Source organism: Ochotona curzoniae, unplaced genomic scaffold, assembly GCF_017591425.1.
Source record: "Ochotona curzoniae isolate NIBS_2020 unplaced genomic scaffold, NIBS_Ocur_1.0 contig_3520, whole genome shotgun sequence".
NCBI classification, from domain to species: domain Eukaryota; kingdom Metazoa; phylum Chordata; class Mammalia; order Lagomorpha; family Ochotonidae; genus Ochotona; species Ochotona curzoniae.
Genome location: NW_024465894.1, coordinates 13,993,189 through 14,280,952, shown reverse-complemented (window position 1 = coordinate 14,280,952; position 287,764 = coordinate 13,993,189). Strand labels below are relative to the sequence as shown.

At 44.9% G+C, this 287,764-nt stretch overlaps 6 protein-coding genes and 1 pseudogene across 9 annotated transcripts in view; 5 read left to right on the top strand and 2 right to left on the bottom strand.

Moving 5' to 3' along the window:
• Positions 1 to 73,004, top strand: part of ITCH (itchy E3 ubiquitin protein ligase) — an 87,637-nt gene extending 14,633 nt beyond the window's left edge. For both annotated transcript variants that reach the window (XM_040981615.1, XM_040981613.1), the window contains exons 3-25: positions 9,599 to 9,690; positions 12,845 to 12,986; positions 17,006 to 17,130; positions 17,974 to 18,111; positions 21,222 to 21,267; positions 27,087 to 27,244; positions 32,314 to 32,518; positions 35,887 to 35,982; positions 36,809 to 36,983; positions 40,243 to 40,312; positions 47,169 to 47,253; positions 50,683 to 50,811; positions 51,979 to 52,051; positions 53,199 to 53,270; positions 55,335 to 55,423; positions 58,925 to 59,084; positions 59,258 to 59,391; positions 59,731 to 59,871; positions 62,715 to 62,835; positions 63,776 to 63,880; positions 67,889 to 67,985; positions 69,452 to 69,524; positions 72,679 to 73,004. In XM_040981615.1, coding sequence (XP_040837549.1) covers positions 9,621 to 9,690; positions 12,845 to 12,986; positions 17,006 to 17,130; positions 17,974 to 18,111; positions 21,222 to 21,267; positions 27,087 to 27,244; positions 32,314 to 32,518; positions 35,887 to 35,982; positions 36,809 to 36,983; positions 40,243 to 40,312; positions 47,169 to 47,253; positions 50,683 to 50,811; positions 51,979 to 52,051; positions 53,199 to 53,270; positions 55,335 to 55,423; positions 58,925 to 59,084; positions 59,258 to 59,391; positions 59,731 to 59,871; positions 62,715 to 62,835; positions 63,776 to 63,880; positions 67,889 to 67,985; positions 69,452 to 69,524; positions 72,679 to 72,778 — 2,604 coding nt within the window. In that variant the 5' untranslated portion in view covers positions 9,599 to 9,620 and the 3' untranslated portion in view covers positions 72,779 to 73,004. The remainder of the gene's footprint in view (positions 1 to 9,598; positions 9,691 to 12,844; positions 12,987 to 17,005; positions 17,131 to 17,973; positions 18,112 to 21,221; positions 21,268 to 27,086; positions 27,245 to 32,313; positions 32,519 to 35,886; positions 35,983 to 36,808; positions 36,984 to 40,242; positions 40,313 to 47,168; positions 47,254 to 50,682; positions 50,812 to 51,978; positions 52,052 to 53,198; positions 53,271 to 55,334; positions 55,424 to 58,924; positions 59,085 to 59,257; positions 59,392 to 59,730; positions 59,872 to 62,714; positions 62,836 to 63,775; positions 63,881 to 67,888; positions 67,986 to 69,451; positions 69,525 to 72,678) is intronic.
• A 7,426-nt stretch (positions 73,005 to 80,430) lies between these two features.
• DYNLRB1 (dynein light chain roadblock-type 1) lies at positions 80,431 to 91,778 on the top strand. The gene is made up of 4 exons (XM_040981612.1): positions 80,431 to 80,520; positions 87,233 to 87,308; positions 89,069 to 89,236; positions 91,418 to 91,778. Exons 1-4 carry the CDS (start codon positions 80,518 to 80,520, stop codon positions 91,459 to 91,461), a joined length of 291 nt encoding a protein of 96 aa, XP_040837546.1. The 5' UTR covers positions 80,431 to 80,517; the 3' UTR covers positions 91,462 to 91,778.
• Positions 91,779 to 104,856: 13,078 nt separating this feature from the next.
• On the top strand, positions 104,857 to 106,381 carry MAP1LC3A (microtubule associated protein 1 light chain 3 alpha). The gene is made up of 4 exons (XM_040981611.1): positions 104,857 to 105,036; positions 105,349 to 105,404; positions 105,479 to 105,585; positions 105,789 to 106,381. Exons 1-4 carry the CDS (start codon positions 104,997 to 104,999, stop codon positions 105,949 to 105,951), a joined length of 366 nt encoding a protein of 121 aa, XP_040837545.1. The 5' UTR covers positions 104,857 to 104,996; the 3' UTR covers positions 105,952 to 106,381.
• On the bottom strand, positions 105,553 to 190,490 carry PIGU (phosphatidylinositol glycan anchor biosynthesis class U). 3 transcript variants are annotated; one of them, XR_005884018.1, is made up of 13 exons: positions 190,167 to 190,309; positions 181,782 to 181,846; positions 169,899 to 169,958; positions 168,946 to 169,008; positions 166,398 to 166,507; positions 163,021 to 163,121; positions 148,066 to 148,163; positions 126,791 to 126,945; positions 124,442 to 124,585; positions 122,667 to 122,791; positions 117,619 to 117,761; positions 106,530 to 106,879; positions 105,553 to 105,630 (listed from the first exon to the last, which is right to left on the bottom strand). XR_005884018.1 is itself a non-coding variant. In XM_040981608.1 (12 exons), exons 1-12 carry the CDS (start codon positions 190,294 to 190,296, stop codon positions 106,766 to 106,768), a joined length of 1,308 nt encoding a protein of 435 aa, XP_040837542.1. In that variant the 5' UTR covers positions 190,297 to 190,490; the 3' UTR covers positions 106,477 to 106,765. The 3 variants fall into 3 exon arrangements, 2 of the variants coding, with proteins under 2 accessions (XP_040837542.1, XP_040837544.1); XM_040981608.1 differs by lacking the exon at positions 105,553 to 105,630 and having other exon boundaries at positions 106,477 to 106,879; positions 190,167 to 190,490; XM_040981610.1 differs by lacking the exons at positions 105,553 to 105,630; positions 169,899 to 169,958 and having other exon boundaries at positions 106,477 to 106,879.
• A 271-nt stretch (positions 190,491 to 190,761) lies between these two features.
• Positions 190,762 to 190,913, top strand: LOC121157515 (annotated as a pseudogene).
• A 17,320-nt stretch (positions 190,914 to 208,233) lies between these two features.
• Positions 208,234 to 215,470, top strand: TP53INP2 (tumor protein p53 inducible nuclear protein 2). Its single transcript, XM_040981607.1, has 4 exons — positions 208,234 to 208,329; positions 211,129 to 211,303; positions 211,586 to 211,865; positions 212,225 to 215,470. The coding sequence occupies exons 2-4, from the start codon at positions 211,180 to 211,182 to the stop codon at positions 212,487 to 212,489; spliced, it is 669 nt and encodes a 222-aa protein (XP_040837541.1). The 5' UTR covers positions 208,234 to 208,329; positions 211,129 to 211,179; the 3' UTR covers positions 212,490 to 215,470.
• Positions 215,471 to 217,839: 2,369 nt separating this feature from the next.
• On the bottom strand, positions 217,840 to 286,528 carry NCOA6 (nuclear receptor coactivator 6). The gene is made up of 16 exons (XM_040981606.1): positions 286,518 to 286,528; positions 280,720 to 280,763; positions 278,947 to 279,051; positions 277,314 to 277,589; positions 274,941 to 275,096; positions 271,848 to 271,970; positions 259,963 to 260,091; positions 257,551 to 258,402; positions 255,371 to 255,517; positions 250,758 to 251,874; positions 248,432 to 248,553; positions 242,464 to 245,469; positions 238,629 to 238,697; positions 234,538 to 234,574; positions 224,427 to 224,575; positions 217,840 to 218,411 (listed from the first exon to the last, which is right to left on the bottom strand). The coding sequence occupies exons 4-16, from the start codon at positions 277,543 to 277,545 to the stop codon at positions 218,368 to 218,370; spliced, it is 6,183 nt and encodes a 2,060-aa protein (XP_040837540.1). The 5' UTR covers positions 277,546 to 277,589; positions 278,947 to 279,051; positions 280,720 to 280,763; positions 286,518 to 286,528; the 3' UTR covers positions 217,840 to 218,367.
• Between the last annotated feature and the right edge of the window lie 1,236 nt (positions 286,529 to 287,764).

Below are 287,764 nucleotides of genomic sequence, written 5' to 3'. Positions count from 1 at the left end.
TGGGGTAGGCTGAGGTCAGAAAACAGTAGAAAATCAGATTGGCAGTTCTGAACTTGTATGTGGGAAGGAGAGAACTTGTTAAGCAAGAATCTTACTGGGCTGGCATGGTGGGCTGCTAGGAAAGCTTTGGAGATCTGCTGTCCTGTGTTCACCTGGCCCGTTAGGATCTGGCTGCAGTGCAACTGGAAAAGATGATATATTTTTTTTAAGTTTGCAGTTTTTAAAGTTTTTTTAAGTTTTATTAATTCTATTTTTTCAAAAAGATTTATTTATTTTTATTTGAGGGGATAGGCACAAAGAGAAAAGGAAAAAAAAAAAAAAAGAAAGAAAAGGAGAAAGAGAGAAAGATTTTCCGTACACTGATTCACTCCCCCAAATGGTCACAGTGGCCAGAGCTGGGCCAGTCCTGAGCTAGGAGCAGTTTCTGGGTTTCCCATGAGGTTGCAGGGGTCCAGGCTATCTTCTGCTGCTTTCCCAAGCCATTGAAGATGGAGCAGCTGGCATTGGACCGGCACCTGTACGGCCTGCCAGTGCCACAGGTGGAGGCCTAGCCTGCTAAGCCATGGTGACAGCTTTAGTTCTCCTATTTTTGATGTTGTTCTCTAGCCTTCAGTAGTGCCTGATATCCTGCAATTTCATAGGTGCTCTGTTTTACCCTCTGTAGAGGAAAACAACCTTAGCTTTCCATTGTGAAACAGGACTGAGGGATCAAACTGCTTTCTATATAGCTTTTTTTTTTTCCAAAGATTTATTTATTTTTGTTGCAAAGTCAGATATACAGAGGAGGAGAGACAGAGAGGAAGATCTTCTGTCCATTGATTCACTCCCCAAGCAGCGGCTGGGGCTGAGCTTATCTGAAGTCAGGAACCAAGAGCTTCCTCTGGGTCTCCCATGCAGTTGCAGGGTCCCAAGACTTTGGGCCATTTTCAACTGCTTTCCCAGGCCACAAGCAGGGAGCTGGATGGGAAGCAGAATTGTTATGATATGAACCAGCTCCCATGGAATCCTGACACTCAGAGGTGGAGAACTAGCCAATCGAGGCAGCATGTTGGGCCTGTTTCCAATTCCCGTTTAAGATTTATTTGAAAAGCAGAGTCATAGAAACATGACACAGGAGAGAGATGTTCCATCAGATTCAAATCCAAACAGTTAAAATAGCTGGGAATACATTGGACTGAAGTCAAGAACCAGAGATCCATCCAGATCCTACCTGGGAGGTAGGGGTCCCAGAAATTGGGCATGCTCTGTTGCTTTCTCAGATACGTTAATGTAAAGCTGGATTAGAAGTGGAACAACCAGAACTCAAACTGGAGCTCATCTGTGTTGCTGGCATCCCAGGTGGCGGTCTGACCAACCGTGCCAAAGCACCAGCTCTTCATCCCATTTGTAATAAACCCTACTTTTTGGGGCAGCACCATGGCTCAAGAAGTTAATCCTCCACTTGTAAGCACTGGCATTCCATATGTGCACTGGTTCATGTCCCAGTTGTTCCACTTTCCTTCCTGCTCCCTGCTCTGGTGGTCTGGAAAAGCAGTTGGAAGATGTTCTGAAGCCTTGGGACCCTGCACTCATGTGGGAGACCCATAGGAAGAAGCTCTTGGATCTTTGGACAGAATAAATAAAACATTGATTTTTTTTTTTTTAATTGGAAAGGCAGATATAGAGAGAATGAGAGACAGAAAAATCTTCTATTCACTAGTTCACTCCCCACCTGGCTGCAACAGCCAGAGCTAAGCTGATCTAAAGCCGGGTGACAGGAGCTTCTTCCTGGTCTCCCACAGCGTTCAGGGTCCCAAGGCTTTGGGCCATCCTCCACTGCTTTGCTGGAATACAAACCAGCACCTGTATGGGATCTTGGTGGATGCAAGGCGAGGATTTTGCCACTAGGTTATCACGCTGGGCACAAATAAAAAAAAAGTTTTTTTAAACAAGAAAAACTCAGGCCCAGTGTGGTAGCCTACCATCTGAAATAGTCCTCTTGCACACACCAGGATCCCATATAGGCATTGGTTCATGTCCCAGCCTCCCCATTTCCCAACTAGCTTCCTGCTTGTGACCTTGAGAAGCAGGAGAGGATGGCCCAAAGCCTTGGGACCCTGCACCCACATGGGAGTCCTAGAAGAGACTCTGGGCTCCTGGCTTTGGATTAGTTCAGTTGCGGCCATTGGGGAGTGAGTCAGCAAATGGAAGATTTTCTTCTCTATCTCTCTTCCTCTCTGCATATCTAACTTTTCAATAAAAATAAAGTGAATCTTTAAAAATAATAAAACAAGAAATGTCTAACTTGTACTCAGCTTTCAGAGCACTCATTCTGTTTTATGATGTGTTGATTTCCTAGTCACAAAGCCAGTTAAAATTTTTATTACTAAGGTTAAGGATCCAGTGTTGTGGTACTACAGGTTAAGCTGCTGCTTAAAATACCCACATCCCCATATTGTAGTGCCTAGCATGCCTGCAGCAGCCACAACTGAGCCAGGCAGAAGCCAGGAGCTCAGAATTTTGTCTGGGTCCCCCGTGTAGGTGACAGGGACCCGAGACTCGAGATATCACCTGCTCCCAACAGAGCATTAGCAGAAGCTGAATGGGAAGAGCAGGCAGGGATGAAACCCAGGTACTGCAATATGGATTGTCGGTGTCCAAGTACTGCCTTCAACTACTGTGCCACGTAACCACTCTGTGATAACCTGATTTATAAAAATACTCTCCTGTTCTGTGTGTTGCCTTTTTTTTTTTTAAGATTTATTTATCTTTATTGGCAAGGCAGATATACTGAGAGGAGGAGAGACAGAGAAGAAGATCTTCTGTCCGATGGTTCACTCCCCAAGTGACCTCAATGGCCAGTGCTATGCCGATCCAAAGCCAGGAGCCGGGAGCTCTTCCAGGTCTCCCACGTGGGTGCAGGGTCCCAAGGTTTTGGCTGTCCTCGACTGCTTTCTCAGGCCACAAGCAGGGAAGTGGATGGGACTCAAGGCCGCCAGGATTAGAACCTACGACCATATGGGATCCCGGCACGTGCAAGGAGAGGATTTTATCCATTAGGCTATTGTGCTGGGTCCTGTATGTTGCCTTTTCAACTTATTTTTTAAGATGTTTTTATTTGACAGGCAGACTGACAGAAAAGGAGAAACAGAAAAATCCAATATCCACTGTTTACTCCCCAAATTGCCACATCAGCCAGAGCTGTGCTGTTCTGAAGCCCGGAACAGGAGCTTGTTTGGGTCTCCCACTTAGGTGTAGTGTGTAAGGATTTGGTTGGTCTTCGGCTGCTTTGTTAGACTGGAAGCAGGCAGCAGAATAGAAAGTAGAGCTACCAGAACTAGAACAGAGGCTATATGTGATGTTGGTGCTGCACACGGAAACCTAGCCTGCTACACAGTGCTGCCCTCCTCTTCCCCCGTTTCACTTTATTAATGGCATTTTTTGAAGCACTGACACCGTTTTTAAAATTATTTATGTGTTTGAAGGACAGAAAGCAAGAAAAACACAAATAAATAAGAAATTTTCCATTTGCTGGTTCATTTTCCAAATGCCCGTAGCAGTGCAGGGCCTGGAGGGGACTGAGGCCGAGGGCTGAGAATTCATTGGAGATCTATGTGAATGACAGGTACTCAGCTATTAGCTGTTGTCTCCCAGAGTCCATCTTGATTGTAACCTGGAATTAGTGAAGCTGGAACTCAGGGAATGCCGACCTTCCAGGCAGTCTCTACCTACCACTGCTAAATGCCCACACCAGCATTTTTAAACTGTACATTTTCCTTTTAAAAAAATTTATCAGGCCCGGCAGCATGGTCTAGTGGCTAAGGTCCTCGCCTTGAATGCACCAGGATCCCGTATGGGCGCTGTTTCTAATCCTAGCAGCTCCACTTCCCATCCAGCTCCCTGCTTGTGGCCTGGGAAAGCAGTCGAGGATAGCCCAACGCCTTGGGACCCTGCACCCATGTGGGAGACCTGGAAGAGCTCCCGGCTCCTGGCTTTGGATCGGCATAGCACCGGCCGTTGCACTCACTTGGGGAGTGAATCATCAGATGGAAGATCTTCCTCTCTGTCTCTCCTCCTCTCTGTATATCTGACTTCGTAATAAAAATAAATCTTTAAAAAAAATGTATCTGTTTGTTTATTTTTGGATGCATGAACTTTATTCCTTTTTTTTAAAGACCATTGTTTCCATGTTATTATTATTGTTTGTTTTTTTTTTCTGTTATCTGGGGTAAGGAGACAGATAAAGGAGAAGCCCCACCCAGCCTCCTACCCAAAGAAATTTTATTTTTAAGTCCGTCAATTAGATAGAGAAGGGACACAGAGATCTTTCATCTGCTGGTTCATGTCCCAGATGGCCATAAAAGCCAAGACTGCCAAAAGCAGGAGCCTTTCCTAGGGCTCTCACATGGGTACAAGGGCCCAAGCGCTTGGGCCATCTTCTGCTTCTTTTCCCAGGGCATTAGAAGGGAAGTGGACCGAAGTGGAGCAGCTTGGATATAAACTGGCACCCATATGGAATGTCAGCATTGTAGGTGATGGCTTTCCCAGCTATGCTACTAAAACAGCAGCTCATGTAAATTTTGATTATATTCAGTTTTTCTTTCATTTGTAATTTTGATTTTTTAAAGAATTTAAAAAAAAATTTGTTTATTTTTATTGGAATGTCAGCTTTACAGAGCAAAGGACAGAGAGAAAGATCTTCACTCCCCAAGTGGCTGCAATGGCCAGAGCTGAGCCAACCTGAAGCCGGGAGCCAAAACTTCCTTCGGGTCTTCCACGTGTTGCAGTGTCCCAGGGCTTTGGGCCGTCCTTGACTGCTTTTCCGGGCCTCAAGCTGGGAGATGGAAGGAAGTGAAGCAAATGGGATATAAACCAGTGCCCATATGGGATCCTGGCACGTGCAAGGCAAGGATTTTAGCCACCAAGCTATTGTGCCGGGCCCAAGATTTTTTTTCTTAAAGGCAGATTTATAGAGAGGCAGAAAGATAGAAATCTTTCTCTGCTGGTTTATTCCTCAACTGGCTGCAGTGGAGTCAGGAGCCAGCAACTTCTTCTAGGTCTTGCATGTAAATGGAAATGCCCCAAACATTTGTGAAAACCTCTTCTGCTTTTCCAGTCACTGTTCTGCAACTGGATGGGAGGTGGAGCAGCTGGGACTGGAACCGCCGACCGTGAGAAATGCTGGCACCACAGGTGGCAGCTTTATCCAGCCACCAAATCTAATACTTTTGTTTAATTAAAGGCCACATAAAATTATTTCTGTTTTCTAGTAAATATTTCGGTGTTAGCTCTTTTGTGACTGTGAGGTAGGGGTGTATATATATATATAAATTTTTTTTTTGCAGTGAATATACGGTTGATATTGCATCATTTGCTGAAAAATTTAAGTTGGCCATGTACGTGTTGGCTTCTTTCAGAACTTGTGTTATTTATGTTTTTGTGGTTGTGCTGGAACAACGTCTTGGTTAGCACAGCTGTTAGTGTTTCTGAAACTAATATGTTTGTATTCTCCAACTTTATCTTTTTCTAAATTGTTTTTGGACTACTACTCTATTTTTGTGTTTCCCTATCAGTTTTAGCTAATATATTGGATTCTATAGAGTCCATCTCAGTAGGAATTATTTTTCTATTTTGCTTTGGCATATTTGAGAAGCCATCAGAATTGTTTATTATTTAAAATTTTTAATAGGCAACTAATTTTGTATGAGAACTTAAAGCCAATATTTATACTTTCAGCCTCTTTTGTTTCTACCTGGAAAATAGTGGGAAGTAAATTTAATTTGACTTTATTTTTGCTTTTTTCTGCAAGAAATATTCCTGGTATTTTTACCCAGTCTTCAACAACTTAACAACAGAGGTTTAGGGCCTGATGCGGTAGCCTGGTGACTGAAGTCCTGGCTGGGATCCTATATGGATACTGGTGCTAATCCCGGTGGGCCCACTTCCCATCGAGCTCCCTGCTTATGGCCTGGGAAAGCAGTCAAGGATGGCCCAAGGCCTTAGGATGCTGCACCTGCATCAAACCCAGAGGGGAATTCTGGTTCCTGATTTCAGATCGTCTCAGCTCCTGACTTTGAGGCTGCTTGGGGAGTGAATCAGCAGATGGAAGATCTTTCTCTCTGTCTCCTGTTTGTGTCTGTATATCTGTCTTTCCAATAAAAATAAATCTTAAAAAAAGTTTATTTTAGAATTGTATTTAACTTAAATACTACAAATGATAAATAACAAACGTATATACCCAGCATTTTTTAGGTATGTGATCAGATTGTCTTTGCAATAACTCTGTATTAGAGGAAACGGTGTCTCTATTTTTCTGATAAGAAAACTCAGACCTTTAGTGGTTAAGTAACTCAAATAGTGCCTCGTGGTAAGTGATTTACATGAGAATCAATCCTAAGTTTTCTGGCTTCATTAGAAAATCTGTGAATCATGCTGTTTCCACATGAGGATGAGCTCTAATGTGATTAGAGATTAAAGAAAATACATGTTATAGTAATTCATTTCTTTTGTTAAGAATAAGTTTAAGAGGCATAGAGACAAAATGAATAAGCTCACATTCATTGGTTCACTCTTGCAAGTGAGGCCATAAGCCATAAGCTCATAGGCTTCCATGTGGGTGACAGGAACCCAAACTTGAGCCCTCATCTCTGCCTTCCAGGGTGTGGATTAGTAGACAGCTATAGCAGAAGCTGGAGCCAGGAATTGAACCCAGGCATTTGGGTATGGAACTTGAGTGTCCTAACCAGCATCTTACCAACAAGGCTAAATATCAGATATAGTTGTTTGGTTAGTTGATGCCATTAGACCAGTATTTAAGTATTTACTATGTATCATACACTGTTTTGCTTTTGGGAGTTTTACCAGTGCACAAAGATCTCTGTTTATATGCTGTTTGTATTTTGGAACAGAGTGACAGAAATCAATAAACATGATTACTAAATCATTTTATCAAAGAGTGTTGTGTTCTGTAAAGGAAGAAGTGAGCAGAGTTTGTAGAGCAGATTGTAATACTGTTAAAACAGAAAGTGGAACAAAAGTTCTAAGGTCACAACATGCTGCTTATTTCAGAAATAGAAGATAGGGTACCTGAGAAGAGAGGAGAAGGGAGGAAATATGATCAGGAAGTTAGGAGCAAGGGAAGTATAGTTTGTATTGAGTATTGTAATTCATTGTGAGGATTTGGGCCTTTACTCTGATTAAAATAAAAAGCTGTTACAGGGTTCCGTTCTTATTTTGTATATTTGGGAGCCCGGGAGGGTGAAAAATAGAATCGATTTTCCATCTACTGATTGATTTTCCAAATTGCTGCAACACCAAGGCCAAAGCCTGGAACTCTATCCAGGTCTCCTACACGGGTGGCAGCTATTTGAGCCATCACCCACTGCTTCCTAGGCAGGAAGCTGGAATTTAAAGTGGAGCTGGGATTCCAGTCTAAGTTCTTGAATATGGATGTATCATCACAAGCAGCAGCCTAACTGCTGTGATTAATGTGTGCCCTGGCAGGGTTTTAAAAACTGCAGTAGTTATTCTGGCTACATTGACTAGACACTGAAGCTAAGCAGGATTAGAAACAGGGGGATCTGTTAGGCTTTTGCATTAATCTAGGAAAGAGGCATAATGTAGGAAAGAGATGACTCTCAAAGGTAGCACTCAACAAATTGCTGACGGGATGGTAAAAAATGATCAGTCCTGGATATATTTCTGAAGAAACTAGCATTTGCTGACAGGTTGGAAGGGGAGATGAAAAAAGAATGACTGCAAGTTTTTAGCATTTGAAAAGATGAAGTTTTCATCTGCTGGTATAAAATGCCTACAATAAGAGTAGATGCTGGAGGCCGATTCCAGCTGAGTTCAGAACTCGAGAAGAGTGTGGAGTCAGCATGGCAAAGAGACACAGACACGGTCACTTGTGCCTTTGCATCAACAGCTCAAGAAGCTGTTATTTTTATTTACTCAGACACATCACACGCCTTTGTACAAACATTTGATTGTTCTGTTTTTAGTTTCATGACTAAGTGGGCATGCACAGATATTTGATTATTTTTTATTTTATGGTTAACCAGGTGCTCCTAAAGATAATTCTGTAAGATGCTATAATCATTTTTCTTAAAAGCAAGCCATTATCCATTCTTTAGTAATAACAACACTGACGTTTGATTATTCTTTTACTTCGTGATTATGCAACTATTTTTTATTTCTGTAAGATACTGTAATCATTTTTCTTCAAAGCAAACCATTACTCATACTTTAGTATTAGCCATTGGGTGACAGGCAGGACTCCAAGGCCAGGGCACAATTACATCTTAATCAGTAATACATTCCTACTACATTTCTATTTCTACAACTTACCTATTACTTAATGTGAGAAAATATGTTAAAAGGAAAAACACTTTTTTTTTTTTTTTTTTTTTACAACTTATCCATCACTAAACAAGGAAAATATATCCTAAGGGGGAGAAAAATCAACATCCAAAACAAAAGTTTCAAACATTAGATCCTACTGCAGCTACAGGCTTAATTGTACTTCTTTGTGCATTGATTCTCATGAATTGTTAAAGGCCCACTCATCAAGACATTATCAGTAACATTAACTCCTAAGCTCACATCAGTTGCAAAAACTCTCTCACAAGGACATACAACAATGCCTCAGTAGATTACCGAATTCTTAGTGGCATGGTTGAGTGTCCATGCAAAGGGGGTGACACTGCAATGAGGTGGTTGGAGAGACATCCTCCAGGCCTTGCCATACAGCAGGAAGCTCCTTGTGGCCTTGCCAACAGAGGAACTGTTCTCTTTATACCTCCGCGTTGACCACACCCCCTGCTGCATGTAGGTTGGTAGGGAAAGTCAGTTCAGCTTTGGATATGTTAAGTATGGGAAGTGAAATTGTAAATTCAGGTGAAATTGTTTAGATATTAGAAGTAACATTTGGATTAAAGATACAAAGTTGGTTAGGACATGTTTTTAGATACTATTTAGAGCAGTGAAACTACGGTGGCCTGCATCTCTATTAAGAGTGCCTGGTTTGAGTGACAACTCCATGTCCAAGCAGACCTCTTGGCAGTGGGCATCCAGGGAAGGCAGTAAGTGATGGCTCAGGTTCTTGAGTCCCCTCCAGACCTGAATGAATTCTTTGGCCTGGCCCAGCTGTGCTTGTTGCAGGCATTTGGGAACTGAACCTGTGGATGGTAGATCTTTGTTTCTCTACCCTTCAAATGAAATGAAAGTAAACAAATAATAAGTCTGTATGTCTGTCAAATGTTTTTAAGGGAATAAATAGAGATAAAAGAAGGGGCAGTCAAGAACTGAGCTCTGGGATATGCAAACAAAAAAAGTGAAGAGAAGCAGAAAGGAGACCAAGAGGGTACTACCATTGAGGTTGGGACATAAATTGGACAATATGTCTGGAACCTCCAAGGAAAAAGGAAACCGAGGAGAAAGGAATGCTCAGCTGTGTCCCATTTTGCTGATAGGTCAGGTAGGATTAGTACTTGAAATGTTGGGAAACGGGAAGGAGAGTGGTCATTATAGGACACTGCAGCAGGAGACGATCAGGTTAGAACTATTGCATATTTTGGGAATTTTTTGACAATTATAGTGTCTTCTTTGCTATGTTCAGGTTTGCTGTTAATATTGGTGGTATGTCTGACAGTGGATCACAGCTTGGTTCAATGGGTAGCCTGACCATGAAATCACAACTGCAGATCACTGGTAAGTCTTACAAAGGTCCAGCAGAGTCTGTTATGTATCCTGTGCTGTAAACTAATTGCTGGATGAATGAATGAACTAAATGGCTGGATATGTAAACATTTTAATTTCAGTGTGTTCTTGGATATTTTGCAGGGTTTTTTCTCCCCCTCTGATTAAACACGGGTATCTGGGCAATGGCTGTTTGTTATTTTGTTTGTTTCATATTAATAGCTTTATAGAAATTGAATTTGTATCTATATCCTTCTGAGTATCAGTGTTAATGCATGCAGAGAGTTGTGCAACCATCACTACAAGCAATTTTAGAATGTTTTTTGACTTAAGAATTTTCTTGTTACTTCATTAGCAGCTACTTCTCCCAATTCTTCACATACCTAGGTAACTGCTAACATGCTTTCTGTGTATGGATTTGTTTATTTATATCTCATAGGAATGTCTTTGTAGAAGACAGGATTAAAGCATGCTTGTTTTGCTGCAAAAAATTTGGAATTCATGCAGAATTTTTTCACAGTATACATTTTATTCCTTTTTTTTTTTAAAAGATTTTTTTTCTTGTAAAGCATATTTAACAGAGAGAGAAGAAAAGGCAAAGAGGGGTCTTCCATCTGCTTGTTCACTCCCTAAGTGGTCACAGTGACTGGAGCTGAGCCAATCCAAAGCCAGGAGCCAGTAGCTTCTTCTGGGTCTCCTAAGAGAGTACATGGTCTCAAGGACTTGGGTCATCTTCCACTGCTTTTTAAAACTATAGCAGGGAGGAAAAGGGAACATCTGGGACATGAACCAGCATCTGTATGGGTTGCTGGTGCTGAAGTTGGAAGATTAACCTGTTGAGCCATAGTGGTGGCCCTGTTCAACTTTTTGTACCAAATATTGTCAAAATATTGGTGATGTTCTGATGTACAGAGTATGCATATTTTTTCTGAATACTCACCAGATTGACTTGGGTGCTGTCAAAAAGGTATATGTGTATACATATACCTTCTTATGTGTGTACATAAGAAGAGAGATTGGAATGCTGTGAGATGTGTGATATACAACCATTTCCTGGTACTGTGATTGTGTGCTGCCCAGATTTCAGGCTATATTGGTCTTGGGTAGTTGGTGTATTAACTTCTCAAGCTGACACACAAGTCAGGTCTGAGGTCAGCCCAGGTGATGGTTCTTGGGGACTCCCCGACTGGACCCTTGGACTCAGACCCTGGCCACAGGGACACAGGTTGTGTGATCTGACCTTGGAGTGCATGTATCAGGACTGGGCTCCTCTCTTGCTGATGTCTGTGCAGTGGACAGCATGTCCAGATACATACGGAGGACATGACAGCCAGCTCATCTAGGCCAGAAGGGAACGTCAGCTGCCTCATTAGAAGATGGAAAACAGTACAGGTTGGACAGTTCTGACCAGTTTGCAGCATGTTCCTGGGTCTGTGGGTTTACTAAGGTGAACTTTGTTAGTAGACCTTGGAAAGATTTTTCTCAACCCTGGAACAACAGTAAAACTGACTGACTGAGGGTGTTAAAACTACTCAAGTAACACCATCAGAACACTCTTCCCCACATCAGGGTTGCTGGAGCGTTGTCAAAGGACCATCCTTCACCCCACGTGCTGATGTCATTTGACAGTAAGAAGTGGCCCTCTCTCCCTCCTAGCCTGTGGGCGCAGGAGGGAAAAAACAAAAATATTGAAACATTTGTCCCGTCCACCTTCCTCCACACCTCCCTCTCCCCACCCTAATCAGAGACCCATATGGGCATGCATCCCTCTCAACTATGTAAACAATTTTAAAAATAAAATAAATAAACTCTAGTAACCAAGGTCCTAACTTTTATGGGCACTGACTTGCTCTGAACTTTGCTGTTGGAGAAGATATTTCAGATGGTAGATTAGTCCCGTGACTGTGGTCATTTCACCTGTGGGAAGGAGGAGGGAGTGCATGGTGTCTCTTATGGGAACTCTGGGATACTCTGCTAGATTCTGGTTGCTTGCTGTATTCTCTGAGAGGCTGTTTTGTAGCAAAGATGACTAGCTGAAGCATGCAAATCCATATTTTCCTATGTAACAAGTTTAAAAATAAATTTAAATACCTATAAAGAAGAAGCCCGTGTTTTTAAGGTGCACAGTGTAGAAGACTTTTGCTTGTGTAGTATGAGATATGAAGATACTTTTAAAAACAAAGTATTAGAGCTTTTTCCAGTGACATTCCTTTGCACTTAGAATGAAATCCAAAGACCTATTATAGCTTAAAGCTCTTTTGCTTCTGACTAGCTCTTTGTTTCATCCCTAATCTTTGCATTGCTGGGTTCCTGCATTTATATGATTGATTAAAAGTACTTCCTTGAAGATATTGCTTACTGTCAAGTCATATTCTAACATTTCAGATAGTTTTTTCTTTGTAAGGACTATTTCTCTAACTAGAATATTAACTCGTTAGAATAAGACTATTCCTAAAACATTCCCTGCCGTATCCACAAAGTTTGGAGCAACATCTGACACATGGTAGCCATTTATATATTTGATGGCCACGTTTGTTTATATACTTTTTATGTATTAGTGCCTGTGCTCTGGGATTGTTGATACTGAAAGGGAATAAACTAAGGAACATTTGAGCAGGTGGTTTAGGAGGGGAGTCCTGTGTTTGTTTATTTTTACCGGGACAGGAGGATGCTAAGATAATGAGTAGGATTAATAAATAGTTGAGAGCAAAACTGTTTCTCTAATAAAGCTGGCATAATGGCTTAATTGGCTGATCTTCTCCCTGCAAGTACTGGCATATCTCATGTAGGTGCCAGTTCATATTCTAGCTGCTCCACTTCCGATCCAGCTCCCTGCTTGTGGCCTGGGAAAGCTGTTGAGGACGGCCCAAACCCTTGAAATCCTGCACTCATGTGGGAGACCCTGCACCTGGGTGAGAGACCCAGAGGAGCCTCCTGGCTTTGGTTTACTTAGCTGTGGTCATTGAGGACATTTGGGGAGTGATCCAGTGGATATGAAGATCTTTCTGTCTCTCCCTCTCTGTAAATCTGCCTTTCCAATAAAAAAATAAATAATTTCTCTGAATAAGATAATTATCTGCTTAATCTTTATGAAATTAAATTGATTTCAAGACTGAATTAGCATCCCAAATAAATATTGAAATGTTTTCCTTTTTCTTTTACGTAGTCATCTCAGCAAAACTCAAAGAAAATAAAAAGAACTGGTTTGGACCAAGTCCTTATGTAGAAGTCACGGTTGATGGACAGTCAAAGAAGACGGAAAAATGCAATAATACCAACAGTCCCAAATGGAAGCAATCTCTCACAGTGTAAGTTTGAAAGTATTTCTTACAATATAGTATTTTGTTTAGTAGATGAACAGAAACTCAGCTTTGCAAAAATTTTCTTGTGTGTTTTCTTTCTCTTCGTGTTTTTTTCTCATGTTTTCCCTTTTGGTAGGACTCCTTAGTTCTTATGTTTCCCTTCAGTTAGTTTTTTGTTTTTTTAGTTTTTGTTTTTTTTAACCTTCTTTAATTTAGTTGGTTATGGTATCACTGCTGCCCCTGGATAGTAGCTGGAAGAGCCCATTTTCATAGCTTAGAAAGAGTTGTAGCCTTTTTTATAATGTATTACCTACTCTTTTTTTTTCTAGATTTATTAAGTTGAAAGGTAGAATTACAGAGACAGAGGAAGAGACAGCAAGATCTCTCTCCGAGTCTCCTGTGGCACACATGTGACAGAGGCTCAGATTCTTGGGCTTTCTCAGGTGCACTAGCAAAGCAGAATTGGAAGCAGAGCAGCCTGGACTCAAAATGGCACTCTGACATAGGGTACCAGCCATTGCAAGCTGCAGTTTAATTTGCATTGATTTTTAAGTTAAAATAGTGTTTCAGTTACCTATGTCTTCAATTGGAGGGTCTGTGTTCAGTCCTGGGCTCTGCTTCTGATTTCATCTTCAGACTAATACAGAATACAGGAGGCCATGGTGAGAGCTTGAGTGATTAGGTTCCCGCCTGACCGTGTAGGAGACCTAGACTGAGTTCCTTGCTTTGGCCCCGGCCAGGGTAGTGACATGTGTTTGGAGGGTTGACCAGTGGATGGGAATTTGTGCTCTCTTTGTTTCTCTGCCTCTCAAATTAAAAATACTTAAGAATTTAGACTTTTAAAAATAATACAGGGCCCGGCGGCAGCATGGCCTAGCGGCTAAAGTCCTCGCCTTGAACGCCCCAGGATCCCATATGGGTGCCAGTTCTAATCCCGGCAGCTCCACTTCCCGTCCAGCTCCCTGCTTGTGGCCTGGGAAAGTAGTTGAGGACGGCCCAAAGCCTTGGGACCCTGCACCCACGTGGGAGACCTGGAAGAAGTTCCTGGCTCCTGGCTTCGGATCAGGATAGCATCAGCCATTGTGCTGACTGGGGGAGTGAATCATCGGAGGGACGATCTTCCCCTCTGTCTCTCTTCCTCTCTGTATATCTGACTTTCCAATAAATAAATAAATCTTTTAAAAAAATAATATAGCACTATTTGATTTGGGGACCAAATGTAAAATTAAAAGTAGATTAACATGTAAATTAGTTGTTACTTTATCACATATGGCTAAATTACTTTCATTCATTTATTTTTGGAATTCTTGGCTTTTTTCCTGAGAGAAGTAAACTAGTGACTTTAATGAAAGTTTTATTTGTAAGTGGTGAGATCATATATTTGAAACAGTAAGTTTTTAACATAATACGTGCTTATACAAATTGTTTTTGATCTTAGTAAATACTAAAACAGATCAATATACTATATCTTTAAACAGATTCTTGATGTTCTAGGGTATCTTATGCTTTATTATGATTTTGAGCAAATGAATGAACTAAAAAATTTTATACGATCATCTTTAGGCCCATTAATTGAATTATTTTAATGTTTCTTATCTATATTATTCTACTGTGTTTCTTTCTACTTTTAATTGGTAGATCAAGTACACATTAATCTCTAATCTGTGATTAAAGATATAAGAAGCAAATGAAACATATAAAAGATGTATGTTTTATACGTACACAGCTTTGTAATGGCCAGAGATGTTCAGCTGAATAATATCCTTAATGTCCATCTGGTTTTCACCAACTTTGAATGTTTATTGCTGTTACTAGATAGTCACTTTAAAATTTGAGCTGTGGTTTTTTGTTTGTTTATTTTTATTGGAAAGGCAGATCCGATTTACAGAGAGGAGAGACAGAAACATCTTCCATCTGCTGGTTCATTCCCCAAGTGGCTGTAACGGTTAGAGCTGAGTCAGCTCGAATCTAGGAGCCTGGAGCTTCCTCCTTGTCTCCGACATGTGTGCAGGGACCCAAGGCTTTGGGCCATCCACTATTGTTTTCCCAGGCCATAAGCAGGGAGTTGGATAGGAAGTGAAGCAGCTGGGACACAAACCAGTGCCCGTATGGGATCCCAGCACATGCGAGGTGAGGATTGAGCCACTGAGGCATTGCTGTGGGTCCTAGATTGCAACTGCTAATTTTGTGAACTTCTTAGTGATTTAAGTTAAGAAAAAAGAAATTATCCGTGTAGCCCAGTGTGGGAGACCAGATAAAAAAAAGCTCCTGGCTCTTGGGCTCGGCGCGGTGGCGCAAGTGGTTAACGTCCTCGCCTTGCACGCCCGGGATCCCATATGGGCGCCGGTTCTAATCCCGGCAGCCCCGCTTCCCTTCCAGCTCCCTGCCTGTGGCCCGGGAAAGCAGTCGAGGACGGCCCAAAGCTTTGGGACCCTGCACCCATGTGGGAGACCCGGAAGAGGCTCCTGGCTTCGGATTGGCATAGCATCGGCCCGTTGCGCTCACTTGGGGAGTGAATCATCGGACGGAAGATCTTCTCTGTCTCTCCTCTCTGTATATCCGCCTTTCCAATAAAAAAATAATAAAAATAAATCTTAAAAAAAAAAAAAAAAAAGCTCCTGGCTCTTGATTTTAGTCTGGTCCCACCTCAGTGGATAGAAAACCTCGTTCCCTGTAACTCTTTCTCTCAAAAAAGTTAACTAAATCTAAGAAAAGAAGAGAAAAGAAAAGAAAAGAAAAAGCTAAGTCTGAGACTTTTGGAAAGGAGAAATTTAACACTGTGCCCTGAAAGGGCAAGGGGAACGATGTTTAAACTACTCATCACTGTTAAAATGTGATAGAATTATAATGATGGAGGTGATAGGCATAGATAGTCTTCTAAGTAGTAATGCATTTTTTTTCTTGTCCAAAATTTGATCACATAAGGAGAATGAAGTATGCAGAAATGCAAACATTTCTGCAACTGATATTTATATTATTTGAACCATAGGATTATGGTAGATTATATACTCATGGTGTCCTTATTTCTCTAACCTTTATCTTTTATGGAAGTTCAAATTTCTCAAGGTTGGGAAAATGCCATTAAAAAGTGTTTTTAAATATGAACATTTATTTACATTTGTATTTGTGAGACAGAGAAGGAGACTAACAGAATTCCTGCTCATTGTGCACTTCCCAAATGCTTGAAGCTTGGAATTCGATCCAGGTCTCTCACGTGGCTGGCAGGGACCCAACGCCTTGAGCCACTTCATCTGTTAGTCCCACAGTGCGCAGGATGCTGGAGTCAGTAGTGGATCCTGGAATTGAACTCAGGCTCTCAACAATCAGATGGGGTATCTGGGCATCCCAGCTGGCATCCCACGTGCCAGGTTAAATGCTAACCTTGTAGAGTATTTATTAGCATTTAGTGAGGTATGAATAAGTCTGTGTTTATTTGATAGTTGTTTTGGACACCTTATGTTTATATATATCAGTTTGAAGCTTGGTGTATTTGATCGTCAAATCATTGTAAGTGACTGAGAAAATTTAGTATAAATTTTAATTATAACAAACTTCTGTTGAAATTACGGTTCTGTCATTTTTATTGACTGAGACCATGGGCAGTTTACTTAACCTCTCTTAGTTTTTTAGAGTGCTAATTGCAGTCATAGGGTTACTATGAAGATGAATGAAATAACCTGAAGTTAAGTAATTACCAGCCACAGAATATTTAATTTGTGAATTTACCTTAAAGAAAAGTGAGTTTTTTGAAATTTGAGCTTGTTGCATGAAAAGCAGTTGTTCTTGTCCTGACAGACGTGCATGTATTTGTTCCTGTAGTTCAACCAAAAATGAAAATGTCCATGCAAGTGTATAACCATCAGATTTTCCTAAGATTGTGGGACATATCCCATATTGGTATACGCTAAACTATAAAGTGGTACATTAGGAATGCTTTAGACATTAAAGCCAAGGTATAATTTATTTAGGAACCCATTGTAATATATAATTAAAGTAATATTACCCTTCCTTTTCTTCATTTGTAGTATTGTTACCCCTGTGAGTAAATTACATTTTCGTGTATGGAGTCACCAGACATTGAAATCTGATGTCTTGTTGGGAAGTGCTGCATTAGATATTTATGAAACCTTAAAGTCGAACAACATGAAACGTATGTATGTAAGAGTAACAGAAATTGTGTTTGATGGAAATGTGTTTTAATGGAAAAAGTATATATGCCAGACATGTAAAATGACTCATGTACTCTAACAGGAATTTTGAGCTGTGTAATCTGTTCAGTTTGATCATTCATTTTGAATTCAATGGTTTTAGTAAGTAGTCATTTTGTAAATTAAGAGTATTAATGTAAAACATAATCAGCTATAGAAAAACTAAAAATATGTAGAGCAAAGATAGAGGAAAAAATGCAATCCCACTTCAGAGAGATAGAAAGGAATATGATTAATATTTTGGGATATGTCCTTTCAAATGCTTATTTTAAAATATTTCATTTTCGATGGTTGTAGTTGTATTTACATATATGTCTATATACATCATAGAAACTTGTAAACATTTGTAGCTTATTTTCATTGGTATTTTTTTTTATTAAAGTATAGTTATTTTTCTAATCTGTCTAAAACACTTCTAAGAATTTTCTTTCTTGTTTAGGGCTTATATAATCCATTGTTAGGATACATTTTAATTCAGTATAATTGCTGAGTTATGTTTGTTGTGATGGCTCATTTTATGTTGTAGCCTATATCGCAAGGATGAATTTAATAAATGAAGTGATAGATATTTAATGGTTTGTATTATGGACTTAATAAGAGATTCTGTTGTCTATAAAATTATTGTGTTTTGGTGTCAGAAAGCCTCAAATATTTTATGAAGTGTGTAGTATAACAATAGATATGCTTATGCATTCAGACACTTTATTCTGATACTATATTTTAACATCTAAGGTTGCAGAAAAGAAAAAAGAGGCCCATTTTTCCCTGTAACTTTTTTCTTACAGTTGAAGAAGTGGTTGTGACTTTGCAGCTTGTAGGTGACAGAGAACCAACAGAGACGGTCGGAGACTTGTCAGTGTGTCTTGATGGGCTGCAGTTAGATTCCGAGGTCGTCACTAATGGTGAAACTACATGTTCAGAAAGTAAGAGATCACTTTTTGTTTTTAAAAAAAAGCTTTTATTTTTAATATTTAATGTTTAATAATACTTATGTAAAGTATTTAGTATTTATTTTATTAGAAATATGCTCTGTGTAATTATTGCTGTTCCTTTTCTGATTAAACAATAATTTCTTTTTCAAAAAAGAGACTGATTACTTTCAACATTTTTTAATGCATTGTTTCTGTGGTTCAAAAAACATATTTTTCAAAAAGTTGAAAAATTAGCCAAGCAAAACTTGAATTATAGATGGTACAGTAGTAAAGAATTGTTTTATAAGGTGTTTATTCTGGGCCCAGCAGCGTGGCCTAGCGCCGGCTGTTACACTCACTTGGGGAGTGAATCATCGGATGGAGGATCTTCCTCTCTGACTCTCCTCCTCTCTGTGTATTTTGACTTTGTAATAAAAATAAATAAATCTTTTTCAAAAGAAGTGTTTGTTCTGTGTGCCAGTTAGTGTGATATCTCATGTCACACCACCTCTGATGTTAATGACATAATTTATTTTTTATAGCAGTGTCTGGTTGAGGTTCAGTATGACTTATAATTCTTCTTAGTACTACCAGACAACAAATACAAACTAAAATCCATTTGCCATTCCTCATCCATTTCTGTAAGCTACGTAAAGAAACAATTTATGCTGTTAGACTAACAAAAAATTAAATATGAGCTGGCATATCTTAAATTTTTGATTTAGAGCTGTGATCAGTAGAAGTTTCTGGTGGCACCTGAAATTAATGACTGTATCACTAACATTTTTCTATTTATTACCAATGGGTATTTTCACATGACGTATAGATTTCAGAATCTCTAGAACAAAGCATATTGATGGTTTCCTTACTTATCTTTCAAAGACTTATTTATTTACAGATTGCATTAGGAAGCATTTGTGTTTGTCATGTGCTTTGACTACTCTGTCTGCTTTGGTGAAAAACTTTGTACTTCCTGTTTGCTTGTTTAATATTTATTTGAATAAGAATGACAGAAGGAAGAGGAGACAGAAAGGTATACTGCATTGTATCTTCACATCTGGATGTGATAGTCTACATTACACAGTTACTATACATCCCCTTAAATGAAAAGCCACAATACAAAATCAACAACAGGAAGAAAAATAAAAATTTACAATGTCATAAAGTTAAATAACATGCTACTGGTTATGATAGTCTCTAGAGGGCAGTGTGCTGTGAAATTCACCCTGTTCCCACACTGCCCATCTGGGACCTGCCGCTCTGTCTCTGCTCCTGGTCAACAGTTCACCTGCAGAGGATCCCAGTAAACACGCGTTCCCACCCTTATTTGCTGGTGGCGTTCAGATTGCTGCTCGCTGAATGCTGTTGGTGTGTCAGTCACTGCAACACCACACCATTGTGTGCGCTGCTTTCCTGTGTCTGTCAGTCTTCAGGTGCCCCTCTGCTGTCATTCTGTCCTCTCCTGTTTTCCAGAATGTGCCCTCTCTGCTTCCCACTCGCTACTATTTCTCCGTCTGTTTAAACGTGTTCTTACTCTATTCTGCCATCTTAATTCTCTTCTGAACATTTTGGTACCACATGTGGTCTTTTGTGTCTGGCTTTTTACTTAGTATTATGTTTTTGAAGTTCAATATTGACATATTTTAATATATCTTTTTTAATTACTAAATAATTTGTCATGGAATACGAATGCTTCCTTTTGTCCTTATGTGTCTACCATTGTTTAAAAATGTGTGGTATGGCATGTCAGCAAATCAGCATATTTTTACTAAATTAGTCTGTTAATTTTGCTCTGGGTAAAATAGGAATGATTTTAGTGTTCAAAACCATGGCTGTTTAGGAACTATTTTTCTTTTAGTAAGTGGATCTGGATGTTAAACTAGATCCTTGTGTTTTGCCTTTATATCTTTATTCTTCTTTGCCCACAGTCTGGTTTTGCTGCTGTCAGTGTGCAGCCTCTCTCTGCCGCAGTGTACTGTGCAGACTCTAAGACTTAGAGGTGTGTCCTGTGAAGAAAATGACTGCTGTGGCGTTCATTTCAGCTACTGTGTGACTCATTTGTACTGTTTCTATTTTTTTAAAGCTGTTTCCTGCATAAAGAAAAACATTACTGGTTTTCCCATTGTCAAAAATTGTTTTGTTGATCATCTTCCTGGAGATCAGTTTTTTTTTTTTAACATTTATTTTTACTAGAAAGGCAGATTTATAGATTGAAGGAGAAATACAGAAGTAATCCATTTGCTGGTTTACTTTCCAGATGGCTACAACAGCCAAATCTGAGCTGATCTCTGAGCTGATTTGAAGCCAAGAGCTTTCTGTGGGTCTCCCACGTAGGTGCAGGAATGCAAGGCTCTGGGCTGTCCTCTACTGCCCTCCCAGGCCACAGGTAGGCAGCTGTGTTGAAAGTGGAGCAGTTAAGACATGAACTAGAACCAATATGGAATGCCAGTGCCAGAAGATAGAGGATTAGTCTGTGTTGCTGTTGTACCAGTATTATTGTATTAATGCTTTTGAGAAATAACTGGGACACAGAAAATGGCTAAAATATCAGGATTTAACTAGAATCAACAATATATTTCAAAAAAGGGTAAGTAGTACATGAGTAATATCTTTCACTTGTTGGCATGTGTTATACATAATGATTAGTATTTATGCAAATTTGTACATCTTTTTTTGGTAAAGATTTATTTATTTTTATTGGAAAGGCAGATATACAGAGAGGAGATGAGACAGAGAAGATCTTCTGTCCAGTGGTTCACTCCCCAAGTGGGTGCAATGGCTTAAGCTAAGCCAATCCGAAACCAGGAGTCAGGACCTCTTCCAGGTCTCCCACGCAGGTGCAGGGTCCCAAGACTTTGGGCCATCCTCGACTGTTTTCCAAGGTCACAAGCAGGGAGCTGCATGGGAAGCAGGGCTGCCGGGATTAGAATCAGTGAAATTTGGTACATCTTAAGTTTTACTTTTTTTTTCTTTTGAAACTATATTGGATTTATCTAATACATTATGTTTTTTTCTAGAAACATTTTTAGTGAATGGTTTTGCTTACCTGGCATATTTACAAAAATAGTTGAAAATTACTCTCTTGAAACTAACTTTCTTTTTGAATTTTATTGATGTTAAAGGTGCTTCACAGAATGATGATGGCTCCAGATCTAAGGAGGAAACAAGGTAAGAGTTTACTGACTGCTTACCACAGAATGCAAATAGATACAAGGGAGAATAGCCAGTCATTAAAGCTTAAAGTAAGGGCCTGGCACTGTAGCGTAGTGGCTGAAGTCCTCACCTTGCATGTGCCAGCATCTCTGCCAGGGTATGTACACTGCAAAAAATTGGATAGAAAGCAGAGTATCCAGCATGCCAACAAGGAACTCCAGTATACATGCACCCCAAGCTACACCAGACACCTGTCCCATAGATAAGAAGTTGGTGCGTAAAATTGGAAATGTATATTTACTCCTTTTATGTGCCAGGCATTATGTTGAACATGTTTCTTCTTTTTGCAATTAATCTATAAACTTTTCTGCATGGTAGGCACTGTTGTCTCATTTTGATATATAAAAAGTTAAGGAACTTGCCTGATTCAGTAATATTTTGGGGCCCTGGCATGGTGGCCCAGTCACTAAATCCTCACCTTGCATTTGTTCGTTTATTTCCCTGGCTGCTCTACTCCCTATCCAGCTCCCTGCTTGTGGAGGGCTGTGGGCACCTGGAAGAAGCTCCTGGCTTCTGGCTTTGGATTGGCTCAGCTCTGGTTGTTCTAGCCGTTTGGGGAGTGAATCAATAAATTGAAGAAATTTCTCTCTGTATATCCCCCTCTCTGCACATGTGCCTTTTCAATAATAATAATAAATCTTTGGAAAAAAAAATAGTGTATTTGGTAGAGTAGAAATTTGTATTGCCTTTCCTTGCCACCTAATATTCATATGTCAATTATGTATGTACTTAATCATTAATGAATAGTGGGTTTTTTTTCATATTTGATGAATTAGGGGAAAATGGAGGTTTGGCATGTGAGTTGAGTTTTTGGGAATAAATTTTTATATGTGAACAAGTTATTGTCAACAATGTGTGAATAGGGGATTGGTATGATCATACTGTAAATACAGTTAATTTTATCTGACAATGATGCATACTTTAGATTTTTAGATTGGATTATATAAAACCAAAGGAAAGTTGGAAGAACTCTTTGGGAATTGTTGCACATGGTAGCAAGAGATAATGACAACTAGGACTAGGCTGTGAAAATATAGAGGGAGAATGTGCAAGTAACACTTGTTTAACTTATTACCAAAAAGCACAGGGAGGATAAAAATTACCTGGAGGGATAGCAGCATCACCTATAAAGCCAAAATATAGGCGGAAGAAGAGCCTTAGAATGGAAATTTTATTCTGGATCTCTTACATTTGGTCCATAGCTTAATACTTGGGAGATAGGAGGTTTGAGACACAAGTTAGAGATTGATTTGGGAATCATTCTCAGGGAAGATCTTGAAAACCATGGGTTGAGATCCTTAGGATCAATCCATGAAGAAGGGAAAGGAGGGCCTGGTTCCATGGCCCAGTGGCTAACTCCTCACCTTGCGCAGATCAGGATTCCATATGGTCACTGGCTGCTGCATTTCCCACCTAGCTCCCTGCTTCTGGTCTGGGAAAGCAGTGGAGGATGGCCTAAAGTCTTGGGACCCTGTGGGATAGCCAGAGGAAGCTCCTTGCTCGTGGGTTCGGATTGACCCAGCTCCAGTCATTGTGGCCAGTTGGGGAGTAAGCCAGTGGACAGAAGATCTTTCTTTGGCTCATTTCTGTAAATTTGCCTTTCTAGTAAAAATAAATTTTTTTAAAGAAAAGGAATTAATTAACTACCTATATAAAGAAGAGGACAAAGAGGGAAATGAAGATTGCAAAAGCAGGTTCTTGTGCCTTAGCATATTAAACTGAGCCTCTTCCTGCAGCACTGGCATCCCATAGGGGTGCTGGTTCAAGTCCCAGCTGTGGTGGTTCTGATGTAGTTAATCTGCAGGCTTAAATCTGTCGATACCGCACTGCCAGTACTAAGCAAGTCTGAAGCTGGGAGCTAAGAATCTGGCTTTGTCTCCATTGTGGGGTGGCAGGGACTCAGCTACTTGAGTCATCACCTATCATCTTCTACAGTGTGCATTGGCCAGAAACTTGGGTGCTGCTACTATAGGGATAGCAGATATGCCAACTGACCTCTTACCCAGTATGTCAAATGTCACTTCAATAATTACATATTTTAACTTAACTATTCAGTGCTGGTGGTTTATCTGAAGGAAATAAAGACAAAGATGACCCCCTCAAAATGACTGAATTATGGAGTTTGTGTTGTAATGTGGCAGGTTGAACTGCTTGCAGCACTAGCATCCCATATTGGAGTGCAAGTTTGAGTATTAGCTGCTCTGTCCAACCAGCTCCCTGCTGGTATACCTGGAAAGCAACAGAAGGTGGGTCACAGCTTTAAGCCCCTGTCAGCCATGCGGAAACACGGAATTCTGGATTTCTGGCTTCTGCTTAACCCAGCCCCAGCGTATATTGTTGCTGAGGATTGACTCATTAGATAGGTCTGTTTCTTTGTCTTTTATTCAAGTGAGTAAGATGTCTTCTTAAAATAGAGATTAAATTGTGATATGTCTATAGGGTATCTTAGGTTCATCGGAATGTTTTAAAATAAATTGTAGACATGCCTAGTACGTAACAAACAAAAACCTGCTGAGGATATGAAACCACTGTACATCATGTCATTGCAGTCATATCCAATGAGAAAGAACTGGCAAGAGATATTCTCATAACTTAGTAGTTATTTTGGAGTCTGGAAATATACAGTTTTTATTTCATCATTAGAAAAGTAAAATGCAGCACATTAAAAATACAGAAATGTTTTAGATAGATAAAAAGAATGAGAAGACATCTTAAGCAGAATTCTGGCAATATTTTTGATTGGGCATATCTTTTTTATATGTTAATAAGATTCTGATTACTTACTTGAAAGGCAGAGTTGCATAGCATGAGACAAAGAGTAGAGCTTCTATCTACTGGTTTACTGCCTCACTACCTACGTGATCACAGCTGCTGGAGCTGGACCAGTTTGAAGTCAGGAGTTTCTTCCTTGTCTCCCTTGTGAGTTCTGGGGCCCAGGGAGTTATTCCATCCTCTGCTGCTTTCCCAGGCACGTCAACAGGATGTTACGGTCTGGCCCAGCCTGGCCTCTTCCCAGATCCTGCTCCCATGAGTGTCACATGAGTTCTGTGGTCTAGCCTGGCTCAACCCATCATGACCCCCCTACCCAGCTCTCTATGCAAGCCTGTAGATATTGCAGTCCTTCAGGGGTAAACCCAAAAATCCCTTACAGAATCTCTCGTGATCCAGTTCTCATGGGTTCTGAAAGATGCTGTGGTCCAGCCTGACATGGCCCATTCCCAGCTCTGACACTGATGATGGGGTACTGTGACCCAGCCCAGTGAGATATTCCCCAGTGGACAATGAACAATGCTGTGTAGCCCAGCCTAGGTCTGCCATGTGGGCAGGTGCCCTGACCTTCCTAGACATGCCCTTCGGCCTCATGTGTCTAAAACCACTCCATCTCTGCTTTCTTGCCTACCTCCAAGTGCAGTGGCCTAGTGTGTGAGAAGACTCCAGAAGTCATTCCTTCCCTGTCAAACATGCTGTCGGCTGTTCCTACTCCAATACGTCCCCAGACCCCTTTGCTGGGCAATCTGCAGTTCCCTCCTCTCCTCCACCCACTGGAAACCAGGGTAGCATGTCCCAGCCTGGCATTTCCTGCATTCCTGGCATTCTGTGTGTTCCCCAATATGTATACATTTAAACAGGCAATTATATTGGCCCACTGGTATAGTTAACATAAACTTTTCATTAACCAGGCCCAGAGTGCCAATCAGCTGCTGGCTGCTTTTCTTCAAACAGTAGGATACTTGCCTAGGTGCTAAGCAGTCTAGGTGGCTGCTACAGTTGTGGGAATGCTTACATCTTAACCACTAGATCACATTGCCTGAAATTGTTGTCTGTCTCGAAAACCAAGAATTCTTCTTTCTAATTGACTAGTAATCTGTTAAGATAGTTTAGGAAGACAGTACTCAGTTTCAGAAAGCATTACGACTTCAGATGGGTTTGAAACATAACTTATGGGAAAATTTAGCGGAAGGGGAACAGTATCAAAACTAACTCTTACTGCATTTAGAATGCCTGCATTCAGCTTACATTCCAAGAGGGTTGACTGATTGCTGAACTGTCCCTTAAAAAGAAAAAATAATGGGATTGATTTATTGATATGAAAGAGTACACACAAAGAAATGAAAAGCAAGCTACTGCCTGATGGTTCATCCCCAAAATGGCCACAGTGGCTGAAGCTGGACCAGGTCAAAGCCAGGACCCAAGAACTTCCTGGTCTCCCTTGTTGGCACAGAAACACGAGTCCTTGAGCCATCTTATGCTGCTTTTCCAGGCACATTAACAGGGAGCTGGATCAGAAATGAAGCAGCCAGGAATCGAACTGGCACCCATATTGGAATGCCAACATTAGAGGTGGTGGCTTTACCCACTATGCCACAATGCCAGTCCCTGAACTGTTTTAGAGTAAGCATTTGAGGACTCCCAAAACAATTCTTGTCATACTTTACTTTTTGTATATATTTGAGAGAGAAAGAGAGAACCCTCTGATATCTCTTGGTTCGCTCCCCAGATGGCCAGGGCCAGGCTAAGTTAAAGCCAGGAGCTCAGAACTCACATGACTGGCAGGGGCCAAAGTGCTTGGGACATCTGCTGTTTTTCCAGACAGCATTAGCAGATAGGTTAGTTAGAAGAGAATCAACCAGGACTCAAGCCGGTGCTCATAAAGGATATTGGCATTGTAATTGGTGGTTTAACTTAAGTCCACTGAATTTTATTTTCTTCATGGTGATTTTGGAGATCCCAGAGTATAAAGTAATACCATGTGGTGGTTTCCAGTAGTAGATATCAAAGCTGTAACGGAATCATCTCTTAACTGGCAATTCTTTCAGTCATTTCTGATCCATTACCAGATCTTCCTTGAAGGAAAGCAGCCAAAATTAACTATGGTAGTGGTAGCTCTCAACCTCACAATTCCTTTTTCTGTCCTTTCTTCCCATTCTGTCTCTCCGTTTGGTATTATCCTTTTGAAAGGATTATATCTCTTTGTGGGAACTTGTGCTTCTCATTTCAGAATGCCTGCGTTTGAGTCCATTGGTTCAAGTCTTAGCTCTGTTCCAGATTCCAACTTTCTGTTAATGTGCACACTGGGAGGCAGCAGGTGATGGCTCAAATACTAGGGTCTCCTCCACCCACATGTGATACCTGGATTGCGTATTGGCTTCCATCTGGGCCAGCCCTTATTTTTGTGGGCACTTGGGAAATAAACAGCAGAATAGAAGATCTCTCTCTTGATTTTGGTCTCTGTCTCTGCCTTTCAGAAAACCTAAATAAATAAAAATTTAAGATCTGTGGCAAATTTGCTTTAGGCCATCAGTTTTGAACATTTTGTGTACGGTTGTACTAGGGTGCAAGAGGAGCACAGTTCGTGAGAGATAAGTGTTATGGCCTTCTCCTGTCAGCTGTACTTGAATTGTGAAATATTTTTAACGACCAGTGGTAACCAGCTAAACAATGGTGACGATATCATGCTTATGATAAAGCATTGGGATTTTGTGAATTTGACTTTGTTTCTCTTTATATAGGGCCTTCTTTTAAGATTTGTTTTTGAAATCTGAAGTAGAACGTTTTAGTAGTTCTGAATGGTCCCAACTGTCCCTGTGCCCATGAATAACTTCTATGTCTAGATTGGCTTTGTGAGTTGTTTGTGTAAGACATAAGTGTTTGATGAGGCTGTTCTGAAATTAGGGATGATTTCTCATACTTATAGAAGTTTCAGTTTTGCTCTTCCTGCTGATCTTTTTTTCTTAAACTCACAGAGCATTCATTATTTTCCTCTTCTTACCCAGAGTGAATGCAAATGGATCAGATGACCCTGAGGATGCAGGCTCTGGCGAATATAGGAGGATCAATGGGAATAATTCTCCATCTCTCTCAAACGGTGGTTTTAAACCTTCTAGACCACCAAGACCGTCTCGACCACCTCCACCTACCCCACGTAGACCAGGTCTGTATTCCAGCTTTCAGTTCTGCACTATGAATGTGTGGGAGTAGATTTCCAGGTCTGTCAGAAGACAATTTTAAGTCATTTTCTGGCTGTATTTGTACATTTTAAGATTTTTTCCCAAGAGTAATTTTTTTTATCGTTACCAATAAGTAACTTTTCCCTTAATTTTTCTTCACAGAATGAACTTGGTCAGAGGGGAAAAAACACATGTACATTCTGTGGCCAGTGCAGATAACTTATTTGTCTGGTTGTAAAGCATGATGTATAGTAGAGAATCTCATTGCCTATTCTCATTATATCCTTTTTTTTTCTGATTATATCCTTTTAAAGACAATCTTTAAATGGTAGATAACCCATCAATGCTAAATGATAACCAAATTTTAAAGCAAATCTTATACAGTAAATGAATGTGCTTAATGTAGTAACATCAGAAAAAATTACATGTAGAATATAATTTTCTGATGAACTCAAAGACATATTTTTAATCTTTTTAATTGATTACATTGCATTATGTGACACAGTTTTATAGGCACTGGGATTCCCCACCCCCCCTCCCGGTGGATTCCTCCACCTTGTTGCATTACCACAGTTCAAATTCAGTTGAGATTCTTTCATTGCAAGCACCTACCAAGTATAAAGTCCAGCGTCTTATTGTCCAGATAAGTTCAACGGTTTCTTGGGGAGACCATCTCTGGTCTGAAGGTAGAGCCGGCAGAATATCATCCCGATCAATTAAAAGCCCCGACATTACATCAGTAACAATTTAAAATGTTATGGAATTAGTTGACATGGTATTGAGTAATCAATATGTTAAAAGAAAAAAAAAAGAATGCAAGTTCTGAACCACATCCTGTGACTTTTACATTGACATTTCAATTATTAGTTTATGTGCAACTGGTTTCTATACACCTTAAAATGGCTATAGATTACTATTCAGCTGTCTCATGTCTATTTTAATTTTAGTATTTAGCAGTTTATAGTGTTGAAGCTTGATTTTGCTGAACCTGGCTGTTTTTCATATTTTTAATCTTTTCAATCTTTTGTTACTTCCCTTTGCTAGTATGTGACCAGAAAAAGTAAAGCAAATATTTTTAGAAATTGATTGCCCTTAAAACTTTAAAAAAATATTTATTTATGTTTGTTGGAAAGTTAGGTTTACAGAGAGGAAGATCTTTTGTTTGCTGGTTCAATACCCAAGTGGCTGCAATGGCTGGAATTTAGCCAGTTCAAAGCCAGGAGCCTCTGGGTTACCCATATGGATACAGGGTCGCAAAGACCTGAGCTATCCTCTACTGCTTTCCCAAGCTACAAGTAGGGAGCTGGATGGGGAAGCAGAGCAGCTGGGGACACGGATCAGTGCCCCTGTGGAATCCCAAACATTGCAAGGCAAGGATTTGGCCAGTAGGCTATTGTGCTGGTCTCAAAATTTTTATTTTATTTTTTAAAGATTTGTTTTGCTTTTATTTGAAAGGCAGAGTTACACAGAAAGAAGGAGAGACAGATCTTCCATCTGCTGATTCACTGCACAAATGGCCACAGTGGCCAGTGCTGGGCCTGTCTGAGCTGTGAGTTTCTTTCTAGGTCTCCCATGTGGTTTCCTATCATGCTTTCACAGGCCATAAACAGGGAGGTGGATTAAAAGTAGGGCAGCCGGAACGGAAACTGGCACCATATAAGATACTGGTGAAGGCTTAGCTTGCTATGCCACAGTGTTGGCTCTTCAAATTATTTTATCAGATGATTTTATATTTAATCATATGCTCATGTGGGGAGGGGTTGGGGAATCCCAGATCCTATGAAACTGTCATAAAATGAAATTAAATAAAAAAGGCATCAGGTTCCATTAAAGCATTTGATTAGCCCCGTTAATATGCACAGAGGTAGATGAGAGTGAGAAGGCTCTGAATGATCCCAGAGGATTCATTCTAGTGGGTCTTGATGGCCTCATAGTAGTTTAAAATTTTATGCAGATCAAGTTCCTTTACTGTTCTTGCTGCTTCCTACAATGATATAAAGTGAATTGAGATCACCTGGCTTTGAAGTTGTACCTAATTCTTTATTACTATTTATGAATAAAGTGGATGAAAATACAAAAAAAAAATCATATGGTCTTCTTTAGATAGATTATTAACAGTGTAGTCCTGCTCTTTAAGATTTGGAAATACACTGATGACTTCCATTAGGAATTTTTTTAAAAAAAGATTACTCAATTTCTTTTTTTTGGAAAGTCGGATTTACAGAGGAGAGACAGAAATAACTTTCACCCACTGGTTTACTCCTCAAGTGGCATTACAGCCAGAGCTGAGCTGATCCAAAACAAGGAGTCAGGAGTTTCGTCCAGGTCTTCCATGGGCATGTAGGGTCCTAAGGCATTGGGTTATCCTTTGCTGCTTTCCCAAACCACAAGGAGGGAGCTAGATTGAAAGTGGAGCAGCTTTGTTATGAGCCGGCACCCAAATGGGATGCTGACACTTGGCAGGCAGAGGATTAGCCAGTTGAGCCATCATGTCACCCCCAGGAATTGTTTTGTTAGAAAGCATGTTCAAAGAAATTAGAAATCCAGTGCTTTATTATTATTTTTTTAAAGATTTATTTATTGATGGACTATGCTGGGCCCTGTACTTGCTAGTACATACAGGAATCTGGTCTGAGAACACCTCAGACAAAGTTTCTTTGTGGTTCTCTCCAATCGAAATGCTGGGCTCAGAACCCTAACCAAGAAAAGAGAGAAGACAGAACAGGTTAATAAACCATCTCAGCTATATGTTGGCAGCGAAATATGGGGCAAATGGAGACTCTGATGGACTATGTCAATCAGTGGATTCTTCAAAGACCTCATTGTGCTTGGAGTGGCAAGATTGGCAGTGATTCATAGCTGTTGAACTATCAAAACCACTTGAGCAAGAACCTCGGAACATACCCTACATCCGGGACCTGAAGGGTGGGAAATTAGGTGGGCCTTCTCCCTTAATACCCCGCTTTAAACATGAAGGAAACAATATGGAAATAATAGTCTTACCCACTTTTCTATAGCCCTTGAACCTTTTTACCCTAATTAACTATGTAAAGATTGTCAAAAATATAATTTAAAAATTCTTTAAAAAAAAGATTTATTTATTTATTTTGATGAGTTTTGCGTATTTAATTAGGGTGATAAGGATCAAGGGCTACAGCAAGGTGGGTAAGATCACCATTTGCACATTCTCTTTTATTTTCCTTACTTTATCTGGGGGAAGGAGATAAGGGGAGAAGCCACACTCTGCCTCCCAAATGCCTCTGTACCCTGGAATGGAGGACAGCCACCTGACAGCACCCCATGTCCCTAAGATGGGGCATGCTCTGAGGGTCTTGGGCAAGAGATTTTGATAGTTCAACAGTTCTGTATTGCTGCTGATCTTGTCACTTCAACCATGATGAAATCTCTCCAGAATCTATTGGTTGATATAGTCCACCTTAGTCTCCTTTTGCCCAGATCTTCACTGCCAACACTTGGCTGGGGTAATTGATCGATTGATTCTGTCCTCTGATCTCTGTTGTGGTACCAGGTGTTCTCTGCAGACTCCAGTGTGCTGCCGTATCCCCCATATGCACCTGGATATGCTGTCCACTGCTCTGTTGAAGCCACTCAGGAGGCCTAGCTCTGATACATGTACTGCCTGGTCAGACCATGGAACCTTCAATTCTCTCCATTGTTGGGGTTCTGAGTGTAGTGGTACACTTGGGGGAGGGGATCCCCATAGAAACCTCGTTTGTGGTGAACTTAGACCTGATTCTTGTGTGTGCTTGCGAATACAGGGTCCAGCACAGTCTGTTGCCCCAATCAGCTTATGTACAGGCTGGTGATTGCAATTACTGGGTCAGTTCTGTTTCTAGCCCTGTCTCCCACATGAACCAATGTGTGTTGCAGTCCAGCCACACACTTGGCCCTCATGCAAACCAGTGGGAGCTGCAGCAAAGTCAGAGCGACTTGCAATAACCCGCACTAAGCCCACCCCCTGTCCTGGTTCCCATGCTTGCCCTTCTGGTTCATTCTGTCCCATATCCCATTCAGCTCTCATACATGTCAATGGACATTGAAGTCTAGTTCAACCCAAACAGCTCCACTTTCCAGCCCACACATGTGACGGTGGGTACCATTCTGTCTAGCCATGGCTGCCCTAGTCCTGTTTCTCATGCTCACCAGTCGGAGTGGCCACCCAAGAGGGAGGTGCCCACTGTTTCCCCACTGGGCCCACTCTCACTCTTGGATCTTGCACTCTCCAGGTGGTTCTGCTGTTTAACTTGATAAGATTTGCCTCCCATGCCAGCATCTGCCAGCTAATAGAAATGCAGTGCTTTAATAACTATTTGTAATAATATCATCAAATCAGTCAGACCGTTCAAATAATAACATTAAAAATTAGCCTGTAATCTGCAAAATTTTCATAGGAAAGGCTTTTTTTTTTTAAAGTAGAATTATGGAGAGAAAGAGAGAGACAGTAAGATCTTCAGTCTGCTGATTCACTTTCCAAATGGCCACTATGACCAGAGCTGGGGTATTTGAGAGCCTGGAGCTTCTTCCAGGTCTCCTACATGGGTACCAGGGCAAAGTCCTAGAACCCTGTACCATTGTTCACCCAAATGCTTTAGCGTGGAATTGGATCTGAAGTGAAGCATCTGGGACTTGAACCTGTGCCCACGCTGGGATAATGTAGGTGTCGGTATTACGTGCTAAGCCACAGTATCAGCTCCAACAAAGGGATTTTTAAAGATAAGGGAAATTACAAATGAAATTACAAATTTCAATACCACAGAATATTAACTTTATTACCTTAAAAATTTTTGTTTCTTGGGGCATCAGGAAATAAAAGCAGTTGCATTTTATAATTAATAATGAGGCATAAAGTAAATATGAGAGGCATAAAGTAAATAGAGTTATATGAAATGAGAGTAATTCTGTTAATTGGAAAATTTTTCAGCTCTGTATGCATGTATTAAATTTGTTCTCCTACTTCTTTGCTGTTAAAATTTGATATTTAATTTAGATTTCTGAAAATAAGAGTGTTCCTGCTTTCCCCAAATTTTTATAGCATCTGTCAATGGTTCACCACCTGCTACTTCTGAAAGTGATGGATCCAGTACAGGTTCTCTGCAAACAAGTACAAGTACAAGTACGAACACAAGTACAAGTGCATCTGAAGGAGCAGCATCTGGATTAATAATTCCTCTTACTATAGCTGGAGGTGCAGGCCCTAGGCCATTAAATCCTGTCACTCAAGCTCCCCTCCCACCTGGGTAAGTAATATTTTTTGATAAATATTTGTTCTTTAGATTCCTACTAGTCGTCAATAAAAACAAAAGTATTATTAGAATAATTTTATTCTTTCAGTAATTCTCTTTATCTGTTGTAACTGATCCTGTGGTATAGTCAAAATGAACAAAAAAAGCTTAACACATTTGAAATCTTTTCCATTTTGTTTCCAGGCAAAGCATAATGTGAATGATAAAGTTATTTGCTATTTTTTTAAAAGGTCTATTGATTTTTTTTGGAAAGGCAGATTTACACAGAGAAGGAGAGAGAGAGAGGAAGATCTCCCGTCTGATGATTCATTCCCCAAGTGGTTGCAGTGGCCGGAGCTGAACCAGTCCGAAGCCAGGAGCCAGGAGCTTCTTCTGGGACTTCCACACAAGGAAAGGGTCCCAAGGCTTTGGACCATCCTTGACTGCTTTCCCAGGCCACAGGCAGGGAGCTGGATGGGAAGCATGGCTGCTGGGATTAGAACTGGTGCCCAAACGGGATCCCAGCGCATTCAAGGCGAGGACTTTAACCGCTACGCTATCGTACTGGCCCATTATTTGCTTTTATTATTGCTTATTTGCAAGAGCTTTCCCAACTTCTGTCTGAACTGTCCAAGTACTCGTACTGGCTAGGACTGAAGCAGGCTGAAGACAGGAGCCGGGAACTCAGTGCAGGACTCCCACACGGGGGCAGAGACCCAAATACTCAAGTCATCACATGCACACAATGTGCATGAACTCGCCCAGTTAGAATTGGAATTAGAAGGTTACCCAGGGGGGCCCGGCGCGGTGGCGCAATGGTTAAGGTCCTTGCCTTGCACGCCCGGGATCCCATATGGGCGCTGGTTCTGGTCCCAGCAGCCCTGCTTCCCATCCAGCTCCCTGTCTGTGGCCCGGGAAAGCAGTCAAGGAAGGCCCAAGGCTTTGGGACCTTTCACCTGTGTGGGAGACCAGGATGTGGCTCCTGGCTTCGGATTGGCTCAGCTCTGGCCGTTGCGGCCGCCTGGGGAGTGAATCATCGGACGGAAGATCTTTCTCTCTGTCTCTCCTCTCTGTATATCTGCCTTTCCAATAAAAATAAAATAAATCTTTAAAAAAAAAAAAAAAGAAGCTTACCCAGGGGCCTCGCGTGGTTGCCTAGCGGCTAAAGTCCTCACCTTGAACATGAAGTTCCTGGCTCCTGGCTCCTGGCTTCAGATCGGTTCAGCACTGGCCTTTGCGGTTACTTGGGGAGTGAATCATCAGACGAAAGATCTTCTTCTTTGTCCCTCCTCTCTGTATTATGCCTTTGTAATAAAAATAAAACGAATTTTTAAAAAAAAAACAAGCTTACCCAATATTTAATCCCAGACTTTCTAATACGGATTGCTGGTATTTCAGGTGATAGATTAACTACTGTATGAGATACCCCAGGAATCATGTATTTTAATTAAAAATTTTTTTGTAAATTAATATGTCTGAATTATATGTCTCCATGGGGATTACCATTATTTTGATACATTATCAGTTGTATAATTTTCTGATCATACCTATATTTCCAAATATTAATAATTTTATGTCTTGAAATAATTCAGACCTTTCTTTGTAGTTTTTTGAACTGTGCAGTGTATTAGTAATAGTTATTCTGCTGTGCAGTGGAACACACTGGACTTACTTCTCAGTAGCTGGCTGTTAGTGCTCGTTGATGGACTTTCTCCATACTTCCAGTTCTTGTAGCTCTTTTGTGCTCTGCCCATCCGCTGCTAATTACTGTCTGTTTCCACGAGATCAACTTTTAGATTTCACATCGGAGTGATCACTTGGTGTTTATCTTTGTCTGCCTGGCTTATCTCACTTAGCAGTGAGTTCTGTTTCTACCAATATTTTTGCAAATGACAAAATTTCATCCTGATTTCTGGATAACCTACATATGTGTTTATATAACATATTTTAACTGTACACTTAGATTCCTTTCATTTCTTAGTTTTTTTTTTTTAAGATTTACTTATTTTTATTGGAAAAGCAGATATACAGAGAGAGGAGGGACAGAGAGAAAGATCTTCTGTCCAATGTTTCACTCCACAAGTGGCCCCAGTGGCCGGAGTTGAGCAGATCAGAAACCAGGAGCCAGGAACTTGCTCGTGGTCTTCCAGGCGGGTACAGGACCCCAGCGCTTTGGGCTGGCCTCAGCTGCTTTACTAGGCCACATGCAGGGAGCCAGATGGAAAGTAGGGCCACTGGGATTAGAGCCAGCGCCCATGTGGGATCCTGGTGCTTGCAAGATGAGGACTTTAGCCACTAGACTACCGTACTGGACCCTAATTTCTTAGCTTTTGTGAATAGTACTGCAGTAAATCTTAAAATTTATGGATTTTTTTTAAAGGATTTTTTTTTGAAAGGCAGATTTACAAAGAGGAGGAGAGAGAGAGAAAGTTCTTGTATCCAATGGTTCACTCCCCAGATGGCCACAGTAGCCAAAGCTAAACCAATCTGAAGCCAGGATTCAGGTGCTTCCTGGTCTCCCACGTGGGTACAGAGTACCAGGGCTTTGGGTTCCTTTACTACTTTTCCTGGCCATAAGCAGGGAGCTGGATAGGAAGTGGAGCAGCTGAGATGTGAATTGGTGCCTCTGTAGGGTGCTGGTCCCTCAGGTGTGGGATTAGCTTGCTGTGCTATAGTTCTAGCCCTGAGGGATTTTTTTAAGCCATGGAAAGTTAACTAAAGTCAGATAATAAAATAATCACCTTGTCATAAGGTAATAGTTTAGGAAAAAGAAAATTAATATTTTGATCCTATTTTAATCTCTACTTATTATATATAAATTTTATATATTGCAAAAATAATAATATTCCTGAGTCTAGAATGTAATCAAAGTTAATGAATCAATTGGCAGGCTCTCATGAGAATTTTAATCCTATATAGGTTTTATTACTGAATTCATAATTTAGGCACTTCCGTGGGAAGCCAAACTTGCAGAGTATTTTTACAAGAGATTTGCAAAAAAGAGTGTTTCTAGAAGTTACTTCCCAGTTGTAACAGTTTATTTCTATCTGCTTCAGTTTGGTGGTAAACCTTCCAAGGAAATCCGAATATTCAGATTGGCCAATATATAAACTTAATTCTTAGAGTGTGCAGAAGCACAAGTGGTAAAGACTGTTATTTTTGTTTTTTTTCTAGAATTAACAAGGCTTACTCTCAGTTCAGTTTTTGTTTAGTTTCATAGAATTGACTATAATTCTCTTTTCCATTCAAATACTGATGTGAGAATGAGTTTGATCTAAGTAGACTGACCTCAGATCTCTTTAGAACAGGCTCTTGTATAGCAAAAGTATCATTCCCTCTTTTCACTGCTGCTCATGCAAGTCCTTTCTAATTTTTTGTTTAAGTTGGGAGCAGAGAGTGGACCAGCATGGGCGAGTTTACTATGTAGATCATGTTGAAAAAAGAACCACATGGGATAGACCTGAGCCTCTACCTCCTGGGTAAGTGTTTCAATTAGAAAGATAATGTGTTTATTCAGAACTGTGGGCTCTATCTAGATCCAATCTTCATTCTTCCGATATTTCTCTCAGTTCCTTCTCTATCTACTTTGTTTTGTGTAGGGGAAAGCTAGAAAGGAGAAAGAGAATTGATTATGATAAGTGATTTTTATTTTAACTTCATTTTAAAGTTTTATGTATTTTCACTTTATTTAAGGAGCAGAGAGGCACTGTCCACTATCTTATCCCCATATGTCCACAATAAACAAGGATAGTCTAGACCAAAGCCAATAGCCAGGAGATTCATCCAGGTCGCCCATGTGGTTGCCTCTAGTTATGTCCATTGGCAGAAAAATGAATTGTGAGTGGCTGGAACTGAAGTCAGACATTCTAATATAGGACATAGACATCCCAAAGTTCTGTGCTAGACACCCACTTCTTTCATTTCCTGCATGTTTTCTTGGCTCAGAGCTGCAGGGCGTAAGCTTTATTTCTTCAAGACATAAAATATTTAACTGAATAGGAATTATAACTCAACTATACATAAGAAATAAAGTCCTTATTACATAGAAGATTTAACAAAATTAATGCAAAATGGTTAGAGAATGATAATACTAAGAATTTAACATTTGTGTTATATAAAATAATTAGAAAAAGTATTTTAATCTACATTTTTAGGTATATTCTTAAGTTCATTCATAGACATCTTAAATTCACTCATTTAAAAATTATAAAGCCTTTGGACAGATTTAAAGTTTTTTCCTCAGGTAAAATCTTATATCTGTTTCACAAATATTTGTTGTATTAGTCTATTTTTGTTCTGATTTAGCTGGGAACGGCGAGTGGACAACATGGGACGTATTTATTATGTTGACCATTTTACAAGAACAACAACGTGGCAGAGGCCAACCTTGGAATCCGTCCGGAACTATGAACAGTGGCAGCTACAGCGTAGTCAACTTCAAGGAGCAATGCAGCAGTTCAACCAGAGATTCATCTATGGGGTGAGCAGCCTGCTCATCATTAACAGTAACATTCAGGGTTTTTTGTTCATATTTTTTGTTTGGTGTCTTTAAAAAAATTTGTTAAAAGATTTATTCATTATCATTTGAAAGGCATATTTTGCATATTTGAAGATCTTTCAACTGCTAGTCTACTACCCAAAAGGCCACAGTGGCTAGAGCTGAGCCAGTAAGAAGCCGGGAAACCTCTTCCAGGGAGCTGGCTAGAAAGTGGAATATCCAGGACAGACATAGAGATTTTTAAAAAAAGGATTTATTTCTTTTTATTGGAAATGCAAATTTACAGAGAAAAGGAAAGAGAGAGAGAGATAAAGAACTAGTTTATCTGCTGGTTTACTTCCCAGATGGCTGGAGTTGGGTCAAGAGATTCTTCCAGGTCTCCCACACAAGTACAGGATCCCAAGGCTTTGGGCTATCTTCTGGTGCTTTCCCAGGTTGTAAGCAGGGAGCTGGATGGGAAGTAGAGTAGCTTGGACATGAACTGGCACCCATATGGGATGCTGGCCTGTGTGAGGCAAGGCTTTAGCCACTGAGCCATTGCACCGGGCCCCAGATGTAGAGATCTTATATCTGCTGATTCACTCCTTGCATGGCTGCAATTGCCAGGGCTGGCCCAGGCTGACACCAGGAGCCCAAAGATGCTTCCCATTCTAAAGTGAGTACAGGATCTCAAGTACGAATCTGCTGCTGCTTTCCAAGGTGCATTGGCAGGGATCGGGATTTGTATCGAAAGTAGAGCAGCCAAGACTTGAACTGTCACAGATATTGGATGCTTTCATCGTAGGCTTAACCTGTTACATCACAATACCGGCCCCAGTCTTGAGTCTTAAAGAATTACGAAAACAGGAGCACGTCTCTGCTAAATGCTTTCCCACTCAGGGCATCTGTTGTGTCCAGCCCACCTGCCTCCAACCAGAGGAGAGCCGAGACTTTAGTTTTGTTCTTCTAATAATGAGCCAGCCAGAAAACTGATTGTAACTGGGGATGTTGTTTAAGAAAATTATTCGCTCAGTTAAATTGAAAAGTACTGACTGAAGAGTGAGTGTGAGGTACAGAGGGTTAAGCTGCTGCTGCCTGCAATACCTGCATTGCTTACTAAAATGCTGGCTACTTTGTCCCAATCCGGCTTCCTGATTATGTGCGTTGGATAGACTCAGCTCCAGCTGTTGTGGCCACTTGGGGAGTGAAACAGTGGATGAAAGATTTGAGACTTTGGATCCTGATTTTAACAAATGAGGTATCATCCATTTGTTCACACATTAGGTACTAAATAGTAACAATTAACTTTGTTTCTTTCCTTGGGGTAATAACATTATTGAGTGTATGTAGAAAATGCGTAGGTTTTGGAGAGGCATACTAAACTGTAGAGTTGAAATAATGTTTGATTTTGTTTCATTAAAATAGGAAAAAAAGAAAAAACATAAGTATTGATGCTTGTTGAATACTACTGGAGATGTGTATGTGGTTTGTTGTCCTATTTTACTTTTTTTGCTCTCCATAATATTTCTGTTTTTCATTTTTATTTATTTCATAGAGAGGCAGGCAGTGAGAATTCCCCTTCAGTGGTTTATTCTCTGATTATTTTTTTAAAATGAGTTTATTGTTTTGTTGTCTCATTCTAAAGGAAGAAGCAAGGGCTTAGCCAAGTGTTTAAGTGACCGCGTAATTATCTTCCTTCGTGTACATGTAAACCAGAATACACCCAGGAGCCTGTGTAGTTAGAGGGTGACTCCATTTTCTTATCATCTAGCTAAGGTGTTTTTTTTTTTAATTTGTAAAGCATCTTCATTTTATTCTCAAAATAACCTCAATTCCCTTCCCATAGTTCTGTTTATCCTTTGTTGGTATTGATACCCACTTTCAAGTTATTCATACATAGCAAGGTGGTTTTTTCAGCCATCTGAAAAACTAATAATATTAAAAATAACTTGTGTTGGGCCCGGCGTGGTGGCGCAAGTGGTTAAAGGTCCTCGCCTTGCACCCCCGGGATCCCATATGGGCGCCGGTTCTAATCCCGGCAGCCCCGCTTCCCTTCCAGCTCCCTGCCTGTGGCCTGGGAAAGCAGTCGAGGACGGCCCAAAGCTTTGGGAACCTACACCCGCGTGGGAGACCCGGAAGAGGCTCCTGGCTTCGGATCGGAATAGCATCGACCCGTTGCGCTCACTTGGGGAGTGAATCATCGGACGGAAGATCTTCCTCTCTGTCTCTCCTCTCTGTATATCCGCCTTTCCAATGAAAAAATAATAAAAATAAATCTTTAAAAAAAAAAAAAATAACTTGTGTTAAATAACATGCTACTAGATATGAGAGTCTCTATTACATGGTTACTGTACATCCCCTTAAATGAAAAGCCACAAAACTAATCAACAACAGTAAGAAAAAAAAATTAACAACACCATGAAGTTAAATAACAAATAACATGTTACTGAATGACTAGTGTGAAGACAATCAAAAACCTTCTTGAAGAAAATGATGCTACTGTATGATCTATGAGTCATTGAAGAATTTAATAAGAAAGTGTTTTGAAGAGATGAAACTTAACAAAAAGCATTTTTCTGGCATTATAAATTTCTATTTTTCTTCCTGTTGTTAATTTTGTATTGTGGCCTTTCATTAACGGATGTATAGGAACTGTGTAATGAAGACTGTCATATCCAGATATGAGGATACAATGCAGTATGCAGCTCTACTTCCAGACTAAAGATCTTGACAATAGGAGGCTGGACTCTCGGCCATTACCCATGCCTGCAGTGATGCACATAGGAAGAACTATACTATAGTGTTACTGTACTATAGTATTAATATAGGGAACTCAGTGATGAGGGGATGGATTAAGGAGGTGATAAGGGAAATTGCAGGACCGGTGGAACTATATCATAAAATGATGATGATAATAATAATAAAAGAATTAAATTTAAAAAAACTTGGGTTATTTTTCTGATTTTTACATTACTGATGATAAGCTTATAGTAAAGAAAAAAATGGTAATTTGGAATGTATGGATTATGTTTTATATATTTTAATTTCACGTGATTCTAGGTGTTAGATAATCCTGACAAATATTCCGCCAAAGTAAACTGGTGATTATTCACAACCATGTGACACTTTGCTATAGTTCTTATTCTGTAAGAATGTTGTATTGACCTGTCCAGGAGAGGCATATAAGCACTCAAGCGTGCTCTGAAATAATCTGTTTAAAGCTTTTCATTATTTCACCATTTTTTATTACTATTTATTTTAGAATCAAGATTTGTTTGCTACATCACAAAATAAAGAATTTGATCCCCTCGGTCCTTTGCCACCAGGGTGGGGTAAGTCATGTAATTTTTTTTAAAACCTTGCATGTTGTCATGCCAATAATAGATGTTTAACAATAATTTTATTTTCTTTAATATCTGAAAAGATTAAATTCTCTGCTCTTGCTTGAATTGTAGGAAGGTTTGGGACATATCAGTTTATTTCTAATAAATTTTCCCAAATGTTCCAAATTGACTCTTTTTAAAATAAACTTTTATTTTTAAAACTTTGAAATATTGACAGTCAATAAGAGAATAAACTGTGATATTAATTTTAAAGAAAGGTTGAATAGAACGAAATAAGGAAAATAAACTGTGATATTAATTTGAAAGAATGAGGTTTACTAAAAGAAAATAAAGATCTTAAATCTGGTCTTCACTGTCCAGAAGCTTGAAACATCTAGAGCTGTGCCAGCCCGAAGCCAGGAACTCAGTCCATATCTCCCATGTGGTCCAACTAACAGCCACCACCTGTTGTCTCTTAGGTTGTCTGTTAGCAGGAAACTAATTGAGGAGTAAGGAAAACCTTGGCTCAGGCCCTCCTCTGGGATGCAGGCATCCCAAATGACGTCTTAACTGCACATCAAAAGCCTGCTGTGGTTTCCTAGTTTTGTTATACTGTAACTATGTGAGATAGCCACAGTTCAGAAAAAGTGGTTTAAGAGTATGTTGAGACTGTGTAGTTTTTCTTCATCCTATAACAATTACTTCAAAATATATGACTTTATTTTGTTAAAATTTATGTATGTATTTGAATGTTGGAATTGCACAGAGAGAAGACAAGACAGAGCATATCTCTCCTCAAATGGCTGCATCACCCACAGCTCAGCCAAGCTGAAGTCAGGAATTTCACCTGAGTATCCCACATGGGTTCAGGGGTCCAAGTATGTGGGCCATCTTCTGGAACTTTCCTAGAAACATTAACAAGGAACAGGATTGGAATTGAAGCATCCAGAACTCCTAACTGTGCCCATATGTGATGCCAGTGCTTCAGGTGGCTGGGAGCTTAACCCAGTGCCACAGTACCTGCCCCCAAATGGAAAACTTTTTAGAAACTGTGATTGTATTGGTCCTTGTAAAATAGTTCAAAGTTCAGATGAGTTAACATTACCTAAAAGAACATTAGAGAAAGTTAGTGTGATGGTGGCAACTTTGTGCCCTCTATCTTGTAGAACATGAATGTTCTTCTGTATTTGACTCCATTGGTATCTTGGTTATTTGTACTTTGTTAACAGGCTTCAACGTTCGTCTGCCCTACTAGAATGTTTTGAAAATTTATTTTATTTATTTGGAAATTAGAGTTTTATATATTTAGAGAGAGAGAGGAGGGGAATCTTCCTTTTGCTGGTACACTTCTCAGATGGCCACAGTGACTGACCAGGCTAAGCCAGAACTGGTTCTCTGACTCTGTCATGTGGATGCAAGGGACCGAGCATTTTGGCTGTTCTCCGCTGCCTCCCCAGGCACATTAATGGGGAGCTGGATTGGAAGTGGAGCAGCTGGGAATTGAATTGATGACAAAATATGTTGCTAACACTACAAGTAGCAACTTAATGTACTACACCATGACACCCCATTAGGTTTTAGAGTATTTTGTAATGTTCTTAGTGCTGGGGCAGAGATTCAAAGATGGAAATATAGAAGAAATGTTACATGGAAGCCAAAGAGAATGTAGACCACAGAAAATAACACAGGTATAATCATAGGGGCAGGCTTGTGGTATAAGTTACTCCATAGGACACCTGCTGGTTTGTGTGCCAGGTGCTCTACTCTTGGTCCAGCTTCCTGCTAATGTATCCTCTGGGAGACAGCAGTTAGTGGCTCAGGTACTTGGATCTTAAGCTTGCTCTCCAAGACCCAGGTTGAGCTCCAGTGCCTGTCTTTGGCCTGGCATGCCCTGACTATTGTTGGCATGAGGAGAATGAACCAGTAAATAAAAGATATCTATTCTGTCTACCATTCAGAGAAAATGAAAATGAAGAATTTTTCTAAGCGACTAGACAGCTATAATACTTTTAAAAATACACCAGTTGTAGAATCAGGTGGAATTTTTTCTTAGAGATGCTGATATTTCAATATTGTGACAAATTGAAAGTAATACATCTGGACTTTCTTGTTGGAAAGGTTTAATCCTCAAGATAGAGCATTGTAACACTGCTGAGTAATGGGGGAAAAGTTAATGTGTCCAGAACATATAAATTTGGGACCCAGCACGATGGCCTAGTAGCTGTGTCCTTGCCTTGCATATGCTGGAATCCCGTATATGTGCACCAGTTTATTCCCACTTGCTCCACTTCTCAGCCAGGTTCTGGGAAAGCAGTGGAGGATGGCCCAAAGCTGTAGGAACCTGTGTCTGCATGGGAGTCTGAGAGGAGACACCTGACTCCAGGCTTTGGCTAGCTGAGCTCCAGCTGTGTGGCCCCTTAGGGAGAGAATCAGTGGACAGAGGATCTTTCTCTCTGTATATCTGCCTTTCTAAAAATAATAAATCTTTATTTTTAAAATGTTATATGAATTTGAAAAATAAATGTATAATACTACCCTTCCCTTTTTTTCTGTTTGAGAAATTCTACTCTTTCATTAAAATTACTCAACCTTGGTCTTGGCGTAGTAGCCTAGTGGCTAAAGTCCTTGCCTTGCAACCACCAGGATAACATGGGCACTGGTTTCTATCTGGGTTGCTCCATTTCCCTTCTAGCTCCCTGCTTATGGCCTTGGAAAGCAGTGGAGGACAACCCAAAGCTTTGGGACCTGCAGCTGCATGGAGGACCCAGGAGCTCCTGGCTCCTGGCTTTGGATCAGCTTAGTTTCTGCTGTTGCAGCCACTTGAGAAGTGAACCAGCAGATGGAAGATCTTTCTCTCTCTGTCTCTCCTTCTCAATATAAATTTGATTTTTCAATAAAAAGAAATCTTTAAAATTATTCAACCTCAAAATGGTGTTTTCAGTTAAAAGTGAAAAATGTATTAAACCTTACTTAAAAGTAAGATATACAAAGGTTATGAGTTTCTGTCTACAAAGCATAGTGGTCTGGATTTAAGAAGTCTTCTCACTCTTGAAACTCCAGATTGGTCAGTGTGTGGTTGATTAGACTTCACAAAAGGAAATGTTACCTTTATGAAGCATACTGCATTGTTTAGTCAGATTGCATTTCCAAACAGGCCTGGTTTGCCCAGCTTTATGTTTTGAAATGTGTTTCTGAAGTAGAGATGAAGTAATAGGGCATATGTATTCCCCTAATTTTAAGGATTTCTTTGAAAGACACAGTGATAGAGTAGAGGTTAAAGGGTTTGTGGAAGGAGACTGAGCATCTGTCTGCTGGGTCACTCCCCGATTGACTGCACTAGTCAGTGCTGGACCAGGTTGATGCCAAGAGCCAGAAACTCCATCCTGGTCTCCCATGCAGGTGGCAGGAAACCAAATAATTGAGCCATCATCTGCTACCTTCCAAGATAACGTTCGGAAAAAGCTGGATTGGAATCAGAATAGTTGGTCCTGAGCTGGCACTTCTCGGGCACATGCCACATGACTTACTTTCAACACCCCATCCTTTGTCTTTTATTGCAGAAAAATTGGGATCCGTTCATGTTCATAGTCGTAAACAGACTATTTTACTCCTCTGAAGCACTTGTAGAAAAAATTGCCTCTTGTTCAAAAAAGCCTGAGCTGTGAGCTCTGTTACTTTTAGAAGAGATTCCCTTGCAAGCTGATCATTGTCTTTAGTATATATTATCTGTATCCGGATTTTTTTTTTCATTTTTATGTTAGTCAACAATACTTTTTATGGTCTGCTTATTTTTAGGTCTCACACTAATGAGGTTGGATTGGTGTGGCCTTCCTGAGTGACCTTTTTATTTTTCTACTAGTTAGTCTGAGCAGTGCTTTATAATTCTGCCTTTGTAGAGTCCATCACATACCTGATGCACCACATGAACATATGCACCTTGCATATTTTCAGAATTGGAATAGCAAACAGAACCCAAGCTACAGCCAGTGTTTTCATTCTGAGACTGACAGCATTATTTTGGGGACACCTTATGTATTTAAATGCAGTGTCACCACTCTTGCAGATTTTTATATGCTAGAACTAGATATTACAACATTACCATCTTGTAAGCACACAGGGAATAATTTTTAACACATGTCCACCTTATAGAGGCTAGAGAAAAACAAATGTTTCTGGTTCAGTAATGTAGTCTAATAGGGCTTTGTTGAGGGTGGTTTGCTTATTACGTATAAAGGGATTTTTCTTGTCTTTGTAATTGACACAAGGAAATACATGTAGTAGCCATTACATTCTGTTTTTACTAATTTATCATCAAGTTAAGAAGTCCTCTGATATACATTCAGGTCAGATGTTCATTAATTTTAGTGTTGTTTATCATATGATTTTTTTTTTCATCCAACAAACTAAGAAATCAACTCTACAGTCACAGCAGTTCCTCTCATTAAGTAGATAAGACTTTGGTTTCCAAGCATGTCTACCTATGAAATTTTGTTTTTCACACCTCTTCTAATAAATGCTGAAATAATCAGCATATATTTAGAAGATACATAAGCACCAAATTTGCTCTTGAATTGTTACCTTGCTTCATTTTAGCTTCTGTAAAGAAAATCTTGAATCTTGAAATCTGTACTTACATGATAGAAAAAAGATGAGCATCTGAGGCGCAGTAGGTTAAGCCTCTACTTGTGATGCCAACATAGCATGTTGGAGTGCTGGTCTGGGTATCCATTGATCCATTTCTGAATCAGCTTCCTGTTAATGCATGCTGAAAAGCAGCAGCAGATCATTCAAGTGCCCTTCCCCTGATTACCCACATTAAAGACCAGGATGCAGTTTCAGTCTCTAGACTTTGTCCTGACCTAACCATGGATGTGGACGGTGCTTGGGTGGTAGGTAGCCCAGTAGATAGAAGAAATCTTGAGCGATCTCTTCTCACTCTATCATCTCATTTAGTTTCTCAAGTATATGAAAATAAATATTTAAAAAGGTGAATATGGGCCTGGCGCAGGAGGCTAGTGGCTACAGTTCTTGCCTTGCATGCAGTGGGCCCATTTGTGTCCCAGCTGTTCTACTTCCCTTCCATCTCTCTGTTTATGACCTGCAAAAGCAGTAGAGGATGGCTCAAAGCCTTGGGATCCTGCACCTGCATGGGAGACCTGGAAGAAGCTCCTGTCTTTGGATCAGCTCAGTTCGATCTTTGCAGCCACTTGGAGAGTGAACCGGCACATAGAAGATTTTTCTCTCTCTCCTCTCTGTATAGCTGACTTTCCAATAAAAATTAATAAATCTTTTTAAAAATTAAAATGATGAGTACACAGTCATGCACTTAGGTTTTTTTTTTTAGGTTATAAAATTTCACATATTATTTTGATATTCATTTCCTTTTACTAGATTGTTGATTGATAGAGTTACAGAAACAGGGATAGAGAGACACAGAGAAGTCTTCCAACTGCTGGAATAGTCCCCCAAAGACTGCAATAGCCAGGGAAAGACTAAGCCCAAGCCATGACCCAGGAGCATCATCTGGGTCTCCCATGTGGGTTTTGGGCTCCAAGTATTCAAACCATCTTCTGTTGCTTACCCAAACACATTAGCAGGGAACTGGATTAAAAGTGGAGCAGCTGGAACTCCAGCATGTATCCATATGGCAAACCAACCCTGCAGTAGCAGCTTAATTCACTGTACCACAGTAAAATGCAATGATGTATTTTATTTAGTTACAAAAAATGACAATTTGAGACTGGAATTTTATAAAATCACTGTGACTGGGCCTAACACGATAGCCTAGTGGCTAAAGTTCTCGCCTTGCATGTGCCGAGATCCCATGCGGGCACCAATTTGTGTCCCAGCCGCCTTGATTCTCATCAAGTTCGCTGCTTGTAGCCTGGGAAAGTGGTCAAGGATGGTCCAAGTCCTTGGGTTCCTTCTGTGTGGGAGACCCAGAAGAAGCTCCTGACTCCTGGCTTCAGATTGGCTCAGCTCTGGTTGTTGCAGCCACTTGGGGAGTGAACCAGCACATGAAAGATCTTTCCTCCTCTCTTTATATAACTGACTTTGCAATTAAAAAAAAACTTTAAAAATAAATTCATTGTGATTGTAAAGAAGACATGAACTTGCCTTGTTTTGTTGCAGTTGTAAGCTTTGTGCTGTTTTTACTTCAGGACAGCCTTAGAATTGGTGACAACTTTCTGTGTTCCTCTCGTGGAATAACCTTTGTTAATATGTAGAATTTGTAAAGAGATGCAGAGTCCCATTTTTCTTGATGTTATGCACATTTGGAATTCTATTTCCATTTTAAGATTAGCTGATTTAAAAAGTAGTTGATATTTCAGGAATGAAGCCATTATAGTCACTAAAACTTTTCTTTAACCCTGTAATATCTGTATTACTTGAATTCTTGCAGCAGTGTGGGAAATATAATTAAATCTTACCACATACTAACTCAACAAGGTTTAATTTAAGACACATCCCAAATGTATGGATGATTAATTTAATAATGACTACGTTGTGGTTTAATGGGTAAGGGTGCCATCTGTGATGCCAGCATCTCATATGAGTACTGGTTTGAATCTTAGCTGATACTTCCAGTCCACTTTCCAGCTAATGGCCTGGGAAAGGTAGTGGGAGATGACCCCAAGTCCTTGGCCCCCACACCCATGTGGGAGACCTGGAAGAAGCTCCTGGCTCTTGGCTTCAGCCTGGCACAGCTCTGGCCATTTTGGCTATTTGGGGAGTGAACTGGGGGATGGCTGCTCTCTCTTTCTGAAACTCTGACATTCAAATGAATTATAAAGCTTAAATAAAAAAGAGGACTGGAAAAAGTCTATGCCAAATGCTAATGCTTTTGTTGTTGTTTTCGCTAAAGAAAAGAGAACTGACAGCAATGGCAGAGTGTATTTTGTCAACCACAACACCCGAATTACACAGTGGGAAGATCCACGAAGTCAAGGGTAAGAACTTTGTTACATATACCTCATAAAGCTTTCATCTTATCTCTGAGTAAGGTCTGAAGGTTGAACTTAAATAGGCCTTAGACATTAACCTGCGTACTTGGGAGAGAGAGAAAACTTACTTTATTTCATTTTTCATGTTGTTTACATAGTTGACAAGAATACAGGCCCATTAAGACCACTGAACAGGGTGGGGAGAGTTGAGGTATGGAGGAAGGTGGGTGGGAAAAAGTCTTCCAATTTTCCTTTTCTCCTTTTATTGGGCAGTATGGGGTAGGAAGCGGGGAGGAAATTGCTCCCAGTCTCCAAACTACATCAGTACTCTTGGATGTGGATGTATTGCTTGAGTGGTTTCGATAGTTTCAAGACGCCATTGGTTTCGCTGCTCCAAAGATTAAAAAAATCCTTCCAAGTTCCATTGGCTGAGTGAGTCCATCCTAGTGCATCCACTCACCCAGACATGGAGCCAAAGGTTGGAGAGTTGTCCAACCTATTCTGTTCTCCATCTTCCTACATGGCACTTGACACCCTCTTCAGGCCCAAATGAGCTGCCCATCTTGTTCCCCATTATGCATCTGGGCATCCTGCCCATTGCATAGGCTTCAGCAATCAAGGAGGCCCAGTCCCAATACATGTATTCCAAGGTCAGACCACAAATTCAATGATTCTTTCTGTGGCCAGTTTTGAGTCTAGTATCCTAGGTAAGGATTCCTCCAAGATACCTCACCTGGGGTGGCCCCAGACCTGACTCTTATATGTGTCAGCCACTGTAGGATCTGTTTCAGTCTATTACCCATATTAGCCTACTCACACACTGGTGATTGTAGTTGTTTGGTCTGTTACATCCCCAGCATCATGTCACATGCAAACCGACAGGTATGGTGGCCCAGCCCAGCTCAGCCTGCCACAGACCTAGGCCTTGTACACATCAGCAGGAACTGCAGCCTACTTGGGACAAATTTCAATAACTCTGACCAGGCCCATCCCCAGCCCTGGTTCCTACTTGTGCCAGTATGTGCAACTGACTATCTGATCTGTGCTGCATCCCAGTTGGGTGCTCACATACACTTTTGGATGTTGCAGTTTAGCCTAGTCCACCCCACCCTACGACCCAGTCCACTTGTGTGCTGACTGGTGCTTGATCAGCCCCTGGCCCTGGCTCTCATATGCATTCCAACAGGAACTGCAGCCCAGCAGAGAATTGCCCACAGTTTCCATATTAGGCCCATTTCTAGTCCCGGTTTTTGCACTTTCAAGAGGGTACTGTAGTCCAGTCTGACGTGACTTATGTCCTGTCCTAGCATTTGGCTGATGGATGCTATGACAAAGCCCAGCCAGTTGCCACTTATCCTGGCTCTTTCCCCACAGGCCAGCTCACACAGCTGATGACAAGCATAGCAGCCTTTCCTGGTCTGGCCTAGACTCAGCCCTGATTCTTACAGTCATCAGCAGAACAGTAGGGGAGTTGCCCAAAGTTCCCCAACCAGGCCCACTCCCAGACCCAGATTTCTGAAGGGCCATCAGGTACTAGGCCCTCTGCCTGGTATATTCTGCCCCCGCACCAGTCTCAGCCTTTGTGTATGCTGGTAGAGCTTGCGGCCCAACCTGCTCTACACCAAATTCCTGGTTGTCCCTGTGGGTGCTGCAGGCTGAACCAGCCTGACTTGGTTGCTATCCCAGTTCCCATGAATGTGAGTTCCATGGTCATGTCTAGCTTGGCCCACCACCATCACCAGCTTTTGAGTAAACCAACATGTATTACACTTCTAAAGTAGTGAGCCAATATATTTTCCCCAGAATCTGCCCTAAGACCCGGTTCTCTCACATGCTGGTCAGTGTCATGGCCCAGCCTAAAGTGTACATCCCAGTCCCCAATACTTACAGATACTGTATATTCCCACACTCTAGAATAGCTACTAAGTTATGAGAATATCTCTTGCCAGTTCTTTCTCATTGGATATGACTGTCATCATATGCTGTACAATGGTTTTATGTCCTCAGTCAAAATGACCCACAATAACCCCCACCAGTCCCACCCCTTGCCCTGGTTCCCCTGCTTGCCAGTCCGACATCCCATTCAGCTCTCATTCATGTCAATGGGCATTGAAGCCTAGTTCAGCCCAGCTAGCCATACTATCCAGCCCGCTCATTTGCTGGCAGGTGCCACTCTGTCTAGCCATGCTTATCCCAGTACTGGTTCTCATGCTCACCAGTTGGAGTGGCAACCCAAGAGGGAGATGCCTGCTGTTTCCCTACTAGGCTCACTCCCACGCCTGGATCTTGTACTCTCCAGGTGGTTCTGGACAGACACAGAGAGAGCTCCTCTTTACTGATTCACTTTGTAAATGTTTGCAGTGGTCAGGTTTGGGTCTGGCCAATCTAGGAACCAGGAGTTCAACCCAAGTTTCCCATATGGATGGCAGGAAGCCAACTACTTAAGCCGTCACCTACTGCTCCCCTGGGTGCGTATTTGCAGGAAGCTGGAACTTGAATCCAGGCTCTGCAGTGCTGGCACCCCAAACAGTATGTTAATTGCTGTGCCCCATGGTACTGTGGTACAGTGGTTTAAACTGTCATCTGCACTGCCAGTTCCCAAGTGGACATAAGTTTTGTAAAGCTTGAGAGAGTACCAGGTGGAGGACTTAACTTTTTTGTTTAAATTTATCTTTTATTTATTTGAAAGGCAAAGTTAACAGAGCAGAGACTCTTTATCTGCTGTTTGGCTCCCCAAATGCCTGCATAGCCAGGGCTGTGCCAGAATAAAACCAGGAGCCCAGAGAGTCTTTCTGATCTCCCACGTAGGTGCAGGGGTCCAAACATTTGGACCATTTCCCATTGCTTTCCCAGGCATATGAGCAAGAAGCTGGATCGAGAATAAAGTAGCTAGCACTTGACATGGAATGCCAGCATGCAAGCAGCGGCTTAGGCTGTCATACCACAATGTTGATCCCAGGATTTTAGATATTATCATTGATACCGGTGGAACAATAATGACACTTGCTGTTAGTTCTGTCTATGAGAACTAAAGAAGTAATTTTATACAGTTGGAATTTTAGATACTTTTCTAGCAATACCATATGAACAGAGCTAGAATGAGACTGGAAAGGTTAAATGGCCTTGAGAAAGCTTAGAGACAAAGACAGAATTAGGATATTACTGGGAACAGATGTGAAGACTTCCAAGGCAGAAATGGGCAGAGCTTTGTTGCTCTCATATGTTTCCGGTAGGTTATTGCGTAGTTGGAGAGCATAGGCCATGTAGGCAGAAAATGGAGAGGACTTTTGTCTAGTATACAACTAAGGATACTAAATTCAATAGTTTTTTAATAAGATTTCTGTTATATTTATGTGTATTTTTAGTTTTTACACAAGGTAAACAGTTCTTGATTGCATTTTATTTTCCTGTTTTGTTTTGTTTTTTTCCTTGTAGTCAGTTAAATGAAAAGCCCTTACCTGAAGGCTGGGAAATGAGGTTCACAGTGGATGGCATTCCGTATTTTGTGGACCATAATAGAAGAACAACCACCTACATAGATCCTCGCACAGGAAAATCTGCCCTGTAAGTTTTTAAAACATTGTAGACTGTGATTAATTTGTTTTTGTTATAAATATATGCATGAACAACAAATGAATATGCTACTGTTTCTTAAGTCAGCGTACCAATAGGGTTATGTAGCTAAGTCATCAGTTTTTGAGTCAGTTTGATTATTTGGCTGTAGAGGTTTAGGAGCTCTATATACAGACACGCGTCACTTAAGAGGATATGTTCTCTAACAAATAGGTTTTTGGGCAATTTCATTACTCTGTGAACATCATGGAATGGAAATACAGAAACATAGGTGATAAGAAATACACAAACCTAGATGATACAGCCTTCTGCACACCTAGGCTGCACACGCGTGTGCAATGATACAGCCTGTTGCTATTATGGCTTTGATGAATGAAGCAAAATAAGATTAACTCAATGCTAGGGAAAATGATACAATCAGGATATGTGGTAAGCATGAGATAGGAAGGTCTGCTGCAAGTTTGTCATTGCATTCCATTTATTTATACTGAAAAAATTATAAAAAGAGGGAGAGGCAGAGAAGAAAGCCATCTTCTATCCTGGTCCACTCCTCAGATGGCAACAGCTACCTGTTCTGGGCCAGGTTGAAGCCCTAAGTTTCACCTCTGTCTTCCACATTGGTGACAGGGACCCAAACACTTGGATTTCCTAAGCAATTAGAAAGGAACTAGATTAGAACTGGAACAGCTGGGACGTGAATCTGGACCCATTGGGATGTTAGCATCTCAGGCAGTGGCTTTGCATACTAAGTCACAGTGTCAGCACTCCATAGTGTAACTGTCTTATATAAAAAATTTTTTTAAAAATTTAGAACTATACTGACAATGAAAGAGTATTAATAAATACAGGGCCAGTGTTACAGGCCATTGTCATTTCGAATGCCAGAATTCTCTGTGTATTAGGAATATGTTGTACCACTTATTTTTGTATTCAATTGCTAAGTACCAAGATACATGTAATATTTTACTTTTCCTGAATATTATCTCTTACAAGTAGCTATATGAGTGTTTCAAGTTTGTGAAAAATGCAGTTAAGCAGTAGGTGTATTGTGCTGTGAATTCTCTTTGAAATCCATGCAGTTTTTTTATAATACATTTTTTTCTTGTGGAATTTAAAGACTCCTTCATAAATCACACATGAACCTTTCCTCTTCCTCAGAGACAATGGGCCACAGATAGCCTATGTTCGGGACTTCAAAGCGAAGGTTCAGTATTTCCGCTTCTGGTGTCAGGTTAGTACTGGATCTATATCTTTATACTCCCTATCCTTTGTTGTTTTCCATACATTACATAGTGATTGCTGAAAAAAATTAATTCATGAAGATGGGAGAATAAGAAATATTAGAATCTCTCCCCTGTTTTTTTTTTTTTTGTTGGAGCATATAAATAGATAATTTGTAGCTTTCTATCTAGAAGATTAAGTTTAAAGTGTCTTGAATAAAAGATATTGGCATTTCTTCCTCAGTATCCATTATGTTAATATTACAGATGTTTTCAAATATAAAGCATTCTATGGTGTATGAATTATTAAGCAGGTTCTTTCATATCTAGCATTTTATATAAATTATTTTGATACATATATATTCAAACATATGTACATTATATTCAGAGTGCTTCTTCCAGTTGTAACCATTTCTTGTGTATAATCTTTTTATTAAAATAGATATTTTTATTATAAATAAAATATTTTTATTAAATTTCTTTATGGATTTAAATAAAATATGTTAGCTAAAGTTTTAATATAGTTACAGTTTCAAAGTTTAAATTTTTGTAATTAAGTGAGCCCATGGTTAGAGAAGAATTTGAATTGACGTTTTGAAAATAAAAATTTTTATTTCTGGCCTGGTGTGGTGGCCCAGCGGTCCTTGCCTTGGGTGCGCTGGGAATCCCCTATGGGCACCGTTTCTAGTCCCGGCAGCTCCACTCCCTATCCAGCTCCCTGCTTGTAGCCTGGGAGGGCAGTTGAGGACAGCCCAAAGCTTTGGGACCCTGCACCCACGTGGAAGACCTGGAGAAAGTTCCTGGCTCCTGGCTTCATACTGGCACAGCACCGGCCTTTGCGGTCGCTTGGGGGCGCTGGTGAATCATCAGACAGAGGATCTTCCTCTGTCTTTCCTCCTCTGTGTATGTCTGACTTTCCAATAAAAATATTAAGTATCCGCGGGGCATATGAGATCTTGTTTCCTTTTGATTCTTATATATCAAATTGTAATTAGCTTGAATTGTCACAAATCTACTGTTAACTGATATTAAACATAAATTCATATTCATATAGCATGTTTGATCCTGACAGCAAAAGATAAGTAAAACTCTCTGCTTTGGGTTTTTTGATAGGCCATTTAATGGTGAGAGTTGACTTAAGTTATTCTTACATTTCAGCAACTGGCCATGCCACAGCACATAAAGATCACAGTGACAAGAAAAACATTGTTTGAAGATTCCTTTCAACAGGTATGGTCTCATTCACTCAGCTTGCCACTAGTGATTATACCAGGACCTCCTTTTTGTGCTTTAAACTTAATTTGGAGCTTCTTGAGTTTTTAAGTCTAAACTTGTTGCCAGCTACATTAGTGCTTAATATTTAGGAGCATGTAAATAGTGGAATGTGTGTGTTTTGCTTTTGAATATCAGAATAACAAAATGTTGAATGAGTTCGGAGTTTCTGTTTCTAAGGTTGTATGTATCTGATCTTAAGTGTATTCATGAGGGTATTTTAAAATATTTTTGGAAATGGAATTAAAAGAGGAATTTATTTTGGTGTAAGAATTTTGGAAATAAAGTATTGTACTTTCCACAGCTCTTTCTTCTTAATGAAAAAAGAAAAAGATTTGTTTTTATTTAAAAGAGCTACAGAGAGAGGAAAGACAGAGACCTTGCATCCATTGGTTCATTCCGCATATGGCCACATTGGCTGGAACTGGGCTACTCCAAAGCTAGGAGCCAGGAGCTTCTTCCAGATCTCCCACATGGGCACAGGGGCCCAAAGACTTGGGCCATCTTTCACTTTTGCTCTCTTACATGTATTAGCAGAGAGTTGAAAGTGAAGTGGAGCTGCTAGGACTTGAACCAGTAACCTTACAGGACACCAGCACCACAGTTGGTAGCTTAACCTACTGTGCCCTGGTGCTACAGCCCCTTCCTGAAGCTTTTTTAAGACCCTTCTCTGCATAAATTTTGTAAATTTTTGTATCAGAATAAACTTACTTTTAATCTCATTTAACCACAAAACTTTTGGAATACCTGCATAGAAGTAAGCATATAAACCTGTGAAGTTCTGCAAATAACTATGTGAGCACTGTGGGATTAGTAGAAAGCGAGAAGACTTACTGTTGTACTTAACATATTTACTAAATTTTTAAATTCAAAAAATGTTTATTCAGTAAAGGTAATTGACGACTGTCTTTAAAAAGATAAATAAGTAGCAGAGTTTTTCACTTTTGCTCGGAACCTAAGTTAATTCACTTGACGTTTAGTTTGCAAATACCACTACCGACCAGCTGCAATGAAACATTAAGTGATATTACGGGAAAAACTGAAATGGCCAGTAAAACATGAGAACAACTGGTTAATCCATGTATTGTGAAAATGTGTGGATGATTCATTATTTTCAAACATTTTTTAGTATTATTATAGTAGCTGTGGCTTCAAAATGTGCCAAAAAATGCAAAGAGAAAAGAACTTAAGATGGTTGACAACTTCTGGTAACTCTCCTTTAAAGCAGCTGCTCTGGCTGGAACCTCAGTTATTAATATTAAAGGGAGATCCAGGTGGCGTCCTGTTGTGTAGGAACAGACAGCTTTTCAGTTAGAATTTGAACTTGATTGGGACCATTGTATCAGCTTCTGCATCTCCAGGCTCTGACTGTGTGTGTGTGTGCACATGCGTGCACGTGTGCTTTGACACATTTATGTGAATCTGTATAGCATTGTACTGACCAAATTTTGCAAATAACTTGTTTTACAAAGAGAAAAACTAAATGACCTATCTGTTGCAGCTTAGTAATGGTTTTATTCTCTAATAGACGATCCTGTTAACCACCTCTATTTGATCATTTTTCCAGAAATTTGTAATTTGTCACTGGAAATGAGTTTTTAAAACAAACTGGTTTTCATTTCCAAGTTAGCCTATTAGCTGTTTAGTGTGTGCCGTGACCCAATCCTACTTAAACAAAAGGAAACAAAACATAGAAACCCCTTCCTATGTAACTGCCTAATCATTGCAATACTCAGGATAACTCTGTACTCTAAGCAGTTGATTTAGGTAGCTTTTAAGTCAATATTATCATAATTAAAAATGAATTGTATTAAGTATAAGCATGGAGTATATGTACTATATATAGGCATATAGACATAATGCAACTCTAATGTGTTTTTGTATTTGTGATATTCACTAGACCATAAATACTGCTTTATGTCATGGGAAATTGGTAATATTTATGAGGGAGATATAGAACCTGGAAGTGGTAGAATGGTATTTCCACAATTTCACCAATTGTTTTACTTTACTGTTTTATAGATAATGAGCTTCAGTCCTCAGGATCTGCGAAGACGTTTGTGGGTGATTTTCCCTGGAGAAGAAGGTTTAGATTATGGAGGTGTAGCAAGGTAGTGATAATATCAGTACTCAGAACTTAGTTACTTTCTTCCAAAGGTATCATTGTACTTTGCTTGCAAGTATTTTCTTGATTTTAAGTTTTAGGGAAATGTAGCAAATTATTCTGTCTTTATTTTATTGCAACTGTGGAATTTCAGCAAACACTAATTCAGCACTTTTGACATGATTACTAGTTTACTTCACCCATTTAATCCTCAGGATAATCCTGAGAGATACAATTCTTTCAGAGTTTTGTAGAGGGGCCTGGCTAAATCCTCACCTTGTAAACAGTGGTATCCCAAATGATTGCCTGTCCCAACTGCTCCACTTCCCATCCAGCTCCCTGCTTGTGACCTGGGAAAGCAGCAGAGGTTGGCCCAAAGCCTTGGAACAACCATGTGGAAGATCCAGAGGAGGCTCCTGGCTTCTAATTGGCTCCACTCCAGCCTTTGTGGCCATGTGGGGAGTGAACCAGCAGATGAAAAATCTCTCCTCTCTGTACATCATCCCTTCCAATAAGAATAAGTAAATCTTAAAAAAAAAAGAGAGAGAGAGAGAGAGAGGCTTATAGAGTTACCTAAGGCACACAATAAATTGTAGGGCCTGCATATAAACTTTGCATCATTTAATGAGTAAGCAGTGTTCATTCAATCATCTCGTGTGTATTCTAGAGAATACAAAAGCCCTACCTACAGTACTCAGATTTTCCCCAGTAATATAGTATTTATAATAGTTTCTCAATTTCCAGTTGAGATTAATATACCATGAGGATGTAGATGACTGTATAAAATAGGAGTTGCAAGTTTAATTTTTATGTATTTGCATTATATTTGAAAGGCAGAGAGAAGAGAAATCCTCAGTCTGCTGGTTCAGTTCTCACAAGCCTGGAACCAGGAGTCAAAAATTCCATGTGCATCTCCTGTTGCAGTGACAGGGACCCAAGTGTGTCTCCCAGGGTATCCATCCGCTGAAACTGGATCCAGAACGGAGAGGCTGAGATTCCAACCAAGCATTTTTATTTTATATCGAATACAGACATCTCCAGCTGTTTCATAACCGTGTAACCAAACACGCAAAATTCGTATCTGAACTTACTCAAACCCTAGAAGATAGCCTCAAGCAAAAAATTGCTTGTTTCGTAGCAGTGTATCACACCAGGTTAGAATTTGAGTGAGGCAGGCATGCCTTCATCCCTTATCCCAGCTTCAGCGGCTCACTGTTAATGTAGACCTTAAGAGGCTATGGTGCGGGCTCATGCAGTCTTTCCTGCCACTCTAACGGGAGAATTGAATTGAGTTCCTGGCCCTGGACTTTTCGGGAGTGTACTGGCAGATGGGAACTATCTGTCTCTCTTCTCTCTTCCTCCCTTTAGCAGTAGTAGTTGGAAAGACAAGGGCTTTGGAGTAAAGACTGGATTTGATAGTTTTTTTTCCCCATGGTTCAGTAGTATATACTTGGACAAGTATCACCTGTGAAATTTAATGTAGTATAGTAATACCTACATTTCTAGGACTATGATAAGGAGTAGAAACAGTATTTATTAATGACTTAATCACAGCCTTAATCTTTGTGTGCTCACTAACCAGACAGTATGTTTTAGTAGCTCTATGTTGTGTTTGGAAATTCAAATGACATGACTCCAAAATAAATGAAGTAATCACAGATAAATAATACATATGGGTTGTAAGTTAAGAATGGTTAGGGAGGAAGGCAGTCATTCCTGATTGCTGACTCCTGATGAGAAATTGATGAGGATGAACAGTTTGAAGTTTTTGCAGAGGACATGAACTAAAAGAGGTCTTGAACACAAGTGGATATACCACACCATACATACTGCTCTATATCTGCTAAGCCAGACTCACCTGTATTACAGTTAGAAACCATAATGTTAATATAGCTTGATCTTTTCACAGCATTTGCATTAGAACTTCTAAACAAATTTTTTGTTTTAAAGATTTATCTATCTTTGTTGGAAAGGCAGATTTACAGAGAGTAGAGAAGGATCTTTCATCCACTTCCCAAGTGGTCATAATGACTAGAGCTCAGCCAATACAAAGCCAGGAACCACGAGCTTGTTCCAGATCTCCTATTGGAAGATGATTAGAGAGCTATGAGCAGCCTCACTGGTGCAAAGCTATAATCAGCTGTATACCTGTGAGAAAGCTCTAGGAACTCAAGGATAAGGTTCTGAAGCAGTTGGAACAGAGAAGTGTGGACATAGCAATTCCCTAAGCCTCAAGCTTTGATAGCAGATGAAGAGAGGTGCTTCTTGCATGTGCTCTTTAATTATTAACAGCCTGCTAGAAAAGCACTATGTATTGATTGACATCCCTGCCCCTTGCATGCAGACACGAAAACTACATCCTGTTCTAGATCCTCCATTGTTGTGCTTATGTGACACTCAGTCTTTTATTTTTTTTTTTAAAGATTTATTTATTGGAAAGTCAGATATACAGACAGGAGGAGAGACAGAGAGAAAGATCTTCCGTCCGATGATTCACTCCCCAAGTCAGCGCAATGGCTGATGCTATGCCAATCAGAAGCCAGGAACCAGGAACTTCTTTCGGGTATCCCACATGGGTGCAGGGTCCCAAGGCTTTGGGCTGTCCTCGATTGCTTTCCCAGGACACAAGCAGGGAGCTGGTTGGGAAGTGGAGCTGCTGGGATTAGAACCGGCGCTCATATGGGATCCCGGTGCGTTTAATGCGAGGACTTTAGCTGCTAGGCCATGCCGCCAGGCCGACACTCAGTCTTTTAAAAATTTTTTGCTGTTAATGAACTTTGGCTATTGACCATCAGTCTGTAGTACCTGTGTATAATTATTGGCTCTCTGCACCAAGTACACCCACGTGGATGCAGGATCCCAAGGCACTGGACTGCAGTCCTCAACTTGCACGTGCCGGGATTTCATATGAGCACCAGTTCGTATCGGGACAGCTCCACTTCCCTTCCAGCTCCCTGTTTGTGGCCTAGGAAAGCAGCAGATTGAGTGGACAGAGGATCTTACTCTGTGTCTCCTCTCTGTAAATCTGCCTTTCCATAAAAAAAATAAATATATAAATAAATAATTTTAGGAGAAAAAAGGAAACTAACCAGCTAGGGCCAACCATGATGCATTAAGCTATTACCTGTTGTGCTGGCATCCTGTCTAGACTCTGGTTCAAGTTCTTACTGTTCCGCTTTCAATCCAGCTCCCTGCTAACACACTAGGAAAGCAGCAGAAGGTGACCCAAGTCCTTCGTTCTCTGCTGCATCCATGTAGGACGGTAGGAAGACTCCAGGATCCTGGCTCATCACTGTTCCAGTTTTGGGGAGTGAACCAGTGGATGAAAGATCTCCTCTGTGTAAATTGGTCTTTCAAGTCAAAACAAGTGAATCTTTAAAAAAAAAAAAAAGAAAGAAAGAAAAAATGAGCCAGTTGAGTAGGTTTGTTGGTGGTAGTACTGCTCTTTGATTTGTTGGCATGGTTACTTCTATGATTTTTTTCATCCTAAATTTTCTTTTGATTTCAGAGAATGGTTCTTTCTTTTGTCACATGAAGTGTTGAATCCAATGTATTGCCTGTTTGAATATGCAGGGAAGGATAACTACTGCTTGCAGATAAACCCTGCTTCTTACATCAATCCAGATCACCTGAAATATTTTCGCTTTATTGGGAGGTTTATTGCCATGGTAAGTGCAAGTGAAGAACTGTGTTTTACTTTGCTAGTTTAGCAATACTAGATTTTCTTTCTTGTGTCATAATATATAGTAGAATTTTTTCTAGTGGAGAATTCATCCAAAATTTTGAAATAAAATGACTATTTAATAGTTGTCTTAAATAATATTATGTTCTTTTTTCATAGGCTCTGTTTCATGGGAAATTCATAGACACGGGTTTCTCTTTACCATTTTATAAACGTATCTTGAACAAACCAGTTGGACTTAAGGACTTAGAGTCAATAGATCCTGAATTTTATAATTCTCTCATCTGGGTTAAGTAAGTTTGTTGCATTTAATTTTTAAAATACAAGAAAATAACAGCAAAAAAATTGATTTATTTGCTTTTATTATTGGATTGGTAGCTTATCCAAACTAAGCATATATTGAGTTATTGAATTTGAGTGATCTGTATGTCAGACTGTTTACTCTTCAGTATAAGTTTTCTAGAAATATGGCCAAGATTTTTAGTAGTAACATGACTCTAGAGAATAATCGTCCAATTTCTTGTGTTTTGATGTTGAAGCTTAATGTTGTTAGCTTAGAGGAGTTCTTTAAGGAATTTTGAATTGTGGTTGAATTAGCAGTTACAAAAATTGTACTAATTTTATTTGTGCAGAGAAAACAATATTGAAGAATGTGGTTTGGAAATGTACTTCTCAGTTGATAAAGAAATTCTAGGTGAAATTAAGAGTCATGATTTGAAACCAAATGGTGGCAATATTCTTGTAACAGAAGAAAATAAGGAGGAATATATCAGGTGAGAATGCTTTTCTTGGAATATAGCCTCTTGATAACTGCCTGGAGTTGGAGGCCAGCTCTCGCCGAGTTCAGAGCTGGAGAAGGGGGTGTGGATTTGAAGGGGAAAAAAAACACAGACACAGTCAGTTGGTGCCCTCTACTAACAGCTCAAGAAGCTTTTTTTATTTATTCAGGCACATTACAAGCTTCAACACAAACATTTAATTGTTCTGTTTTTACTTCATGATTAAGCAGGTGTTCTTAAAGATAATTTTGAAAAATACTGTGTTCGTTTCCTTCAAGGCACACTATTATTCGTTCTTTAGTAGTAGCCATTGAGTAACAGCCAGGACTCCAAGGCCAAGGTACATGGTGTTACCTACTAGTCAGTAATATGCGCCTACTACATTTCTATTTCTACAGCTGACCTATCAGTTAATGGGAAAAAAAAAATATGTCACAAGGGAAAAAGCATAAAGATTCTTGACAAAAGTTTGAAATATTAAATCTCCCTACAGTTACAGGCTCTACAACCCCATAAGCAGTCAAACAATAATTAAAAACATATCTCTTTAACATTAATAAAAACATCCTTTAATTACTCTGGCAAAAAAATTATAAAAGTCACCGAAACAGATGCATTTTCTGTGCTTTAAATAAATTGCAAAGAAAGGCTAGCCTTTAAGGTCACAGTAGCTGTATTTATCACCATAGCAGTATCAGCTCCTACTCCCAATAAGGATACACACCAAACCATTTTCTAGAAGGCATGCTACTTGTCTGGGTCAGGTTCCAGAGCAATAGTTAGGCACACAATAGGAGTTCCAGAAACAGCCTGGGCTGAATTGTACTACTGTGTGTATTAATTCTCATTAATTGTTAAAGATCCATTCACTAAGATTATCAGTAACATTAACTCCTAAGCTCACATCAGTTGCAAAAACTGTCTCAAAAGGACATACAACAATGCCTCAGTAGATTACCGAATTCTTAGTGGCATGGTTAAGTGTCCACGCAAAGGGGGTGACACTGCAATGAGGTGGTTGGAGAGACATCCTCCAGGCCTTGCCATACAGCAGGAAGCTCCTTGTGGCCTTGCCAACAGAGGAACTGTTCTCTTTACACCTCTGCAATGACCACACTCCCTGCATGGACCCCAGCATCCTAGAAAGTAATAGATGATATTTTTAAAATTTGCTTTTCCATTGATTATTACCCTACGTAGCCAATTATTTCTTCATTTCTAGTTTCAGCCCGGAAGTGGGAATTATAACAATTTGAATTATCCTGGGCTAATTTTAAATATCAGTTCTGCACTCACAATACCATGTGTAAAAACTTAATTTGTATGCAGATATTTTTATAGGAAATATAGCAACAGATAAAATTTATAAGTAAAGTTATTTATTGTGTGTTCAATCTGATGTTTTATTTTAAAATTTGTTTTTATTGGAAAGGCAGAACCACAGAAAGAGGAATCCTCCACTTGCTGGTTCACTTCCCAAATGGGCTCAAAAGCCATAGCTAAGCTGATCTGAAGCCAGGAGTGCAAGAACCCAAGGAGCTGATCCTTCTGCTGCTTTCCCAGACCACATGCAGGGAGCCAGATAGAAAGTGCAGCAGTGGAGAACTGGTGTCCATATGGGATGCTGGTACTGAAGGTGGATTTAGCTGTTGAGCCACCCTGCCAGGCCTTAATTTGATGCCGTATATTAACTCATTGGTCTCAGGAGTTACAAGTTCATTCATATCTTTGCAACACCAGTTATATTCAGCGGAAGTTAAATTTAACATATATGCTTTTTCTCATTTTTTGGTTTTGTTTATTTAAAAGGCAAAGCATGGCTGGCATTGTATTTTGATAAGTAAAGCTGCTGCCTACAATGCCAGTTTGTATCCCAGCTGCTCCTGCTTTCCCAAGCCATTAGCAGGGAGCTGGATTAGAAAGTTAATCTTGGGCCTGGCGCGGTGGCGCAAGTGGTTAAAGGTCCTCGCCTTGCACTCCCGGGATCCCATATGAGCGCCGGTTCTAATCCCGGCAGCCCCGCTTCCCTTCCAGCTCCCTGCCTGTGGCCTGGGAAAGCAGTCGAGGACAGTCCAAAGCTTTGGGACCCTGCACCCGCGTGGGAGACCCGGAAGAGGCTCCTGGCTTTGGATCGGCATAGTATCGACCCGTTGCGCTGACTTGGGGAGTGAATCATCGGACGGAAGATCTTTCTCTCTGTCTCTCCTCTCTGTACATCCGCCTTTCCAATAAAAAAAATAATAAAAATAAATCTTTAAAAGAAAGTTAAAACAGTGAGATACATATGGGATTGTGTGGGATGCCAGTACACAGAGCATTAACCTAATGATTTAACTCTTTTAAGATGTGTGTGTGTGTGTGAAAATTAGAAGAAAGGCAAGGTTGACATATAGAATATAGTACAAACTTTTATTCAAAACCGATTACAAGGAGGAAGAGAAATAAAAAAAGATGAGACCATATGTGAACTTGTTTTAGATTTAATTAAGTCATGGATTCCATTAGGATGGTCGGGATTTGAGCACTGATTATTTGATATTAAGGAGTCATTCACTGTTTTGGTACATTATGATTTGATTTTGTTTTGAAAAAGAGACCTCATCTTATAGAGACAATACTAAAATAAGTATTTTTTAGAATGGAATTATATCTGTGGAATGAGGAGGGGCATAGATAAAGTAGGATTGTCATTGTGTTAACATTCCATGCATGTACAAAGCAGCTCCTTAAACTCTATTGTTTTGTTTGAGACTTTTCATAGAAATGTTTAAAAATATCAATCATCAGAATTTATCACATGTTTAAACCTTCTGATAACTTTTATATTTCTTTACCAGAATGGTAGCTGAATGGAGGTTGTCTCGAGGTGTTGAAGAACAGACTCAAGCTTTCTTTGAGGGCTTTAATGAAATTCTTCCCCAGCAATATTTGCAATACTTTGATGCAAAAGAATTGGAGGTAATGAATATTTTTTCATTCTCCTGCATCATAGTGATAAAACAATATCTCTAGGTTTCACTTTTTAATCCTTACAGTGGCAGTAGTATTTTTTTTTATGCTGGCAAGATGTTTTGAAGTATCCCCAGTAGTAAAAGAAAACACGATATTGGGTTAAGTTGCTACCTGCAACACCAGCAGGTGTTGCAGATGGACCAGATGTGTGGGGCCCTGGCGTTATGTGGGAAAACCAGATAGAGTTCCTGGTTCCTGGGTTTGTCCTGACTCTGCTCCGTCTCATTTGATGAATCAGCCATGTGGAGGAGCTCTGTCTTTCTCTTTCTTCCTCCTCCTCCCTCCGTGCACAGGCACATGTGGGTATATGCTTCTCGTTCTCTCTTTCTCCCTGTGAAGTAAATAAAAAAAACAATAAGAGAGGCATGGTTTATCTAAAGATGAAAGAATATCATCCCTATGAAAAATATTACTGTGAATGTTTCTCTTTGTTCTCTTTTATAAACGGATGAGTTAAAATGATAATGACATCATACATGGTAACTCTTTTTCATAGTTCATTAATATAGATAGAACTTTTTTCCATTTTATTTTAAAGGCACAGAGATTTTCCATCTCCTGGTTCACTTTCTAAATTCCCACAATAGCTGAGGCCTGGCAGACCAAAGCCAAGAGCACAGGGACCACTAACTGGAGCCTGTCAGGATGCATAGAAGCAAGAAGCTGAATGAGAACCAGAGGACTCAGACTTACAGTGGACACTGCAGTATGGGATGCAAGTGTCTGAAATGATGTCTTAAAATGACAAAAGCCTGACCTCTAGATAAAATTCTAGCTAACAGTTTGTTAGCTCGGCATGGTGATTAATATATTTCTTTAAAATTTGTGTCTAGTATTTTATTGTACAAGTACCTAAAGAGGCTGTTTTATCTTTTTTATCCCTAAGGTTCTTTTATGTGGAATGCAAGAGATTGATTTGAATGATTGGCAAAGACACACCATTTATCGTCATTATACTCGAACCAGCAAGCAAATCATGTGGTTTTGGCAGGTTTGTCTCTAAGTTTCTTCTGTTGTTATACACAGTTTTTAAAGATTGCTTACCATATATGAAAATAAGACACCAAACAAAATAGATCAATGTGTGTACACCTCTCCTGGGTATTATAATAGTTACAGATTATAACAGCATTCTTTTAATAATTTTTCCAAATAAGCGCATACCTTGTACATTTCCCAGAGTGTAAGATAGTTGCATATAATAAGACTTACCTGCATTTGATTTAAATATTTTCAGACTTCTGTAGAACTATTCAAAATATTATTTTCATCCATATTTCATTAAGAATTACATAATGTTCAAATGCAAAATATAAGAGATCTGTGTTAGTGTCATAGTGGTATCTCAAAGTAATTTTGTTAGCACATGAAAGTTCTTATACTCGTTAGAAAAGTGCAAATGAAAACCAGATTGAGATGCTACTTTATTCACATTAGTATTATTTTTAAATATTAAAAGTAACAGTTATTGGTGAGGATGTGGAAAAATTAGAAACCTCATGAATTGTTGGTTAACATATAAAACAGTGCAGATCTGTGGAAAAAAGTTTAAACATAGAATTAACATTATCCAACAGTTTGACTTCTTGAAATATACTGAGAAGAATTGAAGGCAGAAATTCATGCGTTTGTTCGCCAGTGTTCATAGTAATATTCAGTATCGTAAAATGGCAAAAATGCCCATCCCTGGGTTACTGGATATGTTTATCTACTGTGTGAGGGGTGTTGTCATGTATGTTTGTGGTGAAATATTCATTCTTTAAAATGAATGAGTTTTTTATAATGCCATATGAATAAAGTAATTTAAAAACTAATAAGCCAATTTAAAAACTAAATTTTAAAGTGAGAAAAAACCAGAAATGCAGATCACTTAGAATTCCATTTATTTGCGATTCTTAGAATGGGCAGATTATCACAGATAGAAAGTGTATCAGTAACCAAGAACTTCGGGGAATGGGAGTTGGAAAACAGGTTTAATGTCTACGTACTTAATTTTTGTTTAGGGTGATGAAAAAGTTTTGGGAATGTGGTGATGATCACACAAAATTTTGACTAAATGCCATTGAGCTGTCCAGATAAAATGGTTTATTTTATACTTTATTAAAATTAAAAATGTAAATTAAAAAAATTTTGTAGATAATAAGATTCATATGAGAAATTCAAAGATGAACTAGATTTCTACAACAAATAAAGATAACATTTTAAAATAATATAGCTCAATAGGAGAAAAAATATTTCTTACAAAATATACTTGACTTCACATGTGAATATGATAATCTGTTCACACAGTTAATATACATCCCCTTAAAAGAAAGCAGATGGAAGATCTTTTTCCTTCTCTCTATAAATCTGACTTTCCAATAAAAATAGATTTAAAAAACATTAAGAATGAAGAGGAAGCAAGAAATAATGAAAATTGCAGCAAAATAAATGGATTAAAATTAAAAAACTACAAACTGTAACATTTTTTAAGAAGATTAGAGGGTCTGGCACAGTAGCCTAGAGGCTAAAGTCCTCACCTTGAACATGCCAGCATCCCATTTGGACTCCAGTTATAATCCTGGCAGTCCTACTTCCCATCCAGCTCCCTGATTGTGGCCTGGGGAAGTAGCAGGGGACAGCTCCTGGCTTTGGATCAGCGCAGCACCGGCCATTGCAGTCACTTTGGGAGTGAATCAATGGATGGAACATCTTCCTCTCTGTCTCTCCTCCTCTCTGTATATCTGACTTTGCAATAGAAATAAAATCTTTAAAAAAAAAAAAAAAAAAAAAAGAACAGACTTTTAGGCAGACTAGCAAAGGAAAGCAAGATGGGAAAACCGAGTAAAATCAGATATGAAAAGGAAAACATCCTAAGAAACTAGTAAGGTGATCTCTAACTGATGCACCGATCCTTTGATCATTATGTGATGTCCTTTCTCTCTTAATATTTTTCATATCAGAGTCTATGTTATCTAAGAATGGCTACTCCAGCTCATTTTTCTTTCCCATTAACCTGAAATATCTTTCTGACCTTTCGCTTTCAGTTTCTACATATCTATGTTGGTGAGATGTGTCTCCTGTTGACAACAGATAGATAGGGTTTTTAATCCAGTCAGCTAACCTTTATGGATGAATTGAAGCCATTTATATTCTTTCCATCTGTCATACCCAGATGTGAAGATAACAGTGCAGTATGCATCTCTCCGTTTCCAAGTAAAACATGGACTCCCAATGAAAGTGTTCAGTAATCTTGACAATAGAATACTAGACGCTTCCATTGTCATACCTACAATGTCAGGATACACTTAAATAGCAGAATGATGGACTTATAAATGCTTGTGAAGGACTATACTAATGTAATAATAATATAGAACAAATGGGGGGGGGAATCTCAGAACCTGTATAACTATCAGAAAAAAAAAAACCACTCAGCTGAACCAAAGTGAGCATTTAGCCTAGCAGTTAAGTCATTCGCATCCCACAGTGATGTCTGACTCCACTTACTGATCCTAGCTTCCTGCTACTGTGGACCCTAGGAGGCAGTGGTGGTGGCGGGTAATTGGGTTCTGCCACCCTTGTGGATTGAGCTCCCAGCCCCTGGCCTCAGACCCGGCTCAGTCTCTCTCTCTCTCTCTCTCTCTCTCTCTCTCTCTCTCTCTCTGTCTCTCTCTTAAGACCTGGCTCAATCCTTACTTTTGCAAGCATCTTGGGAAGTGAACCAGTGATGGGAATTGACTGTTTCTGTCTCTTGAACAAATAAGTAATTTTTGAAAACGTATTTGACTGCATCAGAGTAGGGATGCTATAGGTTACAGACATTCTCCTGAAAAAAAGCCTAGTGTTTTGAGTAAGAATTGTGAGAAAAACCCATGCACTCTGGTCATGTATAGCTATACTAAAACAAAGAACATTGTGAAATTGTTGGACTATATCTAGATCAGAATTCTATGCACGTTATTCATTTGTTCATAAAACAAAAAAATCTGCATTGATGCAAGCTATGTGTCATGGATCCAAATGTCCTTTTAGACTGGCAGATCTTGTGGGATGGGGATTTGAGGGTGCTACCACAGAAGAGCTTATATTTTTATAATTCATTTGGAAATATTACAGTGAGAGAAAAGGGGAGAGACAGAAAAGAACGGTCTGATATCTACTGGTTCACTCTAGTAGTGAAGGCCACAGTTTTTAGAAATGGACTGCTCTAAAGCCAGGAGCTTCTTCCGTATCTCCCACGTGAGTAAAGTTGGGCGATCTTCTAGTGCCTTGTCAGGCAGATCAGAGGGAGAGCAGCCATGACTTGAACTGACACCTGAGTGCTATGCCAGCACCACGGACTGCAGCTTTACATGCAACACCATAGTGCTGACCCCAAGAGGAGCTTTTTTTTTTAAGATTTACTTATTTTTATTGAAAGTCAGATTTAATCAGATTTACAGAGAGAAGGAGAGACAGAAAGATCTTTCATGCACTGGTTCACTCCCCAGGTGGCTGCAATGGCCAGATGTGAGCCAATTTGAAGCCAGGAGCTAGGAGCTTCTTCCAAGTCTCCCACACGGGTACATGTCACAGGCTCTGAACTATCCTTTACTGCTTTCCTGGCTACAAACAGGAAGCTGGAAGGGAAATGGAGCAGCTCAGATATGAATCTATAGGGTGCCTATAGGTTCATAGGTGCCTATAGGGGATGCTGGCCTGTGCACCGTGAGGACTTTAGCCACCAGGCTACTGTGCTGGGCCCAAGAAGGGCTTATTTGAAACACTGTGAATAATGTCTAGGGCCCTAGACATTGTTATCTTAGCTCCCTTTAAGGATGAGGTCCTAAGGTCTATGTAAAGAAAAGTAAATTTGGTTTAACAAACATGGAATTGCCAGTTTCATCCTTAGTCAGGTCAGTCATTATCTAGTACAACTGAAATCAGAGTTCTTTTAAGACTTAAAATGGTGTGTTGTATTTCTTATTAATGTCCTTAACATAGCACAACCTACATATCTCTTTCATTGTGCTTTTAACAGTTTGTTAAAGAAATAGATAATGAGAAGAGAATGAGACTTCTGCAATTTGTTACTGGAACCTGCCGATTGCCAGTAGGAGGATTTGCTGATCTCATGGGTATGTAGTAAAAAAGTCCTTTTTCCTATCCTGAAAAATTGTTACCACTGCTTTTAGATAAATGTATTGGCAACTTAAAAGAAGTAGTAAATTCAAGAATAACCATTTTCTTAATTAGTCAGTTACCTTGTGTTTATGTAAACTTTTTTTTTAAGATTTATTTATTTTTATTGAAAGGGCAGATTTATAGAGAGAAGGATAGATAGATCTTCAATTGCTAGTTCACTCCCCAGTTGCTGGAGCAGTCAGAGCTGGGCTCATCAAAAGCCAAGAGCCAGGAACCTCTTCTGGGTTTCCCAGTAGGTGCAGGGTCCCAAGGACTTTAGCTGCTTTCACAGGCCATAAGCTGGGAGCTAGATTGGCAGTGGAGCATCTGGGACACAAACTGGTGTCCATGTGGGATGCGGGCGCTTACAGGTAGAAGATTAACTGTACCACCACACCAGCCCCATAAATGTATTGTTGTTATTATTATTAAAGCTTTATTTATTTGAAGGGCAGATTTATAGAGAAAAGGGGAGATTGATCTTTGACCATGGTTCACTCCCCAAATGGTGACAACTGGAGTTGTGTCATTCCAAAGCCAGGAGCTTCATCTGTGTCTTCCACGCAAGTGCAGGGGCCACAGGACCTGGGCCATGCTCTGCTGGGAGCTGGATGGAACGTGGAGCAGCTGGGACTGGCACTCAGGTGATGCTGGTCCCTACAGATGTGGAGGATTAGCCTTTTGAGCCACAGCATGTCCATACACTCAGCATGTAACTTCTAAGTAACTTTTTGGCCTCTACTCTTAGCAAGTCTTTGATCCTTGGGGCACAGTGTGGTAAGCTGCTACTTTCAGTACTTATATCCCATGAGTACAAAGTGTCCGGGCTGCTCTCTTTCCAGTCTAGCTCCTTCTAATATGCCTGGAATGACAGCAGAAGATGAGCCCATGCACTCATTTCGGAGACCCAGAAGAAGTTCTTGGCTCCTGACTTCAGATCTGTGCAGCACTGGCTGTTGCAGCCACTTGGGGAGTGAATCACTGAATGGAAAATCTTCCTCTCAGTCTTTCCTCCTCTCTGTATGTCTGACCTTGAAATAAAAAATAAATGTATCTTCAACAAAACAAAAAAACAACTTGATAGCGAAATACAGTAATAGTAGTAGTACCAGTTTGTATTTGTGTTAGGTTTAGTTGAATGAAACATGAGGGAATTTTTTTGTGCATAGCAGTCCCAAACATTGTATAATACATGACCCCAGTTCCATTCATTACGACAGGTAATAGATATTTCCTCGGGAGCAGTAAGTGGGCTTTTAGGAAAATCACTACATCTACAGTGCTGAGTGTGGACTTTTGGGTTGGGTCAGTCGATTTGTTGATTCCTGCACATTCCCTGCTTATGCTGATGCTACTGGGTTAGGGACCACATTTTAAGAACCACTGCACTAATGATCTGTGTATGATTTTGTTGTTTTAGGGAGCAATGGACCACAGAAATTCTGCATTGAAAAAGTTGGGAAAGAGAACTGGTTACCCAGAAGTCATACATGGTAAGGTTTATTGAGGCATAATTTGTATATCATAAAGTGTATCCATTTTAATCCCATGATATGGAGTAGATTCACAGAGAATTATAATCATTACTACAGTATAATTTTTTGGTTTTGTTTCGAGATGTATTTATTTATTTAAAAAGTTGAGCTATATAAATGGAGAAGTGATGACAAGAAACATCTTCTGGGCCTGGTGTCATGGCCTAGCGGCTAAAGTCCTCGACTGCTTTCCCAGGCCACAAGCAGGGAGCTGGATGGGAAGCGGGGCTGCCCCATATGGGATCCCGGGGTGTTCAAGGGAAGGACCTAAACTACTATGCTGTCACGCCAGGCCCTCATATATAATTTACATGCCTTTGAACTGAAGCTATTAAAGTACACAATTCAGTGATTTTTAGACTATGTATAACGTTAAGCGACCATCACCACGATTCATTTCCAGAAAATGTTTTTATCCTCAAAATGAAATATACCTATTTAACAGTCACTCTCCATTTGCGCTCCTATAACCACTTTATTTTTCTCTGGTTATTCTACTATGGTTTTTCTGCCTGATTTTTCATACAATTGGAATCATACAATATGTGGCCTTTCATGTAGGCCTTGTTTCATATAGCATAATTTTTGAAATTTTTCCACATTGTAGCACATACCAGTATTTCTTTCCCATTTTATGGTTGTGATAAAAGATGTATGACATGGGGGCTAGTGTGATGGCTAAACAGGCTAATCCTCTACCTGCAAGCTTCAGTACCCCATATGGGCTTCAATTTGTGTCCCAGCTGCTCCATTTCCCATTTAGTTGCCTGCTTAGAGCCTTGGAAAGCAGCAGAAGACAGCCACAGTCCTTGAGATCCTGCATCCAAGTGGGAGATGCAGAAGAAGCTCCTTGCTCTGGCTTCAGATCAGGTTAGCTCCAGTCATTTTGGCCATTTGGGAAGCGAACCAACAGATAGAAGATCTTTTTCTCCTCTCTGTAAGTCTGTCTTTCAAATAAAAAGAAATGATTCTTTTAAAAAATATATACATAGATATGCATATAACATAATATGAACTATATATATATAATTTTTAAAGTGTATTTATTTCAAAGAAAGCTTCAGAGAGAAAGTGAGAGATCTTTTATTTGACGGTTCTTTCCTCACATGGCCCCTATAACCAGGTTAGGCCCAAACAGAGCTCAGAGCCAAGAGCTTCATCTGGGTTTCCCACATGAGTGGCAGGAACCCAAACACGTCAGCTGTCTTCATCTGCTTTTACCAGGCCTTTACCAGGCAGCTGGATCAGACACATGCTGGTACCCATAAGGGATATTGGCATTGCAAGCAACAGCTTTACCACTGTGACTCACCACTGACAATTAGTACCACATTGCTTCTATCATTGTAGTTTTGCAGAAAGTTTGAAATTGGGAGGTATTCATTCTCAGCTTGCCCATCTCTGCAAAGAATTCAGCTAGGGGAACCGGCGCGGTATCCTAGCTGCTCAAGTCCTTGGTTTGCATGTGCCAGGATCCCATATGGGTACCAGTTCGTGTCCCAATCACCCCACTTCCCAACCAACTCACTGCTTGTGGCCTGGCAAGACAGTAGAGGATGGTCCAAAGCCTTGGGACTCTGCACCCGCATGGGAGACCTGGAGGAAGTTCCAGGCTTCTGGCTTCAGATCAGCTCACCTCTGGCTTTTACAACTAGTTGGGGAGTGAATCAACAGATGGAAGATCTTCTTCTCTGTTTCTCCTCCTCTCTCTGTATATCTGACTTTGCAATAAAAATAAATAAATATTAAAAAAAAGAACTTGGCTAGGATTTTCTATGCAATTGTAGATCAGTTTAAAGAATTTTGCCATCAACACAACATGACGTCTCCTATCTGTGAATGACAATGTCTTCCCGTGTATTAACATATAATTTATTTTGGTGATTGACACTTTAATTATAAAAATCTTACATTTTGTGGTTAAATTTATTAAATATCTTATTCTTTTTGATTTTTTGTTTTAATCTGAAAGGCAGAGAGACAGAGCTCTCCCATCTAATGGTTCACTTCCTCAATTCCCAGAAGAGGCTGAAGGTGTCTGCCAGGAACTCCATTTGAGTCTCTCCAGGGGTGGAGCCATTTCTGCTGCCTAGCTGCGTTGGCAGCAGCTAGACTCAGGAGAGAGCTAAGACTCAAACCCAGGCACTCTCACATAGGATGCAGGCATTCTTTTTTTTTTTTTTTTTTTTTCTTCCCAAAGATTTATCAGGCTAGTAATGTGTGTAGGGATTAAAGCTGCTGCCTGCAGCAGGAGCATCACATGGAGTCCTGGCTACTCCACTTGCATTCTAGCTCACTGCTCCAACTTGAGAAAATTAGAGATTCCCCCCTCCCATGATTAATTTAAAAGGCAGAGTTACAGATAGGAAGGGATATAGAGAGTTCCTCCATCCTTTTGTTCATTCCCCAAGTGGCCACAATGACTAAGGCTGCACCAGTCTGAAACCAGGAGCCAGGTGCTCCTGAGTCTCCCATGTGGCCTCAGGGTCCCAAGCTGTTACTTTTCCCATGTGTACTGTGCCACTGTGCCATTCCCTGTCTGACTCCAGAGTGCACGTATTGATTACTGAAGAAGGTTTGGGTGGATGGAGAAGCCTGGGAGGGCTGGCATTTTAGTGAATATATCCCTAGCACCTGACACTGTGACTTAGTAGAGAGCTCAAGAGCACTTTGATTAAAACCTGGTGTCAGAGCTAGAATTTGAACCCAGTTTTGCCTGACTTTAAAATCGTTGCCATGTGACAGTACAATGGTTATGTCAGAGGGGACGGGGCTCAAGTGTTGGCTCCTTTGCTTCCTGCTAATACGTAAACTGGGGTAATACCTGTGATGGCTCAACTGCCCCCTATGTGGGAGATGGTGGTGGCTCTTCTGGACTCTGGATGTCAACCTGGACCAACCCTGATTCTTGTGAGCATTTTGGTAGTAAATTAGTAGATGGAAGATCTGTTCCTCTCTGTCTCAACCAGTAGACGGAAGATATCTCTCTCCCCTTTGACTGCCTTTAAAATTAAAAGAAACAAATGAAATTAAAGCCAGTGTTGTTCTATAGCACTGTCCATGTGATTCTTTGTGCAGTTCCTTTTCTCAAGCTTACAATTCTTACTTTCAGTTTTAACCGCCTAGACCTGCCACCCTACAAGAGCTATGAGCAACTGAAGGAAAAGTTGTTGTTTGCCATTGAAGAAACAGAAGGATTTGGACAAGAGTGACTTCTGAAAACTTGAACCACTGAAGTATAAGAGCTTAATTGCAGTGCTTGTCCTTTTCCTTCTCTGCCTGTTGCACATCTTGTTGTAAAATTGGACTGTGACTTTAGAGAGTTATCTGAGTGTAAGTAAATTGTTTCCCAGCGATCTGGATTTCTATTCAACATTTCCAGAAATTTTATCTGCAAATGACTAGTGACACTTAACATGAGACTTAACAGCAATGAATTCTGCCCTGTCTTAATTACACTAGGTTGTTTCCTTAACAATTTTATATTTGTGTCCAAAGTCTCACTTGGGGGTAGGGTTTTGTATTTTAGAGATTCTGCAGATATGCAGGGAAGTTCCTTAGTTACAGCAATATACAAGATCTTCCTGTTAAGCCTCTTGCTAAGGGGTATATGTTAACACAGGTTAGCTCAGCTTCTGGGATGTGAACAGACAGAGAGCTTGTACTCTTCCTCTGTTTCAGCCTGGCCTGACTGTTGTTTTCCTTTCTTCAGCATGAATCTGTGCATCAGTTTGATGTTATTCATGGAAGTGGTGCAACAGTCTTGCATCTCTCTACAAAGTAGCTTTGTCTAATTTCAGGGAAAAGCTGGTCCTAGCCCACAAATGACTTCATACCTCTCTTAGTTTCCAAGTTTGATTGTTTTAATTGCCTTGAAACTACTAAACTTTACAAACAGTGTTAACACCATGGTTCCTTCACTGTTGGTAAAAGTTAACCTAGAGTTGGAATTAGCTGAATTCATCTGAGTTCATCATTGATGATTTTCATGTTATTGTTATTTAATCATAATCCGACAATTTCAATTATGTTTAATTATTGTTAAGGAATTCAAGTTGTAACCAGAGTGTTTTTGTAATGCAACCCAGAGGTCAGTGAAACAGCCTGTGAAATTATACTTTCATTTCAGAGGGAGAGCTGTGATACTGGCTCAAAAGAAAAGATGGTAACTTCTAGTAATCATAGAAATACATTCTCTGCATGAATTAATTAGAAGTCTTAAATTTATCTATGGCCATACCGCCCTGAACACACGCAATCTTGTCTGATCTCGGAGGCTAAGGGTAGGACCTGGTTAGTACTTGGATGGGAGAAGTCTAAATTTGTCATTTTTTTGACACATGGTGGAGTGACCATTTCTGTTCTTCACATTATAGTATATTGGGTTGATATTCCTTATCTGCAATATTCTTTTACCCTCAAAATTTTTAGCAGGTTTTCCTTTTTGCCCATGACTACTTAACTTAGACTGTTCCATTAGTAACTGATTAACGGTACTTAGGACTTTTCCATAGGTAATTTTTTTAACTTGGCATAGCTTAGGCAGATGAGTTGGCTACTGTCATAAAGTTGACTTCATGGGCAGTGGGATGAAGCCTGCGTCGGCAGTCCCTGTCCCAGCTGGTCCCTGAGGACAGCCTTGTCACTGGTGTAACAGAGACTGTGACCTGTTCAGTGTCTGAGCAGGAACAAGCAGCAGTAAGCCCAAAATAACAGAGTAGGAGATCCTTTTTCATGTAGAAAGAAAAATTGTTTCTAATGATTCTTCCTGTTTACACCCTAGAAAAACAGAAATATTTTTAACTTGTGTATCTGTCTCTAAGACACTGCCATCATAAAGCAGAGACTTGCATGCGTGAACCAGTACCCTCATTCAGAAATTTTCAGTGATAATGGGGATATTAGGTTCTCCGTGATACTCTTATTTTATTCCACATATCTGAGAAAAAGTAGTATGTAGTCCAACCCAGAGATCAGTGAAGCAGCCTGTAAAATTATACTTTTATTTCAGAGGGAGAGCATTTTAGAGTTTCTAAAAGTCCTAGTTGTTTCCTGAAATAAGGACTGTGCCTTTTTTTTTTTTTGGTAGGGGAAAATGCTGTTGCTTCGTGTTACAAAGCAAATGTCTGCCAACTGCCCACTCCTTACATAAGTCTGAACTTTGGTAATATATGGCTATGGCTATTGAGACTTCCTGTTGAGGTGGATTCTCATACTACAAGTAGTTATTCCAATATTTACTACAGATTTATGAGATTAAATTAAGAGATAATGTAAGAAAGTAGTCTTTTTTCCTTTTTTTTCTTTTTCTTTCTTTCTTTTTTTTTTTTTTTTTTTGGGTTCTACATAATGCTTCATGATTCACTTAGGAACCTAGAAATATTGTGTGAAAATGTATAAATATTTCCCAAAAGGCTTTCTGCCCTATATTTTTAAAATACAGAATAGCTATATTTGAAGTAGTCCCAGCCCTAGTTCTATAGGGCTTGGCTATTTAATATTTTTATGGAAGAAATGTTTAGTTCTGGAAAAGGTAAATGCTTGTATATATTTTTGCAGCCTGGGATCTCCCCTACTCCATTTTTTCCTTTAATTTAAATGGCCACATGTATATGTCTTCCCTGCTGTGTTAAGAAAATGGGGGCTGGATATCCCAAAAATCAAAGGTTATATAAAAATACTGCAAATAGACAGCAAACATAAATGATTTTGGTCCAAACTGAACATTTGGAAATAGATTTATTGTAAGTGTTTAATTAGAGCTTTTCTTAAATCTGAACTAAATTGCTTTTTAAAAGTCTTTTTTCTTTGTAAGCATTGTAAATGCTAATAAATCCTGGTTGGTTTTTTTTTTTTTTTTTTTTTTTTTACTGCATGTTACATTGCAATAAAAACAAGGTAAATGAGCAATTGCCTTATTCTTCTGCTCTTTTCAGGGGTTGGGGAAAATAGTGTATCACAGCCTGGGTCAGGAGGGAAGGGGCTCACTGTGTGATCAAATGGAGTGATTTAAACTGATCCCTTTGACTTTCTGCTCTGTCTTTTATTATTCCATCTCAGTGCAGAAGGAGCCAATTTCATAATACTTACAATAACTCTATTTAAAATTTAGGTATTGATTTTCATCAAGAGATTGGCATGCCAAAGTCGGTTCATCCGAAATCTAATGAAATGTAACTCAGCTACCCACAAAGGTCTCATCCTAAATAAACCATGTCAGTCAAGCCCACTCTGCCGCTTTTTAGTTGATCTGGTTGATAATCTGAAGGCTTGTCAAGGGAGACTCATGAAATGAAACCTTTCCTCAGTGTTTATTCCTCTCCTGTCTGGGCTGTTACTCCATCCTTCTAAGCTCCTCTAGAGTTAACTACTTCTATTTAGTTGTATTGGTATCTCCAGCCCCCCATCCTCTTTTTTTTTTTTTCTCTCTCTCTTAAAAGGTTACAATATTGCTTGTTTGTGTATGCTTTCATTAACTAAAAACAGGAAATAGTCGCACTGAATTGTGTATTACTGTATTGGAGTACCTTTGTTTTCTTGGGCTATTTTTGTGTACTCAGGTAACTCTACAAATATGACAGAAAGCCAGGACTTTTTTAAAGTTCCTTCAGGGAGTTGGTTCATTTGCCTTTCCTGAAAAGATGTAAGTCTTTGTTTACATTTAAACTATATGGACCCTCATTTACACACTTCATTGTTAGTCTTCAGTAAGAAAGTTTCCCCTCCTGAACAGAGAAGCCTGCTGTGTGATTAACTCCTGCTACTTGCGCTGCTTGCTCTTCCAAATGGCAAGTTACAGCCATGGAGTTTAAAAACATTAGAAAGGTTGATTTGGGTGAGATTGATTTTGGTATCTATTAAGGATGCAGATTTGAAAGGGAGAGAGAGAACGATCTTCCACCTGTTGGTCCACCCTCTAATTGACTAAAATAGCCAGGACATGGAACTCAGTTTGGGTCTACATGTGTGTGGCAGGGACCCAAATACTTGGGTGCTTATCTGCTGCCTCCCAGGATGCACATCAGCAGGAAGCTGGAATTGGGAAAGGAACCAGGACTTGAACCCAACCTGGCACTGTTTACAAGTTGTAGCTGTCCTAAGTGGTATCTTAAATTCCTTGCCAAATGCCCACCAATCACGAATCCTGAAAAGAAAACTGTCAGCTAGCTACCAAGACTAGATGGTCTGCTCACCAGCCTTATAGGCGTTTTTCTTATGCGAACATCCAGATGTTTATGTTCTCATTTAAAATGGAGAAAGGCTATGGCAATTGGATTTCAGACAGACAGAGCTGCCATCCACTGGTTCATTTCCCAACTGGCTGCAGTGGCTGAGACTGAGCCAGGCTGAAGTTAGTAGCAGGGAACTCCGTGTCTGACACCGGGGTGGCAGAGACCCAAGTATTAAGGCATTCCTGTGCTACCTACAGGGTATGCATCAGCAAGAAGCTGCACTTGGGAGCAGAGCTGGAACTTAAAACTAGGCATTCTACTCCCCCCAGGATGCTGCTGTCCTAAGGAGCATCTTAACAGCCACCTTCCTCCAACCCCAAGTCCCCATCTAAGTTTTTTAGAAGAATGTCTCGGGGGCAGCTTCGTGGCAGAGAGGATTTGGGCCACTGTCTTTGGTACCAGATCCCATGTTGGGGCCCTGCTTTGAGTCTTGGCTGCTCTGCTTCTGATTCAGCTACCCATTCATGTGCGTGGGAAAAGCAGTAGAAGGTTACCCACTTGTACTGTGCCCTGCCACCCACGTTGTTAGACCCAGATGAAGTTCTGGGCTCCTTCCCGGCTTTGGCCTGGCCTCCAGCCTGGCCATTGTGGCCATTCATGAATCAGCATAATGGAATCTCTCTTCCCTGTCTCTCTGTCACCATCCCTCCCTCCCTGTCTGATTCTCCTCTTTGTAACTCTTTGAATTAAATAAATTAATTTTTTCAAAAAAGTGTCTCACATTGTATAACTACAGAGCAAGAGCTGCTAACACACCCAATCCGTATCAGCTGTGTGTGAAGGGTTCTTTGTGATCAAGCCATTTGGGGAGATATGAACCAGGGCAGTCTTCCTGGTTGGAACGGAGGAAGATCTTCAGCAGGACCCCCAGGACAGTATTGGTGCCTTATGACCATGTTCTTACTAAGGTAAGAATGACCACTGGAAGGAGGAGTTCCTTCTGGCAACCTATCAGGAAGGACCTTAAGTATATACAGTACACACTCTTAAGTTTGGTGAAAACAGCAATCCTATTATTTTTCTTCCTTTCTGATGAACACCTTTTCTGTTGGTCTTCCCAGCATAGCAACCAGTAGCACACCTTACTCATTTAGCCCTAACATTGGTCTCTATGTATGTACATTACATGCACCGTTATTCAGTCTTCCTGGCCACTCTGAGAGGAATAACTCTATTTTACAGACAAAGTAGAGGCTCAAAGTAACATGCCTGCACCTTTAAAATGCAAAGTGTACAGGCTGGAGTCTAGGAATGGCTTAACTCCACAGCCCACATGCTGTACCATCCTGGTATACTGTTGCTCACACAATCCTGAGTCTTCGTGACAGATCCAGGTACCTCTTCTAACCGTCCTCCAAATGCTGTCACATCTCAAGACTGTTTCCTTCTTATAACTTGCCTCCATCATCACAGGCCAGACTCTAACTTGCAAGCCTGCTCTTAAGGTCATTCTTGGTCCTACTTAACCTTTATTTTGGCTCCTGGAACTAATCTTCCACCATCCTCTTTGTTATTCCCGGAATTGTGATCTTTTCACAGTCTGGGCATTCAGAGGTAAATGAGGTATTGGGGTCCAGTTCTGCAGCACCTCTTCCCTTGCCAGCTGTGATCCAGCAAGTACTCATCAGTCCTTTGTATCCAATGCTGTATAAGTTTATTTTGAAATAATTTTTACAGAACTGCAGCTTCACTCGGCTTTCTCCAATGTCAACATCCTACGTAGTGGTGCTACAATGATCAGAACTGATAGATTAGCATGGGTGAAGTGACACTGAACTACACTTCCTATCCAGATGACACCTGTTCTCTGCAGTAGTGTTCTTCTGTATACAGTTTCCTCCAGTCTACGAGAGCTCCTCATGCACTCCTTATCTTGAATGACTTTCAGATTGAAAGGCAGAGAAATATCTCCCATCTGTTGGTTCACTCCCCAGTGCCAGCCAGGCCAGAGCTGGAGCCAGTAGCTCCACAAGGTTCCCCTACCTGTGTGGCAAGGCCCCAACTCCTCAAGCCATTCCCTGCCGCCTCCCGGGGTGCACCCCAACAGGAAGCCAGAATTGGCTTTGGCGCTGGAGCTGACACCTGGCAGCTGGGGCTGACGTCAGTATAGGAAGCAGGCGTCCAACTGACAACTGCTGTGCTGATCGTGTCTTGTAAAATATTTTTCAAAATGGGTAGCTAGTTCCTCATGGTTAAAGAGGTTGAATTTCATGGAAATTAATGGAGGCTTTGTGCCCTTAGCCCATCCCATCATTGGTAATGAAGCTGATGTCCTGACTAAGGTTATGTCTGCTGGGTTTCTTGGCTGGAAAGTCACTGTGAACTTGTTAACATGCAGACAACCCCTGCAAAGAGCTCCAAGGCCGCCTCCATTAAGCTCTCATAGAATGAAAGCCTTTAAGTCAGATTAGCAGCCTTGAATGTAGCAAGGTTTTACAAAGTGGGAAAGCCTAAACTTAAGATGTGGGCCCAGCACAGTAACCTAGCAGTTAACCTCACCTTGCACGGACCAGGATCCCATTTGGGCACCAGTTCTAATCTCGGTGCCCCACTTCCCATCCAGCTCCCTACTTGTGGCCTGGGAAAGCAGTCGAGGATGGCCCAAAGCCTTGGGACCCTGCAGCTGCACCCACGTGGGAGACCCGGAAGAAGCTCCTGGCTCCTGGCTTTGGATCGACTCAGTTTTGGCCACTTGGGGAGTGAACCAGCAGACAGAAGATCTTCCTCTCTGTATATCTGACTTTCCAATAAAAATATTTCTTAAAAATAATATGTATGTATTATCTTAAAAAAAAAAAAACCAAAAGGATGCTGAGTTGCCAGAGGTTAACAGTTGGAAGTGTTGTAGTATAACAGGTTAGGTCATTGTCTGACGTGGTCATCCCATATGGGCACCCATTTGTGCCCCTGCTCTTCTAATCCATCTCTCTGCTCATGGCCTGGGAAAGCAGCAGAGGATGGCTCTAGTCCTTGGGCCCCTTACACCCACAGAGAAGATCCAGATGAACTTCTGGATCCTGCCTGGTCCTGGCTGGGCCATTGTGGCCATCTGGGGCATGAACCAAAGGATGGAGGTGCTCTCTGTCTTTCCCTCTCTTAACTCCGACTTTCAGATAAATATCTGTAAAGTGTTGAGCATAGTAATGTGATTTCCTGCTGGAAAGCCCAGAAGTTTCTGTGGCCTGCAGGAGAAGTGCCCTTGGTAACAACGCATGTGGAAATGCTTGGCTGGGATTCCAGCATCTGTGGACTCCCAAGCCAGCCTTGACCTAATTCATGGCATATTCCCAGGAGGGTCACTGCAGAGATTTCGGAGATGCGTGACTATCCAGCCTGTCCGGGACTGGGGAGGGCGGAGTCTGTTCCTGAAGCTCCCCTCACTGCCCAGCTCCCTGCTAATGGCCTGGGCGAAGCAGCGAAGATGGCCCCTGCACCCACGGGGAGACCCGGATGAAGCTCCTGCTCTCAGCCTGGCCCCGGCCTGGACGTTGCGGCCATTTAGGAAGTGAACCAGTGGACAAAAGATGTTGTTGTGTCCGCCACTCTGTGTAACAAATAAATCTTTTAAAGAATCTTTAAGACCTAGTTCGTAGCTCGCCCGCCCCCTGCCGGCTCCTGATAGGCTCTCGAACCTGTCCATTTTGAAGAGCCGCGCAGGCGCAGACAGGCTCGGGACCGGGCTGTGTATCCGCGACGCGGCGCTCCGGGATCTGTGTGAAATGGTGAGTGTGCATCCCGGGCCTGCGCTCGCGGCCGGCCGCCCGCCCAGCGGCCCGCGCCTGGCCTTCCGTCGCCGGGGCTTCTCGGAGTCTGTGCTTGTAATCCGCGGCCGGGGCGGGGGCGGGCTGGAGGGCGGAACCCGGGCGACGCGGGCCTCGGGACCCCGGCCGAGGCGGGGCTGCGGGATCCCGCTGTCCGGAAGCGGCGGCTCGGCCCTCGGCGAGGGACAGAGGAAGGGAGGCGGGCGGCCGGCGCCGGTCCACGCCGGTCCGCGCCGATCCACACCGGTCCCCCGCCGGCCCACGCCGCTCCCCGCCGCTCCCCGCAGGCCTGGCGTTCGCTCCGGCCGGAATGGCAGCGTTCCCTCAGGCGCGGCCGGGCGTCGCCTCCCTTCCCGCGGGTCTGTGAGGCGGACGCCGCCCCTGGCCGCGCCTGCCGTGTTTTAGTCTGAGACCCGAGAGGCTGAAGTCGCCGTGCGGGGGTCGGGGCGGGTGGGGACCCCAGAACCACCGAGCCTGAGTGAGGGACGGCGCGGGCCGCCCTCGCCTGCTGCCTTCTCCCGTGGGCAGGCTCGCCGGCAAGGCCGCACGGAGTTGTTGAAAGGACACTCTAAAAGTTCATGTATTATCTTCTCAAACAGCAAGGAAAAACAATGCCCCCCCCCAACCACTCTGGGGCACGTTCTGGTCTTTTTCCACCTCTTTTTGTTGTTGTTCTGTGACGCTGAGCTTCTACTGAATACACACTCGGGGTTCTGTAATTTTGTTGCCACAGAGGATGTCTCCTCATCGCGCGGAGCAAGTAATGTCACTTCATCTTTCGCGTTATTTACGGGGTTGTAGATTGGAAAGGCAGGCAGACAAGCTGACTTCCACAGCAGCCGGGGCTGGGACCAGGCTGGAGCCGGAGCCGCGGACACAGTGCAGGTCTGCCCGGGATGGCAGGTGCACCAGGATTCATCCTTCACCTGCTGCCCTCCAGGATGCCGAGCGCAGGTGTGGGGCCAGACCCTGCCACAGGGCTGCTGCTTCGCACTTTACGCCAAACCCCATCCCCAACTCAACTTTTTTCAACTGTTAAAAAAAAACTTTTACAGGGAATACTTGCACGTGTGGAAAAATCCCAGCAATATAAAAGCATTGAAGTGAAAAAAAAGGTTCCCCCCTCCACCGTGAATGCCCAGCTCGGGTCTCAGCAATAACTGATCGATCGCTCTCCTGTGTATCTGTACGAGCACGTGTCGCTGTCTTCCTTACACGAATGGCAGCCCAGTACAGTCTGTGCTGTGCTCTTGTGTGCGTATATTCCTAAAAGCAGCACATGTTTAGACACGCCTTTTAGCAGATTCCATAGAGAACATGTGCATGGCCCCATTTTAGTACTCCAAGGTCACTGCTGTTGACAGTTGGTGTCTTCCCTGCAGATTTGTTGCATATATAAGCACATGAATATGTAAGTTGTTGGTTACATGAAACTGGTATAAACATATTTATGCCCACCAAGTTTACCTTAAAGTATATGTGTATATATACACCTCATTCTGCAGCTTGTTCTGTTCATTTTTAAAATCATCAAACGTTTCCTAAATCTGCATACTAAATTTGTAGGGTTTTTTTCAAGGCTGTATACAGTTCCCATGTGTCCATTCACTGGTTCACTCCCTAAGTAGCAAGCTGCATTGGCGGGAGCTGAACTGACCAGAATCCAGGAACCAAGAGCCTCTTCCGGGTTTCCCACATAGGTACAGAGTCCCAAGGCTTTAGGCTGTCCTATACTGCTTTCCCAGGCCACAAGCAGGGAGCTGGATGGGAAGTAGAGCAGCTGGGACACAAACCAGTGCCCGTATAGGATCCCAGTGCATGCAAGGCGAGGCTACTGCAGTAATTTTATCTTTTAGGCACTCACACTAGGATTCCTATGGGATTCTGGAAGCAGCACTTCAGGCACACACATTGTACTTGTTGGTGGATACTGTCTGTTGGGACGCTGGTATCAAATCTTCCTTGGGCAGGCATTTGGTTCAGTGGGGAAGCCACCCTTCTCTCTTGTCAGAGTGCCTGGATTCCCTCTGTTCACTCTCAGAGGGTCACGAGTGGGGCTGCAGTAGCTGGGTCTCTGTGACTGCCATGGGTACCTGGGCTGATGTCAGCTTCATCCTGGCCCATGAGTGAGCTAACGCCTGGGAGCTCTGTCCATCGTCTCTAGAAAAGCTCTTCATTCTCACCATTTTACCTCACCCCAAGACTCCAGTTATTATTTAGTAAAGATGCTCCTTTAATGATGCAGTGTGTGTGTGTGTGTGTGTGTGTGTGAGTGACTATTTGGTTTTGCATTTTTGTTTGGTTTTAAAATTATTTCCTAGGACAAATCTCAGAAGAAATTTAAGACAGATACTTTTATGGTTCTTGCAATGTGTTGTCCTGAAATGTATCCCTTCCCTGTGTGCCAGTCTTCCTGTTAACAGTGCCAGCATTTTTTTTTAAAGATTTATTTTTATTATTTTTTTATTGGAAAGGCGGATATACAGAGAGGAGAGACAGAGAGGAAGATCTTCCGTCCGATGATTCACTCCCCAAGTGAGCGCAATGGGCCGATACTATGCCAATCCAAAGCCAGGAGCCTCTTCCGGGTCTCCCACGCGGGTGCAGGGTCCCAAAGCTTTGGGCCGTCCTCGACTGCTTTCCCGGGCCACAGGCAGGGAGCTGGAAGGGAAGCGGGGCTGCCGGGATTAGAACCGGCGCCCTAATGGGATCCCGGGCGTGCAAGGCGAGGACCTTTAACCACTTGCGCCACCACGCCGGGCCCAACAGTGCCAGCATTTAAACAGGACACTCACCATTGCTACAATGTTTTGTATATTACTTATAGGCAATAATGATCTTTTTCCTACTGATTTCTCTTGGGTATATTTTCTACTGGAAACCTTATTCCTCACTACCTATTATAGAGTTACCATTTTTTCTTAAACATTTTGGAGATGTTTGGAGTTAGTCTTCTGTCTGTTACCTTTTTGTAAGGTTTATTTATTTATTGGGAGTTACAGAGAGACAGAGATCTGTCGTCCTCTTGTTCATTCCTAAATGACCACACTGGCCAACGGGAACCAGGGGGCTGTTGCTGAAGCACAGCAAGTAAAGCCAGTGCCTGCTGTGCAACAGGTTCAAGTCCCGGTTGCTCCACTTCCATTCCAGCTCCCTTCCCGTGTTTCTGGGATAGTAGCAGTGATGGCCCTGCCACTTTGGCTCCTGCAGCCATGTAGGAGACCTAGAAGAAGTTCAGCCTGAGTTCAACCTGGCTGTTGTTGAGAAGTGAACGTGTGGATAAAAAATCTCAATCTCTCCCTTTCTCTTTCTGTAACTCTGCCTCTCAAATAAATCTGTAAAACAAAACAAAGCAAGGGCCTGGCACAGTAACCTAGTAGCTACAGTCCTCTACTTGCATGCACCAGGATCCCATTTGGGCACCAGTTCTTGTCCCAGCTGCTTCATTTCTCAGCCAGCTCCCTGCTTGTGGCTTGAGAAAGCAGTTGAGGATAGCCCAAAGCCTTGGGATCCTGCACCCATGTGGGAGACCCGGAGGAGGTTCCAGGCTCCTGGCTTCGGATTGGCTCAGCTCTGACCATTTTGCCCACTCAGGGATCAGTGGACAGAGGATCTTCCTCTCTGTGTATCTGCTTTTCCAATAAAAATAAGTAAATGTTAAACAACAACAGCCAAGAGCCAGGAGTGTCATCCAGTTCTCCAATGGGCCATCTTGTGCTGTTTTTCCTCTACCGTTCACAGGGAGCTAGATCAGAAGTAGAGCAGCCAGGACTGGGACTGGCATCTGTATGGGATGTCAGTGCCATATGCAGCAGCTCAGCCCAATGAGCATGCCAGCCCCGTTAGCTTTCGCCTTTGATGCAAGCATTTCTCTATCCTGTTTTGTTCATTATTGTTTTATGTAGTTTTTATGCCTAGAAGCCTACTGTTCTCACAGTTCCTTTGCAAGTTATTTTAAGATGACTGTCCTTCCTGTGCTGAGCCAGTAAATAACCCTGGCGCCTCACTGCTGCTGCTGCCATTTCCATCAATTGATAATGTGCACGCGAGGCCCGGGGCACCAAGGCCTCCCCTGGTCCCTCAGCCCTGGCCTGGAGGGCATTTCTTTCTCATCTTCTAGTTGTTGGCTTACACATCATATCATCTGGTGTTCCTGACCATACTAGCCAAAGTAACGCACCCGCCTTGCTTCCCAGCCCCCTCGCAGGACCAAACCAAGCATCTGAAGTCTCTTCCATCAGCGTGGAAGTGCCCTGGGAACAGGGGTCTCAGCTCTGTTGATCATGGTGCTTTGAGCCCTGCTGCTGACCCACTGTGTGGCTGCGGTCAACCCTAGGCCTTTCTGAGTGTCCGTTCCTCCTGTCATGCACGTGGTGAGCCGAGAGGCTCAGGTGAACAGTCTGTCTGAAGGATGCAGCGTGAGAGCAGGGGTACTGCCTAGATGCGTGTGTGTGCTAGCACGTCTTCCTGTGGTTGCTAAGTGCTTTTAAAGACATTTATTTATTTTGAAAGACATAATGACGGACAGAGAGGCAGAGAAAAAGATCTTCCATCCAGGAGCTTACCTTGTAAATGGCCACAGCAGCCAGGTGTGGGGCAACTGAAGCCCGTAGCCAGCAACACCATCAGGCGGATTCATGTGGGTGGCACGGCTGAAGCCCTTGAGCCGCACCTGAAGCCTGCCTAGGCCTATTATCAGAAAGCTGAAGCAGAACAGCCGGGACTCAAAGCAGCACTCCAATGTGGGGTGGGGGCTTAACCTGCTATGCTACCAATGTTAGCCCTTTTGTTTACTTTGCAAGCGGTCAGATCTTTGAGGCCAGCACAGTGGCATAACAGGCTAATCTTCTGCCTGTGGCACTAGCATCCCATATGCCATCTCGTTCAAGTCCCAGCTGCTCCACTTCTGACCTGGCTCCCTGTATGTGGCCTGGGAGGTACATGGAGGATGACTGAAATTCTTGGGTCCCTGCACCTACAGAAGAGCTCCTGGCTTTTTTTTTTTTTTATTGGAAAGTGAAGATGTACAGAGAGGAAAAGAGACAAAGAGGAAGATCTTCTGTCCATTGATTTACTCCCCAAACGGCCACAACAGCCAAGACTGAGCCGATCCAAAGCCAGGAGCCTGGAGCCTCTTCAGGTCTCCCACACGGGTACAGGGTCCTAAGACTTTGGGCCATCCTCAACTGCTTTCCCCAGCTACAAACAGGAAGCTGTAAGGGAAGCAAGACAGCCAGGATACGAACCGATGCCCATGTGGGATCCCAGTGTGTGCGAGGAGTAGGTAGTGGTGACTAGATTGTCCTACACGTGTGGATCCTCTCCACCCCATGTGTAGGAGCCAGCCCCGGCCACTACCCCGGGGCGGAGACGGGTCTCCTTGGGTGAATGGAGCCTACTGACAGCAGCTCTCGGCCTCGAGGGCCTCCCGCCTGAATGTGGAAGTGGCCTCCTGAGAACAGGCATGTCGCAAAGCCGGTTTCCATTCATGTGAAGAGTTGGGCTTCATCTGGCTAGTAAGCGAGGCTTGAGCACCTACTCTACAGACCAGCAGAGAGACTGTGCCAAGCCCGACCCAGTACTGAGTAAACGGCCCCGAGAGGCCTGGAGCTAGGCCGAGACTGCTGAGACTCCATACAGACTCCACAGAAGAGCAGGTGTCTTGGTGGTCTAGAAGAATGTGTCGGATTTCAGGAATGAGGCTTTGTAAGATAGAAAGATATGGAGGGCCCAGCACGATAGCGTATTGGTTAAAGTCCTCACCTTGAGCGCTATGGGCACCAGTTCTAAGCCCGGCAGCTCCACTTCCAATCCAGCTCACTGCTTGTGGCCTGGGAAAGCAGTCGAGGATGGCCCAAAGCTTTGGGACCCTGCACCACCTGCGTGGGAGACGCAGAAGAGCTCCTGGCTCCTGGCTTCAGATTGGCTCAGCTCTGGCAGTTGCGGTCATTTGGGGAGTGAATCATCAGACGGAAGATCTTCCTCTCTGTCTCTCCTCCTCTCTGTATATCTGACTTTGTAATTAAAAAAGACAGACATGGAGACAGGGAGGTTAGGTGCATGTGTTGGTGGAGCCTGCCCGGAGGAAGGAAGGCGGCTTTGGGCGGCAGGGTGGTGACCCCAGCATCCGCTCCCGTCTGTGTGTGCTCCAGGTGCCAGGATAGCCTGCTCTGACTGCTGGGTAGTCAGGATTGATGGGTCCCTCCCCTTGCCACGTTTTTTGTGGCTGTGTGCCATGTGTCACACTCTATCAGATGCCAGCTAATTAAGTCACCGAGTCTGTCCTCATGGGGTCATTTTGTTTCCTTTGAAGTGTTTTTCTGTGTACTGTTTGGCCCGCAGATGACAAAGTGTCTTTCCTGTTGGACGACACTGTTGGGATGTTTTCAGGTCACTGGAGTCCTATCCTCCAGCTATGCCAAGTATGTGAGTCACGGGGTGTATATACTCCTGGGAGTGGTGTTTCTATTCTGCCAACAAGCTGAGACGGGAAACGGGGGCCATGAGCTGAGCTGGAGGTGTGAGCACCTGCTCCCCCAGAGTCCATGCCTGGGGAACTTCAAGGCGATGCCAGTGCCTAGATGTTCCTTGTTTGTTGTTGAAGACAAGCATCTGATTCATCTGCGTGGGGTGTGAGGAGGCCTCTCTAACCACGGGCTTGTTGTTCCGGCAGGCAGAGGTGGAGGAGACGCTGAAGCGACTTCAGAGCCAGAAGGGGGTGCAAGGGATCATCGTGGTGAACACAGAAGGTACGCCCTCTCTCCAGCCGTGCCCAAAGCCACGCAGGCCCGCGGGAGACAGCTCAAACTCGGCCTCCAGCTCGTTTGCCTGATCTGACATGAAACATTCTATAATGATTACTGGAATTCTAAATTACCCAAAAAAAAAAGAAAGAAAATTTACTAAGTCTCACTTCCCCCACAAATCAAGATTTTTGTTTTGTTTTTAAATATTTATTTATTTTTATTGGAAAGGCAGGCTTACAGAGAAAAGGAGTAACAGAAAGCTTTTCCATCCACTGATTCACTCCCCAGACGGCTGCAGTGGCCCGAGCTGTGTATATACACAGAGCCACTGTATATATAAACTATAATTCCTTTCTCTACCACGTTTAGTGCAGTTTGCAGAAATTAGCAACTTTACCCTTCAACTTGCTCAAAAGGAAAGTCAGGGTCAGGGTTTGGGCCAAGAGGTTAAGATACGCCAGCGCAGAGTGCCTGGGTTCATGGCCTGGCTGCGCTTCCCAGCCCGCTAGCAGCTCTTGTGTGCTCATGGTCCAAGCACTTGAGTGCTTACCACCTAGCAGGGTGACCTGGGTGAAGTTCTCCACCCCTGGCTTTATCCTGGACCAGCCCAGGCTGCTGCAGCCATTTGCGGAGTGAATTAGTGGATGGAAGATCTCTGTGTCTCTCTGCTTTTCAAATATATTTTTGAAAGGAAACGTGTAATCATAAGCAAAAGAGTAACAGCCATGATTATGTCTGTCAGTAGTGTGCCATGTGGTTACAAGAGCTGAAAAGACATGAAATATTGAAAAACATGGTTTGAGGGCCCTGGTGCAATGGCTCAGTTGGCTAATCCTCGTTTTGCGAAGTACTGGCATCCCATGTGGGTACCAGTTTATGTCTCAGCTGCACTACTTTCTATCCTGCTTCTGTGGCCTGGGAAAGCAGCAGAGGACAGCCCAAAGCCTTGGGGCCCTGCACCTACATGGGAGACCCAGAAGAAGCTCCTGGCTCCTGGCTTCAGATCTGTGCCAGGCCTTAGGCTGGTGCTTTACAAACGTGCTGTGACATTTATCCCTTAAAGCAATCCTGGTGGGAGCATGTTATAAAGGAGAAAATAGAGTCTAAAGTGAAGCCCACTTGCCATCAGAGAGGCACCTGGGATCTGGCTGCACACGGTGCTAGAACCAGCAGGCTCCGGTGCTGTGCTGCACCCTCAGACATCTACGGCCAGGCCGCCAGATAACATCCCGGGTTAGGAACCCAGCAGTCACAAGCTTGAGTCCCGCCTTTGCTTCTTTCGGCTAGTCACTGAAGCCTATAAATGGGGAAATAATCGCATTTATTCCAAGGGTGATAAGGATGAACTAAGGAGCAACAGGAAGCATTTTAGAGAATTGTCACAGTTCTAGTTCATAGCCCGAAGCATCCACTGAGAAGGGGTCTGACCAACCACACCTTCCCCAGCCTCTAGCCTCAGAGGCCGCCACTGAGCGGCCGGGAAGGCTTCTGAACAGGCAGCCGGCCCAGGACCCATCCAGGCTTCAGTGCTGGCCCTTAGCTGAGGGGCTTCCTGTTAGCGAGTCCCTTACACGTTGCAGCCCTGGCAGGTGAAGCTGCAGTGCCACTTGCAAAGCAGTTCTGGGCCTGGTGCCGTGTGCTTCCAGGGCCCAGCAAGGCACTTGTTAACTGCTAGCCTGCTGCCCCCAGATTTCGTGTAGGGTCAGGAGTTTGGCCAGAGGGACTCCAGCATCCAGCCTCATCTCCCTCTGCTCTGCCCGCAGGCATTCCCATCAAGAGCACCATGGACAACCCCACCACCACACAGTACGCCAACCTCATGCACAACTTCATCTTGAAGGCTCGGAGCACCGTGCGCGAAATTGACCCACAGAATGACCTCACCTTCCTTCGAATTCGCTCCAAGAAAAATGAGATTATGGTTGCACCAGGTAAGGGGTCTCTCTACTGCCTGTGTACATGCGTGTTGTCAGTGGCTTACCAGGAGGACCTGGCATGTGGTGTCTCCGGAATATGAAAGAGAAGCTGGGCAGCTGGAGAAGCCATGAGTAGCTGTGAGCAGCCGCAAGGCCTCCCTGTGCAGACAGCTTCCCTGCATGTTCTCGCTTGCAGTGACGGGGCTGCAGAAGTTGTGGGCCATCTTGCGGGGGAGGCGGACAGGCAAGCCCACCCCACAGAGTGCCCTCCCCTTGATGTGAGAGCCTCCTGGGGCCTTCAGGAGAGGGGTGCCATCAGGTCTGCAAAGGCGTCTGGGAAGAGCTGGCTTTTCAGGGCCCAGAGAAGAGTAAGGAGGAGCAAGATGGAGAGCCATGTGTGGGGCAAGAACTTGCCAGACTAAACCAAAATGCAGAGCAGAGCTGCCTGGCCTGTTGTCCATGGGAAGTGGTGATCTGCCTACGTGAAGTCCAGGCTTGTCTCAGCACCCTGCAGCCAGCCTGTGCACAGCACGGGGCCGATTGCTGTCCTGGTTCTCCGCGCAGGATCTGGCTTGCACTTGGGCAGTGTGAGGGGCAAGCAGGGCCCGCCTTCAGGCCCTTGGGACAGGGGGGCAGGTGAGATGAGACCCCTGGGAGGAGTGCCTGAGGAAGAGCAGCAGCAGGAGGAGGTGTCAGCGCCCCCTGCTGTACTGCCTTAGCTCACATTCTCCAGGGCTGTTTGGACTCCCGATGGCTCCCTTTTCTTTCATAGCTGAGCTGCGTAACTGTGAGTTAAGTGTGAAGAAATGATTCATTTGGGAGGCGGGCAGTGCAGTTTCCTGGGGTGTCCGCATATGTGGAGGTTGAAATGGGAGATGAACCTTGGGCCCAGATCAGAGGGGAGCAGCAGCATTGTGCTGACCAGCTCTTGTCTGCACTTCACAGTCCTGTCTCCCTCACCAGACAAGAAACTGGGGGAGGCGCATGGTGAGCATCAAAGACGCGCTGAGTAAATCCATGAAGCTCCGTCACCGACACCGCCCTGCGGTGGGTCAGAGTGGGGTCAGGGATGTCCGTGGGACTTGGTTTTTAAGGTGAAAACCAGTGATCTGAGACTTTGACACGCCCACTTTGATGCCCAGAAAAAAGATTTTTAGTGCCAGAATTTTTGTGGTCAGCAGCCACTGACCAGTAGGAGGCCTTAGAACTGGGTAAGTGGGCATCACCTTGACCACAGGCTGCAGTTACAGCCCCTCCATAGTGAGCAGCCTGGAGCCTCCCTGCCTGGACGTGAGTTCAAGGCCCTTCCTCCCGCCTTCCCAAGCCATGGTCAGCAAGTGGTCTCAGACAGCGTGCCCCTCGCCACGTGTTAGGCCCGCACAGCCCACGTGAAGATATTTTCAGAGAAACTTTTGCTTTTTATTTTTAATTAAAGATTTATTTATTTGAAAGTTACAGAGAACGTGAGCCCTTCCATCTACTGGTTCTCCCCCAAAATGGGTCAGTCAAGCCAGGAGCTTCTTCTGGGTTCCCCCACACAGGTGCAGGGATGTAAGCATTTGGGCCGTCCACGACTGTTTCCCAGGCCACAGGCGGGGAGCTGGACGGGAAGTGGAGCAGGCAGCCAGGACTTTGCTCAGATGGGACTCCACCCGGCTGTGCTACAGCTTAGCCTGTCAGCCCGCCGCCATCCCTCGCTCCTCGAAGGAAGCAGCCTTCGCAGTGCGGACGTGGCTGCTGCCCTCACCCATGAGTGACTGAACAGTGCTTCACATTCTAGTATGCTTTTTTGCTATTTCTTTTTTTTTTTTTTTTTTTTTTAAAGATTTATTTTTTCTTATTTTTGTTATTGGAAAGGCGGATGTACAGAGAGGAGAGACAGAGAGGAAGATCTTCCATCCGATGATTCACTCCCCAAGTGAGCGCAAAGGGCCGATACTATGCCGATCCGAAGCCAGGAGCCTCTTCCGGGTCTCCCACGTGGGTGCAGGTTCCCAAAGCTTTGGGCCGTCCTCGACTGCTTTCCCAGGCCACAAGCAGGGAGCTGGAAGGGAAGTGGGGCTGCCGGGATAAGAACCGGCGCCCATATGGGATCCCGGGCGTGCAAGGCGAGGACCTTTAACCACTTGCGCCACCGCGCCGGGCCCCACTTTTTTGCTATTTCACATGGTGACTTGTATTTTTTTTCTTTTACAGATAAAGACTATTTCCTGATCGTGATTCAGAATCCAACTGAATAAGACTTCTCTTGGCTCTGCACCGTTCCTTAATTTAATGCCCCTGTGAGTAATAGTGTGGATCGTGTCAGCCTGCTGGCGTATAGAAATTGGCTTGGAACCCACTCACTGAAACCAGTCCATGACCAAAGGTGGGCTGCCAGCTCGGCCCCCCGCCCCGCCCCCTGCGCTGGCCACTCCTGGGGAGGCCCTTGTGGCTCTTCCGGCTGGGAGCGAGAGCTGGTGAGAATTCCAGACCCAGCTTCCTCCTGACCTTCAGATCACTCTGTCACCCTTTGAAAAGGCTGTTTTTCTTTAACTAAAAATAACCGAGATGCTTACTGTGCTGTTGTGTTTTTAAACACCAGGTTGAAAGGGCGCCTCTCTCCCTGCGTGCTCAGGTGGCCTGCAGGCCGCCTCCCTCCCCCAGCCCTGAGTGGCTTGCTCTTCCTTGCACCTGTGGCTGCATTGGCCACAGCTTGGCGTGTGTTTGCTAGCCTGATTGCTGGCTCCTTTTTAACATGTCCTACATTGGCTGGAGGTTTTTGCCAACTATGCCACACTGGGGAAGGAGGTGGGTCTTGCTCCCTACCCAGAATGCACGTAGGAGCACAGATAGGGACACTTGTATGGCTCTCCTGTGCCCTCTGGTCCAGAGGATGACTCACCCGAGACCTCGCTGCAGGAACATGAGCCTCGAACCTGCAAGTGCACCCCCTGGGTCTGCGCTCACTGCCTGCCCTTGGCCCCTCGTGTGCAGGCTCTCCCCAGAGTTTGTGGAACTTCTGTGCTCCTTGAGGCTTGAGACCACCAGTTCCCTTCCATGGCACTCCTGTCCTGGGACATGAGCCAGTGCCCGTAATGGGATCCCAGCACTTGTAAGGCAAAGGAGAAGCCAACTGAGCCATTGCACTGAGCCCTCAGCAAAATTTCAAAACCTCCTATTTTAATGAGTAGTAATAGAAAATTTTCACTCTGTAATACATCTGTGATATCTTAATATAAAATTAATCCTTACCCCCAGATCTTCAGGCAGCATTGATTCTTGCTTACTGTGACCCTGCAGGCCACAGCCAGAAGGTGGGAGTGACCCCACCGCAGGATCTCCAGGGCCTGCCTTTTGTTCCAGGCTGTTGCAGGACCCCAGGAGGTCTGATTTGGGGGCCGTTCCCTCTCCCTTGCCGTCATCTTGCCTTAGGTTCACCATCCTAGAGGTGCTGGGCAGAGGTGAGGCTTGGCCTGTCTTTGAGGGTCCCCAAAGAATCCGGACCGTAGAGAGGTGCTCCCTCCAGTCCCTGTATGCGGATTCCCACGTCCCTCCAGACGCGAACTCATCTCCTGGGTAGAAATTTGGACTTTCAAAGATCCAAATAACAACAGCCAGCACATGTGCTTACCATGTGTACCCAAATCCAAGGCCTGTCGTGGCCAGCAGCTGCCTCCCCAGGCCTCATGGGAGGGGCACTGTTTGCAGGCTCAGAGCCTCGGGGTTCCCCTCCCAGTGTTGCACTACAAAGCTTCTAGACACAGAAATAGAAATAACTGTGTATCTACGTCTGAGTTCCCCAGGAGCACCAAGCAGTCCTCCTCGTAAACATTAATTATGTGAAAGCAGAAACAAAAGAGACCAGGACCACTCCCCCAAAATCCCACAGCTGGGCAGGGTCCTGCCTTCTAGGGGGCACATTAACAGGGAGCTGGGATGAGGGTAGAGTCAGGGGCCTGTGCTGGACTCTGAGTGCTGGTGCGCCCTGCGGGAGCTGCAGACTCCCTCGGGGGGGCTCCCACCATCATCCTCTTGACTCCACTCCCCTTCTGTGGGCAAGTGGCGGGTGAAGCACCCACTGCCCCTCCTTGCACAGTGAAACACTGTACATCAGCAGCCTCTGAAAGTGCCCCTCTTCCCAGCCCCAGGCTCCCCGTGTTTCTGAACCCTGGGATTATGGCCAGGGACTCAGTCCTGGGGCCTCAGCAGAAACCAAAATGAAAATTATTCCACTTGACCCAAATAGGAACTCACAGGCACAGGGTCCCTAATGACTGCCTCAAAGCCCAGGTGAGATTTCCTGGTGTTTTCCAGTTCCTGGGTTAATACTGGGTGACGTAGTATATTAGCTTCTTATAGAATATTTAGAGAAAACAACAAGGGCAGCAGAATGCCGGCAGGTGGTTGTTACGTCAGAGTCATCTCCCTTCTCTGCCCTTACTTTACTCACACCGGCAGGTGTTCGGTGAAGGGCGGGTCCTGCTGGTCCATCTACACATCCAGGATGTAGTGACAGAGCTGGTGATGAGGCAACCAATTTGAAACAACAAAACTACGTCTGGCCTCCACCCTGGACCAATGGATCAGAATCCCTGAGCAGCGTTAGTTTTATGTTTGTTTCTTTGTTTTAAGCTTTCTTTGAAGGCATTGGGGGCCCTTCTCTGGAACTCAGGGGCCGCCTGTAGGCCCAGAGTGACTCCTCCCCTGAGGCAGGCATGCCCCAGTGCCAGTGGAGCTCAGACTTGGGGCTTGGATGAGGTGGCTCCTGCAGTCAGGAGGGGCGAACCCAAGGGAATGTTAGGGTCCTCTCTGGGTTTTGAACATGGGGAGTGAAGCGTCACAGGAGCCTCAGGGTGGGCTGCCTGGAGAACTGGGGTGGAGACAGGCAGGGCTCAGCGTGGGCTACTAAGACGCTGGGTGTGATGGCAGTCCTGCCAGTGCGCACGGGACTCAAGGCTGTGAGCTGTCGGCCTGGGCTCGCCCGAGGCCTCAAGTGAAGTCACCTGTGGAGTTGAAGAGCGTGAGCCGGCCTACAGGCAGCACCTGGGACGGCAGAGGAGCTGGCCGGGGCGGGGTTGGCGAAGAAACTGCTCCAAGCAAGGTTTAGTTCAGGACAGAAAACCCAAGTAGCAGAGGCTTAAAAGTTGCCATGGGGACAGGTGTTGTGTCCACTCAACTCCCTGCTGATGCAGCAGGGAGGCAGCAGGACATGGTTCAAGTCCTTCCTTGGGCCCCTGTGGCCATGTGGGAGACCACAATGAAACTCTGGGCTCCTGGCCTCGGCCCAGCCCAGCCATGGCAGCCATCTGCGCAGTAAGCCAGCAGGTGGAAGATTTCTTTATCTCTCCCTCTGTAACTGCCTTTCAAAGGCATAGGTGAATCTTAAAAAAATCCAAAACACCTTGGCCTGGAATGGTGACCTCAGCCTCAGGGACCCAGCCTCCTTTAAACTTTGAGCTCCACTGCCTGCTTGTGGCCCCGCCATCACACAGCTGTTCAGGCAGCTGACGGAGAGCGGGGTGAGTGGAGGACACCCCTTCGCCTTTAAGGAGAGTTCCCAGAAGTCCCTGCAGCACGTTCCACTCAGGGTTTATTGCTCACCTGCGGCTCCCAGGGCGGGAAGCTGGGAAGTCACGGCTCCCAGCCTCGTGCACGCAGCCCCGCACTCGCGGTTCTGTGCCGAGCCGGAGCAGCGCAGTGGGGTGCTGAGGCCCCAAGGAGGCTACCCGAGGAGCCGGTGAGCAGCGACGAAGCCAGACGGGGTGGGCGCAGGAGAGACCCAGGGAGGGGGCAGGCCTGGGGGCCTCAGGGACAGGAAGCGATGCCACTGCCACGGCAATGAGTGCAGCGTGGACGAGGGCCCCGCTGGGCTTCAGCGAGTGGGCCTTGAGTCTGAGCCAGGTGTGGCGAACTCGGCGGTGCTGAGTGCCCGGTGCTGGGCCGGTGCCTGCCATGCTGGCCAGGTGCGGGGTGCGGAGGGACCTGCGGAGGCCGGTTGGGGAGCTCCCAGGGGCGCTGTGGCCAGGGCGGGGCAGGTGGGGAGCGCTGGGGGCATTGAGCTGGGGTCAGCTTAGGGACTAGCAGCGGTCACTGTGCCTGGGCAGCTTCTGCTGGTGAGGCGAAGGGTGGGAGGAGACGAACACGACTTGGGGTGCACCTGAAAGACCTTGTGGGGGCCTTGGCGTGTGTGCAGTGTTGTTGGCCAGAGGATTCTAAAGCTCGGGGTGACCCTCGTCTAAGGGAGAAAACTCAGACCCTGGGACTTGTATGGGAAACCTGGAGGTGCAGAGTTGGGAGTCACTTCCTGCTGGGGACACTGGGGGCCATGGGCAGGACCTAGGTGGGGGGCGAGGGGCAGGGAGTCTCCCCGGTGCTGGGGTGACAGGCCAGCTCAGCTCAAGAACTATGCAGGGCGCTCAGGGCAAGGCAGGGCCATGCAGGTGTTGGTCTTGACCTCCGCCTGCCAGGTGAAGCCAGGGAATCTAGGGAGCCAAGAGGGCACAGTCGGAGCGCAGACTGGCATCCTTGGGGGATTTTCAGCTGCAGCCACCTTAGGGCAAGTCCCACTTGGAGCCCATAAAGAGGAACAGCCTCTCCTGACCCAACGACTAACTCGGGCTCACGCTCCTGGCGCCTGTCAGCTGCGGCCACTTTCCAGCAAACAAGCGCTGCTGTCCGCTGGTGCGGCCGGTTCGGAGCCTGCCTGTGTCCCGCAGAATCCTCTGCCTCGGGCTCTTACACCAAGGCCATTCGACAGATGCAGTCACTGAGGCCCCAGGACAGGAGAAATGGCCAGAGCTCCTCAACAGGTGACCCAGAGGTGGGTCTGGCCTGCCTGTCCTCCTGTGAAGGAGCCCCTCTACTGCCCCTGGTCACACAGCAGCCATCGCCCTGGGGGTCAGGTCAGCACCTCTGACGTTAGGATCCAATGCGGGTTCAGACCCTCTCCCTGCGCAGACGGGGAGGGCGCCCCCTGGTGGTCAGTGGGAGTGAGGACTGGGACAGCCACGTGCAACAGTCCTCCCTCTCGGGGCTGCCACTAAGAAGACACACAGCAAGAAGCCATCCACACTGGCTGACAGTGAAGGCACGGCCACATGCGTGTGGACATGCGGCAGCAAGGGCTCCTTGACGCATCTGGACAGGGCGCTCTGGGAAAGGAAACTCCCGGTGGTTCCTTCTGAGGGCTCACGTGAGCTCAGCGAGTGCACAGGCCGGAGAGGAGGCTGCACAGCAGGTTTTGTTGTTGCTGCTTTCTTCCAGATTAGTTTTGTCTGAAAGGCAGCGTTAGAGGCAGATCTTTCACCCACTGCTCCACTCCCCAGATGGCCGGAGCTGGGCCACACCGAAGCCAGGAGCTTCCTCGGGGTCTCCCACGTGTATGCAGGGCCACAAGGACATGAGCCATTCTCTCCGCTGCCTTTCCGGGCCATGTAAGCGGGGAGCTGGATCAGAAGTAAAGCGGCCAGGACTGGAACCAGCACAATATGGGATGCTGGCACCACAGATGAAGGCTTGGTAGGGTTTGCCACAGTTCCCACCCCTCAGATCTTTAAAAAGTTGGGCCTGGTACGATGGCTAAGTGCCTAAAGTCCTCACCTTCATGTACCAGGATCCCATATGGACACCAGTTCATGTCCTGGATACTGCACTTCCCACCCAGCTCCCTGCTTGTGGCCTGGGAAAGCAGTCGAGGATGGCCCAAAGCCTTGGGACCCTGCACCCGTGTGGGAGACCTGGAGATTCCTGGTGCCTGACTTCGGGTCGGCTCAGCTCCAGCCGTTGCTGCCGCTTGCGGAGTGAAAAAAGTAAAAGATCTATCTCCCATTCTCTCTGTAAACTTAATCTATCTTCTTTAAAAAAAAAAAAAAACAACTTTTTCTTTTAAAATCTATTTTATTTTTTTAATTGGTAAGTCAGATATACAGAGAGGAGGAGAGACAGAGAGGAAGATCCTCCATCCATTGATTCACTCCCCAGGTGGCCACAATGGCTGGAGCTGTGCCAATTCAGAGTCGGGAGCCAGGAGCTTCTTCCAGGTCTCCCACACAGGTGCAGGGTCCTAAGGCTTAGGGCCGTCCTCTGTTACTTTCCCAGGCCACAAGGAGGGAGCTGGATGGGAAGTGGGGCTGCCAGGATTAGAACCAGCACCCATGTAGGATCCTGGCATGTACAAGGTGAGGACCCTAGCTGCTAGGCTACTGCGCTGGGCCCTTAATCTGCCTTTCTAATAAAAAGGGAAAAAAAAAAGAATAAAGCACAGCAGCAACCTCAGAGGTGGGTGACAGCCTCAGCCAAAAGAAAAACTAAGCATTGGTGTGCACGTGTGAGGTCGGGAGCGCATGAACTGCTGTTGACAACCTGCTTGAAAAGCAAATAAAAGCCAGTGTGAGAAGGGCAGTTGGACAGGCTGCGGACAGGGCGTGCCTGGGGGAGGGGGCTCGCTGTGGGCTTGCTGCTGCACGCATGCGCGCGCCTCAAAAGGGACTGTTGAGGGGAATCACGCGGCCCTCGCGTTGGTGGCACCGGCATGCAAGGCAGACTTGAAGGAGATGGAGGTGCATGCAGGGGGGCGAGGAGGGCCTCGGATCACCTAAGGCCTCTCCGAGGAGATGCTGGAACCAAGACTGGACCGAAATGCGTGTGTAAGCCACAGAGAGATGTTTTTTTAAAGAATTTATTCATTTATTGAAACATAGGAAAACACAGAAAAGGAGCTGTTGGCTGCAACAGCTGTGGTTAGGCGAGATGAAGCCAGGAGTTTCCCCCAGGTCTCCCACGTGGGTGCAGGCGTCAAGGCCTTGGGACATAGTTCTCTGCTTTCCCAGGCCGCGAGCAGGGAGCTGGAGGGGAAGCGGGGCAGCCGCTCCTGGAACTCTGGGGTGCAGCACTGCAGGCAGCGGCTTTACCTGCTTCATCACAGCACTGGCTGCTGACCCAGAGACCTTAGGGAAAGTTCCAGCACAGGCCTCCGGCCATAAGCAGATCAGAGATTCTGGGAGAGGAGGACGCTGGCATGGCTGAGCCAGGGGAGCGGCTGGGAAGCAGTCATCGGCCATGCCTTTGCAGGAGTGGGGCACAGGGCACGAGACAGTCTGTTAGCTGGTAAAACCTGACTGGGGCTTTTAAAGAATTATTTTTAATAATTTTTCAAATAATTAATGAGATGCTGGCACCACAGGTAGAGGATTAATGTGCTATAACACAGTGCTAGGCCCCCACTACTTTTTTTTTTTTTTTTTAAGAAATGCTTTGGGCCAGGTGCAGTAGCCTTGTGGCTCAATCCTTGCTTTGCATTCACCAGATCCCATATGGGCTGGGATTCATATCCCAGCAGCTCCACTTTCCATCCAGCTCCCTGCTTGTGGACTGGGAAAGCAGCAGAGGATGGTCCAAAGCCTTGGGACCCTGTACCTGCATGGGAGACCCAGATGAAGCTCCTGGCTTCAGAGTGGGTTAACTGGGGAGTGAACCAGTGGACAGAAGATCTTCCTCTCTGTATCTCCTCCTCTCTGTATATCTGCCTTTCCAATTAAAAAATAAATTTAAAATATATTTATATAAAAAGATGTATTTGTTTACAAAGTCGGAGTTAGGAAGAGACAGATACTCCCCAGAGGCCAGCACTGGCTGGGCTGCAGCGAGGGGCTGCGTGCAGGCATCCCACAGGGGAGGCAGGGAACAAGCACCTGGGCCATGTCCTGCTCACCCAGACCCCTAGCAGGGAGCTGGGTCGGGGGAGCGACCTGAACTGGTGCTCATAAGGGTCTGCAGTGGGCACCTATGCCCACTACTTCACAATGCTAGCCTAGCGCAGCACACTTTCAGGGGAAGATTGTGGGTTAATTCTGGGCAGGTCAAGTTCAAGGTGTCTGTTAGCCATTCAAATGGACGGGGATAGAGGCCAGGCAGCTGGGTTCAGGGGAGCTGGGACAGAGCAGACCAAGGGTTAAGGGTAGGAATGTCCGTTGACTGATGGGTAAGAGGCAGAGTAAGTACAGACTTTGGGCCACGGGCCACATGCTCTCCTCCCCTGCAGCCTCAGCCCAGGCTGGGTCTGATGACAGTCAGGTGTGACGCCATAAATGCCACAGCAGAGCCAATCTAATGCCTCTGGCTCTCCGGGTGTCCTGGGACCTTGTTCCTGAGGTTTATCCACTCGGATATGCATGACCTGGTCAGGAGTCCTCAGACTCGGGCCCTCAAGCCAGCCCATCTGGCATAGCAAGTGAAGGTGTGCTGGGGTGCAGCCATGCCCGCCAGGGGGTGTCCGGCTACTTCAATGCTGCAACAGCCCAACTGGGGAGCTGCCAGAAGCTCTGGTCTGCAAAGCCTAAGTAATTTACTATCTGGCTGGCCCTTTACTTAGGTTAACGATTTATTCATGTGAAAGTAGTGTCAGAGATGGGGCAAGACAGATCCTGGATCTGTGCTTCACTCCCTAAGTGGCCACGATGGCCGGAGCTGAGTCAGGATGAAGCTGGGAGCCAGGATCTTCTTCCGGGTATCCCCACTGGCTAATAGGGTCTAAAACACAGGGCCATCTTTTGCTGCTTTTCCTGGACCATAAGCAGAGAACTGAAGAGTAAGTAGAGCAGCTGGGACTTGAACCGGCACTCAGGTATGATGCCGGTGCCACAGGCAGAGGCTTAAGTTACTACACCATGGCTCCACCCTGCCACCCCCTGTGGACCCTGTAAGGCCTTTGAAATCATTTGGTCTGGCCCTGCCAAAGCAGCTACAGGTAGAAGTTGAGATTCAATAAATACACAGCAGGCTAAAAATTTTAAAAAGATTTATTTTACTTGAAAGAGGTAGACAGAGGTTTTTTTTTTTTTTTTTTAAAGCTTTATTCATTTCTATTACAAAGTCAGATATACAGAGAGGAAGATCTTCTGTCTGATGATTCACTCCCCAAGTGACTGCAATGGCTGGTGCTGCACCAATCTGAAGCCAGGAGACAGGAATTTCCTCCAGGTCTCCCATGCGGGTGCAGGGTCCGAAAGCTTTGGGCCATCCTTGACTGCTTTCCCAGGCCACAGGCAGGGAGCTGGATGGGAAGTGGGATTAGAACCAGTGCCCATATGGGATCACAGGATGCAAAGCTAGGACTTTATCTGCTAGGCCACTGCACTGGGCCCAAGACAGAGAAGTCTTATATCTGCAGGTTCACTCCCCAATGGCTGCAATAATTGGATGCTCGGCCAGGCTAAAACAAGCAGCTAAGGAACTTCCTCCAGGTCTCCCACATGGGTGCAGGTGTCCAAGTACTTGGGCCAGCTCCCTCAGCTTTCCCAGGTGCATCAGCAAGGAGCTAAATCAGAAGTGGAGCATTCAGGTGCCCACTTGTGCCCATATGGGTGGAATGTATTGCAGGCGTAGCTTGCTATACCACAGTGCCAGCCCCCTGGTTAATTTTTAAGCTGATACACTTTTTATGGCGCACAGATGATGTTATAAATATTCAAATTGCTATTGGGCAGCAAAAAGGCTCCCCACTCCTGGCAGAGACACGGCAAGATACTTAAGGCATTTAAGTGGTTCCCAAGTTGTGCTGGTAGGAAAATGATACAGTAAGCATTATCTTATTCAATTTCTTTATTTGAAAGGCAGAATGACAGAAGTGGAGACAGTTTCCGTCTGCTGGTTCACTTCCCAGTGGTGCTGTAGGCCAGGCTGAAGCCAGGACCTTTAAGTATCCTGAGGGGATCCTACCTAAGTGCCAGGGGTCCAAGCCCTTGGGCCATCCTCCGCTGCTCTCCTAGGTGCATTAGCTGGGCGCTGGACCAGAAGTGAAGCAACCGGGATTTGAACCAGCACCCATGTGGGATACCAGTGTTGGCACTGCAAGCAGTGCTTTAACGTGGTGCCGTGGTGCCATGGTACCAGCCCCAGCAACCATTCCTAGCCAAGTTCCCTGGGTTCCTGTGTGTTTTATAAGCAGAGCTGCTCGTCCTTGGGTGGATTTTGTTGCAGTGCTCTCCGCTGGCTGCGGTTGGCTTTCCTGTTTCTCTGTCTCTCTGACTTGGTACTGGTGGGCAGCAGACCTGCCTCTTGTGGCCGGGCACTCCTGTCCATCTTTCATTTGTCCTTTTCCCTGTGGTGGTCTGGGCCTCCGTGGGTTCAAGGGCCCTCGGGTTCTGGCTTTAAGGGGAATACTGACTGCGTCATGTTTCAGAAAGTTCATGAAAAATGTATGAATGAGAGAAGTGTCTAGATTATCAACTCTGGATGCCAGGGGCAAGTTTGCTTTCATGCACATTTACACCGGGTTCCAAAGTGCCTGAGCAGAGCAGGGCATGTCACCGTTTTGCATAATTTGGTAGAATGAAGGAACAGGTTTTGAAAGGGTGTGAAGACATGAATAGGGCTACGGTTTGTGATTAACTTTTTGGTGTATTTTTCCTAGAAAATGGTCAATTTAGTGCAATCTTTCACTTCACTGGCCTAGCACTGATCCTCCTCTTCCGCTGTAACCACAGTTGTGTCTCGTGTGTCGCTCAAAGGCCCCGCTCTGCTCTGGGGCCCAGCCCGGTGCCTTTCCCAGCCCTCCCTCTTCCTCTGGTTGTATACTATAACTCTTTTATTTCTTGTAAGATTTGTTTTTATTGGAAAGGCAGAATTTACAGAGACAAGGAGACAAAGATCTTCCATTCGCTGGCTCACTCCCCTTGATGGCCAGCACCCATATGCAATCTCAGCAATTTTAAGTGGAGGTTTAGCTAATTGAGCCATTATGCCAGGCCTCATGACGCTTTTCAAACTCAGCCCTGGCTCCTTTGTTTTCTAATTCCCTCTAATGTAAGTAAAAAGGTTATAAAACTTATGATGCTTTTGTTGTTCCCCATCTCCCAGCTTTCATAGTTTGGTTTTGATGTGCATATTTTCATTACAAGTAGGTTTATCCAGACATTGGAGTTATTTGGCTCTTGTCATAAGGCTGTATTATTCTTTTTTTTTAAGGATTTATTTATTTTTATTGCAAAGTCAGATATATATAGAAGAGGAGAGAAGGAGAGAAAGATCTTCCATCCGATGATTCACTCCCCAAGTCAGCGCAATGGTCGATGCTATGCTGATCCGAAGCCAGGAGCCAGGAACTTCTTCCGGGTATCCCACGCGGGTGCAGGTTCCCAAGGCTTTGGGCCGTCCTCAACTGCTTTCTCAGGCCACAAGCAGGGAGCTGGATGGGAAGTGGAGCTGCCGGGATTAGAACCAGCGCCCATATGGGATCCTGGGGCGTTCAAGGTGAGGACTTTAGCCGCTAGGTCACGCCGCCGGGCCCAGGCTATATTCTTTAAGCACAGACATTTCCTACTTGCTATCTGCTGCGGGAGATGTGTTTTGGTCACTTTTTGTATTGTCCCTTCCACACTAGGGTGAGGGTTCTGTTGGTGTCCACTGATCAGGATTATTAATTGAATCAATATCCTCCAAATCTGTTGTTGGATATTCCTGTTGTTGGATGTTCAGTTTATTACTGAAAGAGGTGTTAAAGCTCTCACTGCAAGGGTCAGCGTCAATGGCATGGCAGGTTAAGCTGTGTCCACAATACCAACCTTCCACATGGTTGCCAGCTGCTGTCCTGGCTGCTCACTTCCAATACTGCTCCCTGCTAAAGCTCCTGGGAAAGCAACAGAACCTAAGTGGGAGGCCTGGAGAAGCCCATGGCTTTGAACCAGGCTAGTCCTGGCAGTTTTGGACATCAGGGGAGTGACCAGTGAATGGGAGGTCTGGTCCCACAACTCTACCTTTCAAATAAGCATTAAAAAACAAACAAACAAAAAAAACAAACAAAAATAAAACAACAAAAAACGCTCCCTGGGCTGGCGCTCCCTGCCTGTGACCTGGGACAGGAGAGGGTGGCCCAGGGCCTTGGATCCCTGCAACCACGTGGGAGGCCACGCTGAATGAAGTTCCTGGGTTTGGATCAGTTCAGCTCTGGTTGCTAGAATTTTTTGGGGAATGAACTAATGGATGGAAGATCTGTCTCTTTCTCTGCAAAAATCTTTCCAATAGCAATATCTTTAAAAACATGCACACAAAAATTTTTAAATCCTCCTACTACAATGAAAGGATTAGCTGTTTCTCCTAGTGTTCCGTGACTTTTTTCTAATACTTTCAGCACTTTGAACATGCGGTTCAGAAGGCATTCCTCCTTTTTGTCAGACGGTGACCCTCTTCACCTCTAAAGGCGCCTTCGCCGTAAGCCCATTTTGTCGTGAAGGAATCTTTCGGTTAGGTTTGCTCTATCCTCTTTCCCTTTGGGTGTTTGTTTCTATTTGAATGACAGAGTTACAGAGGGTGAGACCGCATGTCTGATTTGCTGCTTCACCTCCTGGCTGCACTGAAGCCACGAGCTGCCTTGGGGTCTCCCATGTGGTGCAGGGGCCCAAGGCCCTGGCCCATCCTCTGCTGCTTTCAACGCAGGGAGCTGGACCGGAAGTGAAGCAGCTGGGACGTGAACCAGCACCCACACGGCTGCAGCACTGCAGGCAGAGGCTCAGCCAACTACCGCACAGTCCCAACCCTTGCTTGTGGGTTTTATTTATTTAAAAAATTTTGTGGATTTTAATCCTCTTGTAAACCAAACAGAGGTACATTTTACTTTTTCTTGCCTAACCTGATCATCTGTTTTGATAGGTTTATTTAAAATACATATTTTCCCTCAGGTTTTGTGCTACAAATTTATTATACTTTTTCAGTTTTTAAACTTTATTTATTCAAAGGATATGGCAAAAGAAACCTCCCAGGCACTGGTTCACTCCTCAAATGGCCACCACAGACAGAACTGGGCCAAGCTGAGAGCAGGCGCTGGAAGCTGGCATTGCAAACGGGGCTGGGACTCGAACCAGGCACTCGGAGGAGGCACGCCCGCTAACGCTGCGCAGGAGGACGGCCCCTTTGCTTTCTGTTTCCCTTCCTTTGCTCTTCCTCCCCTTCTCTGGGCTCCGCGCCCCCCACCCTGTGACAAGCTGCCCGGGCAGGGCCTGCTGTCCTCCGGGGCCCGAGCCCTTCTGCTTCCAGTCAGCCTGGTCGCCTCGGCTGGTGTCGGGTTTTCTGGTGGCGCCGGGGGAGGCGTGTCACCGCCGCCCGCCCCGACCCCTGCCCGTCTTTTCCCCTCCCCTGGCCCCCGGTACGTCCCCAACCCCCGGCCCGGGCTTTCTTGGCTGCATGGCGCCCTCGCCTCCTTTCCCGGCGCCCCTCGCCTCCTTTCCCGGCGCCCTCGCCTCCTTTCCCGGGGCCCCTCGCCTCCTTTCCCCGGGCCCCTCGCCTCCTTTCCCCGGGCCCCTTGCTTCCTTTCCGGGCGCCCCTCACCTCCTTCCCGCAGCTCTGCGCGTCAGCGCTGCAGCCGATTCCTCTGACGCCTCAAGGTCACTCTGGCGTCTCGTGCCTGTCCCTCCCCGAGGCCTGACGAGGCGCGCAGGCCGCAGTCCCCCGACCCGCCATCTCGGTCTCCCTCCGGCCGGGCCATGACGTCACTGAACTGTGACGCGCCCGCGCGCGCCCCGACACCAGCCCCTGCGCGTCCCGCCTTGAAGCTCGGCTCGCGGCGCCGTGACGTCACGATCCGGACGGGCGGGTTTTGCGTCGGCCCAATGGGAGAGACGCGCCGGCCTCCCCTTTAAGGAGTGTTGTGGCCTGACGTCACCGGGCGAGTTACCTCCCGCAGCCGCGCTCAGCCGAGCCGCAGCCCGTGAGCGCCAGGCGCGGAGTCCCCGCAGCCCGCACCGCACCGCAGTCACCTCGAGCCGCGCGCCCAGCCCCGGCTGCGCGCCCACCGGGCCGTGCGATGCCCTCAGACAGGCCTTTCAAGCAGCGGCGGAGCTTCGGTGAGGCCTGGCGGGCGACCCGCAGACGGGGGTGGGCGACTCCTGGAAGGGGCGATGGCCCCCCACTGCCGCAGGTGACGTCAGCCCCATGACGTCAGGCTGCGGGGACCGGGAGTGTGGGCCTGTCCGGCCCGGGTAGGGGCTGTCCGCCTCCCCGGCGGGTCCCTTGCCGGAGACCCGGGCCTGATGGCTGGGGGCGGGTGGGGCGGAGCCGGGAGCCGCCCCTTGGAGACCGGCGGGCGGAGCCGCGGGGAGGACCTGGGCCGGCTGGCTCCCTGCCCCGCGCTGGGCTCACTCCCCCGCTGTCTGCAGCCGACCGCTGTAAGGAGGTGCAGCAGATCCGTGAGCAGCACCCCAGCAAGATCCCGGTGAGTCCCGAGTCCCTCACACACCCCTCCCTTGCCGGCCCGGCCCGCCCCCGACTCACTTGTCCCACTCCCAGGTGATCATAGAGCGCTACAAGGGGGAGAAGCAGCTGCCAGTCCTGGACAAAACCAAGTTCTTGGTCCCGGATCATGTCAACATGAGCGAGCTGGTTAAGATCATCCGGTGGGTGTTCAGGCAGCAGCTGCCGGACGGGGACCTGGGTTAGGTCTGGGGAGGAGTGGTAACGAGGTCAGGACGTGGTACTGGCCTTGGGCCTCTGTGCTGGGAGGGCTGGGAAAGGTCGGGTCCCAGCTTGAGCCCCAGGGGGTGGGAGCCCAAGGGGCAGTGCCAGGGCTCAGGAAGGTCTGCCCCTCCTGCCCCCCCAGGCGCCGCCTGCAGCTGAACCCCACGCAGGCCTTCTTCCTGCTGGTGAACCAGCACAGCATGGTGAGCGTGTCCACGCCCATCGCCGACATCTACGAACAGGAGAAGGACGAGGACGGCTTCCTCTACATGGTCTACGCCTCCCAGGAAACCTTCGGCTTCTGAGCCAGCAGTAGGGGGAACTGGCCTGGGAGTGGGGGGCCCCCTGGTCAGGCTCTCCCCAGGGAGCCTCTGACTCCTGAACTAAACTGCCCCTGATGGGCTGGGCAGGAATGTGGCCCCCTCAAGCCAGAAGGGCCTGACTAGCCCACCTTGCCCCTCGGTGGATCTTGGGTCAATCACCTTAGGGCTGCCCTTCCCGGGTGCTGGCTGGGATGGGAGGGTGGAGAGCCACCCCCAGCACCCCTGCTCTGTGTGGTTTTTTTTTTTTTAGGCCCCTGCCTGTCTGCCCATCTGCCCCTCACCTTCCCAAGGCTCTGTTCCCTTGCCTGGACCTGCCCATCCCTGAAGGACTGGCCCCCGTCTCCCCCGTCTCCACTCGGTGTATGGGTCTGTGGTCACTGGCCCTCTGCAGAATAAAGATTGCTCAGGCCTGCCTGGCCCTCTGCCTCCAGCTGCTTCTCGGGAGTGGGGAAGCCGGACTGAGCCCACCAGCACCCAGATGTGTTGATGGGGTTCCAGGTCAACTTCTTTATAACAAAAAATCATTTATTAAGCAGCCACAACCTGACAGCCCTGCTCACCTGCTGCCAACCCTCTGTTCTCCAGGTGGGGGGCTCCTCGGTGTGCAGAGCCACAAAGGGTTCTGAGGCGTCCAGCTCCTCCCCACAGGCCTTGCTCTCAGCACAGGGCTCCTCTGGTGCCACAGACTGGTGATCCTAGACTTGAGCCTTGTCTGTTGGCGACTCCGCATCGAGGGCTGGGCCCAGCTCCAGGCCCCTCCGCCCTATGAGGTCCGTGCAGCCTGTGCCCAGCAGGCCTACTTGAGCACAAGCATGGCCTCCGTGCCATCCTTGGCAGTTAGGTAGAGGCCGTGTGTGAGGTAGTACTCCCGCCGCAGGAAGGCATAGAAGTAGTCAGAGATGAGCATGATCTGGGGGAAGAGAGGAAGTTAAGAGAAGCTGTGGGATCTCTCCCATGAAACCTGGGGGTCTGGGGGACAAGAGCGCCCCACATGGTACCTCCCATCAAGGTCCCAGTCTGTCCTTGGGCCAGCGCCAGTGGGGGCGTATCCAGGGACCCAGTCCCCCTTCAGGGTCCACACATGACCTGGCCCAGCAGCACTGCCCATACTCCTGCTTGCCCCATGGGCTAACCTCACTCCCAAGCTCTAGTCTCTCAAGCCCAGGCCCCTCTTGCTGACCTCTCAGTGCCCCCCATGTCATCCCTGTCCAGTGTACGCTAACTGGGCACCCAGGAGCCTACCTTCCTGCCAGGTCCACAGGCCACACAGTTATCTGATCCTTGTCCCGGTACCAAGCCAGCAGAGCCCGGTACTAGCCCCGCGCTCTCAAACCCACCATATCTGCCCATCTCTACAGCTCCTGCCTAACCTGGTCCTGGGTGCCCTGTGCTCAGAGCTGCCCCGCCGGCTACCAGCCAGGGGAACGCGTCCAGACACAGGTCTGATCCCATTACTTGCCGGCTATGGCTGTTCCCGAGGTTCCTGTGCTTTCACAGTGAAGCTCCAACTCCCTGGGATTCTGGCCTTGTTCCTGGTACTGGCATACACACACACTCCACCCCCCTCTCCACCTCACTCCTTGCAAGATCTGTGCCATTTCCTCTGAAATGATCCTTCTCCTCCAGGTCTCAGGAGAGATCACATACCCCGAGATTAGGTCTCGGCCTGGTTAAGCTCAGTTCGCTGGCACAACTCCTCCGGACCATAATTTTACACTCAGCTGTGTGGCTGCCTAGTGACTGGACTGGGGCAGGCCCCTGAGCAGTTGTCCCATTCTGGGACACAAGATTACGAAGGGCCTAGGAGCTCAGCCCAGCATCCCTGGCAGGGGAGAGGTTGGGGCAGAGCAGAATGGACTTGCTCCTGTCTCCACACCAGACGGCTGTAAGAAGCCTGTCACTGGGAGGTAATAGGGGCTCATGGCTGGGAACGCCACAGTTCCTGGGGAACCTTTCAAAATATGCGCACCAACCTCCTCTCAGCACATCTTGGGAGACTGAGGCCCAGACCAGTAGGCACTGGGGTAATGGCTTGGCCCCAACTGGAAATGGGGCTGAGCCTTGGGATCCAGCCCTCCATGACCCCAGAACTGTGTCCTGAGCAGCTCTTGACTCACCTGACGGGAAAGTGAGCAGCTAAGGAGAGCTGGGAGGGCCAGAGGAAGTCGGGGGGTTGGGGGAGGGGGGAAGGCCTGCATCACCGACCCCACTGATGGCCTTGGGACATGATACCTGCTGTTCTAGCGCAATAATGGCCTGTCAGAAAGGTATGACAATCCTTCCTACAGATGGGGAAACCAAAGCTCAAGGGGCTCAATAGCCTGAGAATGCACTCGAGACGGACCATGGACCCTAAGCCCTGTAAACCACACTCCAGTCACCCAAGGCCATGGCACCTGCCAAGGGGCAGGAGAGCACAACAGACCAAGTCCAGGGAGCCCTGGAGGCTTTGCCCCACACTGCCCAGCTGACAGCTACAGGCTGTCTGGGGACAAGGAACCTGGACTAACAGTTGAGGTCAGGCTGATCCCTGAGCCAGGTCAGATGACAAGCTGAAGTCACAATTCACAACCAAACAAAGGGAGGCCGTCCAGTGTCACACAGCACATGGCCCGATGAGTGGCAGTGGGAAGGCAAAACACAAAGTCAGTAGGAGGTTGAACCATGGGAAACTGCCATGTTTTCTTTACAGATAAAAATGTTAAACATTGGCCATTTATGATCCAGTCTCATAAAACAAGAAAAGAAAAAAAGAACACAAACAGTAGAGTGTATTACTCAGAAGTGCCAGCAGCCCGGTAAGATCTTAAGGAGCTAGTCCTCTTTCTAAGTCTTAACTTTGCAAAGTGTGTACATGTACCACCTGGATACAATAAAAATCAAGCTAAAAGCAAAAAGGTTCCTAAAGGATTGAAATCAACAAACGGGGAGAGAGACCACTTTTCCCACCCATATGGGGCAGCCACCGCCCCCTCCAGAGACAGCCTGACTTGGTGCTCCCTTCCAGGGTGGCCTAAACTCACAGCTTTACATGCGAAGTGAAGGTCGACAGCTTTAGATCACGTGACTACCAGCTGCCCGAGATAAGGTGGGAGGGGAAGAGCACTACACCTAGAATTCCTTCCCAAAATGTGACCCCAATCCCACTGTCAGGCCAGCCTGATCTGGGGGTATTCTACCAGACGCCCAGTCAGGGGAACTCGGGCACTGTCAAAGCCATGAAAATTAAGGAAACAGGACCAGAGAGGGCTTGGGGATATGATATGAAATGTAACATGCTTCCTGAACTCGGTCCCAAGAGAGAAAAAGGACATGTCTGTAGAAACTGAGATCCTAATCAAGTCTGGGGTTAGCAGCACAATTGGTTTCTCAGTTTTGACAGGTGCATCGTGATAAAGATGCTAGACACCACAGGGAATGGGGCATGGAGTTTCTGCAAACCCTACTGTATGCGATTTTTCTCTAAGTCCACACTTATCCCAAATAAAGTTTGTATTAACAAGCAAAGGAGGGACCCGGCGTGATGGCGCAGTGGTTAAGGTCCTCACCTTGCACTCCCGGGATCCCATATGGGCGCCGGTTCTAATCCTGGCGGCCCCGCTTCTCATCCAGCTCCCTGCCTGTGGCCCGGGAAAGCAGTCGAGGACGGCCCAAAGCTTTGGGCCCCTGCACCTGCATGGGAGACCAAGAAGAGGCTCCTGGCTTCGGATCAGCACAGCATCGGTCGTTGTGCTCACTTGGGGAGTGAATCATTGGAGGAAAGATCTTCCTCTCTGTCTCCTCCTCTCTGTATATCCACCTTTCCAATAAAAATAAAATTTTTTAAAAATTAAAAAAAAAAACAAGCAAAAGTGAAGGCATTGGCCTAGCAGGTGCAGCACCAACTGGGATGTTCAGATTATCGGGGTCGAATTCTGGCTCTGCTCTGGATTGCAGTTCCCGCTCCTGAGACCCGGGAGGCAGCAGGTAATGGTTCAGGTAGTTGGGTCTCCGCCACTTAGGTGGGTGAGCTGAACTCACCTCCTGCTTCTCCACGTCGCCTGCCCCACATCCAGCCATTGTGGGCATTTGGGAGAACTGACCACTAAATGAGAGCTTTCTGTCTCTGACTCCAGCTCTCTAAGAAATTGGATAAACTGTTATAAAGCAACAAACCACCGCTAATATGTAACAACAGGGATGAATCTCAAAAACATTTGGCTGAGAGAAAAGGCTACAGCAAATGAAGAGTGTTTTTCTGTATATGAAAAGTTTAGGAAAGAAAAAATATTGAATTCTAGCTAATGACATGCACACTAAAGTATTTAGCAGGAAATATGCTGTTCACTTCAATTTGGAATACATTTTAACAAATGAGCTGATCCAACAAGTACAGTCCGAAGTCAGAGTCCAGGTGTTGTCTGGAGGTTGTGAAATCTCAGCATTACTCTGCACCAATATTTGCCTAGTGAAGGGAGCCGGGGAACAAGCCTCTGAAGGTGCGTGGGCATGCAGCCCTGAGTGGGCACTGGCCCCTGGGAGACCTGGCTCTCTGAGGGAAGCCTGGGGCTGCGGGTAGGCTGGCTGAGACAAACTCTTCAGACCTGGGGCTTTCTGTTTGGGCTGTATGGAGAAGGGATCTCCCAAAGGCTCCAGGACTCAGCCAAAACAGCAGCCGTGAGATCCCGGATCCCTCTGTCCAGGCTGTGCCATGCAAGTGGGCAAGGGGTGGTGGACTTGGCCAAGCTAATGCCCGTGAGGCTCTGGCCAGGGCACTGCCTGTTCCATAAGCTGCATTCCCTCCCTTGTGAAGTTGGAGTGCCAAGCTCCCACCTATTGCTCACGATCGTCAGACTCAGGCACAGAATATGCCAGTGGCTCGAGGTCTTAGTCTCGGGAGCAGCCCCAGCCTAGGGCTGAGTGCCTGGCCCCCATTTCACAGGTCATCAAGTCCCATCAATTTCTCCTCCTTTTGCAAACTCTCCCTGACTCCATTTCTCTCCCTCCCACAGTCTCCCCTTGCTGGGAGGCCCCCCTGACCTTCCCTGGCTCCTGAGGGATCTTCAACACCCACCCACACATGTACCCCGCAGCCCCAGCTCCAGCTTGTCCTCCCAGAGGCATTGCATGCTCCTCAAGATCTCCTCTCACCATGCTCAGGTATGTGATCTCGAGATGAAATCACTTCCCACTGGCCTTACCACCGACTGGCTGGCATGTGACCTGCCCAGAACTATCCTCTCAACATTGCCCTACAGGAATGGCTTGGTGGGATTCCGGCCCTCACTTGCGGCATGCTCCCCTCTGGGACATGGGAAGATGATAAAAGGGCAGTGGGGACGGAGATGGCCAGGGCAGAAGTGGAACCAAACTGCCAGAAGGCACCCTGCTGCAGGATGGGGGACAGGGCCCACAGGACAGAGACACTTCCCACGCACCTGTCAGTGCCGTTTGGCAAACACCCTGCCAACACTCACGACGCCCTTGGATGAGGTTGGGGATCCCCACACAGACACCTGGAAACTCCAAGGAGGTTCTGCCCTGAGCCTGACCCTCAGTCCTGCCTGAAGCCTAATCCCTACTTCTCAGCGTTGCCCACAGTGCCTCAGGGTCTACACCCTCAGACTAGGCATGACACTTCACAAACCACCATCCTGTCCACGCTGCTATTCTCCCATCTTACAACTGCCATCAGCTTTGCTTTCTAAAGAGAATGAGCATGGGGACCTTCCAAGACAGTGATGGTTGTTAACTCAACTTGAAGCTGTGTAAAATCACAGAACAGCTGCCTTGGGCCTCTGGAAAAGCAGGTGCCAGCACCCAGGGTCGTCCTGCTCACACTGGGCAACAGGAAACTGAGGGGAGAGGAGCTGTGACCAGCTGTGGGACTGGATGGGCTCTGGCACAAGCTGCCAAAGCACAGTTGGAATGGAGCTGTGCAAGGGCAGACAGCACCCCACCTTCTAGCTTGAAAGTGGCAACACTGCTGGACCTCACCCCTACGGGCTGCATGGTCACAAGCCTGAAGACCACTTTGTTCTTAAACAACTATTCTTTTCCAGTTGGATTCATAGATTCCCTCAGGTTATCTGGTTAGGAACCTGAAATGGTTCTGGGTTGGCTGGTTCATTTGTTTTGAGCAGAGACACAGAGAGGGAAGGAAGAAGGAAAGATGGGAGCTGGAACACTGTCATCCTCTGGTTAGGAGACAGAAAAGAATAAAAAAACACGAGTGTTCTTCACGGGCCTACTTCCCAAAGGCCTTCAGGACAAAGCAGCTGGGCCAGTGTCTAAGCTGCAAGCTAGGGATTCAACCCCCAACTTCCAGGTGAGTGGTGGGAACCATTTACCTTCGCTATCACTGGCTGCCTGTCGGGGTGTAACTTAGGCACTTGGATATAGGATGCAGGCATCTTAACTGCCCACCCCCATATGGCACTTGCCCCAGGTCCTTAAAACCACCATCCCAGGTTGAAGAAACAGGCTTCCCCCACCTCGCTCCAGACCTCAACAGCCAGCCTGCTCCCTGGTGCTGTCCTGAATTCCACTCACATCCCTCACCTCTTCCTGTCCTGGCTGAAGGAGGTTTCCAGAATAGGAATTTGCCAAGATTTGTTCCCAGCTAAAAGCCCGAGGCTTGGCCTGGACATCAGCATCACAGGGTCCTGTGGGCCGTGTGGCTCCACACTGCTGGCCTGAAACGGCCCCCCTCTTTATTGGGGGACAGCCGGAGCCACGGAGAGCACACAGCTTCCCTCCCCCCTCTCCCACAGCCAGGCCTCTTTAGAACCTGCTTAGATCCAGAACTTCCCTCAAGACTCCACTCAGCTCTGGCTTCTCTTTGCTATTCTGGCTCCTTCAGAGACGAGCTGTCCAGTCTGCTTCTGTTTCTTTCTCTCCCACACACCGTGGGCTCCCTCGAAGCAGGACTATGTCTCATCAGCCCCAGTGGAGAACCTGGCACATGAAAGGTACCTAGTTAATATTTATAAATAAAGTAACCCTCAAGGAGTGATGTGACTCGGGGAGGGCCAGCCAGCTGGACAGGCAGAGCTGAGAGCTGCCCTCGCCTGCTACAGTCACCCTGGGCCTTACCAGTCACTCTGGCTCCTGGGAGATGAGCCCGAGACAAGCTTGGAATGCTGACCACTGAAGGGACAGAGGAATGAACTGAGACCTTGACAGACTGCCACCAGCAAAGGAAACATGCTCACCCAGCTGATGAGGACCAGGCCATGGGCACCTCACGTCCAGGGACCCAGATCCTCCAACACACAGACCTGAGTGGGATCTTGCAGCCAATACGAACAGAGGCTACACACCGCCCAGCCACAGAAAGACACTCTCTGTACATCCCCAAGCATCTCCTCACTGGTCCCAGCCCCAGAGTGGCACAACAGGCCACCTGAGTGGCAATGCAGGAAAGGGGACATGCTTCATTCACACGGGGGCAGGGGCCTGCACAGGGCTGCAGGGCTGACCCCAGCAAGGCTCGCTCTGTATCTATATGCAGGTTGTACCCGGCAGGAAGGAGTCTGGCCCCTCCCAGAGGCCTTTCACAGTTCTAATGCTCAGAGGCTGAACTGGAAGGTATGGCCTATGGAGCTGTGTTGTTAATGACTGGTCGTAAAACACAAACTCGCATCCAGGCTCATTCCATTCAGTCACCTGTAGTGAGTCACTTGGTGTTATTCTTGATGCTGAGGACACAGCTGTGGGGCCTGCCCTAATGGGACTCATGGTTTACCAAGATGATGCAATAAACAAGACCGAATAAACACACCCTCTCCTAGCTTTGGGACTCGAGTGTCTCCAGCCCTTCCTGGATTCAGCTTCCCCGGCTGCACCAACAGACATGTGCAGTGCTTCCCTCAAGGGTCTGTTAAGGAGATTAAAGGGATTCCTTACAAGAAAAAGCACCCACAGGGTTGTCAATAAGGGGACCGGCTGCACCAGTGTGGTGGGTCCTCTTATGCTTAGAAAGGAGGCCCCCCTCTCATACGTGAGCATGGAAAGATGTTTTGCTGGAAAGTCACACTTTCATCATCGTACCAATAACACACACACACACATTTTCTATGAGCATACATAAATGCTCAGGAACAAGTCCAGAAAGTCGCACAAACACGTGATCCAGAAGACGAAAGGGACCACACATGGCTGGGGCTGCCCCAGGAAGAAGTTCCCTTTAAAAAGGAGCCTTTATCAACGATAATTTTAGAGAGAAGCTCTCGTTATGTCCCTTCTTTTTAACAGTGAATTGTATATTTTAGCTTATTCTAAAAAAGCTACACTTCAGTTCCTTGATGTTTACCCATCAACCTTGTTTCTACTGATCTCTGACCCATGAAAGGATAAAAATAAATTTAAAACAAAAAAAAAAAAAAAAAAGGAGAGGAGGGGAGGGAGATCATTCCCCCCCACCCTCTAGTTTCTGGGACTCTGCCCCACGGGTCAGCTGCCCTCGCTGCCTCCCAGGCCAACGCAAGCTAAAGGTGCAGCTGATCCACTGCAGGGGAGGTGGGAACTCCAACACCAAGCACACTCCTGGGGTTCTGTGCTCCTGCCATTTCCTGTTACTGACTCTGAGACACAATCCTAATTAGCAAATGACCTGTGCCACATCCTGAAACATCCTTATTGACCACCAAGGGAAGGGGCGGGGCCTTGACCACTGGTTTGCAGGCTGGGGTAACTAACTATATATATATATAATCTCTTCTGTGTCAGGGCTTGACACTGATGATCTCAGAGTAAGACCGGGAAAAAACCTACAGGCCACATTTACTTCACATTTAACTCCTGATTTGAACAAAGACAATCCAGGTTATGGGTACATGCCTAAAATGTGCATTTACCTAGTTACCAGGACAGCTCGGATCTGCTTTACCCAGGGAGGGAAGAATGAGGCCAGGTGAACAGGAGACACCTTCCCAGACAGAAGCTCTCAGAAATGCAGGCTGTGGGATCGAAGACAAGTCCCTGCATACAACACATCTTAACAGAAGCACTTACTGTGAGTCACGCGGACACAGGAATGGGCCTTGGGGAGCAACTCTTGCCGTCTGACACACTGATTTAGTGGTGTGGAAGCAGCAGGGTCAAGGCCCAAGGCCGGCAGCCCCAGGAAGCGTCTGTGTTTGTGGCTCAGACACGGAGCTCATACCCAAAGAAATCAATGACCTAGGTGTGCCAGGTGTCCAAACAATGTGCCAGCTTAAAAGTCTTGCCTGGAGGCCTGGGGGTGGTACAGACTAAAGGGATCTTTGACAATACCTCCTGGAGACACAAGATGCATATTCCCTCCAAACCAAGAAATCTCACAGCCTAGAATCCATCCTGAAAAAACACTGTGTGCACAAATACGTGGAGAGATATGCAAGGCCATTCCTTAATCTTGAGCAAACTCAATGCCCATTAACAAGGTATCCCTACCAAATACATTATAATATGTCCTATGGGATGCCACAACGCCACTAAAAACCAGCAAGTTATAGTATTTGGGTTCAAGTCTCGGTTCTGACTCCAATCTCTAGTTTCCATCCAACGCAGACCCTGCAAGTAATTGGGTCCCTGCCATCTGTGGGAGGCCTGGATTGAGCTCACGGTGCCTGGGGCTTTGGCCTAGCTCAGCCCTGACCATTGTGGGTATTTAGGCGGCAGACAGGAGGTTTAAAAAAGATTTTTAGTATTTATTTGAAAAGCAGAGCTTCAGAGAAACAGATTTTCTATCTACTGGTTCACTCACCAGTGGTTACAAACAGCCAGGGCTGGGCCAGGCCAAAGTCAGGGACCAAAAATCCTATCCAAGTCTCCCTTCCACGTGGATACAGAGGCCCGAATACTTGGTTCTTCACTGCTTTCCCAGGGGTGTTAGCAGGCAGCTAGACCACAGGTAGAGGAGCTCGGGCTTGACACAGCACTCCAGTAAGGGACACAGCAGCCCTAGCTAAGTAAAACCCACTGAGAGATTCTTAAAATGGTAAGACAGCTGGCTTTTCTCTAACTCAGCCACCAATATACTTGATACACCTGCCTTTGGTTTGCATCTGCAGTTTCAATCCTTCTTTTTCCAAAGTTCATTTTTGCTGCCTTTGAGGCACCCAAGCACTTACAGACATCCCTTCCACCATTTACGAGACCCTCTCGTGGAGGCGCGCTCATAGCGGAGAGCACGCTCATCTGCCAAGCTGCACGGATGCTTCAGTCACTGCAAACTGCATATTCTGACTCAAACTGGAGACTCCAAACAACAGGCCATGAGCTCTTGCAGGGAACTGGCCAAGGGGAGGTCCAGGACTCCTGGGGTAGAAGGAAAAGTAGGTGGATTCCAGCAAGAGAGTAAAGCCAGCACAAACACTGGGATTCCTGGAGCTATGAAGCTGCATCCTGTAGATGACGGCCTGCATGGGACACAGGCAGGAGACACTGCACATGCGCCACCAGAAGCTGCCATGCAGGCCAAAGGGGCTCCCCGCCCGCAACCCAATTACTTCTCTTCTTGCTGTTCACCAACCAAGAGGAACGGCTGGGCTGGCTCCAGAAACATCCATACAGAAAATACCAGTCCCATCACTCACTGACAAAGCGTGAACTCCCTTCTTCAGACTCATTAGCTGAGCTCGGAGAACCATTCACTGTCCCTCACCCCAACTCTTTCAGTGAGCCTGCGTCCCATCCTGTCCACTACACTGGGCAGCAGCTGGCTGCGCCCATGGCCAGTGAAATGACCCATGCTACGACGGATTTTCTCAAGGCCTCAGAGATAAGGATGGAGCCTAACCAGAAGGGTGGCATCACAGTGGATGAAAGAACTTCAGAGGGGGCTGGACGATGCCGAGTGGGAGGCGCTAACCTGAGCCCCTGCCACGGAACCGCCCGAGAGAACCTGTTGAAACACAAATTTCTGACCATGTTTTCCAAACTGAATTGATATTCTGAATGACAGTGGGTTCGCTTTCCATTAAAACACACACATACACCCCAAAGCCATGTGGCTCTAACAGTCACAACCACAAAGAGTTGAAGGGTTTTAAACACGTTAACAAGGACTCCGGATTCTCACCAAGCTCCCCAGGGGACTTTGAGACTAGTGACCCCTGCTCTGTGGAGGCTCAGGTTTCCCCAGGTCAGGGAAATGGCCAGGTTCAAGGTTCGTCTCCACTCCAAGGCCCTCATAGCCCCTTCTCCGCTATTCCCAGCCCACCACGATGTTTGACCCACGTAATAACATACCAGACCAGAGCACCTCTTAGCCTCCCACCTTGCCCCTGCTGTTCCCACCACACTCAGAGCACTCTCCAAGGGTGCCTCACAGAGAGAAAAGAGCCTCAGAAGTCAAGTGTCACCTGAGTTTGGCTCTGGGCTACTTCAACGACCTTGGGCAAGGGATGGTCTCCACTCCCATTTGTAAAGCAGGGCTAACACTGTTCCTAGGGAGGCAGTGGCACTGCTTGGTTCTCAGCAAATGCTTGCCAAACTTCACTTCAGCGTTCTTTATTCCTTCTCTCTACTGAGCCATGAGCGTCTTGGCAGGGTTGGGGATGTGGGCAGGTGTGGAGGGATTGTCTCCCCTTCATACACCCAGCCTAGAAGGCAGAATCAGGCCCTTGGTTGGACACCCAAAGCTTCAAAACGAATCCCTGTCCCCAGGCAGCCCTCAACTCTTACCTGCCCAACATTGAAGGTCAAGGTGATGGCATAGAAGAAGTTAGAGTTGGCACTTCCCGCATAAATCCACAGGTGCCACAGCACAGGGAAGAGCAGGGAACAGACGATGATGATGCAGGTGAGGACAAAGATGTTTCGCAGGACTGCAAAGACAGACGGCCACTGTTAGTCCAGCGCTCCCTGGGGCATCCTCTTCATGCTGAGATTGCCCAGGGAAAGCTGTGTGCACCTCAAAAGCAGAGCCCCCCCAGAGACACTGGGGTGACAGGAGACGGACTGCAGACCCCTGAGTCAATGGTTCTTCAGGCTTGGAGCTGATGGAAACGCCTAGATCTGGATTCTCGCCTCTTACCGTGAGCTGTACTGGCCCATCTGCTATGGTTAGCAGTGTCCAGAGTGCCTCTGGGCACTTTAGGAAGATGATGCCCCTTTCCCTGGTATTTAAGAACACGCAGGGTAATGCCTCCATTTTCCCTGACTGAGCCAACCTGGACTGTGAGTGGGAACTGCAGCATCAACCACAGCGAGTCCCAAGGTGCCACAGCCCAGGGACACACTGTCCTTCCTCCCTACTTAGGGTGACAGGCCTCTCTGGTTCTTCAAGTGGTCCTGTCTCTTCCGCAGAGGATGACCTGAAGATCTTTTTGATGCCCTCTCTCTTGGGCACACCCTGAGGCACAGGAGGGACCTGTTACCCAAGAGGGGCCTACAGGCAGGTAGGTGCAGTTGGCAGGGTACACACTGGACAGGGTACATGCTGGCAGAGCACACACCGGACCTCGGAGAGACCCTGGTGAGAAGTTCCGTTCTGTCATTTACTAGCAAGGCTCTCTAAGCCCTGGCTTTCTCACCTCTATAATTCCATTTTATTTTAATATTTATTTTACTTTTACTGGAAAGTCAGATCCACAGAGCCAAGAGAGACAGAGAGAAACACCTCCATCTGCCAGTTCACTCCCCAAGTGGCTGCAACAGCCAAAGCGGAGCCAATCTGAAGCCAGGAGCCTGAAGTCTCCTCCAGGTCTCCCATGTGGGTGCAGGGTCCTAAGGCTTTGGGCCGTCCTCGACTGCTTCCCCAGGCCATAAGCAGGGAGCTGGATGGGAAGTGGAACATCTGAGATTAGAACCGTTGGCCATATGGGATCCCAGAGGATGCAAGGAGAGGACTCCAGCCATTAGACTACTAATGCCAAGCCCTAAAATGGCAATTTAAGAGCAGTGTTGTGTAGATTACAGAATGGGCAAAAGGCACAATGTGTGAGAGTACTTCAGAAAACTTTTGGAAAATACATTTAAAACATAAGCTGACTTGGCTGCAGAGAAATATGAAATTCATGAACAAATTTTCAAAAAGTTAATGGAAATACGTGTTGTGAAAACATTAAAAGTTTCAAATATTTTATACCATTTTTCATGAACTTTTGTTTATTAGATTTTTCTTTGCTTTATTTGAAAGGCAGGGTTACAGACAGACAAAGATCTTCCATCTGCTGATTCACTCCCCAGAGAGCTACAATCGCTGGTACTGGATCAGGCTAAAGCCAAGGGCCTGGAACCTGAGTCTCCTGAGTGGGTGGCAGAGGCCCAAGGACTTGGGCTATCTGCTGCTGCTTTCCCAAGGGCACTGGAAGCGGGGCAGCTGGGACTCAAAATGGTGCTCATACGGGATGTAGGTATCGCAGATGCTGGATTTATCTGCTATGCCACAACACTAGCCCCTGAAGTGCTGTTATTGTAACTATTATTATTAAACAATCTTTCTAGAAGAACGGATCTGTTTGATACTCCTTCATGACACCATCACCATTGGATTTCTCAATGGTTCTTTCTGATCCTCTAGAAATTATTCTGCAGAAAATATAGACTATTCCTACAGCAGGGCTCTGGTGGCCCTGTGCTCTGGCGTGACAGGGACAGGGTGAAGGAAGCAGACAGGCTCACACGCAGCCTCTGGGCCGCAGAGATACTTTCCCACGTGCTCAGAGGCCTCGGCAGCAGCACGCAGTTGGCATCTGGCCTGTGGTGACCTTTGCAGGAATAGGGAGCCACTGCTCACTCTAGCTGGCTGACAGGCCAAGCAGATTAAAGCTAGATGCCAGAGCAGATGGAGCTAGGGGCCCAGGGCACAGGACAGCTTGTTCCAGTTATCAGGAGGCGTCGGAGGTAACCAGGGCCCAAGGAGACAAAAGCATTCACACTTCATTAGACTTGCTAGACTAAAAAAGACCAGGTCCCAGGTCCTCCCCAGCCACTGGGTGGTTTATCCAACCCTTTAGGGGTCACAGTCCCCCTCTGAGCCTCAAGCATTCAGAAAGAAAAGGTTACTTGAATAACTGAAACCCATAAGGCGGGGCACAGGAGAGATTTGGGAGTCTCAGAGGCCACAGTGATGTTTCCTTTCTTAAACTAGATGCTCAGTCATGTGAATGTACCATAGTGTTAGTCCTTGTAACATGTATTGTTAATCAACAATAGTTAATAAAAATGACACAACACTGCTCTCTCACACACAGCACTCTGACAGCTGTTTTTTCAGGTGCATGGCTGCACGCTAGCTGGCACCGGCTCTGCCAGCAGGCTGCTCCCTAACACCACAGTTGGGTGTCCGGTGACTCAACCTGGCCTCATGCTCGGGGAGCCCAGCGCCTGGGGCCTGCACTCAGGGCTCGGTCAGGTCTCTCTTTCACTCATTAACCAGAGCAGGAAAAAACCAGACAGGTAAACATACGAGCAGGCCTATCAGCACTGGCAGCTAATGCTAACACTGAATTCCTAACCACCTTGATCAGACCCAGCCTTACAGGCTTCAGTCTGCACTCCTGGGTCTCACGGACAGGGGCTGGGGGGAGGCCATGCTAGTGTACTGACCACCTTGTCCAGCTTCCGGCGGGGATGTACACTCCATGCTACCATAGCAGGGGCCAAGCACTGGCAGCCCCAGTTTTCTGTGGCAGCTTCCAACACACTGAACCTGAAAACCGCTTGCCCCACCAGCCAGTGGGGACATCTATTACATAAGCCAGGTTCTGGAAACTATTCTTTTTCGTGCTTCATTAGGCACGTAGAACCGCTTATTTCAGGTTTTTGAAAAATGTTTATTCAAATTGCTTTGGCTACCAGGCCTGAAGATTTGATCATGGAATTATGCGGAAGGTGTCCTGAATTCTTACTACTGTTGATGGTAGCTACAGTGCTAGTTCATAATTCTTTCGCAAACCTAAGACACCCAGGAAAGACATTCTCTTCATTTTACAGATGAAATAAATCAAAGGCCCAGAGAGGTTAAAAACATTTGCTTGCCAGCATGTAGTTGGGATTCAGACACATGCCAATCAGGCTACAGACTGGATTCAGTCAGTCTGCAATGAAAGATAGTGACTGAGGGCCTGAGTGGGCCAGAGCTGAGAAACAAACATCCCTGAATCGGGAAAAGAAAGCAATGTCCCCAAGACCCACCCAGTCACAAACTTGGACAAGTCCACATGTTTTGGTGGCCTAGTGATGTGTCACTGGTCACTCCACCAATCGGCACCAAGTTCACTTGGAGCCACTGGGCTGAGTGATTCTCGTCTGGACAATGCAGATGTCATGGGCAGATGTTTCCTCCTCCCAGCAGGCCAGCCTAGTCACTGCCCCACCACGCTGTCACCTGCAGGAGCAGCAAGGCTCAGTCCACCCACTTGGCTGTTTACCCTCACCGGCAGGTTAGCTGCTACAGGTACCTTTTTTTTTTTTTTTCTAGCAGCTGGTCAGTTTCACTTCCTGGTTGACACCCAGACAACCCCAAAACAACAACAAAGGTTGACTTCCTCTTAAAACCTGAATTCATTCTCGACATCTCCTTTGTGCCCACAGCTGGCAAGGAGTGCTTCAGAGCTGTTTGTTCTCTGTTCTGCTGCGGGGAATCCAACACCAATGTTTAAAAAGCATTCCCTCTCTGCAAACATTTGCTGAACTGTGTGTCAGGTTCAGTCCTGAGTGCTGTGGACACAGAGGTGAAGGGGAACCCCAGAACTCTAAAAAGAGCCATCAGAGAGGGCAGGCAGTCACTGAGGAGACCACTGAGACATCTTCTGAGGAGGGCTAGGGAGAACTGAGCAGGGACGTCACAGAGGCAGGCCATCCAGTGCTGTGCACCTGCCTTCTAGGAACCCTGGGTGTCACAGTGGAACGATTCTTGGGCCTAGAGTTGCACTGTCCAACATGGAAGTTTAGACACACATAGCCCCTTCAAGCTGACCTTCAAATCCAGTTTCTTGGTCACATTAATGGTTGTTCTGTTGGACTGCACAGGAAGGGACAGTCCCATCATCAGAAAGCCCTTGGGCACACACTGGGCAGAAGGTCGCAGATCTACAGTCCAGCCTCTGCCCTTTCACTTCCCTGTCTCAAGCAGGTGGCTTTACCTTTTTGCACCTGTGGTTTCTCACGAGGATACCCACCTCTAAGGTGGACATAAACATAAAACTGGCTAGGGCCTGGTGTGATAGCATAATGATTAAGGTCCTCGCCTTGAACACGCCGGGATCCCATATGGGTGCTGATTCTAATCCCAGCAGCTCCACTTCCCATCCAGCTTCCTGCTTGTGGCCTGGGAAAGCAGTCGAGGACGGCCCAAAGCCTTGGGACCCTGCACCCACGTGGGAGACCTGGAAGAAGTTCCTGGCTTCGGACTGGCGCAGCACCGGCCATTGCGGCCACGTGGGGAATGAACATCGGATGCAAGATCTTCCTCTCTGTCTCTCCTCCTCTCTGTATATCTGCCTTCCCAATAAAAAAAATAAATCTTAAAAAGATAAAACTGGCTAATGGAGAAAACATTGAGTCACAGTGGGCAGCTGCAAGGTAAGTGTCCAGTACACAGTAGTTATTTTTTATCATTATCACTGGTCCTGGCAGCCATGCCTCAGCTTTTGTTGTGGTGCTGCCGGTCGGCAGGCCCCCTCCCCACTGCAGGACATATCCTCATGGTCTACTTTCTCTGACTTCTCTCGTCAGGGCCAGGCTGATCCAACCATGTTCCCAGTGAGGACAGAAGGGGTACTCACATCTGTAGAGATGGTTCCACACAGGGAAGAAGGCCATATAGAGCGCCACATCCCCCACAGTTGGGTAGGACTTAAAGATGGCGATGACGGCGATCTGGATGAACATGAAGAAGATGGGGTGCTCCCTTGGATGGGGAAGGGGAGACAGACAGAGGTCAGGAACAGGCCCACTCCAGACACTTCTGATCTCCTACCCCTTCAGGAACCAAACATATACCCCACAGGACGCGGCAGGGTCTGGCTCTGCCATCCACAAGGCATGCCTACACCAGGCCAGATGCAGTGAGAAGGGCCAAGCCCCACAAACTCCAGAGAAATAGCCCCCAGAGATATCTCCCATTTATAACCCACTCTCCACACCCCCAAACCCCATCCAATTCTGGAACCAGGAACCAGGGAGGAAGAAAACAAATGAAGTCAGCCTTCTTTATTGTTGGGCTTAAATGACAGCCCGTCAGGGTAATTACCAGCCTCCCTTGCCCAGGGCCCGTACGACAACTGGACCCAGGGCAGGAGAGGCCCCGTGCCAAGGCTCTTCCTACTGAAGATATGATCAGTGGCATCTGCTCGCGATACCCAGCAAGAAGTGCACAGAGGTGTCCAAGAACAATTACTGTTCCCTTACATCAGTGATAGTCTAAACAGTGTCAGACACCAGTAACGAGTGACAGCTGAAATTCCACTCATGCCGAGGTCCGCCCGTGGCCCTCTTCTGCATTCCCTCCCGTGAGCTTCATAACGCCTCACTGACCCTCCCCAGCAGGTGCTGCATCACTGCACTCCTCACACTGAGGCCCTGAGGTGACTGGGCTGGTAAGCAGGGCCTCGGCCTCGGGCCCCAGCTACAATCAACACTGCTCCGAGTGAGTAACACGCCTCAGAGTTCTCCTGGGAGCCGGGCTTCCCAGCCCCATCTCAGCACTCCTCTGAGACCGCCCAAGTGCTAAAGGCAAGTGGACAGGAAGAGGCCAGAACCACGTCCTCCTCAGCACCACCCACCTACATGCCATGGCCTCTGTCTGCACAGCACTTGGATTCCCAGCTCATAAAGGTTTTCCAGGACCAAGCTTCTCTGAGGCTATGACAGCAGAACCACTTCCGGATGTCTACAAGTGCTGGCTCTCAGGAGCATGGTAGGGTGCAGGGGAATGAGTGGAGATTCAAACTGAATTCCGACTCCCCTGCTTAAGAGCTGTTTGGCTCTGGGAGCTGCTTCCACCTCTCTAAGGTCACGGCTAGGGTATGACTGTTTTTCACAGAGCCTAGTGTTGCTGGGGCGGGGGCAGGCGCATCTGCATTGGATGGCTTGTTGAAGGCAGGAGATCCAAAAAGAATCCGCTTTTGAGGGAAATGAGCAGATTAACTGGAGCTCCCGAATCCCGAGTGAACTGTCATCGGGCTGTTGACAAAGGATATCCAAACATGCATGTTACCCCCTAACCTCCTCCCCCCAAAAAAAGATGGAGATGGTGGCAATCTGGACAACCATGAACTTTCTGGGGGAGGGGAGAGAGGAGTCAAAGATTAGAACAATCCCTATTCTTGTCTGAAACTGTAAGTGTGCTCCAGCCCTTCAAAATTAGGCCAGGAATAAATCCCGGGGCCGCAGCCCGCACTGCCCTTGACTCCCCACTGCAGGCTCTGGCCACAGGCACCCAAGCAGCTGAGAGCAGGTGCTCTCCAGAAAAGAGCTGAAAACCTAACAGGTACTGCCCATCTGAGGGGCAGCTGTGAAGTCAAGGGGGCAGGGGGTCTATGCCGGTCCCGTCACTTACTTTAGCTTGATGGCTAAGGGAATGGTGTAGAAGAAAACGTTGATCTGAAACACACATACAAAGAAGAGGCTGAAGTGCTCAAACATCTCTGCAAAGAAGTACCAGAAAAGGCCAATGTTTGGAGTGAGATCTGGAACGGACAGTCTGGAACGAAGAAAACCAAAAGGGAGAGAAAAAAGAAGGCAAAGTTATAAAGGGTCTGCTTGCACGGATTATCTCCTGAAGACTCTGACCACTGCTGGGCAGCCAAGGAGACCAGGCTGGGAGGCTCTCCAGGTTCCCTGGACAAAGGGAATGAACACACATGGGATAGGGGATGACAATCCATATTAAATAAACAGCAGCTAAGCCAAAGTTCAAATGAAGCAGGAATTCACCTGAGAAAGAGACCAGCTCTTCTCTACTGCCCAACGCAGTTTAAAAGGAGGAGACAGAACTTAGTGCTGTAACAAAGAAAGTTTTTTTGTTTTGTTTTGTTTTAAAGGAAAATTTATTAGAAAAGCTGAGAAAGGAGGCTCCAATCCTAGTGACGGGAGGGGCCTTTGAGATAGAAAAGACCCTTACCCCCTGCCACAGGGGCAGGAAAAGAAACAATAGATTTTAAGCCAACACTTTTTCAGCATTTCAAAGACCTGCCCAAAACAAGTTCAAAGACCCTGTCCTGCCTCCTCACAGTGGGGGCCGGGAGCCTCAGTGCCAGCCACTGCAGTGAGATTTCGGGGACTTTGGGATACACTGGCAAGGTTCTTACACAGGGCCTCCAGGACTCTTGCAAAAAGTTGGGGCTTCACTGGAAGACTTTGGCTAAATAAAAGATTGCTGAAGTTTTGATTATTTTAAAACATTACATCCTAATTTTATTAAAAAAACAAAATGTGAAATTTTAGGACCAGTGCCTGTGGCCCTGGCATCCCATAGGATCACCGATTTGTGTCTTGGCTGCACCACATCCAATCTAGCTCCATGTTTAGGCCTGGGAAAGCATCAGGAAGCAGTCCAAGTCCTTGGGGTCCTGTACCCCCATTGAAAACCTGGAAGCAGCTTTGGTTCCTGGCTTCAGATGGGCTCAGCTCCAGCCACTGCAGTCATTTGGGGAGTGAACCAGCAGATAACAGACCACTCGTCTTTCTCTTTCCGTAACTGCCTTTAAAATAAATTAATGAAAAATATCTTAAAAAAAATGAAGTTTAAATTGGTCTCAACTCAGAATTTAAAAGGGTAATGAAGGGGCATGGAGAGGAAGGGACATACAATGGCTCAGATTTCCCTGGCTGAGGCTTCTACTCTGGGTCAGCATTGGTCTCCTGCTGTTACTATATTTCCTTTTTTGTGAAATGAGATAAAGAACAGAATGTGTGACCCAGCAGAAAGCCAGGAAAAGCTTTGACCAGACAATACAAACTCCCAACCAGGCAAAACATAAAGAACTACAAGGAATCTCTTGCTATGTTCAGCCAGAATTGAACCCAAGTCAGCAGCATGGAGTCCTGATGGCAGTTCTGCCATTCCACCGGTTACCCACTGGGCTGTGAGCTCAAGCAGAGGGCAGTAACCAGTTCTTCAGGCCCTATGCAAAGCCTGGCACTTGGAAGTGTTTGTGGAATTCATGAACATACACTCAGGTAAGCTTGGAGCACTGCAAATACATTTGGATGGTCTCTAAAGGACGATCATATCGCAGTGGGCAGTTCAAATTGCCAGGGAGAGTTAGGTACAATAGCCTAGTGCTTAAGTGCTTAAGTCCTTGCCTTGCATGTGCCAGGATCCCATATGGGCACCTGTTCGGGTCCTGGCTGTTTCACTTCTCACCCAGCTCCCTGCCTGTGGCCTGGGAAAGCAGCAGAGGACGGGCCAAAGCCTTGGGACCCTGCACCGCATGGGAGACCCAGATGAACTTCCTGGCTTCGGATGGGAATGGCTTGGCTCCAGGCATTGCGACCACTTGGGGAATGAGTCAGCGGATGAATGATCTTTCTCTGTCTCACCTTTTCTCTGTAAAGTGTCAGGGACCTCCTTGAAGTACAGGAATATGTCCTCCCTCCCCAATTTGGACATGGACCCAGTCAGAGGTTTGTAGTTGGCTTTTTAATCCCACTGACCTAAACTGTACTCCCTGGACCAGCATGATCATCTGACAACTTCAAAAATACAATTCCTCGGTCCCTACCCTTGACCTTCACCAGAGCTTCGGGCCAGGTACACAGATCGACCTTCTAACAAGTCCCGCGGCTGCTGCTGAGGGCTGAGGCACTGTGCCTAATTCTCCCTGGTGACCAAGCCTCTGGTTCCGGCTGGGACTACGAAAACCCCAGTGAGTGCCCGTGGTTTCCTGGCGAGGTCATAACTTACATGAAGCCATAGACTGCGGGGATGAAATCCCAGGAGCTGAGAAGGAAGAAGGAGAGGCAAACGATTACCACCAGGCTTCCCACGTACATCATGGCGTATTCCCACAGGAAGATCCAGAAGGCCTTGCTCCTCGCTTTCACAGGGATGTACTGCCGCTAGGAGAGAAGGCAGAACGCACACTGAGCGATGCCAGAGCGGGCGTCACCACGTACAGAGGCTTCCTGCGCAATCATGTCATGACGCACGGGCCACCTGCCACGGCCTTTCATTGTATAAAAAGGATATCAATGTTCACAAAAGCTGCATCCTGACCTCAGACCTAGTGACACCATTGTTACACACACACTACATGCTGCACAAGAGAAAGAAATTCATTGCACCAATGTTTAGAGTATCAGAAAAGTCTTCAATAGAGGGACAGATACACTGTGGCATAATAACATAATTATACACTGTTTAGCTGGCTATATGAATAAACTGCATCTCAGATATCAGCATGGCTAGACCTAAAATACACAGGATTGTACGAAAAAGTTGCTGAGCAATCCATAATAACAATAATAACATTTACATAACATTATGAGATTACAGTCAAGAATTGCTATTATCTTTTATGCATAAATACACATCAATTTATGTATAGCTATCTGCATATGATTAATTATGACAAACACATTTGAAACAGTATGGCAAAAATCTTAATATTTGCTTCTTGGTGATAGTCATTTGACTATTATACTGCTTTTGTATGATTTTCCATCCTTAATTTTTTTCCTAGAAAAAGAAAATAAGATGCTAGAGGAAGAGAAATAATTTTAGAATTTGTCCTAAGAAAAATGGGAGAATTCGAAAATATGGTAAGAAAAATGGAGCAGCTAGGACTCAAGCCAACATTCATATGAGGTACAGGTATAACACGTGCTGACTTAATATGCAGCACCATAATGTAAACCCCAAACTCGTAAGATTTTATTTAAACAAGACATAGAATAATGTGCCAACAACTGATAACATTCATTTCAAGTGTTTCTGGGACATCCATAAAAATACCACTCAGGGCTGGCACCACGCAATAGTGACTGGGTCTCCACCTGTGACACTGGCATTCCACATGAGTGCAGGTTTATGTCCCAGCTATTGCATTTCCCAATCCAGCTCCCTGTCTGTGGCCTGGGAAAGCAGCACAGGATGGCCCAAAGCCTTGGGACCCTGCACCTGTGTGGGAGACCTGGAAGAAGTTCCTGGCAATGGCTGGAGCTGAACAGATCCAAAACCAGGAGCTAGGAACTTCTTCCGGGTCTCCCACACAGGTGAAGGGTCCCCAGGCTTTGGGCCATCCTCTGCTGCTTTCCCAGGCCACAAGCAGGGCTGCCGGGATTAGAACCGGTGCCCATATGGGATTCCAGTACACGCAAGGCAAGTACTTTAGCTGCTAGGTCACTGTGCCAGGCCTGTAAAATATATCTTAAACAGCAAACACTGCACATGTAAATGAGGGCATAAAAGCAATTTCAACAAACTTCCTAATACATGTACCATATGGATTCCTTTCTCTCACAGCAATGTAACTAATATGTCATTAATAAAAAGATAACCTAAACAAAAACACATGAAGCCATTTTTAACTTTATATACTGATCATTTATTTCTGGTGAAATCACTTATAAACTAGTTTTAGTAACTTTTAAGCATACAATACACTGCTGTTAGTGATAACCACTGCAGAACAGATTGAACTACATAACAAATAATTTAAACATTTTTTTTCCAAATAACTCAGACATCAAACAGGAAAGAGAAAACTTTCATGTTAGAGATGAAGTAATAAAAATACATTAATTTTTCGTCCCAGTATGGTAGCCTAGTGGCTAAAGGTCTTGCATTGCATGTATCGGAATCTCATATGGGTGCCAATTTATGTTCCAGCTGTTCCACTTCCCTTCTAGCTCCCTGTTTGTGACCTGGGGAAGCAGTAGAGGATGGCCTAAAACCTTGGGACACTGTAACTGTGCGGGAGACCCAGAAGAAGCTCCTGGCTCCTGGCTTTGGATTGGTAAGATTTTTTTCTCTTTCTCTCCTCTCTGCAAATCTGACTTTCCAATAAAAATAATAAAACTTTTTAAAAAATCACTTTTTGTATAATACAGATAGGACAGGTATTCTAAGAAAAAAGTGCAGATTTAAAAATTTAAGAGAACAGAGGCTTCAAATAAATATTCATCCTAAGATACTGCAACAGAATAAACCGTCAAAAAGGAAGAAAACAATAAAAGTAAATGCAAAATTTGTTGAAACAGAAAACAGTTATAATGAATCAACAAAATGAAAAACTAGTTCTCAGGAATGATTACTGTGTTTAAAACAAAAACTACCAGGAGGAAAATAAAAATTACTTCAATGGGTTTATTAAGAAATAAAGTAAAAGCATTCTGTAAAAACATAATAAAAATGACTCAACTAAAAATGTCTGTGTCATAGGAAAAACTAAGTTGGAGATGAATGAAAACGGTAATGAGGCATGGAGCATGTCCTCTGGCTAACAGCGACTCCCTCGCTCGCCCCTCGTCACGCAAAGACCACAGATGCAGGAGGGAGTGTGAACCTGCATAGATTACATCATAATGCTATCGCGGTTAAACATTTTAGGTTTGATGACACAACTGTAATTACACAGAAAATGACCTAGACAGAGAAAGAGGAAGAGACAGAAAGAGATCTTCCATTCACTAATTACCCTGAAATGGTCGGCATAGGGCCAAGCTACAGCCAGGAGCGTGGATACAGCCAGGAGCGTGGATACAGCCAGGAGCGTGGATACAGCCAGGAGCGTGGATACAGCCAGGTGCATGGATACAGCCAGGTGCGTGGATACAGCCAGGTGTGTGGATTCCATCTGAGCCTCCCGTGTGGGTGGCATGAACCCAGCACTCGGGCCACGTTCCACTGCTTTTCCAGGCACATTACCATGGAAATGCATTCAAAGTGCCGCAGCTGGGACACAAACCAGCACCACATGGGATGCCAGCGATGCAGGTGGCCTATGCACCATGTGGGCCACAAAAATACCCTAGTTCTTAAAAGTTACCTGCTGAATTAGCATTGATGTGTTTAGTCTGTGACTTTCCTGCAAGTGGCTTGAGAATAAAAACAAAAGCAAGGAAAAAACCTGTACATCTACCTAGGTGACTTAGATACAGGTAACACAAGAAATTGTGAAAACTTCTTAAGGCATACCAGCTCAACTTTTTTAAAAGTTAAAAAAAAAAAAATTAGGCAAGGACTTTAGCCGCTAGGCCATGCCCCCGGGCCCTCTTTCTTGTTTTCTGTCTTTCAAATCAATATTAGAGAATAAAAAAAAATTCAACAAAGTGGCATGGTATGAAATTAACACACAAATATGCACAAATAAGAAGACATAGGGTACAAAAAGCCACAACTAATACAATAAGGAAGATTTTTTTTAAAACACTGTTTTTTTTTTTTTTATTTTATTTTATTAATTAATTTTTTACTCTTTTGACATTCTTTACATAGTTAGTTAGGGTGAAAAGGCTCAAGGGCTACAGGAAAGTGGGTAAGACTAGTATTTTTTCCATATCATTTCCTTCATGTTTAAAGTTGGGTATTAAGGGAGAAGGGGATTAGAACCAGCGCCCATATGGGATTCCGGCACGTTCAAGGCGAGGACTTTAGCCGCTAGGCCCCGCCGCCGGGCCCAATAAGGAAGATTTAAAATTAAATTTAGTAAGTGCAAAGTGGAAGAAAAATTTTAATGCACTTCCAAGAAACGAGTAGAGCAAATGGAATGATATCCTTTGTTGTTCAGAATGATTTTTTTTTAATGGTTCAATGTTGTAAAGATGGCTGTTCTCCCTAAGTTAATTTTTAAATTCAATGCAATAATGTGAACACAATAATATCTCCAACATAGAGCCAGCGTGATGGCTCAGCCAGCTATTCCTCTGCTTTCAAGCGCCAGCATCACATATAGGCGACCAGTTTGTGTCCCAGTTGGTGCCCCTGCCATCCAGCTCCCTGCTTGTGGTCTGGGAAAGCCCTACAGGATAGCACCAAAGCCTTGGCTCCTGCTCCAAGTGGGAGACCAGGAACAAGCTCCCGCCCGCTGACTTTGGATGGGCACAGCTCTGGCCATTGCAGACATTCAGGGAGTGAACTAGCAGATGAAGATCTTTATCTCTCCTCTCTGTAATTCTGTCTTTCCAGTAAAAATATATCAATCTTCAGGAAGAAAAGCTTCAACAAGTCATTTCCTAGAGTTACACAAGATTTTAGCATTCTTAGAATAAAGAAAAAAAAAGATTTTAGCATTGTTGGGGGAAAACTAATATGCAATAATAGTTCAGAAAACACTAAAGAAAATTTACAAATGGAAGACTACCCCAATAGACATTACAAAACCTCTATAATTAAAACAGTACAATAGATAAGTAGAACAAATTAAGAATTTCTAACATTAAATCTACACATATGCACACATATATATATCCATACATATGCATATGTGTATATAAATGTGAACCTAAAGGAATTGTTTACTTAATTGAATGGCAGAGTAACAGAGAAAATCTTCCATCTGCTGATTCATTCCCCAGATGGCTTCAACTGCCATGGCTGAATTAGGCCAAAGCCAGGAGTCAGGAGCTCTATGGATCCTTCCATGCCAGGGGCCTAGACGCCTGGGCCATCCTCTACTGCCTCCCCAGAGCACCAGCAAGGAGCCGGATTGGAAGCAGAACAGCCAGCACTCCAATATGTAGTGTGGGAGTGGCAGGTCACCCCCTGTGCCACACTGCCAGTCCCAAGAAGGACTTTCGAATCAATGGTGCTGGTGTAACCAGACCTTGTTTGCAAAAGATACAATTAGACCTATTATCTCACACCCATTCATAAGAATAAACTCCAAATAGATTAGAGATTTAAATATTTATTTTTTAAATGGAGCCAAGGGCAGGCATTGCAGTACAGCGCGTTGAGTTGCCACCTAAGATGCCCACACCCCATGTACAAGTGCCTGGATTCAAGTCCCTCCCTCAGCTCCGACTTCAGCTAGCTCCTGCTTTAGGCCTAGCCGAGCCTCAGAAGTTGCAAACATTTGAAAAGTAAACCAGCAAAAGCGTATCTCCCTCTCTATTGATATGCCTTTCAAATAAACTTTTTTTGGGGGGTGTGGGGGGCAGCACAGGGGCATCACCAAGCTTGCCTTTCCCGAGGAACACAGGAGGGTCCCTCTTCTTCCTCTTGCCCACGTCAGGACCTCTTGAGTCCCACTTATGCCTGTTTTTCTGGTCGCTGGTGGCTCTGCACTGGGCACAGGGAGCACAGGAGTCCTGGGCTGTGACAGCTGTCAACTCAGCGGAGACCAGGCCCCACAGTGCCCCAAGGCTGGTGGTGGTGCAGGGTGTTTGATGGGGTGGGGGGTGGGGGGTAGAGAGGGGAAGCAAAACAAAACAAACAAAAAGCATGGCAGCAATCTTATTTTTGCCTCATGAAAGAAGAATTTTCATGCGGACAATTCCAGTTTTCAAAGCAGGTTTTATTTAGGAAAAAAAAGAGAAAATGGGGTCCTGCTATGGTGGCAGGAGGAGCTCCATGTGTCCAGAGGGGAAAAATAACCAGATCTCCTGCCATAATGGCAGGAGAAAGGAATTTAAAAAACCCTCAAATAGGGTCTGGTGCAATGGCTTAGTGGCTAAAGTCCTCGCCTTGAACATGCCGGGATCCCATAAAGGCACCAGGTTGGATCCCAGCAGCTTCACTTCCCATCCAGCTCCCTGCTTGTGGCCTGGGAAAGGAGCTGAGGACGGCCCAAAGCTTTAGGATCCTGCACCTGCATGGCAGACATGGAGGAAGTTTCTGGTGCCTGGCTTTGGATCAGCGCAGCATGGGCCATTGTGATCACTTGGGGAGTGAATCATCGGACAGAAGATCTTCCTCTCTGTCTCTCCTCCTCTCTGTATATCTGACTTTCCAATAAAAATTTAAAAAATAATAATAAAATAAAAAATAAACAAATTTTTATAAAAGAAGCCCCTCAAAATTTTTTAAAGAATAAAATAAAACCAAACCAGATGGTACAAGAAAAAAAAACTGATTAATTCACACTTAAACTTGATGTAAGTAAAAGCTCAAAACCCAGATGCAACAGGAAAGACTGATGAGATTTGACTGCATACACATCAAAAAATTTCAGAAACACTGTATAAATGAGAACACATGTAGAAAACCACGAATATCCACAGCGCATTAACCCTAGTAGCCAGGGATTAAGGCTGCAGATACGACAGCCACACTGCAGGGCCTGGACAGCCAGCTCCATATACTGAGCAGACCTTCCTGCTAACAGTACCATGGGAAGCAGTGCCAACTTTTTGAAACAAATAAAACTTTAAAACCACAGGAATTTTATTTTTATTTCATATTCCATGTACCCTCAAAAATAAACAATTAAGATCAATTAGAATGTGGGGAGAATCCAAACTGAGCACAAACGCTAACAAGCGAACCTTATTATATTACAAGTCAGTAACGTAACTATACTGAAGGGCCACATGGGAGAAGAGACAAGCTAACGTAAGGATCTATGAAAAGCAGTAACTCGAATACTACAAGTCAAAAACAAAGAACTATATATAAATGTTATAATCAACCCAGTAAGTATATTTCCTCTTAAATATTTATTATTACTTAAATACTACTAAATATTATTATTACTTATTTGAAGGGAAGAGAAGCAAGCAGAAAGAGCCAGTGAGACACAAGCGTCCTAGAGTCAGTTCCTAAGAACTGGATGACTGCCCAGATGCCAGCAACAGCCCGAGTGGCCACCACTGCTCCCCCGAGGCCTGCCGTCAGCAGGAAGCTGCAGTCAGGAGCCGAGGCTGGGCGCTGTGTTTCAAGGTGGGACATGAGAGTTTGGGCTGCTAAGCAAACTTCCTACTCCAATAAATGTATTTCTGGCAGGGATATGTCTCACATAGATTCTAAAGTACTTTATATGTATACAAAAAATGAACAAATAAGCAATATGGTGTGGATAATGAAATGTTTCTTTCTTGCTGTTAGAGAAAGAATAAACAAAAAGGAGAAACCAAAGAGAATCCTGTGTTGATATGTTAGAACCAGGAGTGTCGTTTTAAACAGACAGGAATATAGACAAGCACAGTTATGGGGAGAGGAGTTTGGTGTAGAAGTTAAAATGCCAGCTGGGCTGCTGGCATTCACATATCACTCTGCCTGGGTCTGAAGCCCACCTCTGCTCTTGATTCCAGCTTCAAGCCTGTGAGAACCTGGGGAGGCAGCAGGCAATGGCCCAAAAACTGGTGTTTCTTCCACCCACATGGGAGACCCAGACCGAGACCCAAGCTCCTGGCTTCGGCCGGGCCCAGGAGAGCAGTGAAAGAATACATCAGGAGCTCCTCTGTATCCGCTGCATGAGCCATCACACTGTGCATGCACGCACCGACCAGCACACATGCATTCCGTCACAGCCCTGTCTGCTGAGCCGGCCTCAGCGGCAAACCACAGGCAAGCTCAACCCACACCCAGATCTCGGCAAGCACAGGGCACTTTCCTAGGAAAGACATCAGGGGTCCTTGGAGGAGCAGTTGATTTCAGAGCTGGAACAGGAAATACACAAGATAAGGAAAGAACATCTTGTGTCAGAAAGGAAATGCTCAAAAATAGCTCTGGGCATGTCACAACACGGGGCACCATCACGAAGGAGATCCGAATGGTCAAAGCTGTCAAAAGCTCAGTAGGAAGGCAATTATAATATTAAATACAGATTTTTGAGGTGACATTCACACAACATACACTGAATCATATTAAAGTTTGTAATTCGAGGACATTTTGTACACTCGGCGTTTAACACCACCATCATTTCTCTTGTTCCAAAATTTTTCCACTGCCAAGAACATCAAAATCCCCTAAATTCCTTCCTCTCTACTCCCCTGGCAACCTCTCATTTGGTTTCTGTGTTTACAGATCTGCGTATCCCAGATACATAAAAAGAGCCACACAGGGCCTGGGGCAATAGCCTATTGGCTACAGTTCTCACCATGGAACATGCTGGGATCCCACACGGAAGCCAGTTTGTATCCCGGAGGCTCCACTTCCCATCCAGTTCCCTGCTTGAGGCCTGGGAAAGCAGCAGAGGACGGGCCAAAGCCTTGGGACTCTGTACCTGCCTGGGAGACCAGAAGAAGCTCCAGGCTCCTGGCTTCAGAAGTGCTCAGCTCTGGCTGTTGCGGCTGCTTGGGAAATGAGCCAGTGGATCAAAGATCTTCCTCTCTGTCTCTCCTCCTCTCTGTATATCGGCCTTTCCAATAAAAATAAATAAAAATCTTAAAAAGTCACACAGTATTACACTTGTATTAAATCTGAAGCTGTAGAAGAAAAATATTTATGAGACCATACTAACAAAAATAAATAAAGGTAAATAAATAAAACTGGAGAAACGGAACTACAGCTGTTTTCTCACATCAGAGTCCAACGAGTTGATAAAACAGAGGGCAGAGTGGCCGACGTTGTGGCACGCTGAGTTAAACTACCAGCTGCAACAGCAGCATCCCATGTGAGCACTGGTTCAAGACCTGGTTGTTCCACTTCCAATCCAGCTCCCTGTTAACGTTCCTGGGAAACAGTGGAAGATGGCTCGAGTGGCTGAGCTCCTGTGTCCACATGAGAGACCCTTTGCTTCTGTCTAGTCCAGCCCCAGCTGTTGTAGCCATTTGGGGAATGAAGCAGCAGACGGAGGATCTCTGTCTCATCATCATTTACTTATTTAAATTTGGGCCTGGTACAATAGCCTAGTGGCTAAAATCCTCACCTTGCATGTGCAGGATGCCATATGGGAGCCAGTTCATATCACAGCAGCCCTACTTCCCACCCAGTTTCCTCCTTGTGTCCTGGGAAAGCAGTTGAGGATGGCCCAAAGTCTTGGGACCCTGCACCTGCGTAGGAGACCCAGAGGAATCCTGGCTTTGGACTGGCTCAGCTCCGGCCGCTGCAACCACTTGGAGAGTCAATCAGTGAACGGAAAACCTTCCTCTCTGTCTCTCTTCCTCGTTGTAGTCTGACTTACCAATAAAAATAAGTCTTAAAAAAAGTATGTCATCACAAAAATTAAAAGAAAATCCAGACGTGAAGGAGGAGGGATACAAAATAGGAAGGAGGTTGGAAAGTGTCTGTTCCCTGTATCTAAACAAACAAACAAACAAACAGCACCGGTAGTAAGAAATATCATAAGCCCCTTGATACAGTCCATTGAAGACAATATTCTCATTTATGCCACAATCAGCAACTCAGTCCAACAATGAGAAGACACGTGGCCAGTGCTACAGCTTAGGCTGCCACTCGCAGCGCTGGCGTCCATACGGGAACTATGTGAAGCCCAGATGCTCCACTGCTGGTCCAGCCCCTGCTAATGGACCTGGGAAGGCAGCCCAAGTTCATGGTTGCCCACCACGCAAGTGGGAGACCTGGCTGGAGCTCTAGGCTCCCGGCTTCAACCGGGCTCAGCCCTGGCCATTGGGGCCATTTGGGGAGTGAACAAGTAGATGAAAGATCTCTCTCTCTGTCTCTCCCTCTATTACTCCTTCAAATAAATAAAATCTAAAATGAGAGAAAACATAATAATCTGAGATATATTTGACAAAGATAACTTCAAAAAATCGTGAATGACAACACTGAGGAACCACCTCTGATTAGAGGACACTAAGAAAAAAACTAAATGCACAGCCTCTACGGTGGCTCCAAAGACTTCACACTCCACCTGCAGGCGCCAGCGTCCCAACTGGGCGCTGGTTTGTGTCCCAGATGCTGCACTTCCTATTCAACCTCCTCCTTGCGGCCTAGGAAGGCAGCAAGGGATTGCCCAAGTCCTGGGGATCTGGCACCCAAGTGAGAGACCTGGAGGCTCCTGGCTTCGGATCGCCTTTGAGGATATTTGGGGAGTAAACCAATAGATGGAAGCTCTTTCCCTCTGTCTTTCGTCTCTGTAAACCTGACTTCCCAGTAAAAAAAAAAAATAAAATAAAATAAAATATAAGAAAAAAAAAAAAACCTTACAAGATAACCACAACACACCCACCAGAGCAACTAACAGGAACAGGACTGACACCACCAAATGCTGATAGACAAGTGTTGCAAAGGGACTGTCATATTTTCTGGTGGGGGTGTTAAATGGTATTAACACTTTGAAAAAATTTCTAGCAGTTGCTGGAAAAACTTGACACATACTTGCCCTACAGGAAAGCATTAAGTCCACAAAAACACACTTGTTCCAAATATTCATAGCAGCTCCATTCATAATAGACACAAACTGGAAACTGGCCACGTTTTCATCAATAGGAGAACAGATAAAATAGTATATCCACACACCACAACTATCAAAAAAAACAAAAATCAAAAGGAGTGCATGTAATGGCATGAGCGAATCTCAAAAACAAGCTGACTGAAAGGCTTCCATGAAAGATTCAGTTTTATTCTATGTACATGTTACTGTTGAAGAAATATTCAAACTGTTGTCCTTGAGAAGACAGAGTTGAAGTTGAGGAAGAAGGGGTTTGAGGGAACTTTCTGTATCATTTAAAATTAAAAGCAAAAAATGTAGGGACTGGTTTGGCAATCTGCCTGCAATGCCAGAATACCACGATGGGCACCAATTCTAGTCCTGGGTGTTCCACTTCGGACCCAGCTCCCTGTTTAGGGACTGGAAAGGCAGTGGAGAATGGCCCCAGCCTTGGGCTCTTGCACTCAGGTGGGAGACCCAGAAGAGGCCCCTGGCTCTGGATCGGTTCAACCCCTGCCATTGCAGCCATCTGGGAAGGAACCAGCAGACAGAAGATCCATCTCTGTGTCTCCTTCTCTCTACAAATCTCTTTCAAATAAAAATAAATCTTCAAAATCTTTACTGTCCATAGCAGCACAATCAGTTATTGCAAAAACATGGAAGCAACCGAAATGCCCATCAGCAGAAGATTGGATAAGAAAGCTTTGGTTCATCTACTCCATGGAATACTACTCAGCTATTGAAAAAAACAAAATGCAGTTCTTTGTGGCTAAATGGGCCCAACTGGAAACTATAATGCTAAGGGAAATGAGCGAATCCCAAAAAGTTAGATACCACATGTTCGCCTTGCTTTAACCTGTAATTTTTGTTTGGTTGTTTGCTATTTTTTGAACCTGTCATTGATACTATCTCAACCCAGATGTTTTGAAGAATTGAACTTGCATTATTTTTAACATATTGTTTACCCAATACTATGTCAATTAATTCCATAACGTTGTAGATTGATACTGATGATTTGTTGGGGCTTAAATTTTAACTGACCGGAACTTTACTCTGTTAGCTCTACCTTCAGACCAGAGAAGGTCTCCCCAAGAGGCCACTGAACTTATCTGGACAATAAGATGCTGGACTTTATGCTAGGTATATGCTTGCAATGAAGGAATCTCAACTGAATTTGAACTGTGGTTATGCAGCAAGGTGGAGGAGTCTACTATGGGAGGAGGGGTATGGGAGGGGTGGGGGGAATCCCCAGTGCCTATAAAACTGTATCACATAATACAATGTTAATAACAATTTAAAAAATCTTTACTGTCTTTTTAAAAAGATTTATTTATTTTTATTGAAAAGGCAGGAATAGAGAGGAGGAGAGAGAGAGGGGAAGATCTTCTGTCCAATGGTTCACTCCCCAAGTGGCCGCAACGGCTGGAGCTGAACCAATCCAAAGCCAGGAGCCTCTTCTGGGTCTCCCACGCGGGTGCAGGGTTCCAAGGCTTTGGGCCATCCTCAACTGCTTTCCCGGGCCACAAGCAGAGAGCTGGATGGGAAGTGGAGCTGCTGGGATTAGGGGATTAGAATCAGCACCCATATGGGATCCTGGCGTGCTCGCTCAAGGCGAGGACTTTAACTGCTATGCTATCGCACCGGGCCCTCTATTTTAAATGTATTTGAGAAGCAGTATGTGCGTGTGCACGCATGCGCTCACGGAGGGAGGGGAGAGAGAGGAGAGAATGAGACTCTTTCTGCTGATTCATCCCTCAAATCCCCACAAAAGTCTGGGCAAAAGTTAGGCAAGGCTGAAGCCAATAGGTCAGAACCCAGTTTGGGTCACTTGGATGCAGGGGACTAATTACTTCAACCATCACACTTGCTGCCCCCAAGGGTGGGTATCAGCAGAAAGCTGGATTTGTAGGTGGCATTGGACTACAACCCAGACTTCCCCAAAAGGGATGTGAGTGCCCTAAGCGATGCCAACTGCCTTCTCTTTGCTGGATCTTGACGGGGGTTGGGTTATACATGCATTTTTCAAGACTCAGAGAATATATACTTAATACTTGTACATTTAATAGTAAAGTTTTCCCAGGCAAAAAAATGATTATAAACCAATAACAAACTACTAATTTACCTTTAAATGCTTCAAAAGGGGCTGGTGTTCTAATATAGCACGTTAAACTGCTGTCTTCAATGCCAGCATCCCCTGTGGGAGCTGGTTCGCGTTTTGCCTAGTCCACTTTCAACCCATCTTCCTGCTAACAGCATGGAAAAGCAGCAGCAGAACACCCAAATATAGGTCACCTGCACCCAAGTGGGAGACCATGAAGAAGGTCCTGGCTCTGGATTGGCCACTGCAGCCATCTGGGGAGCGAACCAGTGGATGGAAACTGTCTAATTCTTTCAAATAAACAAATTTTTTTTTTAGCAAAAATAAAATTAAACTGATACATAGCAAATATGGTAAATATATATATATATATTAGTAATAGAATGTAGGTGTAGGTAAATAAATGGTTCATATTTGCTCTTTAAAGTTTTTCATTATATAACACTGGAAAATGTAATATATAATATTTTGTTTAGCAATCCAAACACATGTGACAAGACTCTTAAGGAAACCATGTTACTCAAATTACAGAGAACGGAAATCCAGCGGCAACTCCTGCAGTGTGGCCTTCCTAATACAACACTAGATGAGCACCATGGAATTTGGACACTTTTAAAGATGAACTCACAGGTCACTGGAGATGGGACTGAAACTGAGTAGCACATATACATATTTTAAAACAAATTGTTGCAGCGAGCACTGTGGCACAGTAAGCTAAGCTCTCACTTGGCATGTTCACATCCCAACTAGAGTATCAGTGAAGAAAACATGGCATGAAGAAATGTATCAAGCAATGAAAAGCAGCTCTCTTTAGGAAAGTTTTCAACACATATCTAAGAGATGAGGTATCACTCTTTGCAAATCCCATTAGCAGCTTCTGAGTTTCAGTTCCCTATCGTATCCGCAGGAATTTATTAGACCTAAAGGTACTGCGTAGATGTTCAAATGAAAATTTTTCTTGGAAAAGTTGTGATTATGAAATATGTACTGGTCCAATGTGGTAGCCTAGCAGCTAAAGTCCTCACCTTGCATGCACCAGGATCCCATATGGGCGCCGGTTCTAATCCTGGCAGCCCTGCTTCGCATTCAGTTCCCTGCTTGTGGCCTAGGAAAGCAGTTGAGGACGGCACAAACCTTGGGAACCTGTCCCCATATGGGAGACCCAGAAGAGGCTCCAGGCTCCTGGCTTTGGATTGGCTCAGCTCCAGCTGTTGCAGCTGTTGGGGAGTGAATCAACATATGGAAGATTTGTCTCTTTCTGTAAACCTTTCTGTAAAACATTTCCAATAAAAATACATAAATCTTATATCTATATTTTAATCTATTGCAATTCTAACACAATGAAGCTCAGATTAGCCCCCTTTGGTCAATGGAAACCTCCTCAACTTGGGTCGAGTCCTTTCGAGATGTCTCCAGCTGGTGGCCTCCTTGTCACCTGGTATCACAACATTGTAGGATGAGGCTGTACATTTCCTGTTCTAAAACCTTGCACCAGCCATTCCTCTGAGAAGCCCCTGTTTGTCTTGATGGTTTGGTGATATTTCAAGATCACAATCTGGGCATTAACAGTTCTGACGTCACACTGGAGTTACTGTTTCTAGGCCTTCTAGTGAACATAAACACACATACACACATTCAGTATCTCCCGGGCCAGGAGACAGCGAAAGAGCAGAGATGAAGCACAGAGGTTGTGGTAAAATGAACACTTCTGATTCAGGAGAAGATTTTAGTACAAGATTTTAACATAAGTTTTGAAAATGCTAACAACTTATTTAAAATAAAAATTAAATACCAAGATCAAATAAGGTCCATTTGTGAATCAGGCCAGTTCGTGTCCCAACTTCTCCACTTCCCATCCTGTTTGTGGCCTGAGAAAGCAGTAAAGAATAACCCAAAACCTTGGGACCCTACACTCACATGGGAGACCCACAGGAGGCTCCTTGCTTCAGATCAGCTCAGCTCCGGCCGTTGTGGCCACTGGGGAGTGAACCAGCGGATGGAAGCTCTTTCTGTCTTTCCTCCCTGTAAATCTGCCTTTCCAATGAAAATACATAAATCTTTAAGTAATAATAATAAACTTAAAAAAAAAGAAAAGGTAACACTGCTACCTTCCTGCCCTGGTGCCCTCCTGGGAACAGCTGAGACAACAAAAGCTGTTTGGGACGTGGGGGCAGAATAGGGTGTGCAAGTTCTAAGCAAGGACCTGCGGGAATCTGGGAATAACCCCAGTGTCAAGAAGCACCTGACTGTGATTGGTCCTTTACAGAGAAGTAGCACTACGCAGGCCGATTAAAGCTCTCCAAGCCAGACCACAGGGTTAACATTTCAATTCAGATCGAGAGAAACTAAGATCAGATCAAAGCAAAAACCCAAAGAACTCTCATGAGGTATTTTCCTCTGGTATCTAGTCACTGTCTTTGAAAGAAATCAGGGGCCTCATACTATCTGAGGAGGTCCAAAGCTTTAACCACCCCAAACAAAAGCGGGCAGAAACGTCCCGCACTGCACAGCTCCTGGCAAGCCTCTGCTAGTCTCTTCGCCACTCTCGCTGCGCCGGCTTCTTTGTCCTTCAGTCGCCTCTGATCTTGTGTGCGATGGGTTCGCTCTTTTATCCTGTATGCTATCACATCATACCATTTTAAGCTTCTAATTTGGAAACCAGGCTCTAAGCCAAGGTCAGGGAAAGAAAAGTGGGAGTGGGGATAGGGAGGGGAACTAGATGAGCTCAAACTACCAATCTTGTAGGTGACTCACCAGAGAGCCAGATGTAACATACACAGCACCACATGGAAGCATGGATTTTTCATCTGTTCAATGCTTTATAATCACCTGAAGTCACTACTCTTTTTGTGCTCAGACCATCCCCAACTTGGCTGGAAGGAGACACTGTGAGTGGACAGCCCCTGTGAATGTGGAGCCTCTCTGAGTGGGGAGCCCCCGGGAGTGGGGAGACCTAGGAGTGGGGAGCCCCCAGGAGTGGGGAGATCTAGAAGTGGGGAGCCCCCAGGAGTGGGTTTCAGTGTTCTAACACAGCTCCAGTAGTCTCTGAAGACCTTTTGCTTTCCAACAGACAACCTGTCCTGATCAAGCCCGTGCTCTTCCTCCCCATATTACCCTACCTTTCTTGGAGGGAAGAATGTGCTTACTGAGGGCTTGAGAATGTTCTGAGGAAAACAATATCAAGAGCAGTGCATGGGCCAACACTGCTGTGCTGCTGTGCAGGGCAATCCCAGCATCCTGTATCTGAGTGCTGGTCTCAGTTCCAGTTACTCTGCTTCAGATTCGACTCCTTGCTAATGTACCTGGTAAGGCAGTGTGAGCTTTTCCAAATGTGGGAACTCATGCCATCCATGTGGGAGACCTGGATAGAGTTCCTGGGCCCCATTTTCAGCTTGGCCTGGTCTTTGAGAAATGAACAAGTGGATTAAAGATTTATCTCATTCTCCCTTTCCAATGCTCTGCCCTTTTTTGTTGTTGTTGTTTTGCTTTGCTTTGTTTTGCTTTGTTTCTGTTAGTTTGATCTCAATGCTCTGCCTTTCAAACAAATAATCTTAAACAATAAGGACAGAAACACCCCACATCCTTTGGTCATCAAGTCCACTCTGAATTGGTATGAAGGATCTCCAAACACCACAAGGTCCAGCTGCCCATGACAAAGCTAAGAGCTGTGCTAGGACTCCACGTCAAGAGTCTCTAAACCTCCGACTTAAATCCTGGGACTCACAGGAAACTCATCTCACCTTGGACATTCCATTCTGTCAACAGGAGTCCTTCACGGAGTTCTTGGGGCCCCCATCCCTCATTTCTAACTTCCTGTCTTGGAATCTACAGATCTCTGTGAGATTCAAGCTTAAAGTATTCAGTTAATGACCTTAGAGGAACTAAACCTTAAAGGCAATTTCCTTTTCTGCCCTCCTTCACATTTAAATAGGCGGTTTGCTTCCTGGATGAGTCTGAGCAGATTTTCTAAATTCCCTACCGTGACTTTAAAGGCCCTGCTGGGGCTGTTGCGGTGTATAGCAAATAAAGACATCACTTGTGGCACAAACAGCCCACATGGATGTCAGTTCAAGTCCCAGCTGCTCCGTTTCTAATCCAGCTCCCTGCTATTGTGTCTGGGAAACCAGGAAAGAATGGCGCAAGTGCTTGTGTCTCTGCATGCAGGTGGGACACCATGAAGCAACTCCTGGCTTTGGACCACCCCAGTTCCAGCTGCTGCAGCCATTTGGGGAATGAACAAGCAGACAGTAGATTTCTCTGTCTCTCCCTAACTCTGCCTTTCATTTTAAAAACTGGGGGTGAGCCCTATCACCCTATTGCCTTTTAGATCATTTCATATATTAACACAAGACATGGGACTGGTGCTGTCGCATAGCAAACTAATCCTCCATCTGCAAATGCCAACACCCTCTTTGGACGCCAGTTCACATCCCAGTTGCTCCACTTCTGGTTCAGCTCTCTGCTTAAGGTCTGGAAAAGCAGTAGAGGATGGCCCAAGGCATTGGATCCCTGCACCCACACGGAGGCTGGGAAAAAGCTCCTGATACTTAGCTTTTGATTGGCTCAGCTCTGGCTGTTGCAAACATTTAGGGAGTGAACCAGCAGATGAAAGCCTTTTCTCTCTCAAATGTCTTTCCCACTGTACCTGCCAGGACAGGAGGTGGGCCAAGTCAGGCTAGGCCAAGAACCCATCGGTACGCACTACATATGCCACTTGGAAATGACCTGATAGAGCAGCTTTGGAACTCCTCTGTCAGGATGCAGTCCCTGCAGATGAGCACAACAACCAAGGCTGGGAGCAGCCCAGACCAGGTCAGGTTACAATACCCACCGTCACACATGAGTCAGGCCAGGATGGGTCAGTTCATAACATCCATTGGCAGATGAAATAACCAGGACAGGTTTGGCTGCGCTCTAACACCAGACAGCTCACATTTGGGCCAGGATTGGGGACTGGTTGGGTTGAGCTGGGCTGGGCAGGGCAGGGCAGGGCTAGGCTGCAGCACCCACCAACATTAGCTGGAACTGGGGGCAGAGTGAGCATAACCAAGCTGCAACACCTGCTGGTGAATACAAAAGTGAGGTGAGACACACCAGACTGGGCTGCAGCATCCACCAGCACACGCAAGGCTGGGGTGAGAGGCTGGCATGCCCCAGGTGGGCAGGTTTTGAGGACTCCCCTGCTGGGCTACTGCTTCTGCTGGTGAGCATGAGAACTGGGACTGAGACAGACCAGGCTGGGCAGGACTATAAAACCCATTGGCCTGCGTGGGTTAGGAGGACAGCCAGGCCAAGCTAAGAAACCATATCCACTGGTGCATGCACGAGTCAGAATAAGTGCAGCATGGTTGGACTTTGCCACAGCATTAGCTAGCAGGTTCTGGGACTGGGGACAAGTCTTGTCAGGCGAGACCGCAAAAACACCTGAACAGTGCATGGAAGTAGGCTTAGTAGGGAAATTGTGGACACTCTTCTATGGGCTACAGCTGCCACTGGTGAGCATAGGAACCAAAGCTCGAGGTGTGCCTGGCTAGACAGGTAGTGGCACCTGCTGGCATGAGTGTGAGCTGGATAGTGGGGTTGGTCAGGCTGAACTAGGCTTCAACATCCATGGATACATACAAGAGCTGAATGGAATGTGTGACAGACTGGACCAGTCTGCTGCACACACTGGCATGCACAAGGAACCCAAGGCTGAGGGTGGGCCTGGTGGGGGTTTTTGGGGGTCACCCTAACTAGGCTGCAATTTCCGCCAGTTGTCATGAGGGTCAAATGTGTGTTGGGCAGGATGGACCAGGCTGCAGCATCCACTGGTTTGCGTATGAGATAGGTTGGAGCAAAAACTGATCATGTGACTGCAGCCACCAGTTTGTGTAGGTTGATGTAGGTGGTTGACTAAGTCAAACTCTGCAATGGCTGGCACACACAGGAGTCAGGTCTAGGGTCACCTCTGGTGAGGTTTCTTTGGGGATTCCCCCAAATAAACTATTTTTCTCAGACTCCAACCATGGAGAAAATCACAGGATTTGTGGTCTGAGCATGGAGTACACGTGTCAGAACTGGGTCAGCCTGGTTGTTGAAGCCTGTGCAGCAGAAAGCATCCCCGGATGCACATGGGGCCACGAAAACCAGCTCATTAAAGCTGCAGAGGATGGAGGGCAGGAGCCATGGAGGGCGGAACGAACTGGACAGCTCTCCCGGCCAAGCTTGGCTGTGAGTATCTGCACAAGTGGTGACTCTAGGGCAGACTGTGTCAGCCAATGGATTTCTTCAACAAAACCACCAGCATCTCAGAACTATCAAAATCACTTGGGCCCGGCTAGCAGCTAAACTCCTCACCTTGAACACACTGGGATCCCATATGGGCGCCAGTTCTAATCATATCCAAACCAGCTCCCTGCTGCGGCCTGAGAAGGCAGTCGAGGACTTCCCAAAGCCTTGAGAGACCTGGAAGAGCTCCTGGCTCCTAGCTTCGGATCAGCTCAGCTCTGACCGTTGCGGTCACTTGTGGAGTGAGTTATTGGAACGAAGGTCTTCCTCTCTCTCTCTCCTATTCTCTACCTATTTGACTTTCCAATAAAAAAAAATTTTTTTTTAATCTTTTTTGAAAAAATCACTTGAGCAGTGTCCTCGGAATCAGTGACCCTGGGATGACATCAGGTGGCAGTTCCCTACCCCTGGGTCCTAAAGCAGCTGGGCTGCTGGGAGTGGCCCTCTCTCTTCCTCTCCCACTTTCTACAGATACAGGAAGAAAAAGAGGTTGGAAACAGCTGTCTCACTCACTTTGCCCCATTCCTCAACCCTCTCCATGCTAATCAGTAGGCATGCATCCTTCTCAACTAGGTAAACATCATCAAAAGTAATTAGAAAAAAACTTGTCTTTCAAAAAATAAATAAATCTTTGAACAAAATAAAAGGTAGTTGGGATTTTAATCTCTAGCTAGATGGACTTCTGAAATTTATCTGAAACTCCCACTCTCTGCAAGCACAATGATTCTACTACCAGGAATTCCTTTGCATACAGTCGCTCATCTTTCCAGTTCCTCTGGACACCGAGGTGATCTCTCTGACTTCATCAAGCACAATGACCAGGCCCATGACCCAAGCTTTCACATCATCTAGCTCCTCTTATTCCTATCCATCCAACAGGCCTCCCCTGCTTGGCAACCATCAGGGTGCTCTCTCTTTACAGAGTTTAGAATGGTGTGCAGCTCCATAAACAAACACTAAATATTTAGGAAGTAACTCAATTAAGTGACTTCCTGAACTTCTTGAGTTCATGACTCAGCTGTACTATGCAGTGTTGTCAGCAGGAAATATCCCTGAGCTGTAAACAAAAGTGATTTTACAGAAAAAAAGTGTTCAGAAATTTGTCTGACACACTATTTTTTCATTTACATCAGTTCATGTGCACAAGCCAATTTTTCTACTCTTCTGTTTATTTAATGGTGGCACAAAAATTCTGGTTGTATGCACTTCTCTTTGTATGTAATTCTCCTTAAGTGCTCATATTTCCTAAAGAATAAACCATAAAGTTAAGAATAAAATGTAAACAGCATAGTCATCAAAAAAAAAAAAAAAGGAATAAAATCAAGACAAAAAAACTTCACAGCATAGTGACTATTATCTACCTATTTAATTGGTAATCATGAATCAAACTTGAAAAGTCAGTGCTGAGCGACTCGGAGGTAACTGGCTCAGTTACTGCTAATGGCCTTGCCAGCAAGCTCAGGCTTTCTGATGAACAGCTTGGCCTTGCAGAGTAAGAACCACAAAATGTAACACACCCTCAGGTCAAGTGATAGCTCAGGATGAATGTGTCTTAAGGAAACAAAGACAAATTGACACAGCATTTATATTAGTGACAACTAAGAACCATCACTAACTCCCCCACAAGGATCAAACCGAGCTAATTGTGCATCGCTGAATACATCAACACAACGCTACGAAGTGACTTTAAAATGACAAGTGGATGACCTTTCTCAATAATGGAAATAGTAGCAGCAGTGGTTAAGATGAGGACCAGGACCTCTAAGATTGGGCATCTGTTTCTGAGTCTGAATCTTGGCACTGCCACTGGTACAAGAAACACTTCTCTTCTACCAACGGACTTGGATCAGGCAAGGCCTGCGAGCAATGACCAGGCATATATGCTTGGCTGAATGGAAAAGAGAGACAGTTAAAGAGAAAGTTCTTGCATCAAACTGCCTGAGTTTATGCTGGGCACTGTCATTCACTGGCTATGTGACCTTAGGTAAGGGACTTCTCTTCCTTTTTGAGAAACGCTGTGATCGACCCCATAAGGTTCTGAGAGGTTGAAATGACATGGTGCCTGGTGACACAGTGTCTGATGTATTACTTATTCAGCAAACGTCATCAATCTGCACCCTTCAATTAATACTGATCATGGCATCAGGTATCCTCGTTATTCTTAACTCCTACAAGAAGCCTACAAAGTGAGTGTTAAATACAAATTAAAGAAAGCAGCTCCAAAAAGTCTATGAGGGGCCTTCAAAAGCTCACGGGAAATGCTCATTATTTTTAAATTCTGGTTTCTATGAACTTTTTGAAGCAGCCTGGTGTGCACATAAGGAGAGAAAAGGGAAAAGGAAGGTATCAGCTACAAATACAGAACATAAAACGCACTTTCACGTTTGCAGGAATATGCGTAACTGGAACTCCATGATCATTAGGTTCACTTTGTTTAAAATTAGTCCGAAAGTTTTTTTGGGTTTTCAAGCAAGTAGGTTCTGGTGGAACCCGGTCCTTCTGCCTTTATAGACCCACACTGTTCCTCCCCTCAAGCAGAGACCAGGCCATGTATTCAACGACACTTGGGTGCTGGCTTCTGACCAGCAAGCTTACCTGAAGGAGATAGAGGAGTCCTGGCACAAACAAGGTGAGTGGGTACAGAGACTGGTATGTTGCTAAGGCAAGAAAAATTGCACTGAGGAAAGCACTGCCTGTGAAAAGAAATAAATGTATAGAATAATCCGGCCTCATTAATCAGGAATAGACTCAGCATATTCATCCATTATGTCTCAAGTAATCACGTGTCATATGTTGGCAGGCGCACAAGGCACCACACACACTCGGAGTGAAAGCTGCTCAGCTTTATTTCCAATGAAAGGAAACTAAGCAAGTCGAAACAGCCATCTACCTTTCACAATCTAAGATACCAAAAGCATGTTTGCCATAAAATTTACACACCCAGAAAGGTTTTTACGAAATTTCAACAACAAAAAAAAGAATCAAGTCTATTGACATGCGTGTCCTATTTGACATCCAAGTTTACTAAGCCTGCGATTGCTGCTTAGGATATTCAGAGCCATGAAACTGATCCCTTTGACTCTCCATAACACCCCCTTTTAAACACTACCTTCAGGTCACACATTTGTAGAGTGTAGTAGTTTCAAATCAAGGTATATTAACCTATTAAAAACGTTCATCTCCTACATAAAATGAACAACTATGGAATCACTGACCATGCTATAAATGCAAAAGAATCTAGCGGCTGATGTTGTGGCACATCAGGCTAATCCTCTGTCATGGCACAGATATCCCATATGGGTGCCGGTTCAAGTCCCGGGTGCTCTATTTCTGACCTAGCTCCCTGTTAACGGCCTGGGAGGGCAGCAGAGAGTGGCTCAAGAGTTCAAGTGGAACACCTCGAAGAAGCTCCTGTCTCCCGGCTTTGGATCAGCCTAGCTCTGGCCACTGCGGCCATTTGGGAGCAAACCAGCAGATGGAAGACTTGTCTGTCTGTCCTTCTCTATCTCTGTTAACTCCTTCAAATAACAAATCTTTTAAATGGCATGAGCATATAGTTCTAAATCTTATTAACTGAGCACAAGAGATCTATACTATGATACCTTTTAAGAAAGATTTAATTACTTATCTATATTTGAAGGGCAGAATACAGAGAGTAAGGAAGAGACAGGAGAGGGAGAGAAACAGTTCATTCTCTGGTCCACTCCACAAACGCCCAACTGCTGGGACTAGAACAGCACACAGTCAGGAATCAGGAATTCCATGTGAGTCCCCCATGCGGGTAGCAGTACTTGGGGCATCTGCTGCCTTCCATGTGCTCTAGCAGGAAGCACAGGTGGGACTCAATCCCAGACACCAGAATACAGGATGCAGGATGCAGGCAGCCCAAGCAGAGGCTTAACTCACTGTACCAAGATAAGGAATCCAAAGGGGCTGGGAGGGTGGGGGGAAGCACAAACATTTACAAAAAAGATTAAAATTCAAAGCCATGAAGGTCACAATAGTTACCTCTAAGTAATAGGAATCTAGATGATTTTTTTTTCCATTTTTATTTCTCTGCATTTCTAAAAAGATTTTTTTTTTTTAATTTGAAAGCCGAGCTACAGAGAGAGAGGGAGAGGAAATGTGGAAGGAGAGAGGAAGGAAGAGAGAGAAACATCAATTTTCTATCCACTGATTCACTTTCTAAACAGTGACTACAAAACCTGGAGCTTCTTCCTGGTCTCCCCACGAGTGGCAGGAAACCCAACATTTGGGCCATCTCCCATCGCTTTCCTAGAGCATTAGCAGGAGGCTGGATCAGACGCAGAGCAGCAAGGACACAAGCCCATGTCCACATGGGATGCTGGCATTGCAGCTGGTGGCTTAACTCGTTATATCACACCAGCTTCTACGTTTCTTTGTATTTTTTTAAAAATTTGAGAGGTAAACATGCTTTGTTTTCATCATAAATACACAGTTATTTTCTTTCAAATGCCTAACAGGATACCCTAAAACAAAACCTAGAGAGACTGAGAGGTTTCAAAGTGGCAAAGAAATCAGCAGGCTGTAATTGATGATCATGGGCCAGAGTCTCATAATAATGATGTCCCCTAAAATGACAACACATCCATGGTCACGTTCATCTGTGTGAGATCAATTACTTACTGAAAATAACTGACACCTTTCAATGGTATCTCATAAGAGGAGGAATGAATCACTCCACTCAAGGCAAGCAGTTCTACCACTCTAGCTCCAGAGACAATCAGAAGGAGATGATCCGTTGGACCTTTCACCCACCAAAGTGACCTACATACTTGAAATATCAAGAGCCATCTTCAAAGAGTGAGAGCCATGCCTGTGATCAATTCGTACAAGATGCAGTGAAGTGAAAAGAACATTGAAATGCTCTATCCCTCAAACCCTGGCAACTCATTAGCTAAGCATAATCCTGGCAGGCAAAGAACGGAGGAAGTTACGTGAGGCTCAGAATCCCATGACGATTGCTGTGCCATATTGATTATCCCAAGCAGGATGTTCTGCATCCATATTACTTATAAATACAACGGAGCAGGGACAGGATCGTACCCAGATAAACCACTAATGCCACCATTCATGCCATTTCTATGGGGTGAGAGAAAAGAGAAGCATGTATATATTACTAGAGAACTGAGTACTGCTCCAACTTCTTCCACCATTCTTTCAAACGAAATTAGAATAAACATGTTTTTATCCCTGTCTCCCCTGGAAATACCAGGGAGTAAAATAAATCCAGCCACTTCAGGTTCTCATAACCTGAGATCAGTAATTGCCTCTCTGGAACAGCTGACTCCACAAGGTCCAAGAGAAGAAAACATCTGTAGCCTTCGAAAATGGACTAGTGAGTTCTGGCTCCTTATTTATGCCAATGCAAACCCTGGGAGGCAGCGGGTGATGAGTCAAGCAGTTGGGTCCCTGTCACCCACAAAGACATACAGATTACAATCCAGGCTCCTGGCTCTGACCCTGGCCTAGCTCCACTCAGGGCAGGCACATGGGAAGTAAACAAGCAGACAACAGTTTTCACTCCATCTATCTGCCTCTCAAATTTTTTTTTTTAAAGGAAAGCAATGTTCTTAAGAAAACTCATGAAGCCTAAAACATGGAACAATGGAACATGTGCAAAGCACTAAAAAAATCTGACTCCGGATAAAACAGAAGGTGCAGAACGGCAGTGACATGCCTGTTGTGGTATTGGACTAGGTCCAGGGAACGCCCTCTGGGAATGATCGGATGGCTGACGCCCTCAAACTGTGGGCTGAAACATGGTGCTGCAACAGCCAGCAGCCTGGTGTATAGGAAGCCCGAGTATGGGATGTGCCGGGACAGGTGTGCATGGCCCACGTGTGCAGCCTGAGCAAAAGTAGGGGAAGGAGGAAGGTACAGAAAGGACTAATATGGCTTGAAAAAGGCTAGCAGATATAAGAAGAATGGGTTAGGAGGGCAGAGAGATAGAATGCTGTGTGCTTGGGTCAGGGAAGGGTCTTGGAAGACAAAGAAAACTACAAGTTAAATTCAAATATTTTAGAGAAACTGTGCAACAAGCAAACATTCCTATAGTTTGTTCTGTGCCAAATACACAATGAGTGCTGGGGAGACGGGTGACTCAGACTCTGTTCTCTGAGAGTTCTCAGTAAATAATCACCAACTACAGGAGAAAAGTACAAATGAAGGAGACCCAGTCCATCAGGGCAAACTGGCACCGGACTTCTCAACTGTGAGTAGGTCAGGTATGTCCAGGGGGGCAAGAGAGAGAAGGGTGTACTGGGGGTGAGGGCTGGGACAACACTTCCCTCCACCTGGCAAGGACAGGCCCAAGTTGGGAGGAATGATCGAGGGGGCCTTATGGATGCTGGTGCCACTGTTTCTTAATCTAGGTGCTAATTATCCATTACTTTGTGAAAACCCATTCAACTGTACATTAATGTTTTGCACATTTTTATGTCAAACTAAAACACAAAGGTACAATCAAAAAAAACCTCAGCAAGCAAGCAGGGTAGTAAGATCATGGAGGGCTTAGCTCACACAATCAGCCAAAAACATCGCAGGCAGGCCCAGGCAGGACATCTGAAATGCAAGCCTGAAATGGAGATCTCCTGAAAGCTAGACCTAGGGCACTCTGCTGGCCCAACCAGGAGAGCCTGTGCCAAGAGGACCCAGAGTTAGACTAAAAAGTCATCTTTTCTCTGCTAGCACAGCTGGTTTCTCTGCACAAAGCCAAAGTCTTTGGCCTAGTTGCAGGAATATGAGGGTAAATCAAATGGGTGTACACTGGCTGCTGGCTCAGGGAGTTTTATCCTCCACCCGATCTAGCTTTGACCACGTTTTCCAGCTGTTTATTTGTGTGTCAGGGTGTGTGTGTGTTGGGGGGGGGGGTCAACACAAGCCTCTGCAAGGACGAGGATAATGCTCTGCCTCCAGGGACTGCACCTTCAAGTCACCTGGGCCTGGGTAGGTAGCACAGCACAGAGTAGCAACGTAGACAAGCCATGCAGATTGATCGGAGGAGGAAGACAGAGACTGGCTCATAGGCAGCGACCTGTACCAGGACGGTCAGTGGGACAGACTAGATTATAGTCAAAAGGGTCGAAGTCCCCCAGGACAATCAAAAGTAGAAACTGTACCAGGGTATGAGGCAACAAGTCGGTCTGCCCAGAAGGAGGTGGTGATGCAGTGGGGGGCCAGGGCCAATGTGTGCTTGCCAAGCATGTGCTTTTAACAGGCAGGCTCTCTCTGAGCAGCCCATCTACAGCAGTGACAGTAAGTTACTGAATATCTATATGCTGCTTCAGTCAACATGCTAAGCACTGTGCACGCGAGGGGAATTCATAGGAGTTCCTCCAGGTCTCCTACATGGGCAGAGGGGCCTGCTGCTTTCCCAGGCCATTAGCAGGAAACTGGATCAGAAGTGGAGCAGCCAAGACTTGAGTCAATATTGGATATTAGCACCACAGACAGAAGCTTAGCTACTATACCAGGGCTGGTCCCAAGTTTTTACAACACAAGCTTTTCATGAACTTTTTGAAGATTTCAACATTTCTTTGGGGGCGGAGTCAACATTATGCTATGGTGGGTTAAACTACAGTCTACAATGCTCACATTTCTATGGGAACCCCAGTACAAGCCCCGACTATTCTATTTTCCATTCAGCTACTTGGTAATTCATCTGGGGAAACAGTGGAAGAGGCCCAAGTACCTGAGCCCCAGTCACCCAGGCGGGAGACTCAAATGGAGCTCCAGGATCCTGGCTTTGGCCTGGCCCTGTCCTGTCCATTGCAGTCATCTGGGAAGTGAAACAGCAGATAGAAGATATTGCTGTCTTTCAAATAAATAAATAAACCATTTAAAAAAAATAAAGATGGGAGCCACTGCTTCAGATACCTACATACCATACTGGAGTAATGGTTTGAGTACTGGCTACTCCACTTCTGATCCACCTAACTTGCTTACTGGGAGCCAGCAGACAATGGCCCAAGTATTGGGATTCCTGCCATCCATATGTGAGACCCAGATAAGCTCTAGTTGTTGCTAGCATTGGGTGAGTGAACCAGAGAATGAAAGAGCAAGCTTTTTCTCTCTTCTCTCTTTCCATCATTCAAATAAATATATTTTTTAAAAGGATAATTAAGAGTAACAGCAAGTACCACCATATGCTGAGTGTTTCAAATATGCACCATCCCATGCACCATTTCTTTGTTTACATTTACTCTAAAAAGTAGGGATTATTTAAATCCCCATATTATAAAGAAGGAAACTGAGACCTAGAACTGCTAGGTGACTTGCAGACAATGATAAGCTAGGAATGGGTGGGTCTGGAACCAGCTGCTAGACCTATTTATCAGAACAGCCAGAACTCTTATTCACATTGGACTGTTTTCTGATAGGACATACTGATCCAACTTTTTCCTTGGCAAGCAATTCCTGTCTCATAGCCTATTCTGGTGAAAGAAAAAAGAAGAATCTTAAGGCACCTAAACTTCTAGCTTGGAGTATCTCCCTATTGACCAACACCAACAGTGAATAAGCAGGAGCACCTATTAGCATGTCTGTTTTAATTGTTAACGACCAGTGAAGATGAAATGTTTCGATTAGCTTACTGAAAGGCAGAGTGCCCTTCTAACAAAGGCAACAGCCTTCAAAGTGAAACCAAGCCGCTCCACTAAATCAGTATCAACCCTGGCCCCAGACCTGTTTCCTGGCCAACATTCCAACAAGGACATCACAATGCAGTTCCAGGGCCTTGTCTTAACCTGTGTTTTTCAGTGTGTCCCAGGCAACTTCATTACCTCAAAGAAAACCAACAGAGGACAAGTAGGAAGATTCACGGGGACAGAGTGGGGTACCTGCTCCATGGACACTGGGGAAAATGACCAAGTTTACTCCCACTGTTCTTACCAACAAAGTTATTCCTAATTATATATTCATTGAGGAAGATTTGGCGCACGCGCGCGCGCACACACACACACACACACACACATGCGCATCATTCATGGTAGTGAGTTTTGTGGCTTAGCAAGTTCAACTACTGCCCAGGACACCCAGATTCCCATTTTGTAGTGACAATGAGGGTACCAGCTACTCCAGATCTATTTCCTGTTAGTGCACATCCTGGGAGGTAAGAGATAATGACTCAAGTACTTGGATTCCTGCCATCTACGTGGGAAATCTAGAGTTCTGTGTCTCAGGCTTTGGTCTGACCCCACCCCTGGCTGCTGCAAACATTTGGGTAATGAACCAGGAGATAGAAGATACAGCTCTCTGTGACTCAAGTAGATGAAAAACAAATAAAATGAAACATTACCAAAAAATCACCCATGAGGGCCAGCACTGTGATGCAGCAAGCTAAGCTGCCATCGATATCCCATGCTGGAATGGTGGTTTGAGGCTCAGCTACTTCACTTATAATCCAGCTCCCTGCTGTGCTTGGGAAGGCAGGAGAGAATGGTCCAAGTGTTTGGGTACCTGCCACCCACGTGGAAAACCCGGACAGAACTTAGGGCTTTGCACCAGCCCTAGCTATTGCAACCATTTGGGCAGAGGAGCAGCTGATGGATGAACTGTTTTTCCTTCTCTCTATATGTATAAGACCCCCACCCTTGCTAAAAAGAAATCAACTATGAACTTAAGTCTACAGAGACAAGTATCCTTTTGGGAATCCATTTTTAATTTATTTTTTATTGCTTTTTTCACATAGTTGAAATTAATTAAAATACATAATTTTGAATTCCTATTTTAAAAGATTTATGCATTATTATTGGAAAGGAAGATTTACCGAGAGAGAAGACAGACAGATCTTCTATCCACTGGCTCACTCCCCAAGTGGCTGCAGTAGCCAGAGCTGAGCTGACCTGAAGACAGGAACCAGAAGTCTCCCCAGGGACTCCCATGTGGGTGGAGGGTCCCAAGGATTTAGTCCTTCCTCCACTACCCTCTCAGGCCACAAGTATGGAGCTGAGTGGGAAATGGAGCAGCCAGCAAATGAACTGGCTCCCTTATGGGACCCCAGAGCTAACAAAGCGAGGATTTAGCCAGTTGAGCCATCACACTGGGCCCAATTTTGTATTCTTAATTAAATTTTGAATGTATTTTCATATAATTTATAGATTTTTCAAATCTGTATTTATTGAGATACAGAGATGGAAAGGTCCCATCCACTGGCACGTTCCCCTAATACTCATACCAGGACAGGAGCTTAAAGTAGTAAGCGTGAACTCAGTCCAGGTCTCCCGCGTGGGTGGCAGGAGTCCAAACCCTTGAGTCCTCATTGCTGCCTTCCAGGGCCTGCATGAGCAGGCACCCAGAACCAAGAGGTGGAGCAAGAACTGTTACATTCCAGTATAGTACCAAACAGCAGATTAACTACTAAGGCCAAACACCTGCCCCTAGAGTCATTTTTAATTACGATGTGTAAAATGTCTTACTTAACTACTATTTTCTATATTCTGAGGTCTTCTCCCATTTTTTTCAATAATAAATTCACAACTGGGGCCAGTGTTGTGGCATGGCAGATTAAGTCAACACTGTCATCCCATACCAGAGTACTTACTCAAGTACCAGTGGCTCGGGTTCCCATCCAGTTTCTTGCTATTATGCCTGAGAGGGCAAGTAAAGATGGTTCATGTACTTAAGTCCCTGGAATTCACAAGGGAGACTAGGATGGAGCTCCTGACTCCTGACTTCCATCTGACCCAGACCTGCGGCCATTTGGGAAATGAACCAGAACATCTCTATGTCGTTTTCCTTTTAAAATAAGAAAAAATATATATATATATATCCCCACAGTTTGTACCAGAAAGAAATGTCTGCATATGCTGCATTCATTTTAAGGCAGAGTCTCAAAAGTAGACTAAATCAAAAACACAAATTGGGCAGGAACCCAATTACTTGAGTCAGCAGCATTGGCTCCAAAGATCTGCATCAGCAGGCAGCTGGAGTGAGGAGCAGAGTCGAGTACTGAACCCAGGCACACCAGCATGGAATGCAAGAGTCGACTGCTAGGCACAACGCCTGCCCTTTAACTGTTTTTCATCTTATTTTTTGTTTAACTTCTAATTATTTATTTGAAAGGCAAAATGACAAAGAGAAGCAGAAAGGGGGAGGGAAGAAGGGAAAGGAGGTATGAGAGACGGAGAAGGGAGAGAGAAACAAAGAGAGATGAAGGTTCTATCTGCTGGTTCATTCCCAAAATGTGCACAAGAGCCAGGGCTGAGTCAGACTAAAGCCCTGAAGTCAGGAATTCCATCCAGGGCTACGATTTGAGTGGTGGGAACCCAAGTATTTAGGCCATCACTCACTGCCTCTCAGGAGCATTATCAGGAAACTGTAATCAAAGTGAAGGCAGGACACAATTCCGCGTACCCCAGTATGGTGTGCCGATATCCCAAGCAGCAGTTTAACCTGTGACATTACAGTGCCTGCCTCAAATTTTTTTTTATTTCTAAGGGTATTTTTTTTAACTCTATTTTTATTTATTTGAGAGGAAGAGCCAGAGAGAGAAGGAGACAGAAATATCTTCCATCTGCTGGTCCATTCCTCCATTTAATTTGAAAGGCAGAGAGACACAAAACTATCCTCTAGTTCGCTCCTACAAGTAGCTAGAACTAGGCCAGACCAAAGCCAGGAGCAAAGAACCCCTCCTGAGTCTCCCACATGGGTCAATCTCCCGCATGGGTGGCAAGGACCCAAGTCCTTGTTCTGACACAGGCCGACTCTTAGAGTGTGCATGAAGAGGAAGCTGGAAAAGCAAGCAGAGCCAGGACTGAGATGGGGCATCCCAACCTCAGCACCAAACACCCACTTCCAACTGTCTTTTAAACACTGAACTGTCCCTTCATTAAGTTTGTTAAACATCTGTTAAGTACTACAACTGTAACTGAAGCAAATATTTCACTGCCCGTGTACAAATACTATTACTAGGGATCACCAACACAGAGAGTGGCATAGAGAACTAAGAGTCTCTTATAAGAGACTTGTTAGAGTATGTTAACAGATGAGAAGTGTGGTTTGTGATAGTCTCTATAACAGTCAACAATGGAAATAACTTACACATCCAGCAAAAGGGAAGGACTGGGGCTTGTGGACAAATAAGCTTAAGGCATGGACAGGCTGAGGAAACCTACATTTTTCATTTTATTTGAATTTCTTTTAATGCTTACCAAGTGCTTGAACTACTTCCAAAACTAAAATGAAAGAAAATAGCAAACACGTGCCAGTGTCAGAAATGATTCATATGAAATAAATGATAAAATTAAACAAAATTGTGTACAGAACATTAGAAAAAGTCTAAATTCTTTCAACAGAATTGTGAAGCGATACAATAAAAATGGTGATACAGAAACAATGTGGCTTTGAAAGAGACTGAAGCAGCAGCATATCCACATTTTTACTCCCAAACACAACCTTTCCATGGACTTATAGGGTCACGGGTTACATTTTTTAATGGCACAGCTTATATTTTTTTGGAGGAGACCTCTATTACACTGACCTTCAAGAGGCCACATCTCCAATAGCTCTGTGCTTCGGTGCTTTTAAAGGTGACATTTCAAAGGCAAGGGAGTGGTTCCTTCGGCTGGGCCATTGCATGTGTTCTGACTTTAATTGCTATCAGGCACCCTGACAAACGGTAGCCAGTCCACACCTTCCTTAGAATCAGAAGCAGGGGGTGTGCTTAGAGAGCTGAGGGTTTGCCCTTTGAGTTTTCTGACAGAAACGATCGCAACCTTCAGAACAAGACAACTCGGGTTACATAACGACTCATCTATTCAAGTAAGCTGACGACACTTAGACTAAGGAACCTCTATAGAACGACCACTCCTAACCACTCCAAGAGAAATAACATCATGGGATCCCTTATGGGCGCCGGTTCTATCCTGGCAGCCCCGCTTCCCTTCCAGCTCCCTGCCTGTGGCCCGGGAAAGCAGTCAAGGACGGCCCAAGGCTTTGGGACCCTGCACCCACGTGGGAAACCCAGAAGAGGCTCCTGGCTTCGGATCGGCATAGCATCGACCGTTGCGCTCACTTGGGGAGAGAATCATCGGACGGAAGATCTTCCTCTCTGTCTCTCCTCTCTGTATATCCGCCTTTCCAATTAAAAAATAATAAAAATAAATATTTAAAAAATAAATAAATAAATAACATCATGGTGTTTTCATCTGCTACCCCAGCAAAGCTAACTGCACTAGAAGGGAAAGGTTCCACAGACAACTTTTGGCTCAATTTTTAGCCTGCAAACTATTTTGCAACAAGGTATACAAATAAGGACTAGTGTTAGCTTCTTCTGGAGATGTAAATGGGCAAGAAATTTCAGAAATCCTAAAGACACACACCTAGTACACGAAAATTCTATTTCAAGAACTTTATTGTAAGAAACCAACTGGATATAGGTGTGAAAATTACATTACAAAATCAATTCTAGTATTAATTCAGTAGATGAAGACCACTAAAATCACCTAAAAATATAACAGTAAAAGTCCACTAAGTAACTTCCAAAAAAAAAGTATTTATTTTATTGGAAAGGCAGATTTACAGAGAGAAAGAGAAAGATCTTCCTGCCACTGGTTCACTCCCCAGGTGGCCATCACGCCCAGAGCCCAGCCAATGTGAAGCCAGGAGCCAAGTGATTCTTCTGGGTTTCTCGTATAGGTGCAGGGTCCCAAGGCTTTGGGCCGTCCTCTACCGCCTTCCCAGGCCACAAGCAGGAAAACATGAAAATGGGTATCTGCTTGGACTTGCTCATATTACACCTCTGCCATCTCCATGAGAAGATCATGCTTCACACAGTCCCTGGTCCAGGAGGATGACAGACACCTGGGTCAGTGCCTAGCCTAGATTATAGCCAGTGAGGATGAAGGAGCCCCAACGAAACCAGCCAGGTGACTGCTTTAGATCAGGCCACCCCCCTGGCTGATGTACATACAAGCTAAATCAACGCTAACTGCTGCTTTAAAACCCTGAATATAGGTGTGGTTAAACAACATTTCTGTGTAATTATACACGGATACTTAATGCAATGCACAAAAGTTCATATGAAAAACAGAAAAATCTGACGCCAGAGCCACGGCATACTACACTAAACCTCTGCTTGCAGTATCAGCATCCCAACTGGCAATGTTCACGTCCCGACTGCTCCACTTCCCATCCAGCTCCCTGCCTGTGGCCCGGGGAAGCAGTGAAGGACGGCCCATAGCCTGAGGACCCTGCACCCACAGGAGAGACCAGAGAGGATCTTGGCTTCAGATGAGCTCAGTTCTAGCCATTACGGCCACTTGGGGAATGAACCAGTGGATAGACAATCTGTCACTCTCTCTGTAAATCTCCCTGATTTAAAAATAAAAACTAAAAAAAAAAGGCAACAGGTCTTCAAAAAATTTATGAAAAAGCACATATAATGAAAAAACTATTCATGAATTACACACACACACAGAGGCAGTGGCTTAACCCACTGCATAATGCTAGCTCCTAAACTAATTCTTTAATTTCCATGAATGTTTAAAGTACTCTCCTATTTATCCCAAATGCTAATGGAGAAACTTCCAATTCAAAATGATAGATTGATAACATGTTTATTATCATACCTAAAAAAACCTCACTGAGAAAAAAAATAAGGAAATAATACTAGTATTAAACCAAAAAGAATAGGAGATAAGGCTACAGAAAAAAAATTTTAACACAATAGTGGAAAATATAAAACAAGTGAAAGAGGGATAAATGACTTAGCAATATGGAAGAAATTAGAGCTCAGTGGCCTACCAAGAGGAGTATTAATGAAAATCAGGCCAACTCACACACCAAAGAACATGTGAGAGATCCATCCCCTAGCCATCAGGCACAGAGTCAAAAGCCAAGTGTGTTAGTGTTCAAACCAGTAAGGATCTCAGGTCTCAGCCAAACGACGTGCTGTCAGGTACATGTTGCACATATTCCATCCCTGTAACGTTGTGCTCCACCTGCAGAAGACCACGGATCTGGAGAAAACCAACTGAAGAGCACAGACTCTAGGAGACGCGAAAGCATAGTGAGGCGCTCAGGAGAAATGTGGACTGAAAAGTAACAGAATTAAGCGAAAAGACTAGAGACTGAAATCAGCCACCACTGGCCCATAGCCTCCCTTCCATCCCAGCTCAATCCCAAATCTCTGATAGGACTCCTCTTTGCAGAAACAACTTCAGAGGAAAATCCAACCTAGAGACAATGATATTTATTGATGGCTCCCATAAAAAAAGGCCAGCCCAATGCCTGATCTCCTTACAGCAATACTGATCTAGCGATGAGCCCTCGTGTGGAACGGTTAACCTGTGAGTGCCTTACTCATAAACGGCCAGGATCATTACACATAACAGGAACTCCTCTCACAGGGAAGAAGAAACAGAAACCAAAATAAGAGGGATAAAAACGAAGGATGAGGAAAAAAAATCGCTTGGAACAGATGGCAATGAAAAAATTATATACTCAGAAAAAAATAAAAGGATATCGAGACAAAATAAAAACAATGTTTCAAAACAAAAAAGCAAAATCTAAAATATTATACACAAAATCTAAGATTTAAAACAAGTAAAACAGACTGGGAAAAAACATTAGAAAATAAAAGATGTACATTTGATCAATCAAGAAAGTCCAACAACCTATAGACATTTAAAATAAGAAGACAGAGAAAACTTAAGGGAGAGAACTTGAAAAACAGAACAAGAATACATTGAGAATGAAGGAATACTAGTTTTCACACTGAAAGGACTTATTAAGCAAGCAGCTTAATGAATGAAGAAAGAGCAAAGGTCAAGACATACCATCATGAATTTCAAAAAACCAAGGTGAAAAGATGCCCAATTTTTCAGAAAGAAAAATCGAGTTGCTCATAATGCCATCAAACTGCTCAATGGCAATGAAAGTACTAAAAGATGGTGAAGAAATACCTTCAAAATTCTAAAGGGAGAGTTAGAAAAGTCTAGGAGCTGACACACTGGCTCAATAGGTTAATTCTCCAACTGCCAGCACTAGCGTCCCATATGCATGCCGCTTTGTGTCCCAGTGGCATCACTTCCCACCCAGCTCCCTGTTCATGGCCGAGGAAAGCAGAGGAGGACGGTTTGGGTCCCCTAGTCCCTAATCCACTGGGAGATCCAGAAGAAGCACCTCCTGCCACTGTGGCCACTTGGGTAGTGAACCAGAGGATGGAAGATCTCTATCTTTTTCTCTTTAAAAAATTTTTTTTTTCTCTAAAGTCTAGAATTCTTCCCTCCATCAAAATATTAATTCAGCATCAACCAGAAATAATATTTTTTAGATATAAAATGCCTACATTATCTATTTCATAACCTTTTCTTGAAAATTAAGAGGAAGTACCTTAGCAAAACAGAACAGAAAAATATCAATAAATGAGAGAAGCAATCCATCCAGGAAAGAAGGGATACAACACAGGAGAATCACAGTGGAGTCCAGTATGACAGACAGCACTGACCCAGAGACGAGGAGACATGGGAGCAGGACGATACGTGAGGGATGTCTCTAGAAAAACAATGACATCAACAGGCTATCTCACATTTTAGGCATTAAAATGTTTAGAGATTTCACAGATCTAATGGATTAACTACGGAAGGAAAATTAGGCAAAAACAATGACAAAAACGCACAAATAAAGAAAAAAGGCATGTAAGAAAGTAAAAATAGCAATAGTCAATATCTTGCCCACCAGTCAGTAATACACACAGCATCACAAAATACAGGTACCGACTTCTTACTATTACTTGAAAAGGGAGTTAAGGACAAAGTACAAATACTGGTGCCAAAGAGTTAAATCTTTAACAAGCGTAATGGACGTGCAATAAACAATGTCTACAAGTCATAATCCATCTGAAGACCAATTTAGAAATACAGATGCAAATGTTGGTGAAAGTCACAATTTGCTTGGATGAAGTTAACCAGGGGTAGGAAGAAGACTGCCATTTTCACTATAAGTGTCAGAGAACCATTTCAAAAAACTATGTGAAAAGTGACTGAGCGGTAGACGCTCAGGACATTTTAATTTGTTTCGTCTAAATTTTTTGTAATAATCTTTTATAAGCTTCATAATTTTCAGAAATATTTTTATTAAGTGTTGCACTATCTTATTGAAAAACAGCAATAGCATGGGACTGATGTGGTGGAAAAACAAACTAATCCTCCACCTGACAGCACTGGCATCCCATTTGGCACCGACCTGTGTCCTGGCTGCTCCACTTCCCATCCAACTCCCTGCTTATGGCCTGACAAAGCAACAGAGTATGGTTCAAGTCCCTGGGCTCCTGTGCCCACGTGGGAGACCTGGAAGAAGATCCTGGCTCCTAGCTTTGGAGGAGCTCAGCTCTAGCCATTGCAACCATTTGGGGAGTGAATCAGCAGATGGAAGAAGATCATTGTCTCTATTTTTCTCTATAATTTTGACTTTCCACTAAAATAAACAAGTCTTTAAAAAAAAAACCCACAAACAACCACAAGACAGTATTTCAAAAACCTTGCACACATCAGGAACTGAACTTTATCCTCTCCTTCCGGACCTTACCTTTTATAGTAGCCAATATGAAGAAAGCAATGAGGGTGTTGTTGATGGCGCAGGTAGACTTGGCAACACAAGACAAGATCGTGTAGGGATTTAAGAGATAGCTGGGGAAGAACACACACAGTGAGCATTAGTAACCCTGGTCAATGGGCCAGGGAGTCTGGCCACCACAGCCAGGAAATTCAAGAGTCTTACTAAAAATCTACTAAAAGGAAATCAACTACTTGGTCAATGAGTTCTCCTGAAAGAAGAGAATGGAGTAGGGAAGTTGGAGTGAGTGAATAAAAGGTACTGAATGCGGACCACCTATTCTATGCTAAGCGCTATGTGGAAAACACGACCTTTAAACATCACACAGATCCTGTCCACCAGCAGTAACATTACTCTGGTTTCATCACTTCAGTGGTTAGGCCACTTCCCAGTGGACTCACGAGCTAGCAAGCCTTCTCAAGATGGGCGCTGGCCCTACAGCCAATGTCTTCTATACTACTACAGATTTAAAAAAAAAAAAAAAAAAAGCAGAATTCTACAAATTCTCATAATCATCCTTGAAAACTACGCTTTTTCCTCAGGCAGATTCCTAGGCTCTGACAGGGGCCGCCTCGAAGGGCAGCTTGGATTGAGACCTCTTCAGAGTCCTGCAAAATCTACTGAGCCACACCTGAAGGACAGAGAAATAGCATTTTTACTGAATTCAACCAGCCAATTGCCATAGAACAGGACTTCTTGCTCTCTCACTAAAAGCTGAAACCCTGGTCTCCTAATCTATAGGAAAGAACGGACTGAGAAAATAAATTTGATAAACCTGTGGGTAGTAAAATCTTACATATATACATATAATGGATTATTTTTATTTATTTCAATCCTACCTCCACAAATTATTTGAGGCAGACAACAGGTATTAAAGATAGTGAAGAAAAAAAAAAAGCTAAGGTCCTTCCCACTAAACATGGCAGTGTCTGCCATGAAGGGTGCCAGGGGCTACAGATGAATATTAGCCTGCCAGTTACTTCTGTCACGAAAATTCCTTGCACGGCATCTTCGAGTGCGCTCAGAGAACACTTTGCACAGTTTGACCATATTCGAAAATACCTTTCAACAAAGAGCATGGCTTTCACAGAGGTATGGGCTGGATTCAGTTTTCTTCACAACAAGAACTTCACAATGCATTGCAGGGCCCAGCGGCATGACTTAGCAGCTAAAGTCCTCGCCTTGAACGCACCAGGATCCCATATGGGCACCGGTTCTAATCCCGGCAGCTCCACTTCCCATCCAGCTCCCTGCTTGTGGCCTGGGAAAGCAGTGGAGGATGGCCCAAAACCCTGGGACCCTGCCCCCGTTTGGGAGACCTGGAGGAAGTTCCTGGATCCTGGCTTCAGATCGGCATAGCACCGGCCGTTGCGCTCACTTCGGGAGTGAATCATCGGACAGAAGATCTTCCTCTCTGTCTCTCCTCCTCTCTGTATATCTGACTTTCCAGTAAAAATAAATAAAATCTTAAAAAGAAAAAAAACAAAAGAATGCATTACAACAGGAAAACCACATTATAGATGGAGTAAAGCTCCAAGTTCAAGCTCAAAGACCAAAAGCTGTGAAACGGGATCAAACATCGGATGGAGAGAGAGGTTTCTGAGTTTTAATTAGTATTTAATAAAGTAAATGTAACTGAGAAAAAAAAAAAAAAACAGGACCGGCACAATAGCTAGGTGACTAAGTCCTCGCCTTGCACACACTGGATCTCACACGGACACTGGTTTGTGTCCTGGCAGCCCCGTTTCCCATCCAGCTCCCTGATTGTGGCCTGGGAAAGCAGTCGAGGACGGCCCAAAGCCTTGGGCCCCTGCACCTGTGTGGGAGACCCAGAGGAAGCTCCTGGCTCCTGGCTTTGGATTGGCTCAGCTCCGGCAGTTGCGGCTGCTTGGGGAGTGAATGACTGGACGGAAGATCTTCCTCTCTGTCTCTTCTCCTCTCTGTATATCTGCCTTTCCAATTAAAATAAATAAATCTTTTAAAAAGTAAATCTTTAAATAAATAAATAGATAAAAATCAAGACTCAACAGCAGGGGAAAACGTAAATGAAAGTAGAAAGCAAAGGTCAAGGAGAGAAGAGCATCTTCCACAGCGCGATAATAAGCGGCTTCAAATCCGCTTCTGAGTTTCCTGGCAGACAAAGTGAAAAGGGAGACCTGTTGCATAATTCTGATTATCAGATGGGAAGAAACATACCAGTGTCTCAGAGAAAGGTTAGAGTTATTATTTGTGAATAAAGAACTTAAATGCAATAATAGCTCCTGGGAATGTAAGATTAGCCTTTCTAAAGCCAAAGGCCTGGATGTTGTTGAGGTTTTCTTCTCTCCTCCGTCCTCCCCCCCAGCAATTACAGACAGACTTGTTACACAACTTTTTAAGAAATGGCTGTTGTTATTACAAAACTACCCTCCCAACAAGGAGACATACAAGTTCATACTAATTTACAGTATTTCCAAACTTCCGGGTCTATTAAGGTAGCTTCCACCAGTATCTCTGAAATACACAAATGCAGACTGATACGTACAAATTTAGTGGGAAGGAAAAAAAAAATGGCTCTGGCAAAGAATGAATGATATTTAAGAAGCCATTGTGCTGACACCTATGTGGAAAAATTAAAAGGAACATCACACACGAGGTAGGGTTGAGAAAGAAAAAAAACTGTCCTCATAGGGTCCCCGCTCATTCTGAAGTTTGAAGGGTAGGTTTTTCCATGAGGAAATTTGTCTTGCTTATTGTGTATCCCTAGAAACCAGCACACTGTAACGCTCCATGACGATCAGTTGACTGCGTATTTACTCACATTTGACTATCTCAGGAATATAAACAGGAAAAACCTGAAAGAACTCAACACAACCGACAGCACTGGGTGCTCCTAAAGCACGCCTTCAGCGCCTCGGCAAGCTCCACTCCTGACGGGGGCCGTGCAGCCGGATGGGGCTACCTGCCACTCACTTCCCTTTCCTGAACTACAAATAAATGGGAGACTAATCTGTGACAATGACACGAGTTCCAGCAAACAGCCACACAAAGAGCAGAATTTTTATTCAATCTATATGTTACAAATGGAGATGGCTACAGAGAGGCTTGGCGCCCTAAGCCAGTGCCGAGCCCAAAAGCACTTGTGAAGGGTCTGATTGTGCATGTCGCTGTGCGAGCCTTTGTCCCCGCACAGACAGAATGGCTCTGTCTGCTTTGCTGGCCAGAACCCCGGTTGTGCAACTGAACTACAGCAAATACTTGATGACTAAGACAGCAAATCTCCAAAAATACAACAAACAACATGGGAACGTCTCATCAGATTTTCCTTGCATTCATTGGCACTGAGCCTGGATCTGCCAGGAAATACTTACCACAGAGCCACTTTCAGAGGGATGTAACGCATTTCCATAGGGGTTCGGATGAGTTCGGCCACATCAGGGGCATACTGGTCCAGTTCTAGGAGGAGTTTTTGCTTTTTAAACTAGGGGGAAAAAAAACCAACACAATGTGAAACAAATTACATCCCCTTTTCAGGATGATTAAGTCCTTGAGGTGGCCGACACAGCCCTATGTCAGCTGACCCTAGCACCCCATGCCCCAGGTTCATTTCACTCTTGCTCCCCCAACCTCCCGCTTTCTGGGTGCCAGTACCATGAACGTGCCAACACCCGCTCCTGCTCTCAGGTCTCTGCATCTGATCTAACTCACACGGTCTTGGGGTTTCAGTTAATCACCACTTTCTCAGGAAAGCACACTCTCTTCCTTACTTCCTCTGATAGCACACTGTTAAGAGTTTCAATTTCTCCAAGTATTTATGTAATTGCTGTCTGCTTCTCTCACTAGACAAGTTCCATGAAGGCTGGGAGTATTTTCAAGTAAGGTGGAAAACCCTAAATGTTGCACTATCTTGGGTTTTCTCCTTTATGCTCCTGTTTCAAGCTTTTTTCCTTTCACACAGAAAGATCCAGAAGGACCATGATAAAAGAAGAGATGGGTGGGGCTGGAAGGTTACATGGCAAAGACAGAGCAGACTAGGGGAAAGTTCTTGCCTTCCCCTGATCTGTCCCCCAACAAGCTCATGGGTGTGCTCCTGAATGAAAAAGACAGCCAACCTTACAAGCAAACATGCGCGGGATAGAAGGAAAATGTCTCCGAAATCAAAGCAGGTAGCTTTGCTGAGTTAAAGTCCAAAGAGTCGGGCCCGGCGTGGTAGCACAAGCGGTTAAGGTCCTCGCCTTGCACACCCGGGATCCCATATGGGCGCCGGTTCTAATCCCAGTGGCCCCGTTTCCCATCCAGCTCCCTGCCTGTGGCCCGGGAAAGCAGTCGAGGACCGCCCAAAGCTTTGGGACCCTGCACCTGTGTGGGAGACCCGGAAGAGGCTCCTGGCTTTGGATCGGCATAGTATCGGCCGTTGCGCTTACTTGGGGAGTGAATCATCGGACAGAAGATCTTCCTCTCTGTCTCTCCTCTGTATATCCGCCTTTCCAATAAAAAAATAATAAAAAATAAATCTTTAAAAAAAAAAAAAACCCTAGTGGCTAAATCCTCGCCTTGCATGTGCTGGGATCTCATATGGATGTTCGTTTAGGCCCTGGCTGATCCACTTCCCATCCAGCTCCCCGCTTGAGACCTGAGAAGCAGTAGAGGTTGGCCCAAAGCCTTGGGACCCTGCACCCACGTGGTAGACCTGGAGGAGGTTCCTTGCTCCTGGCTTCGGATCGGCACAACACTGGCTGTTGCAATCACTTGGAGAGTGAATCATCAGATGGAAGGTATTTGTCTCTCCTCTCTATATACTGACTTTGCAATAAAAATAAATAAATCTTTAAAAAAAAAACTATTTAGGCCATTTCCTGTGATGCCAGCATCCTATATGAGTATAAATTCATGTCCTAGTTGTTCCACCTCTGACCCAGGTCCCTGCTAACGCACCTGGGAAAGCGGCAACAGAAGGCCCAAGTCTTTGACCCCCTGCATCCCTACCCATGTGGGAGACAGGATGAAGCTCTTGGTTCCTGGCTTCGACCAGCATCAGCTCTGGCTTTTATGCCCATTTGAGGAGTGAATCAGCAGATAGAAGATCTCTCTCTCTCTCTTTTATTCTTGTTCTCAGTCTTTTTGTTTTGTTTTGTTAATTGGAAAGTGGGGTTACAGAGAGAAGGAGAGACAGATCTTTCATTCGCTGGTTCACTCTCCAGAGCTGAGCAGAGCTGAAGCCAGGAGCCTGTTCCTCGTCTCTCACGTGGGTGGTACAGGGTCTCAAGGCTTTGGGCTGTCATCTACTGCTTTCCCAGGCTACAAGCAGGGAGCTGGAAGAAGAGTGGAACAACCAGTGTCCATATAGCATCCAGGCGTGTGCAAGTTGAGAACTTTATCCACTAGGCTACCACTCCTAACTTTTTCAAATAATAATAAAAAGTCTTAGAAAAAAAAATAATAAAAGCTCTTCATTAAAAAAAAAATTCTATTCTGATTACTGTCTCCCAGAAACAGAACACTGGGAATCCAATTTAACCTTCAATAAAATGAACACAGTGAGTTAAAAGGTATATTCATTTTCCTTTGAGCAGAAACACTGGTGAAAAGCAGAGGAAGATATTGAAGAGTTCTCATATAACCAATGTCTAACACAGAGTCCAAAAAGTCTGAACACGCACAGGTGTGTGGACAGTAACAGTTCTCAAGAAGACACACGGTTCAACTTTCCATTCCGCGGCTTCTATTAGTGAAGCTGTCTTGTGGGTTTGGGCTTGTCATCTCAGAGCTGGCTGAGCAAGCCAGAAGCTTCACTCCTACTGCTTTGCATTTTAAAGCAGTTGGAACCAGTAAGTACAAGGGCTTTGATTCTTATTGTAACAGCAAAGACCAACAGGTTACCCAATCTACCCAGATTTGTCCCACCCACTAACCACTTACCACAACTTTATTGAAATCCTGGATTGCAAAATAGAGGGCAACAGCAGTGAGCACATCGCTTATCTATCAGGAGAAAGAGAATCCAGAACAGAAAAGAACTCAGTTAGTGCAGAGGTGATGGGATGCTGCCAGGGCCTAGGGTTTCAGGATGGGGGGGGCAACTAACCAAAACCTAACCCTCCCAGTCAGCCTTTAACGTATGTCAATGCCTAGCACACAGTGAGTCCCCCTGCAACAGCAACAGACAGACAGCAACGATTACAATTAAGAAAGACCTCAACAGTCTTGACTCACATCTTCAACACTAGACAAGTGTTTCAAGTCACTATGCCTTCACACCAGGCCCTGTTATCTCAATTTTGAATGTTTCAATTGCTGGACACAGAAAATCCTCATGCTTAAGTCCTCATAAAGTGACTTGGCTTGGGAAACGCAGGATGCCATTCACACTGGCATCACAGATTAAAGCCAGTCATGTCATTTTGGAGGTAAAAAAAAAAAAAAATTCAAGACTATATGCACTATCCAAAAATCAAATTCTAAAAAGAATAAGGAATTGGAATGGGTCAGATGTCAGAGATTATTCCTCATACTTCCAAAATACAGCCACAATTCCAAGAATTCAAATTAGACATTTAGGGTGAGTGTTTTGCCACAGTAGTTAAGTGCCAGTTGGGACACCTGCAGCCTGGGCTGAAACTGCAGCTCCACCTCCCACTGTAACTTCCTGCACCCTGAAGGACAACAAGTGCCAGCTCCGTGGCTCAATCTCTCCCACACTCCTGGGAGACCCACACTGGGATCCCATCCTGGTTCGGCCCTCGCACAGCTAAAGAAGGGATGTGGGGAGTGAAACAGAGAGTAGATCTCTCTTGGCGTCTATTTTCTTAAAAACAACAACTGAATGTGAAATGAGAAATAGATATAATGATTTTATGTAAAAGGTTACTTACCATAAATACCAACTCAGCATAATCAATCAGGAAATGAAAGAGATAGATTATGAGTGGAGTCTGCAAGAAAAAAACATGTTAAAAAATTATATTAATCCTTACTAGACCTTATCACCAGCTTCCATTCCAGGGGGTTTACGAAAAAACTCTTCTGTCACTAACATCTTTCTCTCCTCCAATACTGTCTATGTTAAGTTGGTCAGTACAGGTCTGGGGGATAGTGGAATTTCACTGGGTCATTTCTTGCCTCTAGCACTGCTGAATGAAGGGAATAAACAAAACCTGACACAAGATGAACATCTGTTTAGGAACTTTTAACACTAAAAGCCTGAGGTGAATTTTAGTTTTAAGATATATATATATATATATATTAGCTAAGGGGAACTCCGGAGTGCACCAGATTGCCTAAAATTAATAAGAGGAGCTGGAAAATATTTTCCTCTGATCCCTGACAAATCTGTACAGAATTAATGTTATTTCCTCATCAAAGGTTTGGGGAAAACTCACTCCGTGTGAAGTCATCTTAGCCAAAGGGTTTATTTTTTTAAGATGTTAAAGATTCCATTTCTTTCACAGATAAAAACACTATTCAGATTTGCTATATTTAACAGTTTAGATTTTGTTCTTCAGGAATTGGTCAACTACTATATAAAATGTCAAGCTTCTTAAAACCAAGTTATTCACAATTTATTTTAAAGTAATAAACTTTTCTGAGTATGACTAGCTGCATCACACAAGCTAAGATACTGTTTCTCGATATTATTCAGTTGAAGATACATTCTAATTTCTAGACTTTTTAAAATTTTGTTTTCAAGACTTTTTTTTTATTGGAAAGGGAGATACTGGTTGTCATCTACGGCCATACCACCCTGAACCCGCCTGATCTCAGAAAGGGAGATATGCAGAGAGAAAGAGCTACAGAAAGACCCTCCATTCTCTGATTCGCTCCCCAAGTAGCCACAATGATCAGAGCTGAGCCAATCCTAAGCCAGGAGCCAGAACTTTTTCCTGGTCTCCTACATGGGTGCAGGGTCCCAAAGCTTTGGGCCATCCCTGACTGCTTTCCCAGGCCACAAGCAGGGAGCTGGATGGGAAGTGAGCAGCCAGGGATCCCAACACTTGCAAAGTGAGGATTCAGCCAATTAAACCATCACATCACCCCCTCTTTGTATTTTAAATATATACTTCTAGTTTACTCTGCTGTGGTCACAGAATATGGATATCTTTCTATTGGCTTTCGATTCTACCACCTCCAAAGAAAAATTAGCTTCCATCTTACTGTTATTCTTTAACAGTGACGCCTTTAGCGGATTTTAACCTCATCCTTGGTTTTGAGCAGTTTATTATAGTGTTATGTTTTCTCTGACTTTATCCTATTTGGCTTTATGGAACCTCTTAAGTAAAGTTCCTTAATTTACAATTTCAATTTACAATTCGTAAATTATAATTGAAATTCATTAATTCACAATTTAATAAATTGACACCTTGAGTCACTTATTTTTTCAACTATTACTACCTTATTGACTTTCCCCATTCTGAAATTCCACTGTTTATGTGGTATAATTATGGGTATCTCAAAAAGTTTGAAAGATGAAATTAAAAGGCAAGTTTAGGAGCAGGAGTCTAGCCTGGCAGACAAAGACCTGCCGTGTTCAGTACTCAGCTCCTTACGCCCAGGAGCAGTTGAGATGGCTCCAGTAACTGGGTTCCTGGCACCGACTGTGGAGACCTGGGCCGAGCCCGATTTCCGGCTTCTGCCCAATTCAGTCTCAGCTGTTGTGAACATCTGGGGAAGAAACTAGTAGTTGGGGAAGCAAACACGTTCTCTCTCTTCCTCCATCCATCACCCACCCCCTCTGAAACAAGGAAATGTATTCTTCACATTTTATTTTGGTGCAAAAATTGTAAAAACTCATAGTTTCTCATCATATGCGTTCTGCACAAATGTCCTGAAGCATTCTCGTGTTGGACCTTTCTCCTCTGTACTTTCCCTGCTTTTCTCTCCATACTTAGCTGAGGTATTTTCTAGACCTTATTTTCCAGATAATTTCCTCTTCAGCTCCATGTAGTCTATTGCCAAAGTCATCTATTGCATTCTTATTCTGTTTTTATTCTAAAATGCTCATGATTGTTTTAAAATATTTCTTTGTTTTACTTAAAAGGCAAGAGTTACAAAGAGAGAGAGGAGAGACGGAGATCTTCCACCTGTTGGTTCACTTTCCAAACAGCTGTAAAGCCAAGGCCAGAAATGGGAGCTTCTTCTGGGTCTTCACATTGGTGCAGGGACCCAAAGCCTTGAGCCATCCTTTGCAGCTTTCCTAGGAACACTAACAGGAAGCTAGATGGGAAGTGGAACAGCAGGAACATGAACTGGCGCCCAGGATTTTTTTTTTAATTTTATTTATTTTTATTGGAAAGGCAGGATTTATAGAGAGGAGAGACAGAGAGAAAGATCTTCCATCTGCTGGCTCACTCCCCAAGTGGCCGCAATGACTGGAGCTGAGCTGATATAAAGCCAGGAGCCAGAGTTTCCTCTGGGTCTCTCATGTGGGTACAGGGCCCCAAGGCTTTGGGCCGTCCTCTACAGCCTTCCCAGGCCACAAGCAGGGAGCTGGATGGGAAGTGGAGAAGCCAGGACACAAACTGGCACCCATACTGGATCCTAGCACGTGCAAGGCAAGGACCTTAGCCACCAGGCTTCTGCACCGAACCTCATGATTCATTCTTACATATTCTGTATCTCCGGTAAAATTCTCTTGTCATTTAATCATTTGGTGGCATTTTGTCCAAATGTTACTAGCCAAATTCAGTAACTTGCAAATCTTTTTATGATCTTTTCTTTTAAAAATTTCTTTATCCTTTGGAAAGTCAGAGTTACAGAGAAAAGGAGAGACAGAGCTCTTCCATCTGATGGCTTACTCCACAAGTAGCCCCAACAGCTGGAGCTGAGCCAAACCAAAGCCAGGAGCCAGGAGCTTCTTCCAGGTCTCCCACGCAGGTGTGGCGTTTCAAGGCTTTGGGCCCAGGCTTTTGGGAGCTGAATGGGAAGTAGAGCAGCTGGAATACGAACCTGTGCCCACATGAGATCCCAATGACTGCAAGGCAAGGACTTTGGCTACTAGGCCACTGCGCTAGGCCCTTTCATAGTCTTTTTTTAAATCTCTGTATTTGGTAATTTCTGATCACACAACAGAAAAATTACAGCACTCTGGATGAGGTTATCCTCTTTCAGAAAAGATTTCCTTCAACGTCTGACAAGGAAACAGAACTGTATCACTTTAACCTAACTGGGAACAGAGCTAACTGGAAGTTGGATTCAATCTTTGCAAGACTGGTCTAAATCTGATCTTCCCTTATCCCTCCAGTGTAGTACTTCAGAAGTCCCATCAGAAACCCATGTCCTTTACCATGGCCTTGTGACGTTTGCTGGTTTCAAGTTTTTACTTCCCCAGCATCTAAGACTGCTAAAAATAGCTCTGCTTACCTCCTGGCCATCTTAACAGCCAATCTCTGTTTTGCTCCTTGGCCTCTCAGCCTGTGTCATTTACAGACTGAGAAGGCAGGGCACGCTGCTGGGCTCAACTGTTTGCAGTTTCCTGGCTGGAGGCTGGCCCCTCAGGTCAGGGCTATCTTGGTACTTTCCAGTGCATTCAAACAGATGATTTTTCTGTTCATCCTGCTTTTCTAGCTGTTCTTGGCAGGAAGGATGATCTGCTACTACAAGCTGTTCATCAATCCACAAAAACCAAAAAGGAAGTACATGATTTGGTTTTAGCGAGCCCATGCTGATGACTCAGGAGAGTCTCCAAATTCCAACTACACGAAATGTGTCCTAAAAGACTGTGATGGTCAACGGACAGCTTTCTGATGAGGTCAGGTTAGCACGGCAGAAAGAACCAAGGCTTTACAGTCAGACATGGGCTTTTTGATTCACTTTTAAGCATCATTTATTTGAAATGATCCTTAAAAAGTCTCAAAAGTGACAGAGAGGGAGGAAGAGAGGGAAAACAGAGGAGAGGGAAGGGAACAGGAGAAAAGAGAAAAACTTGAAGGAGAGGGAAAGGAGAGATAGAGAAAACAAGAGAAAGAGCGGGAAGGAGAGAGAAGGAGCAAGTTCCAACTTCGCTCCAGAGGCCTGCTCATGGCTGCTGCAAGCATCCTAAGAGTGAACCAATGGATGGAAGAAAGATCGATCAATCCATCTCTCTCTCTCCTAAATGGACAAAAATAAATGCAACTTAAATAAACGAGAAGGCTCTCAATTGGTCACAAAAGTGCCATAACAAAGATTCCCAAAAAGCCTGTTAGCAAATAGGCCAGTTACCATAGTAAGTTTGTAACTGAAGTAGTACTACTACAGAGAAGCATATGCTCAATATAATTTGCTTTTATTCTGTATTTCCATTTGAGTGACCAATCCCAGATGCAGCAAAGTGTAATACACTCCGAATTTTACTATTAGTACGTGGTGAAACACAGAAAACAGAAACGTGTGAGAGCAAACACTAAATTCACTGTCACCTATGCCTGTCCTCTCTATTTTTACATATTCTTGCCTTTCCCTAAGAACTGAATAATAAAACCTGATAAAGACTAATAAACAGCACAAAATCATGATAAACTTGTCACTGTGGCACAGTAAGCTGCCACTTGCAACATCAGCATCCTATATTCAGGTATCACTTACAGCTGGCTGCTCTGTTTCCAGTCTAGCTTTCTGCTGATGCCCAGGGAGGGCACTGGATGACAGCCCAAGTACAGGGGCCCCTGCCACCCACACGGAAGACCCGATGAAGTCCTGGAGCTTGCCTGGCAATTTGGAGAGTGAACCCCAGAGGATAGAATTCCATGTGTGTGTGTCTGTCTATTCCTGTCACTCAATTAAAAACATTTTTTTTCAAAGCATCTTCATTTGACATAATTTTGTTTCCTTATATTTTTTTACTTAGATTATACTAAATACAACTTCACTGTTAATCCTCTACTTCCAACTCATCATCATTCTGCTTTTACTACTGCAATAGCACCTTAATCACTTTCCCTGCCCCAACTCCGGCCCTAGAGACAACTCCTCTCACTGTATCCAATATCTATTAAACATAAAATATAAATAAGATCATTTGTCTCCTGGTTGAAAAATCTCCAGTGTCTATCAGAATACTAATCCTATTTATATAAACTCCAGACAATCTGATCTCTAACTTCTCATAACTCATCTCCATTTCTTGTTTATTTTCATTTTATTTGAAATATAGAAGAGAGACAAAGCAGATAGATGAGTTCCACACATTGACTCCCTAGATGCTCACAGCCAGAACTGGGCCAGGACCAAGCGAGGAACCCAGAATTCCGCCAGGGTCTCTCACGTGCACAGCAGAAACCTGAGTACACAAGCCGTCCGCTGTTACCTGCTGAGGAGCACATAACAGGGACCCGGCTCAGAGCAGAGAAGCCGGGACTCGAACCCTGAACTCCATCATGGGGCCTGGGCATCCCAAGGAGCAACGTAGGCACTGGGGCAAACAGTCACCCAGATTCAGTTTGGTTATTCTCATCTTGGCTGATTCGGCCTTAGCCACCCTAGCTTTCTTTCAGTAATTCCCAAATACTAAGCTTATTTCCAAGCCAGGGTCCCCTTATGGTTTGTGCACTTTTTTTTTAAGCTCTCTTCATCAGACTTCATTTGCTCAGAGCACATTCTCTGAACACAATACTGTGTCTAAATAGCCACAAACACGACCCTCACTCTTCCCGGTTAGCCAGCTTTACTCTTCTCAATTTCCTCGCCATTAACTGAGATCACATTTTATAGACTTGTTTATTGGCTAATTTATTTAAGCGGCAGAAGGACGGAGAGAGAGAAAAATGGTCTGTTGGTTCACGTCCCAAATGGCAGCCAGTCCAAAGCCTGCAGCCAGAGACAGGGACTCCATTCAGCTCTCCCCCGAGAACTGGGACTCCTCCCCTGCAGCCTCAGGTGCATCACCACGAAGCTGGACCAGAGGCAGCACACCTGGGACTAGAACCAGCACTCCATGGTGGGGATGCCTACATCGCAAGCACAACGCCAGCTCCCATATTATTTACTGTAGCTTTATGGACACATAATTAGCACAAAATAAATCACACACATTTAAAAGACAATTTGACAAGTTTTAAGTTTATACACTCATGGGTCTAGCACAGTGTCTAAATCCTTGCCTTGCACATGCCTGGATCCCATGTGGGCACCAGGCCAAGCCCTGACTGCTCCACTTCCCTGCCAATTAGCTCCATGCTTGTGGCCTAGGAAAGCAGTGGAGGACAGCCAAGCGCCCCGGCACCCTGCACCCGCCGGGGAGATCCAGAGTAACCTCCTGGCTCTTGGCTTTGGGTTGTCTCAGCTCCAGCCACCACGGCCACTTCCAGCGGATGGAAGATCTTTCTTTCCTGCTCTCTGTAAATCCGACTTTCCAATAAAAAAAAAAAAAGGGAAAAGACCACAAACATATCTTCCACCCCAGTATCAATTTTTTTTGTATTAGCTGATTTGAGATACCAGTGCTGTGGGTAGAGGATTACCTAGCTATGCCACCACACAGGCCTCACACTGTTATTTTTCTGTCAGTTATTTTGTTTTGGTTCTCTAGAATGTTCATTTTGCTTCCTTTGGGTTAAATTTTCTCTTTTCTAATTTTCCAAAGGTAGAAATTACAGTCAGCTATTTGAATTTTCTAATTTAGGCATTTAATATAATAAATTTATCTAAGTACTGCAAAATCCCCTATATTTTGATTGGCTCTGTGTTCATTTTTATTCATTTCAAAATATTTTCCAATTTTACCCCCCAATTTTGGCTTATCCATGCATTATTTAAGAATATGTAATTTGGGCCCGGCGCGGTGGCGCAAGTGGTTAAAGGTCCTCACCCTGCCGCCCGGGATCCCATATGGGCGCCGGTTCTAATCCCGGCAGCCCCGCTTCCCTTCCAGCTCCCTGCCTGTGGCCTGGGAAAGCAGCAGAGGACGGCCCAAAGCTTTGGGAACCTGCACCCGCGTGGGAGACCCGGAAGAGGCTCCTGGCTTCGGATCGGCATAGTATCGGCCCGTTGCGCTCACTTGGGGAGTGAATCATCGGACGGAAGATCTTCCTCTCTGTCTCTCCTCTCTGTATATCTGCCTTTCCAATGAAAAAATAATAAAAATAAATCTTAAAAAAAAAAAAAAAAAAAGAATATGTAATTTACTTTCCAAATATTTTGGGATTTTCCAAGTGTCTTTTTTTTTTTAAAGATTTATTTTATTTTTATTGGAAAGTCAGATATACAGAGAGGAGGAGAGACAGAGAGGAAGATCTTCCTTCCGATGATTCACTCCCACAAGTGAGTGCAACAGCCAGTGCTATGCCGATCCAGGAACTTCTTCCAGGTCTCCCACACGGGGGCAGAGTCCCAAGGCTTTGGGTGGCCCTCCACTGCTTCCCCAGGCCACAAGTAGAGAGCTGGATGGGAAGTGGAGCTACCAGGATTAAAACCAGCGCCCATATGGGATCCTGGTGCGTTCAAGGCGAGGACTTTAGCTGCTAGGCCAGGCCACCGGGCCCATCTTTTTTAAAATATATTTTTACTTTGAATTTTGAATTATGTGATACAATTTCGTATAGGTTGGATTTCCCCCTCATACTCCCACCCCCTGATAGACTTTTCCCATTTTACAACAATAGTGTAGTCCTTCATAAGGAATCATGATTCTTTCAGTCTCTTATTTAAGTGTACCCCGACACTGTTGGTACAGACAATGTCAGACAGCCTGGCATCCCATTGTCTACAAATGTCTTTCCAATATTTTTATTCAATTGTCACCTGGGAATTTACCTGACTCGAGTCTTTTTAAACTTATTGAGCCTTGCTTTATGGGCCAAAATAACTGTCAATCTTGTAAATAATTTATGGATATTTGAAAAGAACTGTATTTTGTTGCTGTTGAAGACATAAAGGGACCAGCATCGCGGTACAGTGTCCATGTCTGCCATATGGACATCCATAATTAAGCCCCAGTTGCTCCACTTCCACCCAAGCTTCTTGTTAATGTGCCTCAGAAAGCAGCCAAAGACAGCCTGTGCTTGCAGCCCTGCTACCCACACGGGAGGCCCAAGTGGAGTTCCAAGCTTCTGGCTTCAGCCAGATCCAGCCCGAGGCTGCAGCCATTTGGGGAGTGAACCAGCAGAATAAGGATCTCATCTCTCACGCACTCTCTTCCTCGTCTCTTTCCTTACCCCTCCTTTATAAATCTGCCTTTCAAATAAGTAGATCTTTTTCTTAAAAAAAAAAAAAAAAAAAAAAGGAAATAAAGAATGAATTCAAATTGATTGAAAGTACTGTTCAACTCTTATATAACCTTGTTGATTTTCTGTCAACTTCTCTGTCGTTAATATAGCAATATGAAATCTCTGGTCATGACTGTGATCTATTTCTCTTTATAATCCAACCAATTGGGACTTCAGGTTTTTTTTTTTTAACTATTACTAGATACATTAATTTTATATTATTGTGCTGTCTTCTTCATGAACGAACCCCTGCTTCATTGTGAAATAAACTTGCTGGGGTGGGAACTGTGTTAAGCCACTACTTGGGATACCCACATCCCGTGTCAGAGTGTCACCTAGAGCTCTTTGCTACTCCACTTCCTATCCAGCTCCCTGCTAAGGTGCCGCCTGGGAAGCAGTAGATGGTGACTCGAATACCCTAGTCAGTGCTACCCACATAGGCGACCTCAACAGAATTCCTAGTGTCAGCATGGCCCAGCCCTGACTGTGGCAGGCATTTGGGGAGTAAACCAACAGATGGAAGATCTCTGTCTTTCCCTCTATCACTCTATTTTCAAATATTTAGAAGAAAAAAAAAAACACATTTTATTCTTGATAACACTGGCTCTGAAATTTATTTCTTATTTATTTTCTGTCTCAGAAATATGAGGCCAGAGATTATGTCATTTTGTGCCTCTAGCAGAGCAGCTGGCATTTGGTGTACTTAACATATGAAATGCAAATACAAAGATAAGCACTAGGAATCAGGAATGCAAAGGTGCTAGTACCTGTTTTGAGGAATCATAATCTTATCAGAAGGAAAACAGGCGGTCAGCCCCACTAAGCCACTGTGTCTGCTGATATACGTGAGGACGGAGTCTGTGGTGGGCTGGCTGGGTTGGGCCAGAGCATGGGAAGTGGGGCTAGGGCAGAACTGATCAGCCAGCTGTACCCACTAGTATATGCACTGGCTGGGGCCGGTGACAGATCACACCTGATCCTGTACTGACTGGTACACACGAGTCCAGCCTAAGGACATGACAGGCAAGGTTTCTTGGGAGACTCCAAGAAACTAGACCACTGGACTGAAACCCCAGCCTCATGGAAAATCACAGGATATGTGGTCCAGTTTTGGAGTGCATTTATCAGGACTGGGCCTCTTCAGTTGCTGATGCCTGTTCAGTGGATAGTAACTCCAAATGCACGTGGGGGATATGACAGCCAGCTGTCCTAGGTCAGTAGGAGACACCAACCAACTCCACAGAGGAAAGAAAGCAGAACAGGTTGGACAATTCTCCTGGCCAAGCTTTGTAGCATGCTCCTGGGTCTGTGGATACAATAAGGTGGACTATGTCAACCAACAGACCTTGGAAAGATTTTCTTAACCCTGCAGCAATGAAACCAACATCTCAGGGCCATTGAAACCACTTAAGTTATACCCTTGAAGCCATGTTCCTCACACTGAGGTCTCCAAGATGACATCAAATGACCACCCCATCCCTGGCTGCTGATCTAGTTTGACAGCAAGAGCGCCCCCTCCTCCCCTGTAGACGTAGGAGAAAAAAACATTGAAGCATCCATCCCTCGCACCTTCCTTCTTACCTGACCCTCCCCACCCTAATCAGAAACCCACATGAATGTACATCCTTCTCAATTATGTAAACAGTATTAAACATTTTTTTTTAAAGTAAAGCAAACACAAGCAATTTCAGAGTAATAAAAGCCATAAAGAGAGAGAGTACAAGATTCTTTGGAAGGTATAAGAGGAACATCTAACCCAGTCTAAGCAGATGATGATGGCTTCCTAAAGGAAGTGAAACCTAGACTAATATCTGAGTAGTAAGACCAAAACCAATCATTAACAAGAGGGAAGGCAGGCCCTCCACAAAGAGACCATAGCAGGAGCAAAGACGCTTGGGTAACAGAGAATATGGAAGCCAGAGTTCTCTCGGAGCGTTCTTAGTCTGTCTAGGAAACACAGCACCCTATGGTTAGCAGACCGCTCTTCCACATGCCCACATACATCTGTTCCCTGTAATTCAAATATGTGCTTACTAACAGTCTCTTAAGTGTTTCCTCTTTCTGCCAGTAGTTCCTGTTATCATGGTTTGATATTAGCATAAAGATAATAAAATATGGATGCAAATGACAGATGTTCTACCTATGAAAATTGAGTTGAATGATTTTAAAAGACTAGATAGGAAAGAAAGAAAAACTGTTCTCAAAGTACTACAGGGAAGATAAGGAGATAGCTAAATACTAGGACATAAGTGGGCAGCCCAGCAGTACGTTAGGCTGCCGCCTACAATGCCTGCATCTGGTTAATGTCCAGCTGTTCTTGCTTCCGATCCAGCTTCCTGCTAATGTGCCTGGGAAAGCAGCAGAGGTAACACCCACGTGGCAGAGCCTTGTGAGAGACACAGACGGAGCTTCGGGCTCCTGGCTTTGGCCTGGTCCAGCCTTGCCCGCGGTAGCCATTGTAGTGTGAATCAGGGGATGGTAGGTCCCTCTCTGTATTTCTATCTCTGTGTAATTCTGTCTTCCAAATAGATAAAACAAAAAATTTTTGAGATCAATTGTCAAAGACGACGACGTCTAGTAGGCAACTGGAAAGTCATGCAGCAGGAATAGTAGGGTGGCTCTGCAGGGCCCTGTGCTCCTCTGAAGTGCTTGGGTCACAGCAGAGCATCCAGAGGGGCTGAGCAAGGCAGTGACGGAATTAGACTCACTTCAGAAAAAAGCTTCTGACTACGGAATCAAGAGCAAACAAGCAAGGCTGAATAAGGCAGGAAGCTGTGGCTGAAACTTAATTAAGATGACGGTGAGGCTGGCATGGTGGCCTAGCACCCTAAACCTCTGCCTGCAGCATGAACATTCCATATGGGTGCCAGTTCAATACAGTTAGCTCCACTAACAATACAGCCTGGAAAGGCAGCGGGGGATGGTCCAAAGCCTTGGGATTCTCTACCCACACAGGAGAAACAAGCTCCTGGTTCCTAGCTGCGCACCGGGCCAGCTCTGATCACCGTGACTATTTGAAGAGTGAATCAGCAGATGAAAGATTGTCTCTCCTTCTCTAACTCTTTTTCAAGATCTATTTTTATTAGAAAGGCCAATTTACAGAGAGAAGAGGCAGAAAGATCTTCCAACAAATACATTTTTTTTTTTAGTTATAGTAAACTAATGAGGGGTGTTTTTAATATTCTTGAGAACAAACTTTATAGGTTAAGTAAGCTGTTGTGGATTTCTAACGAACTAAAACCACTGTCACAACTGTCACGGGAAACCATGATGACACAGAAACAAACAGACAACCTATTTATAGATTGGGAACTATTTACAACTTATTTGTTATTAAAAATGGTAACTTCCCCAGCAGCCTCATCCACTCCCCACCCATCAACAAGCTTCATCTGGACCATTTCCACTGGATTGTGAAACCGCTCTCTCGTGTGCAGTACAGCTAAAAAAGGATTGTTTCTAAATATAATTTTCTGAAACAGATCTTTTTAAATGTTTGTACGAAAGAGCAGTTGGGCTTTGGCACCTGCGACTGTAAATACTCTTTTAATATCTGGAAAAGGAAGCAGGAGCACTTACTTCATGGAAGACTGCTCCAGAATATGGAGATATCCCCAAGTCCAGCAGCGACAGGCCTTCAACCACTGCAAAGGAAGACAATCACATTGACTCAAAGACACAAACGGATGCACGCAAACATCCCAGGACCAAACGGGAGACCGGCATCTCACAGGCGCCTCGCACTTCATCCCGACTGCAGCATTTCTGGGGACAAGGAACTCTCTTCCACAGTGAACACCACACAGCAATGTGCTCCCTGGGAAAGTTTTATCAAACTATACTGGTTCCTTCCGCCTCCCAGTATTTTTTACCCACTCTAAAAAAAGCACTTCAGCTATGCATATTCTGCTCCATTGCAAAAAAAAAAAAAAAAGACAGGAGAAGCTAGTAAGAAATATCATCCACAGAATGTGAAAATGGGCAGTCAAACTTACATATTGTTTGTTTCAGTCACATTTGTGTAACTGTTCTATAAGGCAATATGCAGTTTAAAAATCTTTTGTTAGGGAGAAGGCAGCACCATGGCTCAACTGGCTAATTCTCTCCCTTGAAAGTGTCCACATACCACGTGGACACCAGTTTGTATCCCAACTGTTCCACTTCCCATCCAGCTCCCTGCTTGTGGTCTGGGAAAGCAGTCAAGGACAGCCCAAAGCCTTGGGACCCTGCACCCACTTGAGAGACCTAGAAGAGGCTCTGGGCTCCTGGCTTCAGATGGGCGCAGCTCTGGCCATTATGGCCATTAGGGGAGTGAAACAGTGGATGGAAGTTCTTTCTGTCTCTCCTCCTCTCTGTATATGTGACTTTTCAATAAAAATAAATCAACCGAAAGAAAAATAGGGACTGGCATTGTGGAAAAGCTGTGTCACCACTGCCTGTGACAGCATTATCCCATTTGGGCATCAATTTGTGTCCTGGTTGCTCCACTCCCAATCCAGGTTCCTGCGAACAGACTCGGAGAAGCAGTTGAAGGTGGCACAAAGGCCTTGGCCCCTGCTACCCAAGAGCAACACCTGGATGAAGCTCCTGGCTCCTGACTTCCATCCAGCTGTTGTAACTACTTGGGGACTGAACCAGTGGCTCAAGATCTCTCATCCTCCTCTTTCTCTTTCAAATAAGTTACTAAATCTTTTTTTTCTTTAAATGATGATAAACAGAACATTTTCAAAGGGACTAATAATAATTTCATACAAACAAACCTGAGATTCCCTATTTTAATTATGCACCAAAGTGAACATCAGTGATAATATCAATTTAGCATCGACCTTCTGATGATTCACCAAGACAGAGATAAGGGTGCTTCTTTGACCCTCACACCAATTTTTGCTAGAAAGGTAAAAACTTTAGTCTCAAGACAAACTCAAACCCAAAATGAACTATGAAACAATTAGCCAAGGGCTACTGCTAATGGCATGGTCAGAAAAGCTACCAACTATGACTCTGGCATCCCATGTAGGGGCCGAATGGTGTTCCCATTGTCCACTTCCAATCTAACTCCCTGATAGTGGTCTGGGAAAAGCTGCAGAACATAACCCAAGTTCCTCGGCTCTGCGTCCACATGGGCAACCTAGGTGACTCCCTGGCTTCATTCTGGACCAGCCTTTGCTAGTGCAGCCATGCGAGGGGTAAACGAACAAATGGAAAAGCTCTTACTGTATAACTTTTTTTTTTTTAAGATTTATTTTTATTTTTATTGGGAAGGTGGATATACAGAGAGGAGAGACAGAGAGGAAGATCTTCCGTCCGATGATTCACTCCCCAAGTGAGCACAATGGCCAATACTATGCCGATCCAAAACCAGGAGCCTCTTCCGGGTCTCCCACGCGGGTGCAGGGTCCCAAAGCTTTGGGCCATCCTCAACTGCTTTCCCAGGCCACAAGCAGGGAGCTGGATGGGAAGAGGGGCCGCCGGGATTAGAACCGGCGCCCATATGGGATCCAGGGCATGCAAGGCGAGGACCTTAACCACTTGCGCCACCGTGCCGGGTCCTAACTTTTTTTTTTTAAGATTTATTTATTTTATTTGAAAGGCAGATGTACAGAGAGGAGGAGAGACAGAAAGATCTTCCGTCCAATGATTCACTCCTCAAGTGGCTGCAATGGGAAAGAAGTCAAGGATGGCCCATAGCCTTGGGATCCTGCACTCACATGGGAGACCCTGAGGAAACTCCTGGCTCCTGGCTTCAGATCAGCTCAGCTCTGGGCGTTACAGCCACTTGGGCAGTGAACCAGTAGACAGATCTGTCTCTCCTTCTCTCTGTAAATGTGCCTTTCCAATATAGATATCTGAAACATGGTTCATGTCCAAGCTGTTCTATTTCCTATCCAGCTCCCTGCTTGTGGCCTGAGAAAACAATAGAGGATAGCCCAAAGTTTGGAATCTTGCACCAGCATGGTAAACCCAGAAAAGCTCCTGGCTTCAGATCAGCTCAGCACCAGCAGTTACAGCCACTTGATGAATGAACCAGTGGATGGAAGATCTTTTTCTATCTTTCTCTCTGTAAATATGCCTTTCCAATACAAATGTATCAGTTTAAAAATCTGTGGCAACCACAGAGCAAGAGCAGGCACTCTACAAATGATCCCACATGGCCCTCAGGCAGGGCCAGAAACTCCTGTGAGGGACAGCACCAGCCGGTCGCTGTGTCACAGCCAGCAGCCCTTCGCGAGAGGCTGAATATGACTCCTCAGGCCACCTGACAAGGTGTCTCTAAGTCCACCCACACATCCTCTCCCAGAGTAACGAAAGCAACTCTTCGGACGACCAGCGTGTGGCTGTTCAGGAACACCATTTTCCACAAACCTACTTTAATCCAGAGGGAGATGTGTCATTATCTAGCTAAAAGATGGGCTGCAAAACTTTCAGAAAATTGTCTGGGCTTGTAACTTCGCTAAGCCAGGCTCTTGCTGGATATTATACAATGATGAGCTGGTTAACACACATTTCCTGGCGAGTGCCTGGAATGTGTTTCTGCTATCTTGATTATCCCTACTCTGTATTACTTCACAAATAACAGATGTAGGAGAAAGGTCAAGCTAATGTAAAAACCTTAGGAAACCACTACTGGGGCCAGCATTCTGGTGCAGTGGGCCAAGCCACTACTTGTAGTGCCAGTGTCCCATAAAGAAGTGTCAGCCTTGAATCCTGGCTGCTCCGCTTTCAATCTATCTTCCTGGAAAAGCAGAAAATGATGGCCCAAGTGGTTCTGTCCCTACCACCCCAGGGAGAGACCTGAATAGAATTCCTGATTTCTGGTATTAGCTGGCCCATCCCAGGCTGTCTGAGGAGCAATCAAGAGGTGGAAGTCCTCGCTCTCAACTCCCATTTGCTCTTAACATTTAAAACTACAGGAAGGGCATAAACTATATTAAGGTGATTTCTTTTTTTTTTTTTAAGATTTATTTATAGCTATTACAAAGTCAGACATAGAGGAGGAGAGACAGAGAGGAAGATCTTCCATCTGATGATTCACTCCCCAAGTGAGCGCAATGGTCGGAGCTGTGCCGATCCGAAGCTAGGAACCAGGAACCTCTTCCGGGTTTCCCATGCAGGTGCAGGGTCCCAAGGCTTTGGGCCATCCTCAACTGCTTTCCCAGGCCACAAGCAGGGAGCTGGATGGGAAACAGGGCCACTGGGATAGAAACCGGCGACCACATGGGATCCCAGTGCATGCAAGGCAAGCACTTCATCCACTAGGCTACTACACCAGGCCACAATACTGTTTTTGACAGATTTCTAAACATGAGAGTGAACTCTGGTGCAATAGCCACGCCCAAAGATTGCTAACTCTTCACATAAAACATCAGCTATGTGATCCTGAGCATGTGACTCAGTCTCTCTGTGCCACAATTTTCTCATCTATAAAATGGGGTGAATGATGACATTTACATCATCAATTATACATAGTAAACTGTGTTATTAACACATCCCAAATGCTTTATTTAATACTGTGCCTGAAATATAGAAAGCATTATGCCAGTGTTAATTCTTATTTTTATTGGACTGAGAAGTCCAGGCTGGGCCCAGCACAATGGCTCAGTGGCTAAATCCTCTCCTCACACTCCCAGGATCCCATGTGGACACCAGTTCATATCCTGTCTGCTCCACTTTCCATCCAGTTCCCTGCCTGTGGCCTGGGAAAGCAACCGAAAATGGCTTGGACCCTTGCAACCACATTGGAGAGGGAGAAGAATCTCCCGGCTATTGGCTTCAGATCGGCTCAGCTTCAGCCCATGTGGCTACTTGGGGAGGGAACCAGTGGATGAAAGATCTCACTGTTATCTCCTTCTCCATAAATCTGCCTTTCCAGGGCCCAGCGTGGTAGTTTAGTGGGCTAAAGTGCTTGCCTTGCATGTGCTGGGATCCCATATGTGCATGAGTTCATGTCCCAGGAAACCTGCTTCCCATCCAGCTCCCTGCTTGTGGCCTGGAAAAGTAACCGAGGATGGGCCAAAGCCTAGGGACCATGCACCCACAGAGAAAGCCGGGAGGAACCTCCTGGCTACTGGTTTCAGATTGAGCTCAGCTCCAGCCACTGCAACCACTTAGGAACTGAACCAGCAGATGAAAGATCATTTTCTCTGTCTTTTCTCATCTCTATATATCCGACTTTCAAATAAAAATAAATCTTTACATATTCTGCCTTTCCAATGAAAAAAATAACACTTTAAAAAAAATAATGCAAAGCCCAGGCTGTACTTCAAACAAGAAATTCATGTATTATTTTAACTCTCCATATATTCACAGATTAAGCTATCAGACAGGTCTGCAGACACAGGTGACACAGCAAAGATCTCATTCCTGTATGAGTGGACATCTATTGTTTTTGAATGGCCAGCACCAGCCTTCCCCTCTTTTTGACAGCAACAGCACCCTAATCTTTCGGATGGAATACCACTTCTTCCACATTTCAGGTGCAGCTGTGGATGCCTGATATCCCTCCCAAAAACAAACAAAAATAAATACACAATTTAATCAGTTCACTCTGTGTGATTCAATCAGAGCTTCTGCTGTGTTCCTTGAAAACAGTTGCCACCTTTCCACCGGACTTGGCCCTGAGGGTAGTAATTCCAAAGCTACTAGCCATTCCTGTCCACAGCTGGGAAGGGCCTTCCATGAGACAGTCAGTGCTGACCGGGAGAAATAATTAGTCCTGATGAGATCACTGACTCTCTGGATCCAACTAACCCTGAAGTCAGTATCCGTCTTTCCATCATGCCAGGGATGAAGGTAAAAAAAAAAAAAACCACATATCTGACCAGTCTGAGTTGGGGTTCTCTCATTGCCTAGGAAACAACTGACAATGCAAACTTAAAACCTTCAGCTGTCTAAATACATCCATCATCCCTTCCAACTATACAACTGTCCATTTATCTTCATTCTAAAAAGAAAAAACAGTTGGGGCCAGAGCACTGGCAGACAGGCTAATCCTCAACTGGTGACGCCAGCATCCCATGCAGGTGCTGGTTCTAGTCCCAGCTGCTCCACTTCTAATCTAGCTCCCTGCTTACAGCCTGAGGACACAGTGGTGGATGACCAAGTCCTTGGACCTTATCACTCAGTTGGAGGACTAGGAAACAAATCCTAGCTCCAAGCTTCAGCCCAGCCCTGGCTGTGGCAGCCACTGGCGGGGAGTGAACCAACAGATGAAGACCTCTCAGTTTCTCATTTTAATTCTTTCAAGTAGAATAAATATTTAAAAACAAATCAGGTAAACTTGTCATTTGTGATTTAAAAAAAAATAAATCAGTCCACATTACAGTCATCAAAATCTATTCTTAAGATTCAGAACCTTTAACCCAAATAACTCATCACCTAAAAACCTAAACATTGTATGAAATCAGAATTCCTACTTCAATATTTCAAAATGCCTATCTTTTAAGTTCTTGATGTTTCCTGCACTCTGCTTAGGGGGATTTAGTACAATTGCTTGACTTTTAATATATCTTCTTTAAGGTATATGCTGAAGACAGGAGCTACTTACAGATATCATTCCTTCTCCCCAGAAATAAGCAATTAATAATTATCCTAATCAGACCCAGCTGAAGGTCACTGCCACCTCTGCCTCAAGTGGTCTCCCTTCCAACCCGAGGACCTAAACCTTTCGATATCACACTATCAAAGATTGCTACGGCCTTTGACTCCTCTATTTTAACCAGGATCACTACTGGTTTTCCTTGTATTCCAACTCAAACCCTTACAATCTTCTCCTTTTCCGTTTCTTGACAGAGCTTCAACATGGATTATCTCACTGAATAGGATACAAAACTTCCTATTACACAGATAAAAAAAAAAAAAAAACAACTTATCAGAGAGGTCACACAGCTACCGAGGAGCAAAAAAGACACAAACCTCTCCCTGAACCACTGCACAACACTGCCTCGTCTCTGGATCCCGTAAGCAGGCGGACTGTTGGCTTTCTTCTCTACACATCCACTCCATGCCAGGCACAGAACTCAGAAGTGAACCAAACAGTCCTCTGAGCTCACAAGACAGTGGAAACACTAAACAAACCACTAAATATAGTAAATTCTCTTAAGAGATGAACGTACAAAGTGCTAACAGAGCACAGGAAGGTAGGCCGCCTACTGCCCAGGACCTGCTGCTAACCAGAAACAAGCAGGCACCAAGTGGTTTCAATCCCTTCACTAACTGGCAAACCTGGGCAGGTAACACGCCCTCAACCCCAGCTCCATCCTTCGTAAAACAGAGAAAATAACACCCCTACCACATGGAATTACTGTGAGAGCTAAATAAGAAAAGGCACATTGACAGGCCTACCTGCTATATAGTATCTTCAGAAAGTTACCTCAACTATAATTACTCATAAAACTCCCATTCATTATGCCATTCACCTTTCAGAATGTCTACGGGAAAATACTAAAAACTGCAGCATTTTAGGGTGGGTGTTTTGCCTTACAGTTAACACCCACACTGCAATTCCAGGATTTAGCACCAACCTTTGGCTCCCGACTTGGGCTTCCTGCTCTGCAGACACTGGGAAAAGGCAGTAAGGGCTTAAGTAGCTGAGTCCACTCCACCGACACGGGGCACCTGGATTGCCTTACTGGGCTATTCCAGCATTTGGGGAATGAAACACAGATGGGAGCGCTCTCTTGCGCTCACTGTCGCTGCCTCTCAAACACGGGGGGGGGGGGGGGGGGGGGGTGTCTCCCGAGAGGCAGGTAATGCTGTTTCTCAATCTGGGTACCAGCTACATGGGTGCAGAGTTCATTAAATTCACCGAGCCATACCTGATTAAATCTTCATTGTGACAGATAAGGAACTTTAGCTGAAAGTAACTTTTCTGTTTATCAGCTCTAGTCCCCATCTAACCCCCTTCCAGCTACTTTGGGAATTTCACATCCTTGAGCATTTCCTAACTGGGTCATTTCCTGCCGCCTGGAACCCTTGTTTCTCAAATATCTCTTTCCAAATCCTATGTCCTTCCAGAGTCAGTTGTAATCATTCACGCCGTTGGGCCTGCATGATGGCTTAGCTGGTACAGCTGCCCCTGCAGTCCCCGCTGCTCCAGTCCGCATCCAGCTCCCTGCTAACGTCCCCGGTAAAGCAACAGAAGATGGACGAAAGCCTTGGGCTCCAGCACCCAATGTGGGAGACCAGGAAGAAGCTCCTGACATCCACCTGGCCTAGCTCTGCCTCTTGCCGTCATTTGGGGAGTGAGCCAACGCAGTAAGACCTCTCTTTTCAGGTCTCTCCCTCCCACTGCAGATCTGCCTTGCAAGTAAAATTTAATAAGGAAATATCATATCCTTAGGAAACTAGGAATGAAGTTTTTTCAGGGTCAGAAAACTAAGGAAGACACTGGGCGACCACAAGAAACATACTCTCATAAATTATTATTCCTCTAGGTTTAGTCTCCCTAACTTCCCCAGCCAAGCTCTGCGTCTCACAGCAGGCGCTAGGATTAAACAAGGTTTGGCTTAGAACTTCAGTGAAGAAGGAAGAGTAAAGAAAGCTGACTGCCAGTCGAAGCCCAAGAGGGGGTCTGTCTACACACGCTCACCACTGAGGCAAGACTGTCTCATCTCTGCCTTCACACACACCAGCCCCTAAGCCGAGGGTCAGCACTCGCGGCATCAGAGCCCCCCGGCCTCTGGAGCCAGTCCCTCGACTGACCACCTCCACTGAGGGCAAAGGGCGGGACACGCCCCCTCAGGTCCCCACCCACACAGATTCTGGCTCCCACTGCCCAAACCTGAAGACCTCAGCTCTACCTCCCCCCCCCTCCTCGCCCCTCCGCAGCCCCGCCCTCAGGTCCCCCCAGAACCCCAAGAGCCCATCAGTTCCACTCGCTCGCGGCCACTGCTCCTGACTCCCATTCAGAGAGGTCGGGGCAGCGAAGGCCGGGGCCTGACCGCCGACTCCAGCCCGTGGCCTCACCTCGCTTCCACGAGCTCAGAGGGGACACCACCTCTACCCGCTCGGAAATGAACTCGGCCAGACTAGAGCGGAATAAGGCCGCCCGCACGGTCACGGCCACCACCAGAACCAGGGCCAAGGGAGCCGCCATGATACCTAGGGCGGGCGCGCGGGCGGCTGGGGCGGGGACAGGCGAGGCGGAAGAGTCTTGCGCGCTGCGCGCCACCCGCTGTAGTTTCGCGGTCGGGCGGACGCCGTAGCGGGAGCTGCAGCTGCCCGATGTGGAAACTACCACTCCCAAGAACACTTGCTGCAGGGAGGGTGGGATGACGGAAAGCGGGACGTCTCAAGATTATGGCAAAGTTGGGTGACCCCCCCACACACACACCCCCACGTGCCTAGGGTCACAGGTGAATGGAATTGCTCAGGTGCTGAAGAAAGGACCACGGAAGAAAGTTACCGCCCTACACTTGTGAGAGAAGCTTCGAACTGTTCGTTTTACTGTGATTTGCGTGCTTCTAATGTTTGCCTTTTATGCTTTTAAAGAATATTATTCTTATTCATTTGTTTATTCTTAAGATTTATTTATTTATTTATTTATTTTTTAATTTTATTTATCGCTTCTCGGCCTTTTGGCTAAGATCAAGTGTAGTATTTATTTTTATTGAAAAGGCGGATATACACAGAGGAAAGACAGAGAGGAAAATCTTCCCTCCAATGATTCACTCCCCAGGCGGCCGCGACGGACTGGAGCTGAGCCAATCCAAAGCCAGGAGCCTCTTCTGGGTCTCCCACGCGGGTGCAGGGTCCCAAAGCTTTGGGCCGTCCTCGACTGCTTTCCCAGGCCACAAGCAGGAAGCTGGATGGGAAATGGAGCTGCCAGGATTAGAACCAGCGCCCATATGGGATCCTGGGCGTGCAAGGCGAGGACCTTAACCACTTGCGCCATCGCGCTGGGCCCCCATTTGTTTATTCTTTAACTTTATTGAATGCGGACTGTCGCTTCCCATCAGTTGATAACTAGATGATATCTAGTGACCTCAGGTTGGTAACTTGAAATCCCTCCCCGTGGGAGTGTCCACGTCACAAAAATTGGCAAGTGCTACACATCACACGTGTGAGGTTTGGAGAGTCATACATAAGTGTGAAGCAGCACGTGGCTTCAGTCATGTGTGGAAAGTGTTTTTTAGAAGTGCTTAAAAATTAACCCTAAGAATATTAAATGAAAGTACCAGGAAATGCAAATTCATGAAGAAAATCAAACAGCATGCATGATGGAAAAGAACTGCTTGGGGAAAGGATAGCAGTAGCAGGTCGGGGTGATTAGGGAATGACACGGATCAAGAGTAGCTGTTTGGTCTACAGGAACAGTGTGTGCATTTCCACAGTGCCTGGGTTCAATTCCTGGGTCCAGTCCCTGATTCTAGCTCCCAGCCAATGCAAACCCTAACAGGTGGTAGTGATGGCTGTCGCACAATTGAGAGTCCTGGATTGAGTTTCTGGCTTGTGGATAATTATCTCTCTAGTGTCAAATATATTTTTTAAAAGAAAGAAAGAAAAAAAAAAAACAGAGCTTTCAAGCAGAGGGAACCAACTGAGTCAGGAAATAACATTTGAGTTTGAGGATAAGAAAGGAAATGAGGGCCCAGTGCTGTAGCCCAATGGCTAATGTCCTCGCTTTACATGGGCCAGGATCCCATATCGACTTTGAGTGCCAGCTGCTCCGCTTCCCCTCCAGCTCCCTGCTTGTGGCCTGGGAAAGCAGCATAGGATGGCCCAAAGCCTTGGGACCCTGCACCCACATGGGAGACCCAGAAGAAGCTCCTAGCTTTGAATCAGCTTAGCTCTGGCCACGGCAGCCCCTCGGGGGGTGTACCGTGGACAGAAGATCCTTCTCCCTGACTTCAGAGAGGGCATGATGAAGGAATAGAAACGTGCTTGTTCTTGCAGTCCCCACTCCGTGTTCAGCCTTGTGACATATTCACACACGAGCACAGCATCCTCCCTAAAAATGTAGCTGTTGCTATCCCCTTTAACATACAAGGAAAACACAGGTATATGCATTGTCTTAGACTGAAATTAATGAATTACAGGTAGAAGTGACCTAGATTATTTAATATCTGGTGCTTAGCACACATGCCCAGTGGTCAATACACACTAATTAGCAGTTGTACTGTACATCATCCTAACAGAGGACTTCAAGATTCTTCTTAGGATGTAGATTGGGAAGAACAGTGATTAATTTTTATACAGAGGGATGACTCAAACATAAGTGTGTGGGGGGTATCTGTAAGAACTAAAACTATAAAACTTGTAGCAGAAAGCCTAGGTGCCTATCTCCATGACTTTGAAGTGGGCAAATGTGCAGGTAATAAAAAAGAAATAAATTTTACCTCATCAAAATTAAGAATTGGGGGGAGTGTGTCAAGTGTTTTACACAGTAGTTAAGACTGATTGAAATGTCTGCGTTCCACATTGGAGTTCCTGAATTGAGTTCTGTCTCCACTTTCCATCTAACTTCCTGCTGCTGCCTGGAAGGCCGCAAGGACGGCTCAAGAACTTGGGTTTCAACCATGTGAGAGACTCAGTTAGCATTTCTAGATCCTGGCCTCTTGGCCTAGTCTCAGTTTCTGTGGGCATTTAGGGAGCGAAGCAGAAGATAGAAGATCCCTCCTTCTCTCTGTTGCTCCGCTTTTCACGTAAATAAAAAATAAACATAGAAATATATGACGTTGCTCTAACTCTACTTGAACCCCTTGAAAGGACTGCCCACTATTTGTAGAATGAGTATGGCTTCACGTGATGGTCCATAAAAGCCTCTGATCTCTGCTCGTCTCTCCAGACTCACCTCTTGCTCATGTTGGCCATCCTCACCCCAAGCTCACTGCAAACAGTGAGTACCTATTCTTGGTATAAATGGTTTCTTCTCCTTTACGTCTTAGCTCATATATCACTTCTTGACACAGGCTTTCCTTGGCCATCTAATCAATAGTAGAGTAGTGATTCCTCCATTATTCATTATCGTTCTTGGCCTATGGCCTTTGTAAGACTCCTCACTCATAATTATTTGTCTGCTGCAATTCTGTGTGACTGTTCCACTGTAAGCTCCAATGTGAATGGGACTGTCTCTTTTTTTTCTCCATCCTTGCAGTAGGTATTTGCATGTTTTCTTTTTGAATCCTGTATCCAGTCATTCTTTGGCCTGCACCACAGTGCCTTCACCATCTGACTTTATAAAGCCTTTTACTTCACTGCCCTGCACACAGCCAAGAGGCAGGTAGCAGATGAAATGTCAGTCAATCTTAGGTGGTTTTCCAGGAACACATACTCTCGAATGCATGTTGCAAGGTCATCCAACACCAGTTGAGTTTCACTTTTTCCAAGAGTTGGACTGATGGAGCTGACGGGTAGGTCCTGCTACCCAGGCCTGGTGTTGTTACCTGATTGGGTCCTGACGATGCCGAAACTAACTCTCCAGTCTTTGACTGTGTCACTTTCCCAATGAGAAGGCCCTCTGCTGAATGTTCTGTGCATCAGGAATGTCTAGAATCAAGTCGCTTTTTTTAATCAAATGTGCTAAATAGGCTGTACGTCCACAATGGTAGCTGCTTAATGAGCATAGAAGGAAAACCACCTCTGTGTGTGACCTGAGGCTGGTCACTTAGTCTCTGAGAATCTGTTTTCTTCCTCCTCAGGTACCTCACATATTTTGTGGAGTCTCTAGCTTCAAAGGAGAGAAATCACATGGCTTGCTCCATTATGATTTCCTTCCCTTCAGCTCTCCACCCTTCCTTCTTAGCTACAATGGCAAAACCAGCCAAGCCAATTCAAGCCAACCCAGGCTCTTCTCATTGTCTCAGGCAGAGCTTCCTAGCACAGTGTCTGGGGCTGACATTCTGCCCCCCCGACTAGCCCAGATGCCTGAACTTCTTTATGCCTTAGTGTCCCTGCATGCACATGGTGATGAGGAAGCAGTATGTCTCAGGATCACAGACAAAGCACTTAAAACAGCACTTACCACATAGTAAGTACTCAATACTTGCCAGCTAACGTAACTATTGTCATCTTTTTGTGGCAGAAGTTATTGGACACCTAAGTCTCCAGGATTGTTTTTCAAGGTGTAACTTCTGAATCACCCCATGTAAGAATTACCTGAAAGATTTAGAATGCAAGTTCCTGGACTACACCCCTGGTCTAATGAATCATAGTCTTTAGAACAAAACTAGGAAATTTACATTTAAAAAGTAACTCCCAAGTGATACTCAGTCATTTATTTTAGAGATATAACATAGAGACTATAAAATATCACCCAATTACAGTTCAGGGTCCAGGGTTGCTGTGGCACAGCAACTTAAGTCATTGCTTATGATGCTGCTATCCTGTATTTGAGCACTGGTTCAAGTCCCAGCTGCTCTGCTTCCCGTCAAGCTCCCTGTTGATGCACCTGGGAATGCAGCAGAGGATGGCCTGAGTGAATGCTTGGGAGATCTGGATGGATGTAATAAAAATTTATTAAGATGTCTTTATTTTTATTAAAAAGGTAGATCAGATTTTATGGAGAGAAGGAGAGGCTGAGAGAAAGATGTTCCATCCATTAGTTCACTCCTCAAATGGCCGTAATGGCTGAGCTGAGCCAATCAGAAGCCAGGAACCAGGAGCTTCTTCCAAGTCTCCCACACGGCTGCAAGGTCCCAAGACTCTGGGCCATCCTTGACTGTTTCCCAGGCCACAGCAGCACTTGCAAGATGAGGATTTAGCCATTGAGCCATTGTGCCAGGTCCTGGATGGAGGTATTTATAAAATAACTTTGACTTCAGACTTTGTGTCCATTTGAAGAGTGAACCAGAAGATAGAAGATTTCTGTCTTTCCATCACTCTACCTTTCAAAATAAGATAATAAATATTAAAATATGAATAAAGTGAATAGTTCAGTGATGTGTGATTTACTATTTAGATCTGCACAACCAGCCACACAAGCTAGTTTTTAGAATATTTTTATTATCATCCAAAACAGAGTTTACACTCATTGGCAGTCATTTCCTGTTCCCACTTCCTTGAGCACCTCAGCCGTAGGCATTTTTGGCTTCATAGATTTGCTCAATATGAAAATTCCGCAAGTAGAAATAGAACTAAGTAACGTTGTCTTTTGTGACTGGATTATTACACGTAACATGATGTTTCAACATTGATCCATGCTATAGCATGCATCATTATCTTTATTTCCTAAATAATACTCCCTTGTATAGATATTCTACTTTTTAAATTCACTTATGGGAAGTGAAATGGATATCTGCGTTGTCACCACTTCAGCCATCTACATAAGCTATGATTATTTGTTTACTTTTTTTTTTAAAAGATTTATTTTATTTTTATTGGGAAGGCGGATATACAGAGAGGAGAGACAGAGAGGAAGGTCCTCCATCCGATGATTCACTCCCCAAGTGAGCACAACGGCCGATGCTATGTCGATCCGAAGCCAGGAGCCTCCTCCGGGTCTCCCACGCGGGTGCAGGGTCTCAAAGCTTTGGGCTGTCCTCGACTGCTTTCCAGGGCCACAGGCAGGGAGCTGGAAGGGAAGCGGGGCTGCCGGGATTAGAACTGGCGTCCATATGGGATCCTGGGCGTGCAAGGCGAGGACCTTAACCACTTGCGCCACCGTGCCGGGCCCTATTTGTTTACTTTTTTAAAGTGCATATTTATTTATTTGAAAGACGGATAGAGACAGACAGAGATTTCCAGTCTGCTGATTCATGCCCAAATACATGCAACAGCTAGGGCTAAGCCAAAGGTAGGTCTGCAGGAACTCAAGTCCTTGGGCCATGACCTGCTGTCTCCCAGGTACATTAGCAGGGAGCTAGCACAGAATCAGAGTCAAAACTCCATTCCAGGGCCCGGCGGCATGGCCTAGCGGTTAAGATCCTCGCCTTGAACGTGCCAGGATCCCATATGGGCGCCGGTTCTAGTCCCGGCAGCTCCACTTCCCATCCAGCTCCCTGCTTGTGGCCTGGGAAAGCAGTCCAAGACGGCCCAATCCTTTGGGATCCTGCACGCGTGTGGGAGACCTGGAGGAAGTTCCTGGTTCCTGGCTTTGGCACAGCAGCGGTCGTTGCACTCGCTTGGGGCATGAACCATTGGACGGAAGATCTTCTCTATCTCTCCTCTTCTCTGTATTTCTGACTTTGTAACAAAAATGAATAAATATTAAAAAAAACACAAAATTCCATTCCAGGCACTCTGAAATGGGATGCAGGTGGATCAAGTTGTGGGTTACACACTACACTGTACGGCCTGTCTCACAGTTCAGATTTTTTCAATATCTCTGGCTACCGCATACAGAATGTGGTGAATAGAGTGAGGATGGCAGTAAGCTCCCTTTGTTGAGCAGGTGAAAGAAGATGGTAGCTTGGACCTAAGTGGTGGCAGTAAAGAAGCAGGCAGATTCCACAGATACCTTGGAGGTAGCCTTGATAGATACATTTTTCCCCCAAATTCCTCTAATACCTTGTTTCTGACTCCCAGACCATGATAACTATAAAGGTCTGATGGACAGTTCTCTATGGTTTTCATTAATGAAAAACTTGAGAGGCAGTAAATTAGAGCAACCGTGTCAGGTTGACAGGTATAACCAACATCTTGGCATACCCCGGGAGTTGTTTCTCCCCTGACTGTGCTTTCTTGCTTAGTGACAAGTCACCTGGTTAAACTCATTTAACCAGTAACCAGGTGGATGGAGAAGGAAGAGGTTCATCACATCTCCACCATTTTAGCAGAAACAATTGGTCGTGGGTGTCCTCTACCCTGGGGAGGCAGTGACTCCCAGCTAGAACGGTGAGACATCAGTCAGAGTGCTCGGGTGGGCAGACTAGCGGACACCTGTGTGTCACATCTCAGTGAGGGAACTCCTCCCCAGCTTTAGCTCCAGTTCTCACTCCAGCTTCCTGCTAATGCAGACCTAGCAAGAAGCAGTGATAACTGCCTCCCACGTGGGAGGCCTGGGCTGAATGCCCAGCTCCTAGCCTTGGCCCCTTCCCGTTCCCATTCCACAGGCATTGTAGGCATGTGGGGACATAACAAATAGATGAAGCTCTCTGTCTTGATCTCTTTCCATCTCTACCTTCTGAATAAATATTTTTAATATTCATTTATTTTAAATGTACAGATGCCATCTTTGTCTTCTGATTCAAACCTACTTTGGCAGTGGCAGAACAACTTTGGCAGAATTAACTTTTTGGATCATGAAAGGGAAGTGAACCCCAAGCAGAAACTTCCAACATATGAGGGGCTTCAGAAATTCATGAAAAATGCATGGTATCTTTGAATTCCATTTTGCTGTAAGCTGTTTGAAACCCCCTCCTATGGCCTGGATGGGAACGAAAGAACTCAAGAAAATCACCAAAAAGAAACACAGGAATGGATGGGGGAAAAAATCAGGGATGTAAAAGATTATTAAAGACACAGCAATGACTTGATCTGTGGTGACTACATATTTTTTCATTGGAAAACAATAGACAAAGTAAAAACTTAAAATAGCAGCCAGCATTGTGGCATAGCAGGATGTGACACCAGCATCTCATATGGGCACCAATCATGTAGCAGATGCTCCACGCCCAGTCCAACTCTCTGCTGGTAGCCTAGAAAAGGCAACAGAAGATAGTCCAAGTGTCTGGGACCCTAGACTCATGTGGGAGACCCAGATGAAGCTCCTGGCTCCTGGCTTCAGTATGGGCCAGCACTTGTGGGCGTGAACTGGTAGACAAAATCTTTCTCTGTCTCGCTCTCTATGATCCTGGCTTTCCAATAAATATGTATATCTAATACATAGATTAAATATATGTTTATAAATATACTATAAGTAAATATAAATGCATATTTATATATGTTTAAATATATATATTTGAGAAAACTTTAAAGCAGTAACAACTCAAGTGAAGGTGTGTGGAAGGCAATGACATGTTGAAACAGATCATTAAAGGCATCTTGACATTGACCTGATAAGAAGGACCTGATCTAGTCCATTGTGCACACTGGGAAGCTAAGGCCCAGCAGTACCAAGCTGTGATTACACAGGAAGTCATTGGTGGTCCTAGACCCTGAGACCAGGGCCTCCACCATCTATTTCCTATTCATGAACTAGGTCCTGGTGAGGCCCACCAGAAGAGTCACAACCAGCCTCCTCTTCAACCTTCACTCAAGTGTTGTAGAGCTGAAAAGGAACCAGGGCCTAATGCCTTGAGAACATTTCCAGGACCCAGTATTCACAACACTACCGATTTCCTTCCTGCCCACAATTGCAAAATTGTTCTGTTATAAAAAAAAGACCAAGACATCAACCAGGCCTAGACCTAAAGGATGTGATGGGCTCTCCTCACCCTGATCTCTGCTCTGCTTTCTGCTCTCTCTCCCCAGAGGGGACTTGCCTTCAGGTATCTGGCCTCCTCATGCTCTCCCCGGTCTAGGAAAACAGACTGTGTCAAGGCCTTGGTTTGCTGCTTTCTCATACCTGCTTCCCATCTTTCTTTTCCAACAAGACCTGGAATTTCTCGAGCATGTGATATTAATGGAATTGGCCTTATGACATTCCAGAAATACGGCCAAAATGGTATAAGCCAGCCAGAGTATGCCAAGGTCTAGCAACAATGACTGGCTCAAGGATGAACATAGGACCCACGTTGGGCCAATCAGTAACAAGACCCAATTCTGGGATTTTAGTTTGAGCCATTTGGGGAAATGGGCTTTTTTCCTGTCTTGCTAGGTTTAAGCCTATAGTGTACAGACCCAGTGAGTAGCCTTTGTCAAGCTTGTATATACGAGAGACGGTAAGGGCAACCAACATCTGATTGATTCTACTTGAAAGACACCATGAACTACCTTGACTTTGTAAACTTGCATGAATGACAAGAACATACCAACTTCCTTTGCTTTTTTTGTCATACCATCCAAAAGGATGATACACACCACACACACACACACACAGGCCCACAACTGCAGTGCAAATTGTAAGGCCTGTTGCTTAGGAGCCAATTCCCCACCACAGCTAGGAAGTTTGATACTCTGCAGCTACATTCTGCATAGGGTGGGCCAGAAAAATCCCAGGACTCACCAGAATCTGGGAAGCAGTAAAAACAGCTCATAACAACTCCCAGGGCAGAGGGCAGGCAAGGGGAGACAGGCTTACTGTCTTACAAGCCTTCTGTGCACTCATATTCTGCAAGGATCAGAAGACATTCTGCTAAATTCAGATAAATTCAAGATAAATTCAAGTCTTACCCCTTCAAAAATTGTAGCTGTATTCAAAATCTCCAATCCCAAGACTTCATTTCCCCATATGTCTACTAAAACCCAAGCTCTTGCGTATTTTTTTAAGATTTTTTTATTGGAAAGTCAGATATACAGAGAGAAGGAGAGACAGAGAGGAAGATTTTCTGTCTGTTGATTCACTCCCCAAGAGGCTGCAACGCCTGGAGCTGAGCTGATCTGAAGCCAGGAGCTTCTTCTGGGTCTCCCACGCGGGTGCAGGGTCCCAAGGCTTTGGGCCATCCTTGACTGCCTTCCCAGGCCACAAGCAGGGAGCTGGAAGGGAAAGTGGGGCTGGGACACAAATCGGTGCCCACCTGGGATCCTGGCCCTTTGCAAGGCTTGTAAGGCGAGGACTCAAACTGCTAGGCTACCGCCCCAGGTCCGCCCTCACTGGGTCCCTCCATTGTTCATCTAAAGGTTATTTGTTGTTTTGCTTCTAACACTTCCATGTGTCATGCGGCAGGAAGTTCCAGACATTGTCAGAAAAGGAAGTCCACCTTGATACTTAGTCGGCTCAATTGTCACTTGTCTGTTTCCTTGTCTGTTTTATCCATGAGTATCAGAGACCGATGCTGACTCATCTCAGGGACAGACACTGGACCCAAAATCTGGTGCAGAATAAATGTTCAAGTACCTTTCTCGATATTGACTATCACTGGGATGCCTCAACCGATGCGAGGCTCGCTATTTTCTAAAGGGGACTTTAACATATTTTTCATTTATTTATTTGAAAGAAAGAGAGGGAGAAAGATGTTTGCAATAGCCAGGCTGGGTCATGGTGAAACCTAGAACCTTGAATCCCATCTGGATATCTCATCTAGGTGGCAGGAACCAAGCAAGTACACCCATATGGGCTGGTGGTGTCTTAAATAGTGTATTAAATGCTGTGCTAATCATGACCACTGACATGGTCTTTTACTTTTAGAGGGGGGTCTGCAAGTGACCACCTGGTTCATGAAAGACAGCCTGGTCCTTCTGTGCATTTGTGCTTCGCAGTTCTCAGCTTGACCACCAACATTCTGCTACCTGGAAGACCTCAGCAGGTAGCAAGCACATGGGCCAGGGTTAGGTGTAAACGCAGCACTCCCAACGCTACATGTGGAAGTCTAATGAGTTACATTTCAGGAGAGTGGGTGACAATTTCTGTAGAATTTGAAATCTGTATGTCTATCAATCATTAGTAAGTGATTAAATAAACTTTCTTCACTGCTTTATTGGGACTGGATGTTGTGGGATAGTAACTTAAGCTGCCAATGCCAGAATCCCATGTCAAGTACCAGTTTGATTTCTGGATGTTTGCCCTGCTTCTCCAGCTCCCTGCTCATGTGCCTGGGAAGACAGCAAATGTTGACCCAAGTACTTGGACCCTGTTACCCACACGGAAGACCTGGCTGGAGTTTCTAGCTCTGACTTTTTTTTTTTTTTCGGCTCAGCCCTCACTATTGCAACCATTCCATTTGGAGAACAAATCAGCAGATGCAAAATTCTCTCTCTCACTGCCTTTCAAGCAAATGGATAAAACTTCAAAAGCAATAATTAAATACATAGTTGTTTATTGGCAATGGGCTAGATAGGGTGATGGAGATAATGTTACTTCTTTTTCTGAACATTCTATAGCCATACAATGACAAACAGTGAGTGATGGGTTTCTTTGTTTTCATTTTTCAGTGCCAAGACTTAACGCTGCTAGGAGTCGATGGGACAGACTGCATCATATGAAGTATTTATATAATAACAAATGCACAAGCAGCTTAAAAATGGCATACCATGGAGGCTGTTGATAACGTCAGTGTTTAAAATGCCATTTAAACATTTTAAATAACTTGAGTTTTAACTAACTTCTGTCATGTATCTGCTTGGCTCCCTGGGCTGAGACCCAAAGTCGATTGACTATAACTGACGTATAGGGCTGTGTTTTCAGAGTCCCATGGATGGGAGGTTAGGCAAAACCAGCCAGGAAAACAAAAACAAACCTGGGCCTCCTGGTTCCAACCTGTTGGTTTTTCTTCTTGAATGCCCCCACTCTGTCTCCCTCCCCAGTCGTATCTCTCTTTCAATCCACTTAGAGGAGAAAGAGCATCGGAAGAATTCACTCAAGTGGATATGCAGGGGTACAGAATCCCCCGTCTGGATTCGTTGCATTTTAGGAGGCAATGCTTAAACAGGGAAGGGGATGCGATGGTGGTGGGCTGGGGGTGGGGGCCCCATTATCACGTGAGCCATCCAATGAAACCAAGGGCAGTAACAGCAGGAGCAATCGCCCGGGGAGCTGGTAAGCAGAGTAAGAGAGCCTAGGGACAATTCCACCTTGTAAAAAACAGCCCTGTCTCCAGAAATGCCTTCCAAGAGTAGGTTCCCAAAAACCCAAGGGCCTCCCCGAGGTCAGCCTCCTGAATACCACAGCTGATTCCCATTTCCACCCTCTTAGCACCGTCAACCTTTGACCTTGAACTTGAACCATCTGTACGCTGAACCATCTGTACGCGTTCAGGAGCCAAATCCTGTTCAGCCACAGTAGATAATCTCAAAACAACCTGGCCACAAATTTTTAGCAGGAAAACTTTCTCCTACAGGAAGGCACTCTGTGTGTGTGTGTCTGTGTAAGGTGTAAGGCTCACTGGTAAAAATGCAGTGAATTCCTTGAGCAGAAAGGGATGGTGATATCCCCAGAGAGCCAGATAAACAGATGGATTATTAGCCAGAAGGCCCTAGGCAGGTCCAGGAATTGATTGATAAATATTTGCACACTTTTGAGAGTCTTTTGCCAAAAGGTTGCAGCAGGGGACTCTGGGATAGAATTTGAGGAAGATGGGTCAAGAGGATTTCATGGCGCCTCAGGAAGTGGATCCTGGGGAAGGGCTGCAGCTGCCACTTAACCGGAGGGGAAGGTACAGAGAGAGCAGGGGAAGGAGGCCGGGCAAGAGCTGAACCTAGAAAATGGATCAAAGTCTCCCTGAGCCCAAACACCCGCTATCATCCACACAAACTCCATGGCTCACACAGCTCAGCCTTGGTATCCTCAGTGTCGCTTTCCAGAACTACAGCATAAAAGACAAATTGCTGACAACAAAATAAATGTTTAACTATAGAAGGATGGTTGAAAACCTCTCTTCTGGAGTGGCTATTAGGCCCAGCGGCAAGGGCCCTACTTAGCAACACCTGGATGATGCTCGATTCAGGCAGCCAACTCCAGCTTCCTGCCAATGTGGACACTGTAAAGCAGCAGTCAGGGAAAGACCGAGCCCCCCAGGAACCCTCAGACTGCTGGAGAACTAAGTGTCGCATGGCTGTACGTCTGAGCCTGCTGCACCCCGTTTTCCTGCTCTTGGGGAAGAGGCTCTCGTTAGCCCCCGTAGGTCCGCTTGGTCCTTGCATGTGGCTCTGTTTGCACCAGTGTCTGTTCCTCAAGAAAACAATTTCATGTCAGGGTAAAAACACTGTGCATTTGCATACCCAGGCTTCTTCATGGTTAACACTGTATTTGTGAAAGGCAGAGAGATGAGACAGAAACAGCAGTGACAACCAGCTGGTTCACTTCTAGGTGCGTTAGCAGGGAGCTGGATGGGAAGCAGAGCAACAGGGATGAGAACTGAGAGAGCTACAGGTGGCTGCTTAGCCCGTGTGGATAGCAGTGCCAGCCCCCAGGCAGTTTTTGGCTCCTAGAAGAGTATCTGGTTCCACTGGAGACTGCATCCACCCACCTGCTCCTCCCCAGCCTCAGAGCCAAACCCTAGGGGGAAGAGCCAAATCCATGCGTGTCAGGCAAGAACTGAGAGGCTGCAATCCTGGACTCCTGCCCCTGTGTGGTCCCAAAGCTCTCTGCTAACCACCCATGGGTGCACAGGATGCAACCCCCTCTTTTCCAAAGTTGTAAGTGTGGGGGTGGGGCTCCATGCAGGGCACTTCTGGCATGGCAGTCTCTCACCAAGGTCTCGCCCACACTCATGTACTTGCCCCTGGACTCCTCCCGACACAGACACGCACCTGGTCCAGCCTCATTCACACTGCAGGCAGGCAGACAGCTCAACACAGCCGGGCTTTTGGCTTCTTGCTTCTTCCCTCCACCCCTCTCTGAAGTGAATCTGACCTTGACTGTCTCCGCACAGACACAGGCATTAAGCAACAGCTCACACAAACAACAACTCCAAATGCCCGGAGGGAGCGCTAGACAAAGAGGAACTGAAGCAAGCACTGAGCCAGCCATTGTACAGTTGGGAAAACTGAGGCTGCGAGAAAAAAATGTGCCCATAGTCAGGCAGTAAACCTAGGACAGAAGCAGGATTGGAACCTGGATTTCCTGACGATCAAAGCAGTGTCATTTTGGTGTACACACACCCCTCCTTGCATGCACACTCCTTCACACCCCAGTTACCCTCAAATTCAGAAAGTTGAACAACAAATCTTTTTGAGAAGTTCTTGGAAAGTGGCCCCTGGTTAAGAAATAGGCCTGTGTATCATGGCACAGCGGGTTAAGGGCGTGTTTGGGAAGCCCACGTCCCAGAGTAGAGGGCTGTTTGGGTTCTGGCTATTCTACTTTCTATTCTGCACCCTGGAAGGCAGTGGATGATGGTCCAAAGACTTGAGCCACATGTGAGATCCGGACAGAGTTCTGGACTCTTGGCTTTGATCGTGTCCACTCCTGACTGTTGCAGGAATTTGGGAAGTGAGCCAGCAGATGAAAGATCTTTTCTTTGTTTCGCTCTCTGCCTGTCAAGTTAACGCATCAAGGTATAGGCACCTCTGATGGGGGAATTTGGGAATTTCGGTTGGCCTCGTGACGTCACCGATTTAGCCGTGGCCTCGTTTTATTTCCTTCCCAGTAAAATAGGAAGACTATATTGTTTACCGTGAGTGCATCCTCTCAGTCCCGCCCTCTATCTTGAGGCCAGAGTTGGGGGAGGCGGGGTGAGCGGTGAGCTGGCTGGCAGCCCGCACACACAGCCTGGCTCATTCCCGCAAGCACATGCAAGGTCCCGTGAGGGACGCGCCCAGGCTGACACATCTCTGCCCTTTGAAGTGGTGGGCCCCACGCCAGCGGGGAGCCCCGAGGGCACGGTGAGGGCGAGCCCGAAGCCTCCCTGGGAGTAGAAGGGTGGCCTTTTGACCTCTCATCATGGTGTCCATAAACTTGGACAGGTGCTCACTGTTGAGCATGGGCATCTGTTAACCTGACCAACACGAGTTCATGTGCGTTGTGTGTACTTGGTGCTGGGTGTCTTCATGTGTAGTCTTGGATGTCTGCATACAGGTACTCAGGATGCACCCGGGATTGACACCCTACGTCTGATTGTGATTGAGATCCTAGAATTGCCCCCAGCACAATGCCCACTTCCTCTTCCTAGAGTCCCCAGGTTCAGGCCAAAGTCCCTTCCCTTGGACCAGGGCCAGGAGAGACGGCTCTGCTGCTTTAGAGCTTCTGCATGCCTCAGGGTCCCCCTTATGAAATGGGGGATCTGTGCTCTCCTCCAGCCCTCATAATGGAGAGGAGGCAGGGGTCCCAGGGAATGGACTCCCTTAGGCTCCAGCCCCCTCCCTCCTTCCCTCACTTCCTTGGGTACCCCTCCCATACTTTCGTGAGTATCCTTGATGGGTGATTGCCATCAGACCTACAAGAACCACCTGGTGCTGGGAATAAACTCCAGGAAGGTTAGGCTACGAGCCACAAGCCCAGCATCTCCTCTGAGAACACACAAGCCGTCCCTGAGCAAACACCAGCTACACCTGAGTAGGCAGTGAGCGGAGGCAGGCTCTGGAACCAGCCACCCCTCCATGAGCCTCAGGCAGATGCTGAGCCTTTGATCATGGTCATGGTCCACTTTGTGCCAGGCCACGCTAGCAGCAAATGGACAGAAACCCTGCCTCTGTAATGTCAGATGTCCACTTGGAAAGACACACACACACATACACACACTTACTCATCATGCCTGTTTATGAGAAGAAGGGGTGTATAGACTGCTAACAAAGGGAAGACTGGCTATCCACAATGTCTTACGAGGGCAGTGCAGGCAGGGGAAATGGCTTGAGCAGGAAGAAGAGTGGTGTGTGACTTGAAGGCAGGGTGTCCACAGAAGAAGGGGAGCTGACTCTTGAGAGAACCGTCTCTGGATCCTGGGAAGCCATGCCTGTCTTGTGAGCAGCGAGCCACTCAGCCAGCTACAGAACGCCTGAGAGCCAAACAGCGGTGTGACGGGAGAGCTATGTGAGCAGTTGTTTTGTTTAAATCAACCAGGAGGTCACAAGAAGACACACAAGGTTACCAGGAAGCGGCTGTGACGGGTAGAGGCTCCGGGACACACGGATGAGGACACTTGGGGACATCAGCCCTAGGAACATGATGCTCCTCCCCTTCCTGCGGAAATCTCCAAGTAGGACTTCCTGCCTCCTTCCCCTGCTTGCTCAAGGCGGAGGAGTCTTTCAGCAGTGTCAGACAGGGGGCTGGGTCAGGGTTTGTCCACTGGAGCACAGAGTCCTCTCCGCAGCAGCTCCCAGCCTGGGCCTGGTGGGCAGCTCTCAGGCCCTCCCCGCGCAGCTCTGCTGAGAGCCGACCCAGAGCCTCTCACCGTGGGTAGGCTAAAGGGGAACACCCGTGGTCTTTCCCCAGGCATCGCCCAGGCCGCCGGAGAGGTAGAGCCCGGCGTGTGGGATTGGTGGAATCCTCAGAATAGAGGGTTTGGAAGAATTTTAGTATCTACTCTAGAAGGCAGCTTGGTCGTGGCAAGCTGACAGTTGAAGCAGCCATCCCAGGAGGTCATATGGCAAGTTTGGGACAAAGTTAGGCCAGAAACTCATATCTTCCCTGGGAGGGTTGGCGCATCCTGAGGTTTAGACCACATGTGCATGGAGACACTGGAGTGGGTCAGGATCAGGAGCTGTGGGTTCAGTAGGAAGACACAAGGTGGAGGAACGTGTCCTTTATTTATTTATTTATTTATTTATTTATTTATTTATTTATTTATTTATTTTGCACATTTCTCCAGAGGACTGTGGGTCAGGAGATGAATGACCCTGTGACACCAACTGTGTGTCCCCTCTGCGACAGGATGAGATCCCTGCTAATGTTCCTGGGAACGCAGTGGAAGATGGCCCAAGTCTCTGGATACCTGCACTCAGATGGGAAATCCAGAAGGTCCCTGGCTCCTGGCTTCAGAACAGCTCAGCTTCAATTGCTGTGACCATTGGGGGAGTGAACCAGTGGTTAGAAGACCTCTTTCTGTTTCTATCTCCATTTGTAACTCTGCCTTTTTAAAAAAAAAAGGATTAATTTTTATTAGGAAGTCAGATTTACAGAGAGGAGAGACAATGACCTTCCATCTGCTGGCTCACTCCCCAAGTGGCTGCAACTACCGGAGCTGAGCCAATCCAAAGCCAGGAGCCAGAGCTTCTTCTAGTTCTCCCACTTGGGTGCAGGGTCCCAAGGCTTTGGGCCATCCTCCACTACTTTCCCAGGTCACAAGCAGGGAGCTGGATAGGAAGTGGAGCAGCCAGGGCATGAACCAGTGTCTATATGGGATCCTGTGAGTTTAGCTACTAGGCTACCGTGCCAGGCCCTTTTTTTTTTTTTTTTAAAGACGTGTTTGAAAGATTTACAATGAGAGGGGCAGGCTAGACAACCCTGCATCTGCCGGTTCACTGCCTAAATGGCCAGGGCCAGTTCTGGTGGACGCCAAGCACCAGGAGCTTCATCCCAGTCTCCCAAGCAGTGTCGCAGGAGTCCAAGCTCTTGAGCCATCTTCCACTGCTCTCCCAGGCCTTATCAGGGAGTTGGATCAGAACTGGAGCAGCCGGGACTTGAACCAGGTAACAGGACGTTTCACCTGCTATACCACCAAGCTAGTCCCTGGTTCAAATCCTGACTCCCAATTTGTCTATAGCTTAATTACTTTTGGAAGTCACTTATGCTCACGGCTCGTCTCCTCTCCTTAATGGCAAAATGGGGTTAACCCCTACTCTTGGTTGTGGAGCACAAAAACCATATTGGAACCACCATATCGTAGTGTCCGGCATTAAATGACCTAGTAGTGTGGGCTGGCAGTGTGGCAGCGGTGATAGTAGCTGCCCGGCCCATGCTAGTGCATAAATGGATGTGAATGCACACACGAACGGTGACATCTGTACTCCTCACTGTCTCTGTATGCAAAGGTGTGTGTGTGTGAAGGGTGGCCCCAGAAGCCACGTGGACTAAACAAAGTGAGGAAGCATTTCAGTGGCCGCGCAGTGCCGGTTTCCAGGTCAGCGGATGCTGTGATGAAGGGCAGGGGGAAAGCAGGTGCACCGGACTGGTGTGACGTCAGGGAGCGGGGAGGGGGAGTTCGGATACGGGCTGCAAGCAGAGGACGCCACGGCCGGCCGAGGGACAGGGCACCTGTGGCCACCATGCAAGGCCAAGGTCACCCCAGAGGAAAGCATGGGCACCGTGCTCGTCGCGTCGCCGCTGGGCAGCGGTCAGCGGGGCGTGGACCCCGAGGCTCCCAGCACCGACTCGGGTGCAGGAGCCACTTGTTCTGCAGCCGGCTATCTGCAGAGGGGGCCGGGCCTTGGGTGTGTGTGTGTGTGTGTCGGTCGGGGTTGGTGGTGGTGCAGCTTGGGATTGGCCGCCGGGGAGCCGGGCCGTGACGCGGGGCGGGCGGCCCCTTTGTGACGTCACCATCAGCTGTTTGAACGTTCCAATTTGTGGCGTGAGCCGGGCCGCGGCGGCCGCACAGGCTCCGGGCCCCGCGGGCGAGCGCAGCTGCGGCTCCGAGCGCGCGCCGCCCGGCCCCGCTCCGTGTCCCCGCCGGACGCCCCGCGATGCAGCCCGGCCGGTGATCCCCCGCCGCCACCGCCGCTGCCCCGGGGTCGCCCCGCTGCACAACTACCTCAGCACCCGTTCCGCCCGCCGCGTCCCCAGGTGAGTCCCTGCAGCGCTCAGGGCCCCGGGGATCGCGGTGAGGGGCGCACGGAGCAGACACGCCCTGCGCCCCCCTGCTCCCTCCCGGGCCTTTGTCTGTCTTCTCCGGCGGCCGCGGGGGGCCGCGTTCCCGGCTCCCGATTGGCTGCCGCACGCCCGGTACACCGTGACGTTGGGCCATTTGCATATGACATTGAGTCGTCACCAAGGCCAGCACTGCCCTCCCCTCCCCTCGGCTCGGGTCGCCTGTCCTCCGGTGACCCGGTGGGTGCCGTCTCGGGGCTGGGCCGTGGGTGAGAGGGACGCCGGCGGGCTGGCCGGGCGTAAGGGGGGGTACGCGCCGCCCCAGGACTGACCCCCTTACTTCTTGCCACCGGACAGGGGTCGAGCGTGCCGCTGCCCGAGCTGGGTCGAGTGGGGAGAGGGATCCGGGGCGGGAGGGGGCGGCCTCGGACCCCAGGTGGTCGGGATGGCGCCGGCTGGTGGGCAGAATCCCCTCTGTCCCCGCTCCAGGCTCCGCCCCTCAAGGACTAAACAACATCCCCTAATCCCGGTCTGCTGTGCAGCGCCTTAGCTGACGTCGCGGCCAGCCTCCAGATGGACGGTTTTGGATCCTATCTGATGTCTCCTCAGAGGGAGACTGAGGTCCAAAGAAGGACCCTGGCTTGCTGAGGTTTCCAGGGCCTGCTGGGTGACAGGTGCATTGTCCACGGGCAGGCAACAGTGTGTGTGGTAAGAGCGCTACCCAAGTTCCAGCTGGGAACTTGAAGTCCCATCGCTGCCTCCCAGCTGTTTTGACCACAGAAAAGTGAGTCATTGGCTGTCTGGAGGTGCCTCTGGCGCTCACGTTGGTTGGGTAGAGGGTGGGGTGAGTTCCCTGAATTGGCCCTTTCTCACCCCCCCCCCACCAACTCCCAGAGGGCTGTCAGTCAGGAGGGACAGGTCCTGGTGTATTGTGGGGGTTGCAGGATTGTTGCAGCCCCTTCTTGTTGAAGGGTGGGAGAAGAGACCTCCCGACTTCCCAAGTGGGTGGTCGCAGCCCCAGCTGTACTCAGGATGGGTTGGGGTAAAAGGGGCTTGGGGCTTCCCAGCTATTCTGGGCACAGCTGCTGTGGTTATTAAAAGGACTGGTTCTCCCTGGAGCAGAGCTGGGAATCTGAGAACCAGGAAGTTGGTAGGGCTGGGAAAGAGAATCCAAGAGTCTGGGCCAGTGGTCAGGAGAGGGGGCGGGCACTGGCCGACTGCCTGGAGCTACCGGCACTCACTCCGGTCACTGTCATTGACTTGTGTGACCTGGGGCAGGAAGCTCCTCCCCAGTTACCCCCCCCCCCCCGGCCAGCTCTGGGACACTGTGGGTGCCCTGTTCCATGTGTGCTGGATGCTGGTGCCAGCAGTCCCAATGTTTTATGGCTGGCTAGACAGAGAGGGCCAGGAGATCACGCTTCCTATGTGAGCCCCCCCTCCTTTTTGGGGACTGTTTGTTAAGGCTTTCCTGACATGAGCATTCTGGGTAATCAGGGCTCTGGCACCTGCCCTGCTCCTGTTCTTGAAGACTTGTAGATTCTTGAACTGGTGGCAACTCTGCACCTAGCACCTTGTTGCCTCCACTTCTGGGGCAGGGCACTCCCCCAGCTTTGCTCCCCCTCCCCTGGGGAGACTGGCTGAGTGCTGGGAACCTGATCTTTCCTCCTCACTCTGGTGATGCTAGTCTGCTTGAGCAGAGCAGGAGACTGGGAAAGGGGGGGTGGGAGCCAGGGTGTGTGTGTGTGTGTGTGTGAATATCTTTACACCTGCCAGGCAGAACCGAGGCTTCTCTACTCACACAGTTTTGTGGGATTTCTGCTAGCTGGTGCTTTCCAAACCACATCAATTCCAGGCACCATTCTTAATCTCTGGAGTCCAGGACTGTTTGCTTTAAGAAAAATATATGAACGTCCACGTTTCCAGAAAAATACTCAGGGATTATGACTCCTGGTGTCACACACACATACACATGTCTTAATTCAGAGACACCCAACTGCATGAGTTCAAATCCCACTTCTTTCCTTCAGAGGGATAGTAACGGCTGTCTGTAGTTCTAGGGTTGTTATGAGAATTGAATGAAGTGAGATAAGGAAAGCTACTTACGAGTGCAGGACGTGGCACGTGAATGTTAGCTGCTTTATGACGATGATAAGCAGGCACAATGGGGACATTGATTGTGTGCCTGGAGAAAGACTGTTTTTCACCGTTCTGGGCAGAGCCTGGTTGTACCTACTCCTCCCTCCATCTGTCCACACCGAGAGTTCCCCTGCAGGCTGTAAGCATGACTAGTTCCCTGACATTGGACTTGGGGTCAGGCATAACTTGGATTGTCCGCATCCCACAGCGTGCTGTCTGGGCTTGAGTCCTGGTTTGGCAGCTGATCTGTCTGGGTAATGGTTTAAGTGGTTGAGTCCCGATCACCAGTGTGGGAGATTTGAACTCTTGGTTCCCACTTGCTGTAGGCATTCAGGTTAGTTAACCAGCAGATGGGAGATTTCTGTTCCAAGTACTTGGTAAATACTTGACTCCCTTAATTCTTTGTAAGGTGCCCAAGAGTGGGGTGCCTTTGAGGGTTGAGAGGATGAAAGCCAGGTATGTTAAATGGCTTTCTAAGGTCACAGAGCTTGGATTTGAATGGCAGAAACACACACCTCCCTCCTGTATGGTGATGGCTGCTCTGGGGGGCTACCAGGGGTGACCCCTGCGCTCTCTGTACCAGGCCAGGAGGGGGGGTGAGCTTCTGGCTGCCAAGCCTGACTCCTCTCTCTTTCCCAGGTTTTTGCCCTGCCCTAGGGTGCCCCCGTGAGGCCGCTCCCGGACCCCACCATGTTCCAGCGCCTCACCAGCCTCTTCTTTGGCGCTCCCCCGACCCCCGAAGACTCCGAGTGTCCCAGCGCCTTCGTCTCGGAGGAGGATGAGGTGGACGGCTGGCTTATCATTGACCTGCAGGGTGAGGCTTGAGTCGGAGGCAGGAAGGGATTGGGGGCAGGCCGGAACTCCCAGGGGGAGGTGCTGACTCAGCTTCACCATCTGCTGGCGATGCCATGGGGGGCCATGTTGGCCCCGGGGGTGTCCTCAGGGCAGGGCCAGCGGGGCTGTGGGTCCGACTAACGATGCCCTTTCTCTCCCTGTCCCTCTGTATCCGGTCTGTGTGTGTGTGGTGTGTGTGTGTGCCTTCCCTGCTGCCGCCCCTTCCTCCTCTGGCCTGGCTCCCCCGTCCCGCGCCCTGTAGACAGCTACACGGCTCCAGGGGCCACCGCTGCCCCCGTGGGCCGTCCTCCGCCCGCGCCCTCCTTGATGGACGAAAGCTGGTTTGTTACCCCTCCTGCCTGTTTCACTGCAGAGGGGCCCGGCCTCGGGCCCGCCCGCCTCCAGAGCAACCCCCTGGAGGACCTCCTCATCGAGCACCCCAGCATGTCCGTTTACGTCACTGGCAGCACCATAGTGGTGGAATCTGGGCCTCCTTCCCCGCTGCCGGACGCTGCCCTGCGGGATGGTGACCTTAGTGATGGGTAAGTGGGCCAGGGGAGCAGGCCAAGTCTGGAAGCCGGATCCCGGGGGCGTGTCTTCGGGGAAGTGGGAGGGGCCTTCGGGATGGAGGCGTGGTCTCTGTTCTGGGCGGGGCTTGGGAGAGCCTCGGTTGAGAAGTTGGGCGGGATTTGCAGTCTTCTAGGCTGGCAGGAGTGCCAAGCAGGTGGGGTCTGTAGAGGCTTTTGGCCAAGTTAAGAACCGGGTTGTTGGGCTTTGGACCTGTCCCCGGAACTGGAGCCGGGTTGACCTGGCGGCACTCGAGGCCAGGGAGAGAGATGCAGTCTTCCCCGACACCTGCCTGGCCTGCCCCATCCTGAGTCCCCGCTCTCTATCCCTGCAGAGAGCTGGCGCCCGCTCGTCGCGAGCCCCGTGCCCTGCACCATGCCGCCGCCACCGGCGCTGCTCCTCTGCCGGCGCGGGCCGTGCTGCTGGAGAAGGCCGGCCAGGTACGACGGCTGCAGCGGGCCCGGCAGCGCGCCGAGCGCCACGCGCTGAGCGCCAAGGTGGTGCAGCGGCAGAACCGCGCCCGGGAGAGCCGCCCGCGCCGGCCCAAGCACCAGGGCAGCTTCGTCTACCAACCGTGCCAGCGCCAGTTCAACTACTGAGCGGGTGCCGGCCACGCCATGAACCCCCCTCACCCTCTCCCAATCCCCGTCTCGGGGGGGTGGGGGGGCCCTCCGCCACAGCTAGTGCGCAGCTTGGAGGGCGGCCGCCACAACCTTGCGCCCAGTCCCACCACCTCTCTCCTCCTCTGGGTGTGTGAGGTGGGGTGCCAGCCCTTCCTTCCCGGACCCTCTTTATTTCTCCACCCTCGAACCTCTCTAATCTGCTTCAGACCCCTTGCCCCCTTAACTCCACTCCTCCTTGCCACTCCCATTCCTGCCTCACCCCCCACCTCCAGCCCTTTCCTTTTCTGGTCCCCATTCCTACTTTTCCTTCTTGGCCTCTTTCCACTCCTGGATCTGGCTCATCCCCCACCCTCCCGTTCCCAGTAGCTTCCTCCCGAGCAGAGCCCAGCTCTGACAACCTGTATTGGTTGGGGGAGAACTCCCTCTTCCTTTGCCCTGGGGGTTTGGGCTCTTTGGAGCTAGCACAGGCAGCAGAAGGTCAAGTATGTGGACAAGGACAGTGAAATGTGGGGACGAGGGTGAAGGTGGAGGGATTCAAAGGAAAGAGGCACCTGGCTGGAGAGGCAGACATGGAGGCACAGGTTGAAGGAGAGACAGGTCTAGAAACAAACAGTAGGGGAGAGGGCATTGTGGGAGCTGGTGACCCTGTGCTGGCTTGGAGAGGCCCTGCCCTGCCTGCAGGCTGAGCCTGGAGCTTACCCCGACACCCCTCTGCTGCTATCCTACTTCTCAGAGCTTTCCCTAACATGTACCCCCTCCTGCATTCCCCCCACCCCTAGTCTGAAGGGCTTCCGGGGCATTTTGCCACCCTTGCCCTGATGTGCCTCCTCCGGAGCAGAAGCTGGGCAAGGCCCTGCTCTCCTGGCCATCTGTTCACATGCCCACGGTGCTAGAAGTGGCTGAGGAGAGGTGCAGGCCAGAGGGCTTCTGGGCCTGGGGAGGACCAGCACCCCAGGACAAGGAAGCTGAGGGTTGCTGTTGTGGATGGAGACAGTCCAGCCTTCACTGGGCTCCGGCCTCAGATCTAACCCCCAATGTGCTCGGGCGTGGGGACTAAACACTCCTAAGAAAGGAGGCTTGGGGCGAGGACCTTCAGGTCCTGCTCATGTCCTCCAGCAAGCCTCTTCCTTTCTAGGCTGCTGGGGGAGAATTGCAGGCCGAGGGCTCTCCCCTTCCCTTCTCCAGTTAGTACCTGGGGGTTCTACTGGAGACTCTGGTGAGGTAGCCTGGCTGGGCGGTGCAGGGAGTGGCCCACCTCTTGGCCATGTGCTAAATCTCGGGCTCTAACACCAGCAACGGCCTCTCGGGATGCCCTGAGTTGCTTCCTGTGCCCTCTTTTTAGTGTGTGCTCTTCTCCTGAAACTTTTCAGACTTCCTGTTACATATGAACATAGGTCTAGCCCCGCAGTCCCATTCCTGGTTTCCAGGCCTCACAAGCTGAGCTGAGACTTGGAGAAAACTCTTGCATTCCTATGAGGGCAAAGAAAGCTGCCTGCCTGGATCAGACAGCGCCGGGCTTTCCTGTTGGGGTGGGGCGTGGGGTGTGGGGAAGGGAGGAGATGGCTCTGTGGATCCAGGATGGGGACAGGGAAAGCCTTGTGGGGATACACCCAGAGAATAAGCCAAATGGACAGTAAAAGTAGGTCAGAGACCCCGTGTCAGCCCATAAGGGCTCCAACTGTTGTCCACAAGCCTTCCCGGCTGAAGTGAGTCTTCAGTGAGAGTCTTGTCACTTCTTCCAGCTGTCCCTTGGTCACTGTATAGCCAGCCAGCTTAGGATCTTCAGCACTTCTGAGAGCTGAAACTCCAACCCCTCCTGCTTAGTCACACTGCCAGCTGGGGCCTAAGCTCGGTCCTAGACAAAGGGCATTTGATACAACTATTAGACGGTTCTGCCCTCATCTCTAATTCTGGAGGCTCCTGTAGTTCTAGAACTCTCTAGTCTTCCACCGGCTGGTTGGAAGGGTCATACTCTTTTTGTACTTTCCTAGATTCTGTAGCATTTGCGTGTGGCCATATTCTAATTGTGTATAGATTTCTAAGAATCAACACTACTTGGTCTCCTGCTTGTCTGACTCCTGAAGCATCAGGCCTTGTCATACTGTATTGACTGTGTATGTGCCTTTCACCTTGAGCATGCTTCAGGATTTTTTTTTTTTAAACCACAGAACTTGAATACCTGAGGGAACCAGAATTCAAAGTCCTATGCAACCTTAGACAGGAGGGGATAAGAGTCTGTCCCTGACTGGGTATTTCCAGAACCCCTGGAGAAGTTGGAGTCAGTTGGCGAGTGTTAATATTAATGCTACCAGCACCTTGCCAAAACTGAGGATGTCAGAGACCTTTCGAAAGTGAATCCCATTTACGTTAGAGGGTTACTTCCCCATTGTTCTCCACTGAGTCTGAGTGGTTCCCTCAAGCTGTCACTTTCTAGCCTTTGCCAGTCTAGGCCTAAGAGGGCATCGTGCGTGCATGTGTGTGTGTATGTGTGTGTATGAGCAGTTTGGAGTATGCCTGCTCCCCAGCCCCCTGGATGACTCCCCTGGATACCTGTTCTGACCCCAATGTCTTAGGGGCAGCGAGGACCCTGCCAGAGTCCTTGGATGCTTTCCCAGCTCCATGTGGGCTTTATAGGCAGGGACTGAATGCAAACAAACTACGGCCCATTTCTAGTACTTTCCCTTTTGCCCTGCCACCCAGTTCCAAATGGAACCAAGTTGAGTGCATCCCTGTTGGGTGTTTTGTGTTGAGACTGGCTGAGACGAGGAGACTCTGGTTGACCATGTTATGATGTGTCAACAGATTCAAGGGCATGACCGCCTTGACCTGGTCCTGTGGCATGCCTGTGTATGTGTGTAACAGGATTCTGATTGTTAGACTGTAAATGTAATGCTGTTCCTATATGGGAGAAAAAAATTAATATAAAGAAAAACAAATAAAAATCTATTTAAAGCACATTATGCTTTCCACCTGAGTTGAATTCACATTTGTGTAATTTCAAGCACAGCCCTGGCATAAGGTATTTTTACTTAGCTGGCTTTGGCTTTGGGGAGTGCATCATAGAAGGAGGGAGAGGGTAGATATGATTACTGGGAACACAGCCAATGTGTGAAGTGACTCATAGCTACATGTAGAGGATCCTTAGAATAAAGGACACACATAAAGATGGTTAAATCAGAGCATAGAGACAATCACCAACTCACTCTTCTGGTCTCAGGTACTGGATTATGGCAGGGGCAAGGAACCACTGAACAGGAAGGAATGATGGGAACCTCAAAAAGTTCATGGGGAAAAAAAATTGAAGCTATTTTTTTCATGTAAAAATTTTTAAAGTTTTATTTGATAGGCAAAGTAAAAGAGAGACAGGAAGCGAGGATCTTTTATGTACTGATTTCTGAAACCACAATGTCCTGTGCTGGGATAGGGGCTTCATCTAGGTTTCCCATGTGGGTACAGGGGCCCAAGCACTTGTGCCATCTTTCACTGCTTTTCCAGGCACATTAGCAAGGAGCTTGCTCAGAACTAGAGCAGCCAGGACACAAATAGGTGGCTTTACCCCATTATACCACAACACTGGTTCTGGTGCAAAAAAAAATTTTTTTGAGAATGAAGCATTCTTTTTTTAAATAATACTAATTTTCCATGAGCTTTCTGAGGACTCCTTGCATAACCCTGCTCCAGCCAGCAGAGCCAGGAGGACACAGTCTGGGGATGAAGCACCGACAGGAGACCAGTGATGGTAGAAGTCTCTCCGAAGCCTCCCTTTATTTCCCCAAGCCCTTTAGCCAAAAATAGGATGCCAGTGAGTCCCATTAGTCCAGGTGCTTTTAGCCACAAGCCCATTTCCTGTTACTGCTTAGTTTAATAAATGCTAATTAACTCCTTAATTCACAACATAACTCAAGTCCTTTAAGACACAGCAAAAGGCCGAGGCCCCAGGCTGAGAAAAGCACTGGAGTTCTTGAAGGCTGGGGGAGGACAGGGACAAAAATAGATGACCCTGGACTTCATACAAATTTTGAAGAATTGAGGCAGCAATGGGAACATCCTGGGCATGTTGATGAGATGAAGTTCCCTCTGGGAGAAACACAGCAGCCAAAGAGTAGGGTGAACTGGGAATCTCTGCTGTCTGATGCAGAATGCCCCGTTTAATGAGAGGTGCCCACCCAAACACAGCAACAAGACCAAGCAGGAAGGCCGTCCAGCTGAAATGGGTTCTTGCTGCTGGCCAGTCTTGCACATCAGTCTGGTCTCAGCTCCTGGTTGGAGCAGGTGTAAACGCTGATGTCTCGGCGCAATCCATGATACGGAAGTGATGGGAGAGCAGGTGCATCTAGATTGCTGACAGCTGTTTGTTTCTAAAAAATCCTGGGGACCGGCCCTGCACGAGAATGTAGGCCCTGTGTGAGAGTGGTTAAAGTCCTCACCTTGAACACACCAGGATCCCATATGGGTGCCAGTTCTAATCCCACTAGCCCTGCTTCCCATCCAGCTCCTTGCTTGTGGCCTGGGAAAGCAGTTGAGGACGGCCCAAAGCTTTGGGACCCTGCACCTGCTTGGGAGACCTGGAAGAAGCTCCAGGTTTCATATTGGCTCAGCTCCAGCCTTTCGGGCAGCTTGGAGAGTGAACCATTGGACATCTTTGTGTTTCCTCCTCTCTGCATATCTGCTTTTCTAATAAAAATATTTTTTAAAAATCCTGGAGACCTCTGATCCTCCAGGTTGATTCCATCATTTACAACCAAAAGCAGTTTGGCTAATATATATCACACAACCTAGTGTGAGACAGTGTGATGTGAACAGGGCTAGTTTCTTCAAAGGGCACATGTGAGTTGTTAACAGATGCGTACATTTTCCTCAGCTTGCTGTTGCTATGGAGAGCATCTCAGGTGTAGCGGGAAAAGATGGGAATCAAATTCTCAAAGGCTGGGCCTGACGCAGTGGCGCAAGTGGTTAAAGGTCCTCGCCTTGCACGCCCGGGATCCCATATGGGCGCCGGTTCTAATCCCGGCAGCCCCGCTTCCCTTCCAGCTCCCTGCCTGTGGCCTGGGAAAGCAGTCGAGGACGGCCCAAAGCTTTGGGAACCTGCACCTGTGTGGGAGACCCGGAAGAGGCTCCTGACTTCGGATCGGCATAGTATCGGCCCGTTGTGCTCACTTGGGGAGTGAATCATCGGACGGAAGATCTTCCTCTCTGTATATCCGCCTTTCCAATGGAAAAAAAAAAAATCTTTAAAAAAAAATTCTCAAAGGCAGCACTGCTCACTAATTTAGGGTCTGAAGGGCCTGTTCCCCCAATAATTCCTTGTCAATAACATACCTTCATGTTCTATGACAATGACATTTATTAAACACATTCAGTATTTCACATTGTACAAATCCTTAGATTCTTTTTATTCACTGGTCCGTTTCTACAACAAATACATCCAAAACACTATATAATAAAATTATTTACAACATTTCCAAATGAGAAGATTGCTTTTGCCCCCACTACTGCTAGTCACACACAGTACACTTCCACAGCACAATACATCATTAAGAGACCTAAAAATGCTCACCCTGTACTCTAGGTTGCTTAGGAAATGGGAAAACTAATAACATTTACAATGGTATTAGCTCCTCACAATACATGGCAACATTTTAGAAAACTTGACCTTCATCTCAAAACACTGAAGGGCTCAATTGCCCTGCTTCCCCCTTTGTACTTTATGAAAACAGGTTGCAGGGACTAGGAAAAGGGCCACATTATTAAAATGATTAACTGTACAGAAATGGATTTTAAAAAGTCACAGCTCAAAGTTGCTCTTTGTAAAATTCACACACATTTACAAGTATCAAGTCGCCGTCCAGCTGGTTCACTTGGATTTTCTCCGCTTGGATTGCACTGCACTGGTTACATCTGTGGAGGGAGAACAGGGACAGGATCAGCTGCAGCACTTCCCTATGGCTAGGCCCCACGTGCAGCCCTGCTGGCTTCTGAATCAGTCTGAGCAGACTCCAAATCAGGCGGGACTGGCAGATGGTGTGGCACACTAAGGCCTGGTGACTGCAGAAACGCACTACCGGTTAGAAAATTGGTAGAGTGGGGACAGCCTTTTCAATTGGACATCTGACCCTGCAATCTGTGTCACTGGTTCCCAACAATCAAAATAGTGTGGAAGATGACATGTGGTACTTCTGGTGAGAAACCAATGAAGGATGCCATAAGGGAGTAAACCAGCCGGGAAAGCCAGCCCATGGAAGAGGAGGGAGGAAGAGAAAAAGCAAGCACATGAGCATATGAGAAACAGAGCTATCTGCATGCATTAGTTCACTGCCAAAATATCCCCCGCCCCCAATCATGGCTGAACAGCGCCAAAAGCCAGGGGCTGGGGAGACAGTCTCAGGTCTCTCATGTGGGAGGCAGGGATCCAGTTACTTGAAACCTCGACTACTGCCTCCCAGGCTACACAGTAGCAGGAAGCTAGAATCAGAAGTAGAGTCAGGGCTCAAGCCCAAGCACCCTGACAGGCCACAGCTAAGGGCCTGCTACAAGTCACTTTCTTTTTTAAAGATTTATTTTTATTGCAAAGTCAGATACATGAGAGGAGGAGAGGAAGATCTTCCATCCACTGATTCACTCTCCAAGGGGCCACAATAACGGCTGGAGCTGAGCCAATCCAAAGCCAGGAGTCCAGAGACTCTTCCAGGTCTCCCATGTGGGTGCAGGGGCCCAGAGCTTTGGGCCATCCTCAACTGCTTTCCCAGGCCACAAGCAGGGAGCTGGATGGGAAGCGGGGCTAGTGGGATTAGAACTGGCACCTATGTGGGATCCCGGAGCATACAAGGCAAGGACTTTAGCCACTGAGCTACCATGCCAGACCCAACTCACTATTTTGAAGAGACAAACTTTTTGTCATACTATATCAAAGTCATGACTATGGACTTTGGTTAACAGGTGTCAGGCCTATTGAAGCTATAACTGCACCAGGAATGGCAGCAACTCAGGGCAAGCAATGGCCTTGCCTGAATTGGGGGAAGCCTGATGGCTGCACAGGACATGGCAGCCGAGGATCTCTAATAGGTCACAGTAGTTTCTTTTGTACTATGAAAACTTAAATCAATGAACTTAGTCTTACATTTAGGTAATATTTCTCAAAACCTTCACATGAAGTTCTTTTATGGCACAGTGTAATGAACACCTTGAAACTGCTCTCCAAATATAAACATTTCTTTAAAATCTCAAAAATAAATATTTATTTGAAAGGCAGAGTGAGAAAGTAAGAGGAGAGAGAAAAGGAGAATGAGGTGCCAGTCCTCCACCTGCAATGCCAGTATCCCATGTGGGCACTGGTTCCAGTGCCAGATGCTTCACTTCTGATCCAGTTCCCTGTTAACAGGCTGGACCCACATGGGAGGCTGGGAAGAAGCTCCTGGCTCCTGACTGGCTCAGCTTCAGCCACTGCAGTCATGTGGGAAGTTTACCAGAAAACGGAAGATCCTTTTCTTTGTCTCTCCTCTCTTTAACTCTGCCCTTCCCCCTGCCCCACCAAAAAGTAAAAGGTAGAAGTTTGATGACTTAGTAGCCATGGTCACTGCTGAGGAATGGGGCCTGGCTGACCCAGAGATGACCTGCACAACATTTTCAGGTTTCTGTTGGTTAACATTTTAATATATGTAATTTTAAAAAGATCATGGAAAGTGAAGCATAAAATATCGAAAATACCAAATGGCCAAACAACAACAACAAAAAAAAACAAACAAACCCCAAAAACCGAAACAGAAAGAGTGATCAAACAAGTGGGCCTCCTAGACTTGCCCAGAAAGCACCATGCCCAGCTGCTGTAATCTGGCCCGTATGAAGTAAGCAAACTCTCTATTTTCATAGCAAGAGCACAGTTAGGGTAACTGATTGCCTAACAATGCAAAAGTACCAACACTTCTCATTATATACATCTCATATTTCCTAGCTTTTTAGATTTTTAAGAAAAATACAGTTTCCAGCTTTATTGGCACACATTTGGCCAAAAGCTTGTATTGGCACATATTCACCAAATCAGAAAAAGTACCTTTTCTCAAAATTTCAAAATGTACTGATTCAGAGGCCAACTTTTTTTTTTTAAAGATTTTTATTTTATTTTTATTACAAAGTCAGGTATATATATAAGAGACAGAGAGAAATGTCTGCCATCGATGATTCACTCCCCAAGTGACAACAATGGCTGGAGCTGAGCCAATCTGAAGCCAGAAGCCAGGAGCTCTTCCAGGTCTCCAATGTGGGGGCTTTGGGCCATCCTCGACTGCTTTCCCAGGCCACAAGCAGAGAGCTGGATGGGAAGCGAGGTCGCTGGCATTAGAACTGGCGCCCATAGGGGATCCCACTGCATCCAAGGTGAGGACTTCAACCGTTAGGCCATGGTGCCTGTGCCAGGCCCCAGAGGCCAACATTGTATAGCAGGTAAAACCACTGCCTGTGATGCCAGCACTCACATGGATGCCAGTTTGAGCTCAAGCTGCTCCACTTCAGATCCAGCTCCATGCTGATGCACTTGGGAAAGCTATGGAGGATGGCCCAAATCTTTGGGTCCCTGCCACCCACTTGGGAGACCTGGAAGAAGCTCTGGTTCCTGGCTTTGGCCTGACACAATCCTGGTCACTGGGATCATCTGGGAAGAAAACTAGTGGACGGAAGCTCTCTTCCCCTCTGAATCTCTTTCAAACAAATGAAAGATTTTTTCCTTCCTTTTTTTAAAAAAAGTATTCATTCTTGGAGGAAGATACCCATGTTTTGGGTACCCACCCTACATCTATCTTCAGGTCTGGGATGCATAAATTTTAGAGGTCAGCTTAATATTTTGTGATCACTTTGTGGGTATAGGTTCAAGTACAATCAGAGTAAACTATTTTTATTAAAGATGGTAAGGCAGATTTTATTCAAGGGGGTCTGTGGCAATAGCTAGTATAGGGACCATGGTAATCTGTTCCAGTGTGGAAGAAATCAGATACAAATTCTCAGTAAGTTATTTTATGACTTGGTTCACCTTTTACATACAATACGGCATACTACAAATACTTATTCCAAAGAGCTATGGTATTCACTTCTGCTTCACAGGTAACTGAAGCAGCAAAGCTGATGTCTGAGCTCTGGTGCCTGAGGTTCCTGGGCTGACAGGGCCCTGCCATGCTCCAGGCAGATATCCACTCAGCACCAACTCCACTCCAGATCACAAAGCCAGAGAGTCCAAAGCAGGGATAAGTCAGCAGCCCAACTGGATTTCCACCACCTTGGAACCACATCCAGTTGATTACCCACCCTCAACCTTCATCAACACAGATTCCAATGTTCCATTTGTCGTTGGCTGACTTTTTTTTTTTTTTTGCAGTAACTATCAAGGTCTCCCACCTGGATGGCAGGGACCCAAGTTTTGCTATCTTCCTTGGTGCATTTACAGCAAGTTGGAATTGATCTAGCACTCCAAAATAGGATGTAGGTGTCCGAAGCAGTGTTCAATCTATTGTGTCACAACATTTAGCCTCATCTAGAGGATTCTGCCTGGGTTATACAGCCTGCCTGGAAAGGAAAGAAATCCCTCCTCAGCAGGCTAAGGTAAGGTAGTGTTAGCATTTTATACCTGACTTGCAGACCTACACCTTATCAGGAAGGATTCCTTGGAGGCATCATGAAATTCCTGCCAAAAAATAGCTGAGTCCAAAGGTCAGTGCCTTGTTGCCCAATATTGGTAAACCAGAAGCCCTAGACTTCACATTGACACCCCATGGGAACTTCATTGGCTCTCAGCATTCAGGCTGATATCAGGATTTGGCCAAACTGAGCCACTCAAGCTCAATGCATTTCCTTAGATCTGGCATTTTCACATGCCACAGCTTTTTGCTTAGAATGTTCTATCCAATCTTCATAGCTTGGTGAATGCATCCTTCTTTGTCAGATTTCTCCAGAAAGGCTTCTATGAGCCGGCACAAGAACAAGGATTCCAGCTACACTCTCTCAGTACCATGTAATTTTATTATCATACATCAAAAACACTGTATTAGAGTTGTCTTTTAGTGTAGTAAAGCCACACGCTGTTTTTTTCACTATTACATCCCCAGGCCTGGTACCTATCAAGTACTTAATAAATGGTAGGTGGTTATCCATCTAATAATTACTGCTAGCTACTTTTCTGCATCAGGTATCAAACCAGATACCAAGGATAAGTGGTGGGAAAAACCAGATATGTTCTCTGCCCTCACAGAGAACAATGTTAATTACCTACCACACATAAGCACACAGCGCTGTGGGGTTGTGAAGCAGAAGCAGTTGGTGCTATGGTTTCCCATAGCCATGACTGCTAAGCCAGTGTACACAGGAAAAGTGGACAGTTAAGAAGGTGAGAGGTAGCAAGGGGGAAGAGAATGCCCCATTGCAGCAGCAATCAAGCACAGGTCCTGCGGTGGCAGGGATGTGGACAGCATGTTTGACTAAGGGGAGATGAGGCTGGGAACAGATGACAAGGGCTGGACCACACAGGCCCTGTGAGCCAAGCTGAGGCTTTTACATGCCAATGCTAGTTACAGCTGTAAATCATCAAAGGATAGCAGTGAAGATAGGAAAAAGATGAGTAGATTTGGGCCACCTGAGACAATACCAGCACCTTTTAGCAATGAATTTGATATGAGGGTGAGGGAGAAAGAAGGAGTGGCATGGAGGATTTGCCTAGTACAATGACGGTGGTGCAATATACCGTGATGGAAAACGCTGGGATTGGAAATCACAAGTTTGGTTTCAGACATGTAGAGTCTGAGGTTCCATTAAGGATGTGCATGCAGTCTAAAGTATCTGGCCATCCATACTAGAAATACAACTGACAAGTTATATCTGTGAAAAACACAACCAAAGAGGGGGGTAAGAACGAGGTAAATCAGGGGGAAAATCCAAGCTGAAGAGAAAAGGCGACTAGAAGGCCAACATCTGGTGGCTGTGTGCAGATGACTGAGGAGCAGCAGCTTGAGAGGGAAACGACCCGTCAGTTCTGGGGTGTGGAAGACACAGGAAGGGTTGATTCAAGCAGGTAACAGTCAAAGGAAAGGGGAAAACAAACAATTTTTTTTAAAAATTATTTATTTGAAAGATAGAGTTACAGAACAGGGAGAGAGAGAGAGAGAGAGAGAGAGAGAGAGAGAGAGAGAGAGAGAGAAGAAAGAAGAAAGAAGAAAGATTCCATCTTCTGGTTCACTCCCTAAAGGTTTCAAGATTGCAGTGGCCAGGGATGGGCCAGGTTAAAACCAGGAGCCACAAACTCCATTCAGGCATTTCACTTGGGTGGTAGGGCCTGAGCATTTGGGCTATCTTCCACTACTTTCCTAGAGTATTACCAGGGAGGTGGAGCAGCCAATACTCAAACTGGTGCTCATATGGGATGCTGGCACTGCATGTGGAACTTTAGACAGCTACGTCAGAACGCTGGCCCCAGTAATGTAAAGTTCTTGAGAAGACAGGTTCAAAAGCACAGGCCTGGGTTTGAGGAAGGACAGCAGCTCTGTGACAGCAGGAACCACTTGTGCAAATGAGTGTAGCTAGTTCACCTACGACCTGGTAACAGGAAGTTGAGTGAGAATTTCTGTGAAGTGAGGGCCCTACCAAGAAGAATGGGGGAAAATAGCAGCCAAATGTTTAAAAAGAAACAGAAAGACGGTTGGACCCCTGTGCGGTGAGTAGTCGTCACATGAATTTAAAGTGGATTCTGTTCCTCCGGATGGGCTTGTTGCCTTTGTTTATGCACACAGAAGACATGGAAGGAACAATGGATGGAGAAGTCCAAGTTACTCAACACACTGAAGGAGAAGAAGCAGAGTTAGAGGGCAAAGCCCCTGCTGCTGTGATAGGGGCCCGTTGCTCTAGCTGACCTACCAATGACACTCATGTCCCTCCACTAACCTTTAGTAGAGCTGGAGGCCGAAGCAGGTCGAGACGATCTCTTACGATGCCCATTTTCCACACTTTCAGAAGTCACAGCTGGCTCTTCAGTTCGAGAGTTTCTCCGGCTTGGGGTTTTGGACTTCTCGACTGTCTCTTTGGGCTCACTGCTGATAAAGGAAAGCAACAAAGTTTCCAGGAAGGTGAGTTACATAAAAAGGGGCTTTTAAGATTAGGGTCTCATTCATAAAATAGGAGATGAGAACTACATAGGCATTCTGGGAAAAGAGAAAAACTTTTACCCTCAGACAGTCAGCAGATCTATTACATTACTGAGTTTACACCCGAGTCCAGGCGATGGGTGCTTGGTGCAGGAGCTGGGAGGCTGCTTGGAATACTCATAGCCCGTGTCAAAGTGCCTGTTTCTACTTCCAGCTTCCTGCTAATGTGCACCCCAAAAATGAGCTTAAGTATGTGGCTGTCACCCAGGTGGGAACTCATGTTGAGTTCCAGGAGCCTGGCTCAGGCCTGGCTGCTGCGGGCACGTGGGGAGTAAACCAAGCACACAGAAAATCTCCGCCTTTCAAACAGAACAAAACATAAATAAAAATTTTTAAAAAGTGTATCTAGCTTGTAAGGTTAGTAAAAATAAAATACTAAAAGCACAATGGTGATGAACTTGCTGCAAAACAGCTAAAAAGCATAAGGAACAAAAGCTCCTAACTTCTTTACCTATTTTCCCAAGGTAATGTTCTCTTTCAAAAAATTAAAATATTTTGGATATTGAGATTTTTTTTAGAGACATCAAAGATAAGTTTGGAAATTGTTATTGACTCAAAGCAGGATCTATAATCTAGAAAATCACTCACATATAAAGGCATCCACTGTTAGCCTGAAAGAATGAATGACTTATTACAAGACACATTTTGGGTATGTCTTCATAAAATAATGCTACGTATATCGATCACCACCAAATCCCATTTTTAGAATGAAAAGATTTAAAAGTGGTAATATTCAGGTTTTTTTTCCCCATAGTAGAGTTGCATCTTTCTCATTTGCTATTTTAAACTATTAATTTTTTAAATGATTTATTTATTTTTATTGGAAAGTCAGAATTATAGAGAGAAGAAGAGATAAAGATCTTTCGTCCACTGGTTCCCTCCCCAAGTGGCTGCAACAATGGGAACCAAGCCTATTCAAAGTCAGGAACCAGGTGCTTCTTTAGCGTCTCTTACACAGGTGCTGGATCCCAAGGCTTTGGGCCGTCCTCCACTGCCTTCCCGACAGGGTCACAGACAGGGAGATGGAAAAGTGGAGCAGCGAGGACACAAACCAGTGCACATATGGGATCCCGGCGTATGCAAGGTGAGGATTCAGCCATTAGGCTATCACACTGGGCTCTTAAACTATTAATTTCAGAGGATAGAAAAGGGAAAACAAGTGAGAGACACAGAGAGAGGAGGAAGAGCAAGCTCGCACCCACTGTTTGACTTCTCTAAAGCCCACAACTACTGAGACTACAGGTAGGAGCTGGACATGCAATCCAGCTCTCCCACAAAAATGACAGGGAGTGGGCCCAGTGTGATAGCCTAGTGGCTAAAGTCCTTGCCTTGCATGAGCCGGGATCCCATATGGGGACCAGTTCTATTCCCGGCAGCCCCACTTTCCATTCAGCTTCCCGATTATGGTCTGGGAAGGCAGTCAAGGACGGCCCAAAGCCTTGGGACCCTGCACCTGCATGGGAGACCTGGAAGAGGCTCCGGCTCTTGGTTTTGGTTCAGCACAGCTCTGACCTAGGTGGCTGCTTTCTTCCTCTCTTGTCTTTCCTCCTCTCTGTATATCTGACTTTCCAATAAAAAAATAAATCTTTAGGGCCCGGCGCGGTGGCGCAAGTGGTTAAGTCCTCGCCTTGCACGCCCGGGATCCCATATGGGCGCCGGTTCTAATCCCGGCAGCCCCGCTTCCCTTCCAGCTCCCTGCCTGTGGCCTGGGAAGGCAGTCGAGGACGGCCCAAAGCTTTGGGACCCTGCACCCATGTGGGAGACCCGGAAGAGGCTCCTGGCTTCGGATCGGCATAGTATCGGCCCGTTGTGCTCACTTGGGGAGTGAATCATCGGATGGAAGATCTTCCTCTCTGTCTCTCCTCTCTGTATATCCGCCTTTCCAATGAAAAAATAATAAAAATAAATCTTTAAAAAAAAAAAAATAAATAAAATAAATCTTTAAAAAAAATGGCTTCTTGCCTGGGACTGGAGCCATCATCACTGTCTCCCAGGGCCTGAGTCAGCAGGTGGCTACAGTCAGGAGGACACAGGGATAAACACATTTTTATATACCCCTGATCCAGTGTGGATAGTATATAGTCAACGTTTTCCAACAGAGGATAGTTTTGTCTCTTTGGGGCCATTTAACAATGTCTAGAGACATCTTTAGTTGTCGTGATTGGGGTAGGGGTTTTACTGGCATCTTTTGGATAAAGGCTAGAGATGGCAATAAATATCCCGTAATATAAAAACCAGCTTCCCACAGTGAAGAACAATCTGGTCTGAAATGTCCATAATGGTGAGGATGAGAAACTCTGATTCAGTAATTTCATTCCTAGGAGACTAAGGGGATGACTTTTTACAGAGCTCTAATTAAACTGGTATAAATAGAAGAATCCCATGCCTAACAGTATCAGGTAACTAAATCTTGACACCATTCATTTGTAGTCATAAACAGGAAAACTCCTGTTTATGAAAAACTATTTAAGGACAAAACTGATATGTTAAGTGGGGAAAAACTCACAAATATTATCAATAATGCACTCCCATTTTCATTATATATAAAGCAAGTATGTAATCACGCATGAATAAATGAATACAAGGTATATTCACTTAAATTTGACACAATATCTCTTTGCTATATATTTTTCATGAAGAGGATTAGGAAAAGATGAATTAAAACATTGTGCTGATATTTGTGCAGTGGACAACATGCCCAGATACACACAGGGGATATGACAGCCAGCTCATCTAGGCCAACAGGACGTCAACTGCCTCGTCAGAGGATGGAAAGCAGAACAGGCTGGACAATTCTCCTAGTCAAGCTTTGCAGTGTGATCTTGAGTCTGTGGATGCACTAAGGTGGACTAAGTCAACCAACAGGTCTTGGAAAGATTTTCTCAACCCTGGAGCAATGAAATCAACAGCTCTTCAGAGATATCAAAACAACCCCAGTAACATCCTAGGAACACTGTTCCCCACATCGGAACTTCTAAGATGACATCAAATGACTGACCCCCCCATCCTTGGGAGCTGATGTAGTTGACAATAAGGAGCATCCCACTCTATCTCCTACCCTGCAGACACAGGAGAAAAAAAAACTGGAAGCATCTGTCCCATCCACCTTCCACCTTCCCTGACCCTTGCCACCATAATCAGGGGGATCACATGGCTGTGCATCCCTTTCCATTATGTAAACATAAAAAATTTAAAAACCAAAAACATGTCAAATAAGGGCTGGTGTCTGAGTCTTGGTGTTCTACTTCAGATCCAGCTTACTGCTGTGTGTGGACCCGTGCCACTCATTTGGGAGACCCAAGTGAAATCTGGGTTCCTGCTTTGGCTTGGCCTAACCCCAGCCATTTCAGCCATTTAGGGAGTGATCCAGCAATTGGAAAGTCACCCTCTTTGCCTGTGACTTGGCCTTTCAAATAAATACAAAATAAATCATTTTTTAAAAATTTGGTTTTTTAAAAAATATATTTACTTTTATTGGAAAGGATTATTTATAGAAAGATCTTCCAACTGTTTGTTCACTCCCTTAATAGCTGTAATGGGTAGAACTGAGCTGATCTGAAGCCAGGAGCTAGGAGCCAGGAGCTTCTTCTAGGTTTCCCACATGGGTGCTGGCTCCTAAGGCTTTGGGCCATCCTCTGCTGCTTTCCCAGGTTACAAGCAGGGAGCTGGATAGGAAGTAGGGTAGCCAGGACATGAAAAGGTGCCTATATGGGACTGGTGTTTACATGGTGAGGATTTAGCCATTGAGTCATCATGATGGGCCCTAAAAAATCAATCTATTAAAAATGATTAAAATAGAAACAATGAATATTGTTAAGTTAGAGGAACTATGGTTTTCTGATGAGCTCTCTGTAATTCTCTGATCTACATTCCAAGTTTTCTTTAAGTGCATCTTTTACTACTTTCATGGTTCACAAATTGCATGTCAAAAATCATTAGAAAAATTAGTCAATTAAATTTGCTTATAAGGCATGGAACTTAAGTAAAAATACTGTAACAAACAGAGTGAAACTAGTTCAGGGCCACTTCCTCTGGAAAATATTCCAGGTCTCATTGCTCAAGTGGACTCTCTGCTCTCCCTGGGTTCATGGCCTGCAGCTGGCATTCTGCAGCACCCACCTGACTGTACAACATGTTCTCTTTCAATGCCTGTGCCTTCCACTAGATCAAGGGCTCCTTAAGGGCATGAACCATGCCATGACTATCAACTTTCCCTACCTCTATGCTTTTACTTCTGTCAGAGGATTCTTTGCCAGTGGCACCATGGCAGGGAATTTGGTTGCATTATTCACTACCCTGGTTTTATGTACAAAAGCTTCCCCACACCAAACCTCAACCTAAGGTAAAATGAGAGCTGAGGTGGAATTACAAATCAAAGGGATTAACACCTCCTTTCAGAGGTTATGAGAATGGCTTTACGGCAAGGTGCCCAGAAAATGGTCAGATTCTGAAGAAAAGATTCCAAATGGAAGTGCCTCTTTCAAGCTGACAAAACAAAAGCAAGAGCAATGCTATCTTTGTATTTACATGGTTAATGCTCAGGCAACTCTGGAAACAAATATCCACAACTTCATTTTGGTTTGACTAGCTTCTTCCTCAAGACAGATAGTTGGTGTATGCTTGAGAAATGCAAATGAGTTTAAATATCCCATTCCAAATAAAATAAACAAAGAAGTATAGTTGCAATGGTGATTAATTTGGGATCAGATAAACAGAGTCAAGTCTGAGATAGCATTTATGAACCATGGTATTTGGCTCTATGCTCCAGATTCTGAACTACAAATCCCCACCTTGTCTCTGCAGTATGTAGATTAAATGCGAGGGCTCTGTAGTCAGAAGGCCTGGGTTCAAATTACAAATTCAGAGTTCAGCCTCTGTGTCTGGGTGCAAAGAGTTTCCAGCACCCAAGCCAGGTTGGACTCAATGCTTGGGGCCCTGGCCACAGCCAGCGCTGCCACGTGGTGAGTGAGTCCTGGGCTTGCCAGGCCCAAGAGGCTTCTCCCTTCCTGGTGAGTATACGGGGAGATCTCTTGGGAGCAAAGGCGGGCCTTGGCTCCACCTGCCGCCACCGTGTGGTGGGAGGAACCTAGGGGAGTTCAGCCTCAGAGGCCTGGGTGCAGAGAGCTGACAGCAGCCTAGTGGCTGCTGGGAGTACCCAAGCCAAGTCAGACTCAATACTTGGGGCCCTGGCCACAGCTAGCACTGCCATGTGATGGGCAAGTCCTGGGCTTTTGGGCAGCAGTGAGCTTGGGAGTCTTGGATTTGTGGAACTGCTGCCTAGGCACGTCCATGAATGAGGCCACTGTGCATGTTGGGGAGGAATCAATCCTGAGGGACTCCCAATGACAGGATAACTTTATTTGAAGATAAGCAAGGGTACTGAGACCTGGTGGTTTGAAGGGGAGAGACTGATCTGTATGGGTCAAACTGATACACCAGCCTGAGCTGGAATTGGTGACCAGGCTACAGCACCTACTGGCAAATGTCGAGGCAAGGTGGGCCATGACAGACTAGGCCAATACCCAACCAGCACACGTGAGAACTGGGGAGGGAGCAGAAAAGCTGGTAGGGGAAATGTGGAGGGCTCCCATGGACTGGGCCAGGCACAATAGCCTAGTGGCTAAATCCTCGCCTTGCATATGCTGGGATCCCATATGGACACTGGTTTATGTCTGGCTGCTCCAATTCCCATCCAGCTCCCTGCTTGTGGCCTGGGAAAGCAGTAGAGGAAGACTCAAAACTTTGGGATCCTGCACCAGTGTGGGAGACATGGAGGAGTCTTCTGACTCCTGGCTTAGGATTGGCTCAGCTCCAGCCATTGCAGCTACTTGAGGAGTTAACCAGCTGATGGAGGATCGGTCTGTCTCTCCTCTCTGTATATCTGGCTTTCCAATTAAAATAAATAAATCCTTAAAATTAAAAAAAAAAAGCAGAGTAGCTGAGACTTGAAGTGGCACTCTGCTATCAGATGCAAGCTTCCCTAGCAGTGAATTAACCCACAATACCACACTAGTTCCACAAAAACTACACTTAGGAGGTAGTTGCAAGGACTATTACTAATGACACTGACATTCCTTCCACATATTGGACATTCACTATTTACTGTGTTGAGTATTGATCATGTTAATCTATTCAGTTTTCAAACAATCATGTAAGGCAGAAACTCAGCTACCAAGTTCTTAACCAAGTTTTTATTTTTATTTTCTTAACTTTAGTTTTGATGGTGTTTACATAGTTGATCCTGTTTCTGGGGGAAGGGGAGATATAAGGGGAGGAGCCATACCCAGCCTCCAAATGCCCCAGTATCCAGGGATGGGGCCACCAATATCTACCAAGGGTCCTGATGTGGCGTACATGCTGAGGGTTCTGCCCAAGTGTTAGCCAAGTTCTTACTAGGAGAAAAGCTCTCTTTGAGGGGGTTAGGACTGACTGCAACCCTAAGTTGGCTGTAAAAACAGACTGATGCTCCCAGCTGATGGCAATTGCCTAGATTGTCTTGTACATAGGCAAGTGTTAAAATGTTGGGAGAAAAGCAGCCAATAGTTGGCGGGCATTCTGGGTCTGGTTAATGCCAAATTTGTGTTAACTATACCAGTATGCCAGTATAGTTGCTTATGCTTTTTTCTTTTCTTTTTAAAGATATATAGAAGGGGCCAGGAGCCCCCACTGGAAGATGACCCTGGGGGTTGCACTGGTGGGAGCGGGGAGGGTGATGGTGGTGGACTGTGAATTGCCTGGGGAAGGAGGTTTGTGGATGTGTGGGAGTGGGGTTACCAAGAATGTATTTTACAGGTGTGCAATGATTCCTAGGGGTTTCCATGGACTGGGCCACTGCATCTCTTGGTAAATAAGGGGATTGAGAGCATGGGGTTTAGAGAGGGGAAACCTGGATCAGACCAATGTACCTGTCCACCTGGGAGATCTGGGCTGGGGAAGGTGGCATTACCCATTACCCAGGTGCACAAGAAAGATAGGGCTGGGCCCAGCGGCATGGCCTAGCAGCTAAAGTCCTCACCCATATGGACACTGGTTCTAATCCTGGCAGCTCCACTTCCCATCCAGCTCCCTGCTTGTGGCCTGGGAAAGCAGTCGAGAGCAGCCCAAAACCTTGGGACCCTGCACCCATGTGGGATACCCGGAAAGAAGTTCCTGGATCCTGGCTTCAGATTGGCATAGCATCGGCCGTTGCACTCACTTGGGGAGTGAATCATTGGATGGAAGATCTTCCTCTCTGTCTCTCCTCTTCTCTGTATATCTGACTTTCCAATAAATAAATAAATCTTAAAAGAAAAAAAAAAAAGCTAGGGCTGGGGGTTTGCCTGACAACACTAGGTCACAGTACCTGCCAGTGAATATTGGGGTAGGAGATGGGCCATGCAAGGTTGCTCCATGACACCATCCAATACTTGAGAGAATCAGGTCTGGGTACAGATTGTGTAGGGGATAGGTGGGCTCATCCCCATGGGTCTGAAGTAGTTACTGGTTTACGCAAGAGCTGGGGTGGTGATGGGCTGAGCTAGGCATGAACATGGAACTCAATGATACTCACAGGAGCTGCGGTTGGGAATAGGCTGGGCCACAGCACCTGCCAGCACATGCAAAGGCTGAATATGGGGGCACACTATGCTGGGGGCAGGGAGATTATGCTGGCACAAGTGAGATTCAGATCTGGTAGTGGGCCTGGTAGGGGAACTTAGGGGATTCCTCTACTAGGTTACAGCTCCTACTGGTGAGCCTGAGAGCCAGGGCTGGGATGGTCCGGGCCAAGCAAGGCTATACCACTTGTCAGCATGTGTGTGGACTGGCTTGGGGGGTAGAATGGGGACAGGCCAGGCTGGGCTGGGTCAAGCCTTAGCACCCACTGGCACGCACAGGAGCCAGGACGGGGTGTAGAATGCACTGGGTTAGGCCATTTCCACTGCCAGTTTACATGAGAGCCAAGAATGGAGGCAGGTATGGCAGAGCTAGGCTGCAGCACCCACCAGTAAGAGTTGGGAGTTGGGGGGAGAGGGATGGGCTAGGCCAGGCTGCAAAGGAGCACCACTGAACTGGGACTTCTTTGCTAATGCTACAGTTACTACTGGTGAGGGCGAGAACTGGGCTAGGAGTGGGTCAGAATGAAAATGGCTGCAGCACCCTTCAGCATACGTGTGAACTGGATTCAGGGGGAGGCCAAACTAGGTCAGGCCCCAGCACCTGTTGGTACTCATAAGAGCCAGAATTGGTACAGGACAAGCTGGGTTAGGTTGTGGCACCAAGTGGTCCACATGAAAGCTGAGTCTGGGGGTAGTCCAGGTGAGAATGGGCTGTAGCACCCACAGGTGAGAACTGGAATGGTTGCAGGCCAGACAGGCTAGGCCACAGTATATGCCGCTGAATGCCAGGATTGGAGGTGGGCCATGTAAGGTTGTGTTGAGCACCTACCAGCACACATGATATATGGGGCTGGAAGCTGGTTTGATAAGGCAACTTGGGAAATTCCCATTAGGTGGCAATTCCATTAGAGCCAAGGTTGAGGGAAGTTTAGGTTGGGGGCACTTGTTGTCAAGTGTACTGGGAGACAACACTAGGGGTGGCCTGGGGTCAGGCTGGGGTGGGTCAGTTTACAGCACCTGCTCACAGGCCCGAGAACCAGGATGGGGTGCAAGCTGAGCTGGGTTAGTTAACAAACATGCCAGTTCACACGAGGGGCAGAACTTGGGGATGGCCAGACTGTGCTAGGCTGCAACATCCAACAGCATAAATTGGGACTAGGAACAGGCTAGACAGAGCCAGGAACTAGCACCCACTAGTGAATGCCAAGGTGAGCAGGCCATGTTAGACTGGGCTGCAGCACTCACTGGCACATGCAAGACCCAGGGCTAGGGGGCAAACCTGGTAGGGAAACTTCAGGGTCTCCCTTGCTAGGCCCACTGGTGAGTGTGAGAGCTGGGACTAGGGGTGGATCATGTTGTGCAGGGCTGCAACTTCATTCACTGGTATGTGCACAGGCTGTGAGTGATGGACTGAACTGGACTCTGCATTAGCTGGTGCACAGAAGAATTAAGTCTCAGGTCACCCCAAGTGAGGTTTCTTGGGAGACTCACTAACTAGACCACTGGACTCAAACTCTAGCCATAAGGAGAATCACAGGATATGTGGTCCAACCTTGGGGTGCATGCACCAGAAGTAGGCCTCCTCAGTTGCTGATGCTTGTGCAGTAGACAGCATGCTCAGATGCACATGGGGGACATAATAGCCAGCTCATCTAGGCCAACAGGGGACATCAACTGCCTCGTCAGAGGATGGAAAGCAGAACAGGCTGGACAATTCTCCTAGTCAAGCTTTGCAGTATGATCTTGGGCCTGTGAATGTACTAAGGTGGACTATGTCAACCAACAGGTCTTGGAAAAAATTTCGCAACCCCGAAGCAAGGAAATCAATAGCGCCTCAGAACTATCAAAATAACTCATGTAACATCCTCGGAACACTGTTCCCCATGTCAGAAACTTCTAAGATGACATCAAATGACTGTCCCGTCATCCTTGGGTGTTGATGTAGTTTGACAGCAAGGAGCAGGCTACTCCCCAACTCCCTCACAGACACAGGAAAAAAAAAAGAAAAACTGCAAACATTTGTCGTCCACTCCTTCCTCCATACCTCTACCTTCTCCACCCTAATCAAAGGCCCACATGGGGATATATCCTTCTCAACTATGTAAATAACAGTAAAAATAAAATAATAATAAAAACAAACTGGTATAAAAGTAAAGGAAAAGGACGGGGTGAGGAGAAGCACAACACCTAGAAAGCTCATCTCCCTCTACGAGGCTTACACTGTTCAGGCTACATCTGCAGAAATGATCATCTTACCTTTGTCCAGAGACTATGGCAGCATTTGCCTCAAGCTCTGTAAAAAAAAAACAAAAAAACCACAAGGACAGACATGAGATGTGGAAGGTGCTGTGTGTATGTTCTCCAGGAGAAACTGGATGTCTGCAAGAATTCTGAATGACTGTTTAGGTGAACGCATCTCTGTGCCCAGCAGGACTCACCCTGCTTCGTAAGGACACAACGTTGGCACAGATTCAGGCAGATTTGCTGGGAACATAAGACACTTACTTGGTCTATTTTTATTTCTACTTCACACTGAAATAATCCTGTTTGGAGCAACAGAACTAAATTCACACTGCCTGGTTCATATTTCATTCAGTTTCAACTAAGTTAGTAAAATTATGTTGACTTAATTTACCTATTATTACCTCCTCAAGTAAAAGAGACTGTTTTCAATCTTAAAATTATATCTATCTTCTTGGCGCTTTTTCCAAGGCAACAATTTTCAAACATGTCTTCTAGATCTGTTAAGGATGCATCCTCCTTCAAACAGTGTACTCACTCACTGAACTGTGGAGGCTAGAGGGTTTTGTTTTGAGATACTCCTACAGATTCCACTAGGTTGCTCTTTGTCTCCCAGAAAAGCCGTCCCAGAAAGGAAAGCCCCAGTAATTAATCCAGCAGAGTTTGGCATCCAACCCTTGGGGTCTGCAAGCACCAGCAGATAAACACTTGCTTCTTTTATTATCTGCTTTTAGGAAATCCCAACTTTCCCAAAAGCCCTTCCTGATGTGCCTCTGGCTTCCCACAGCCCTGCAACTGAAGGCAGTTCCAGACCTCACATTCTAGTGTACACATGAGACCTGCCTTAAGCTTACACTGTAGCCTCCCAGAAGGCAGCAAAAGCAGAGTGGCTTAGTTCATCTTAAGGGGCCAGTGTTATGGTATAGCACGTTAAGCTACCAACTTGATGCCAGCATCCACTGGGGTACTGGTTCCAACTGCTGTACTTTCTGATCCAGCTCCCAGCTAACAGCCTGCAAAGGCAGCAAAAGATTAGCCCAAGTGCTTTGGCCCATGAAGCCAAATGGGAGATAAGGTGAAGTTCCTGGCTCCTGGCTTTGGGTCAGCGCAGACTGGGCCATAAGGACCATTTGGGGAGTGAACCAGTGGATTGAAGATCTTTCTCTGTCTCTCCTTATCTCTGTAACTCTGCCTTTCAAATAAATCTTTTAAAGATTTTGATTTCAATGCTTATTAACCATGTAATCTCAGACAAACAATTTGATCTCATGTGAAAAACAGGGAGAACAACTTGACTCACTTCAAAGTAATAAACACTAAATGAAACAAGGTATATAAAAGCTTTAGTACAGCACCTGACAATTGGAAATAACTCAATATTAGCTATACTGATGATTATTGCTGGGATGATCATGTTGACACATCCTTTCATATGAGGAGGCTGAACTACTCTGCCTTTCATGCTCGGTTCTGGCAGAAGGGAATTCTGTCTTCACACCTGCATATATGACCCATCAGAACCTGGAAACCCTTTCACAGGAAACAAGTCACAACTCATGGAGTCAGTTCCCTTGCTGGCTCAGCTGGAACATGGCAAACTCAGATAACCTGTTCCAAAATGAAAATGGCTCAAAAGAGGTACTAATCTTAAATAATTTGGCTTTTGGAAACAAGAGGAATTAGAAGCTTTTGGAAACTCTGATACCAGCACTGCTAAGGCTGAGGCTCAAACTCAAAGGCAGTCAGTACACTGGAGGCATTTGAAGGAGATTCACTGAAGCTAAACTTTCAAAAGGAAGACGATTCTTCAAACAAGTACTCAGAAATGATGGTAATGGTTAAGCTCAATTTCTGGAATAAAAAGGGGCAGGAAACAAAATTCCTTTCTTCTTTCTAGTTGTTTCTTACCAAACACATGCTTACGATCTGATGCTGTCTATGAATAACCTGTTCCATTTGTGCTCTCCCCAGATGCCCAGTACAATGGCAAGTATTATACGGACAGTGTTAGCAGAGAAACAAACTAGGTGGCTGAGACGTTTTTCACAAAAACATTCTTTACAGGAATCCAAAAGAGTAAAGTAGAAAACTCATCATGTAAGACATAGCACCCAGAAGCAGGTTTTAAAATAATCACAAGCTATATTTTACTTTTACTAGTTTAGATTCACAAAACTGAATGAGGTCAGATGGTTTCTCTTCTTAGTAATTTTTCTAAATGTGTGATTTGTAGTGTTTGTTTGAATAAGGCTGAGTTACAGAGAAGGAGAGACCGTGAACTTCCATCCACTTAGTCACTGCAATGGCCAGGGCCAGGTCAGGCAAGACCAAATCTAGGAGTTTCTTTTGGATCTTCCATGTGTGTGCAGCAGCCTACGTACTTGGGCCATTCTCTGCTGCCTTCCCAGAACATTAGCAGGCAGCTGAATTGGAAGTGAAGCAGCCCAGACTTGAACTGGTGCCTGTTTGGGATCCTGACATCATGTTCTACTATACCACAATGCTGGTCTCACCAATTGTGCTTTCAATCAGATTTTATTATCCTTACAGGAACTAGTTATACTTTTTTGTTCTGTACCTTTAAATGATCTACAATGACAAATATCTGGGCAAGACTAAACCAAAATGTCTGAGGGTACTTCAAATAATTTGTGGGAAATAAAATGAAAAGATAAGCTTATTCAGCAGCAGAAATTAAGACATGTATAACTTTTTCATAGTATATGTTTTCCATTAAATTTTGAGGACTCCCTTATGTATGGATTTCAACTTCTCCCTTTTTTTTTCTCCTTAAGATTTATTCATTTCCATTTGAAAGACAGATTTACAGAGAAGAGAGACAGATCTAATATCTGCTGTTCCATTTGCTAAATGACTGCAATGGCTGTGGCTGAGTCTATCCAAAGCTATGAGTTACGAGTTTCCTCTGGATCTCCTATGTGGGTGGCCAAGGATTAGAGCATTCCCTGCTGCTTTTCCAGGCCATAGGTAGAGAATGAATTAAAAGTAGAGCAGGTGGAATACAAACTGACATCCATATAGGATCCTGGTGCCACAGCAAAGGATTAGCATGCAACATCATCATGCCATCTTCTGGATTTCAAAAAAATTTTTTTCAACCAAAATACACCTAATTTTTTTTTAATAAAGATTTATTTATTTTACTTGAAAGTCAGCTCAGAGTTACAGTCAGAGTGAAACAGGGAGAGACTTTCCACTGTCAGTACACTCACCAAATGGTTGCAATGGCCAGAGCTGGGCTAATCCAAAGCTGGAAGCCAAGTACCTCTCCCAAATCTCTCATGTGGGTGAGGGGCCCAAAGTTCCATCCTCCATGGCTTTCCCATGCCATGAGCAGGAAGCTGGATTAGAAGTGGAACAACTGGGACTAGAACTCATTAGGGATGCCAGCACTGCAGGTGAAAAATTAGCCACTGTACCAGCCCCAATGCAATTATCTTTTGTTTTCCACAAAGTTTTGAAATAGCTTCATATCTGTTACCTGCCTCAGCAGTCTCATCTATGAAGGTATTAAATGCCTCATGCATTCAGAGCAGATCAACATCTCGTAGCAGTTCTGTCAGACAACCCTGGACCTTCCTTCCAGAAACAATATTTGTAAGTTATTTACAGGATTTGGGTTGTGAAGAGAAACCTAATATGATCCAGAGATGAATGGCCACTTTCCTGGGGCAGAGGGTCTCTGAACAAGCCTCTACTGTAGTTACTATCTTGGTGCTTTAACACTTGCCACCCCATTAAGTTACCATATTCCAGCAAGTCAGTTGGAAGTTATGGGTAGATAACCACAAATAGGACAAATTCTGCAATGGAAATCGCTCATGGCTGGGAGTAAGGGACAAAAGGCACAGAGATGCCACTTTTGAGCTGCCTGATACTGCAACTGCATCAATTAGCTCAGGGGAAACTGCCTCACACAGTCCTGCACAAGTGCTGCCACTCAACCCAAGTTCACCTCAAGGCAAATAGATAAGACAATTATAACCACATGTTGGCACTGAGAAAATGTGATGATGAGGACAGCAATAATTCTGTCACATACGACCTATCCCAATTCCATGAAGTTTTTCCCAAGTGAGTCTTACCTGGTCTAGCAACAGACCCCTGCAGTGCTGTGGCTGGAGCTTCCTTTGGGACTAAATTCTGTGAAGGGGCTAAGGAAGGAAAACAACAATTACAGGCATTTTAGTTTCTTTTCTAAGCATAGCAAATCAACAGCAAAGTCACTGCTTGCTGAAATACTGATCTTAGAGGGCAGAGCTTTCAGCTTTGAAAGTACATTTCAAAGCTTATTTTAAAATTGACAACCAAAAAAACTTAACTATCACAACAGTAACAAAGACTGCCACTTCGAGAATGGCAGCAATTCATAACTGGTGAACTATCAAACCACTTGAGCAAGAATCTCGGAGCATGCCCCACATCCGGGACCTGGGGTGAGTGGGAAACTGGGTGGTGCTTCTCCCTTAACATATCCCCCTTTACCTCAGACACATGAAGAAAACAATGTGGAAATAATAGTCTAACCCACTTTTCTATAGCCCTTGAACCTTTTTACCCTAATTAACTATGTAAAGATTGTCAAAAAACAATAAAAACATGAAAAAAGTTAAAAACAAAGACTGCCACTTAGTGATATCTGTCCCTCCTGCTTGTGTGTATTCTGACTAGAGGAGGATGTGGCCTGAGAACAGCAATCATCTTGTTTTACTAACTGGGATCTAATATCAAACAAAAAAACTCAAAGCACACCTTAGTAGCAAACCCAAATCAGTATGAGGGATGACTATACCATTCACTCTAGCATTTAAAAATCCTGTCTCACTCTTTTAAAGAATATACTCCTTGAAAGCTGGATTGATCATATAATTTTGTACTTTAAAGAGAATCCGGCAAATATGATGGGCATAAAGAGGTAGTCAATTGATAGTTAAGGGAGAAATCAATTTGGTGTGTTATTTCCTTGTTTAAAAGCTATACAGAACTTACTAGAAGGAAAGTACCATGCCAAGCACCCTTAGAGAATAACCTACATCCCTCTTGTACATCAGGCAGTCAGTCTGGTGTTATAGATACACCAATGTGGCACTCTGGAGGGCACTCCTATGCCTCAGGAAGGAGACGAATATAAAGCACTATGGCAGTCCAAAGCAAGGGAGTTCACTTTCAGGTTGAGGAATCTGAAGGCACATTACAGGGAGAAGCATAAGAACTAGGCTTTGAAGGACAGAGAACTTAAGGCCCTTGAGGAATATACCGTATACAACAGAATATACCGTATCCTCTAGAACAGAATTCCCAGCTCATATGGTAAAGATCAAAGGCACAGACATGTCATAGTCAAGAGCACATTCTCCCATCTTGACACTTCAATCTAAAATCCTGGAAAACTCTGGAATAGTTTTACCCTCTTGAGGAAACAGTGAATTTTTATTTCTTCCCTGCTTAAATAAAGCAGTCAATAATGCATTTGTGTATAATACTTTATTTTGGATGCTTATCTGATAAAGCTTAAAACTATACCTTAATTTCTACTTTTAACTTCAGTATTGGTTTCTCACATTTTCAAGGTAAAAGCACAGAAGTCCCTTGAAAAAGAATAGAAACAATCACTATAAGTAAAGTGGGTGCCCTTAATTAAAAGTGAGAGTTTTTTTTTTTTTTTCCAACTGGTAGTTCATCTCCCCAAGGCTCACATATTTCTCTAGGACATATGATTTATTTACAGTTCTGCTAATCAATTCATAATTATTTTCTTGATACTAGAGGAAAAAGTTTACTTAAAGGAAGTAAAAATAGAAATACTTAGTAGCAGGGAGTGTGTTTAAGTGTGTTTTGGGATACCAAATTTCTTTTTAATTTTTAAGGTTCGCCTACATCAACAGAATCAGAAGCAGAAACACAAAGCCCCTGCTTCTGGGAGGTCCTTTATCCCTGTGAGGGGCAGAGAGAAGGCGAATTGACCTTTTCAGATCACAGTATGAGGCAGTGTGCTGGCCACTTGATGAAGTCCTCTCACTGAATCCTTGTACAGATTCTGAGATGTAGCAATCATAATTTCCACTTAGCATTTAAGAACATGGTGCCAGCAGAAGTTAAGAAACTTAGCCAACTGCAACTGGTAACCAGTGTAGCTAAAATTTGAACTCTGATCACAATCCGAAGATGGTGTTCTTCCTGTCTATCTTCTAGGGTGCTTGTCACTCTTGGCACTCAAAAACCATTTGCGCTGCCTAAAGAAGACAGGTCCTATGAGCTGGCCTAGTGTATCACAAAGACCCTTCCGAGCTGTGGAAATGTGTGACTGAGTCACCTCTGGGGAGGAAGAGCTTCTGCCACATTGAAGCCTCAAAGCAGGAGAAATTGTGGGGCACAGAAAGCAGGAAAAGGAAAGGAGAGGTGGTGTAAGGAAGCCTGTTCTTCCACCATTAACTCACTTCAAGAACAACAAGGAAATACCTGTACTGGACATCCATTAATGAAATGGACTAATCTACAAATACAGCATATAAAAAAAAACTGGCAACAACTATTAGACAATTATTATATTTTAGGCCTATGCTGAGCAAGTTATATGCTCAACAACTTCTTACAATTACTGCTGTCCCATTTTACAAAGGAGAAAATTGAAATTTGAAGTGGTTAAGCAATTCTATATGTCTAGTCAATGCTGGTGCTGTGACACCAACTAAATCTATCTGACTTCCAATCACTGTATTCCTCCTGTGTGTTACCATGGATCTTAGTCGTCTAGAAAGCCCTACTCTAGAAGATCCCAGAAAGGGAATGGTCCCCGAGATAAGAGTATGTATGAGAACAGGGGCTAGCATTGTGGTGAAACCACTGCCAGCATCCCACATGGCATCAATTCATGTCCTGGCTGCTCCTCCTTCTTCTTCCTTTTTTTTTTTTTCTTTTAAGATTTACTTATTCTTATTTGAAAGGCAGAGCAGATTTAGGGAGAGAAGGAGAGACAGAAAGACCTTCCATCCACTGGTTCACTTCTCAAATGGCTGCAACAGTTGGAGCTGAGCCCATCTAAAGCCAGAAGCTTCTGTCAGGTCTCCCATGCAAGTGTAGAGTCCCAAGGCTTTTGGCAATCCTGTACAACCTTCCCAGGCCATAAGCAGGGATCTGAAAAGGAAGTAGGGCACCTGGGACACGAACCAAAAGGGATCCTGGCGCTTACAAAGTGAAGATTTAGCTATTGAGTCATTGTGCTGGATCTTGCTCCACTTCTGATTCAGTTCCCTACTTGTTTGCCTAGCAAAACAGTGGGAGATAGCCCAAGTGTTTGGCCCCTGTCACTCACATGAAAGACATGGTTTCAGCCTGGCTTAATCCATGGCTAGTACGTCCATTTGGAGAGTGAACCAGTGGATGAAAGACTTTTATTTCCCCTTCTCTCTGTAACTCTGCCTTTCAAATACATGAATGAATCTTTTTAAAGTATGTGGATGGGGTTTTGAGAATCCTGATATAAGAGTTTTGAGCAAGCATTCAGCATGCTTAGAAGAATCTGCAGAAGCATTTTTTCATTTAGGGGACACTGGAAGGCCACAGTATACACTTAGAACAAGTACTGAATTTCATTCTGAGCCTCGGACTTCTCACCCATTGGATGCAGTTAACACTAGCTGATACGGCTGGTATGCTGTGAGACAAAGTCTGTAAGGATGCTTTCTTGTAAACCAAGAAATTTTCATATGAATGAAAGGAATTGAGAGGCAACCATGTTAAATGAATACAAACTTAACAGGGTCTTTAAAAGCATATTTCTTGATGTACTTCCAATACATAAAACTACTGCTTTACTATTTAGCTCATTCTTCCACCAAATAGGGAAGGAGAAAGGTGTTTTTATGGGGTAGGTCAACAAAAAACTCCAACAACGGATGATGTCAAGTCCCAAGTACATACCTATACTGGGTAGAAGTTCTGGATGGGGTCCCACCTTCTCCTCCACTGGGCCACCCTGAGGTGGCTCAGACGCTATGCCACTGTGACTGTTTTTTGTGGTTGGTGCTGCAGAGATGAGCTCAGAGGGCACTAGAGCAGTTACTATTGAGCGTACGCTGGTAGGGAGAGCACCGCCAGGTAAGTTGGGGCCTGTTGAGGCAGAGCCTGGGCCCACAGGGCTAGAGGTCATTTTTAGCAGAGTGGGTGTTGGAGGCGTTGGAGTTTTACTGTCCAGCTCAGTGGATAACTGTTCTGTTCCCATGAGCCCTGGAGCCGAGGTCTCCAGCCCTTGGCCTTCAGTCTCTCCATCTGCACCATATTGCTCTTCTTTCTCAAGAGAGCCTGTAACTTTCTTACAGGCCTTGGTCAGCAAAATCTGGCCAATTTTGTCCACTTTTCCTTTCCCCTTACTAGATGAGACTGGGCTTCGCCGGTTGGCAGACGAGCCTGGGCTGTTCGTCAAAAGGGGAGAAACCACCGTGGTTGACTGTGAAGAGGACAGAGTGCTCTGATCTGCTGAGGTGCTCACCTGAGGACTGGTCTCATCGGAATTCAATTCTTTTATTTGCTGGGCAGGCAGATGAGGAGGGACAACTGGAGAAGATGTACAAGGGGGAGAAGGAAGCGGAACGGGAGTGGCTCGTGAGTTAAGGACCAACGGTCGTCCTGTTTGTACATTAGGAGCAGGACTACTAGAGGGTACATTAGGTGGTATAGGAGCAGAAGAAAACTTTATGTTCTGAGGTATGTGTAAAGGACCGACGACTGCGACGGACGGAGGCATCAGGCCAGAGTTGGTGGTCAGTGGGGTTGCAGGAATTGTGCTTGGCTGTGATCCTTTCATAACCTGAATTATTGAGGATGAATTGATAAAGACAGGTGTAATGAACTGAGGCCGGGCGTTAGACTGAGCAGCTGTCTGTCCCTCAGAAACCATAACCTTGCTACCCACATTGGGCATCGTGACAACCGTCGACATCAAAGCAGACTGTAAGTGAGTTGGCAGAGCTGCTGATGTGTTAGCTGAAGTTGTGATGGGATTGGATGTGACAAACACAGTTATCTGATTTGGGGGTAAAGGAGTGGAAATGGAGGAGGAGCTGACAGGTCTTGACATTACTGGAGGGAGGGTTGGTGCAACATTAGAACTGACCTCACTCAATTCTGGATGCACAAGTGTTGAACACGGCTCATTGTTGTGAGGTAAATTGAGGGAATTAGGAGGGTCTTTAGAAGATGACGGATCCTGTAGTGTGGGAACAACAGGTGCTTTTTTGAGGTCCTCTCCAGAAACTACTGGAGGTGTTACTTCCACTTCTGCAAGCCCAGGGGGTTTGATGGTCACGTTAGGAGCTCCAGAGTTGTCAAGAAGTTGACTCAGTGATGTTGGTGCTTCCCTCATGGCAGGAGACACTAAAGTTTTGTTCTCTTCAACACTGGGAAGTTTGCCGGGATCCAAAGGTTGCCCATCCTTTTTGGACTGATCTTCAGGGACAATCATTTTAACTTCTTGGGCAGGGACTGCTTTTAGCTCAATGTTTACCTGCTCTTTCCTGCCCTGGGAATTATGGCAATCATTGTCCTGAGGCACATTCAAGCCCTCCTTGTTATCTTCCAGGACTGCCCCCACACTCACTGCAGGCACTGGCATGGTGGGATTTGGAGGGTTCAGGCCACTGTTGTTCGGAAAGCTTCCAGGCAGAGGGGGATTGGCCAGAGGAGCGGGACTGACCAGCACATTTCTCGGCAATTCCACGTTCTGCAACAGGGCTGTGTTTGTTTGGGAGGCTAGGGTAAGTTTAGGGGCTTTTGAGTTTTGCCTCCCAGGGCTTGGGGTAGTTTTTCTACTGGAGCCAGGACTAGACCTGCGGCTATTACTCGGACTTGCCCGTTTTGTTGCTCCAGAGTTAGACTGCTTTCCAGAGTTCACCACCACAGAATCTAATTTGTGAGTTTGTGGAGCAGCAAAATTGGAAGGATTATTCATGGTAAGATTTGAAGGTGCTTGTCCAATGGCCTTCAAAGTTGTTGGATTTAAGCCCTGTTGATCAAAACCCCTGTTTAAATTTGGCCTAGGAGGTAAAGGAATATTAATCTGTGGAGGAAAGAGCCCTGCTATGGAGGCATTGAGTCTTTCAGGTGACAGGCTGATTTCTGAGGGCTCTGTACTGGGAGGGCGGTTATTGGGCGTCTGAGGATAATAGGGTCTGGGACTGGCTCTGTTTGGGGTTTTAGGTCTGGATGTCTGGGTTGGGGCAGCCACATTTGGAAAGTGGTGGGCATGCGAGCTCGGCAGGGAGTTCACAGGGGGCTGCTGGGGAGTTGCACCTTGAGTTGCTGAAAGAGGCGATGGTCCGGGTTTCGGCCCTGTCATCATTAACTGACTCTGGGAGACTACCAGATGTGGAGGCATGTTATTTTGGCCTCCTGAGACAGATGGTACTTCACTGCCACTCACTTCAGGCAATGAAGACATCTCTCCCAGTGGCGAGTTGGAAGGGTTCTGTGGGTTCTCCTGGTACATCATTTTCCTTGAATTGTTTCCCAAAGGAGTATTTACAGGCATTGGCATTCTTTGTTTATCAGGTGAGGGTGGAACGGAAGCAGATCCTTGCAAATTGACCATGACAGGCACATTGCTCTGTTGCATGGGCATTCTCTGGGAGTCTGTGTTCAGGGAGCCCCTTGGAGGATGGATATTTTGGGAGACTGGAAGCCTAACTGATTTGGGATCTTGCTGCATCATGAGCATCATCATCATTTGCTGCTGCTGTTGCTGCTGTTGTTGCTGCTGAGACTGTGGCTGACCAGGGGGTGGTGGTGGCTGCTGCTGTGGCTGTGGCTGCTGCTGAGGCAATTGTGGCTGTGGCTGCTGCTGTGGTGGCTGTGGTGGGGGTGCCACATGCTGCATGAGCTGCGGAGGCATCTGCTGAAGTGGCCTCTGATCAACTGGCTGAGGAGGATAACCTAAAACAAGTCCCCAAAATCAGGGAAGTTAGATTTTCAGCAAGAAAACTTGGTCTCAAAGCAATATCCATCTTGGCAGCACAGACAGTGCACAGCCCTGGATTAGCTGAATAAGCAAAGAAGCATCCTGCATAAGAAAGCAAGAGGCAAAGCATTAAGAATGTGGATCTCCTTGGTGTGCCCAGGTTGAATGAGGCATTACTCTACTAACTGACATATTCTGTGCTATGCACCACAAATGCTGCGTCTGCATCAGTTGAAATGAGAAAACTTCCATCAACAGCAAGTAGCAGGCCACCTAGTATTCATGTCTCAGGCAGACATAATCAGTATCTGATTATACTTTTGAATGAATAACGTACTCAGGATTTTCTTTTTCTGTGAGCAGAGGATGAATTTTAAAGATTTGGTTTTGTTGAAAATCCCTGCACTGAAGACAGCTTTTTTATTCTTCCAACAGAAGACATACAAATGTACGATTCATTTCCTTAAGAACCAGGGATTTTAAACTATTGCATTCTTTTGGTTCCAAACACTATGTTGCATCCTTCAGGCTCATTCCTCATGGGAAATAGATTTCAACTTCCTCTCAGACAACAGGAGCTATTAAATGATGATATATACATTGGGTATCAAATGAAGGCACTAAAGTCCTTATGTATACTAATTTCCATTTACTTCCTGACAGGTAAACTTCTATTTAGAGAATTATTTCCTATAAATCCACATATAAAGAGTAAGTACCAGCAATACAGTCCTCAGAAATAAGAAATAACTTTTGGAAAAGAACTCCAAGAGACAACGCCTTATAGACTTGCAGAAGACAACATCTCAATATTGGTTCTCGGAAAATTTTACTTGGAGTTTTAGAGCCATTATACCATCAGCAGAAAGGACAGAAAGATAATCAATCCAAGAATACGAATGGTCCATTGGGGGAAAAGTGGGCACACAACTGAGACACAATTTTATGGGCTTATTCTATTGTTGCACAATAAATACATTAAGAACATCCTTAGAAGGTGTAGGGCTTAAAAAAACTGGTTGTTTCTTACAGTTGAAAGAAATGCTGGTTCAAAATCTTTAGAGAAGCTACTATGATCTGTGGATCCAGTTCTATGCTCAGCAGCTAACTGATTTCTTCTGTTCAAAGATTCCCATGGTACCAATCAGAACAATGTACAAAATCCAATTATAAAGATTTAAATAAAAACATAATCTCTTTGGTTTTACCTGCAAGAAATTACTATAGGTTTAATTGTCCTTTTAGCTGCATAGGTAAATACAGTTGGTTTTTATTTTTGACATCTGGGGTTTTCACATTACAAACACTCTAATTTCTTTAAAATTCATTAATATTAGTTCTATGATATAGAAGGCTTTTTCTCTTTGAGACCAGACAGCATAGCAAATACCAAAGAGGGCAGGACAGACAATACAGCAGCCTCTTGAAAGTAAGGCCATGGCTGTCACAGAAGTTCTAGAAGCTGGAGGAGCAGCCTAAAGGGTACCAGTGATAACATACTTGGGATTACCTGGGAGCATAGCAGAGGGACAGCCAGGACACACATGGTGCCCATTGCACAATCAAAACCCACATTGATCAACCTAGGATTGCATACTTACATGCCTGTAGTGGTCAGGCAAAAAAAAGCAGGTTAGTCAAAGATGGTAGGAGTCTTATACACTTCGCTTAACTGCAGGACAGATGCTCTTTCTAAAGACATTTCAAGTCAGGGTTTGTTTTGTTTTATGGGATGGCCTGCCAATTCAAACCACATTTAGCCTGGAGGCTCCCACTCTGCTGAAAGGGGACAAAAATGTGAGGGGCCCCAAGATTCCAATGTCTGAAGGATGCTCACAGTGCTATTGGGGCCCACTTACCCATGACCGGGGACCTCTTAGCTTTTTGATGCTGTTGCAAATCCCTGATAAAAACTGAACATTCCCAATTTATAATATATAACCAAAATTGACTTGATGGGCTTACCTTTAAAAACCCTCACATTTGAGACATATAAAATATAGGCAGAGTAAAGCTTACCCCTAAAAGATTGTTCTCTCATATAAATATATATGAAAAGGGAGGTAGGATGATGAGGAAGAGTCCAAACAACCCTTCATCCACACAGGGGGAGAATGGTCTGAGTAAGAAGGGCTTATGCATCTCTGAGTCACAGGGAATAAGGTTACAAGTCACTGTTCTAGTCAAGAGCAGCCAGGTATAGACACATGGTGGCAGCTGGCCTTGGTTCTACAATACTTTCATTGGAATCAATGAATTTCAGCTTCTTATAGCATAATTTCTCAATATTTAAAGAATAGTATCATAATTAGAGAGGGACTTAACAATATTGATATAATGTATCATATTAATAAACTGGGTATTAGGCACTGGTGCCTCTTATATGTGAAATATATATATATACAAATATTTAATTATATATATATATATATAAATTATATCTTTAAAATATTTTAATAAAATTTCCATAAAAAAAGATCATCTTGTTTTAAACCCTGGTGTTTCCCTGCCTTGAGAAAGTCCCTTGAAGAAATGTTATAGGAAAAGCAGATAAAAAGGACCAGAGTGAAAATATATCTATTTAATCTTACTTATTTGAATGTTAACTAGAACCTTGACACTAATAAAAATAAAGAAGCACTTCATAGTTCCATCTGATTTCATGAAGACTTAAAATAACAGACAAAACCTAAACAGAATGTATATATTGTTCCTGGCTCCCGGCTCCAGATTGGCAGCACAGAATGTATATATCTTACCAAGTCATACTGGAAAATTCTACTTAGTATCAACACAAAACTCCAAATTGTAGACTAATTAGCAGATAAATAATAATAATAATAATAAAGAACTCTAATACTGTTTTCTTGGAGGGAAATTAATATAATGCCACACACATAATGGTCAGAACATAATCTTTAGCTAACATTTTATCACCTGGTGGCCGGTTTGAAAATTCTGGCAGTTTGGGGACCGAGTTGTCCAGATTAATCCCCTGTTCTCCAGGCAATGGCTGCTGATCAGCATCCTCTAGGCCAGCTGTGCGAGTATCTGGGTTGCTAAAAAACACAAGAGACATATTTAAGAGTAAGCTGGACAGAAAATATATGACACTACTTTAAACCTGTCCCTATTTCTGAAGAGCTAAAACCTGCCTGCATTATCCTTATTCATATCTCTCTAGTCTGGATAAAATATCTAACAAAAATAATCTGACAATTTTATGAAATGTTAAAATCCACTTATTGTTATAGTACTTAATGTACTCAACGTACTTTCCACAAATTCCTGATATCATCATGTCAATTCTTCATATCATCAGCCTCCCCTTACATGTTGTGAGACTTGATTACAGTCTAAGGGCCATCAGTGTTACAAAGAACTATTTCAACCACATCATCTTCAACACAGAGTCTAGACTCTTTGCTGTGAATATTACAGTGGTGACTCTAGTCATTCATAATATTTTGCAAAAGGCTTACATTAATCCAAGTAAATGATATTCAAAGAATAAAGATGGAAAACATCCCAACAAAGTTAACTGTGCTGCAGGATGAGTATTTGCATGTACATATTCCTTGGCTTTGGGACACTTTCCTTTTTATTTGCAACTTACACATTTTAGTGGGGAAGAAAGAAATGAAGAAAATGTATTTGCAAATACCCACACTTCCGCAAGCACAGCACTTACAGCCCTCACCTTGTTTGTAACTGCACTCCTAGCTGTACCTTTCTTTCATACTCTTGGAGTTCTTTTTTTTGCCCTAATTTTAGTCACCCACTTTCATTTTATATTTTCAATTTTTTTTTAAATCTATCTGAAAGGAGGAAACAGAGACAGAGCTAGACAGAGACAGAGATCTCCCACCCCTTCTTCATTCCACAAATGCCCACAACAGCTGAAGTCAAGAGGTCAGGGAAACCAGAAACTCAATCCAGGTCTTCTACATGGGTGAAAGGGGCCCAATTACTTGGACCATTACTTGCCGCTCCTAGAGTATACATTAGCAGGAAGCTGGAATTAAGAGTTGGAACTTTAATTCAGACATTCTGTAGGGACTGCCTTTTGGTTACCCAATTTTAGACAGCATTTTGTCCTACAATAGTTTATGTAGTTTCATATGCCACAAAAATTTTATTTTAAAAGCCCTGGGGCATGGGGCTGGCATGGTGACTCAACAGGCTAATCCTCCACCTCCAATGCCTGCATCCATATGGGCTCCTGCTCTAATTCTTGTGGCTCCACCTCTGTTTTAGCTTTCTACTTATGGACTTGGAAAGTAGTGGAGGATGGATCAAGTCCTTGGGCTCTTGTACCTACACGGGAGACCCAAGAGAAGCTCCTGGTTTCTGGCTCCTGATTAGATTGACCACCTCCAAGTGGGTTGCTTTGCCTAGTAGTTAAGATACCATGTTCCATGTTGGAGTGCCTCCAGTTTGCTGCTAATGGAAACCCCAATAATAATTGAGTTCCTGCCACTCCCTGAGACCTGGACTAACTTTCCTGTACCCAGCTTTGAACTGTTGCAGGCATCTGGGGAATGAACCAGTGGACAGAAATTTTTTTGTCTCTCAAATAAATTAATGAGTGAATGCATCCCCAGCACATGGAAATTTAAAACTTGAAGTAGGTCCCCACACATCCAATCTCTGTAACAATTTACTCCTTACATAACTCTCTCACTTCTAATTACAGGGAAGGATTCTATATCCTTTACTTTCAGGAAATTATAAAACTGCAAAATTTCATACATCTGGTTCCACCCTTCAAGGTACACTTGAAAAAACAAAAGTCCGGCAAACCCTAAGAGGCAGGCTCAAGGTTCTACAATATGATAGTGATAGATGTGCAAGCAGGGGCTCCTACTGAAGCTACTGTCTCCCCTTGCTAAGAGCTCTGATGCTACAAAAGTTTCTGTTCCCATCTGTAGACCCAACAAGTAAGTAATTTCCCTCAGGGATTTGAAGACAGCAAATTACCTACTAATGGCAGTGAATAGCTTGCAATTTCACTCCAAGAGAAATAATTATCTGCATAAAAAATGTTATCTCCCCAGACTGATAGCAGTAAAGAATTTAAGAGTCATTAGAAAAAATAGATAATTAAAGATACATGAAGGCCTGATAAGCATAGTTGATAATTATTGACACTATTGACACAGGGATATCTCATTATATTAACATGATTTTACATGTCTAAAGTTTTCCATCAAAATTGCCTGCAAATAAAGAGTAAGATAAGGTTAAATTTATCACAACCTACTTTAGATCTTGCTGACTATTTTTCTTCTTCCGAGGGGGTTTCTTCTTCTTCGGTTTATTCACGTTGGTATTATTTTGCTTATTGTTTACCCCAAAATGGCCTGCAGAGATGTCACTCTGCAGTAAGTTGACCAAGAGTGGGCTTGTTAGTGTGACATCCTTATTGACAGGGAAACCTGGATTCTGACCACAGGACATCTGATTTCCATTGGGCGCTCCACTGAAAGGTGCATTGAAAGGCATCCCGTGGCCTGAGAAGTGGTTTCCTGAGGCACTGTTTCCCTGCATGGCCTGCACATGGGGAGGGACCATGTTGGTTTGTGGCATGCTAACATCAGGCATCATCTGAGACAAGCTGACATCATTATTTGCTGTAGTGGCAGGATCACCGTGCTGCTGGGCCAAGTGTGGGTTGGGCCCTGGGGGCCGCAGGACCTGACCCTGAATCCCCATAACCTGAGATGGACTGTTGTTCACGGGCCCTTGCTGGGGCAGCATCTGTCCTGACATCTGTCCTGTAAATTGCACCATGTTTCCTTGCATGTTTGGAGTTGGTCCCCTCATAATTTGCGCTGGTCCCGGCATGACATTGGATTGGTTCTGAGTGTTAAATTGCTGCTTATTCCCCTGCATCTGATTGGTCATGATCTGCTCTATCATTGGGTTCTGTTGGAGCAAGACTTGCCCCTGAGGCCCCATCATCTGGTTATGTGATGCCATCATTTGTGGGCCCTGTTGAGAGAGCATCTGCTTGGGTGGAGTCATCCTCTGGGGTGAGGGCCCAAGATTTTGGTTCTGGGGATTCACCATCATCTGGCCCTGTGGCATAAGCTGGGGCCTTGAAAGGATCATAGGGTTCTGAGGGTTCAAAGTTCCTTGTTGCTGGCCCATCTGGCCCTGGGAGGGCACAATCTGCTGGTGCATGCCCATCAGCTGAGACGGTGGGCCTTGTGGAGGCTGGCCTTGCATGTTGCCCAGGTTCACCTGAGGAACCCCAGAAGTACCAGCCTGCTGGTTGTTCATGTTGCCATGAATTCCCATGAGGCTGGGCTGCATCATATTTGGTGGCCCATGGGACACCTGCATCTGGTTTTGAGGAGGACCAGCTCCTTGGCCACCTTGAAAAAACAAAAGGCACAGTTTCAGAAAGATATATTATGGTATTGGTATTAAGATACTCAACCAACTCTGGGGTAACTACATTCTCAATGACCATACAACAGAAGAGGAAAAACAAGTTCTAACTCCCGTGTAATAATTTAAAGGTAACATTTTGAAAAGCAATGAAGTTTATTAATTCTTTCAGATTAAATAAAAGCATCTCGTTATTGCTTGCACTTGTAGCTACTAAAAGCAAAAGAAGTGAACAAAAAAGCACTTTAAGTTAGTGAAGTAAATTCCACTATAAATGACCAGGGGAACAAAGAATGTGGCAAATCCTCCTAGGAAAGAAAATGTAACTTAAAATACCAACAACGGGGGTGAGCATTACCATCATTCCATAGGAGTACTGGTTTAAGTCCTAAAGGCTGCTCCACTTCTGACCCAGTTTCCTGTTAATGCATCTGGGAAAGCAGTGGAGGACAGCCCAAGTTTTGGACCCCTATATCTACATGGAATATCCAGATGAAGCTCCTGGCTCCTGGCTTCGGCCTGTCCCATCCCTGGCTGTTGCACCATTTGGGGAGTGAACCAGTAGATAGAAACCACTCTCTGTCTCTCCCTCTCTATATAACTCTAGCTTCCAAATAAATAAAATAAATCCTTTAAAAAAATCAAGATAAAACAAATAATGACTTTCAAAGACAGTGTGTGACATCTGGATGCTATATTTCAATGAACACCTAACACTTCACAAGGACTAATTAAAAAAAAAATTAATCCTGATCTGGAAGCTGAGCCTCTAGTTGCAATATACTGACTAGAATCCTACTTGGAAGCTGCAAACAGATGGGAGTAAAACTTCAGTAACCCTAGCACCAGTGTTGGGGTGCAAGCACTTAAGCTGCCACATGTCAGGCCAACATCTCCTATCAGAGAACTGGTCCCAACTACCCTGTTTCTGGTCCAGCTTCTTGCTAATGTGCCTGTGAAAGAAGATAGCCTTGGTAATTGGAGTGACCTGGATAGAGTTCAGGGTCCTAGATTTGGCCTGGACTGGCCCCAATTGTTGTTAGCATTTGGGGAATAAATCCTGTCTCACCTCTCTGAGACAAAGAGGCAGAGATACTGAAACAGAGAAGCTTTCATTTGCTGGTTCACTACCCAGATGGTTGTTGCATTCAGGGCTAAGGCAGGCTGACGCCAGCAGCCAGGAGCTTCATCTGGGTTTCTCACATGGCTGGCTGGCATCCAAGTATTTGGGCCATCCTCCACTGCTTTTCCTGGATTATTAGCAGGGAGCTGGATAGCAAGTGGAGAAGCCAGACATGAAACCAGTGTGCATATGGGTTGCTGTATCACAGATGGCAGCTTCACCTGCAGTACCACCTGCTGCCCCATCTTTTCTTTTAAAATGAATAAATATTCATTTGGAGTTGTACAGAGGATTAAGCTTTCCCCTGCAACAATGGTATCCTATACGAATGCTGTTTTAAATCCTGGTTATTCCACTTCCTATCTAGCTCCCTGCTAACACAGCTGGGAAACTAATGGAAGAAATCCCAAGAAATCCCAATCTCCTGCCACCACTTTATACACCTGGATAGAATTCCTGGCTCCTGGCTTCCTTGGCCCAGATGCAGCCCTGGTGGCCATTTGGGAAGAGAACCAGCAGATAGACCAGCTCTCTCTGTAAATATGATTTTCAAATAAAAAAACTGGGGGAAGGCTTATTTATTTTTATTGGAAATGCAGATCTGCAGAGAAGAGAGCTGCCATCTGCTGGTTCAGTCCCCAAATGGCTGGAACTGTGCTGATCCAAAGTCAGGAGCCAGAAGATTCTTCCAGGTCTTGCACATACAGGTGCCCAAGGACTTGAGCCATCCTCTATTGCTTTCCCAGGCCATAAGCAGGGAGCTGTGTCAGAAGTAAAGCAGTCAGGACACAAACTGGCAATCATACGGGATGCTGGTGCTGACAGGTGGAGGATCAGCTTGTTGAGCTCCCACACCAGTCCCATAAATAAATTTTTATAATTTAAATTAACATCTAGCTTATTTTATTCCCTTTATTTTTCACTTTTAACTGGGAACTACACAGTGGCATCCATAATGAAGTCAGTCCATGCTCCTCTAGCCAAACCATTACTTATTCACACTATCCAAACTTACTATGAACTCTTCAGCAAAACTTTGTAAACTATCCTTATAAACTCAAACTGAACCCCCAGACCATGGTATATGTTGATTATACCAAACATCCCATTGTACATTAATTCAATCAACATGTAGTGAATCTCTAACATGTGAAAGACACTTTTGGTGCTGACAAAATAACAAGACGTATCAGATCCTTGAACCTTGGTAGACTACAGTCTAGTTGGCAGGTCACAATAAAACAAGTATTTTTTCAGAAAGCAAAAATAAAGCCAACAAGAGAACTAAGCAGAGTAAGAGAACAGAAAATAGTAGATAAGGGAAGAGTTCATTTTAGGCAGGACAAATGAGGAAAACAAACCAATACATGCCTGTGGAACATATCATATAAAACTACAAAACAGCTGTGTTAAGGCTTTATCATTGTTCTAAAAAGACTTTTGTTTTTTCAAAACATGCATTCACATGGCTATAGAGTAGTTCTACATTAGTAGATCAGGAAAGTTAAGTTTACCCTTCCTTTCTCTCACTTGTCAAGAGACAGCTTTGACTTTTATTTTTCATTAAGTTGTTATTTTTTCTAATTCCCTTGTGACTTACAATTAAAGTTGGGACCACATAATTAACTCCAAGTGGGGAAGGGAGTTCAGAAAATATTTAAGCTACCCCAGTTTGGATGAGAAAGAGTAAGAGGATTAGTCATATGGTCCCTAAGCAACCAGAAATCCAAATTCACGAAGCTGGGCTTATATAATACCATTTTACAAATCCTACTTTTAAGTGTATTTCCCCTCCAAAATTTCTTAGATACAGTACACTGGTGGTATGAGATCTGTACTAAGTAAGTATGAAAATATAGCACACCAGAATTCAGACACTTAGAATAAACAAAGCTAACATTACATACTTTAAAAGTTGCAGTTTTCCAAGCATGCTATATGGTCGCATGCCTTTTTATCTGCAGTTTTCTTTGTCACTAACATCTTTTGCCCTCTAACTACTCTACAAGCTTTAACTCAGTGGTCAGCCAACCACACACAGGCAGAACAGGCCCACTGTATACTGTGTACATAAGCAGGTTTTGAGAACACTGCCAACTGATTGCCAATTGATTATTTGGCTTCTATAGGAAAAAAAGCAACTGCCGATCTCTCTGCCTTAACTTCTCTCGTTTCCTATTAGGTGTTTCTATTCTCCTGAGACATTTTATTTATTTTCCATATATCAGCTAGTGCTGGAATGTGTAATTATGACTTTCAAATTATAAACAGAGACCAGGACTCAGCTATGGTAAACATTCGTGCCCTCTCACATGATGCCCAATGCATGTTGACCGAATGCGTCTCAGAGAACCAACCTGCATGTTGCACATTTTGATTTGCTTGCAGCTGAGGAGCTCCGGAATTCCCAGGGGTGGCAGCTGTAGTGGAAGGCACCTGACCTTGCATAAAGTTCGGATTGGCCTGTCCTGCTGAGAAGCCAGGTGGGAGGCGTTTAGGCATTCCTTAATAGAAAACAATGAGTAAGGCAGTTACCTAGCAAATTTATACTCTTGCTTAGATATGGAATGAATAAGGAAGGATGAGCTGCATGAAGTCTCCACTGGCTTAGCTCTCTCTGTCACACTGGTAGATCTTTAATAATAAGGTTGGGAAAGATGGTTAAAAAAATCAACACAATCTCTTACATGAGCATTGTCAAAATGAAAAAGAAATACTAAAAAATTTACACTTAGAACATGCCAAGGAAAAGATGGCAATCTGCTCCCTAAATGTGATCTGAGGCCACGCCACAGCAAGGTTTGAGGGCTCACTTTTCTCTGTAATACAACAGACCCAACAACATTTACATACTTTAACATAGGCACCAAAGAAATATGCTGAATTCTCTGATATCCAAACAAACTCACATGCTCTACCATGAAACAAAGAGCTGGGTCCTAATATTAAGAGCAGATGGGCAATTTTTTTTCTTTGAGGGAAGGATGACAATCTCTTTAGCAGAAAGTTTCCCCCCAGTATTGTGCTTATCTCTTCGAAAGAGAGAAGAGATTGGAGACAGTTGGTAGGAGCTTCAAAGTGAGGTTATATTTTTCATTATGCCCTTATAGGATTGCTGTGGGACCAGAAGTCACACTGTAAGAGAATCTTACTAAATATTACTATTACTTCCTTTTAGGAAGTCCTAATTTCAGAAAACAAGTGCATAATAGGGAGAATCTCAGAACCCACGCATTGTAACACAGGCCTTGATGTGGCCAGATCACCTAGGTGAGCATATCATCTGCTCTAGGAAAGCACCAAGACCTAAAGCTCACTTAGAACTCTCTTGTATTCATCCATTTGTTTTTTTTTTTTCTTAAGGGCCAAATGTGCAGTGCCCTGACAAACTCATCGTAGACAAATATGCGTTTGTCCTTTCTTTAGCAGTGACAAGTCCCCATTTGCATGCTTCCATTGTAATTAAATCTGTAATCACATTTGCAGGAGAAAACTACCCAGCTTCCACTGATCCAGGGCCAAATACCCAGAACAGTGAAATTTGGCGCATAAACATTTGCACATTTTCTAGAAACTTCTTAGGAATCAAATATTACAGCCTGCATGTCAGCAAAATTAATTTCAAGAGATTTTAAAAGACCGATGAGCAACTTAATTTCATTAGAAACCATGGGAACATGCCTTTGCTATGTTGCACTAAAGATGCAAGGGTATTTTCTGGGTAGGCAATGGGTGTCTTTTGGTGGGAGATATGCTTATCAAATGAAAATATTACTGAAACTCTCTATTCCTTACTGAAAAGCTCCAAGCACACTCATGTGCACTAGATCAATGATTAATAATAAATAATAAACATGGAGATGGATAAGTTTTACTGTAATCGTTTTACCTCTCACACATTAAGCTCCATTGCTTTTTCTTCATACAAGAGGCACCTTACAAAATAAATAAATAAATCTCCTTTAGGTATAACTGGTGGAATTCCCTCTCTAAGGAGCAGGCATTGGCATTATAAAACTATAAAAGTCAATGATTTCTGAATTTATTCCCCTTTAATATTTTAATCAAACTTAACAAATATCATGCTTACTATTTTACTAACTAGGATTATCAAAATTGATAACTAGAAGGGCCTTTCCTCCAATAAGACCCTGTGCTTATCGTTGCAAAATTTTGCTCTATTGCATACTCTTAATTTTTTCAACAGCTGAGAAGTTTAAATTGTTAATAAAAATGCATGTTTCTTCTGGACATTATACTAGTACAAGATCAATCAAAAACATTTTGAAAAACAAAGCAAACATCTTTATATTGGATTTTACCTGCATTTTTTATATTCAGAGAGCTAGTTTAATCAATAAGATGCTGAATAATGTATCAATTTAACTAAATTAGATCAAGTGTTGTTATCATCACATAAGAAAAAGCAAATAATTACATCCTTATTTCACTCCCTCCATTATGTCTATAAAACTATAGTTCTAACAAGTTCTATCTCCAGCAAATCTACCAACATAAATAACTTCAGTGTCCTCACCTCCTAGTCCTGGATGTAAACTCTGTGGCCCCTGGTTTGGTGGTTGCTGCTGCATCACCATGAAGTTAGGTGGCACATTTCCCTGTTGAACCATAGGATTTCGACCAGGAGAGCTGATGGGCTGCTGAAATCCCTGGGGAAGTGGGTTATTCTGAGGTGGCCTTGGTCCCATCGGCTGCTGAGTTTGGTTAACCGTCGGGGAGGATGCAGGGGATCCCTGCTGGAAGGAGGAGGGTGAGGAGGCAGGAGACTTGTTGGTGAGGTGGGGCTGTTGCAGAGGGGTTGGGACCCTCGAGGGTCCTCCCTGCAAGCCCTTCATCTGAGGAGCTGTGAACTGGCCTGGGTTGCTCATCTGAGGAAAGTTTGTATGGGTTTGTGAAGCTTGCTGGCTGCCAAAGGGATATGGAGGGGGAGGGTGGGAAGGTGTCTGTACCGTGGCTAAGGGTGGTCTTGCCTGCAGTTGTTGTTGCATTGGGCCAGGCAAGGGAGCCTTTTTCCACCCTTGATTTGCAGTCATTGTGCCCAGAGAGCCCTGGGCTGGAGGAGGCTGAAGGGCTCCAGAAGGCAGCTGGTTCCAGCCTGGAGGAACAGGCACCTGAGCTGGGGCAGTAAACTGGGGTCGGATTCCCTGTGGCTGTTGCGGCTGATGTTGCTGTGGGGTTCTTGCCTGCAACTGTTGTTGTTGCTGTTGTTGTTGCTGCTGTTGCTGCTGCTGCAGCTGGGAAAAATTAGCTGGGTTCATTTGTCTGTTCAAAGGGACGGGCTGCATTGGGTGATGAGGAGGAGCTAAAGATCCTGAGGGATGACTTGGCTGCTGCATATGGAGCCCAGAGAGGAGTGGATCCATCGCATCTGCATGAAGATAGTCAACATGACAACAATTAACTTATCACAACCTACATCTAAGGACAGTAGCCATTTGCAGTTCAATAAATAAATATGGAGTTACATCTACTGATACCACTCAATAAAAATATTCATGAGTACTTTCTATGTGTAAAGCAATGTATCAAGATAACAAAATCATGACTCCTATCTTAAAATGGCTCATGATTTAGGGCTGACACTGTGGCACAGGAGGCAATGCTGTTGCCTGCAATAGCAACATCCCATATGCTCACTGGTCAGTGGCTTGTGTCTCGGCTGCTCCACTTCCAATCCAGCTTACTGCTAGCTGTCTAGAAAAAGCAGTGGAATGTGGCCCAAGTGTCTGGCCCCTTCTACCCATGTTGAAGACCTGGGTGAAGTTCTTGGCTCCTGGCTCTGTCCTGAACCAGTCCTGGCCTTTGTGGCCATATGGAGAGTGAAAGTAGACAGAAGATTGATCTCTCTTAGCCTCTCCCTCACTTCCATCTCATTAACTCTGACTTTGAAAATAAAGATATAAGTCTTAAGGTCATGATTAAACAGTAAATATAAGAGCCAAATATAAGATGTAGAGGAGCAGTATTTTCCAACTCATATTCTAGGGAACTACATTAATTAGTGCTGTAAGCCAAGATTTAAGAAAGGCGGAGTTACACAGAGAGGGAGCGAAAGAAAGATATCTTCCATCTCCTGATTTATCCTCAAATGGATGCAACAGCCAGGACTGGGCCAGATTGAAGTCAGGAGCCTGGAAACTATCTTAGTCTGTCAAACAGGTTCAGGGATCCAAGGTCTTGGATCATCTTCTGATGCTTTCCTAGGTACATTAGCAGGGAGCTGGATTGAAAGTGGGGCAGCTGGGACTTGAACTAGCAAACATATGGGATGTCAGCATTGTAGGAAGCAGTTTAATCCACTACATGGCAATGCCAGCCCATAGGACTTAATCCTGACCCAGCTTTCTTTACTGCAAGATTTTCAGCATCTCTAACAAATCACTTTTTAAAAATGATTTATTTCCAGAAGGGGAAAGTTACAGAGTAAGGAGTAGAGAAAAATCTTCCATCACGATTTCATCAAATGTCTACAAACCCAGGGCTAGACCAGGCTAAAACAGGAAGCAAGAATTCCATCTGGGTATCTTACATGGGTGTCAAGAAACCAAGTATTGGGCATTATCTATTTCCTTCCAGGTATCAGCAGGAAGCTGGACTGGAAGTGGAGGAGCCAGGACAGCAGCAGCTTGATGCCCATCCCTACCACATTAATTTCTGACTCTCAAGGTGGATAGGCAAAGTATAATGCATTCATTATATTTACTGACTATGGAATTTTCTGTCATGGATTATTTCCATAGGACTGAATAGGTCAAGGCTTGTACTTTTAGGAATGCTGGGGATATAAAGTACAACAGAATAATGACAAGACAGATCTTATGAAGGTGGTGGTTTTGGAGTTGCCCAGTTAGAAAGGCAGCTTCAGAGATGGCTGGGTTTCATAAGGATCCATGCAGGAAGTCCTAGCCTCCTTAGACCCAAGCCTTACCTGATTGAGAAGCAGGGCGAGGAGTCCTGGGCGGCAGCTCCGGGTTGGGGCCTGGTGCCAACATGGAGGATGACACATTTCCACCCGGGGGTATCATAACAGGGGCAGGGCTGGTCATCCTTATTAATCCTAGAAAAACAAAACAAAACCCTAGAATACAATACTGAAATAGGCATAATTTGTGTTTCAAGAATATGAAAAAGGGTAGAAAATTTATATGTCTGTCATTCACCTTTTTAGAATCTAAAAACTTTACTCTCCTTCAAATATACACCTGGAAACATCAGAAGCTTTGCCACTCCCACTCCATTTCCTCCTTTTCACAACCAAGGGTAACGGTTCTATGTAGGTTTACTCATTTTTTCTGCATTTGTACATAAATGCATTGGCTTTTTTAGCTGTACTTCTAATCTTTGTGTAAGTGGTACCACAGTCTTCTGCAGTTTCCTTTCCAATTAATTTTTCTGACACTCATCCTAATTATTGCGAACACTTCACTGCATAGAATCAAACTTCCACTCTTCTTCTGATGAACATCAAGTTTTATTTTTTCTAACTTTTCACTCTTACAGTTTTACAGTACTGGATAGTTCTCATAAATCCTTGTGGACATGTGAGAGCGTCTTTAGACCATGTCTGAGAACTGCTATGCTTACTGGGCGGGGGGGGGGGGGGGAGACAGTGCCATGTAACCACTCCCCCTTTCAGACCCCTTAAGAGTCCTTCCTAGGAGGGTCTTACTCTCATTCTCTCTTCTCTCCCTGTGGATGGACAGATGAACTTGAAGGATGGAAAGTAACAACCTCTCTCTTCCCTACCTTTTCCCTTCCTAGCTTACTTTCCCTGAACAAGGGCCATGTGTATTTCTATTCCTCACCTTCTAAATAAACCTTACCACTTTGTTAAAAAAAAAAAAAATCAGGTTTTGAGTTGAAGTATCTTTAATTAGAAAAAAAAAAGATTCATTTATTTGAAAGGCAGAGCAACATAGAGAGAGAGAGAGAAATAGAAGAGGAAAAAGACAGAGAGAGAGAGGAAAAAAAACAAAAACTTCCATCCATGGGTTTACTCCTCAGATAGCCAAAATAGTGAGGTTTGGACAAAGGTGAAATCAGAACCAGAAACTGCAACCTGATCTCACATGGGAGGTAGGGGCCCAAGTAGCTGGGCCATCTTCTGCTGCCTTCCCACGAGCATTAGCAGGAAGCTGGATTGGAAGCTGAGCAGCCAAGGATTCTAATGGGCATTTTGATATGAGATGCTGCCATCAAGTTACTGCTTAATTGGCTACAACAAAATGCTAGCTCCTAAATATGTTTAATTTTATTAAATATTGGCTAATTGCTCCCAAACACCAATTTATACTCAAACTAGTAGTTTGAGAAATTCTCTTATTCCACATCTTTTTAATTTCTTGTACTGATGGAAATATTATGATTTAGCAGCTATGTTCAGAAGTGAGAATAGCTTATAAGTATCTTTTGCTGTTTTTGATTTCTGACATCAAGATTAAAATAACCTCAAAACTAGTTGGGAAGTATCTTTCCTCTTTTCCTATGCTCTGGAAGAATAGAAGTATCTGTTTTTTTGATTGTTTAGTAAAACTTACCTATAAAATCACCTGAATCTGTGATTATAATACTTGGTTCCGGGGAACCAGATTTCTAGTTATTTTAATTTCCCAAATGTTTATAGATTTTTTAAAGCTTTACATGTTTTATGAAATCAGCTCTGATTAAATTACACTTTTGTACATACTTTAAATCCCAGCATAAAGTTATACCCTTTAGTTCTGTTGAGCTCTAACACATAACCAGGCTACCATGTTCTATAAAATCTACCCTTTTAAACTATATATTGGAGGAAGTGTAGGGCAGGGAAAGGAAACTAATCCAGTGGATAAGATGCCCAAGTCCAAAACTGTGGTGCTTGAATTCAATATCTGTTTCCAGCTTCTAGCTAATGAAGATCCTTGAAGGTAGCAGGAATGGTTCAAGTAATTGGATTCCTGCACCCAAGTGAGAGACCTGGATAGCATTATCAGCTTTTGAGTTGGCCCAATTACAGTCATTGTGGACTTTGGAGAGTAAACCAGTGGATTGGTGCTCTTGCTCTTTTTTTGCTTCTTTTTTATTTCTTTAATTTCATTTATTTAAAAGGCAGGGTTCCAAAGACAGAGACACACAGAGATAGAAGTCTTTCATCTGCTATTCACTTCAATGGCAGCAATAACCAGGGCTGGGCCAGGTCAAAGCCAGAGGCAAAAACTTTTATCAGATCTCTCACATGGTGCAGGGGCCCAAACACTTGGCCATCCTCTGGTGCTTTCCCAGGCACATTAGTAGAGAGCTGGATCAGAAGTGGAGCAGAAGAACCAATGCCTGTATGGCATGCCAGAACTTCAGGTGGTGGCTATAACCTGCTGGTCCCTGTTCTGTCAGTTAACATCTATCTCTGTTATTTCCTTTCTACCTTGTTACACTGCTGTTCTTTTTGCTTAAACACTTGGTTTCTAAATTTTCAGTTAATACTCTTCATAATTATAAATACCTGAAGACTTAAATTTTCTTTTGAACCTTATATGTTTTTTATAAAAAGATTTATTTTTATTGAAAGATAAATACACAAGAGGAGGAGAGACCGAGAGGAAGATTTTCCGTTTATTCACTCCCCAAGAGGCTACAACAGCCGGAGCTGAGCAAATCCGAAGCTAGGAGCCAGGAGCTTCCTCCAGGTATCCCAAGCGGGTGCAGGGTCCCAAGGCTTTGGGCTATCCTCAACTGCTTTCTCAAGCCACAAGCAGGGAGCTGGATGGGAAGCTGGGCCACAGGGATTAGAATCAGCTCAATAGGGCCTGGTGGCACGGCCTAGTAGCTAAAGTCCTCACCTTAACTGGGCCGGGATCCCATATGGACACCAGTTCTAATCCCAGCAGCTCCACTTCCCATCCAGCTCCCTGCTTGTGGCCTGGGAAAGCAGCCAAGGACGGCACAATACTTTGGGATCCTGCACCCACGTGGGAGACCTGGAGGAAGTTCCTGGCTCCTGGCTCCGGATCAGCACAGCACCGGCCGTAGTGGCCACTTGGGGAGTGAATCATCAGATGGAAGATCTTCATCTCTCTCTCCTCCTCTTTGTATATCTGACTTTGTAATTTAAAAAAAAAAAAAAAAAAAGAATCAGCTCAATACATGCTAGGCAAGGACTTTAGCCACTAGGTTACTGCGCTGGGTCCTGAACCCTATATGGTTTTGTCTCCCAAGGTTTGATATTTATTATTACTCTGCCTCAAATATTTTCAAGTCATCATGATTGCTTTCTGCTATTTCAAAACTTTACTTATTCAAAAGGCAGAGACAGAAGGAGGAAGATAATATTTCCCATTAGTTGGTTGACTTCTCAAATGTCCAAGTAGCCAGGGCTGGACCAAGCTGGAGCCAAAGGCCAGAACTCAATCTGGATCTCATTGCTGCTTCCCAGGGTATGCATTAACAGGAAAGAAGCTAGAACTGGGAGCAGAGCTGACTCGAACCCACTGACTCCAATACAGAACACAGGCATCTTGGTGATTGATATCTTAACGTCTATGTCAAATGCCATCCCGATCGTTTTTTTAAATTATTAAATATTAAAATGTATTTCTAAATTTCCAAAATCACGGGAAATTTAGGTTACAGTTTGTAACCAAACCAAGTTGCTTGCCACCAACTTGGTTTCCCTGGGGCTAGAGAACCAACCTCTGTGATATCAGTAAGTGTTGTTGACTGAAATTTCCTTTTAAAACAATGCATTGCAAATTTGTAAAACTGTTCCCATTCGTGCTTGAGAAGACTAAGAACTCTTGGGATTATTACTGTGTATTTTACATGTACATTCATTTATATAATTTTAAAGTGTTTATTCAAGGTTTTTTTTATCTGTACTGATTTTTATAAGCTATTCCCACCAATTAGCAACAGAGGTATAACTTCCTCTAAAGCCTACTGTATTCATGTAACTTTCATATTTTGAGGCTAATTATTAAGTATGTAAAAGTTTATTTGACTTCTCAGTAAATTTTTCTTTCTACATCATACAATGGACCTATTTTATTCTTGGTAATGCTTTGTGTCTTTAAATCAATAAAAATTGTGTTACGGGCCGGCATGATAGCCTAGCAGCTCAAGTCCTTGCCTTGAATGCACCAGCATCCCATATGGGCACCAGTTCTAATCCTGGCAGCCCCGCTTCCCATCCAGCTCCCTTCTTGTGGCCTGGGAAAGCAGGCAAGGACAGCCCAAAGCCTTGGGACCCTGCACCCATGTGGGAGACCCATGAGAAAGTCCAGGCTCCTGGCTTCAGGTCAGCTCCAACCATTGTAGCCTCTTGGGGACTGAATTAACAGACAGAAGATCTTCTAACTTTGGACATTCTGAATCCTTATGTATGTTTTTTGTTGTTTGTTTTTGTAAGAGCTTATAGCTGAACTTGATAAAGTATGCTATTCTGATTAATCATTTCTTTTTCATCAGTTTTCAATCTATCCATTTTCCTTTATTATTGTATTTTTGATTGCTGGTATGTTTTGATTTATTTTGTCATTCTGATTTATATTTGTCCTTCTTTTTCTGTGCTCCTTTCCTATTTTCCTGGATTTTTTCCCCATGCTCTTCCTACCTACTCCTCTACTATTAATTTTAAAAAGTCACACATTCCATTGTTTTATTAATTTCTTTAAAATGTCAACATACACCTGACTTAAAGTACAGAGATGATATATGAGCATCATTATTAAATAAGTCATTGCTTATTCAGATTTACCCCATTTTTACCAATTATTTGGCTCACCATTCCTTCTTAGATCTTATTTCTTCCATCTTAGGTTCAATTTTCTTCTTCCTGAAGTACATCCTTGAGCAGTTCAATTAGCAAGGGTCTGTTAATGGTAAATTCTCTTAGTCTCTTGGAAAAGTCTTTATTTCATACCTCTCTCGATAGTACACTTAGGTCCAAAATTCTAGGCTGTCCATTATTTCTTGGGACCCTAAACCCATGTGGGAGTTCACTTTGAGAATATGATCTCATGTTTCCTGGCTTCTGATGCTGGCTTCTGAGCTCTAGGTCTGATAGACTTGCTTTTGTAAACAATTGCTCTTTTCTTTTGGGTTGCTTTTAAAATTTCCTTTGCTTTTCACGTTCTGTAGCTTTAAAATATCTTATTTAGATGGGGGTTTGATTTTACTTATAATGTTCAGGATCACCGGGCTTCTGAACCTAAGACCTTGTATCTCAAATCAGTTCTGGAAAAATTAAGTCATTCTTTTCTGACTATTGTCCTTCCAATTTCTTGTCTTCCTCTCACTTTGTCCATATCTCTTGACCTTTGGGTGATTTCCCAAGTTTACCTTCTAGTATAGTTATCTCTAAATTGCTGAATAGGGGCTGACATTGTGGTTTAGCAGTTAAACCACCATCTGTGATGTCAGCATTTCATATGCACAGTAGTTTGAGTCCTGGCTGTTCCACTTCCAACCCAACTCCCTAAGGCACCTAGGAAAGCAGGGGAAGGCAGCCCAAGTGCTTGGGACCATAAATCCATGTGGGAGTTCTAGAAGAAGCTCCAGCCTTCTGGCTTCAGCCTGGCCCAAGCCCAGCCATGGCAACCACTGGAGGACTGAACCACAGAAGAGTATCTTTTGCTTTCTGTACCTGCCTTTCAAATACATAAATAAAAATGGTTATAAAAAATTAAATTGTTGAATAAGTTATTTACTTTGATGATTTCTGAATTTATGTAAGTTGTTTAATCCTCTCAAATCTGTTTTGCTAGTACCTTGCCTTTTTTTTAATGATTCTAAACATTTTATTATTCCTATTATCAAAAATCTGGATGGAGAAAGCCTAATCCTAAATCCTATACATCTGTCATATCAATCCATTTGTACTTAGTGTTCCCCCTGAGAAGTCTGCAATAATTGGGCATGGCGCGATGGCCTAGTGGCTAAATCCTCTCCTTGATTCCATGTGGGTGCCAGCTCATGTGAGTCCATAGTCTGGTGACTCCACTTCCCGTCCAGCTCCCTATTTGTGGTCTGGGAGGGCAGTAGGGGGTGGCCCAAGGCCTTGGGATCCTGCACCCACATGGAAGACCTGGAGGAGGCTCCTGGCTCCTGATTTTGGATCAGCTCAGCTGTGGCCACTTGAGGCACGGACCAGCAGATGAAAGATCTTTCTCTCTGTCTCCTCCCTCTCTGCAAATCTGCCTTTTCAATTCAATAATTGAAATAATAATTGAATAATAATAATTGAAAAGGCAGATTTGCAGAGAGGGAGGAGACAGAGAGGAAGATCTTCCGTCCGATGATTCACTCCCCAAGTGAGCCGCAACGGGCCGATACTATGCCGGTCCGAAGCCAGGAGCCTCTTCCGGGTCTCCCACACAGATGCAGCGTCCCAAGGCTTTGGGCTGTCCTCCGCTGCCTTCCCAGGCCACAAGCAGGGAGCTGGATGGGAAGCAGGGCCGCCGGGATTAGAACCGGTGCCCATATGGGATCCTGGTCATGCAAGACGAGGACTTTAACCACTATGCTATTGTGCCAGGCCCAAAAATAAATAAATCTTTTTTTTAAAAAAAAAAGTCAGGTTCAGAAGGGGCCCTTCATGGCTTCACCCATTATCACCAGTGTAGAAACACTTAAGATTAACTTGTTAGCCTGGCTGTTCCTTAGTCATTTCATTAGCACATCAAATGTTCAACCTACAAGAAGGTAAGAAACAATTATACAACTAGCATTCCTTTACTCCCCAACTAGAGCTCAGGCCATGACAGACAAGTTCAAATGGCGACAATGACTGGACCTGGCAAGCTTAAAGATAAGAGCTAAGAGCTTCTTCTAGGTTTCCCCATGTGGGTACAGGGTTCTAAGGCCTTAGACCATACTCTACTGCTTTCCCAAGCCATTAACAGGGGGCTGGATTGGAATTGAAACAGCTGGGACTAGAACTGGCATCTTTATGGGATGCCAGTGCTGCAGATGGAGGATTAGCCTAATATGTAACCATGTTGGTCCCTCTGCATGCTTTCTTAAAAATATTTAAAAGATTCATCTATTTATTTTTGAAAGTTAGAGTGTGTGTGATAGAGATTTTCCAACTGCTGGTTCACTTAGCAGATGGTCACAATGGCCAGGTCAAAGCCAGTAGCCAGGGCCTTCATCTGGGTTTCCCACACGCTTGCAGGGGTTCAAGCATTAGGCCATCCTCCCCTGATTACCAAGGCCTTTATTAGGGAGCAGGATCAGAAATAGATTAGCCAGGATTCAAACTGGCACTCACATGAGATGCCTGCACCACAGGTAGCAACTTCACCTGTTCCACCATGAGGCTAGTCCCTAGGATTCTACATTCTAACATTCTTCTTCATATAAAGCAAGGGGAATTTTAATCTTTTATGCCATTCTGGTCACTAAAATCCAAAACCTTGGACCCCTACAGAATTTCACTTGTTTATTGCTACTTAAATTTTTTTATTTTTGTCTTAGTTTCTATACTACTTATAGGTATGCATTAACAGTTATATTTTATCCAGCATTTTCAAGTGTTTTACCTGTTGAAACTGGATTTGTTTCTGAGGAGTCTTACCCCATTTTTCAGAGATGACAGCAGACAGTAAGAAAGTTCTCATAAAAAAGAAGCAGGTTGGGCCCGGCGCAGTGGCGCAAGTGGTTAAAGGTCCTCGCTTTGCACGCCCGGGATCCCATATGGGCGCCGGTTCTAATCCCGGCAGCCCTGCTTCCCTTCCAGCTCCCTGCCTGTGGCCTGGGAAAGCAGTCGAGGACGGCCCAAAGCTTTGGGAACCTGCACCTGTGTGGGAGACCCGGAAGAGGCTCCTGGCTTCGGACCGGCATAGTATCGGCCCGTTGCGGCTCACTTGGGGAGTGAATCATCAGGCGGAAGATCTTCCTCTCTGTCTCTCCTCTCTGTATATCTGCCTTTCCAATGAAAAAAATAATAAAAATAAATCTTTAAAAAAAAAAAAAAGAAGCAGGTTTTCTTAGGCTACAAAGAGCTTCTTAGTCCCCAAATGTTCAAGCACATGCTAACTACATGCTCTTGTAGCGATGCTATAACCAGCGTTCCAGTCCTAGGTTGGGAGTTGTACTAAATGTGTGGTTCTTAGTTAAGAGCGATTCCATCTCCTAGTGGACATTTGGTGCTGTCTGGAGACATTTTTGTTTAGTGCAACTGTGGGGAAGGGTTAGTGATGCTGTTGGCATCTCATGGGTAGAAGTCAGAGTTGCCACTAAATATCCCACAATGCACCAAAAGACCCTCCACGGCAAAGAATTATTGGTCAAAAATATGAATGGTGTTGAGACTGAGAAACCTTGATTAAATGACTATTATCCTACGACTTGTGGCATCCCTGCAAATCTTGAAAGTCTGCAAAACCATTGAAAAAAAAGCCCTGGATGGGCCTAGCAGCATGGCCTAGCAGCTAAAATCCTCACCTTGAAAGCACTGGGATCCTATATGGGCGCCAGTTCTAATCCCGGCAGCTCCACTTCCCATCCTGCTCTCTGTGGCCTGGGAAAGCAGCCAGGGACGGCACAATGCTTTGGGATCTTGCACCCAGATGGGAGACTGGAGGAAGTTCCTGGCTGCTGGCTTCAGATCTGCGCAGCACAGGCCGTTGTGCTCACTTGGGGAGTGAATCATCAGATGGAAGATCTTCCTCTCTATCTCTCCTCCTCTCTGTATATCTGACTTTGTAATGAAAATAAATAAATCTAAAAAAAAAAAAAAAAAAAGAAAGAAAAAAGAAAAAAAAAGTCCTGGATTAGTTTTAGTTGTAAAGACTGTTAAATAAATTATTGTTGTTTTTCCCTGAGAGAGCCAGTCAGATAGACAGCAGAGAGAAAGAAAGCATATACCCACTTGGTTTGCTCCCAAAACACCTAGAATCTGCCTGATCCAGAACCAAGGAACCCAATCCAGGTCTTCCATATGGGTGGTAGGGACTCATGTTTTTGAGTCATCATCTGTTGACTGCACTGGTAAGAAGCTGGACTTGGCGGCTGAATCCAGGCATAGAACATAGGTATGGAACAGGATATCTGAACCAGTACCTTAACGGCTAGGGCAGACACCTATCCCATAAGACACTTTTACTTACCAGCTAAATTTCTGCTGCCAACGCTAAGAAAAGAAAGTAGTGCTAAGAATAACTGACAACCCAAAATATTATAGCTATATAATTCCAAAGACATTGAATTTGTCTTTGAAGGAATTCCCTAGAATATTTTCTATTTAATAAGTTATTTAATTCTTTTAAAGGCAATGTTATATAAAGAGGGAGAGATAAAAGTATCTTCCATCTATTGGTTAATTCTCCAAACAGCCACTTAAATAGATCTGGGATAGAACAAAATGAGAAGCCAGGAACTCCACTTAGGTCTCCCACATGGGTGGCAGGACCACAAGAACTTGGATTATCTTCAGCTGCTTTCTCAGGTACCACAGCAGGAAACTGACTGGAAGCCAAGTAGATGGAACTTGAATTAGTACTCTCATCTGGCTCACAAGCAGTGGCTTAATTAACTGTGTCACAGTTCTAGTCCCTTATTTAAATTAATGTTAAATCTGTTTTCTTGTTTTAAAAAAATTACTTATTCATGAGGCTGGTGCTATATGGCTATCCTCCATCTCCAAGCACTGAGATACTATATGGGTGCTGGTTTGTTTCTCAACTACTCCACTTCCCATCCAGCTCCTTGTTTGGGGCCTAAGAAAGCAGTAGAGGATAGCTTAAAGCTTTGCGACCCCATACCCAGATGGGAGACCTGGAAGAAGCTCCTGGGTTCCTGGCTTCAGATGGGCTCAGCTCCAACCATTGTAGCCATTTGGGGAGTGAACCAGTGGATGGAACCTCTCTCCTTCTCTGTTTCTCCTTCTGTCTGTAAATCTAGCTTTCCAATAAAAGAAAATAAAACTCTTAAAAAATGTACTCATTGCATTTATCTGAAAGGCGAGGAGAAAAGCACAGAAATCCTTAATCTATCTGCTGGTTCACTCTCCAGGTGCCTGCCACAGCTAGGCCAGAGATGGGCTGAAGCCAAGAACCAGAAACCCTCTCAATCCAGGTCTGCCCCTGAGCGGCAGGGACTCAGCTACAAGAGCCATCACCCACTGCCTCCTTGAGTGCGCACCAAGAGAAATCTGGGACTGGGACTTAAACCCAGGTACTTTGCTATGCCTGGCACAGTCTGCATTCTTTAAGTTCCAATAGACAACTGAAAAAAAATTAATTCTAAAGTTGGGCAGTAAAAAGAAGATATCTGGGGGTTAAAATGTTGCTGTCTATGTCATCATTAATTAATTATTCCTATAACTTCATATTGTATATTATTATTATGTATTACATATTATTCAGTGTATTTCATTAAATATCTATCCAACCTGATTTCAAACTAGACTTTCCTATGTGGATAATGAACTTTGGCACTATAATTCTCTTTCACTCCCTAGAGAAACTCAGCAAACATGCTTGCTGTTTGTCAGATGCCAACCTGAAAGAAGCTGGCAACCAGCATGCTGACACTGATTTAATGGAGTTCTAACACTTTAAGCCTAGAAGGGATTTCTACCTTTGTTTCCAGGTCATAATTAAGAAGTTTACAGGCTATTAAGGTCAATAAATATTAAGTCCTGTGGCCTGGAGTTGAAACCAGAACTCAGATTTCCTTTCATCTTAAGTTCTTCCTACTCTACTTCTAGCCTTTTTTCTAGTAGCAGCATCAGTATCATCTGTCAATTTCTCAATAAGTGACCTTAATAACAAGTACTTGGACTTCTGCTGGCGTACTGTGTTTTTGGACAAAATACCAGGCTGTGTATTTTACATCCATATCGTGCTTTATTCCAATATATCCAGTCGCACAGGTCCTGGCACAGATTTTCCAGGAATGCAGGAAATATTTACTGTGTAGTTCAGTGCTCACCTACTTCCAAGAATGAACTCAAAAGACTGTAGGTGTTATTATCTCATTATGTAGGTAAAGACTGTCGCACAGGCAAATACATGCACTATCTTGAGGTAACCTGTAAATGGCAGTGCCAGAACAAAAACCCGACTCCGAGTCTATGCCCATTCTTCAGCCACAGCCTGAACAGCAGTGTATGAATGGAGCGCCTCTCTTCCTGGGCAATTCTTCAAGGTTACTGTGGTCAGCAGGGAAGGGGACAGGGACAACATTCAGACTCTCACTCTGCCTCAACTCTATAGCAGCTGTGCTTTTCTAGTTCATTTAAGGACAGAGTATCGAACTGGGAGCCGAGAGCTCACTGCTACTTGACCCTGGGAAAATCACTTCTTTCTGCAAACCACAGAACAATCGGTTTAATTTCCAAAGAAAAAACTCCAGGATTACTAGTAAAAGAAACAACTTATAACACCCCGAAATTATAAATACACTTATTCTCCCACCTATAGCTATGGATTCTCCATAAGCACACATGAATTCTCAATTCAGTCTTGGCCTCAGAGAGAGTGAGAGCTAGAAAGCGACATCCCCCACTATCCTATAAGCACCCTGAGGATAGAAAGCGCTTTATGCATTCCTACCTTCAACACTTAGCCTGCACACCTGACTGTTGCATGGCTGAGCACCATCAACCATCAGGCCCATGACCTAAGGACTACAAAGGCTATCTGCCCCACGATATGAGTCCCTTGTGTCCTGGCATGACTCCATGACTCTTGTCTGGCTCTCATCTAGTAAACGGATGGGATGTAGGTGTGCTCAAAGTCCCTACCTATCTTGCAAATGATCAGGAATTAGCAAAAAAAAAAAAAAAAAAAGTCAAGGAAACTGGCCAAATGCCATAGAATTGAGGGGAGGTCTCACCTGGACCTCCTGCCATGGGAAATCCCGCCTCCATTCTCACGGGATTTCCGGCTGCCACGGGTCCATTCATCCTTACATCCTGGTTTCGGTTTTGAGCCAAGGCCAGGTTGATAGCACCTTCCCCTGAAAAGGACAGCAGAGTTATAAAAAAGAAGTAATCAGAATAAGACGCAAATTATTTTTAAAGTCAAATACATAAATGCTTTACTTTTCTGTTTTTGAAAAATTATGCCAAGTTTTCCAGCACAAAATGGGTGGGTTCAATAAAATAAGGGTCTTTTCTCAAACTACTGGAGCAGGTTTACTTACATGAAGCACGAGGAGATTGTAACCACGTCTCCCAATCAGGTAAATGCACATCACAAACAATGCTTAGTCATAGAGAGTTTCCGACATTTTATTTTTAGCCAGCTCACCAATTGTGTGTGTGTATACAGGACAAAATGGTCTCCAGCTCTGAAAAACTCTACATTTCCTTTCGGGGGTTTACACTCATTAGATGGAGATATGAGCTGATTTCATGGATAAGGAACATATAATGATGTGAGTATACTGTAATACTTGTGAGCAAAATACCAATTTCTTTTCAGTTATTACACTAGAAAAAGGAGACATTTATAATGAAGAGCATGGAGTTGCAACTGATTTACTTCTGAGATACCAATAAAACTGACATTTATACATATGAAAAATTTCTATTTATTTGAAATGCAAAGAAACAGAAAGAGATTGCTCATTTGTTAGTTCACTCCTCAAATGCTGGAAAAAGCCAGGACCGGGTCAGACTGAATCCAGGAGCCCAGAACTCATTCTGGGTCTCCCATGTAGACGGCAGGAACCCAAGTACTTGAGCTATTTATCACCAGCTGGTTCCCAGGGTGCACATTAGTGGGAAGCCAGAGGTGGAAGCATAACTAGGACTTGAACTCAGCATGCCAAAATGAGATGCAGGTGTCCCAACCAGGATTCACCACCAAGCCCAGTGCTAGTCCCTGCATGAGGTTCCCAAGGCTCCCATGATTCTGTTGCATTGGCGCTTCATAATAGGTTAGTTGGTAAAGCCACTGGAAATATTCTAATTAAGTAGATCCTAAAATGAGAGGCAACACAAATCCTACTTGGTCTAATGATAAAAAAACATCTCAAGCTTCAAAATGCTTCACCTACTTAATGCAATCTATTTACTACTGTTACTTTGGAAGACAGCACCATCTTGTGGACAGTTAAAATACAGCTAGTCTGTGCTGAAGAATTGAAATACTGAATTTATCCACGGTTTTCAATGTAGTTAGGTCCTTGTTTACAGAGTCAGATAATAAAGCTGGAACCCAGTAAGTTCACAATAGTTTCTTATTTCCAGTTACTGACCTGTGTCACTCTCTATGTGTATGTATGCATGTATGTATAAAGAATGTATCTACTTATTTATTTTATTTTCTCTATTCATATTTAACCAAGCTAGTTTACTGGTCATAGGAAACAAACATCCTACCAAAAGAGGATAAGTCCTTGGTAGCTATAAAATGCTCTAACTTGCCTATGGGGATCAGGAATAAAAGAGAAAAAGAATACAAATTCTTAGGGTTCCCACCAAAGGCAAGGGACTGTTACTATAATATCACACTTAATAAGATATTCTTTGCAGAAAGAGTGCTTTTATTCAGAAATTAAATCATGACACTCTTTTGCTTAAAACAATTCATTGCTTGCTACTATTCTAGAAATAAAAGCCAAAATTCTTGACAGAGTATATAAAATTTCAAAATATCTATCTAGCTTAGTGATGTTCATGAGAAATACAACCTGAGCCACAAATGTAATGTAAAGTTTCCTAGAAGCCATGGCAGAAGTAAATATAATTAGTTACACTTTACTTAACCCAACACTTCCAATATATTATTTCAACATATCAAACAAAATTATTAGTGACATATCCTTACATTGTTTTTGGAGTACTAGGTCATCCAAATCCAGTATGTACATAATGGTTAACACCTTGCGGGACTAGCCACATTTTCAATGCTCAACGGCAGCACATGGCTTCCGGCCAGCGTTCCAGAATGCCTATTCATCACCCATGCTCATCTCTGGAACCTCCACTCATGCTATTTTCCATCTCAGCGTCACTTTTTAATTTCTTAGGCATACAAAATTGCTTCTCAACTCAAAACCTTTGCACATGTTCTCGGTACTCTTCACACAGCCAGTTTCCCAATCTTGATACCACACGTTCCCAGCGCCTCCTCTTAACCTTATCTGAGATCACCTCATTCTGTATCAGGACACTTTGTTATTTCTTGAAAGCCCATCTTAATGATAGACGTCCTCCCAGCCAAGGCCAAGGTCACGGCAATGAGTTTTGTCTCTATTCTTTGAACAACAGCAAGCAAGAGCAGAGTTTAAACTGAGTGTGTGCGTTGCACATTTTCATCTTAAAAAGGATCACTTTTTAGCTCTCTGCTACTGGCCTAGGAAAGCAGCTGGGGACGGCACAAGTACTCAGGGCCTGCCACTCATACGGAAGGCCGGGATGAAGCTCCTGGCTCCTGCGTTTGGCCTGGATTAACCCTGGTCATCACAACCATCTAAGGAATGAACCAGTGGATGGAAGATCTCTAACTCCTTCAAAATAAATAAATAAATAAATCTTTTAACAAAAGCTAGGAAAGAAAAGGAAAGACTCACTCTGGCCAAAACACTTGGAAAATAAAAATAATCACAAAAGAGACTGGACAGGGTCTCCTAATTTATTAGGTGAAAAAAGGAAAATAAAGTTGACTTGGTAAAAGAAAACAACTGTCATTAGATATTTTTGAAAACATAAAATCAGTTCATGGTCGGGGTGCCAGTAAGCTCCAGGCCTGATGGACTACGGTCAGACCTAGCCAAGGCCTGGAGGCTGAGAGCACCAGGACTGGCACAACCACAGACGTGTAAGGAAAGGTGCTGCAGCGGGGAGCAGCACATGTGAGCTATTAGTACTCGGAAACAATGAACAGAGCAGAGGAGCAAGCAACGCAACACAGAAAATTGTGCCGTTATTCTATTGTTGCTATATTTTGGTCCAGAAAGGCACAGATCAAAGTGAAAGACCTTCAATCTGAACGGAGAGAATTCCCAGATCCCGAAGCTGCTGGTTGTTGCTCTGAGCCAGGATCCGCAGGCGTTCTGCTGCTTCCCGGGGAATGTTGAACGTCACTCGAACGCTGTTCCAGGGCTCCACCTTCTGTACCTTTAGTTTGCTGGATTCTTCACCATGAAAGAAAAAGAATAATATTAGTAATCTCTTAGCCAGCAGAACATGTGGAGCTAGAAAGTGGAAAACAGGCCAACAAACAAGGCAAAGTACCAGCCTGCAATAGCTGAGAAAGGTTGGGTTTTGGTATTAAACAGACATCCAAACTAATCCCAGGGGTGGGCATTCAGCCTAGCATGGAAGCTGCTGGTTAAGATGACCTGTGTTCAGTTTCCAGCTCTCACTCTAAACCCACTTCCTGCTAATGCACACACCAGTGCTGGCTTGAGTGGGCTGGGTTCTTGCCACTCTCATGAGATGCCTAGCTTGATTTGCTGGTCATCCAGGGCCTTTGGAAAGTGAGGCAGAGGATGGGAGCTCTTTTCTCCCTCACTCTTTTTCTCTTTCTGCCTCTCAAACAAATAAATAACAGGAAAAAAAAAATCTAGTTCTAGTTTTGCTACTTAGTACCCAGGTGGCCAGGAGCAAGCTATTTAACTTCACTGTAACTTACCTTTCTCTTCTCTAAAAATATGAAAAAACTACTTCATGAGATCATACATACTTCATGAGATAATACAGGCAAAAAAACCTAGCACAATACTTGACATGCCACAGGCACAATGATGGAGAGAACATCTTCCATCTGCTGGTTTACTTCCCAAATAGCCGTAATAGCCAGAGCTGAGCTAATACAATACAAGGCCAGGAGTTTCCTCCAGGTCTCAATGTGGGTGCAGGGGCTCAAGGACTTAAGCCATCCTCCACTGCTCTCCCAGGCCACATGCAGGCAGCTGGATTGGAAGTGGAGGAGCCAGGACATGAACTGGCATTTGTATGGGATGCTGGCACCACAAGTGGAAGCTTAACCTACCATGTCACAGTGTGGGCCCCAGAATAGTATCTACTTTTAAACTCAGTTAAAAATATGTGAATTGGGAAGCTGAGAAAACGTAACATAAGCTTCAAACTTCAAGTTGAGTTTCATAAAAATATACGATGCAGATATAAGAGGACTTCAAAAGATTTGTGGAAAATGAAATTAAAAGATAATGTATTAAGGGAATGAAGTTTTGGTTTGGTGGGTTAAGCTACCACCTGTGACCCAGGCATCCCACATGGGTGCCAGTTTGAGTCCTAGCTGCTCCATTTCTGATCCAGCTCTCTGCTAATATGCCTGGGAAAGCAACAGCAGATGATTCAAGCCCTTGGGCCCCTGTACCCACGTGGTGGACCCAGACAGAGTTCTGGGCTCCTGGCTTCAGCCCTGGCTACTGTGGCCATTTTTGGTGTGAACAAGCAGACAGAATCAATCAATCTCACTTTCTCCCTCTCTCTTTTTTTCTCTCTTTCTCCACCCCCTCTTGCAAGAAAATAAATCCTTTAAAAGATTTATTTTACTTGAAAAGAGTTATGGTGGGTGGGTACGGCTCATTCTCTAGAGAGCTGCAACAGCCAGAGCTGGGAAAGGTGGAAGCCAGGAGTCTCATCCTTGTCTCCCACATGGGTGGCAGGGGCCCACATGCTTGGGCCATCTTCTGCTGCTTTTTCCAGGCTATTATTAGGGAGCTGGCTTAGAAGTGAAACAGTCAGGACACAAACTGGCATCCAGGTGGAATACTCGTGTTGCAGGTAGAAATGTTACCTGCTGTTACAACGCTGGTCCTGACTCCACTTGTGATTCCAACGTCCAGCGGGTGTGCACCCCGGGAGGCAGCAGGTAATGCCTCAAGCAGCTGGGCTCCTGCCGTTTACTTGGGAGACCTGCAGTGAGTTTCCAGCTTTCAGGCATCTGGGGGGTCAACCAGTGAATGGGAGCTCTCTGTCTCTCAAATAAGTAAGAAAAAAAAACTTCTAAAAAATAAACTGTAAAGAACAAATTTAAAGCACATTACAAATAGACCCATGGGGTAATATGAATTTAAGGGACCTTAAAGATCTAGTTTAACTCATCAATATACAAAATAAGGTTAAAAACAATAACAAATTTGGAACTTAAGAATCACACTTACCCAGCAGAACAGATTACTTAAGGATTTCTATGTTAAGTAATATTTCACTAATTTAACACCTTCATGTACTTAAGCACATTCACTTAAGCATATCCAGTTTTAAAAATCCCGAAGTCCCAGTTTTGGACCCTGTTTAGTGAACTTTTACTTTTTAAAACTCAATCTAAATTAAGAAGGCAACAATTAAAAAACAGTATCTAGAAGAAAAAAATTAATTACCCATGTGTAATAAATTGGGCACATTCTTCAATATTGCATCCAATTTCCATTTGAAGTCCGTATCATCTATATTTCCTTTGAAGGCCACAAAAATCGTGGAATCCTCCAAGACACTATCACTTTTCATATCATCATCTTCTAGTCCAGAGTCAAAATCCATCTCGGAGTCTTCTGTTGACGAACACAAGGAAGTATAGATGTCTTCTAAGTTAGGAAGGTCATCCAACACCATGGTGAATATTATTCCAGAAGCATATGCCAGGTAAACAAGAGAACCTTTGAGAAGAGGAGAGGATGCAAACAGTGTTTATAATACGTTAATTCTACATTCCACAACATAAAATCCTCACATAAGATTTCACTTGGCAATAAAAATGTCACATAAAAGTAAAAAATACAGAGAAGATAAATGTTATTTTAATTAAGATATTCTACAATTATTTTTGAAGAATATATTGTACCAGAAGTAACAACATATAAGTCTCATTTGATGTTCCTTTCATTATGTTATATGCTACTGTTTTATGAGCCTAGAACATCAGGAAGTGGGAACAAAGGATCACAAAGAAAACCAGTACTTTTTGGGAATCAATTATCACATAAACCTCTAGTTGGTCACACAGGACAAGTGCTGATCAAGACTATCCTAACTCCTGTGCTGCCAAAAGCCTCAGGGGCCCAAGATTTCTCAAGCATTCTTCTTTATCTAAGCAGCAAAGTACAACTGGATCCAGATGAAATAATTTGAATGATTATCTAAAATTTTAAAGTCTTTCATGAGGACCACTGCAAATAATTTTTTAAAAAATTATTTATTTTTATTAGAAAGACAGATCTACGGAGAGAAAGAGATACAGAAAGATCTTCCACTCGCTGGTTCACTCCCCAAGTGGCTGCAGTGCAGTGCCTAGAACTGAGCCGATCCGAAGCCAGGAGCCAGGAGCTTCTTTCCAGTCTCCCACATGGGTACAGAGTCCCAAGGCTTTGGGCCATCCTCTACTGCTTTCCCAGACCATAAGCAGGGAGCTGGATGAGAAGTAGAGAAGCTCAGACGTGAACCAGTGCCCATATGGGATCTTAGCACTTGCAAGGCACAGCTTAGCCATCGACCCTTCGTGCCAAGCCCAGACAAATTTTCTTTTCCTAGTTTTCAAAAATGAGACTGAAAAATGCCATACGTCACTAGGTTAGGAGATATAAACCCAATTGTGCGGCAATATGGTTATATCAAAGAATTGGGAAAAATAACTTTAAAATGCTTGTATTTTCTTTTTCAAGCGGTAACTTAACTTCAAGAACAAAGGGCTGGTGTTGTGGAGCAGAAGGTAAGCTCCCGTGGGCATCCCATAATAGCACTGGTTTGAGTCCTGGGTGCTTCACTTCAGATGCAGCTTCCTGCTAACTGCCTAGGAAGGCAGATGGTTCAAGCGCTTGGGCCCCTGCACCCTGTGGGACACCTGGAAGAAGCTCCTGGTTTCAGCTAGGCCCAGCTCCTCTCATATTTGAGAGCTCATATTGAGCTCCTCTCATCTGTAAGAATAAATGCATTCTCAACTTTTTCCAATATGAGAAAAACTGAAAAGATAAACATTAGGTTGGTCCTTATTTACGCTTCACGTAAAGTTTTACTCACCAAAATGTCTTTCTTAATTCTTGTCATTTATCCAGTTCATCTTCTAAGTCCAAACAAGCTGGCATTTTTAGGGTTTTGTTTCAAGGCAACAGCCAAATCGAAATTCTAGAAATGACAAAGAATCAGAAAAAAAAAAAGTCACAATATTACACAAATTCCAGCAATTATCTAGCTATGTAACAGAAATCACTGCTATTATCATGTTATCACGTCAACATTAGCAGCTTCAGAGAAAGCTAAAATAGCTTTCCTTACATCTACAAAGAACACTGTTTCTGTGATCTTACTAGTGACTCATCACCAAGGAGATCTTTTTTAAGATTTTTTTTTTTTTTTTTTTGGAAAGTCAGATATACAGAGAGGAGGAGAGACAGAGAGGAAGATCTTCTGTCCGAAGTTTCACTCCTCAAGCAGCCGCAACAGCCGGAGCTGAGCCAATCTAAAGCGAGGAGCCAGGAGCATCTTCTGGGTCTCCCATGTGGGCACAGAGTCCCAAAATTTGGGGTCGTCCTTGACTGCTTTCCCAGGCCACAGACAGGTAGCTGGATGGGAAGCAGGGCTGCCGGGATTAGAACCAGCACCCATATGGGATCTTGATGAGTTCAAGGCCAGGACTTTAGCTGCTACACTGTAGCGCCAGGCCCATCACCAAGGAGATCTTACAAAAGACTCCTTAAAGTAGAGTGGAAACCAATTCGGGAAGTTGCATTAGCTTAAGAATCACAAAGGGGCCAGCATGGTGAGAGCTGAGATGCTGCCAGTAACACCAGCATTCCAAATCAGAGTACCAGTTTGAATACTGGCTGTCCCACTTCCAGCCCAGCTCCCTATTAGTGTGCCTGGGAAAGCAGCAGAGAACGGCCTGAGTACTAGGGCCTCTGCTAATCATGTGCAAGGCTCAGATGGCGTTCTGGGCTCCTGGCTTCAGCCTGGGTCATCCCCAGCCCAGCCACTGTGGTTATCTTAGGGAGTGAATCAACAGATGTGGTTATCTTAGGGAGTGTGTGTGTGTGTAATTTGGCCTTTCAAACAAATAAATAAATATATATATACATATATATATATATTTTTTATTGTTGTTAACATTGTATTATGTGATACAGTTTTATAGGCACTGGAGATTCCCCCCCCATACCCCTCCCCCCATATAAATATATATTTTAAAAATCCATGAGAGTTGGGTCCGGCGGCATGGCCTAGTGGCTGAAGTCCTCACCTTGAACTCCCCAGGATCCCATATGGGTGCCGGTTCTAATCCCGGTAGCCCCGCTTCCCATCCAGCTCCCTGCTTGTTGCCTGGGAAAGCAGTCGAGGACGGCCCAAAGCTTTGGGACCCTGCACCCGTGTGGGATACCCAGAAGAAGTTCCTGGTGCCCTGCTTCGGATAGGCGCAGCACTGGCTGTTGTGGCTCACTTGGGGAGTGAACCATCAGACGGAAGATCTTCCTCTCTGTATATCCACCTTTCCAATTAAAAAATATATATATATTATATATATATATATATTCCTATAACTCCATCTCATATCTTCCATTTCCTATCTCCTTGTTCTAGAAGGGCTCCTCTTATTTGGGAGTCAGGTATGAACCTAGTCACTGCCTCCTCCCATACTACACTCCCTAGGCCAGGCTTTCACACTTGTCCCTCTCAGCCATCCCCGACACTTGTTGCTCTTATAACCACATACTCTGTTTCTCCCCAGCTATCCTTCTCCATTCTACAGCTAGCGCCTTGGACAGCGTTTCTATCAGTGTCCTGGCCTGCCCTGCTCACCTGTTTAAGGCTTACAAAACCCACTAGCTGCCTCTCCGCCACACCTCCTGGCTCACCAACTTAAAATTTTATCAAATCTAGAAGAAAATTCAGAGAATTAGTGTTACTTCTTCATTCTTTCATACAGGAAAATGGAAATCTAAACAGTGGTTTTACAAGGTGAAAGAATAATTACAGATAGACCAAGACTGTGACAGGATTAGAATGACAGCTGAGTATCCAACCTAAATTTCAGTGTTTTTCCCATGAGGGTGACCCGATTCCACATGGTGCACAAGGCACTATTAGCAGAAATAACCACCAGGTAGCTGCAGTCTATCAGGCACAAACTCACTAATTAAAACCACCTCCACTATTCCAAAATGTACATACATTGAAAATAATTTCAAAATTGATCATACATCACAATACACAAGCATCCCTCACAATATAATAAAATATAACTGATGAAAGTTTTTTTTTTTTAAAGACTTTCTGATTTTTATTGGAATGGCAAATTTACAGAGAGAAGAAGAGACAGACAAGATCTTCCATCCTCATTGCTCAAGTGGCCACAATGACCAGAGCTGCGCCGATCTGAAGCTAGAAGCCAGTAGTCTCTTCCAGGTCTTCCACGTGGGTGCAGGGTCCCAAGGCTTTGGGCCATCCTCGACTGCTTTCCCAGACCACAATCAGGGAGCTGGATGGGAAGTGGAGCAGCTGGGACATGAACTGGCATTCACTGGGGAGGCTGGTGGTTGAAAGGTGAGGATTTAGCAACTAGGCCACTGCACTGGGCCCAGCTGATGAAAGTTTTACAGTAAAGTCCACATATTGGAAATTTAAAAAGCATTATTCATGGTTAGGCTACGTTAAGTTAAGCTGCCACCTTCAATACCTGCAACCTATTTTGGAATACTGGGTCAAATCCCAGCTGCTCTGCTTTATGCCCCAGCTGCCTGCTAATGTGCTTGGGAAAGCAGTAGCAGAGGACCCAAGTGTTTGAGTTCCTGCAGCCATGTGGGAGATCCAGATGAAGCTCCTAGCTTTAGACTGGCCCAGCACTTGCCCTTGCAGCCTTGCCCCTGTGGAGTGAACCAGTGGACAGAAGATTTCTATCCCACTCTCTCTCTGCTTCTAAAATAAATAAATACTTAATTAAAAATAAAAATCAGTGTGATTACAGCAGAAGCATTTTTTTTTTCCAGGAGAAAAAAGACTGAAATTTTTTTCACCAAAATGCTCAAAGTGCTATATCTAAGTAGCAAGACTATTGAGATTGTGGGTGACTTCTTGGTTTTAGTTTTGGTATCATCTTTATTGATATAATTCATTTACTATACATTGGATTATACAATTAGTCCATTGATGGTATTTAATATTAACTCGGAGCTAGAACCAAATCGGCTTTAGATTCTCATCCCCCTGTAAGGAAACTCGTCATGCCTCAGCCGTCCCTCTCCATTTCCCTCCTCCAACAGCCCTTCCAGCCCCGGGAAGCCTTCCCCGCCCCCATAGAGTTGTCCAGTCTGAATGTTTCACATAGAGGGAATCTCACACTATGTGGTCTTCTATGATTAGTTACTTTCACTTATGTTTTTAAGGTCAATCCATATCGTAGTAAGTACGAGTACTTCATTTTTAACTGCCAAATAATATTCCTTTGCATGGCTCTTGGTTTTAGCCATTCACTAACCGATGGACATTTGAGTTTTTCCTATTTGTTCTATTTTGGTGATGCTGCACATCAGGTGCATACACATCTGTATGCAAGCACTTCTGTGGACATCTCTCTTCACTGCTCTTGGCTACGAAGTGGCTTCAAAAAGTTCACAGAAAATGGAAATACAAGATGTAACTTTTGCGTAAACTTTTACAAAACCCTTTCAATATATAAACATGTATGATAGTGAAATTGCTAGGTCCTACATTATCTTTCTGTTTAATGTAAGGGACTTAAATCTTCCCAAGGAAGTGACACCAGTTAGAGGATTTTCTATATTCTCACTAACATTCGCTTTTATCTTCTGATTATAGTCTCCTACGAGAGGGAAAGCATATCTTGGTTTGACTTTGAGTTCCATTACATGCTCTTTAAAAAGTTTTATTTTGGGCCCGGCGCAGTGGCGCAGTGGTTAAGGTCCTCGCCTTGCACACCCGGGATCTCATATGGCTGCCGGTTCTAATCCCGGCAGCCCCGCTTCCCTTCCAGCTTCCTGCTTGTGGCCTGGGAGAGCAGTCAAGGACGGCCCAAAGCTTTGGGACCCTGCACCCACGTGGGAGACCCGGAAGAGGCTCCTGGCTTCGGATGGGCATAGCATCAGCCGTTGCGCTCACTTGGGGAGTGAATCATCGGACGGAAGATCTTCCTTTCTGTCTCTCCTCTCTGTATATCCGCCTTTCCAATGAAAAAATAATAAAAATAAATCTTTAAAAAAAAAGTTTTATTTATTTTCATTTTATTTTTTTTGAAATGTAGAGAAACAGATGGAAAGAGCTCTTCCATATAACTGCTCAACTATCCAAATAAACATTAACAGTCAGGGCTGGGCCAGGCTAAGCCAGGAGCCAGACACATTGTAGGTTTCTTTGTGGGTATAAGGGATCCAGTCCTTGGGCCATCACCTGCTCCCTACCAGGATGCCTGCTACCAGAAAGCTGGAATCGGAAGTACAGACAGGATATGGGGCTTGGGCATCCCAAGCAGCATCCAAAGGCCCACCCTGACCAGTACAGGAGCCAGGACCTGAACCAGACACTCCAATGCAGGAAGTGGGTGTCCTAAGCAACAGTTTAACAGTGCCACACACCCACTCACTGGGCATAATTTTACACTGTAAAGCTGTGATAGTTTGTTATGTAGCAAGAGCTTACCAATATACCATCCCGGGAGTCCTGTTGCATAAATCTGGTATATTTTTAAATTTATTATTTTTATTGAAAGGCAGATACAGAGAAGAGGAAAGACAGAGAGGAAGATCTTCCGTCTGATGATTCACTCCCCAAGTGATCTCAATGGCCGGTGCTGTGCCGATCCAAAGCCAGGAGCCAGGAACTTCTCCAGGTTTCCCACAGGGTGCAGGGCCCTAAGACCTTGGGCAGTCTTAGACTGCCTTCCCAGGCCACAAACAGGGAGCTAGATGGGAAGTGGAGCTTCCGGGATTAGAACCAGCGCCCTACCTGGCCACTGCAACTATTTAGGAAGTGAACTAGCAGGTGGAAGACTTTCTCTATATCTTCTTCTTTATATATCTATATATTACACAGATATAGTCTATATATAGTATATAATTTTAGTCTGCCAATTCCAGTAAAAATAAATAAATCTTTAAACTCTGTCCACAGAGTCGATTCAGGGTCATGGAGAAGGAGCAGGACGGCAACACTGAGTGTTTCTGTCCTTCCCTGAGACTTGGAAGGCAGATCCTTTTCCTTTTTTTTTTTTTTCTTAAGTGTTTTACATGCTGCAGACATCAGAAAGAAGGCCAAATAAAAAATTAGTTTTCTTCTTTATCTATGCCTCCATTCTTCTCCAGAATCATGGACAGTGGAGAAACCCACTTTTTCATCTTTGTATCTTTTCTAAGTACTTTCCAGGAAATCAATGAGTCATATTACACATATTCAACATATTTGATGAAGACATAACTCAATTCTCATTTATTAAGCCTTTGTTAATTTACAGTCAGTTTGGATCCAACTACATGTGAAATGCAGCTTGCTGAAGCAAAATATCCTATAGATATAAAGATCAAAATTCCTTATTTTTAAGAAGTCTATTTCTATATAGTCATCCATTTAAGTGGAAACCAAGTCTTTTATAAATCAAACTTGTATTTGTATTCTATAGAGTTGACAGACCTGTTTAAGAACTCTGACCATTCTCAGAAAAAAGAGTCAGTGGACCCCCTCTCCATTCCTCCCAGGACCTAGACAAAAAGGAAAATGGGCAGAGGGAAAGAGAAGCATCAGAAGACAAGACTAAACGTATGTCCAACAAAGCCATCCTGAGTACATCCGTGTGAGCAGCCAAATTCCTCTCTACCATTGTTTCTGCTAATTTTATTCTAGAAAGAGTTATCAAAGGCAGGAGATAATCTAGTTTCTAGCTCAGTGGATTTTAACCAAAAAAGCTTATTAATCACCAAGGAACCTCAAAGTATTTTCAAAATTGTCTCAGTATTGGTCATATAAATGTGTTCATTTTATAATTATCTTTATGACTTGTGCACTTTATGTGTTAAACTTCAATTAAAACATTAAAAAAAAAAAGACAGTTTTTTTCAGATCATCTGATCTGGGCTGAATCCCCGAAAGATTCCAAATTGGTATCGGAAATAGAGTCCCATAATGGCTACATGATTGCCCTCGGTCACAGATTCAGTTAGCTACAAACTAGTCCTTCTAGTTATTTTCACATTTTCTGTTGCAAAACTGTAACTATACTGATAACAGTATACCTTAAAACTAAATATTTACTTTCTTACTTATATTCTAAATATGTTTTTTAAAAATAGAAAAAAAAAAGGCAGGGGCCTGGTGCAGTAGCTTAGCGGCTAAAGTCCTTGCCTTGCATATGCCGCAAGTATCCCACATGGATGTTGGCTCGTGTCCTGGCGGTCCTGCTTCCCATCCAGCTCCCTGCTTGTAGCCTGGGATAGCAGTCGAGGACAGCCCAAAACTTGGGACCCTGAACCCACATGAGAGACCTGGAAAAGGCTTCTGGCTCCTGGCTTTCGATTGGTGCTGTTGGGGCCGCTTGGGGAGTGAATCAACAGATGAAATATCTTCCTATCTCTCCTCCTCTCTGTATATCTGACTTTCCAAGAAAAATAAGATAAATCTTTAAAAATGTATAAATAAAAGACCCCTATATTTTAGAAAAAAAGCAAATTTTGAATAGAAAACACAGATGTCCTGCGTTCAACCTTGTATACTATTTCAACTGTTGCACCACCCATATAAGAAAATTAAATAAAGCCTAAACACAAATTAAACACAACCATTCACTGACCTCAATATCTGTTTCTCTTAATGGTCTCAATAAGGACTTATGTCAAGTTATTAACAGCAACACTAACTAGGTGAATACTCAGAATAGACTAACATTATATTTTTAATGTTTATTTCTTATTTGAAAGGCAGAGAGCATACTTACTCTCTTCCATACTCTAATTCACTCCCCAGATGTTCACAACAGCTGCGACTGGACCAGAGCCAGGCTAGCGCCTGAAGCCAGCAACCCCACGCAGACCTCCCTGAGGGTGGCAGAGACTCTGGTACTTGGACCATAACCTGCTGCCTCCCAGGATGTGCATGTACAGGAAGGTGGCTAAATATGTACAGAAATCCCTCATCATTTTTTAAAATTTATTTTCGATGATGTTTATATAATTTAGAAGGATACGTGCCCAATGTGCACCACTGATTAGGGTGGGAAGGATCAAGAAATAGAGGGAATGGGCCCGGCGCGGTGGCGCAAGTGGTTAAAGGTCCTCGCCTTGCACGCCCGGGATCCCATATGGGCGCCGGTTCTAATCCCGGCAGCCCTGCTTCCCTTCCAGCTCCCTGCCTGTGGCCTGGGAAAGCAGTTGAGGACAGCCCAAAGCTTTGGGAACCTGCACCCGCGTGGGAGACCCGGAAGAGGCTCCTGGCTTCGGATGGGCATAGCATCGGCGGCCCGTTGCGCTCACTTGGGGAGTGAATCATCGGATGGAAGATCTTCCTCTCTGTCTCTCCTCTCTGTATATCCGCCTTTCCAATGAAAAAATAATAAAAATAAATCTTTAAAAAAAAAAAATTACTGCAAGTGACTTAACCTACAATTTCCCTCAGTAAAACTACAAGCTTGAATCTGAGAAGAAATTGGTGTCTGGTTTTTAGAAACTGTACCTAAATGGGAACCATGGAAATAATATTTAGTAAGTTCAATGTGAGTAAAAACATTGGTTAATAGGAAATCTTGATGCTTTGGTGTGCACGTGGGGATTTTAGCTGGTTAATGATAAGCACACACCTAATGCCAATTTAAAGGATGAATAATCCCCTGAACCCAGTGATCATTCATACTACTGACTGGTGCATTCGTAACTTATCATTAATATTTTGACATAGGATATATAATTATTTACGAGTTAAAAATATGGCCCTACGGGCCAGCACAGTGGTGTAGCCGGCTGATCCTCCTGCAATACCAGCATCCCATACGGGCACCTGTTCAAATCCTGTTTGCTCCACTTCTACTCCAGCTTCTTGCTTATGGTCTGGGAAAACAGCAGAGGATGGTCCAAGGCCTTGGAACTCTACATTTACATGGGAGAACTAGTAGACGCTCCTGGCTCCCAGCTTTCAATTTGCTCTGCTCTGGCCGTTGCAGCCATTTGGAGAATGAACCAGCAGATGGAAGTTCTCTCTCTGCCTCTGCCTCTCCTTCTCTCTCCACAATCCTGACTTTTAAGTAAAGTAGATAAATCATATACATACACATGTATACGTATATACACATGTATATATATGCATACACATATATGGCCCTAGTCTTCTCTTAAGTTTATACATAAAATACATATTACCAAACTCTACAGTTACATTACTTCTTCCATCAAATAGCCACAATGTCCCCTTTATGTACACACACAGAGATTTAATTAATTAATTAGGTCAGCAAATGTTTATTCAGTTCCTAGGCAGCCCCCACAACTTCTTTTTAAAATTAAGATAGAAAATATCAAAATTTTAAAATAAATAATCATGCCAGAGAACATATCAGACAGACATTAGAGCAGATGGAAGGGAAGAAGCAAGAGGGGTGGCAGAGCAAGACACCAGTCCAGCTCTCAGGGGCCAGTCAGCGCTGTGCTTGCTCTCCTAATGCGCAGCTTTCACTGTAGCAACACATAGCAACTTTGATGGCTCCCTGCTATTCATTTATTTGGAAGTTCAAACTTCCCAGTTTGAAGAGAAAAAAAAAACAAAAACACAAAACTCAAGCTTCCCATGATACAATTACATGAGTTCAGAGATTAGTAAATCAGATTTTGCTACCAAAGTGCCTGAGTTTATAGAC

Excerpts from the sequence above, each read along its gene's own strand:
- TP53INP2 (XM_040981607.1), top strand. The coding sequence starts at position 211,180 with ATGTTCCAGCGCCTCACCAGCCTCTTCTTTGGCGCTCCCCCGACCCCC. Across the intron at positions 211,304-211,585 it reads GCTTATCATTGACCTGCAGG|ACAGCTACACGGCTCCAGGG; the intron begins GTGAGGCTTGAG and ends CGCGCCCTGTAG. Across the intron at positions 211,866-212,224 it reads GATGGTGACCTTAGTGATGG|AGAGCTGGCGCCCGCTCGTC; the intron begins GTAAGTGGGCCA and ends CTATCCCTGCAG.
- DYNLRB1 (XM_040981612.1), top strand. Across the intron at positions 87,309-89,068 it reads CATCGTGGTGAACACAGAAG|GCATTCCCATCAAGAGCACC; the intron begins GTACGCCCTCTC and ends CTCTGCCCGCAG. Across the intron at positions 89,237-91,417 it reads TGAGATTATGGTTGCACCAG|ATAAAGACTATTTCCTGATC; the intron begins GTAAGGGGTCTC and ends TTTCTTTTACAG.
- PIGU (XM_040981608.1), bottom strand. The coding sequence starts at position 190,296 with ATGGCGGCTCCCTTGGCCCTGGTTCTGGTGGTGGCCGTGACCGTGCGG. Across the intron at positions 169,009-169,898 it reads ATGCTGAGTTGGTATTTATG|ATAAGCGATGTGCTCACTGC; the intron begins GTAAGTAACCTT and ends TTCTCCTGATAG. Across the intron at positions 166,508-168,945 it reads AGGATTTCAATAAAGTTGTG|TTTAAAAAGCAAAAACTCCT; the intron begins GTAAGTGGTTAG and ends TTTTCCCCCTAG.
- NCOA6 (XM_040981606.1), bottom strand. The coding sequence starts at position 277,545 with ATGGTGTTGGATGACCTTCCTAACTTAGAAGACATCTATACTTCCTTG. Across the intron at positions 258,403-259,962 it reads TCGCCCTGCTTCTCAATCAG|ATGCGATGGATCCACTCCTC; the intron begins GTAAGGCTTGGG and ends ATCTTCATGCAG. Across the intron at positions 245,470-248,431 it reads ATTTTCAAACCGGCCACCAG|GTTATCCTCCTCAGCCAGTT; the intron begins GTGATAAAATGT and ends GACTTGTTTTAG.
- MAP1LC3A (XM_040981611.1), top strand. The coding sequence starts at position 104,997 with ATGCCCTCAGACAGGCCTTTCAAGCAGCGGCGGAGCTTCG. Across the intron at positions 105,405-105,478 it reads AGCACCCCAGCAAGATCCCG|GTGATCATAGAGCGCTACAA; the intron begins GTGAGTCCCGAG and ends TCCCACTCCCAG. Across the intron at positions 105,586-105,788 it reads GAGCTGGTTAAGATCATCCG|GCGCCGCCTGCAGCTGAACC; the intron begins GTGGGTGTTCAG and ends CTGCCCCCCCAG.